The 235,695-nt window shown below is 43.3% G+C and overlaps 2 protein-coding genes, 1 non-coding gene and 4 pseudogenes across 9 annotated transcripts; 4 read left to right on the top strand and 3 right to left on the bottom strand.

Annotated features, from left to right (window-relative positions):
- Positions 1-9,188: 9,188 nt before the first annotated feature.
- On the bottom strand, positions 9,189-9,729 carry LOC136377095 (large ribosomal subunit protein eL21-like; annotated as a pseudogene).
- Positions 9,730-9,793: 64 nt separating this feature from the next.
- On the top strand, positions 9,794-10,783 carry LOC136377094 (heterogeneous nuclear ribonucleoprotein D-like; annotated as a pseudogene).
- Positions 10,784-34,068: 23,285 nt separating this feature from the next.
- On the top strand, positions 34,069-204,178 carry STARD9 (StAR related lipid transfer domain containing 9). Its single transcript, XM_066343732.1, has 33 exons — positions 34,069-34,203; positions 42,291-42,360; positions 45,263-45,379; positions 127,365-127,481; positions 128,589-128,621; positions 128,708-128,769; positions 133,380-133,492; positions 137,257-137,326; positions 138,107-138,179; positions 148,933-149,000; positions 150,244-150,341; positions 150,757-150,963; positions 151,147-151,244; positions 152,887-152,964; positions 153,374-153,445; positions 153,755-153,934; positions 159,492-159,543; positions 159,890-160,027; positions 160,757-160,839; positions 160,991-161,094; positions 166,770-166,960; positions 167,368-167,842; positions 170,426-180,499; positions 180,687-180,884; positions 182,050-182,233; positions 182,591-182,728; positions 200,685-200,802; positions 200,945-201,063; positions 201,290-201,354; positions 201,489-201,691; positions 201,903-201,982; positions 202,213-202,371; positions 202,862-204,178. The coding sequence occupies exons 1-33, from the start codon at positions 34,157-34,159 to the stop codon at positions 202,961-202,963; spliced, it is 13,986 nt and encodes a 4,661-aa protein (XP_066199829.1). The 5' UTR covers positions 34,069-34,156; the 3' UTR covers positions 202,964-204,178.
- LOC136375918 (importin subunit alpha-1-like) lies at positions 56,438-76,421 on the top strand (annotated as a pseudogene).
- On the bottom strand, positions 106,411-107,147 carry LOC136377260 (coiled-coil-helix-coiled-coil-helix domain-containing protein 2 pseudogene; annotated as a pseudogene).
- LOC136377972 (small nucleolar RNA SNORD69) lies at positions 120,034-120,092 on the top strand. The gene has a single exon (XR_010746566.1). It is a non-coding gene; the product is annotated as a small nucleolar RNA SNORD69 (small nucleolar RNA).
- A 2,634-nt stretch (positions 204,179-206,812) lies between the features above and the next one.
- Positions 206,813-235,278, bottom strand: CDAN1 (codanin 1). Of its 7 annotated transcripts, XR_010746265.1 has the most exons (30): positions 235,165-235,278; positions 234,495-234,982; positions 234,073-234,279; positions 233,704-233,873; positions 233,462-233,575; positions 233,302-233,380; positions 232,772-232,892; positions 232,490-232,599; positions 231,976-232,065; positions 230,136-230,211; positions 229,425-229,630; positions 214,474-214,594; positions 214,193-214,339; positions 213,912-214,078; positions 213,642-213,719; positions 213,134-213,221; positions 212,835-212,924; positions 212,595-212,649; positions 212,238-212,371; positions 212,055-212,158; positions 211,637-211,795; positions 211,209-211,272; positions 210,960-211,038; positions 210,629-210,777; positions 209,109-209,216; positions 208,922-208,985; positions 208,620-208,801; positions 208,248-208,355; positions 208,007-208,119; positions 207,464-207,578 (listed from the first exon to the last, which is right to left on the bottom strand). XR_010746265.1 is itself a non-coding variant. In XM_066343758.1 (29 exons), the coding sequence occupies exons 1-29, from the start codon at positions 235,252-235,254 to the stop codon at positions 207,453-207,455; spliced, it is 3,774 nt and encodes a 1,257-aa protein (XP_066199855.1). In that variant the 5' UTR covers positions 235,255-235,278; the 3' UTR covers positions 206,813-207,452. The 7 variants fall into 7 exon arrangements, 5 of the variants coding, with proteins under 5 accessions (XP_066199855.1, XP_066199856.1, XP_066199857.1 ...); XM_066343758.1 differs by lacking the exon at positions 208,007-208,119 and having other exon boundaries at positions 206,813-207,578; XM_066343759.1 differs by lacking the exon at positions 208,007-208,119 and having other exon boundaries at positions 206,813-207,578; positions 234,073-234,276.
- Between the last annotated feature and the right edge of the window lie 417 nt (positions 235,279-235,695).

Genomic DNA, 235,695 nt, shown 5'->3' with positions numbered 1-235,695 from the left:
CTAGAGAAAAATTTTTACAAATACACGTGAAAATTACATGGCTGAAAAAAATAATATATATCTTTTTTTTTAATGCTTGTTTCTAAATTAGAGTCTTCTCAATTCTGGAAGTATGTTGATTATTCTTATGAGATTGTCACTAAATGTGCAAAAAAGATGAACATACTATCTTTTGAAAGGCTTGCTGGCAAGATGGGTCCTTTGCTGGTTTCTGGGAACTTAAATTTCAGGATTCCCTCCATTCTCAGTGATAAGAGTCTTTCTTTATGATGAAGCTCTTTGTACAATATGGTTTTTGCTGAACACCTGCTTTTTTTCTGGGAGTCTAGACCAGGGGTCAGGAACCTTTTTGACTGAGAGAGCCATGAACGCTACCTATTTTAAAATGTAATTCCAGGAGAGCCATACAACGGCCCGTGTATGTTAGGCATTATCCAATAAAAATTTGGTGTTGTCCTGGAGGACAGCTGTGATTGGCTCCAGCCACCCGCAACCATAAACATGATCGGTAGGAAATGAATGGATTGTAATACATGAAAATATTTTATATTTTTAACATTTTTTTATTAAAGATTTGTCTGTGAGCCAGATGCAGCCATCAAAGAGCCATATCTGGCTCGCGAGCCTTAGGTTCCCGACCCCTGGTATAGACTATTGGTACATACTAGGTCGAAGGTACCTGTGTGACTAGCCTGCAAAAATAACCTTCACACAGCATCTCTTTCATGGTGGACATTTCACATGTCACAACTCAGGTGCTGGGGAAAATAAGCACATTCTATGTGGCTCCGCTGGCAGAGGACTCTGGAAGCTGTGCCTGGTTTACCCTGGGTGTTATCCCGTGCACCCTTTCCCTTTTCTCTTATGCTTTTATGTAATGTATCCATAGCCATGAATACAATGATATACATTTGAATCCTGTGCATCCTCCAGGCATGCCATCAAACCTGGGTTGGGTGGGTCTTGGTGACTGACACACTGAGCCATTCCTGAGGGTGTTCACTGGAAGCCTCAGGAATAGGCAAAGAAAAAGGCACATTATGATAGAACTTTTAGAGGTTTACCTGAAAAAATGCTCAAATATTTTACCTATCTGAGAAGATTATTGTACATATAAAAGGAAGGTATACTAAAACTTACTAATACTAAGCCTCAGGACATATTCCGAAGCTGGAAATTTATTCATTTGTATCAGTACTGTAACTACTCCTGGCTTTTTTTTTTTTACTTTCTTTTCTTTTTTAATTTTTAATTTTATTTTATTTATTCATTTTAGAGAGGAGAGGGAGAGACAGAGAGAGAGAAGGGGGGAGGAGCTGGAAGCATCAACTCCCATATGTGCCTTGACCAGACAAGCCCAGGGTTTTGAACCGGCGACCTCAGCATTTCCAGGTCGACGCTTTATCCACTGCGCCACCAGAGGTCAGGCCTCCTGGCTTATTTTTAAACTTAGTGTTCTCTTTTGCTTTAAAATGTATGCATCAGTTTTTTTATACTGTTATATTTTTTATATCACTGGGGTTCACTTGTCCTGTAGCCATCACAACACAAGAAGACCTCAATCAACACAGTGAATGAGTAAAGTATGTAGTTGTTTATAAGAAAACAGGATCATTGCCCAAAATTATACTACTAAAACAACCAGGGATGTTTTGAAACCTACTTTGCTGACTTTTGCAAATGGACTATAGAACAGTAGTCATATCATGTTCAACATTTCCTAACAGTTAAGTTGTATTTCATCAGAAGTCTGTTTAGGTCTAGCCTTGGTTTCAACATATTACTATGCTTTTTCTTCATGTGATTTTCTGTAATAGTTCATATACAGGGTGGGGCAAATGTAGATTACAGTTATTCATATGGAAAATATAAATTGTTTTGCATACTCACAACTGTAAACCTACTTTTGCCCTACCCTATATATAAACTTATGTATAATATATAAGGGTGATATATATATGTGTGTGTATATATATATAGAATCTTTTTCAAAATAAAACTAATCTTTTAATTAAAATTTTGTGAACTTTGTCTGAATTCTATGATAAGAACATTCTCTATTTAACTTAACACAGTTGAAGTATAGACATACAGGCTATCTGACCCACAAAGCTTGAGGTAGTTGAGCCATAGGATTATGCTAGAGTCAGTAAGTGCTGATAAATTTTTTTAAAGTCAGATTTTAGATATGTGGATACTAAGAAACAACAAAAAAAGTAACTCTGGTTTGTCTTTCTACTTCTTGAAGTGTGAAATTTGTAACTTCACTTCCAACATAATAATAATGCCACTTGGTGAGGACTGTTCTGGAGGAACTGAGATGCTGTCTGGTCTTTCTAACATTTTTTGTATTTTACTCCTTCCTCTGATCTTTGACTCTGCCAGACCAACCCATTATCCTCTCAAATCTTAATAAAGTCAGAAAAATAGTCTGAGGAATAGGAAAACCCAAAGGGTTTCTTGATATGTTAAATATGATAGAGTTAAGATATTAATGAAACTAATTATTGTGGAATTTCCTGAGATATCTAAAGCATATGAATTTACATTAAAAGTTTATTCCAGCCCTGGCTGGTTGGCTCAGCGGTAGAGCGTCGGCCTGGCGTGCAGGAGTCCCGGGTTCAATTCCCGGCCAGGGCACACAGGAGAGGCGCCCATTTGCTTCTCCACCCCTCCCCCTCTCCTTCCTCTCTGTCTCTCTCTTCCCCTCCCGCAGCCAAGGCTCCATTGGAGCAAAGATGGCCTGGGCGCTGGGGATGGCTCTGTGGCCTCTGCCTCAGGTGCTAGAATGGCTCTGGACGCAACAGAGTGATGCCCAAGAGGGGCAAAGCATCGCCCCCTGGTGGGCATGCCGGGTGGATCCCGGTCGGGCACATGCGGGAGTCTGTCTGACTGCCTCCCCGTTTCCAGCTTCGGAAAAATGAAGAAAAAAAAAAGTTTATTCCACAATTTTGGGAATACACTCATGTAATTAATTTTACTTTTTAAAAAATTTATATTAGAGATAAGCAGATCACTTTCTAGAGTTCTTTGAATTTTGCCTTTTTTTCCTTTTTCCTCATTCCCAAGTTAAACTTTCCCCTCACCTTTTGGAAATGCCTTCTCATGTTTGTAGGGAAAGATTTCCATTAGGATATGTTAAGAGCCAAAGAGTCCCATTATTAGTTTATGAACTTTTCCTGGGAAACTAACTATAGACTTATTTGAGACTATGGAAGGCTAGTAAAAATGAAAGCTATTTATTTTCTAAAAGTTGAAGTGAGATTACATTTCAGTGGTCTGAATAACACCAAAAATCAGTTTACCTCAGGTCCTGGCTGGGCTGCTCACTTCATTAAAGTGTTATTCCATTATGCCAAGGTTGTGGGTTTGATCCCTGGTCAGGGCACATACAAGAATCAACCAATGGCCTGACCAGGCAGTGGCACAGTGGATAGAGCATTGGACTGGAATGCCGAGGACCCAGGTTCAAGACCCCGAGGTCACCAGCTTGAGCGCGGGCTCATCTGGTTTGAGCAAAAGCTCATCAGCTTGGACCCAAAGTCGCTGGCTCGAGCAAGGGGTTACTTGGTCTGCTGAAGGCCCGCAGTCAAGGCACATATAAGAAAGCAATCAATGAACAACTAAGGTGTCACAATGTGCAACGAAAAACTAATGATTGATGCTTCTCATCTCTCTGTTCCTGTTTGTCTGTCCCTGTCTATCCCCCTCTCTGACTCTCTCTCTGCCTCTGTAAAAAAAAAAAAAAAGAAAGAAAGAAAAAAGAATCAACCAATGAAGGCATAAATAAGTGAAACAACAAATTGATGTTTCTCCCTCTCTCTAAAATCAATAAAAAGGCCTGACCTGTGGTGGCACAGTAGATAAAGCATCAACCTAGAATGCTGAGGTCGCCGGTTCAAAACCCCAGGCTTGCCTGGTCAAGGTACATATGGGAGTTGATGCTTCCTGTTCCTCCCTGTGTTCTCTCTATCTCCTCTCTCTTTCTCCTCTCTCTCTAATAAAAATTAATAAATAAAATCTAAAAAATAACCAAATCCATCAGTGATGTTTTATTTATTTATTTTATTTATTTATTTATTTTTTAGTGATGTTTTAAAAAGAAAAACAATCTTGGAGGCAATAATTGAACCAAAAAAAGTTTAAACAAATAAAATCAATAAAAGATTTTTAAAAATCAGTTTACCTCAAGATGGCAACAATGCTATCTTTGATCAGTAGATGCTAATAAAAATTTATGTAACACGTTTTCTTTTTTTTTTTATAAATAAATTTTTATTTTAATGGGGTGACATCAATAAATCAGGGTACATATATTCAAAGAAAACATGTCCAGGTTATCTTGTCATTCAATTCTGTTGCATGCCCATCACCCAAAGTCAGATTGTCCTCTGTCACCTTCTATCTAATTTTCTTTGTCCCCTCCCCCCACCCCCTCCCCCTCTTCCTCCTTCCCTCTCCCCGCCCCCGTAACCACCACACTCTTGTCCATGTCTCTTAGTCTCGTTTTTATTTTTTGTTGTTTTTTTTTGCTATTTTCTGAAGCTGGAAACAGGGAGAGACAGTCAGACAGACTCCCGCATGCGCCCGACCGGGATCCACCTGGCACGCCCACCAGGGGCGATGCTCTGCCCACCAGGGGGCGGTGCTCTTCCCATCCTGGGCGTCGCCATGTTGCGACCAGAGCCACTCTAGCGCCTGGGGCAGAGGCCAAGGAGCCATCCCCAGCGCCCGGGCCATCTTTGCTCCAATGGAGCCTCGGCTGCGGGAGGGGAAGAGAGAGACAGAGAGGAAGGCGCAACGGAGGGGTGGAGATGCAAATGGGCGCTTCTCCTGTGTGCCCTGGCCGGGAATTGAACCCGGGTCCTCCGCACGCTAGGCCGACGCTCTACCGCTGAGCCAATCTTAGTCTCGTTTTTATGTCCTACGAATGTAAACACATTTTCTGAATCTTAGCTTTTGTAGGACATCAAATTTTATCTTGGTTAATGAGGATTTACCTCATTATCAAAATCTTTGCTGGATGGAAGACTTTCTATAGAATACCTAGAAATAGGTAGGGGTCATGGAACAGTATATCAGCAATCTGTATTGGCTTTTTCCACAGGCTCATCTTTATCTTATTTTTCTCTATCTCCACCCCCCAAGTTCAGGAGGTGAGATAGGGTTTGTCTTTAGCTACTAAAGTATAGAGAGTAATATAATAGTACCTACTTGATGGATTCTTGGGAAGGTTAAATGAGATAATATGTGAAAAACCATCAGTTCCTAGTACATAACAAGTGAAAGCCATTGCTGTTATTAGATATAACCAAAGTTGCAAAGATGACTGACTGGTAACTCCCAATTTCCTTTCTAAACTATTCCTTTTATTTCTTCAGGCACTAAATTCCAAATTTAAAAAAAAATGAATTGGATATAATGGAACTTAAAGAGGGCTTTCTGGATCCCCTGAAATTTTACCATGTGGATCATGGTAAAAATCATTCAAAAGAGTCAAGGAGAAGAAAATTAGCTTGGTTAAAATACAGAGTGTATTTTAATTTAAATAAACTTAATTTATAACAAGAGAATAGCAAATTATAACTGAGTTGCCATTCTCACCTATCATTGCATTTTACAAATGCAAAAGTTTTTCTAGACGATCTGTTGATGAGGCTGTGGAGAAACTGGCATGGGAATGCAAAAGTCAATCACGGATCCTATAGGGGAGACTTTGGGAATATTTATCTTAATTGTGTAAGCATTTGCTTTTTGACTCAGCAATTCCGCTTGTAGGAACCTATTGCAAAAATATACTGGCAAAAATAAAAAATATGTATGCACATTTTGTGATAGCAAGGCTTTTGAAAACAACCAATGTGACAGTAGTAAGAGACTAATATAAACTATGAAAACCCACATCATAGAGTACTATGCAGTTGTTCAAAAGGAATGAGTAATATCTCTATCTACATACTGACAAGGAGTGATCTTCAGGATCCACTGTAAAGTTGTAAAACAAAGCCAGAATAGTGTGTGGGATATGTTACTGCTTATGTAAGAAAGGCAGGGGTAGAACGGTATAAATAAAATATGTATATCAAAAACTAAGCCAAGGCCCTGGCCGGTTAGCTCAGTGGTAGAGCATCGGCCTGGCGTGCGGGAGTCCCGGGTTTGATTCCCCGGCCAGGGCACACAGGAGAAGCGCCCATCTGCTTCTCCACCCCTCCCCCTCTCCTTCCTCTCTGTCTCTCTCTTCCCCTCCCGCAGCCAAGGCTCCACTGGAGCAAAGTTGGCCCAGGTGCTGAGGATGGCTCTGTGGCCTCTGCCTCAGGCACTAGAATGGCTCTGATTGCGGCAGAGCGACGCCCCAGAGGGGCAGAGCATCGCCCCCTGGTGTGCATGCCGAGTGGATCCCGGTCGGGCGCATGCGGGAGTCTGTCTGACTGCTTCCCCGTTTCCAACTTCAGAAAAATACAAAAAAACAACAACAACCACAAAAAAAAAACCTAAGCCAAACAAACAAGAAACCTAAAAACTAAAAAGCATGGTTACCTGTGGGGGGAGAGACAACAGAATGGAACAGAGGAGAAGCTGGAATGCCAAATATATTTCATTTTGTGAATTTGATTTTGGAACCATATAAATATATATAATTATAAAACAAAACAAAGAATTCTTAAAATTTGGAAGTAAAATAAAACAAATTACTGTATATGAAATTGGTGGTTTAATCAAACAGAAGAATTATTTCAAGTGACTTTAAAGTCAGTAAATTTGACTATTCCTAATGGAATAGTCCCTCTGAAAAACAACTAAAAAAAATTTCTTACTATTTTCATTACTCTTAGTATTGGTGTTAGTATTCATATTATTATTCTGACTGTGAGTATATGAAAAAAGCAAATGGATAATTATGTTGGTGTAGTCAAGGTAGCAGTATGTGTTATGGGAGCTAGTATATACAGATGTAAGTTTTCAGTAAGGCTAAGTAAGTACTCTGTGGTCCTGAATTTGAATTGAAAGTATACAATTTTTTTTTTTTTTTGACAGAGAGAGAGAGAGTCAGAGAGAGACAGACGGGGACAGACACACAGGAAGGGAGAGAGATGAGAAGCATCAATTCTTTATTGTGACACCTTAGTTGTTCAATGATTGCTTTCTCATATGTGCCTTGATTGAGGGCTACAGCAGAGCAAATGACCCCTTGCTCAAGTCAGCAACCTTGGGCTTCAAGCCTCTGACCCTGGGGTCATGTCCATGATCCCATGCTCAAGCCAGTGACCCCATGCTCAAGTTGGATGAGCCCATGCTCAAGCCAGTGACCTCAGGGTTTCGAACTTGGGTCCTACGTGTCCCAGCCCAACGCTCTATCCACTGCACCACTGCCCGATCAGGTGAAAGTATACAGTTTTTAAAAGGCCTAAAATCAATGACCAACCCAAAAGCAATGAGCACCAAGATTATAATCTCTAAATAGTATTTCATACTAAAGGAACCAGAAATCCTTGGGGGGAGGGGAGAATGACGTGGGAAATGTTCAAGATAAACCTAGAACTTCTCTTGTCACGTCAGAAATAAAGAAAGCTATCACTTTAACTGGTGGTGGCACAGTGAATAGAGCATCAACTTGGGACGCTGAGGTTCCAGTTTCAAAACCTCGAGGTCACTGGCTTGAGCATGGGCTCACCAGCTTGAGCATGGGTGGGGTCCCCAGCTTGAGCATAGGACCATCAACATGATCTCAAGGTCACTGGCTTGAGCAAGAGGTCACTGGCTTGTCTAGAACCCCCTTCACACACACACACCCATTAAAGCATACATGAGAAGCAATCAATGAACCAAACATGAACATGAACAACTAAAGTGATGCAACTATGAGTTGATGGTCCTCATTTCTCTCCCTTTTCTCCTCTCTCTCTCTCTCTCTCACACACACACACACACACACAAAAGAAGAAAGGACAGAGTCTACCAAAGACTACTGGAGCTGAGACAAAAGTCAATGGCCAAAGTTTGGATGGTTTGGCTCTCAATAAGAATAGCAATGTGGGGGTGGGGGGAGGGAAGGAGGGAAAGGGGGAGGGGGAGGGGTACAAAGAAAACTGGATAGAGGGTGACGGAGGACGATCTCTCTTCGGGTGATGAGTATGCAACAGAACTAAATGACAAGATAACCTGGAAATGTTTTCTTTGAATATATGTACCCTGATTTATTGATGTCACCCCATTAAAATAAAAATTTATTTATTAAAAAAAAAAAAAAAAAGAATAGCAATGTGTCTGACCAGGCGGTGGTGCAGTAGATAGAGTATCGGACTGGGATGCAGAGGACCCGGATTTGAGACCCCGAGGTCGCCAACTTGAGTGCGGGCTCATCTGGTTTGAGGAAAAGCCCACCAGCTTGGACCCAAGGTCGCTGGCTCCAGCAAGGGGTTACTCGGTCTGCTGAAGGCCCGCAGTCAAGGCACATATGAGAAAGCAATCAATGAACAACTAAGGTGTTGCAATGCTCAATGAAAAACTAATGATTGATGCTTCTCATCTCTCTCTGTTCCTGTCTGTCTATCCCTCTCTCTGACTCACTCTCTGTCTCTGTAAAAAATAAATAAATAAAAATTAAAAAAAAAAAAGAATAGCAATGCTAGGAAAAGGGTGGGGGGACAGGGAGGAGGGGAGTAAAGAGGGACAAATATATGGTGATAGAAAATTATTTGGCCTGACCAGGTGGTTGCGCAGTGGATAGAGCGTCGGACTGGGACACGGAGGACCCAGGTTCAAGATCTCGAGGTCACAAGCTTGAGCCCAAGGTCCTGGCTTGAGCAAGGGGTCACTTGCTGTGTTGTAGCCCCCCCGGTCAAGGCACATATGAGAAAGCAATCAATGAACACTAAGGTGCCGCAACGAAAAACTGATGCTTCTCATCTCTCTCCCTTCCTGTCTTTCTGTCCCTATCTGTCCCTCTCTCTGACTCTCTCTGTCTCTGTCACAAAAAGAAAAAAAAAAGGAAGAAAATGATTTGACTTTGGGTGATGGGCACACAATGCAATCAACAGTTCAAATACTATAAAGATGTTCACCTGAAACCTATGTACTCTTATTTATCAATGTCACCCAATTAAATTTAATTTCTAAATTTAAAAAAAAAAGGAAAAAAAAGAGTGATGCTCTTCCGCTATTATTTATTTATTTATTTATTTATTTATTTATTTATTTATAACAGTGCAGAAGTCTTTTATGTTTTCACACTTATCATGCCACGGATCATAGGGAATGGCTTCCACCAGTTCATGCTTCTCTCCATGGGCTCTCACAAAGTGTGCTTATGTGGATGGAAAAGGCTGATGCTTCAGTTGAATCCAGGATGTACCTTTCTCTTTGGCTTCCATCTTTTTCTGATCATTTTCCTTCGTGCAATTTAGGAAGCTATCTTGGCTCTTAGAATGCTTAATATGCTCAATATTTACATTCATTCTCTTGGCAAGAATCTTGCCCTTAACTTGTTTTTCCACAACAATGCCCACCACAAGCTAGGTGACATTGTAGACTCTTCTAGTTTTGCCATGAGAACATAGTGGGGCATTCCTTGTTAAACAGTGCCTACTCCCTTGATGTCTACAATATCACCTTTATCGTAGGGTCACATATTTGTGGCCAAAGGAACAACTCCATGTTTTCTAAAAGGCCTAGAGAGAATATATAACGGGTACCTCTACTCTTTGTCTTTGTGTTAGGCACTTTGGTGAATTACTGGAAGATAGTGTGGTTCAGGCAAAAAGTTCTGCCACTATTTTAAATCCAGTGCAATACAATGTTCTACAGCAGTTCTGGCCAGGACCCTTCTGCCAACAACCCTCCCACCATGGAGTATTCAACAAATACAGTGACGTAGAGGAATTCTCTGAGAGGTCCAAGATCAACATCAACAAGAAATAGCAGGATGGCCTAGCCTGTGGTATAGTGGCAAGAGTGTTGATTGAGAATGCTGAGGTTTCTGGTTCAAAACCCTGGACTTGCCTGATCAAGATACATATGACAAGCAAGCAATGAACAACTAAAGCGAAGCAACCATGAGTTGATACTTCTTGTTCTTCCCCCACCCTGTAAAATCAATCAATAAAATATTTAAAAATAAAGAAACAAGATGACAGTAAAATGTTTATTGAAGGCTTAAGCGAGGGTACAAGCAAGAAAGATCTGACTATTTGCCTCGACTTGAGGGAAGTTATAGACTGCACAATTAAATAAGATCCAGTGACTGGAAGACCAAGGGGATTTGGATTTGTGCTTTTCAAAGATGCTGCTTGTGTTGATAAGGTTTTGGAACGGGAAGAACACAAACTGGATGGCAAATTGATGTTGCCCTCTTACAAAGGTTCAAAGTTTTAAAAGGGAAAGAGTCCCCTATAAAAATTGTTTTTTTTTGGGGGGGGGGGTGGATTAAAGCTAAATACTTCTGAAGAATAAAGAATATTTTGGAGCCTTTAGAGAGATGGAAAATATTGAACTTCCCATGGATACAAACATAAATGGAAAAAATGAGGGTTTTGTTTTATCACATACACAGATAAAAAAATTGTTAGAAAGCAGATATTATCAAACTGGTTCTGGGAAGTGTGAAATCAAATTTGCACAACCCAAAGAGGTGTATAGGCAGGAAGAGTAACGATCAAAAAGGACAAAGAGGAGCTATAGCTGGTGAGTGAAGTGGTACTAGGGGTCATGGCCCAGGCCAACAGAACCCTTACAGCAAGGCATCTCTGGGGATGACAATCACTAAAACAATTACCAGCCATATTAAAGGAGGACATTGGAGAAAACAGGAGGGGATTGCTAAAGTAACCCACTATGCAGGACAACATTAAGACAGTTCTTTTGTTGATCTAAGATGATTACTTTGTAACTTTCTAGTGTAGAAGACACAACTGTGTCCAACTGTTTATAGCCACCAATTAGTTTTCTTTGTTTTTTTTTTATCTTTTGCTTTGTTATGACACAATGTAGATTTGGTTTATACAAATTTTATTTGTATGATTTCATGTTAAACCTCTAATAAATGCTTCTTTATGTGAAAAAAAAAATAGTAACCAAAATGGACTGAAGCAAATCAAATACAGTTGCCCCTCAGAATCTGTGAGGAAATTGGTCCCAGAACTCCCTTTAGGATGTTTAAATCTGTTATGTAAAATGGCATAGTATCTGCATATGACCTATGTACATTCTCCCTTACATTCTCCCGTGTACTTTAAATAATCTCTAGGATATTTATAATACATAATACAATGTAAAAACTATGTAAATAGTTGTCATACTGTATTGTTTAGGGAATAATGACAAGAATAAAAGTCTGTACATGTTCAATACAGATACAACCATTGTAGGTCTAACTACATAGTACACATCAGCAATAATGTAACTATTATTTTTTCTTGTTTTAATTTTTGTTAATTTTAATTTATTGTGTTAACATGGATTCAAGTATCCCACTCAATATAACTACCTCACCCTCACCCCTTTGCACCCCTCTTCCTTACCCCCTTCAGCGCTTCCCTCTGGGATTTGCTGTCCTGTTATCTGTATCTAGGTATTATGTATATATAATTTCACAAATTCCTTCACCTTCTCTGATCCTATCCCCTCATCACTCTTCCTTCTGACAGCTGTCCCTCTGCTCTCTGTGACCCCACCTCTACCTCAATTCCCTTCTCAGTTCACTTTGTTCATTAGATTTCACTTATAAGTGGATCATATGAATTTTTTTTCTTTCTCTGCCCGGTTTATTTTACTTAGCATAATAATCCCCAGGTCGCCTGACCAGGAGGTGGTGCAGTGGATAGAGCATCGGACTGGGATGTGGAGGACCCAGGTTTGAGACCCCAAGGTCGCCAGCTTGAGCGTGAGCTCATCTGGTTTGAGCAAAAGCTCACCAGCTTGAGCCCAAGGTTGCTGGCTCAAGCAAGCGGTTACTTGGTGCTGTAGTTCACAGTCAAAGGCACATATGAGAAAGCAATCAATGAACAATTAAGGTGTCGCAAGGAAAAACTAATGATTGATGCTTCTCATCTCTCTGTTCCTGTCTGTCTGTCCCTATCTATCCCTCTCTCTGACTCTCTCTCTGTCTCTGAAAAATAAAATAAAATAAAATTGAAAAAAAAAAAATCCCCAGGTCCATCCATGCCATCACAAAAGGTATGATTTCCTTCTTTTTCATGGCTGCATAGTATTTCCTTGTGTATATGTACCACAGCTTTTTAATCCACATGTCCAATGATGGACACTTGGGCTGTTTCCAGATCTTGGCCATTGTAAACAACATTGCAGTAAACATGGGGGTGCATATTTTTTTTCTTTTTTTTTTTTTTTTTGATTTTTCCAAAGCCAGAAATGGGGAGGCAGTCAGACATACTCCCACATGCTCCCGACCAGGATCCACCCAGCACGCCCACCAGGGGGCGATGCTCTGCCCATCAGGGGGTGTCTCTCTGTTGCGACCAGAGCCACTCTAGCGCCTGAGGCAGAGGCCACAGAGCCATCCTCAGGGCCCGGGCAAACTTTGCTCCAATAGAGCCTTAGCTGCAGGAGGGGAAGAGAGAAACAGAGAGGAAGGAGAGGGGGAGGGGTGGAGAAGCAGATGGGTGCCTCTCTTGTGTGCCCTGGCTGGGAATTGAACTCGGGACTCCTGCACACCAGGCTGACGTTCTACCACTGAGCAAACCGGCCAGGGCCGGGGGTGCATATTTTCTTTTGAATCAGTGATTTGGTACTCTTAGGATATATTTCTAAAAGTGGGAAAGCTAGGTTAAAAGGCAGTTTCATTTTTAATTTTTTGAAGAAACACCATACTGTTTTTCCACAGTGGCCGGACCAGTCTGCATTCCCATCAGCAGTGCAAGAGGGTTCTCTTTTCTCCACACCTTCACCAGCACTTACTGTGTGTTGATATGTTAATGAGCACCATTCTGACAGATGTGAGGTGGTATGTCATTGTGGTTTTAATTTTCATTTCTCTGATAATTAGTGACATTGAACATTTTTTCATATGCCTATTAGCCATCTTTATGTCTCTTTGGAGAAGTATTTATTCAGTTCCTTAGCCCATTTTTGATTGGATTGTTTACCTTCCCGGTGTTGAATTTTAGAAGTTCTTTATAAATTTTGGTTATTAAACCCTTATCAGACATATTGGCAAGCATGTTCTCCCATTGTGTGGGTTGTCTTTTTATTTTGTTAATGGTGTCTTTTACTGTGCAAAAGCTTTCTATTTATTTATTTAAAAAAATTTTTTTAATTAATTTTAATGGGGTGACATTGATAAATCAGGGTACATATGTTCAGAGAAAACATCTCTAAATTATTTTTACATTTGATTATGATGCATTCCCATCATCCAAAGTCCAGTTGTCTTCCGTCATCTTCTAACTGGTTTTCTTTGTGCCCCTCCCCTCCCCCAACCCCCTCCCTCTCCTTCCCCCCACCCTGTAACCCCCACACTCTTGTCCATGTCTTTGAGTCTCATTTTTATGTCCCACCTATGTATGGAATCATATAGTTCTTAGTTTTTTCTGATTTACTTATTTCGCTCAGTATAATGTTCAAGGTCCATCCATGTTGTTGTAAATGATCCGATGTCATCATTTCTTATGGCTGAGTAGTATTCCATAGTATATATGTCCAAAGCTTTTTAATCCAGTCGTCCACTGACGGACACTTGGGCTGTTTCCAGATCTTTGCTATTGTGAACAATGCTGCCAGAAACATGGGGGTGCATTTCTTCTTTTCAAACAGTGCTATGGTGTTCTTGGGGTATATTCCTAAAAGTGGTATAGCTGGGTCAAAAGGCAGTCTGATTTTTAATTTCTTGAGGAATCTCCATACTGTTTTCCACAGTGGCGGCTCCAGTCTGCATTCCCACCAGCAGTGCAGGAGGGTTCCCTTTTCTCCACATCCTCGCCAGCACTTATTCTGTGTTGTTTTGTTGATGAGCACCATTCTGACCGGTGTGAGGTGATATCTCATTGTGGTTTTAATTTGCATTTCTCTAATGATTAGTGATGTTGAGCATTTTTTCATATGCCTATTGGCCATCTGTATGTCCTCTTTGGAGAAGTGTCTATTCATTTCTTTTGCCCATTTTTTGATTGGATTGCTTGTCTTTTTGGTATTAAGTTTTACAAGTTCTTTATAAATTTTGGTTATTAACCCCTTATCAGATGCATTGTCAAATATATTCTCCCATTGTGTAGTTTGTCTTTTTATTCTGTTCTTATTGTCTTTAGCTGTGCAGAAGCTTTTTAGTTTGATAAAGTCCCATTTGTTTATCCTGTCTTTTATTTCACTTGCCTGTGGAGACAAATCAGCAAATATATTGCTGTGAGAGATGTCAGAGAGCTTACTGCCTATGTTTTCTTCTAAGATGCTTATGGTTTTATGGCTTACATTTAAGTATTTTATCCATTTTGAATTTATTTTTGTGAATGGTGTAAGTTGGTGGTCTAGTTTCATTTTTTTGCAGGTAGCTGTCCAATTTTCCCAACACCATTTGTTGAAGAGGCTGTCTTTACTCCAATCTATGCTCTTCCCTCCTTCGTCAAATATCAGTTGTCCATAAAAGTGTGGGTTTATTTCTGGGTTCTCAGTTCTGTTCCATTGATCTATATGCCTGTTCTTATGCCAGTACCAGGCTGTTTTGAGTACAATGGCCTTATAGTATAACTTGATATCAGGAAGTGTGATACCTCCAACTTTATTCTTCCTTTTCAAGATTGCTGAGGCTATTCGTGTTCTCTTTTGGTTCCATCTAAATTTTTGGAATATGTGTTTTATATCTTTGAAGTAAGTCATTGGTATTTTAATCGGTATTGCATTGAATTTATAAATTGCTTTGGGTAATATAGACATTTTAATGATGTTTATTCTTCCTAACCATGAGCACGGTATATGCTTCCATTTGTTTGTATCTTCCCTGATATCTTTTATCAATGTTTTATAATTTTCCAAGTACAAGTCTTTAATCCCCCTGGTTAAATTTATTCCTAGGGGGCCCTGGCCGGTTGGCTCAGCGGTAGAGCGTCGGCCTGGCGTGTGGGGGACCCGGGTTCGATTCCCGGCCAGGGCACATAGGAGAAGCGTCCATTTGCTTCTCCACCCCCCCCCTCCTTCCTCTCTGTCTCTCTCTTCCCATCCCTCAGCCGAGGCTCCATTGGAGCAAAGATGGCCCGGGCGCTGGGGATGGCTCCTTGGCCTCTGCCCCAGGCGCTAGAGTGGCTCTGATCGCGGCAGAGTGACACCCCGGAGGGGCAGAGCATCGCCCCCTGGTGGGCAGAGCATTGCCCCTAGTGGGCGTGCCGGGTGGATCCCGGTCGGGCGCATGCAGGAGTCTGTCTGACTGTCTCCCCGTTTCCAGCTTCAGAAAAATACCAAAAAAAAAAAAATTTATTCCTAGGTACTTTATTTTCTTGGTTGCAATGGTAAAGGGGACTGATTCCTTAATTTCTCTTTCTGACAGTTCATTGTTAGTGTATAAAAATGCCTCTGATTTCTTTTTTTTTTTTTAAGTACCAGGGCCAAATATGTTCTTTTTTTTAATACTTTTTAAATTTTTTATTATTATTTATTTATTTATTTTAGAGAGGAGAGGGAGAAACAGAGAAAGAGAGGAGAGACAGAGAGAGAGAAGGGGGAAGGAGCTGGAAGCATCAACTCCCATATGTGCCTTGACCAGGCAAGCCCAGGGTTTCGAACCGGCAACCTCAGCATTTCCAGATCGACACTTTATCCACTGCACCACCACAGGTCAGGCTCTGATTTCTGAGTATTAATTTTATATCCTGTCACCTTGCTGAATTCATTTATCAGGTCTAGTAGTTTTTTGACTGAGACTTTAGGGTTTTCTATATACAACACCATATTATCTACAAATAATGATAGCTTTACTTCTTCTTTTCCAATTTGGATGCCTTTTATTTCTTTTTCTTGTCTGATTGCTGTGGCTAGGACTTCCAGAACTTTGTTGAATAAGAGTGGTGAAAGGGGGCACCCCTGCCTTGTTCCTGATCTTAAGGGGATTGCTTTTAATTTTTGCCCATTGAGTATGATGTTGGTTGTGGGTTTGTCATAGATGGCCTTTATCATGTTGAAGTATGTTCCCTGTATTCCCACTTTGCTGAGAGTTTTGATCATGAATGGGTGCTGGATTTTATCAAATGCTTTTTCTGCATCTCTTGAAATTATCATGTGGTTTTTCTCCTTCCTTTTGTTTATGTGATGAATCACATTGATTGATTTGCCAATATTGTACCAGCCTTGCCTTCCAAGAATAAATCTCACTTGATCATGGTGTATGATTTTTTTCATATATTGCTGGATCCGGTTTGCTACTATTTTGTTGAGGATTTTAGCATATAAATTCATCAGGGATATTGGCCTATAATTTTCTTTCTTTGTGTTGTCTTTGCCTGGTTTTGGAATCAGAATTATGCTCACCTCATAAAAGGAGCTTGGAAGTCTCCCTTCCTCTTGAATTTTTTTAAATAGCTTGAGAAGGATAGGAGTTAGTTCTTCTTTGAATATTTGGTAGCATTCACTTGTGAAGCCATCAGGCCCAGGACTTTTCTTTTTTGGGAGATTTTTGATAACTGTTTCAATCTCATTTGTTGTAATTGGTCTGTTTAGGTTTTCTGATTCTTTCAGATTAATTTTTGGAAGATTATATGTTTCAAGGAATTTGTCCATTTCATCTAGGTTGTCTAGTTTTTTGGCATACAGTTCTTCATAGTATCTTCTTACAATATTTTGTATTTCTGTTGTGTCAGTTGTTATTTCTCCACTCTCGTTTCTAATTTTATTTATTTGAGTCCTCTTTCTTTTTTTCTTGGTGAGTCTGGTTAAAGGTTCATCAATATTGTTTACCTTTTCAAAGAACCAGCTCCTGGTTTCATTGATTTTCTGTATTGTTTTTTTAGCCTCTATGTCATTTATTTTTGCTCTGATCTTTATTATTTCCTTTCTTCTACTAGCTCTGGGATTTACTTGCTATTCTTTTTCTAGTTCTTTTAGATGTAGGGTCAGGTCGTTTATTTGAGCTTTTTCTAGCTTATTGAGGTATGCCTGTAATGCTATGAACTTCCCTCTCAGGACTGCTTTTGCTGTGTCCCATAAATTTTGAGTTGATGTATGCTCATTATCGTTTGTTTCTAGGAATTTTTTAATTTCTTCTTTGATCTCATTGTTTACTCATTTGTTATTTAATAACATGCTATTTAGTTTCCAAATGTTTGAGTATTTTTCAGTTTTTCTGTTGTGGTTGATTTCTAGTTTCATGCCATTGTGATCAGAGATAGTGTTCGATATGATTTCATTCTTCTTAAATTTTTTGAGACCGCTTTTGTGCCCTAACATGTGGTCTATTTTAGAGAATGTATTATGAGCACTTGAAAAGAATGTATATTCTGCTATTATAGGGTGAAAGATTCTGAAGATATCTATTAAATCGAGTTGATCTAATATGTCCTTTAAGTCTGCTGTTTCTTTGTTAATTTTCTTTCTTGAGGTCTATCTAGTGATGTTAGTGGGGTATTGAAATCTCCTACTATTATAGTATTGCTTTTGATCTCGCCTTTTAAATCCATCAAAGTCTGCTTTATATATTTAGGTGCTCCTATATTAGGTGCGTAGATATTTATAAAGGTTATATCTTCCAGTTGTATTGCTCTCTTTATCATTATGTAGTGACCTTCTTTATCTGTAACTATAGTCTTTGTTTTAAAGTCCATTTTGTCTAATATAAGTATTGCTACCCTAGCTTTTTTTTCATTTCCATTTGCGTGAAATATTTTTTTTCATCCTTTTATCTTCAGTCTATGTGCATCTTTTGTTCTAAGGTGTGTCTCTTGTAGACAGCATATGTATGGGTCCTGTTTTCTTATCCACGCAGCTACCCTATGTCTTTTGATCAGATCATTTAATCCATTTACATTTAAGGTTATTATTGATATGTAATTGTTTATTGCCATTTTATTTTTTTAAACTGTATTCCTCTTTTGCTATATTCTTTTTCTCCTTTGATCTGTTTACAACAGGCCCCTTAGTATTTCTTGCAGCCTTGGTTTGGTTGTAGTGAATTCCTTGAGTTTTATTTTGTCTGGAAAGCTTTTTATTTTTCCTTCAATTTTAAATGATAGCCTTGCTGGATAAAGTAGTCTTGGTTGTAGGCTCTTGTTCTGCATGCATTACTTTGAGTATTTCTTGCTATTCCCTTCTGGCCTCAAGTGTTTCTGTTGAGAAGTCAGAAGTCATCCTTATGGGGGCTCCTTTGTAGGTGAAAGTATTTTTTTCTCTAGTAGCTTTTAATATTTTCTCTTTATCATTTAGCTTTGGTATTTTAATTATGATGTGTCTTGGTGTTGATTTCTTTGGGTTTCTCTTTAATGGAGTTCTCTGTGCTTCTTGAATATGTGAGATGTTTTCCTGCCTTAATTGAGGGAAGTTTTCAGCTATGATATGCTTGAACAAAGTCGTTATCCCTTGTTCTTTCTCTTCTTCTTCAGGAACCCCTATAATGCTGATGTTATTTCTCTTCATGTTGTCACAGAGCTCTCTTAGAGTTTCCTCAGACTTTTTGAGTCTCTTTTCTTTTTTCTGCTCTGCTTCCATGCCTTTATTTATCTTGTCCTCTAACTCTCTGATTTGATTCTCAGCTTCATCCATCCAGCTTTTAATTCCTTCCATTGTGTTCTTCATTTCTGATATTGTATTTGTCATTTCTGACTGATTCTTTTTTATTATTTCAATGTCCTTTTTTATATATGCTATCTCTTTATTTAAGTGTTTGTAATGACCATCTATTGTTGTTCTAATATCTTTGAGCATCCTAACATTGTTATTTTAAACTCTGCATCTGGTAATTTGGTAATATCTGATTCATTCAGGTCCTTTTCTGGGGATTTCTCTTGATTCATTTGTGTTGCATTTCTCTGCCTTCTCATTTTCTCTGTGTAAAGGAAGGTTTTGGCCACTGGAGTTCACTGGGTGTGGCCTCTGTTCCCTACCTAGGTATGATCTGTCTGCAGGCCCGCCACCCTCTGCTGTTGCTGCCTAGGGCGTTTCGGTATAGGCATTGCCGGTGCCTGCCCACTGGGGCTGTTGCTGTGGTTTCCGCCTCTCCTTCATGAGAGTGGCTGTGATCACGTGCTCGGGTGTACTAGCCTTAGTGGCCTTGGCTTTTGCCCCGCCCCCACGGGTGGCATTATGCTTGGCCCTGAGGGCAGTGGTGAGCACCTTTGCTCAGCTGCAGGTCTCTCCCTGACTCCGGGCTTTCGCCCCCACCCTTGCAGGAGGAGCTTGCTCGTGGGACGGCTGCAAGCCTTGGCTCCACAGGCCAGGCAGACTGCGTGCCCACGCTCAGTAGCAGGACTCTGCCTGTTCTGGGTTTTTGGCTCCACCCCTGCGGGAGGAGCCGGCTCCAAAGTCAAGCCACAAGCCTCAGTTCCACAGGGCGGGCGGGGCAAGGCTGTGCTCCTGCGCCCTTGCTCAAGGGCTGGTCTCCATCCCTTCCAGTGTTTCCGCCCTTCTCCCGCAGGCTGGATTGCAGGCTGCCCACAGCTGGGCTTGACCACTTTTGCATGCCCCCTCCTCCCCAGCCGGGCAAGACTGAGCTCATACCGGGGCCTCAGTGGTGGCCAGCCAGCTTCCGCCCTTGCCGGTAGAACCACACTTTCGTGTCCCGCTGCCTGCCCTCTGGCGAGCCCTCAGCCATGTGGGGTGCAGGCGTTGCAGCTCAGACCCTAACACTCACTACTGTAGTCCCGAAAGCTCCCTCCTTCTAAGCGACTCTGCTCTGGGTGCTGCAGGAGAGCTTGTTTGGCTGGTGTCCTGCTTCCCTTTGCTGGTATTGCTGTTTCGAAGGGAAATATTTGCTTCAGATTTGGGGAGTGACTCGTCCCAGGGGTTAGGGTGGCTGTCTCCCAAAATTTTTCTCCCTGTGCCTCCTTCCTAGATTATACTCTCTTCCTGCTACTCCGGTACTCTCCTCTCTCCCCATCCCCTAGAGCCCCGGGTGAGTGGATGTGAGAGAGGTGTTTTGCGCAGTCCCTTTAAGAAGAATCCTGGGCCTGACCTGTGGTGGCACAGTGGATAAAGCGTCGACCTGGAAATGCTGAGGTTGCCGGTTTGAAACCCTGGGCTTGCCTGGTCAAGGCACATATGGGAGTTGATGCTTCCAGCTCCTCCCCCCTTCTCTCTCTCCTTGCTCTCTCTCTTTGTCTCTCTCTCTCCTCTCTAAAAAAATGAATAAATAAATTAAAAAAAAAGTGTTTAAAAAAAAAAAAGAAGAATCCTGGGTCTGAGAAATCAGTCTCTTTCTCACAAACAGTATCCTGACTTGTTTCCAGGTAAATATTGTCCATACGCCTCTTCTAGGCTCTGGGGCTGCAGGTTGGGGCTTTGTTTCTGGGATTCAGGACCCTCCCCTTTCTGCTAAACTCACTTCCCGCCACGTGAGTCTCTCTGTTCATTCCGGGGAGCTGGGCAGCCCTCTCTGCATTTCTGCTTTTCCTACCAGTCTTGGTGTGGCTTCTTCAGCACTCCTTGGTTGAAGAGTCCTCTTAGTTTAGTCTAAAGTTGGTTTTTCCAGATGATAGTTCTTAAAATTAGTTTGTAATCTACTTTGGTTCTGGGAGGTGGAAGTTGGTACGTCCGTCTACTCCAGCACCATCTTTTTTTTTTTTTTAATATTTTATTTATTCATTTTAGAAAAGGGGAGAGAGAGAGGAGGGGGAGGAGCAGGAAGCATCAACTCCCATATGTGCCTTGACTGGGCAAGCCCAGGGCTTCAAACTGGTGACCTCAGCATTCCAGGTCGATGCTTTATCCACTGCGCCACCACAAGTCAGGCTCCAGCACCATCTTGTCTTCAGCCTCTATTTATTTATTTATTTATTTATTTATTATTATTATTTTTTTTTACAGAGAGAGAGAGAGAGAGTCAGAGAGAGTGATAGATAAAGACAGGCAGGAACAAAGAGAGATGAGAAGCATCAATTATCAGTTTTTTGTTGCGACACCTTAGTTGTTCATTGATTGCTTTCTCATATGTGCCTTGACCGTGGGCCTACAGCAGATCGAGTAACCCCTTGCTCAAGCCAGTGACCTTGGGTCCAAGCTGGTGAGTTTTGCTCAAACCAGATGATCCCGTGCTCAAACTGGCGACCTCGGGGTCTCGAACCTGGGTCCTCCGCATCCTAGTTCGACCACTGTGCCACCGCCCGGTCAGGCGCAAAAGCTTTTTAGTTTGATATAGTCCCATTTGTTTATTTTGTCCTTTATTTCACTTGCTTGTGGAGATAAATCAGCAAAAATATTGCTAGAGAGATATCAGAGAATTTACTGCCTATGTTTTCTTCCAAGATATTTATGGTTTTACAACTTACATATAAATCTTTTATCCATTTTTAGTTTAATTTTGTGAATGGTGTCAGTTGATGGTCTAGTTTCATTTTTTTGCATGTACTTGTCCAATTTTCCCAACACCATTTGTTAAAGAGACTGTCTTTACTCCATTGTATGAACTTACCTCCTTTGTCAAATATCAATGGACCATAAAGATATGGGTTTTCTGTTCTAATTGATCTGTATGCCTGTTCTTATCAAGCTGTTTTAAGTACAATTGCCTTGTAGGATAACTTGATATTAGAAAGTGTGATACCTCCCACTTTATTTTTTTTTAATTTTATTTATTTATTTATTTATTTTTTTACAGAGACAGAGAGTGAGTCAGAGAGAAGGATAGACAGGGACAGACCGACAGGAATGGAGAGAGATGAGAAGCATCAATCATCAGTTTTTCGCTTTGACACTCTAATTGTTCATTGATTGCTTTCTCATATGTGCCTTGACCATGGGCCTTCAGCAGACTGAGTAACCCCTTGCTGGAGCCAGCGACCTTGGGTTCAAGCTGGTGGGCTTTTGCTCAAACCAGATGAGCCCAGGCTCAAGCCGGCGACCTCGGGATCTTGAACCTGGGTCCTCCGCATCCCAGTCCGACACTCTATCCACTGTGCCACCGCCTGGTCAGGCTTATTCTTCATTTTTACGATTGCTGAGGCTATTCAGGTTCTTTTTTGGTTCTATTGTGTATATAATTTTTTTGAATATTTGTTTTAGATCTTTGAAGTATGCCACTGATATTTTAATAGGAATTGCAATGAATTTATAGATTGCTTTGGGTAGTATAGATGTTTTAATGATGTTCATTCTTCCTATCCATGAACATGATATATGCTTCTACTTGTTTGTATCTTCCTTGATTTCTTTTTTCAATGTCTTATAATTTTCTGAGTACAAGTCTTTTACCTTCTTGGTTATATTTACTCCTAGGTACTTTATTTATTTTGTTGTTGCAATAGTGAAGGGAATTGTTTCACTAATTTTTCTTTCAGATAGTTTATTGGTATATAAAAATGCCTCTGATTTTTGAATTTTAATTTTATATCCTGCCACCTTGCCGAATTCGTTTCTCAGGTCTAGTAGATTTTTGACTGAGACTGTAGGGTTTTCTATGTACAGTACCATGTCATCAGGAAATAATGATAGTTTTACTTCTCTTTTTCCAGTTTGGATGCATTTTTTTTCTTCTTTTTGTCTGATTGCTGTGTCCTGGACTTCCAGAACCCTGTTAAAAGAGTGTTTAAAGGGGGCACTCCTGCCTTATTCTTGATCTTAAGGGGATTTCTTTTTAATTTTGCCTATTGAGGATGATGTTGGCTGTGAGTTTGTCATAGATGGCCTTTATTATGTTGAGGTATGTTCCCTGTATTCCCACTTTGCTGAGAGTTTTGATCATAAATGGGTACTGGATTTTATAAAATGCTGTTTCTGCATCTATTGATATAATCAAATGATTTTTATCCTTCATTTTGTTTATGTGATTTGTAATGTTTATTGATTTGTGAGTGTTGTAGCAGCCTTGCCTTCCCAGAATAAATTCCACTTGATCATGATGTATGATCTTTTTGATGTATTGCTGGATCCAATTTGCTAGTATTTTGTTGAGAATTTTAGCATCTATGTTCATCAGGGATATTGGCCTATAGTTTTCTTTCTTTGTAGTGTCTTTACCTGGTTTTAGAATGAGGATAATGCTTACCTCATAAAAGGAGCTTAAAAAATCTTTCCTTCTCTTGAATTTTTGAAATAGCTTGAGAGGGCCCTGGCCTGTTGGCTCAGCTGTAGAGTGTCGGCCTGGCCTGTGAAAGTCTCAGGTTCAATTCCCAGTCAAGGCACACAGAAGCGCCCATCTGCTTCTCCACCTTTCTTCCTCTCCTTTCTCTCTATCTCTCTTGTCCCCTCCCACAGCCAAGGCTTTATTGGAGCAAAGTTGGCTCAAGTGCTGAGGATGGCTCCATGGCCTCCACCTCAGGTACTAGAATGGCTCCAATAGCAGTGGAACAACACCCCGAGAGGCCAAGCTTTGCCACCTGGTGGGTATGCCAGGTGGATCCCAGTTGGGTGCATGCAGGAGTCTGTCTGTCTGCCTCCCCCCCTCTCACTTTGGAAAAACACCAAAATAAAATTAAAAAAAAAAACAACCCAAAACAAACAAAAAAAGAAATATATACCAATCTTCATTCCTGTTTTTGGCACATGTAGCTTGTTTCCATGATTTGGCTAATTATGAATAATGTTGCAATGAACATGAGATACAGATACATTTTTGAGACAGTGATTTTATTTTCATCAGGTAAATACCTGAAGGTAGTATTTCTGGATAATAAGTTATTATATATATATATATATATTAAATTATATATATATATATATATACACACACACACACACACACACACACACACACACACACACATATATATATATATATATATATATGGAGCCTCATACTGTTTTCCCTAATATAGTTATTATTTTTACTGTAAAACACAGTGAGTAGAGAAGCCATCCAGAAGACTAGGATTCCAGGTGCATCTGAATTGTAAACCAGTTGCCCCACTACTTTATTTTAGGGTAGGGTACTTTCAAATAGATGAGAGAGGAGACTAGATAGGTAAACTGCTATTGGATCATGCCTGACATGATTCAGGGCGTCTATCACTACCATAGGAGTACTAAAATAGCCTCCTGACTGGTCTCTCTTGCGCTTATACTCTTCCCCACTCATCAGAATAGTCTCAAAACAGCAGTCAGAGTAATCTTTTAAAAATATAAATATTTTATTCTTATCCTTAAACCTTTCCAGTGGTTTTCCAGCTTACCTGGAACAAAATCTAAAATCTTTACCATGACCTCATGCTATCTCTATGACTTGACCCCTCTGTTACTGCACTGTACCTCCATTAGCTTACTGGCTGTCCCTCTAACATTTCAGGTTATACCCAAGCTCAAGTCCTTTACATTGGTCTGGAATTGTTCTTCCAGATAATTGTATACACTTCTTTTACATCCTTCAGTTTTTTCTCATGTCACATTCTCAGTGAGACCTTACCTGGCCATATTATCTGAAATGTTAACACCTACTCTGCTCACTTCCTACTCCCAATTTTTTTTTGTAACAGAGACAGAGATGGAGAGAGGGACAGATAGACAGGAAGGGAGAGAGATGAGAAGCATCAATTCTTCATCGCAGATCCTTAATTTTTCATTTGTTACTTTCCCATATGTGCCTTGATTGGGGGGGCTAGAGCAGAGCGAGTGACCCCTTGTTCAAGCCAGCGACCTTGGGTTCAAGCCAACAACCTTGGGGTCATGTCTGTAAGGTTGGCTGAAGGAGGACACTCAAGTTCAGGCAAGAAAAGTTTATTAGGGGGTCATCTGCCATGCTGACTCCTAAGGCAGAGGTCAGCAACTGGTTCTCTAACAAGTAGGGTTAAGTAGGGGGTTCGAGGGTGGGGGCTGTTGGTCATTATAGGGAGAAAAGGATTAAGTGTAAGTAAGCTAGCACACTTTCCACATCCAGATGAGTCAATCTGGATGTCTGGGTGGAGGTGATCTGGAATGTCCAGTTTTTTAATGTCCCTTCATCTACTTATGAGAGGAGGGGGTCACGGCCCCCACCTGCAACCCTATCATTCCAGCCTTTTGTTATATAGTTAAGGGGCTATGATCATTTTTCTGTAACTGCTTCCTGCTGATTAAGGGTGGCGAGTCATGGGAAGGGATGGCTGGCCTTGGGCTGCAGTGGCAAACTAGGGACTTTCTGGTAGGTGACTTGAAGTAACAAGAGCTTGTGGACAGTCTGGTTAGAGAAAGCCTTCATGTGGTCCTGGAGAAAATTGGAGAAAAGGCACAGGAGACAGGGACCAAATGCTAGAATGACAAAAAATGAGAGTGAGTGGGCCAATAAATGGTAATAGTCAAGACATCCAGTTTGTGCAGAGCCACTAATCCCAAGACCCCTCTTGTCTTTCATGGATTCATTGAGCCCACTCCTTTAGCTTTGTTGCTGCGTCTCTAACCAGCCCTGAATGGTTGAGGTAAAAGCAACACTGTTCTTCTATATAGAAAAATACAGATACCTCCTTTTTTCATCATCAAGAAGTCCAAGCCATGGCAATTTTGTAGCGCGACAGTGGCCAGGGAATCAAGTTGGTCTTGGAGTCTTACCAGAGTGGAGGCAATTTCTTCTGGGGAGTTTTTTGGTTTTTTGGTTGTTTTTTTTTTGTATTTTTCTGAAGCTGGAAACAGGGAGGCAGTCAGACAGACTCCTGCATGCGCCCGACCGGGATCCACCCAGCATGCCCACCAGGGGGCGATGCTCTGCCCATCTTGAGGCATCACTCTGCCACAATCAGAGCCATTCTAGCACCTGAGGGAGAGGCCACAGAGCCACCCTCAGCGCCTGGGCAAACTTTGCTCCAGTGGAGCCTTGGCTGCGGGAGGGAAAGAGAGAGACAGAGAGGAAGGAGAGGGGGAGGGGTGGAGAAGCAGATGGGCGCTTCTCCTGTGTGCCCTGGCTGGGAATCAAACCTAGGACTCCTGCACGCCAGGCCCACGCTCTACCACTGAGCCAACCAGCCAGGGCCTTGGTTTTTTTTTTTTTTTTACAGGGACAGAGAGAGAGTCAGAGAGAGGGATAGATAGGGACAGACAGACAGGAACGGAGAGAGATGAGAAGCATCAATCATCAGTTTTTCGCTGTGACACTCTAATTGTTCATTGATTGCTTTCTCATATGTGCCTTGACCATGGGCCTTCAGCAGACTGAGTAACCCCTTGCTCGAGCCAGCGACCTTGGGTCCAAGCTAGTGAGCTTTTTGCTCAAGCCAGATGAGCCCACGCTCAAGCTGGCGACCTTGGGGTCTCGAACCTGGGTCCTCCACATCCCAGTCTGACGCTCTATCCACTGCACCACCGCCTGGTCAGGCTCTTCTAGGGAGTTTTGAAGATCTGTATTGCCCATTTGTTCCTCTGCTTAATTAGAAGAGTGCTAGGGATGAGAAGAGGCTCATTGGATGGAACTAGGTTGATGTTAGGGGTGAGGTAGAGTAGGGTACAGGTTCCCATCCAATTAATTGGGAGGCACATGTAGGTGTTTGTCCCACACATGTAAAAAGCCCCTGACTGGGTGATACAGGCTGAGAGGTGAAGGGAGAATAGATGGACAAAGGGTCGATCTCGTCTTTCTGTTTCCAAGCTCCAGTCAGAGTTGAGTAAAGAGCAGCCTCGATAAGAAGAGAGATATATTAGAGGATTATTTTGAGTATTGTAACTTTGCCAAGGAAGAAGTAGTGAGCCAGGGATCGAGTTGGTCGGTGGGATAAGAGCATTTATGTTGTGAAGCCATAAGAATAGGGGGTCCCGTGAAGTGGATGGGATTAGAAAATAATCCATTTGCTTCTGGAGAAACTTGATAGTTGACTCGGTTGTTTTGATAGTCTTTAGGAAATTGAATACTTATTGTGATGTTGCAGAGTTTAGAAGGGAGGTGACCTACTGGGACAGTACCCTAAGCAGTAAAGCATAGTGGGGCAGATGAAAAGAGGGAGTATTTAAGAGTGACTGGTGCTTGAGTAGGAGGAGTTTAGGGTTTTAATTTCTCTAGGTTTGGTATAGCTTGTTTGCTCGGTTTGCAGCTGAGGTGGGTAATCTCCTATGAGAGTGTGGGCTCTCTCAAAGAAGGTGGCCCCTTTCTGAATCTTGTACATAAGAGTGGTGTGAAGGAGATGAGAATTATTAAGAGGAATAAGGAGAACTGAGTAAGCTGAAGATGACATGGACAGACACATCCAGCAGTAGGCTGCATAAGAGGAGTTTGTCTTAATTAGGAGATTTTGAATTTTGAATAAGATTAAGGGAGTGTTCTAGGTGTTAGGGATTCCAAGAGGGAGGGTATGGGGGCAGAGTATGCCTTTAAAGGTAAGGAGATAAGAAAGAATAGAGCAAGCTGGAATCACCGTCCTGGCTGTTGTCAGGGGGTAATCATAGTCACGGCTCAGGCTGTTCTTCTTCTTCTGGGATTTTAATCAGTCTGATCTTGGTGGGCCCTAAGGGGAAGCAGGCATATCTGGGTGGTGATTCAGGTAGACTGGAAGGGTCATTCCTAGGCGTGTGTGGAGATGGAGCTTCCATTTTATTTGTTTGTTTAACCTGGAGAGATGAAACCGGGGGCCTTTTCCTGGAGTTTTGCAGTCATGGGGGTGGTAAGGAGAATCTTGGGATTCACTATGCTGGGTGGTAGAGGTAAGTTTGTAACAGGAGTAGGCAAATCTGGTTGGCCGAGAAGCAGTAACAGGGCTGACTCTGAGGCTGCAAGGTGAAAGGAGAGAGAGGGTCTGAATTTGGAGAGTAGGTCCCAGCCTAAAATAGGTGTAGGGCATCGAGGTAGGAGGAGAAAAGAGTGTGTAAAGGAGACACCATATATTAGACAAAGTAGTGGATTTGTGGCCAACAGGGAGGGAATAAGACCATTAACATCCACAACAGAGATTTTCAAGGGATAAGCAGGACCTGAATATTTAGGTAAGGCAGAGTAAGTGGCCCCCGTGTCTATAAGAAATGAGATAGGCTTACCCGTTACTTGGATGGTTACTTGAGGCTCTTTGATGGTGATGTGAGATGGGGACAATGGCCCTGGGCACCTTCAGTCTTCAGTGGCAAGTCCCAGCAGGCTGGGCAAGGTTAGGTCAAAGGTGGCTGGGGTAGGGGTGGAAGAGATTGAACCTTCCCTTAGAGGACCAAGGGGTAAGTCTACCTTCCAGTGTCCCTTTTTTCCAGCAGTGAGGGCAAGGCCCTGTTGGGGGCCGAGAAGCTGGACAGGCTTTTGCCCAATGAGCTTCTTTTCTATACTTGAAGCAGGGCCCAATGGAGTCTTACAAGACCCCTTAGGGGCATTGGAGCCTTTAAGGGCAGCCACCAAGAGCTGATATTTTGCCTGACCTCTTTGGGCTCTGTCTGCCTTTTCCTGTTCCTCTCAGTTATTACAGACCTTAAAAGTAAGGTGACCAATCGTCCTCCTTTAGGGAGGACAGTCCTCCTTTTGTAAGTTCCATCCTCCCTCAAAAAGTGTCTTCCTACATGTCCTCCTTTTTGATATTGGAAGACTAATCTGTAAATGTCCGTATTTGATTAATGCAGAGTTGATCCATTGTGTGTGATATGATGTATTTGTATTTGACATGACGGTTTGTCAAGGATCAGTACAGTGCAGCGAGACGCGATTATGAGAAGCATGTACTCCACACGGGAGAACTTGAGAGAGTGCGTGATATACTCATTGTGCAAATGGCTTTGTGTACTTCTTGAAACACAACACGGCACATATAACATTGTAGACTTACAATTATTTCTTTCTCAGTGAATATTCAATCATAGACAGGTAAGCACAATTCATGTAAAATTTAATATGAAAGATATTTCTTGTTCAGATATTTGCAAAATATTGTTACAAGATGATACATTGACAAAAAAATATTCATTTAATGGAAAAGTACTTGTTTAGATATTATCTAAATGAGTACTTTTTTCTTACAATTATTATTAAAAATTAATAGGCATGTAAGCATAATTACAATATAAAATATTACAAATGTTTTATTATACACTTATCATATTATAATGTATTATTGTTGCAATTGATAAAGTTTCTTTTATTTATAATATTGTTTTCTTCAACTTATTTTTGTCCTCCTTTTCATTGTAAAAAAGTTGGTCACTTTTTTTTTTTTTGTATTTTTCTGTAGTTGGAAATGGGGAGGCAGTCAGACAGACTCCCGCATGCGCCCGACCGGGATCCACCCGGCATGCACACCAGGGGGCGATGCTCTGCCCATCTGGGGCGTTGCTCTGTTGCAACCAGAGCCATCCTAGCGCCTGAGGCAGAGGCCACAGAGCCATCCTCAGTGCCCGGGCCAACTTTGCTCCAATGGTGCCTTGGCTGTGGGAGGGGAAGAGAGAGACAGAGAGGAAGGAGAGGGGGAGGGGTGGAGAAGCAGATGGGCGCTTTTCCTGTGTGCCCTGGCCAGGAATCGAACCCGGGACTCCTGCATGCCAGGCTGATGCTCTACCACTGAGCCAACTGGCCAGGGCCATTAAAATGTGATGTTCTACTCTTTTTTTTTTTTTTTAACAGGGACAGAGAGAGAGAGTCAGAAAGAGGGATAGATAGGGACAGACAGGAACAGAGAGAGATGAGAAGCATCAATCATCAGTTTCTCGATTGTTTTCTTTCTCATATGTGCCTTGACCGCGGGCCTTCAGCAGACCGAGTGACCCCTTGCTTGAGCCAGCAACCTTAGGTCCAAGCTGGTGAGCTTTTTGCTCAAACCAGATGAGCCTGCGCTCAAGCTGGCGACCTCAGGGTCTCAAACCTGGGTTCTCCGCATCCCAGTCGGACACTCTATCCACTGTGCCTACCACCTGGTCAGGCAGTTGGTCACCTTATTAAAAGCCATGCTCAGCCCTGGCCGGTTGGCTCAGCAGTAGAGCGTCGGCCTGGCGTGCGGGGGACCCGGGTTCGATTCCCAGCCAGGGCACATAGGAGAAGAGCCCATTTGCTTCTCCACCCCCCCTCCTTCCTCTCTGTCTCTCTCTTCCCCTCCCACAGCCAAGGCTCCATTGGAGCGAAGATGGCTCGGGCGCTGGGGATGGCTCCTTGGCCTCTGCCCCAGGCGCTAGAGTGGCTCGGGTCGTGGCAGAGCGACGCCCCGGAGGGGCAGAGCATCGCCCCCTGGTGGGCAGAGCATCGCCCCTGATGGGCGTGCCGGGTGGATCCCGGTTGGGCGCATGCGGGAGTCTGTCTGACTGTCTCTCCCCGTTTCCAGCTTCAGAAAAATACAAAAAAAAAAAAAAAAAAAAGCCATGCTCAGGAGATCTCATTCAGGGGTTTGAGGCCCTTCTCTGAATTTTTTTTTTTTTTTTTTTAAGAGAGGAGAGAGAAAGGGAGAGAGAGAGGAGAGACAGACAGAGAGAGAAGGTGGGGAGGAGCTGGAAGCATCAACTCCCATATGTGCCTTGACCAGGCAAGCCCAGGGTTTCGAACCGGCGACCTCAGCATTTCCAGGTGGACGCTTTATCCACTGCGCCACCGCAGGTCAGGCCCTCCTCTGACTTTTTAAGCTTTTTCCATATATCGGGGGCTGATTGGGAGGTGAAATGAGTTTTAAGAACTATGTCCCCCTCAACCTAATATAGTTGATTTTAGTATATTTTTGGAGTGCCTCCTTCAGGCGGGACAGGAATTGGGCCGGACTTTTGTCCACTCATTGTGAAATCTCTAGGAGTTTTCATAATTAACTATAACTGCCTTGTGAACGGTCTTTTGGAGCCGTACTATTAAGCAGGTGACCTTATGATTACAGAAGTCCCTGCCAGGTTTGTCTATTTGATAGTCCCAATTAGGGTCTTCCCTGGGAACAGCCCCTGCTCCCACAGGGTGTTGATTGTCGGTCCTGTGGAGGTCCTCAGCGTGCATCTGTGCGGTCAACCAGACTCACTCCCTCTCCTGGGGTAGTAAAGTGGAGGACAGGATGATATATATAGGCCATGCCAGGTCAGATCATAAGGCTGGGTTAGGTATTTAAATTCCTTTACGTAGGTGTCTGGGTAGAGAAGTGAAGAAGGAACCTAGTCTCTTCTCTATTTGTGACAGGTCTGAGAGGGAGAATGGAACATGGACTCTAACAATTCCCTCGGTGCCTGCTACCTCACAGAGAGGGAGGAGGGGAGCCAGAGAGTCCTAGGGTGTAAGTCGCCTTGTACCGGAGTAAGTATGAGGGGGAGAAGGGAGGTCTGGGGGTGTCAGTATCTGATCCTGAGCTTGAATGATCCCCAGATGGCAGGGAGTTATCAGCACAGGAAGGAGGTAGAGTGGGAGCAGACTGTGGGACAGCGTGATCAGCTGGATCTAAAGGAGGGTCAGAATTTGTAGGAGGAGGAGGTTTGGAGTATGCCAAGAGGATTTGATAGGTGGAACAGGTTTGACAGAGAGAGGGACAAGACGGAGAGCAAAGAAGGCCTGAACGAACATAAGGGATTTATTTGCCATTGCGTTGACAGAAGTTACCAAGGTTTCGAAGTGTGTTAAAATTTAAAGTGCCATTTTTGGGTCATTGAGACCCGTTATCTAGTAGATATTGAGGCTATGCAGCATTGTGAGGCTTCTATGATATGAAGTTAGAGGCTATGAAGGGTGAGTGTGAGAAATCCTAGAAGGAGGAAGGGCCAATGGTAGAGACATCCCCATTCCCCTGGCCAGTCTCTGAGAGCTAGAGCAAGGCTCCCTCACAAACTGGGTGTCCCCAGATCAGTAAGGATCAGGACCGGAGGCCGAGCGGTCTTCCTGGTCTAGTGCTAGTACTTTCAAGAGGCTGGAGCCAAGAGAGAGGCAGGAGAGCTGAGCTAGGAGAAATCATTATTCACCTGTGAGAGAAATCAGGCCGGTGATGTTCGCAGGCAAGGGTGAAAAGCCCCGGAGAAGCGCGTCCTCTTGGCAGGTTCAGGAGGGGCAGTCAGGAGGCGGGTCAAGCCCAGGGGAAGGGAAGCGGGAGAGAAGGGTAATCCAGCAGGTTCTGGCAGGCGCCCCTCCCGGGTTTCAGCACCAAAATGTATGGTCTGCAGGAGGAGGACACCCGAGTTCAGACAAGAAAAGTTTATTAGGGGGTCATCTGCTGGGCTTACTCCTAAGGCGGAGGTCAGCAACCGGTTTTTAACAGGTAGGGTTAAATAGGGGATTTGAGGGTGGGGGCTGTTAGTCATTATAGGGAGAAAAGGATTAACCCTAAATTAGCTAGGGACCTTCCACACTTGAGTGAGTCATTCCAGATGTCTGGTGGGAGGTGATCTGGAATGTCCAGTTTTTTAATGTCCTTTTGTCTACTTAAGGGAAGAGGGGGTCATGGCCCCCATCTGCAACCCTATTAATGTCGATGATCCCACGCTCAAGCCAGTGACCCTGAGCTCAAGCTGGTTAGCCGGTGCTCAAGCCAGATGAGCTCTCAAGCTGGCGACCTTGAGATTTCAAACCTGGGTCCTTTTCATCCCAGTCCCACGCTCTATCCACTGCACCACTGCCTCGTCAGACCTTGCTTTATTTTCTCTCTTTAGCTAATCTAAGATACATTTTACTAAGGTGACCAATTTTTTTAAATGAAAAAGAGGACAAAAATAAATGGAAGAAAACAATATCGTAAATAAAGATTTTATTCATTGCAACAATAATACACTATAATATAAATGCATAATAAAAATAGTTGTAATATTTTATATTGTATTTATGCTTACATGCCTATTGATTTTTAATAATAATTGTAAGAAAAAAGTACTCATTTAGATAAAAATACGTCACATCACATGCAATGGATCGACTCTGCATCGATCAAATACAGACATTTACAGATTAGTCTTCTAATATCAAAAAGGAGGACATGTAGGAGGACACTTTTTGAGGGAGAACGGAACTTACAAAAGGACTGTCCTCCCTAAAGGAGGATGATTGGTCACCTTAATTTTACTTAAATTGTTATATTTGTTAGACTCTTTCATCAAGCTCCATGAGATCAGAGGTTACCTGTTTTCTTCACTTCTTTGTTTCTTGTGCTTAGAACAAAGCCTGTCATAATAGGCATTTACTTAGGAAACTGTTAAATAAATGAATACCTGCATGGCTCCCTCCCTTTCTTGACATCTAGTCAAGTGCTGCCTTCTCAGTGAGGTCTTTCTTAAAGATTTTATACAAAATAGCATCTTATCCCCTACATACACACAGAGATCATTATTATATCTTCCTATCCTGCTTTAAAAATTTTTTTCTAGCACCATTTGACGTAGTATACATTTACTGATTGTCTCTTTTCTCTCCCTGGTAGAATTCCATTTCCACAAAGACAGAGACTATCCTCAACACCTTAGAAGAGCATTTAACTCTTGGTTAGGTATTCTGTGGTTACTTCTTGGGTGAAATAGCCAATTCTGACCAAAAGCATTGCCAGACGCGACCACAGACACTGCCAGACTGGCCATGAGGTTTCCAGCACACTCGAGAGCTCGCCAGCGAGCACTCTAAACTTCTTCACACGCCAAATGACTCCTCAAAGAAACACTGCTTTTCTCTGGGAACTGCAATAACATCGGTATTCCCTCATTTTGTTTCTGCACCTAAAATTGAACTTCAGAATTCACAGCTAAGCCCAATGCGACGACTGAACTTCAGAATTGACAGCTAAGGTCAATGAGACGATTAAAAGTATTTAGCAAGTCACTTTGTAAACTGGTGGGCGTTCACCAAAGTTTAACGGTATTACTTGGCTTTACAAGTACCGTCAACCAGTCTGAGAACAAAAGCTAACTCCTAGGAGGAGGGTCCACAGGACTCTCAGACACTGTCCCGCGGGACGCTCCAGCCCCGGGCGCTCAGGATTGGCGGAGGCTGAGCAGGCACCGCCCCGGCTGGCCTAGGGCGCACGTTCCGGCGAGACTTCTCGGGGAGGTGGGCGGAGCGAAGCGGGGCGGGGAAGGGCGGGCCTGGACTGACGCCCTGTCGCCCACTGGGCGTAGGATTGGCGGGAGCTCAGCTGGCACCGCCCCGGCCTTCCTGGGGCGCGCGCATGGGCGGGGCCACCCCGGTAGGCGCGTGGGGCGGGTGGGGCCGAACCAGGGCTGGGGCTGAGTTTGAGGCTGGAGCTGGTGATGCCGCGGCTGGGCGGACTTGCTCGACTTGGGCGGAGGCCAAGGCATGGCGAACGTGCGAGTTGCCGTGAGGGTCCGGCCCCTCAGCAAGAGGTGAGTCTGGGCGGGAGGGGGCGCCTGAGTCGTCAAGTGAGTTAGAGAGCGAGGTCCTTTCCTCCCCCTCAAGTGATTCCGGCATGGAGGACTCTAACATTAAGTGGCCCAGAGGGCCGGGGTCCGGAAACCTTAAAGGCATGGAAAGTTGAGACCTCGGGTCTAGCGTTCGCGTCGTGCCTCGGGGGATAGCGGTTCCTGGGCGGCCTCAGGGGCGGGCGTCCCTGGCGCCCTGTCAGCGGGAGGTTTGAGGGGGCACAGCTCAAGGCTAGGTGCACGGGTGGGGCCTTTCTCACGGGGCACGTTGGGAAGGGCTGAGAAGGCTCCTTCTGTGGGGAGAGGAATTCTCAGCCTTCTCTGTCTTCTTGGTGTCTCTGGAGTACCTGTGAGGACTGAGGGAGAATGTGGGTGCAGGTGGGCTTCTCTAGGAGAAGATGTGGAGAGAGGCAGAGTGTAAGGCATGAGAGGGAAACCGAGGCCCAGAGAGTCTGGTTTCATCCTATGCTAGACAGCAGAGCTGTGAAATAGGGGAAGTTATTCCAAGCCCTTCCCTCAGCGTCGGCAGTGCGCATTTTCTCATGCCGACCTCTCGGCTCTCCGCGCTCGGCGGCATCTAGTGTGCAAACACGCAATTTCTTCCCTTTTCCCCTAATTTTCCACTGATAGCTTTGGAAAGTCAGGGGAGGCTTCACAGGCAGGTGGGTTTGTTTTTAAAGATCTATTAGAGTTTGCTGACCAGTGGAGAAGGTATAAAAAGCGTCCTGTGTAATGAACAACACTGAGAGCAAAAGACTTAGGCTGTTAAGAACCAGGTCAGTTTTGGTTGTTTGGGAAGCGGGTATGTGGAGGGAAGGTAGTGATAGGACATAAAACTGTGGAGGGCTGGCAGATCCTCTTTTAAAAAAAAAGTCATTGAATTTATTGGGGTGAGATTGGTTAACAAAATTATGTAGGTTTCAGGTGTACAATTCTCTAATACATCATCTGTATATTGTATTGTGTGTTCACCTCCCTAAGTCAAACCTCCATCACCATTTATCACCCCTCTGGCATACCCCCCCCCCTTTTTTTTTTAAAGGGAGAGAGACAGACAGACAGGTGAGAAGCATCACCTCGTAGTTGTGTCACTTTTTAGTTGTGCACTGATTGCTTTTCATACATGCCTTGACTAGGGGAGCTCCAGCCGAGCCAGCAACCTTGAGCTCAAGCCAGTGACCATGGGATCTTATTGATGATCCCACACTTAAGACAGCGACCCTGCGCTCAGGCTTTTGAGCCCGCGCTCAAGCTGGTGACCTTGGGGTTTTGAACCTGGACCTCAGCATTACAGGTCAATGCTCTATCCACTAAGCCACGACCCATCAGGCTAGCAGGTCCTCTTTTTGCAAAACTGTTCTTTTAAGGGTTCCTGGGATAACAACACTGACCACTCCTTACAGTGACTTCTCTGTCCCCAGGAACTAGGAATTTATATATTAAAAAAATGCTATTGAAATTGAGTTATTTTCAGCCTCAATAGAGAATAACATCTCATTAAACAAAAGTGAGGAGGAAAGAAGGGCACAAAGCTTATTTACTGAGCTCATGTGAAGAACCTTGAGCAGCAAGCGGTAGAATGCCGAGACTGCAGATAGCCAGGTGTGAGCAGATTATAGTAGGCTGAGGATTCAAGAGCACAGATTCAGGAGCAGATATGGAGAAATGTAATGTGACCCCAGCATCCAGAGATGCAGCTATACTCTAAGGTTTGTTAATTTTCAGCATCTTCAGTGAGGCTCATCTGAATGTAGGGAATTGATTATTACGTAGTATGTTCCAACCTTCAATAAGCACACAGTTAACGAAGTCATTGGATCTGATGTATTTGGGATGAAATCTTAGAGATCATCTAGTCTAAGCTTCTATTTTTTCTAATTTTCCAGGTGATCAAATGGTCTTGTTTAAGTTCCAAAAGTAGGTAGAGCCAAGATTCAGCTCACCAGACTAAACTGTTCCTTCCTGAGGTTATAGAAAAGTTGCACTTCTCAATCAAATGCCTACTTGCTCAGCAGGACTAGAACTGACTGTCCATCAGTAAAATGATAATGTGGGAAATGGTTTTGATGCCTTTACCTCTACCTCACAGTTGTTTCCCATAATCAGAAAGTATCTCATTATGTTGCTCATTGGATATTCAAAATCATTCATCATTGAGACAGCATGTTTTCTTCCACCAATACTGTAGGCCCTGAAACATTTCCCGCTGCCCTGTTGTGGGAGAAACAGCTATGTTAAGCTTGCTTGTTGGTTTCCTGGCTGCAATCACTTTACATGATTAGTGTGTGTCTCTATGAAAAGCTATGGTTGCTTTTCCTTGGTGACAGTTCGCCCAGATTGCTCTCCTGCCACTACGAGGTGCGGTTTCCTGATTTCCTCAGCCACCGCTGCTGCAAGGGGCGGTTTTCCTGATCCCATGCCCTCCACTGCAAAAAGTGGTTTTCCATTGCTTATCTGCTCGCCCATCTCTGCTAGCCTCCAATAAATAGGAATGGCCCAACGCTTTCTGGCTCTGCAGTTCCTCTGAATTCAATGTGAACCTGCCTAGCCTCAACCGCCAGCATTATACCTGTCAAAAGTTATTTTTCATACACTATATTCTCTTTCTGTGCTTTTTTTTTTTTTTTTGTCAGCGTCAGATAGGGACAGACAGACAGGAAGGGAAAGAGATAAGAAGCATCAGTTCTTCATTGTGGCACCATAGTTGTTCATTGATTGCTTTCTCATGTGTACCTTGATCAGGAGGCTATAGCAGAGTGAGTGACCCTTGCTCAAGCCAGTGACATTGGGCTTCATGCCAGCGACCATGCGATCATGTGTATGATCCCATGCTTCAAGCCAGTTACCTGGGGGTTTCAAACCTGGGTCCTCTGCATCCTAGTCTGACACTATATCCACTGTGCCACTACCTGGTCAGGCCCTTTCTGTGCTTTTTTAAAAATCTGAAAATAGAATAACGATATTAATATTTTTTTAATAGTTTTATCTTTTTTTTTTTTTTTTTTTTTTTAACAGAGACAGAGAGTCAGAGAGAGGGATAGACAGGGACAGACAGACAGGAACGGAGAGATGAGAAGCATCAATCATTAGTTTTTTGTTTTGCATTGCAACACCTTAGTTGTTCATTGATTGCTATCATATATGCCTTGACCGGCGGCCTTCAACAGACTGAGTAACCCCTAGCTCGAGCCAGCAACCTTGGGCACAAGCCAGTGAGCTTTTGCTCAAACCACATGAGCCCGCACTCAAGCTAGTGACTTTGGGGTCTCGAACCTGGGTCTTCTGCATCCCAGTCCGACGCTCTATCCACTGTGCCACCGCCTGGTCAGGCGATATTAATATTTTTATGAAGAGTAAATGAAAGAATATACTTAAAATACTTGGAACAGAGCCTGGCTCATTTTATGTGTCCCATAAAGTATTAGAATTATAATTCTTTTTTTTTTTTAAGATTTTATTTAGTGATTTTAGAAAGAAGAGAGAGAGAGAGAAAGGGAGGAGGGAGGACAGGAAGCATCAACTAATAGTAGTTGCTTCTCCTTTGTGCCTTGACCAGGCAAGCCTAGGGTTTTGAACCACCGACCTCAACATTCCAGGAAGATGCTTTATCCACTGTGCCACTACGAGTGAGGCAATTTTTTTTTAATTTATTGATTTTAGTGGGAAGGGTAGATAAGAGAGAGACAAAATAGTAACATTGATCTTTTCCTGTATGTGCCCTGACCAGGGGTCAAACCAGCAACCTCTGTGCTTTGGGTCAGTGCTTTAACTAACCGAGCTATTCGGCCAGGGCTATAATTCTTTTTTATTTTATTTTATTTTTTTAATTCTTAACTATTTTTATTTCTCTCTATACTTAGTTGTCTTTTTTTTTTAAGTTTTACAAATGAATAGATAAGTAGTAATGACTTGATATTTTCCCCTCTAGTACAGTGATTTTTAAATTATAGTGTGCATACAATTCACCTGGGGAGCTTGTTACACTGCAACTTAATGACAGGAATTAGATTAGCCCCACCATCTTCTGTATTTCTGATGAAAGTGGCCTGTGGACCCCTTAGAGAAACATTGTCCTGAGAGTAATGTGTGCGGATTTAGCCCTTTTGCAAAACCTAAGGAATGAATGTATGCCTATTGGTGGAATTCAGGACATGGAAGTGAGTGGTAGTAGCTCCATGCTACTGTGTGTAAGGCTCCTCCTCCTCAGTAGACTTTATTGAGCTCTGTGCTGCCAGCTCCCCAACTGAGGATACTGCCCTTTTTTTCTGTTGTGTTCAACCTTAATTTACCCTCATTTTGTTCTAGAATATTTTGGAACCACTAGGCTATTAATGGTAGGGGAGGAGCAGCATCTCACTTTTCTATTTTTTTTTTTTTTTTTTTTTTTACAGGGATAGAAAGAGAGTCAGAGATAGGGATAGATAGGGACAGACAGACAGGAACGGAGAGAGATGAGAAGCATCAATTATCAGTTTTTCGTTGGGACACCTTAGTTGTTCATTGATTGCTTTCTCATATGTGCCTTGACCATGGGGCTACAGCTGACCGAGTAACCCCTTGCTCCAGGCAGCGACTTTCTCACTTTTCTATAGTGTTTGTTATAGGTTTCCTCTAAAAGCTCAAGTTTTTTTGTTTGTTTTTAGGTTTTGGTTGCTTTAATGCCAAAGAGTCCTAGATGAATCTTCAAGAAGAGGCCAACTTAAAAAAAATTAGATAATAGATTTGGAAAAGTTACTGTGTGATTTTTAAAATTCATTGTCCAAACTCACTATATATAATTGTATATTACTTTTTTTTAATCTTTTATTTTTATTGAATCCAGAGAGAGGAAGGGGGGTAAGGGGGAGACAGAAGCATCAATCTGTTTCTGTATGTGCCCCAGCCAAGGACCGAACCAGCCACCTCTGCATTGCAGGACAATGCTCCAGCCAAGCGAACCATCCAGCCAGGGCTATATAATACTTTTATAGTTGGGGAAGGATAATAAAACTTATTTTAAACTACAGAAGGCAAAAAAAAAAAAAAGTAAAATGTTAATACCAAAGATGAAAGATTAAAAAAAAATTTTTTTAGAAGAGCTGAGGGCTTTGTTGGGGGGTGGGAGGGAGAGGGGTGAGCAGTTTAATGATCCTGGGAGATGAAGAATATGTCTGCTGACTTAAACATTATCTAATATGAAATGTGAAAGAAGGCCCTGACCAGTTGGTTCAGTGGATTGAGTGTCAGCCCAGTGTGCCCATTTCCCAGGTTCGACCCTGGTCAAGGCACACATGAGAAGTGACCATCTGCTTCTCTTCCCATCCTTCTCCCCTTTCTCTCTCTATTTCCCTCTTGCAATCAGTGGCTCAGTTGGTCCAAGGGTTGGCCTCAGGCACTGAGGATAGCTTAGTTGATTCAAGCATCTGCCCCAGATGGGGGTTGCCAGGTGGATCTCGGTTGGGATGCATGTGGGAATCTGTCTCTCTATCTCCCCTCCTCTCACTTAAAAAAAAAAATGTGAAAGAATATGAGGCCTTGGGAAAATTTAAGTAACAGAAATGTCATTACCTGGCAGAGAGAAAATTACTATCCAGGGCTTTATTTCACTGACAGGTTTAAAAAAATAATCTTAAATGTAAAGACATCCCCATCACCCCTGACCTACCTCATCCCTATCTCTCCGCTTCAGCCCTCAAGGTTGCATCCTGAGAATTTAGAGGAAGGATAAAATGAAACTGAATGTATTTTCTCAACTTTCGGGTCCCCTACTAGAAATAATTTAATTAACCCTTTGAGTAGTGAGGTTTTTTTTTCATGCTCGCTGACACCTGGGGAGTGAGTTTTTTTAAAAAAAAAATGACATTAGGGCCCTGGCCAGTTGGCTCAGTGGTAGAGCGTTGGCCTGGTGTGCGGAAGTGCCCGGTTCGATTCCCGGCCAGGGCATACAGGACAGGCACCCATCTGCTTCTCCACCCCTCCCCCTCTCCTTCCTCTCTGTCTCTCTCTTCCCCTCCCGCAGCCGAGGCTCCATTGGAGCAAAAGATGGCCCGGGTGCTGGGGATGGCTCCTTGGCTTCTGCCCCAGGCGCTAGAGTGGCTCTGGTCGCGACAGAGCGATGCCCCGGATGGGCAGAGCATCGCCCCCTGGTGGGCGTGCCCGGTGGATCCCGGTCGGGCGCATGCTGGAGTCTGTCTGACTGCCTCCCCGTTTCCAGCTTCAGAAAAATACAAAAAAAAAAAAGAAAAGAAAAAAAAGAGGGCATTAGTTCCAGTTACAGTTTTATTAATGTAAAATCCTGTTTGTTTGATAACCAATTTATGGAAACAAGAAGAACATACATTTGCCTTTTTTTAATGTAGCCATCATATATGTACAATCATACTCTGGATGATCAGGAGGCACGAGGACATACATGAACATTCGTACTACTCAAAGGGTTAATGACTTTCATTATAGTGGAGGAAGTGCTAATGAATTTTTTATCGGTTAACATTTTGGCTGTGGGCACTTTACATAAAGCTCTTTATGTTATGGAAAAGAATTCTATAGTATATTTGATTCATTTTAGGCTTCAGGTATGTGACTCAGTTGGATTAAGCCCCTTAAAATGATTTTAGGGATTGGTTATAGGTGTTATGTGTTTTTACTTAACTGCAGCATAGGAAGATTATTTTTATTTTTATTTTTTTATTTGTATTTTTCTGAAGCTGGAAACGGGGAGAGATAGACAGACTCCCGCATGCGCCCGACCGGGATCCACCCGGCACGCCCACCAGGGGCCACGCTCTGCCCACCAGGGGGGCGACGCTCTGCCCCTCCTGGGGGTCGCTCTGCCGTGACCAGAGCCACTCTAGCGCCTGGGGCAGAGGCCAAGGAGCCATCCCCAGCACCCGGGCCATCTTTGCTCCAATGGCGCCTTGGCTGCGGGAGGGGAAGAGAGAGACAGAGAGGAAGGAGGGGAGGGGGTGGAGAAGCAAATGGGCGCTTCTCCTATGTGCCCTGGCCGGGAATCGAACCCGGGTCCCCCGCACGCCAGGCCTACGCTCTACCGCTGAGCCAACCGGCCAGGGCCTATAGGAAGATTCTTAAGGATCTTGGTTTTTGTTCCAGTAGAAGGAAAAGACTGGGAAATATTTTTTCAGGATCTCAATAGAGAGGAACTCAAAACCTGTTTCATGCTTAAAATACCAGAGAAAATGAGAGGTGATATCATGTTGAGTGCTGAACCAAGGATACTCTCCAGGGTTTCCAAGCCTGATTTCTAAGGTATAGTTAAGACCCCAGGCTTTGTGGTCAGACAGATCTGAATTTAAATCCCAGCTCTACCACTGCTAGCTGAAAGGAGCTTGGACAAGTTATATAATTATTCTCAGCTTTAGCTTTCTCTATGTAAAAATGAAGATATGTTAGGATGCTATCTCAGGAGGGTGTTGTATATAGAGGATGCTCAGTAATGGCGACTTTTAGCTGTTCAGAGCCAAATCCTAATGATCCAGAGAAGTATGCCAGCTAAGAGACTGTTTGATGTGATGTTTTCGGCCACTTATGGAGATAGACACCCAAGTTATGGAGACATTTTGTCCCAATAGCACTGCTCTTAGCTTCTCTCTTTTTTTTTTTTCCCCTGAAGTTGGAAACGGGGAGGCAGTCAGACAGACTCCTGCATGTGCCCGACTGGGATCCACCTGACACGCGCCCGACTGGGATTCACCTGGCATGCCCACCAGGGGGCGATACTCTGCCCATCTGGGGCATTGCTCTGTTGCAACCAGAGCCATTCTAGCGCCTGAGGCAGAGGCCATAGAGCCATCCTCAGCGCCCGGGCCAACTTTGCTCCAATGGAGCCTTGGCTGGGGGAGGGGAAGAGAGAGACAGAGAGGAAGGAGAGGGGGAGGGGTGGAGAAGCAGATGGGCGCTTCCCCTGTGTGCCCTGGCAGGGAATCGAACCCGGGACTCCTGCATGCCAGGCCGACGCTCTACCACTGAGCCAACCCGCCAGGGCTTCTCTTTTTTTGATTAATTAAAAAAAGCAGTAATATTTCTTCTCATTTGGGATTGGGTCTTCTTTCTAGGGAGATCAAAGAAGGAGGAAGAATTATTGTGGAAGTTGATGGCAAAGTGGCAAAAATCAGGAATTTAAAGGTAAGCCTGAAATTATTATTTTTTTTCTCTCTACCAGGGGGCCAGTATTATTACAGGGACTTCTGCATAAAGGTGTGTATGTGAATGTGTATAGAGAAGGGGAGTGGGAGGACTCCGACCAACCAGAAACAAATACAAAATGTAGGAAGGAAGTGCAGGGGATGTTGCAGCTGCAGCTCAAGTTCTATCAAGTAGGTGCAGCTGTTTTAAAAACTGGTCAGTAGTTCTTTGAAAGTAAACACAAGGGTTGTATGGGGGTGGGGCATGGCCTAGCTTAAATTACGTTGAGGACAGTCTATGCGTATGCTTAACTCACTTGAGCACCAGTTAGACTTTGTTCCAAACCTCTCATTTGATATCTAGAGGCACGTACATCTGCAAATGCAGGATTTGTTTTGACCATAGTGAGGACCAAGTAAGAACCTTAAGATCTCAGAAGGGAGTCAGTCACTAGTCTCAGTGTTGCTACAAAGTATCTTTCACAGATTTGACTGATCTTTCCGTCACAATGTCACAATTGGAAAAACTCTGGGATCTTCCTCCCAGATCCCTCACTCTCTCATAGAACTTATTTCCTTCATCACATTCCTCCCTTACCAGGCTAGTGGAAGTGGGAGGGATTCTTTCTTTATGGGTCTTGGGAAATGGAGGGAAACAGGGAAGCTGGCCATGTAACCTGCTAGAGTGAATGGTATCTGGACCTCAGGCCTCCCAGTCCTGCCCACTCCCATGTTACTCCTTTTGTCAGTAGCTCTCTGCAAGAGAACGGGAACCGCCAAACTTTCAACATGAGCCCCCTGGGGACAAAAGACCTTTCATTCTTTGCTGTCTCTGTTTTTTAATCACTTCAGCTGCTTTGTTTTGAGAAATCATATTTTTGGTTCTTAATAATTCCTGGGCAAGATCAAACTCTAATCACACCTTTCTGGCTGCTTACTTCTCTGAGGTCAGTTATCTATTAAGAATCTTAGTCATTCTGATGGGCTCATTCTACTGTGGTTTGTGGATCCTAGTGCTAAGGGTTGTCTCTCTCTGTCCAGAGTCTAAATTTTAAATAAATAGGCATTTCTGTGAATTATGCCATTCTCCCAGTGCAATCCTTGGAGGTCACTGCAGTTCCAAACTCTGGCTCTGCCCTCATCTACCCTGGCCAGTTGGATTAGTCCTAGTTCTTTTCTTTTAATTGAGATTAGGGGGGATAGAGAGACAGACTCCTGCATGCACCGGGATCGGGATGCACCTGGACCGGATCTCCCCGGCAACTCCCATCTGGGGCCAATGGCTCTGCCCAACTGGGGCCACTGACAACTATTTTTAGCGGTGGAGGCTCCATGAAGCCATCCTTGGTGCCCAGAACCAGCGTGCTCTAACTAATCAAGCCATGACTGTGGGAGGAGAAGAGAGAGAGTGAGAGAGAAGAGGGAGTGGGAGGGGGGCGAAGCAGATGCTTGCCTATCCTCTGTGAAATTGATACTTGCCTATTCTCTGCGGGAATTGAACTTGGTACTTACACACACTGGGTCGATGCTGTACCACTGAGCCAACTGGTCAGGGCCTTTTTTTTCTTTTTAAAATGTATTGATTTTAGCAAGAGAGAGGAAGGGAGAGATATAGGAACATTGATCTGTACCTGTATGTGCCTTGACCAGGGATCGAACCAGCAACCTCTGTGCTTTGGGGTGATGCTCCAACCAAGCTATCTGGTCAGGGTGGTCCTAGGTCTTCTGTCCAATGTGCTTTCTAATTCACTGAGGTGGATCCCCAGGGATTCCTGTGAAAGCCCTAGGTGATAGAATTTACCAGGCCCAGGGACTAAAGTACTCATGAATTTCTGTATCTGCTATAGAAATGCTTAAAGAAAAAATGACAATGACAAGAAGATGCCCAAGGACGTAAAGATTTTCTCTCCCAAGATGCCTAACATCTCATTTGGTTGGTTTGTATGTAGGCAGATATATGACAGTATGAAAGACAAACTTTTTTTTTTAATTTAGTGAGAGGAGGGTAGGCAGAGACAGACTCCCCGCATGTGCCTTGACCAGGATCCACATGGCAAGGGGGTGATGCTCTGCCCATCTGGGGCCCTTGTTCCATTGCAACCGGAGCCATATTTTAGCGCTTGAGGTGGAGGCCATGGAGCCATCCTCAGTGCCCAGGATCATCTTACTCCAATTGAGCCATGGCTGCAGGAGGGTAGGAGAAGAGAGAGAAAGAAGTGAGAGAAGTGAGAGAAGTGAGAGGGGAGGAGTGGAGAAGCAGATGGGCTTCTCCTGTGTGCCCTGACTGGGAATGGAACCCAGGACATCCACACACTGGGCCAATGCTCTACCACTGAGTCAAGTGGTCAGGGCTTGAAAGACAAATAGTTAATTCTCTGGGGCTTTATTGTATCTAACAAGATGAGAACAGAGTTTACTTTTTTCTTTTTAAAATAGATATCATAAAGATTCTCATGACCAGTCCAGATCTCTAGATACAACATAGAGGAATCAAGAGCCACAAGCCAGACTCTTTTTTTTTTTTTTTTTTTAATAACAGACAGAGAGAGTCAGAGAGAGGGACAGATAGATAGGGACAGACAGACAGGAACGGAGAGAGATGAGAAGCATCAATCATTAGTTTTTTGTTGCGACACCTTAGTTGTTCATTGATTGCTTTCTCATATGTGCCTTGACCGTGAGGCTACAGCAGACCGAGTAACCCCTTGCTTGAGCCAGCGACCTTGGGTCCAAGCTGGTGAGCTTTTGCTCAAACCAGATGAGCCTGTGCTCAAGCTGGCGACCTTGGGGTCTCGAACCTGGGTCCTCTGCAACCCGGTCTGATGCTCTATCTACTGCGCAACCACCTGGTCAGGCCAGATTCTTTTAATAGAAAATACACTGGATTCTATGTTTGATTTTAGGTGGACAGTCGATCAGATGGCTTTGGCGACTTCCGGGAGAAGGTTGTGGCATTTGGCTTTGATTATTGCTACTGGTCAGTCAACCCAGAGGACCCCCAGTATTCATCTCAGGATGTGGTAATGTCATTTTTTTTCACTCTTCTCAGTTTTTCATAACTGTATAATTATCGGAAAATTAACATTTCCCTGCCTCTTTCTTACTTATGGTAGTTTGGTCAGAAATTAATGATGTTTGATATGAGAAGTAATAGTGAGAGGCATCAGTTGCAGAAAGAGGAAGAAAGAGGAAAGGACTGCTTGCTCAGGGCATAGAAGTTGGCTGGTGTTTATATAGGCTTGGCCTCAGCATGATTCAGGTGGGTACAGGTTAGTGTTCTGTGCCTATGGAAAATGAACGGGCTTATCTCAAACTTGCCTTGTGTATGCAACAGAAGGGCCCAGTAATCCTAGAGGCTTGTGCTCCTAGGCTGAGTGTAAAGGGCTGGACAGCTAATCTGACAGCCTGCAAGGTAGGTGAAAAGTGAATTCTGTTGATCTGATGAGGATTGAAAGGATCAGCCAAGGCTATTTGTTACCCTTCCTGTATCTGGTAGTATTGCCTAGCTCAGGGGTTCCTAAACTGCGGCCCCCTGAGGCCATTTATCCGGCCCCCACCGCACTTCTGGAAGGGCACCTCTTTCATTGGTGGTCAGTGAGAGGAGCATAGTTTCCATTGAAATATTGGTCAGTTTGTTGATTTAAATTTACTTGTTCTTTATTTTAAATATTGTATTTGTTCCCGTTTTGTTTTTTTACTTTAAAATAAGATATGTGCAGTGTGCATAGGAATTTGTTCATAGTTTTTTTTATAGTCCGGCCCTCCAACGGTCTGAGGGACAGTGAACTGGCCCCCTGTGTAAAAAGTTTGGGGACCCCTGGCCTAGCTCTTACAAGTTTCCAAGGCAACTGGTCTGGCCAGGTAGATCTACAGGACTTTCTTTTCTTTCTGTGAAGCAGCAGCAGCAGCATTGTTCTGGTTTGTACTGTCAAAGGTCATGTGTTCAGTCCTCATGATGGACAGCAAGCCTTGCCTCATTCAATGCTATGACCACAGACAATAACCCTCACCCCAGCAGCCACCAGTGTATTCTGTATGAAAGTTCATCCCTAAAATTAGAAATACCATTTATTTGACCTTCATGGATCAGTATCATCATACTTACATATCTAAGCAAACACTACAGGGGTATGTCCTTAGGAAATACCACTGGTAATGGAAATTTTTTGCAGGAAACTTTGAACAATAATTCCCTGTCAGTCTAGATACCTTTGAATAAAAAGGCCAAAATGTGTGAGCCTGACTGATAGTGGCGCAGTGGATAGAGCATTAACCCAGGATGCAGAGAACCCAGGTTCGAAACCCAAGGTCACTAGCTTGAATGTGGGCTCATCTGGCTTGAGTGCGGGCTCACCAGCTTGAGCGCGAGATTGCTGGCTTGAGCCTGAGATCATAGACATGACTCCCTGGTCACTGGCTTGAGCCCAAAGGTCACTGGCTTGAAGCCCAAGATCGCTGGCTTGAGGAAGGGGTCACTCGCTCTGCTGTAGCCCCTGGTCAAGGCACAAATGAGAAAGCAATCAATGAATAACCAAGATACCATCACGAAGAATTGATGCTTCTCTTCTCACCCTATCTGTCCCTCTCTCTCTCTCTCTCTCTCTCGCGGGGGGGAGGAAAAAAAGCCAAAGTGTATTTTCTAAGTATTTTAGTGTTTTGTGAAACTTTTTCTAATTATACCAAAGGAACAGAGTTATCAAGTTTGAGTGACTTATAGGACAGTACTGATTTTCTGCTGATGTAGACTTCTGAAGATTATTGGGTAGTTTTATTATTTTTTTTTCACTTATTTATTTTTTTTTACAGAGACAGAGAGAGAGTCAGACAGAGGGATAGACAGGGACAGACAGACAGGAACGGAGAGATGAGAAGCATCAATCATTAGTTTTTTGTTGCGCATTGCGACACCTTAGTTGTTCATTGATTGCTTTCTCATATGTGCCTTGACCACGGGCCTTTAGCAGACCAAGTAACCCCTTGCTCGAACCAGCAACCTTGGGTCCAAGCTGGTGAGCTTTTGCTCAAACCAGATGAGCCCGCGCTCAAACTTGCAACCTCGGGGTCTCGAACCTGGGTCCTCAGCATCCCAGTCCGACGCTCTATCCACTGCGCCACCACCTGGTCAGGCTATTGGGTAGTTTTAAATCACAGAAGTATAATTCTCCCATTATTCCCTTCTGAGGGGATCATGTGGAAACAAGACCCTAGACCACTGTGAGATTTGTTGTTTCTGTGGGTTCTTTCTATTATTACATGAACACTCTACCTTTATAGTCAAACTGTGTTTGATGTAAATGCTCAGCAGAAAAAGGTGGTGTGGACATTACATGGCCCCTGCTGAGCCTTCTCTGTCCCTTGGAATATGAGGGCACTGGCAGGTCCAGGCTTGTCTTATGGCCCTTGACTTTTATCCTAGCACTCAAGTATTTCTGAGGTAAGTGGTTTCTGGTGTATGTAACTTTTACTGATTTCCTCCAAGAAGAACCAAGAAAGAAACTGACTCTCAAATGAGAGGATGGGATGTGTACAGCAGTTCACAGTTGTGATTGTATTTGTGGCATAGAAGGCAGTACTCTTTCTATTAGTAGAAGGTGTGATGGCTATTTAAATCCTCCCTGGCCATGGCACACCTAGGAACTATTATGTGTAATATTTGATAAGTCAATAATCTGGGAGGTATGTGTATATATGCAATCAAAACAACTACACATCTCTATATATCAACAAGCATGGGTATGATTTTGGTGTGAAGCTCACATTTTACACTTTTGTAGCTTAAGTGTATAAAAACAATCTAGTGGAAGCCCAGAAGTCTATAGATGAGCAGAATTCATAAGTATGATTCTTCCTTTGTTGCCTGAAGTTCAATGGAAAGATCAAATGAGATTTGGACAGGAAGCCTGTGCAGAGGTATAAAACCAGAGTTCCTGAGCTTAATTCTGGCTTGTTTACTAATTGTCTAAGGCCCTCATTGTTCCCATGGGGAGTCAGGACAGTAGAGAGAAGGAAAACAAACTCACAGTCTGGAATAGGGCCAGAGGTCCCAGAATGGTCGCAGGTCTCATATCCATATGATTTGGTCGGAGGGGCCAATTACTTTAACAGAAATTGGAGCCCAGACTTAATCCTAATCTCCATAGCTCTGAGATCACCACGGGTAGAAGAGGCAGATTATCATAAAATCATAGGACTTGGGGTGGGAAAGAATCTAGATGTCATCTATTTTATTCTCTCCCAAAATACTATCCTCTCTGCAGCATTTGTGATCATATTTAGGGGTGTGTGGAGAAAAGGGGTCAGTCTGACTGAAGTGTAATTTAGATATAGTAAAATTTGCCTTTTTGGTATACAGTTGTATGAGTTTTGACAAACACAGTTGTGTAGCTTAGCTTAGTATATAAAATAGTTCATCATCCCCAAATTCCTTTATGCCCCTTTGTAGATAAGCTATTTTTCTTACCCTCAGCCTCTGGCAACTACTGATCTGTTTTCTGTCCCTACAGTTTTATCTATTCCAGAATGTCTAAATGTAATAAATAGTATGTAGCCTTTTGAGTCTGGCTTCTTTCATTTAGTATTATGTAGTTGAGATTCATCTCTGTTGTTGTGTGTATCATATCTTATTCTGATCTTGATTCAGAATTATTCAGATCATCTTCTTGCCCAAAAGGAATCTCATGGCTTTGGAAGCACTGATTCTAACTGCTAAGAGGGATGAAATCCCTGAAGGACAGTGCCTCCTCCATCTCTGAGTCCCTACTTATTATGAAGGACTGACCAGGCGGTGGCATAGTGGATAGAGCGTCGGACTGGAATGCAGAGGACCCAGGTTCGAGACCCCAAGGTCGCCAGCTTGAGCGCAGGTTCATCTGGTTTGAGCAAAAGCTCACCAGCTTGTACCCAAGGTTGCTGGCTCGAGCAAGGGGTTACTCGGTCTGCTAAAGGCCCGTGGTCAAGGCACATATGAGAAAGCAATCAATGAACAACCAAGGTGTCGCAATGCGCAATGAAAAACTAATGATTAATGCTTCTCATCTCTCTCCACTCCTGTCTTTCTGTCTCTATCTCTGACACTCTCTCTGTCTCTGAAAAAAATGCATATACTTATTATGAAGGAAGGACTGTTCACCCCCAGAAATAAAGCACTAGTTACAGAATATCTAAATATTTGAGGGAAAAATTTCCCGCACTGGTCTTAGAGGAATTTTGAGCAATTTATAAGCCATTGCTTGATAGATGTTGACAAGAACATCACCTAATTGATGTTGGTGCTGCCTCATTGTCATCTCTTAGAATATGAGTGCTCAAAGGGAACTCAACAATCAGCTAGGCCAGGATTTTTCAACCTCAGCACTATTGATATTTTGACCAGAGAATTCTTTGTTGTGGGGATCTGTCTTGTGCACTGTAGGATGTTAAGCAGCATCCCTGGCCTCTACCCACTAGATGCTATTAGCAATCGCAGTTGTGACAATGAAAAATATTCCCAGATACTGCCCACTAATCTATGCCAATCCTCTCATGTTCCAGGTATAGCAGTGTGACTTATATAGGATTATACAGGCAGTTAATGCACAAGTAGAACTAGATCCATGCTTCCTATGTTGGTTTTTTCATTGCATTGTACCATTCTACTTCCCTCTTTTTGTATTCTACAGCCTAAAAAGATAAGTTCAAGATTAAAATCCCTTAGTGCTTTAGCTCTTCCTAGTTCTTTGTGGTAATACACTTTAGTAAATAGAAATAGATCAAGTGTCAACGAACGTGATTCTCTAGAGATCAAGTCAGCTACTACAAGTTCTACAAAGAGGCAGCTTTATTTATCAAATATCTGTATATTCAAAATGTTTATTCTTTTTTTTATCATCTCCTTAATCTTTGAAATCTACATTATTTACTCCATTTTATTATAGATAAGGAAACTGAGGTACAGAAAGCTTACAAGACTTGGCCAGTAAATGGTAAAGCAGGGATTCAAATCCAAGACTGTTCAACTCTAAATTGCATGCCATTTCTTCCAAGCCTCACTGACTTACAGAGTTTAAAAAATCCCATTTAATTTGGTCATCTCTTAATGAATATTATCTGATTTGATTCCTTTAACAGCTTTAAAGTTAGAAGCTTTTATCCTTCTTTTATAGTTGAGGAAATTTAGGCTTACAGAGGTTACATGATCTGTCTAAAGTCAGAAACAAGTCTTAAATTGGAACAGGGATCATCTGAAAGTTCATATTTTTCACTACACTACCATGTGAAAGAAAAAAAAAAGAGGAATATAACAAAAGGAAGGGATGGAAATTGGGGAAAAGGTGAAGGGGAAAGAGAGAGATAGAGAAAAGATGATAGTGGATGGGGACTATTAGGGGAATCATACCACCTGTCCTGTCCATTACCCCATGACCCTGGTGTCATTAGTTTTTCATTCATTTTTTAAATTAAAATTTTTTTTCAGTTACGTTGACATTCAGTATTATTTTGGATTTGTTTCAGGTGTATAGCATAGTGGTTAGAAAAATCATACTTTACAAAATTCCCCCCAATATTTCCAGTGCCCACCTGGCACCATAGGTAATTATTACAATGTTATTGACTGTATTCCCTATGCTGTACTTATGTCCTCATGACTGTTTTGTAACTACCAATCTGTACTTCTTCATTTCTTTACCTTTTTCACCCAGCCTCCCCATTCCCCTACCCATCAGTCTGTTCTCTGTAGTTGTGAGTCTGTTTCCATTTTGTTTGTTTGTTTATATTGTTCTTTAGATTTCATGTATAAGTGAAATCATATGGTATTTGCCTTTTCTCTGACTGACTTACTTCACTTAATAGTAATACCTAGCATTAATTTTTACAAATAGTATCAGATTCTCATTCTAAAGATTGTTTTTAGTCTGTTAATTTTTAAAAATGATTTTATTTATTGATTTTAGAGAGAGAGGTGAGAGAGAGAAGCATCAATTGGTAGTTTCTTCATTTAGTTGTTCATTGATTGCTTCTCATATGTGTCTTGACCAGGCAAGCCCGGAGTTTTGAGCTGGTGACCTCAGCCCTTCAGGTTGACACTCTGTTCACCACAGTTCAGGCAGTCTTTGTTAATATTTGGGCTTGCCAAGCCTTCTCCAAAATTGGCCTACATTTTTATCTGGCTTGAATCAATATAAAGTTAACGTACTTCTCTGAAGTTAGATCTGGATTTGAATTCAGGCATAACCACTTAGCTGGCTTACTTTGGACAAATTACTTAACCTCTCTGAGTCCTAGTTTCTCCAACTCCAGTTACTGTGAATAGGAAATGAAATAATTACATATAGTGCCTAGCCCAGTGCTGGGCAGTCAGGAGTTGAATGAGGGAGATCATGAGTGCTCTGGTTTGGGTCCCTATTGTGATTACCACTGTCACAATATGAGAGAAGGCCCATGCTTCTAATAAGAGCTGAATTAGATTTGAAAATCTCTTCTTTGAATCTTATTATCCCTTCTGGATCAGTATGCTCTATGTACTTGGAAACTTAACTTCCCTCCCTTCCTCCTAGTGTGGGACATCTGTTGGAGCCACAGTCCTCTGTTGAAGCATATTGTGTTTGACTGATTGTGTATTCGTAAAACTTTCCGTGAGGAGCAGTTCAGCTTTACCCACCAAGGAGTGTAATTGGCTGTCAAAACAAGTGCAGACTGAGTCAACAGAAAACATGTCCAGGAACAAAAAGCTACCGAGCCCTTTCTGGAAAGCAATTGCTTCTATTCTCCTGGGAATCTTTATTTTAAAATTGCTGTTATTTAGCTAAAACACAATACCTAACACACATGTAGCTTTTCCAGATAAAATATGTGAGTGAGCAGATTTCCTCCCCACAACCATTAAGTACAAAACTAAAATTATAGCAGCAGTGTGATTGTGCTTATTGTTTTAATGTTTATTTAGTTTCCACAAACACTGAACATCAAACAGTACACAGATTATATCCATTGCCTACCCTCAGAAAGCTGAGAGAGAGAGAGAGAGAGAGAGAGAGAGAGAGAGAGAGAGACTCGTGTGTGTGTGTTTTCCAGACTCTAGTTCTGGACTTCAGCTTGAGGATGTCAGGAACTTGGACAGGCTTCAAAGGAAACCTTCCCCCACCCCCAGATGATTAAAGGGCTCCCTGCAGAAACCCAGAAGAGAGCTACTACCAATGTGGCACACCTCGTATCCATTCTTTTTTTTTTTCTTTCTTTTTTTGTATTTTTCTGAAGCTGGAAACCGGGAGAGACAGTCAGACAGACTCCCGCATGCGCCCGACCGGGATCCACCCGGCACGGCCACCAGGGGACGATGCTCTGCCCACCAGGGGACGATGCTCTGCCCCTCTGGGGCGTTGCTCTGTTGTGACCAGAGCCACTCTAGCGCCTGGGGCAGAGGCCAAGGAGCCATCCCCAGCGCCCAGGCCATCTTTGCTCCAATGGAGCCTCGCTGCGGGAGGGGAAGAGAGAGACAGAGAGGAAGGAAAGGGGGAGGGGTGGAGAAGCAGATGGGCGCTTCTCCTGTGTGCCCTGTCCAGTAATTGAACCCAGGACCCCTTGCACGCCAGGCCGACGCTCTACCACTGAGCCAACCGACCAGGGCCCCATATCCATTCTGTGTGGGATTATTTAATGAAGGAATGTTGGTCCAGAGATAGGAAGATAGGGAGGTGATAATAATACTCAGCAAGCACAGAACATGGTGATTTGAGCAGTTCATCAAGCATTAGAACCAACTGGTCTACATTGCCGTTAGGATAAAATAGGAGTTTTCAAATTAACCTGCAGAGGATATGTATTTAGAACATGAAAAGTAAATTGTGCAGAGTTTTTGAATCTGTTATGTGGTAGCTAAGTAGTTTGACTTTAGAATTTTAGAATTGATATTAGAGGAAATGCTAGAGACCATTCAGGACACTTATTTTAAAGATGAAGGCCTAAAGAAACAAAACTAAGTTACAGATTTTTTTTTCTTCTGTTGGACAGTTCGGAACTTTGCTTGATGTTTCAGGGAAATGCCTGTTGCTTATTTAGTGACAGGGACCGTGAACTGCAACCCAGAAGTTCCTGCATGGCAGGAAATGTGTTGCTTAGCAGAGTACCAAGGAAAGATCTTTTTCTTTTAGATTGGACCTATTTCTGGCTCTGTACTCAGTCAAGATGAGGCAATTGCACTATTGCCATCAAGAAGTATGGGAGAGGATTGAGTGCTTATTATTATTATAATGTGACCATGCTGCAATTAGAAGTGGCAGTTCTGCCTGGGGACCTGAATCCATTGTATGATGAAGACAAATGATCTATTACATTTTGCCTTTAGAAAGTGAGTAGGATGAGGTGGAGAGAAGGAGTATGACCCTCATTTCTTTTATGCCTCACTTCTTCACTGTCTCACTGAACTCAGAGTGTGAATGAAGGCTTTAGGGAAAGAGTAAAGAAGGCAGAATCATTACTAAAACTGAGGAGGAGGGACTTTAGAGCAGGGGTCTCAAACTCGTGGCCCGTGGGCCGCATGCAGCCCGCCCACCAATTTTGTGCAGCCCGCAGACTGGCCCGCAGACTAATCTACGAAGTTTGATTAGTCTGTGGGCCGCACAAAATTGGTGGGCGGGCCGCGAGTTTGAGACCCCTGCTTTAGAGGAACAAGTGGAGGGAGAAACAAGAAGAAATGAAGGCGAGAAGAATTTGAGAGGTCACTGTGGGGAAGTTGCTATTAGGATTCTATCACTGTTTATAGTAGATATTATCACCCATTTTAGGGGTAAACTCAGGTTGAGTACGTTGCCTTAAGGTCACACAGCCAAGTGATGGAACAAACATTTAAACCTTTTACTGCGTGGTTCCAAAGTCCAGGCTCTCAAATGCAGCACCACACATAGCTCTATTTCTGTATTTTCAGTGCTACACATCTTAAATTAATGGTTATTGAATTAATTATTTAATTGATGGTCAGTGGATGAGAGACAAGTTGAGACTCTGTTTTCTTGATCTTGCTGCCTGTTTTGAGAGGGCCTTGTAGTTTGCCTAAGTTAGAGAAGTAGACTTAGTTCCTCTGTGCATCCCCTTTCCCCAATGCATGTATGTGCAGGGAGCTGGGGAGCATGTGGGCGTCAAAGCATTTTCTCATGAATATTTGCAGAGCTGTGTACATTCCATCACTAGTGCTATTTCTTCCCAACCAAGAAGGAGAGTAGAAGAGAGAGAACTTTATAAGAAAAAGCCTTTTTGTGCAATAATTGGATGGAGCTCTGCAGGCATGAGTGGGGGTAGGGAGATTACCATGAGTACTTCATTTCAGTATGTTCCTTCTGCCAGCAGCACAGCTGCTGAGCTCTATAAACATGTCCACGGGCTGGATTTTAAAGGAATAAGGTCATTTTCTTGGCTTCATCTAACTCATTTTCTCTTCTCTAGAAACTTGATTATGAATCTTTAAAGACTCAGAAAAATCTGAAAAACAGAGATCCTTGACACAGTTTGCTGCTGGTGCCGAATGCCTGTATAAAAATGAATAGCAGAAGTGAGAGAAGTCCTTTTTTTTTAAAAAAAATTTAAATTAAGTGAGAGCAGGGGAGGCAGAGAGATAGACACCCACATGTGCCCAGAGTCAGATCCACCCTGCAAGTCCCCTATGGGGCATTGCTCCCTTGTGGCAACCAAACTATTTTTAGCACCTGAGACAGAGGCCACAGAGCCTTGGGGCCAACTGGATGGCCAATTGAGCCATGGCTATGGGAGGGAGGATAAAGAGACAGAGAAGGGGGAGGGGTGGAGAAGCAGATGGTTGCCATGACCAGGAATCGAACCCAGAACATCCACATGCCAGGTCGACACTCTACCACTGAGCAAACCGACCAGGGTTGCTGGCATCTTCCATGCTAAGAAGTTCTCCTATATTCCCATTCCCTTTATACTTGAATTTGTCCTGGAGTTTAAAAGGATTATCAGTTAATTGCTTAAAGATGGCAATAATTACTCTGAGAGTCTTTGGAAAAACTGATTTGTAAAATCATCTAAATGGGGATATAAAATGAAGAGCAGTCCTTTGAACAAAAGGTGTATGTCCACCACAGTAGCGCACAGGCATACTGATAACAGTAGGCTTCTCCAGGTGAAGCCACCTCGTCTGCCTCGCTAGGTACTAAATTCTCTCCCTTATACTTGCACAGTAAACCTGTATTAAAATACCCTCTCAGCACCATTTTAATGTTCCTCTGTTTGGGGGAGCCAGTCCAGCTGACCAATAAAAGGCCTCTTCTAAGTGCAGTGTTCTGACACTATAGGGCAGGAGTCGGGAGCCCATGGCCCGCGAGCCAGATGTGGCTCTTTTGATGGCTGCATCTGGCGCGCAGACAAATATTTAATAAAAAAAATAATAACATTAAAAATATAAAATATTCTCATGTATTACAATCCATTCATTTCCTACTGCTCATGTTCATGGTTGTGGGTGGCTGGAGCCAATCACAACTGTCCTCCGGGACAACACCAAATTTTTATTGGATGTGTAATGTACACGGGTCGTGAGGTCAGGAAGTAAACTTCCCTACTTTTAATCAAGTAGTCAGCTAGCTAATTGCAGAAACTCTTTTGACGAAGAAGATAGCTAAAAGAAAAAAAGATGAGGAGTATTGTACTTTTCAGCAGGAATGGACAGAGGAATTCGCCTTTATGGAGAGAGCAGGTTCTGCAGTATGTCTAATATGCAATGATAAAATTGCATTGATGAAACGGTCAAATATAAAGTGGCATTTTGACACACGCCATACTACCTTTGCATCGAAATATCCAGTGGGGGACAGCAGGAAGAAGCATATCAGGAGCTACTGTGCAGAACGCAAGCTAGTCAGCAGCAACTCCCTGTTTGGACCCAACAAGGTGACTGGAATTCGGCTAGCTTTGCTGGTGCTTTAGCAATTGTGAGAAACGGAAAGCCATTCACAGATGGGGAGTATGCCAAAACATTCATGCTTGATGTTGCCATTGAACTTTTTGATGACTTTTCGGATAAAGACAAGATAATCAAATGAATAAAAGACATGCCTCTGTCGGCAAGAACTGTTCACAATTGTACCATCATGATGGCAAAGCAAATAGAGGCAACACAAGTGAAGGACATAAATACAGCACCATTCTTTTCTCTCGCTTTGGATGAGTCAACAGACGTAAGCCATTTATCCCAGTTTAGCGTGATTGCAAGGTATGCTGTTGGTGACACACTACGTGAGGAAAGTCTTGCTATTTTGCCTACGAAAGAGACAACAGAGGGGAGGATTTATTCAAGTCGTTCACTGAGTTTGCTAAAGAAAAAAATCTACCGATGGATAAACTTATTTCGGTGTGTCCTGATGGTGCTCCATGCATGGTGAGGAAAAACAGAGGATTCATAGCGCTTCTTCGTGAAGATGAAAAGAGATCCATCCTAAGTTTTTACTGCATCCTACATCAGGAGGTGCTTTGTGTTCAGATGTGTGGCAAGCAGCTTGGTGAGGTGATGTCGCTGGTCATTCGGGTGGTCAACTTTATTGTTGCCTGAGCTTTAAATGATCGCCAGTTTAAAACACTGCTGGATGAAGTTGGGAATAATTATCCTGGTCTGCTTCTGCACAGCAATGTGTATTGGTTGTCAAGAGGGAAGGTGCTCAGCCGTTTCGCGGCTTGTCTGAGCGAAATCTGGACTTTTTTTTTTTTTTTTGTATTTTTCTGAAGCTGGAAACAGGGAGAGACAGTCAGATAGACTCCCGCATGCGCCCGACCGGGATCCACCCAGCACGCCCACCAGGGGGCGATGCTCTGCCCACCAGGGGGCAATGCTCTGGACTTTTCTTGAAATGAAAAATGTCAAGCATCCTGAGTTAGCTAACACTGAGTGGCTCCTGAAGTTCTACTATCTCGTGGACATGACTGAACATCTGAACCAGCTCAATGTGAAAATGCAAGGCGTTGGAAATAGAGTCTTATACCTTCAACAAGCAGTGTTTGCTTTGAAAACAAGCTGGAACTCTTCATTGCCGACATTGAAACAGGTTGTTTACTACACTTTGAAACACTAGGAGAGTTTAAAGATGCATGCAAAGCACGTGACCCTGCTCAACATCTTGATCTCCAGCAGCTAGCGGGCTTCACATCTAATCTCCTGCAGTCATTCAAAGCGCGCTTTGGAGAATTTCGTGTGCGCACTCGTCTTTTTAAGTTCATTACCCATCCACACGACTGTGCGGTGTACAGCGCCGACCTGAGTTACATCCCTGGTGTCTCCGTCAGAGATTCTGAGCTACAAGCTGCTGACATGAAGGCCTCAGACATGTGGGTGAATAACTTCAAGTCGCTGAATGAAGATTTGGAAAGACTTGCACGACAGCAAGCAGAGTTGGCGAGCAAACACAAGTGGGGAGAAATGAAAACTCTTCAACCCGCGGACCAGCTGATTGTCAAAACTTGGAATGCGCTTTCCGTCACATACCACACACTGCAGCGTGTGAGTATTGCTGTACTGACAATGTTTGGCTCTACGTATGCATGTGAGCAGTCTTTCTCACATCTAAAGAACATTAAGACCGGCCCTGGCCAGTTGGCTCAGCGGTAGAGCGTCGGCCTGGCGTGCGGGGGACCCTGGTTCGATTCCCAGCCAGGGCACATAGGAGAAGCGCCCATTTGCTTCTCCACCCCCACCCCCACCCCCTCCTTCCTCTCTATCTCTCTCTTCCCCTCCCACAGCCAAGGCTCCATTGGAGCAAAGATGGCCCGGGCGCTGGGGATGGCTCTTTGGCCTCTGCCCCAGGTACTAGAGTGGCTCTGGTCGCAGCAGAGCGACGCCCTGGAGGGGCAGAGCATCGCCCCCTGGTGGGCAGAGCGTCGCCCCTGGTGTGCGTGCCGGGTGGATCCCGGTCGGGCGCATGCGGGAGTCTGTCTGACTGTCTCTCCCTGTTTCCAGCTTCAGAAAGAGAAAAAAAAAAAAAAAGAACATTAAGACCAACCTACGATCACGTTTAATGGATGGAAGTCTCAACGCCTGCATGAAGCTTAACCTCACCATGTATCAACCAGACTACAAAGCCATCAGCAAAACCATGCAGCACTTAGAGAGGAGAGAGAGAGAAGGGGGGAGGAGCAGGAAGCATCAACTCTCATATGTGCCTTGACCAGGCAAGCCCAGGGTTTTAAACCAGCGACCTCAGCATTTCAGGTTGATGCTTTACCCACTGCACCACTGCTGGTCAAGCTATCTATTGATATTATAGAGAGAGGAAGGGAGAGAGAGAGAGAGAGAGAGAGAGAGACAGGAACATTGGTCTGTTCCTATATGTGCCCTGGCTGGGGATCGAACCAGCAACGTATATGTTTAGGGAGAGTGTTCTAACCAACTGAGCCATCTGGCCAGGGCTAAAATATACATACATATCTAATTCATCACAGTCTACCTTCAAGTAATAATATACTACTTCCTTCATAAGATTTACTATAATACAGTGTGTCCGTAAAGTCATGGTGCACTTTTGATCACCACAGGAAAGCAACAAAAGACGATAGAAATGTGAGATCTGCACCAAATAAAAGGAAAACTCTCCCAGTTTCATACCTATTCAGTGCAGTTTGATGTGGGCTTATGCACAGATTTTTTTTTTTTTTTTTGTATTTTTCTGAAGCTGGAAACGGGGAGAGACAGTCAGACAGACTCCCGCATGCGCCCGACCGGGATCCACCTGGCACGCCCACCAGGGGGCGATGCTCTGCCCCTCCGGGGCGTCACTCTGCCGCAACCAGAGCCACTCTAGCGCCTGGGGCAGAGGCCAAGGAGCCATCCCCAGCGCCCAGGCCATCTTTACTCCAATGGAGCCTTGGCTGCGGGAGGGGAAGAGAGAGACAGAGAGGAAGGAGGGGGGCGTGGAGAAGCAAATGGGCGCTTCTCCTATGTGCTCTGGCCGGGAATCGAACCCGGGTCCCCCGCACGCCAGGCCGACGCTCTACCGCTGAGCCAACCGGCCAGGGCCTACGCACAGATTTTTTTAGGGCTCCTTAGGTAGCTATCCAGTATAGCCTCTACAGACTCGTCACTGACTGATGGCCTACCAGAACAGGGTTTCTCCACCAAACTGCCAGTTTCCTTCAACTGCTTATCACACCAAGTAATGTTATTCCTATGGGGTGGCGCTTCGTTATAAACGCACCGATATTCACATTGCACTTTGGCCACAGATTCGAATTTAGCGAGCCACAGAACACACTGAACTTTCCTCTGTACCGTCCACATCTCGACTGGCATGTCCGTGGGCTGCTCTGCTGTATACACGGTGTTTCGTCATCATGTGCACATGCTGCCACATCATCCTGCAGAAACTGGGAGGGTTTTCCTTTTTTAAAACTTTATTTATTTTTAATTTTTTTTATTTTTTACAGAGACAGAGAGAGAGTCAGAGAGAGGGATAGACAGGGACAGACAGACAGGAACCGAGAGATGAGAAGCATCAATCGTTAGTTTTTCGTTGCGCATTGCAACACCTTAATTGTTCATTGATTGCCTTCTCATACATGCCTTGACCGCAGGCCTTCAGCAGACTGAGTAACCCCCTGCTCCAGCCAGCGACCTTTAGGCTCAAGCTGGTGAGCTTTTGCTCAAACCAGATGAGTCCTCGCTCAAGCTTGAGACCTCGGGGTCTCGAACCTGGGTCTTCCGTATCCCAGTCCGACGCTCTATCCACTGCGCCACTGCCTGGTCAGGCAGGGTTTTCCTTTTATTTGGTGCAGATTTCACATTTCTATTGTCTTTTGTTGCTTTCCTGTGGCTGGTCAAAAGTGCACCATGACTTTACAGCACACTGTATTTCTCTATTCTCGTCTTTATATGATACTTATAAAGTCATATCTTGTCTACATATGTTATAAACTTCATAATGCATTATTAATAATTTTGTTTAAATGGTAAGTTATTTTTAAAGACTTTAAATTATAAGAAAAAAAATCTTATATATTTACTGATATAGTTACCAGTTCTGGTGCTCTTTATTGCTTTTTGTAGCTAGCTACATATTTCCATCTGCTGTCATTTTTCTTCTGTCTGTTAGGATATTGTCTGAGTTTATTTCAGCTATTATAGTGTAGACACCACAAAGATGGATACAGGGGTCCTCGGATTACGACACAGTTTTGTTCCTACGACAGCGACATAACTTGAATTTTGGTGTAAGTTGAAACATTCTCTAGCATAAGTCACTTACCTATCCTAACACAGTTGTAAAAATCATAATCTAGAACATAAAAACACAACTAAGCCACAGAAAAAGGGAAGGAACATAAATATACTGAACTGTATTAACAGAAAAAAAATGACAAAAAATGAGTGTAATAAAAATTCCTTCCATTTATTCCTGTGGTTGCTTGCACACTGGAAGGGGCATTGCAAGGTGGGAGAGAGTGACCTGTGGGTGGAGGAAGCTGGAGAGGCAAGAGAACCTGCAGAAGGTGCTGGAAGTACTGGGTCAGCTGAATCAGCATTGCCTAAGAAGCATGCAGAAGATGCTGGGGATGATTCTACCTGCATTACAGGTGTTTCATCTCGAGAAGCAGCTGATGTGGAGGGTACAGAATCTGTTATAGGCCTCTCTACCTTCTTAAGAATTATTCTAGGCTAGTCTGAAACTAGTTCGCCCACATAGTTTGTAAGTATGATGCTAAAGGCGTAAGCCGAAACATGTCTCAATTTTTAAAAATTTTTATGGGAGTGAGCGTCGTAAACTCAAAATGTTGTACATCAAAACTGTTGTAACCCGAGGACCCCTGTACTATATTTGATTTATATCCCATTCACCACATAACATTAAGTTTGCTGTCAGCAGATGACCCACATTGATTTGTGATACCCTCTTGGAACTCTAGCAGAGCTAATTTTAATTTGACATTGTCTCCTAAACCAAAGGCAAGCTGATACTTTTTTTTTTTTTTTTTTGTATTTTTCCGAAGCTGGAAACAAGGAGAGACAGACAGACTCCTGCATGTGCCCGACTGGGATCCACCCAGCACGCCCACCAGGGGCGACGCTCTGCCCACCAGAGGGCGATGCTCTGCCCCTCCGGGGCGTCGCTCTGTCGCGACCAGAGCCACTCTAGCGCCTGGGGCAGAGGCCAAGGAGCCATCCCCAGCGCCCAGGCCATCTTTGCTCTAATGGAGCCTCGGCTGCGGGAGGGGAAGAGAGAGACAGAGAGGAAGGAGAGGGGGAGGGGTGGAGAAGCAGGTGGGCGCTTCTCCTGTGTGCCCTGTCCGGTAATCGAACCCGGGACCCCTGCACGCCAGGCCGACGCTCTACTACTGAGCCAACCGGCCAGGGCTGATACTTTTATAGGCACAGTGATACTATGTTGTGGCTTCTAGAGTAGGGACAAGAGACTTTTCTTTGGAGTCTAAAACCAAACAAAATTAGAAATTGATAATTTACTATGAAATATTTTGGATCATTTCAAGTTGTTAGTTTTGGCTATCCAACTGCTTCTTGTTGTTCTTTTGAACCACATTTTTTGGCACAGGAGTTTGGCCTTGTTTTTTATCTTTTCTAGGATCTGAAGTTAGTGGTGGTCTTACCTTATACTGGCTCCAATTATTTTCTGATTTACGTAAGTTTAGCTTCCAGGAAAAATAGCCTTTTTAGAATTCTGAACAGATGTAGGGTTGAAGAGGAAACAATCTGTTTATATCTTTGTTGTTTACTTCTATACTTGGATGGCTTCCTTTTCTCATTTCTTCCTTAAATCAGCATTAAATTTGATTTTTTTTTGTGAAAGCTCATTAAAGTCATATTATATGATTATTTTACCTTGTTTACACTTACTCATGAAAAACTAAACATAGTTTTTGAAGGAGACATACATAAAAAGATAATTACTTCACAGTACTATAATACATATAGTACTATATATTATATAATAGAACTGTATATATTATATATAGTACTATTATATATATTAGTACTATAATAAATAAAGTACTATAATAAATGTATTTTTTTTGTATTTTTCTGAAGCTAGAAACCGGGAGAGACAGTCAGACAGACTCCCACATGCACCCGACCAGGATCCACCCGGCACGCCCACCAGGGGGTGACGCTCTGCCCCTCCGGGGCGTCGCTCTGCCGTGACCAGAGCCACTCTAGCGCCTGGGGCAGAGGCCAAGGAGCCATCCCCAGCGCCCGGGCCATCTTTGCTCCAATGGAGCCTCGGCTGCGGGAGGGGAAGAGAGAGACAGAGAGGAAGGAGAGGGGGAGGGGTGGAGAAGCAGATGGGCGCTTCTCCTGTGTGCCCTGGCCAGGAATCGAACCCAGGACTTCTGCACGCCAGGCCGACGCTCTACCACTGAGCCAATTGGCCAGGGCCTATAATAAATATTTTAATCAAGTATTTGAAAAAACTTGAAGAGGGAGGTAGACCTTTTTGTTGGGGCTGGGAGGAAAGATTGTCAAAAAAAAAAAGATTGCTCTATCAGGATTGACTAGGATTTAAACCTGTAGTTCTCTTTTAAAGGCAGGAAAGGCATTTCTTCTTAATATTTTAAGGTGGTGCTTCACATATGTAGATTTAAGCATATAGTTTGGGAGTTTCCAAAAAGATCAGAGACTTCTCAAAATATCACATAAATTATTCACTAATTTTTTTTTTCTTTTACAGAGACAGAGAGAGAGAGACAGATAGGTGCAGACAGAGAGAGATGAGAAGCAGCAATCATCAGTTTTTCGTTGCAATACCTTAGTTGTTCATTGATTGCTTTCTCATATGTGCCTTGACCGTGGGGATACAGCAGACCAAGTAACTCCTTGCTCAAGCCAGTGACCTTGGGTCCAAGCTGGTGAGCTTTGCTCAAACCAGATGAGCCTGTGCTCAAGCTGGCGACCTTGGGGTCTCGAACCTGGGTCCTCCGCATCCTAGTCCGACGCTCTATCCACTGCGCCACTGCCTGGTCAGGGTATTCACTAATCTTAATTTGGAGCTCCCTTCTAGGTTTTATTCTGTATACTCTTTAGTCTTCCCTGACCTGTGGTGGCATACTGGATAAAGCATCAACCTGGAACGCAGAGGTCGCTGGTTCAAAACCCTGCACTTGTCTGGTCAAGGCACATATGGGAATTGATGCTTCCTGCTCCTCCCCCTTTCTCTCTCTCCTCTCTAAAAAAATGAATAAAAAATAATAAATAAAATATACCTTTTAGTCTTATAATAAAATAGGTATATGAATCATTTGATTGAGGCTGGCTACTTAGCATATTAACTTGATGTATGATCATTATGGAGGGAGCTGGGTGCAGTGAAAACCTCTCTTCTCTCTACAGGAAAGGCAGAGTTGGTAGCTTCTCATTTTTCAAGTGTGAGGCAGAGGAACTCGAGCTATTTATAAACTCACTTCCCCCCACAGACTGAACACAATAGAAATCTGAAATCAAATGGTGACCAGATGTGCCCAGGCATACCCAAGTTTGTATTTAGAATTTGGAAAAGGCAGAGAGCCCCTGCGGAGTTGGTCTCAGACTAGAAACAGATGGACTCACTGTAAGATCATCATTTGTATACAAACAGCCCCTTACATCAGGTCCCGAGGAGAAGAGGTAAACAGAAGAGTGTGCTCAAACTCATTTTCCTTGCTTTTCTTTCTAGAAGTGGGGGATTGTTTCTTGTCAGTCATTTCATTGCTCAACTCTTGTCTCTATAGTTAGGCAATTAGGCAAAATAAAAATGCTTTCTGGGGATACGTGCTGAATTGATACAGAAGAACAGATTAATTCAGCTTCCATATGGTTGGTAGATATAGTGGTACTTCTAGGATGGGAAGAGATCTGACAGGAATGGAAACTCTTAATAACTTTTTCCCCCTTTTTACTAGTCCTCCAGTATTAACATAACCCTTGTTTGTGGTGTTTTGTGGTTACAAGTTTAAATATGTAGTAGTCTCTGACTGGTATTGCTTTTCCTTTTCTCCCACATCAAAGATTTTAAGAAAATAGAAGCAACTTCCTCCTTCATTAGCATCTGGAAACATTCCCATGTAGTTTAGAGGTTTGATTTTAGGGTTTGGAAAATGTTCCCATGACTAATTTCTTTTTTCTTTCTTTCTTTCCTTTTTTTTTTTTTTTACAGAGAGAGAGTCAGAGAGAGGGATAGATAGGGACAGACAGACAGGAACGAAGAGAGATGAGAAGCATCAATCATCAGTTTTTTGTTGGGACACCTTAGTTATTCATTGATTGCTTTCTCATATGTGCCTTGACCACGGGCCTTCAGCAGACCAAGTAACCCCTTGCTCGTGAGCTTTTGCTCAAACCAGATGAGCCTGCGCTGAAGCTGGCGACCTCAGGGTCTCGAACCTGGGTCCTTCTGCATCCCAGTCCGATGCTGTATCCACTGCGCCACCACCTGGTCAGGCTCATGACTAATTTCTTTAAGCGGGCTTTTTGACAAACTATTCTGATCCAGGTACTAAACTGAGTACCTGACTTATCTCATTCACCCTTCACAACAACCCTGTAAAGTAGGTATTATTATTTCTACTGTACAGACATATAGTAACTACCACTACTAACTTCAGATCCTAGAAAAAATAATATGAGGCTCAGAGAGTTTAGGTAACTTGTTATGGCCACACCAAGAGGTGGAGCTAAGATTGAAACCCAGATCTTCTGTTTCCAAAGTCCTTGCTTTTCCCACTGCTCCCTGCTGCCTGCTATGTGAGCTAATTCCTCCTAACTATGTGCTTGCCTTTAATATTTGAAGTATAATATGAATTACCTGACAAGTAGAAAAGTTTGGACTGAAATGTACTATAGGACAGGACCCCAGAGTCATGAATAAGGAATATGTGTTTTCAAGCCTCCCCACTGATGCCTCTCTTTAAAATGTGGAGAATATCACCTGCTTTTAGTCTTCTATCTGAAGCAAGTGCTCATCTACAGGTGCAGTCAGGGTGTTTTGTTCTGAATCCCCTGAATAGCCCTGTAACCCAATCAGTCTCTGAGATTCAAGAAACAGCTCATATTTCATAGCAAATGGATGCTTAATTTCACCTATTCTGACCCAGGGGCCAAGTTTTATACTGGACTTTAAAAGTGGTGAAATGTAACCAGAAGTGCCCAAATGGAGTCTGGAGTCTGTGCACAACCCTGCCAGCCAGTCTGCTTCCTTCCCGGCACAACTCAGCATTTCCTGGTACCTCTTTTCCTGAGGAGGCCCTTCCATCTGTGAAACTGGAAGGATGCCCAGTTTCATATTGGGGAGGGGAAGAATGAGTGCAGGACCTCCAGATTGAATCTTAATATATGTTTTTGATTTAAATGAAACCTTACATTGTTTTCTAGGTTTATCCTAAATTCCATCAGCTGTAATTTCCTCAGCAAAGAGGAACCTCATCTGCTCTGTGTCTTCCATATAGAGTGTTTTATATACCAGAGAAAATGAACCTTTTAGGCATTGTTGACTTTGTTAGGATTTTTGGAGGCTTATTAACTATGCTTCGTTGAAAGTCAGTCCCAAGTTCCTGAGTGACTGTCCAGGTTTTTGTCAGTGCATTTCTTGGGTGTCATCAGCAGGTAATTAATTGTTGAGCTAAGTGCTCACTACAGTCGGTTTCTCTTCCATCATCTTATTTTGTCTTTTGCATACACTTTGGTAACAACGCTGAAAAGCACCTTTGTCCCAGGGCTGTTGGCTGAGGCTGGAGTCATGCTTTGTTTATTTGAAGTGACTTGATGTGAGGGGTTGAGACTCAAGAGTGCCACAGGACCAGTGTGGTTGCAGATTTTGTGATTTTAACATGCAGCTTTCTCTTCTGCAAACTAGTGTTCAGGGTTGGAGGAAGGCCTCTGCCAGTGGTATGCATGAGGCAGATGCTATTCAAATCAACACAAATCTAATTTCTTTAACTATACCTTGGATGCTGAGAATGATTTGGGCTTCAGCTGGGCCAGCTGAACCCAACTATGAAACCAGAACTTTCTTAGGGGCACAGCTCATTTGCTTCTCCAGCATTAATATTGGTCTCTTAAGACCCATTCAGACTAAACAATATTAAAAACAGGAAATTTGCTCCTTAGCAGCATGGTTGTAGGAAAACTTTTTCCACTTAGGCAAGAATGAGAGATAAAAACAGAAAGTTCATTTTCCAGGCTTGTTTTCTTTTTTTTCTCTTTTTCTTTTTTTCCCGGTTTTCTTCTTATATTAAAGTATTAGCAACTCAAACAACTTGAAGCAGCTTTGTCCTACTTGACTGTCTCTCAGAGTCCTGCCTGACAGAACCTGTTACAAAAGATAGTAAAGAACCCTTGTGAGCACATTCAAAAATGGTTCTATGGGCAGATACTGACCTGGTGCTGCTGTTCATATTGGCTGAAGATCAAATATGCAGAATTTAGGGGAAACATAGAGAATAGCCATCATTTAATTTCATTCAGCACATATTTATTGTATATATTCTGGAGTCAGTTCACAGATTATGTTTGTATAATATTTGTTCAGCCAGTGTTAACTGAGTATATACTGTGTGTTGTGTGTGGCTGTCATATCCCAGCTGCAGCCTTAGCTCTCTCCTCTGTAGTACCACAGGAGCCTGCTCAGGTTTCTTTGTAATAGTCAGCCCAGGGCATCCCTGGACCTAGGGACCCAGCTCCAGGGACTGCTGATCTTCTGCATGATATGCTGCTGAATTTAGTGGGAGTGGATAGGGTTAATTTAGGAAGCAGGGAGTAGAGACAAATAGGAAGCTAAAAGCTGGGGAAGTAATGCTTCCCCCCCCCCCCCTGCCTAAATAGACCAATGATGAGGAAGGCTTCTGAAGCTTTTTTTTTTTTTTTTTTAATTTATTCATTTTTTTTAGAGAGGAGAGGGAGAGACAGACAGAGAGAGAGGAGAGACAGAGAGAGAGAAGGGGGGGAGGAGCTGGAAGCATCAACTCCCATATGTGCCTTGACCAGGCAAGCCCAGGGTTTCGAACCGGCAACCTCAGCATTTCCAGGTCGACGCTTTATCCACTGCGCCACCACAGGTCAGGCCTGGCTTCTGAAGCTTTTGATGAATGTGACCCAGGCCCTCTGTGTTGCTCCAGCCAATGTTCACATCTGTCCTCTGTCTCAATCAATGTCATGGACAAACTTTCGCAGTAGAAGAGACAATGTTGTCAGAAGATTCTTTATCAGATATGTGTCATTATTTTTTGGTGGTGAGAAAAATGGAACGACTTTTTAACAAAACTTTTTATTGAAATATACATACAGAAAAACGTGCACAAGTGTACAGATCAAATTTTCCATCCACCTGCATTTTCACAAGCTGAGCATACCCATGTAACCAGCATCCAGGTCAAGAAAGAAAACATTACCAACACCTCAGGAGTCCCGCTTGTGTTGTTAAAATACATTTTAAAGCTCTTTCCTAGGGCTTTTTTCCAGTGAATGCTCTGAAGTATTGAAAGATAATCTGTTTGTGAATGGGTCTCTCAGCTCAGTTCAAGAGTGATGCTCATCATGATTGCTTTCTGGTAGACCCAGCAGAGGTTTTGTAAAAATGATTGAGAATAGCCTCAGCCTTTCTTCAGACCCTATGAAGAGCTACCATTTGGTTGCAGGGTTACTCGTACAGGTAGTTTTAGACTTTGTTTGGTGAAGACAGGCTGAAACACCAGCAATGGAGACCTTGTGCAAAATAGACCCAAGAGAAATCAGGATGGTCTCCTAAAAGTGCCTAAGAGTACAAGTAGATAGAAAGTTTGGACATAGGTATAAGTCCTCTTTACCACTAATTTACTGTGACCCTGAGCAAATTACATTTTTGTGGATATCAGTAATGTCCCTAGCTAACCTGCTAATCTCTTAATCTAAGAAAGGGCAGACAGGCTAAACACAGCCCTGCCAGCCTTTCTCCTCAACCTTCTCTCTTTTTTCTGACTTCCAGGACTGTGTTTGGACTCCTTGAATAACCTAAGACCCAAGACAATGTGCCTCTTCCTCTCTTTTATTTCTGCCTGTATCTATCTATTTTCCTCCCTCCCTCCCTCCCTCCCTCCCTTCATTAATTTTACTTACTGATTTTACAGAGAGAAGAGTTGGGGGTTGAAGTGAGAAATATCAACTCATAGTTGCTTCACTTTAGTTGTTCATTGATCGCTTGTCATATGTGCCTTGACTGGGCAAGCCCAGGGTTTCAAACTGGTGACCTCAGCATCCTGGGTCGACACTCTGTCCACTGCGTACCACAAGCCAGGCAATATACTGTATTGTACTTTCTTTATGTGGGGTCTTAATGAGATTCAACTGAGAGCTGTCAGTATCCTATTAATCTTACATCCATCCCTGGGCTCATTTCTAGCCAGAGAAATGAATTTTAGTTTGTTCTTACTTTGTGTTATATTTATAAAATACAATGAAAGTTAATTGCCCTGGCCAGTGGTGCAGTGGATAGAACATTGTCCTGGAGCACCAAAGGTCCCAGAGTTACCGGTTCAATCCCTAGGGCGCAGTCTCGGAAACACCAGCTTGATCCCAAGGGCACTGGTTTGAGCCCTGGTCAGGGCACATATGAAAAGCAATCGGTGGTACAACTAAGTAGTACAATGAGTTGATGTTTCTCTCCCTTCCCCTCTCTCATTTTCTCCCTGCCCCTCTTTCTCCCTTCCCTTCTCTCTTACAAAAAAGAAATAAAATACACTGACCGTTAAAAAGTGCACTTCTTTTTTGTGTGTGACAGAGACAGAGAGACAGAGAGAAGGACAGACAGATGGGAAGGGAGAGAGATGAGAAGCATCAATTCTTCACTGCGGCACCTTAGTTGTTCATTGATTGCTTTCTCATATGTGCCTTGACAGTGGGGGGGGGGGGGCTACAGCAGAGCAGTTGACCCCTTGCTCAAGCCAGCCACCTTGGGTTCAAGCTGGTGAGCTGTGCTCAAACCAGATGAGCTTGCGCTCAAGCCAGTGACCTCGGGGTTTTGAACCTGGGTTCTCCCCATCCCAGTCCAATGTTCTATCTACTGCACCACTGCCTGGTCAGGCAAAAAGTGAACTTTAACAAATCTATGTGTCATGCAGGACATCTTCAAAATAGAGTGGATCAGTGAGGCTTTAGTATGTTTGCTGTTTAACACCCCTTCTCAATAATTTTTCTCTTTTTCCATTTAAAAAAATTTTTACTTTTCAATTACTCTCCTCAGTTTTGGTACTGTTCAGGTTGAGTACATGCCATATTTAACAGTTGGATGTAGGATTGTATTACAGCCTAGCATTGTGAGTTATTATCCACATGCAGGCAAAATGACTGGCAAAATTCCTAGGAGCATGTCTGTGCTCCATGCTTAATCATATGGCCCACATAGAAATGGAAGGTATCTACATAAAGGGGAGCCAGTAAGAAGAAGGATCATAGAGTTAGAATTTTGTAACCTGGGCAGAGTTTTAAAAAATTATCCACGATGCAATACAGTGTGGTCCCTTGTCTATCATGGAGGTTAGGTTCCAGAACGCCCCCCCCCCCCCCCGAGATAGGGGAAAATTCGTGAAATAGCGACCTTATATTTATTTTATTATTTATATATATATATATATATATTAAGGCTTTATAAACCCTCCCCACACCCTTATAAACCTTTCCCATGCTGTTACTAACCTTTCCCACACTTATTTTGCTGCAAACATAATTAAAACAATAAATATATAAAAATATCTATATGCGGCCCTGGCCGGTTGGCTCAGTGGTAGAGCGTCCGCCTGGTGTGCAGGAGTCCCAGGTTCGATTCCTGGCCAGGGCACACAGGAGAAGCGCCCATCTGCTTCTCCACCCCTCCCCCTCTCCTTCCTCTCTGTCTCTCTCTTCCCCTCCCGCAGCCGAGGCTCCATTGGAGCAAAGATGGCTCGGGCGCTGAGGATGGCTCTGTGGCCTCTGCCTCAGGTACTAGAATGGCTCTGGATGCAACAGAACGATGCCCTGATGGGCAGAGCATCGCCCCCTGGTGGGCATGCCGGGTGGATCCCGGTCGGGCGCATGCGGGAGTCTGTCTGACTGCCTCCCTGTTTCCAGCTTTGGAAAAATACAAACCCCCCCCCCCAAAAAAAAAACTATATGCTGCAAAATCCTACGATATAGCAAAAAACCACAATAATTAGATATATACAATTTTAAAATTCACGATGCAGTGAGATGGTGAAAAGTGAACCGCGATATGGAAAGGGATGACTGTATTGTTTTTGATTTATGAGTTGATACTTCTCATTTGCATGTTCTCTCTCACCTCTGTCGGTAAAATCAATAAATAAAATCTTAAAAAAAAACAAAAAACTTGGTCAAACTATGGCTTATGGGCCCAATCTGGCTACCACCTGTTTCAGCAAAGTTTGTTGGAACATAGCCATGCCCATTTGTTTATGTAATATTTATGGATGGTTTTGTACTACAAAGGCAGAGCTGAGTAGTTATAACAGAGACCATATGGCTCACAAAGCCTAATATCTTTGCTACTTGGCCCTTAACAGAAAAAAGATTGCTGATCAAATAGAAAAAAATTTGCTGATTTCTGCCCTGTAGGATCCTTAATTATTAAGAATGGAAAGATTCCCAGGTGATTTGCCTCAACTGTTACAGATACCCTATCTCCCAGAAGTTTTACCTAATGGAATGAAGGTCTTCTCCTGAATCTTCAGTGTACCTTTATTTTATATACTATCTTTAAGGCAGTGACACAGCTTTACCCTTCTTAGATTTTGCCTATGATAAAGCAGAGACTTTTCTCAATCCTGATAGTCAGACCATCTTTCATATTATCATCCTCATTGTTTTTGTCCAGGCCAGCTGTGGGACAAGCTGCTAACAAGTCCACTTCATACACGACTGCTTTTCAGTGGTTCTCCTTTGTGGTTGTAGCTGTGGAACTTGCCATCATAATAGGGAATTTTCAGACTGCATGGAAGAGAGGTGATCAGACTTTCTCATACGATGAGTCCTGAGTGTAAGGCTGTGTCAGTAAATAAGGAAACTAGAAATTGTCAGCAGTCACACAGCCAGGCCATATGACAGTGGAACATTATTCATTACTGCTCAGAATTCAACAGTAACTATAGGATGCCAACACAGCTCACTGCTTTCCATTCACAGCTCCCTAAGAGTTGATTGTGTCAGTTATTCTTTATTCATTTTTGGCCTACCCTTATTAGCATTCTTATTTGGGTCATCTAATTGCTGACAGACTTTCTTATGCCCATGCTGAAAATAATTGCTTTTGCTTGGGTTCCCATCAGTTGGGTCCTGGAAAGCAAGGTCAAATGACATAATACATGGCAAACTGTGATCAAGGAGTCACTTGTGGTTATCATTTTAGAAGGACTTAGAAGAATGGCAAGAACTTAGAGTCTTCAGATTATATTCCATTAATAGTAAAACCATTTTTCATCTTTTCTCACAGGATCCTCTAATGTGGGGGTCCCCAAACTTTTTACACAGGGGGCCAGTTCACTGTCTCTCAGACCGTTGGAGGGCCGGACTATAAAAAAAACTATGAACAAATTCCTATGCACACTGCACATATCTTATTTTAAAGTAAAAAAACAAAACGGGGACAAATACAGTATTTAAAATAAAGAACAAGTAAATTTAAATCAACAAACTGACCAATATTTCAATGGGAACTATGCTTCTCTCACTGACCACCAATGAAAGAGGTACCCTTCCAGAAGTGCGGCGGGGGCCGGATAAATGGCCTCAGGGGGCCGCATGTGGCCCGCGGGCCGTAGTTTGGGGACCCCTGCTCTAATGAATCCTTGGTTTTACAAAGAGGAGGAAAGCCTTAGAACTAGATATTCATCTGTCTATTTTAAGAATTCCTTGCAAGCGTCGGCCTAGCGCGCGGAGGACCCGGGTTCGATTCCCGGCCAGGGCACATAGGAGAAGCGCCCATTTGCTTCTCCACCCCTCACTGCGCTTTCCTCTCTGTCTCTCTCTTCCCCTCCCGCAGCCGAGGCTCCATTGGAGCAAATTATGGCCCGGGCGCTGGGGATGGCTCTGTGGCCTCTGCCTCAGGCGCTAGAGTGGCTCTGGTCGCAATATGGCGACGCCCAGGATGGGCAGAGCATCGCCCCCTGGGGGGCAGTGCACTGCCCCTGGTGGGCGTGCCGGGTGGATCCCGGTCGGGCGCATGCGGGAGTCTGTCTGACTGTCTCTCCCTGTTTCCAGCTTCAGGAAAAAAAAAAAAAAAAAAAAAGAATTCCTTGCTTATGTCCAGAGAGTAGGACAGCCACATATGGGACCTACCAGATCTCACATGGCACTTGGATAGTTGTCCATGGAAACATTCTTTAGCAAAAAAAAAAAAAAAAAAAAAAAAAAAGCATTGTTAGCAATAGAAGAATCTTATATAAACAAAGATGTGCTTTAGTGATCTCAAAGCTCAGTTTTCCTTAAACTGGGGATAAGAATTTATGTTTTCTTCATGCATGTATGTCTGTATAAGTAAGTACGTGTATCTGTTACTTTTATGTAAGTACTTATTGCTATGTGCAATTCTCTCTTTCTACTTTTCAGAAAAAGAAACCCTAGACAAATGGACTGAGAGACTGGCTAGAGACAAGGATTTCTTTTTTCTGATACTTTAATATTTTTTACTTTACTTTTTATGAGCATAGATTCAGAGATTTAACATTAACATATATATATATATATATATATATATATATATATATATAAAGTTTTATGATTTTATTACAGTGGCTTTCTGTTTTTTTAGGGTCTGATACTCGAGAGACCCTAGACTTTCCTCTTTGACAACTCATCTCCTTCCTATATGAAAGGTGGTAGAGGATAGTGATTAAAAGTATGTTTTTTCCCCCAGATTCACAATACTAGCTATGATCCTGGGCTAGTCCCTTTATCTCTCTGTGCTTCAGTTATTTCATCTGTAAAATGGAGTGATAATGATACCTACCTTAGAGTTGCTGTGAGAACTGAATGAATAAATAAATATAAAACACTTAGAACAGTGCTTAGCAGATAAGAAATACTACATAAGTGTTATCTATTATTATTTTTGTTATTATTAACTTTTCTGATACCTGATCAAATCTTATTCTGCATACAATAATTTCTTCAGTTCCTTTTTCATTCAAAATGATGTATCCCTTTTTCCTTGCTGGTATCATGAACATTTTAATAGGGGGCACTGTGAAGTTATAGCTAACTCAGATGAATTACTCCAATGGAGAACAGTTTTAGTATTTTACAGGATAGTGGGGAAAATTATTTGGGGCATATTGGGACAAGAGGTTGAAGAATGAGGGAAATCATAGTTTAGGCCCCTAAACTTTAGGGAATATCTAGAATGACAGAGACTTGAATATATTTCAGCTTCCCTTCATAAGTCTTTTTTTTTTTTTTTTTTTTCATTTTTCTGAAGCTGGAAACAGGGAGAGACAGTCAGACAGACTCCCGCATGCGCCCGACCGGGATCCACCCGGCACGCCCACCATGGGGCGACGCTCTGCCCACCAGGGGGCGATGCTCTGCCCATCCTGGGCGTCGCCATGTTGCGACCAGAGCCACTCTAGCGCCTGAGGCAGCGGCCACAGAGCCATCCCCAGCGTCCGGGCCATGTTTGCTCCAATGGAGCCTTGGCTGCGGGAGGGGAAGAGAGAGACAGAGAGGAAAGCGCGGCGGAGGGGTGGAGAAGCAAATGGGCGCTTCTCCTGTGTGCCCTGGCCGGGAATCGAACCCGGATCCTCCGCACGCTAGGCTGACGCTCTACCGTTGAGCCAACCGGCCAGGGCCCCTTCATAAGTCTTGAAGCTATGGAGTCCACACTGCCTCATGTGGAAACTTGAGCCAGTTCCGGATCTTTCTCCCTTTGTCTCATAACCATATCCACCAATGATAGTGTTGATTTACCGGCTGTCTACCTTAACAGATTCAAGAGCAAAGAGATAGCACAGAAATGAGGTAGTGCTGAATAGAAGTTAATGTGAATCTGAGGAAAGCTAAGAAGGATGACCAGGTGCTGAAAGGGAGAAATGTAAGCTACTTCTCTACTGCAAGAAAACTGCAATAATGAGGGCACTGTATTTTGGGGGTTTTGTTTGTTTGTTTGTTTGTTTTTGTATTTTTCTGAAGTTGGAAATGGGGAGGCAGTCAGACAGACTCCCGCATGCGCCCGACCGGGATCCACCCGGCATGCCCACCAGGGGGCAATGCTCTGCCTATCTGGGGCATTGCTCTTTTGCAACCAGAGCCATTCTAGCGCCTGAGGCAGAGGCCACAGAGCCATCCTCAGTGCCCGGGCCAAACTTTTGCTCCAATGGAGCCTTGGCTGCGGGAGGGGAAGAGAGAGACAGAGAGGAAAGAGAGGGGGAGGGGTGGAGAAACAGATGGGCGCTTCTCCTGTGGGCCCTGGCTGGTAATCGAACCTGGGACTCCTGCACGCCAGGCCGACACTCTACCAGTGAGCCAACCAGCCAGGGCCTGTACTTTGGTTTTTTGATGATATTGTCAAAGGCATAAATAGCAACAATTTGGCAAGCCAACTCCAAGCTACTTGAGCTGCTAGGAAACCATTTTCTAGGGGGAAACAGCCCCCATAGAGATCATTATCTGGGCTGATTTTCCAAAATTTGTGTCCTTGGGCAGAACTGGTTTTAGTCCCATTCACTTTGAATCGGCTTAGGTGCTGTGGTAAATAGAGGTGCTGTCCCAGCATTAATATCTCTATTGGCATCTTCCCATACTCACGTCAGTGAACAAGCTGTATGGGTTCTAGGAAACATTTTAGGTGATGCTTCAGTTTTCTAAGACTTCGTTATCAAGTATGGTACAGTTGATCTGCTATTGGCTCTTGCATTTTCCCCCCTTTTTTAGTTTTTCTATTGATCTGAGAGAGAGAAAAGAGTGAGAGAGAGAGAGAGAGAGAGAGAGAGAGAGAAAAGAGGGAGAGAGGGAAAAAGAGAAACATCAATTCATTGTTCCATTTAGTTGTGCACTCATTGCATTGCTTCTAGTATGTGCCCAGACTGGGAATTAAACCTGCAACCTCAGTACACTGGGACCATGCTCAATCCACTGCGCCATCTGGTCAGGGCTTTTCTTGCATTTTCTAATGTCATCTTTAGCATGTGGTTATATGCATCATTTTACCTGGAAACTTATAAACATCAAGAATCCTGAACCTCTGTTAGATGCTCTTGAGCAAATTCTACTTTAGTTTGTCTCCTGCGTCACAGTGATCCAGAAGTATTAGCAGATACCTGCTGGGCCATTTCTTACCTTACTGATGGTCCAAATGAACAAATTGAAATGGTTGTGGAAACAGTTTTGCCCAAATTTGTGGCACTTCTAAAACTACTAAACTGTCAGTTGTGAGTCCTGTGCTAAGACCCAAAGGAAATATTGTCATTGAGACAACTCAGTGATGAACAAACTCAGGTTGTAGTAGGTTTGGGAGCACTGCTGTCTTTTCCAGTCTGTTCATAAACCCCAAAACTAGTATTCAGAGGGAAGCTACATGGACAATGTCAAACATTACAGCTGGCCACCAGGATCATATACAATAATTTGTGAATCATAGATTAGTCCCATTCCTTGTTGGTGTTCTCTCTAAAGCAGACTCTTAAGAAAGCTGGATGGACTGTAACCAACTATACAAGTGGTGGGACAGCTGAACAGACTGTATAACTTGTTCATTGTAGCATAATAGAACTGTTAACCTCTTAACTGCGAATGATACTAAGATTATTCTGATTATTCTGGACTATATTTCAAATATCTTTTAGGCTCCTGAGAAACTAGGTGAAACTAAAAAACTACGTATAATGATTGAAGAATATGGAAGTTTGCACAGAATGGAAGCTTTATAAAATCACAGAAGTGAGTCTGTGTACAAAGCTTTATTAAGCTTGATTGAGAAATATTTCACTAGAGAGGAATATCAAAATGTTGTGCCTGAAACTATTTCTTAAGATTATACATTGCAAGGTCAGGATGGCGTTTGTGGGATCTTTAACTTTTATATTGTATATCTGAGGCATAAAGTTATATTTGGTATAAGTTTCTTTTACTATTTCTCTACAGAGAATTTTTAAAATGTGGTTTGTTATTACAGCACTTTATACAGCAAAACTAGAACAGTTCCAAACTGCATATACTATATGAAGCTTCCTTTCTCAATAGGTTTCTTATATCTGTGTGGTGAAATTTTATATCTTTCAGTGTTCTGTAAATAAAGATTTAATTTCACTTTTCTCTTAAAAAAAAAAAAAGCAGCAGCTATTAGATTAGTAGGCAGTCATGGCCTAGAGAGTTCAGGGGAGGCCTGGGGCTTTGTTGCAGTTCTAATTGAGGAAGCTGGTAGAGGACTTCATATAGACCTCAGAGATAAGGATCAGAAAGCACGGATTCTTGGGAGATCTTAGTGCAAGATGAGGGGGAAGTTGGCATTGGTCAGTCATACTCCTAGGTATTTACCCAAAGGAGTTGAAAACTTATGTTCAAACAAAAACCTGTGCTTGACATGTTTATAGAAGTGTTATTCATATTTGCTAAAACTTGGAAGCAACCAAGAAGTCCTTTAGTAGTATAATGGATAAACTGGTACATCCAGACAATGGAATATTATTCAGCACTAAACGGTAATTAGCTATCAAGTCATGAAAACATAAGGAGGGATCTTCAATGCATATTACTAAGTGAAAGAAGCCAATCTGAAAGGCTACATGCTATATGATTCCAACTAAATGACACTTTGGAAAAGGCAAAACTATGGAGATAATAAAAAGATCAGTCGTTGTCAGGGATTTGGTCAGAGAAGGGAGGGAAGACCAGGTAGAGTGCAAGGGATTTTTAGGGCAGTGAAATTATTCTGTAGTGGATAATTATTCTATAATAGTGGATAAATGTCATTATGCATTTGTCAAAATTCATAGTACAGCACAAAGAATTGCCTGACCAGGTGGTGGCGCAGTGGATGGAGCATCGGACTGGGACACAGAGGACCCAGGTTCAAGGCTCCGAGGTCACCAACTTGAGTGTGGGCTCATTTGGCTTGAGCGTGGGCTCAGCAGCTTCTCGAGTGCAGGGTCCTGGCTTGAGCATGGGATCATAGACATGACCCTGTGGTCGCTGGCTTGAGCCCAGAGGTCACTGGCTTGAGCCCAAAGGTTGCTGGCTTAAGCCCAAGGTCACTGGCTTGAGCAAGGGGTCACTTGCTCTGCTTGCTTCCCCCCCCCCCATCAAGGCACAAGTGGGGGAATGATTGATGAACAACTGAGGTACTGCAGCGAAAAATTGTTGCTTCTCATCTCTCCCTTCCTGTCTTTCTGTTTCTGTCGCGCGCGCGCGCGCGCGCACACACACACACACACACACACACACACACAGTGAGCCCTAATGTGAACAATGGACTTTAGTTAATAATATATCATGAATTGTAACAAATGTACCATAATAATGCAAGATGTTTATATTAGGAAAAACTAAGGAAGGCAGAGGGGACTAAGATGGATATGTGGGAATCTGTACTTTCTGTTCAATTTTTTTGTAAACCTAAAACTTAATTTGTATTTGTGAAACTGTGGCTGTGTGTGTATGCATGAAAAAGGGACGAGTTATATCTACAGCCAATAAGCTGTATGTTCCATGGTATAGTATGTGATGAAAAGCAAGTTGTAGGTTGATGCATGTTATATATGGAGAAAGATATGGAAGGACATAACTGTTGTGTTTATCCTTTCTTACCTTAGTACTTGAGGAGTACCTTTTTAAACACTTCAGTGGTTGGCATGAGGGGTGAGGTAATTGATGGAAGGTTAACTTTTTCTTCATGCACTGTTGTATTTTTTCACTTGGTACAAAAACTGAGAATTCTTTATAATTTGAAAAATGGCAAAAAAGAAAAAGTGTGAGACTTCAGTTTTTTCAAGTGAAAATTAGAGAATGCTAATAAAGTAACTACCTCATAGATGTATTGTGAGTATTAAATGATTTAATAACATTTAAGGTTCTAAGAAGAGAGCCTAACATAAAATACTTGGTTAGTAAATGTTACTAGCAATATGGATCTCAAACCCTGGTTTTGAATAAAACACTCCTACAAAATTATTATTATTTTTACATTCAGTCTTATGTTGTATTAGTGTCAGGTGTACAGTATAATGGTTAGACAATTATATACTTTACAAATGGTCTTTATAATATTTCAAGTACCCACCTGGTACTCTACATACAGGGATGGACAAAAGTCAGTTTGCAGTTGTTTGTATGGAAAATAATACAATAATTAATAAATAAGAATACATGAATAAACTTTTATGTACTCAAAACTGTAAAGCTACTTTTGCCCACCTTTGTAGTTATTTTAATATTATTGACTATCTTTCCTATTTTGTGCATTACATCCCCAGGAGTCCTTTGTGATCACCAATTTGTAGTTCTTAATCCCTTTACCTTTTGAATAAAACACTTCTAATGAAGTATTCATTGTGTAAAGTAATCCTGACAATTATCCTTAAACAATAGGAGCAGTGCATACCACTGTATCTCGTTTTAGTAGGCACACTACAACTATTTGTTGAATAATTTTAACTTTATATGATTTTATCAGTCTCTGGTTAAATCAACATTTTTCATGTATTTCTGTTTGTTTTCAGAAAATTAAAAGGCAGGTACATCTATGGGTTAATAATTTGGGTGAATCTTAGTTAATGGATTCAATAAAAGCGAGTCCTATGTACGTAAATGTTCATAGTCTTATTTTAAAATATTTTAATTGCAATTGACATAAAATATGATATTAATTTCAGGTGTACAACCTAGTTATTAGACATTTATATAACTTACAAAGTGATCGTCCTGATAAGTATAGTACTGATCTGACAGCATATATAGTTACTAGAAAGCCCGGCGGTCATACGAAATGACCGCTGTTCTAGATATTATAAATTGTAATTAAAATGATTTGTGCAAAGGTGTCTGCTAATTCAAACTGAATTACCCAGGGCAGGTGGCGAGGACGTCCCTTTGCTTAGTGCCCCACGGGGTTTCCCCCTTCTACTTGCTTAATTGCTTAAAGTAGAGTGCAATGAAGGAAACCACTGGCGGTACATTTCTTTTTTTTTTTTTTTTTTTTAATTTTATTTTTTAATGGGGTGATATCAATAAATCAGGATACATATATTCAAAGATAACAAGTCCAGGTTATCTTGTCGTTCAATTATGTTGCATTCCCATCACCCAAAGTCAGATTGTCCTCTGTCACCTTCTATCTTGTTTTCTTTGTGCCCCTCCCCCTCCCCCTTTCCCTCTCCCATTCCCCCCTCCCCCCCCAACCACCACACTCTTATCAATGTCTCTTAGTTTCACTTTTATGTCCCACCTACGTATGGAATAATGCAGTTCCTGTTTTTTTCTGATTTACTTATTTCGCTTCGTATCATGTTATCAAGATCCCACCATTTTGCTGTAAATGTTCCAATGTCATAATTTCTTATGGCTGAGTAGTATTCCATAGTGTATATGTGCCACATCTTCTTTATCCAGTCATCTATTGACGGGATTTTTGGTTGTTTCCATGTCCTGGCCACTGTGAACAATGCTGCAATAAACATGGGGCTGCATGTGTCTTTACGTATCAATGTTTCTGAGTTTTTGGGGTATATACCCAGTAGAGGGATTGCTGGATCATAAGGTAGTTCCATTTTCAGTTTTTTGAGAAACCACCATACTTTCTTCCATAATGGTTGTACTACTTTACATTCCCACCAACAGTGTATGAGGGTTCCTTTTTCTCCACAGCCTCTCCAACATTTGCTATTACCTGTCTTGCTAATAATGGCTAATCGAACAGGTGTGAGGTGGTATCTCATTGCCGTTTTGATTTGCATTTCTCTAATAGCTAAAGAAAATGAGCATATTTTCATATATCTGTTGGCCATTTGGATTTCTTCCTGGGAGAAGTGTCTGTTCATATCCTCTTCCCATTTTTTTATTGGATTGTTTGTTTGTTTGTTGTTGAGTTTTATGAGTTCTTTGTATATTTTGGATATTAGGCCCTTATCTGAGCTGTTGTTTGAAAATATCATTTCCCATTTAGTTGGCTGTCTGTTTATTTTGTTATCAGTTTCTCTTGCTGAGCAAAAACTTCTTAGTCTGATGTAGTCCCATTCATTAATTTTTGCCTTCACTTCTCTTGCCTGTGGAGTCAAATTCATAAAATGCTCTTTAAAACCCAGGTCCATGAGTTGAGTACCTATGTCTTCTTCTATGTACTTAATTGTTTCAGGTCTTATGTTTAGATCTTTGATCCATTTTGAGTTAATTTTTGTACAGGGGGAGAGACTGTAGTCCAGTTTCATTCTTTTGCATGTGGCTTTCCAGTTTTCCCAGCACCATTTATTGAAGAGGCTTTCTTTTCTCCATTGTGTGTTGTTGGCCCCTTTATCAAAAATTATTTGACTATATATATGTGGTTTTATTTCTGGACTTTCTATTCTGTTCCATTGGTCTTAGTGTCTATTTTTCTGCCAATACCATGCTGTTTTGATTGTCGTGGCCCTATAATATAGTTTGAAGTCAGGTATTGTAATGCCCCCAGCTTCATTCTTTTTCTTTAGGATTGCTTTGGCTATTCGGGGTTTTTTATAGTTTCATATAAATCTGATGATTTTTTGCTCTATTTCTTTAAAAAACGTCATTGGAAGTTTGATGGGAATTGCATTAAATTTGTATATTGCTTTGGGTAATATAGCCATCTTGATTATATTTATTCTTCCTAGCCAAGAACAAGGTATATTCTTCCATCTCATTGTATCTTTTTCGATTTCCCTTAACAATGGTTTATAGTTTTCATTATATAAGTCCTTTACATTCTTTGTTATGTTTATTCCTAAGTATTTTATTTTTTTTGTTGCAATCGTGAAGGGGATTATTCTTTTGAGTTCGTTCTCAATTGTTTCATTGTTGGCATATAGAAAGGCTATTGACTTCTGTATGTTAATTTTGTATCCTGCGACCTTACTGTATTGACTTATTGTTTCTAGTAGTCTTTTTGTGGATTCTTTGGGGTTTTCAATGTATAGGATCATATCATCTGCAAAAAGTGATACCTTTACTTCTTCTTTTCCGATATGGATGCCTTTTATTTCTTTGTCTTGTCTGATTGCTCTGGCTAGAACCTCTAGTACTACATTAAATAAGAGTGGAGAGAGTGGACAACCCTGTCTTGTTCCTGATTTAAGGGGAAAAGCCTTCAGTTTTGTGCCATTTAATATGATGTTAGCTGATGGTTTATCATATATGGCCTTTATCATGTTGAGATATTTTCCTTCTATACCCATTTTGTTGAGAGTCTTAAACATAAAATTGTGTTGTATTTTATCGAAAGCCTTTTCTGCATCTATTGATAAGATCATGTGGTTTTTGTTTTTTTGTTTTGTTGATATGGTGTATTACGTTAACCGTTTTACGTATGTTAAACCATCCTTGAGATTCTGGGATGAATCCCACTTGATCATGATGTATTATTTTTTTAATATGTTGTTGTATTCGATTTGCTAGTATTTTGTTTAGTATTTTAGCATCTGTATTCATTAGAGATATTGGTCTGTAGTTTTCTTTTTTTGTGCCATCCTTGCCTGGTTTTGGTATGAGGGTTATGTTGGCCTCATAAAATGTGTTTGGAAGTACTGCTTCTTCTTCAATTTTTTGGAAGACTTTCAGTAGAATAGGAACCAAGTCTTCTTTGAAGGTTTGATAAAATTCGCTGGTATAGCCGTCTGGGCCTGAACTTTTATTTTTGGGGAGGTTTTTAATGGTTTTTTCTATTTCTTCTCTACTGATAGGTCTGTTTAGGCTTTCTGCTTCTTCTTGACTCAGTCTAGGAAGGTTGTATTGTTCTAGGAATTTATCCATTTCTTCTAGGTTGTTGAATTTAGTGGCATAAAGTTTTTCATAGTATTCTACAATAATTCTTTGTATATCTATGGTGTCCGTGGTGATTTCTCCTCTTTCATTTTGGATTTTGTTTATATGAGTTCTTTCTCTTTTTTCCTTGGTAAGTCTTGCCAAGGGTTTGTCAATTTTGTTGATCTTTTCAAAGAACCAGCTCCTTGTTCTATTAATTTTTTCTATAGTTTTTCTGTTCTCTAATTCATTTATTTCTGCTCTGATTTTTATTATCTCCTTTCTTCGGGTGGTTTTGGGTTGTCTTTGTTCTTCTTTTTCTAGTTCCTTAAGGTGGGAAGTTAAGTGGTTCACTTGGGCTCTCTCTTGTTTGTTCATATATGCCTGAAGTGATATGAACTTCCCTCTTATCACTGCTTTTGCTGCATCCCATAGATTCTGATATGTCGTATTGTCATTTTCATTAGTCTGTATATATCTTTTGATCTCTGAACTTATTTCTTCTTTGACCCATTCATTTTTTAAAAGTATGTTGTTTAGTTTCCACATTTTTGTGGGATTTTTTCCCTCTTTTTTGCAGTTGAATTCTAGTTTCAAGGCTTTATGATCAGAAAATATGCTTGGTACAACTTCAATTTTTCTGAATTTGCTGATGTTGTTTTTGTGGCCCAACATATGGTCAATTCTTGAGAATGATCCATGTACACTGGAGAAAAATGTATACTCAGTCACTTTGGGATGAAATGTCCTGTAGATGTCTATCATATTCAGGTTCTCTAGTGTTTTGTTTAAGGCCACTATGTCTTTGTTGATTCTCTGTTTGGATTACCGATCTAGAGCCGTCAGCGGTGTATTGAGGTCTCCAAGTATGATTGTATTTTTGTCAGTTTTTGTTTTAAGATCAATAAGTAGCTGTCTTATATATTTTGGTGCTCCTTTGTTTGGTGCATATATATTAAGAATTGTTATGTCTTCTTGATTCAGTGTCCCCTTAGCCATTATGAAATGGCCATTTTTGTCTCTGAGTACTTTTGCTGTCTTCTAGTCAGCATTGTCAGATATGAGTATTGCTACTACACCTGCTTTTTTTTTGGATGTTATTTGCTTGGAGTATTGTTTTCCAGCCTTTCACTTTGAATTTGTTTTTATCCTTGTTACTTAGATGAGTTTCCTGTAGGCAGCATACAGTTGGATTTTCTTTTTTAATCCATTCTGCTACTCTGTGCCTTTTTATTGGTGAGTTTAATCCGTTTACATTTAGTGTAATTATTGATACTTGTGAGTTCCCTATTGCCATTTTATATCTTACTTTCTGTTAGTTTTGTGTCTTGTTTGATCCTTCTCTTTCGTTTTTCTATCTTTTGTTTTTATTTGGTTGTATTCCATACATCTTTCCTCTGTTGCTATCTTTTTTATCTCATGTGCTTCTGTGGTGGTTTTTTCAATGGTGGTTACCTTTGAGTAATGAAAAGGGTCCCTACCCTGTTCATTGTAGTGAACTATTTTGTGAGTACTTTTGCACTCCATCGTCCTTTGCTACTGTTAATCTCCATCTTCTCCCCCTCTTTCTTTTTGTTGTTGTCACAGTTTAAATTCGGTTTTATTGTGTTCTTCTTGGAGCTTTTACTTGTGGCTCTGTTTTTTTTTTGTTCTTTGTATCTGATTGGAGAACCCCCTTTAGTAATTCCTAGAGTGGGGGTTTTCTGATGATAAATTCCCTCATCTTTTCTGTATCTGTGAATGTTTTTATTTCTCCTTCATATTTGAAGGATAGCTTTGATGGGTATAGTATTCGTGGCTGAAAGTTCCTCTCTTTCAGGACTTTAAATATTGGGGTCCACTCTCTTCTAGCTTGTAGAGTTTCTGTTGAGAAATCTGATGATAATCTAATGGGCCTTCCTTTATATGTTGTATTCTTCTTTTCCCTGGCTGCCTTGAGAATTTTTTCTTTGCTGTTGGTTTGTGTCAATTTCATTATGATATGCCTTGGAGTAGGTTTGTTGAGGTTAAGAAAACTCGGAGTTCTGTTTGCTTCTTGAACTTGAGGCTTTAGTTCTTTCCACAGGCTTGGGAAGTTCTCATCTATTATTTGTTTGAGTATGTTCTCCATTCCATTTTCTCTCTCTTCTTCCTCTGATATACCTATTATCCTTACGTTATTCTTTTTGATGGAGTCAGATAATTCTTGTAGGGCTACGTCATTTTTTTTAATTTTTGAGTCTCTTTCTTCTTCTCTCTGTTGTGCCTCAAGTTGCTTGTCTTCTATTTCACTAATCCTCTCTTCTATCTGACCTGTTCTATTAGCTAAGCTTGTTACTTCGTTTTTCAGCTCGTGAATTGAGTTTTTCATCTCTGTTTGATTTGTTTTTATAGTTTCAATTTCCTTGGACATATATTCATTGTGTTCATTGTGTTGTTTTCTGAGCTCCCTAAATTGCCTTTCTGTGTTTTCTTGTAAATCTCGGAGGATTTTTAGGATTTCTATCTTGAATTCTCTGTCATTTAGCTCCAAGGTTTCCAATATATTAAATTTTTTCTCCATATATTTTTCCTCATCTAGCTGTGTTACCTCTCTTTCTTTTGTATCCATGATATTCGATTTTCTCGTCCTTAATGGCATCTGAGGGTGGTTTTGTTGATAGTATTAATGAGATTTAATAAAGAATAAAAAGTTAAAAAAAATAAATAAAAAATCGAAGTTTTTTTTTTTTAAATTAATAATGAAATAAAGAAAAATAAAATAAAATTTTAAAAAAAGGAAATTATTCCCCCCCTCCTTTTTTCCTCTCCTCTCCTCTCCTCTCCCCTCTTTCTTGAGAAAATCTTGTGGTGAACTGTGAATTATAACAAACAATGCCTGTGATGGAGGACCTGAATTGAGGAAAAGTAATAAAGGGGCAAAAAAAAAAAGAAAAAAAAAGAAAAAGAAAAGAAAAAAAAGGGGGTATGGACCCACAAAAAGCAAATAAGGAAAAAATTTGGGTCAAGAATAAAATGATTTGCTTTTAGATGTTGGTTGTCTAAGAGTTATGATGAGAGGAATAAGAGGAAAACAAAAGTGGGGGGACAAATTAAAAAATTACTATTGTATTTAGTGGAACAAGAACTAGATAAAATGGAGAGCCAGGGATGGGAGCACTGCTAGTGAGTTAAAAATGTGAAGAAAAAACCCCCCAAAATGCCACAAACATAAGTTTGAGTCCCAGATAAGATAATTTGTTTGTAATTGAGGTTTGAATGAGAGGAGATGTAAAGGAGAAAGGAAGAAACTAATATAGAGGGAGAAAAGAAAGAGAGAGAGAGGAAAAAAGAGGGAACCACTAAAAGAAGAAAAAAGAAAGGAGAGAGAGAGAGAGAGAGAGAGAGAGTTAAGGGTTTTGGAGTGCTACCCTCATAGAGAGAAAGGAAGAGGAGAGAAAAGATAATGGGAGATGTAACACTTATGGGTAGTGTAGTTCAAGGAGAGGAGAGAGTAAGACTGGCAGAGAGTTAATCGGCCAAATTGGAGGAGGAAAAAAAGTATCAAGAATGAAGATAAGAGAAACAGACGAACAAATATAATAAAATGGGATAGGTTATAAAGTCTGCAGATTATTCTTGATTTTGAGAGGTTATCTTCTTGCTTTTTCTTTTCTCTCCCTCTTCCTGGTCGGTGACTCTGTACCCCGGGTTCTGCCCCTTTGGCATGCTCAGGTAGAGGTTTGCAGTTGATAAGTCTCTATGGCAATGTCATGTATTGTGCTTTAGTCTCGTTGGCAGTCGAGGCTCATTAGCATTTATAGGCTCCAACAGTGAGAGAGTCCGTGTTCCTGGAGCCTTTCTCCTAGTCTTTCCTTCCTCAATTAGTAGCCTGATAATCCAGCTATGGGGTTGCTGCTGCCTCTGTCTGGATAGTAAGAGGCTCAAAGAGCTGGCAACTCCCCACTCTATTTCCACTCAGCACAGGGCTCTTGGTAAGGCTCAGTCAGTCAGAGCTGCTAGCATAATCAGGCGGGCTTTCCGCCCACTCAAAGACCTCTGGCTCTGCCACTCTGTCTGGTAACACAGGCGGGCGCCCACTTCCGGGGCGCTTGGAGGAAACTCTCGCTCAGTATCTGCGTGCGCAGACCAGGATATCCGGTCAGCAGTCTCACGCTCTGAGTGAAACCCCCAACCGCATGGAAAAGTTGCAGCGTTGGAATTGGCTTTTGCTCCGTTCCCGTGCGTGGCTTTTGCAAGGCGCTGGGGCGCCCGAGATTCCGCTTTGGCCCACACAAAGGCCCCTGACTCTGCCCCTCTGTGCGATAACACGGGCGCGCACTGCCGAGGTACTCGGAGGAATCTCTCACTCACTATCTGCGTGCACAAACCAGGATATGAGGCCGGCCGCGTTTCCCTCTGAGTGAAACCCCCACCAGCACGGAAAATTTCCACCATTGGAATTAGTTCTCGCTCCCTCCCGTGCGCGGCTTTCCCAGGGTGCTGGGGCTGCCCAGAGATTCTGCTTTCGGCCCACAGAAAGGCCCCTGACTCTGCCTCTCTGTGGGGTAACACGGGCACCACTCCCGGGGCTTAGGAAGAAATCTCTCACCCAGTAGCTGCGCGCACCGACCAGGAGATCGGGTAAAATGGCTGCCCCGCTTGTCTTTCTTTGTTTGGGTTTGGCGCGAGTGTTAACTTGTATTTGCCCGGGTTGCCACAGGATCAGTTTTTCCTCGGCTTGGATCTCCGTGCCACAGCCTGGTTCGGCCGTTTGTGCCACGGCCTGGATCTATTCACCCCCTTTGCCCGCCTCAGTTTCTATATTCACAGTTACCAGAGAAAGCCACCCTGTTTAGGTTAGTGAGGAAGGCGGAGCATTTCTTACTCCCTAATTCCTTCGGGGTTTGGTTATATATTTAGCCAATTTTTCACTCGACCATACCTTCAGGTGTATTGCGAAGCATCTGGAGGCTCCAAGTATAGGTTTTTCTGTTTCTGGTTGAAGATCTTGTTGAGTTTTGGGGGAGATTTATCGGTATCGCTTCTTACCCCGCCATTACTCTGACGTCATCCTCTTTTTATTCGGCGGTACATTTCTTAAGAGCCACCGCTAGCTCAATAAATAAAGGTGATTTAAATAATAAAATGTTAATTCACATGTCAAAGATCTCTTTGTACACAACATTTCTTGTGTAGATCTTTCCATCATTTTTAAGCTCGCCTTGCAGAGGACCATCAATTATTTTTAATTTTACGTCCGTTCTTTCATGAACTCTTGAACAGCCAACATAAAGTTGACCGTGTCCAAATGCAGGCTCAGGTAAAAAAATGCCAACACGCTTAAGCGTTTGGCCCTGAGACTTATTGATGGTCATAGCAAAGGCAAGTTTTACAGGAAATTGTCTACGTCTCAGTTGAAACGGCAACCCTGTTTGAGATGGAGCCAAATCAATTCTTGGAATGACATGTATTTCACCTTTAGAGGAGCTAGTCAAAGACTTAGCTATTATGACATTATTTTTCAATTGGAGAACCTCTAGTCTTGTACCATTGCAAAGACCTCTTCTGGTGTTAAGATTTCTTTTTCTTTTTTTTTTTTTTAAACTTTTTTTTTTTTTTTTGTATTTTTCTGAAGCTGGAAACGGGGAGAGACAGTCAGACAGACTCCCGCATGCGCCCGACCGGGATCCACCCGGCACCCCCACCAGGGGCGATGCTCTGCCCACCAGGGGGCGATGCTCTGCCCCTCCGGGGCGTTGCTCTGCCGCAACCAGAGCCACTCTAGTGCCTGGGGCAGAGGCCAAGGAGCCATCCCCAGCGCCAGGGCCATCTTTGCTCCAATGGAGCCTTGGCTGCGGGAGGGGAAGAGAGAGACAGAGAGGAAGGAGGGGGTGGGGGTGGAGAAGCAAATGGGCACTTCTCCTATGTGCCCTGGCTGGGAATCGAACCCGGGTCCCCTGCACGCCAGGCCGACGCTCTACCGCTGAGCCAACCGGCCAGGGCTGGTGTTAAGATTTCTTAACAGCATAATAATTGTTCCAATCTTTAACCTCAATTTGTGAGGTGGCATGTCAGAAGGTGGGACTATTTGAATGCCGTGGCAACTTCACCCCATTGGCTAGTACAGTTACGCAAGCAACCAATAAGCTATCGGCGACAAACAGACCCTTAAGCCGCATATAGTAAAGATTACAACATTATTGACTGTATTCCCTCTGCTGTACTTAACATCTCCATGACTGTTTTTATGACTGCCACTTTGTTTGTAATCCTGTCACCTTTTTCATCCATCTCTCTAAAACCACTCCCATCTGGAGAAAATTTGTTCTCTGTATCTGAGTTTTTGTTTTGTCTATTAATTGGTTATATTGTTTAGGTTCCACATACAAATGAAATCATAAGATTTTTTTTTTCTAAATTATTTCATTTAGTATAATACCATCTAGGTCCATCCATGTTGTTGCAAATGGCAAGATTTTATTCTTTTTTATGACTAGTATTCCATTTATATATGTACTATATCTTCTTTATCTATTCATCTATTGGTAGACACTTAGATTGCTTTCATACTTGGCTATTGTGAATAATGCTGCAGTAAATATAGGTATGCATATATCTTTTTGAATTAGTGTCTTGTATTTCTTTAGATAAATACATATTTTGAATTTTTTGAGGACCCTCCATACTGTTTTCCATAATGGCTGCACAATTTACGTACTTTCCATAATGGCTGCACAATTTACGTACCCGCCAACAGTGCACAAGGTTTTTTTTTTCCCACATTCTTGCCAACACTTCTTTAATTTATTAATGATAGCTGTTCTGACAGGTGTGAGGTAACTTCTAATTGTGGTTTGTTTGTTTTTTTTGTTTTTTTTTTCTGAAGCTGGAAATGGGGAGAGACAGTCAGACAGACTCCCACATGCGCCCGACCGGGATCCACCCAGCATGCCCACCAGGGGGCGATGCTCTGCCCCTCCGGGGCGTTGCTCTGCCGCGACCAGAGCCACTCTAGCGCCTGGGGCAGAGGCCAAGGAGCCATCCCCAGCGCCCGGGCCATCTTTGCTCCAATGGAGCCTTGGCTGCGGGAGGGGAAGAGAGAGACAGAGAGGAAGGAGGGGGGTGTGGAGGAGAAGCAAATGGGCGCTTCTCCTACGTGCCCTGGCCGGGAATCGAACCCGGGTCCCCCGCACGCCAGGCCGACGCTCTACCTCTGAGACAACCGGCCAGGGCCAAGGTGCCCATTTTTTAATTGAATGGTTTGATTTTTGGGTGTTCTATTGTGTGAATTCCTTATATAGTTTGGATATTAAATCTTTGTTGATTGTATCATTGGCAAATACCTTCTCCTACTCCGTAGATCTTCTTTTCATTTTGTAGATTTTTTGTTGTTGTGTAAAAACATCCTGTTTGATGTAGTTTCATTTATTTATATTTTTATTTTGTTTCCCTTGCCAGAGGAGACAAACTCAAAAAAATATTGCTAAGAGCATGTGAAAGAATTTACTGCCTATGTTTTCTTCTGGGAGTTTTATGATTTCAGGTCTTACATTTAAGTCTTTAATCCATTTTGAGTTTAGTTTTGTATATGGTGTAAGAAAGCAGTCTAGTTTAATTTTTTTGCATGTATCTGTCCAGTTTTCCCGACACCATTTATTGAAGAGACTATCTTTACCCCATTTTATAGTCTTTCCTCCTTTATTGCAGATTGACTGACCATATAGGCATTGTTTATTTCAGTACTGTGTGTCTCTTTTTATGTTAGCACCATGCTGTCTTGATTACTATAGTCTTATAGCATAGATGAAATCAAGTAATGTGATTGCTCTAATTTATTCTATTTCAAGTTTGCTTTGGCTATTTGGGATCTTTTATGGTTCCCTATATATTTTAAGAGCATTATTGTTTTGTGAAAAATGACATTTGTAGGGTTTTTTTGTTTGTTTTTTGGGATAGAGAGGGAGGAAGGGGGAGAAATTATGAGAGTGAAACATCAATTTCTTGTTCCACTTATTTATGTATTTATTGGTTGATTCTTTTTTTTTTTTTTTTTTTTTTTTTTAGATTTTATTTGTTCATTTTAGGAGAGAGAGAGAGAGGGAGAGAAGGGGGGAAAGAGCAGAGAGCATCAACTCCCATATGTGACCGGGCAAGCCCAGGGTTTCAAACCGGCAACCACAGTGTTTCAGGTTGATGCTTTATCCTCTGCGCCACCACAGGTCAGGCCAAAGAACACACAGATGCATTGGCTGAGAATTATTGGTTGATTCTTATGTGTGCGCAGACTGTGGATCGAACCCGCAACCTTGGAGTGTTGAAATTACTGTCTAACCAACGTAGCTATCTGGCCAGGGTGCCATTCATTTTATAAATACAGATTGCACTGAATAACTTTTTTCATCCTTGAGCACGGTATATTCTTCCATTTATTTGTATCTTTCTTAATTCTTTTTTTATTTTAGATTTTCTTTATTGATTTGAGAGCGAGAGAGAGAGATTCTTTATTGATTTAAGAGTGAGAGAGAGAGAGAGAGAGAGAGAGAGGTTGGGGGAAGAATGGAAAGTATCAACTCATAGTACATAGTTCTTCTCCTATGTGCCTTGATGGGGCAAGCCCAGGGTTTTGAACCAGTGAATTCAGCATTTCAGGTCGACACTTTATCCACTGCACCACGACAGGTCAGGCATATCTTAATTTCTTTTCTTCAATGTCTCACAGTCTTCTGAGTGCAGGTCTTTTACCTCCTTGATTAAATTTCTTTCTAAGCATTTTATTCTTTTTGATGCAATTATAAGTGGGATTGTTTTCTTAATTTGTCTTTCTGATAATTTGTTAATGGTGTATAAAAATGCAACTGCTTTCTGAATATTGATTTTTTTATCTTGCTACTTAACTGAATTTATTAGTTCTGAGAGTAATTTGGTGGAATCTTTAGGTTATCTATATGTAGTATCATGTCATCTACATATAATGATAGTTTTACTTCTTCCTTTCCAGTTTGGATGCCTCTTTCTTTCTTAATTTTCTTTTTTTTGTCTGGAGCTTAGACTTCTAATACTATGTAGGTTTAATAAAAGTGGTGAAAGTGACATCCTTGTCTTTTTCCTGATCTTAAAGAAAAAATTTTCAACTTTTCACTGTTTAGTATCATGTTAGCTGTGAATTTGTATATATGGACTTTATTATGTTGAGGTGTATTCCCTTTATCCCCACTCTGCTTAGAGTTTTTATCATAAGTGGATGTTGGATTTTGTCAAATGCATTTTCTGCATCTATTAATATGATATGATTTTTATCTTTCATTTTGTTTATGTGGTACATCACGTTAATCGATTTGCAGATTTTGAACCCACCTTGTATTCCAGGAATAAATCCCATCTGATCATGGTATATGATCTTTTTAATGTGTTGCTGAATTTGGTTTGCTATTGTTTTATTGAGGTTTTTTTGCGTCTGTGCTTGTTAGGGATATTGGACTATACTTTTTTCTCTCTTTTTGTTTTTTCTTAAGTGAGAGGAGGGGAGATAGTGAGACAGACTCCCACATGTGCCCCAACCAGGATCCACTGGCAACTCCTGTTTGGGGCCAATGTTCTAATCAGTCAAGCTATTTTCAGTGCCTGAGGCTGATGCTCAGATCAACCAAGCTATCCTTAGCATCTGGGACCTACAATTGAACCAGTCAAGCCACTGGCTATGGGAGGGGAAGAAATGAAGGGGGAGAGGGAGGAGGAGAAAAGCAGATAGTCACTTCTCTTATGTGCCATGACTGGGAATCGAATCTGGGATGTCCATATGCTGGGGTGACACTCTATCCACTGAGCAAACCAACCAGGACCATAAATTTCATGTTTTGTAATGTGTTTGTCTAGTTTTGGTATCAGGATAATGCTAGCCTAACAAAATGAGTCTGGAAGACTTCCCTCCTTTTCAGTTTTGTTTTTTTGTTGTTGTTTGTTTGTTTGTTGTGGGTTTTTTTGAATAGTTTGAGAAGGATAAATGTTAATGTTAATTCTTTTTTGAATGGTTAGTAAAATTCACCTGTGAAATTGTCTGGTCCAGGACTTGTTTGTTAGGATATTTTGATTACTGATTCTATTTCATTAGCAGTTATGGGTCTGTTCAGATTTCTGTTCCTTCCTGATTCAGTCTTAGAAAATTTTATGTTTCAAGGAATTTATCCATTTCTTCCAGGTTATCCTATTTGTTGGTATGTATTGGTGGTATTTCCATGTATTCCCTTTGTATGTCTGTGGTGTCAGTTGTTACTTCTCCTCTTTCTTTTGTTTTAAAATTTTATTTAGAAAATTAAATTTAATGGACTTCTCTTTCATTTTGAATTTTATTAACCTAGGTGCTCTTTTTCTTCTTTTTTTAAATTTTATTTTATTTTTTTTACAGAGACAGAGTGAGAGTCAGAGAGAGGGATAGATAGGGACAGACAGACAGACAGACAGGAACGGAGAGAGATGAGAAGCATCAATCATTAGTTTTTCGTTGTGACACCTTAGTTGTTCATTGATTGCTTTCTCATATGTGCCTTGACTGCGGGCCTTCAGCCAACCGAGTAACCCCTTGCTCGAGCCAGCGACCTTGGGTCCAAGCTGGTGAGCTTTTGCTCAAACCAGATGAGCCTATGCTCAAGCTGGCGACCTAGGGGTCTCGAACCTGGGTCTTCCACATCCCAGTCAAACGCTCTATTCACTGCACCACCACCCAGTCAGGCTCTTTTTTTCTTGATCAGTCTGGCTAAAGGCTTATTGATTTTATTTGACTCTTGTTGGACTGATCTGTTTATCATTATGAAATACACTTCTTTGTCTCTTGTTAATGCCTTTGTTTTAAAATCTATTTTTTCTGACATAAGTATTGCTACCTTGGCTTATTTTTCTTTTCATTTGCATGAAATATCTTTTTCTGTCTATTTACTTTTAGTCTATGTGTGAATTTCGATCTGAAGTGGGTCTCTTCTAGGCAACATAGGTACAAGTCTTGTTTATTTTATTTTTTTTATTGTCCAGTCACATTATACCTTTTGGTTGTAGTATTTAGTTCATTTATATTGAAAATGAAAGCTATCATTGATAGTTATATAGTTATTGCCATTTTATTTATTGTTTTCTGATTCTTCTCTGTTTCTTTCATATTCTCTTGCTGTCTTCTTTAGTATATGGATGACTTCCTATAGTGTTGTATTTGGATTCCTTTCCCTTTATCTCTTGTATATCTATTGTACATTTTTGGTTTGTGGTTACTATGTGCTTCATATATACCATGCTACATTTATGTCAATGTATTTTCAGTTGATGGTCAGTTAAGTTCAAACATATTCTAAAATCATTACAAACTTGCCTCCTCTGCATTTATGTTTTTGTCATTACTTTTTACTTCTTTTGTGTGTTTGTGTGTATCCCTTAATTTATTGTTGTTATTTAATATGATTTTCCTACTGTTGCCTCTTAACCTTTGTACTAGATTTATGGGTGGTTGATCCTCTGTCCTTGTTTGCCTTTGTCAGTAAGAATTTTTTTCTTTTCTATATTTTCTTATTCACATTTCAATTTTTTCTTTTTTTCAGTTTTAGTGAGAGGAGGGGAGGCAGAAACAGACTCCTGCATGTGCCCTGACTGGGAACCACCCGACAAGCCCACTGGGGGCAATGCTGTGCCCATCTGGGGCCCTTGCTCTGTTGCAACCAGAGCCATTTTTTAGCACTTGAGGCGGAGGCCATGCAGCCATCCTGGGGCCAACTCGCTCCAATTGAGCCATGGCAGCAGGATGGGAGGAGAAAAGAGAGAGAGAGAAGTGAGAGGGGGTGGAGAAGAAGATGGGCACTTCCCTGTCTGCTCTGACTGGGAATTGAACCTGAGACTTCCACACACTGGGCTGAAGCTATACCACTGAGCCAAACAGCCAGGGCTTAAAATTTTTTTTTTTCTTAAAGAAGTCCTTTTGACATTTCTTTTAATACTGGCTTAGTATTGATGAACTTCTTTAGTTTTTTCTTGTCTGGGAAATTATCTTTTCTTCAATTCTAAATTATAGGCTTACTGGGTAGAGTAATCTTTGTTGTAGATTTTTGTTTTTCATCACTGTGTATTTCATGCCAATCCATTCTGACCTGCAAAGTTGCTACTGAGAAGTCAGTTTATAGTCTTATGGGAGCTCCCTTGTGTGTAACTAACTGCTTTTCTCTTGTTGCTTTTAAGATTCTCTCTGTCTTTAACCTTTTGCATTTTAATAATGATGTGTCTTGGTGTGGGCTCTTGGGTTCATCTTGTTTTGACTCTGTGCTTACTGGATTTGCATGTCTATTTCCTTCATCTGGTTATAGAAGTTTTCTGTCATTTTTTCAAATATGTTTGCAATTTCTTGCTGTCTTCTTTTTCCAGCACCCCCATGATGTGAATGTTGGTGTGCCTGAAGTTGTCCCAGAGGGTTCTTACTCTGTTTAATTTTTGGATTCTTTTCTCTTTTTACTGTTCTGATTGGGTGTTTTTTGCTTCCTTATATACCAAATTGTTGATTGATTCTCAGCTTGATGTACCGTACTGTTGATTCCCTATAATATTCTTTTTTTTTTTTTTGTATTTTTCTGAAGCTGGAAACGGGGAGAGACAGACAGACTCCCTCATGCGCCCAACCGGGATCCACCCAGCACGCCCACCAGGGGCGACGCTCTGCCCACCAGGGGACGATGCTCTGCCCCTCCGGGGCGTCGCTCTGCCGCGACCAGAGCCACTCTAGCGCCTGGGGCAGAGGCCAAGGAGCCATCCCCAGCGCCTGGGCCATCTTTGCTCCAATGGAGCCTTGGCTGCGGGAGGGGAAGAGAGGGACAGAGAGGAAGGAGGGGGTGGTGGAGAAGCAAATGGGCGCTTCTCCTATGTGCCCTGGCCGGGAATCGAACCCAGGTCCCCCGCACGCCAGGCCGATGCTCTACCGTTGAGCCAACCAGCCAGGGCTTCTATATCTTTTTTTTATGCTATTGTTTCTTTATTGAAGGTCTCACTAAATTTCTTGAACATCCTTATAATGATTGTTTTGAACTCTGTATCTAGTAGTTTGCTTAATTCCATTTTGTTTCATTCTTTTTCTGGAGAGTTCTCCTTTTCTTTCATTTGGGATAAGTTTCTTTGGCTTTGTATTTTGGCTACCTCCCATGTTTGTTTCTATGTATTAGGTAGTGCTGCTACATCTTCAATATTTGGTAGAGTGGCCTTTTATACTAGGTGTCCCATAGGGCCCAGTGGCACAGCCTCCCTGGTCACCCAAGCTGGACACTCCAGGTGTGTCCTTGTGTGGGCTGTGTGCACTGACCTGTTGTAGTTAAGCCTTGTTTGCTGTTGGCATCACTGGGAGGTGTTGGCCCCCCAGGCTGATCAGCTTTGAGGACTGGCTGCAACTACAGCAGAGAAGCTGCTGTGCAGGAATCGACCCTATGGAGTAGGACTTGCTTCAGTGGGGCTTTGGTGCTCACTGAATCTGCCCCTTGAGTGTGTTGCTTGTGGAGGTGGTAGGGTTGTATTCTGGTGTGGTCTGAAGCTGTCTACCAGGTGCACAGACTCTGGAACCTCCCACTGCCTGTGCCTTGCCTGGGACCAGCTGCACAAGTTAGAAGAAGGCCGCTACTTGTGCTGGGCTTGGAGGTGTCTAAGAGAGGGCAAGCTGTGAATCCAGGACAGCTGCTGCTAGTGCCAAGGTCTGGGGCCACATGGAAAGAAATATGGGGTATGCAGAGGCCAGACACTGCTTGTTTGAAAGATTTTAGGGAATTGTGAAGCATGCGCCAAGACAGGCCATTTGTGTAGAAAAGCCATTGAAAATGACCTGGGTGGTCCTGCAAGTTGTGTGGGAGTGCAGGGACTCAGGGTTACTTGGACAGAGAGAACAGTGTGAGCCAGATTAATGGAAACTCAGATATGATGTGGCATGTACCTGCTGGCTCTAGTGGGGTGCAGAGGGGATGGGGTGTCTCAGGAAAGGAACAATGGCCTCTGCCATCACTTTTGTCTGGCAGAAAGCTGCCCCTCCCCACTTCTTGCTCTGATGCCCAACAATCCAGTTCCTCCCCATATGTCCCTGGTTCCTTTCAAGCTGCTGCCCTAGTGCTGGAGCCCAGAGGGAGTGAGTCCGATTAAGTCCATGTGCAGGCCTTTTAAGAGGATCTGCCTGGGACTCCCACAGTTTTCCCTCTTACTCAGCCACAATTCCCACTGGTTTTTACAACCAGAAAATATGCAGACTTCTCTTCTTGGCACTGGAACTCTGGGTTTGGGTCTGGGTGTGGGGCTGTGACTACTTGCTCCTCATTGGGGACCTCTGCCACCAGATATCCCTCCTGACTTTAAACTGCCACATGTGGAGTGACGTCACGGAAATGGCACCGTGAGCAGCGCGTCCGACAGATCTCCCCAAAATCACAACAAATTTATCAACTAGAAACAGGAAAATTTATCTTCGGAGCATTACGGAGTTCCACACAAACTGAAAGCAAAAGGACTGTTATCACTTGAATCTGAGAGACGAGGGTGTGGAGGAAGCTACCGCAGGGACGTTCATTCAAGCCGCGAGGAAGTGCGCCTGTGGTAAGTCATCCCGCACTCGGGAGCCGCGAGCAGCAGCCTCGAGCTGCAGCCGCCGCCGCAAGCCGCCGCCGCCAGCCGCCGCCGCAAGCCGCCGCCGCGAGCCGCCGCAAGCAGCGCCCGGGTCGGTTGCAGAGCGAGCACCGCCCACACTCCGGAGCGGCGAGCAGCCGCTGGCGCGCGCCCGGTCTGGTTTCAGACCGAGCATTGCAGACTGAGCACCGCTAACGTTCCCAGCGGCCCGCGCACGGGGAGCGGGAGAGGCCCCAGGGCGGTATTCCCTACTTGGGAGATGCTCTCCGCGGGCGGGGCACCTCACCCAGCCATTCAAGCCAACAATCAAGCGTTGGGGGAGGGGCGCGCGCAGGCAGCCTGAAATACCTTCGGGAGCACAGCTGCGACCCAATTACTAAAATTAACTTAACCCGTGAAATCTGCGCACCCTGGTTCTAATTGATAAGATCTCTCTCAGTTCACCGACCCAAGACAAGAGGCGTGATATTTTTTAGTGCCTCTCGCTAAAGGGGCGGGGGCAACTTCTGATTGATAGAGCCTCCATATTCAGGGATAAACGCTAACAAGAAGGACTTGGCAGATAATAAGATCTATACCACACTAGTCGCAAGCAGAGACTAGTGCCTCTTCTTACCAGCCAAAACAGGCTACAAAGTGGGGAAAGCCTGGGTTGAGAGGTCCAACTGAATGCTAGGCGCTGAACAGTCACCTTGACAACAATTGACTCCCACCCCCGCCTGATTACACTGGAGGCCCTGACTGCCAGAGCCCTTCCCAAAGCCTTGCACTGAGTGGGGATAGAGTGGGGATTTCCCAGCTCTTTGAGCCTCTTACTCCCCAGGCAGAAGCAGTGGCAGCCTTATAGCTGGATCACCAGGCTGCTAATTCAGGAAGGGGGGACTAGGAGAGAGAATCCACGAAAGCAAACTCTCTCATCGTTGGACCCTGCAAACGCCAACAAGCCTTGACTACCAGCAAGACTAAAGCCAATTATATGACATTGCCATAGAATCCCATCAACTGCAAATCCCTACCTAAATGTGACACAGGGGCAGAGCCTGGGGTACAGAGTCACCGACCAGGAAGAGGGAGAGAAAAGAAAAAGGAAGAAGTTAACATCTTAAAATCAAGAAAAATCCACAGACTTTACAACTTGTTCCACTAATTTTTTTTTTTTTTTTGTTGTTGTTGTTTGTTTCTTCTATCTTATTGCCTTTATTTCCTCCACCTCGGTCCTTCTATTCTCTGCCCATCTTATGCTTCCCTTTTCTTGAACTACACTACCCATAAGTGTTACATTTTATTTCTCTTCTTCATCCTCACCCTCCTTTGGGGTTATACTCCAGGACACTTAACTCTCACTCTCTCCTCTTTTTTTTTTTTTTTTTTGTTGTTGTTTTTTGCTTTATTTTGTTTTTTTCTCTTCCTTTTTTATTTCTTCCTTCGTTTTTCTCTTTTTCTTATTCTTTCCTTTCTATTCGTTTTTTCTTTTCTCGTTTTACTTTCCTCCCATTTAATCCTCAATCACGAACAAATTAGTTAATTTGGGACTCAAGGTTTTTTTTGGCTTTATTTTTCTTTTTCGCTTTTGTTTTTGTTTTTTTCTTGTTAGTTTATTTTTGTGGCATTTTGGGTCCTCCCAACCCAAGGTCTCCATTGTATTTGGTCTTCGCTCCACTTAATACAACAGATTTTTACTTATTATTTTTATTTTTTTTTCTTTATTATTCCTTTTTTTGTCCTTTTTTCTGGTTCCCTCTTATCCCTCTCATTATATCTCTTAGTTGACCATCACCCGCAGGCAGATCAACTTATGCTTGTCTAAGATTTTCTTCCTTTTTTTTTTTTTTTTTTTTTTTTTTTTTTTTTTTTTGCATTTAGTAGGTCCCTACTCCCCTTTTTTTTTTTGCCCCTTGAACTCTTCACCGCAAACCAGGCCCGATATTATAGGCACGATATTTCCCTGAGGAGGGGAGAGGAGGGAAGGAGAAGAAAGAAAAAAAAAGGGGGAAATAATAAATTATTACTGCTTTTTTTTGTGGGGTGTTTTACCCTTTGGTTTTTTTTTTTTTTTTTTCTTTTTACTCTTTATTAATTCTAATTAGTGCTATCAACAAGACCACCCTCAGATGCCAATAAGAAAGAGGAAATCGAATATTATGGATACAAAAGAAAGAGAGGTAACACAAATAGATGTGGAAAAATCTATGGAGAAAAGACTTAACATATTGGAAGCCTTGGAGCTAAATGACAGAGAATTTAAAATAGAAATCTTAAAAATACTCAGAGATATACAAGAAAACACAGAAAGGCAATATAGGGAGATCAGAAAACAACTCAATGAACACAAAGAATATATTACCAAGGAAATTGAAACTATAAAAACAAATCAAACAGAAATGAAAAACTCAATTCACGAGCTGAAAAACGAGATAACAAGCTTAGCTAGCAGAACAACCCAGATTGAAGATAGGATTAGTGAAATAGAAGACAAACAACTTGAGGCACAACAGAGAGAAGAAGAAAGAGACTCAAAAATAATAAAAAACGAGAAAGCCCTACAGGAATTATCTGACTCCATCAGAAAGAATAACATAAGAATAATAGGTATATCAGAGGGAGAAGAGAAAGAAAATGGAATGGAGAATATACTCAAACAAATAATAGACGAGAACTTCCCAAGCCTGTGGAAAGAACTAAAGCCTCAAATTCAAGAAGCAAACAGAACACTGAGTTTTCTTAACCCCAACAAACCCACTCCAAGGCACATCATAATAAAGATGACACAAACCAATGACAAAGAAAAAATTCTCAAGGCAGCCAGGGAAAAGAAGAGTACAACATATAAAGGAAGGCCTATTAGATTATCATCAGATTTCTCAGCAGAAACTCTACAAGCTAGAAGAGAGTGGACCCCAATATTTAAAGCCCTGAAAGAGAGGAACTTTCAGCCAAGAATACTATACCCATCAAAGCTATCCTTCAAGTATGAAGGAGATATAAAAACATTCACAAATACAGAAAAGATGAGAGAATTTATCACGAGAAAGCCCCCACTCCAGGAAATACTAAAGGGGGTTTTCCAACCAGATTCAAAGAACAAAAGAAAACAACACCACAAGTAACAGCTCCACCAAGAACACAATAAAACCAAACTTAAACTGTGACAACAAAGGAAAAAAAAGGGGGGAGAGAATGGAGATTAACAGTAGCAAAGGACGATGAAGTACAGAAATACTTATAAGATAGGGTACTACAATGAATATGGTAGGTACCCTTTTCATTACTTAATGGTAACCACCCTAGAAAAAACCACCACAAAAACACATGACTTAAAAAAGGTAGCAACAGAGGAAAGAAGTATGGAACACAAACAAACAGAAACAAATGATAGAAAAACAAAAGAGAAGAATCAAACTAGATACAAAACTAACAGAAAGCAATTTATAAAATGGCAGTAGGGAACCCACAAGTGTCAATAATTACACTAAATGTAAATGGATTAAACTTACCAATAAAAAGACACAGAGTAGCAGAATGGATTAAAAAAGAAAATCCAACTATATGCTGCCTACAAGAAACACATCTAAGCAACAAGGATAAAAACAAATTCAAAGTGAAAGGCTGGAAAACAATACTCCAAGCAAACAACACCCAAAAAAAAGCAGGTGTAGCAATACTCATATCTGATAATGCTGACTACAAGACAGAAAAAGTACTCAGAGACAAAAATGGTCACTTCATAATGATTAAGGGGACACTGAATCAAGAAGACATAACAATCCTTAATATATATGCACCAAACCAAGGAGCACCAAAATATATAAGACAGCTACTTATTGACCTTAAAACAAAAACTAACAAAAATACAATCATACTTGGAGACCTCAATACTCCGCTGACGGCTCTAGATCGGTCATCCAAACAGAGAATCAATAAAGATATAGTGGCCTTAAACAAAATACTAGAACACCTGGATATGATAGACATCTACAGGACACTTCATCCCAAAGCGACAGAGTATACATTTTTCTCTAGTGTACATGGAACATTCTCAAGAATTGACCATATGTTGGGCCACAAAGACAATATCAGCAAATTTAGAAAAATTGAAATTGTACCAAGCATATTTTCTTATCATAAAGCCTTGAAACTAGAATTCAACTGCAAAAAAGAGGGGGAAAAACCCACAAAAATGTGGAAACTAAACAACATACTTCTAAAAAATGAATGGGTCAAAGAAGAAATAAGCGCAGAGATCAAAAGATACATACAGACAAATGAAAAGGAAAATACGACATATCAGAATCTCTGGGATGCAGCAAAAGCAGTAATAAGAGGAAAGTTCATATCACTTCAGGCCTATATGAACAAACAAGAGAGAGCCGAAGTAAACCACTTAACTTCACACCTTAAGAAACTAGAAAAAGAAGAACAAAGACAACCCAAAACCAGCCGAAGAAAGGAGATAATAAAAATCAGAGCAGAAATAAATGAAATAGAGAACAGAAAAACTATAGAAAAAATCAATAAAACAAGGAGCTGGTTCTTTGAAAAGATCAACAAAATTGACAAACCCTTGGCAAGACTCACCAAGGAAAAAAGGCACAGGACTCAAATAAATAAAATCCAAAATGAAAGAGGAGAGATCACCACAGACATCATAGATATACAAAGAATTATTGTAGAATACTATGAAAAATTATATGCCACCAAATACAACAATCTAGAAGAAATGGATAAATTCCTAGAACAATACAACCTTCCTAGACTGAGTCATGAAGAAGCAGAAAGCCTAAACAGACCAATCAGCAGGGAGGAAATAGAAAAAACTATTAAAAACCTCCCCAAAAATAAAAGTCCAGGCCCAGACGGTTATACTAGTGAATTCTATCAAACATTCAAAGAAGACTTGGTTCCTATTCTACTCAAAGTCTTCCAAAAAATTGAAGAAGAAGCAATACTTCCAAACACATTTTATGAGGCCAACATAACCCTCATACCAAAACCTGGCAAGGATGGCACAAAGAAAGAAAACTACAGACCAATATCTCTAATGAATACAGATGCTAAAATTCTAAACAAAATACTGGCAAACCGAATACAACAACATATTAAAAAAATAATACATCATGATCAAGTGGGATTCATCCCAGAATCTCAAGGATGGTTCAACATACGCAAAACGGTTAACGTAATACACCATATCAACAAAACAAAGAACAAAAACCACATGATCTTATCAATAGATGCAGAAAAGGCTTTTGATAAAATACAACACAATTTTATGTTTAAGACTCTCAACAAAATGGGTATAGAAGGAAAATATCTCAACATGATAAAGGCCATATATGATAAACCATCAGCCAACATCATTTTAAACGGCATAAAACTGAGGACTTTCTACCTTAAATCAGGAACAAGACAGGGTTGTCCACTCTCTCCACTCTTATTTAACGTGGTGCTAGAAGTTCTGGCCAGAGCAATCAGACAAGACAAAGAAATAAAAGGCATCCATATCGGAAAAGAAGAAGTAAAGGTATCACTTTTTGCTGATGATATGATCCTATACATCGAAAACCCGAAGGACTCCACAAAAAGATTATTAGAAACAATAAACCAATACAGTAAGGTCGCAGGATACAAAATTAACATACAGAAGTCCATAGCCTTTCTCTATGCCAACAATGAAATATTAGAAAACGAACTCAAAAAAATAATCCCCTTCACGATTGCAACAAAAAAAATAAAATACCTAGGAATAAACATAACAAAGAATGTAAAGGACCTATATAATGAAAATTACAAAGCATTGTTAAGGGAAATCGAAAAAGATACAATGAGATGGAAAAATATTCCTTGTTCTTGGATAGGAAGAATAAATATAATCAAAATGGCCATATTACCCAAAGCAATATACAAATTTAATGCAATTCCCATCAAAATCCCTATGAGATTTTTTAAAGAAATGGAACAAAAAATCATCAGATTTATATGGAACTATAAAAAACCTCGAATAGCCAAAACAATCCTAAGGAAAAAGAATGAAGCTGGGGGCATTACAATACCTGACTTTAAACTATATTATAGGGCCACAATAATCAAAACAGCATGGTATTGGCAGAAAAATAGACACTCAGACCAATGGAACAGAATAGAAAGCCCAGAAATAAAACCACATATATATGGTCAAATAATCTTTGATAAAGGGGCCAACAACACACAATGGAGAAAAGAAAGCCTCTTCAACAAATGGTGTTGGGAAAACTGGAAAGCCACATGCAAAAGAATGAAACTCGACTACAGCCTGTCCCCGTGTACTAAAATTAATTCAAAATGGATCAAAGACCTAAATATAAGACCTGAAACAATAAAGTACATAGAAGAAGACATAGGTACTCAACTCATGGACCTGGGTTTTAAAGAACATTTTATGAACTTGACTCCAATGGCAAGAGAAGTGAAGGCAAAGATAAATGAAGGGGACTACATCAGAATAAAAAGTTTTTGCTCAGCAAGAGAAACTGATATAAAAATAAACAGACAGCCAACTAAATGGGAAATGATATTTTCAAACAACAGCTCAGATAAGGGCCTAATTTCCAAAATTTACAAAGAACTCATAAAACTCAACAACAAACAAACAAACAATCCAATAAAAAAATGGGAAGAAGACATGAATAGACACTTCTCCCAGGAAGAGATACAAATGGCCAACAGATATATGAAAAGATGCTCAGCTTCATTAGTTATTAGGGAAATGCAAATCAAAACTACAATGAGATACCACCTCACCCCTGTTAGATTAGCTATTATCAACAAGACGGGTAATAGCAAATGTTGGAGAGGCTGTGGAGAAAAAGGAACCCTCATTCACTGTTGGTGGGACTGTAAAGTAGTACAACCATTATGGAGGAAAGTATGGTGGTTCCTCAAAAAACTGCAAATAGAACTACCTTATGACCCAGCAATCCCTCTACTGGGTATATACCCCAAAACCTCAGAAACATTGATACGTGAAGACACATGTAGCCCCATGTTCATTGCAGCACTGTTCACAGTGGCCAAGACATGGAAACAACCAAAAAGCCCTTCAATAGAAGACTGGATAAAGAAGATGTGGCACATATACACTATGGAATACTACTCAGCCATAAGAAATGATGACATCAGATCATTTATAGCAAAATGGTGGGATCTTGATAACATTATAAGGAGTGAAATAAGTAAATCAGAAAAAAACAAGAACTACATGATTCCATACATTGGTGGAACATAAAAATGAGACTAAGAGGCATGGACAAGTGTGTGGTGGTTACCAGGGGTGGGGGGAGGGAGGACAGGGGGAGAGTTAGGGGGAGGGGGAGGGGCACAGAGAACTAGATAGAGGGTGGCGAAGGACAATCTGACTTTGGGCAAGGGGTATGCAACATAATTTAATGACAAGGTAACCTAGACATGTTTTCTTTGAATATATGTACCCTGATTTATTAATGTCATCCCATTACCATTAATAAAAATTTATTTAAAAAAAAAAAAAAAGAACATCAGAAAAACAAACGACAAGTCAAAAAAAAACACAAAACTGCCACATGTGGGTGTGGGACCAGCCCATTCTGTGTTTCTACCTCTCCTACCAGTCTCGGTGTGGCTTCTTTAAATCCTTAGTTGTAGGACATCTGTTCAGCTAAATTTCAGGTGGTTCTGAGTGATGGTTGTTCTGTAGTTCAGTTGTAATTTTGATGTGATTGTGGTAGGATGAGTATTACATTTACCTATGCTGCCATATTGACCAGAAGTCGAGAAGGACATCCTTTAACATAACAATATAACTTTCAAAATTGGGAAGTTAAATTGTCACATTACTATCAGCTAATAATTAGACTCTTCATCCAAATTTTTCTGACTGTCCCAGTAATGTCCTTTGTAGCAAAAAAATCTAGTTTAAAACCACTTTTTGCCTTATGACCCAGAAAGCCCTTTACTGGATATCTACCCCCAAAACTCAAAAACATTGGTACGTAAAGACATGTGCACCCGCATGTTTATCACAGCATTATTCACACTGGCCAAGACATGGAAACAACCAGAGTGCCCCTTGATAGAGGATTGGGTAAGTAAGATGTGGTACATATATACAGTGGGATACTGCTCAGCCATAAGAAATGATGACATAGGGACATTCACAACAACATGAATGGACCTTGAGAACATTGTACTGGGTGAAATACTAAATCAGAAAAAGCTAAAAACTGTATGATTTCACACATAGGTGGGATACAAAGCTGAGACTCTTGGACATAGATAAGAGTGCAGTGGTTAGCAAGGGAGGGAGATGTAAGAGAGGGGTGGGGAAGGGTGAAAAGAAGGACAAATATAAGGGGATGGAAGATGATTTGACATTTGGTGATGGATGTATAACATAATTGATTAATCAAATGATAGAGTGATATATGTCTGAAATCTATGTACGCTTATTGATCAATGTCACCTGTTAAAATTAATTTTCTAAATAAAACAAAATTTTAAAAATAAATAAAATCACTTGTTGCATTTAGTTGCCTTAAGTATAGTCTAATTCAGTCTGGAATAATTCTTCAGTTTTTTTCTTATATTCGTGATGTTGACACTTTATTATTATTTTTTTTCATTTTTCTGAAGCTGGAAACAGGGAGAGACAGACAGACTCCCGCATGCGCCCTACCGGGATCCACCCGGCACGCCCACCATGGGGCGACGCTCTGCCCACCAGGGGGCGATGCTCTGCCCATCCTGGGCGTCGCCATGTTGCGACCAGAGCCACTCTAGCGCCTGAGGCAGAGGCCACAGAGCCATCCCCAGCGCCCGGGCCATCTTTGCTCCAATGGAGCCTCGGCTGCGGGAGGGGAAGAGAGAGACAGAGAGGAAAGCGCGGCGGAGGGGTGGAGAAGCAAATGGGCGCTTCTCCTGTGTGCCCTGGCTGGGAATCGAACCCGGGTCCTCCGCATGCTAGGCCGACGCTCTACCGCTGAGCCAACCGGCCAGGGCGATGTTGACACTTTAGAAGGTTATACATAGAATAGTTCTTTGTAGAATGTTCCTTAATTTGGTTTTCCAGTGTCTCCACATGATTAGACTCAGATTACGTATCTCTTGTAGGAATATCACAAACTTCACTTTGATTACTTGGTTAAGGTATTATCTGTAAGGCTTTTCCAGTGTGAACTTACTATTTTCCCCTTTGTGATTAATATTTTATTGAGAGGCACTTTGAAATTATGTAAATATTCTATTCCTCATCAAACTTTCAAATTATTTAGTTATTTATGTCTGTATTGACTCATGCTTTCCCATTTTATTTCATAGATTATGGCCTGTTATCATTGTTTATTATGATATTCCTATTAGTGGAAGATATTTAGAAGCCAAGATTTAGGTGCTCGGTGTGATTATTGCTATTGGAACATCACTGCTCCCAGGTCTTCTCAGTAGAGTTAGACAAAACTAGGGAACATATACTTGCATATACTAAGGTGACCAATCATCCTCCTTTAGGGAGGACAGTCTTTTTTTTGTAAGTTCTGTCCTCCCTCGAAAAGTGTCCTTCTGCATGTCCTCCTTTTTTTTTTAATTTGAAAATCACTTTATTCTAATTAATTCACAAACAGTAACATCACAAAAGCTGGTTTAAGGAGGTCAAACATTTGCCCAGCCCCAAACTCAATGAATTTCTATAGAATGAAGGCCCTCTTCCATTGCAATTCTAAGTCAAGGAAACTATTGAATATTAATGATAGAAGAGAGGTTTAACTGGTAGTTTTATACTTTCACTATCAATTATATTTTTATACTAAATTAACTTGGTCATCAGAGATGATTTTCCATTTCTTCAATCTGAACTTCTTAATTAGGCTAATCCATTTGCAAATCTGCACTATTTCAGCACCTCACTGAAACCCTCACAAAGCTTAAGGTCACCCTGGTTCTGGGCACACTCCAAAAACTGTTTCATCTCATAGTGGCATGGGCCAAACTGCTGCTGCTGCTCCGGTATTCCGGCTGAGTTCCCTGGGGCTCCTGGTAAGTGATGTCAGGCCTTGCGGGCTCAGCATTACTTCCTCTACTGAAGCCTCCAGAGATGGCATGACCTATTGTGTGGCCAACAGTAGAGCCCACAGCCACGCCAGCTGCAGTGGTTGCCATTTGGGCCATCAGACCTGGCTGCCGGGGAGCAGCAGCAGGCGAGCCAACAGTAGATGGTGGAGCAGGGGCTGGTGCCCCTGAACTGCTGGTGCTGGCCTGGGTGCAGCTCTCATCTGAGGTGCCCGGCTGGGAGGGGCTACGCGGGAGGTGCGGTTTCGGCTTCCATGCGGCATCGTAACTCTGTCCTCCTTTTTGATATTGAAAGACTAATCTGTAAATGTCCGTATTAGATCGATGCAAAGTTGATCCATTGCGTGTGATGTGACGTATTTGTATTTGACATGATGATTCATTAATTAATAGGCATGTAAGCATAATTACAATATAAAATATTACAAATGTTTTTATTTTGCATTTATCATATTATAGTGTATTGTTGCAATGAATAAAATGTTTCTTTTATTTATGATATTGTTTTCCTCAATTTACTTTTCTCCTCCTTTTCATTATAAAAAAGTTGGTCTTCCCTGGCCGGTTGGCTCAGCAGTAGAGCGTCGGCCTGGCGTGCGGGGGACCCGGGTTCGATTCCCGGCCAGGGCACATAGGAGAAGCGCCCATTTGCTTCTCCACCCCCACCCCTTCCTTCCTCTCTGTCTCTCTCTTCCCCTCCCGCAGCCAAGGCGCCATTGGAGCAAAGATGGCCTGGGCGCTGGGGATGGCTCCTTGGCCTCTGTCCCAGGCGCTAGAGTGGCTCTGGTCGCGGCAGAGCGACGCCCTGGAGGGGCAGAGCATCGCCCCCTGGTGGGCAGAGCGTCGCCCCTGGTGGGCGTGCCGGGTGGATCCCGGTCGGGCGCATGCGGGAGTCTGTCTCTCCCCGTTTCCAGCTTCGGAAAAATACAAAAAAAAAAAAAAAAAGTTGGTCACCTTACATATACATATGTATACACACACACAAACATGCACAGTTACATCATATTTATTTATATTGAAACTCATGAGTTCAAACTCATGATTTTTTTAAAATTTTTTTAATTCATTTTTTAGAGAGAAGAAGGAGAGACAGAGAGGGGGGGGGAGACAGAGAGAGAGAAGGGGGGAGGAGCTGGAAGCATCAACTCCCATATGTGCCTTGACCAGGCAAGCCCAGGGTTTCGAACCGGCGACCTCAGCATTTCCAGGTCGACACTTTATCCACTGCGCCACCACAGGTCAGGGACGACTTCTCACTGATTTTGATCTAACACTGGGCAGTTCAAAGAAGAGAATGTAGGAGAGATCTTGAGTGCTGGATGGAGTAAATTAAAAATAACTCAACCAATTTCGCAAATTTGTTTCAGGACAGGAGGTGCTTGACTAAGGAGAAATGAGACCACATTATTTTGGAAATTGAGAGCTTAGAAATAGTGAAGGATGGCTCTTCTTCTTTTTTATTTTCTTTGTGCTCCATATCAGTGGGAATCATTGACTTTAAGTTGCAGTTATAAATACGAGTTGCTACTCATGTTTTCTGTTTTTTTGTTTTGTTTTGTTTTTTTTCTGAAGTTGGAAATGGGGAGGCAGTCAGACAGACTCCCGCATGTGCCCGACCAGGATCCACCCGGCATGCCCACCAGGGGGCGATGCTCTGCCCATCTGGGGCGTAGCTCTGTTGCAACCAGAGCCATTCTAGCACTTGAGGCAGAGGCCACAGAGCCATCCTCAGCGCCCGGGCCAACTTTGCTCCAGTGGAGCCTTGACTGCGGGAGGGGAAGAGAGAGACAGAGAGGAGGAGAGGGGGAGGGGTGGAGAAGCAGATGGGTGCTTCTCCTGTGTGCCCTGGCCGGGAATCGAACCTGGGACTCCTGTATGCCAGGCCGATGCTCTACCACTGAGCCAACTCGCCAGGGCCTGTTTTGTTTTTTTAAAAGATTTTATTTGATTTTACAGAGAGAGAAGAGAGAGATGAGAGAGAGTGAGAAGTATCAACTCATAGTTGCTTCATTTAGTTGTTCATTGATTATTTGTCGTATGTGTCTTAACCAGGCAAGCCCAGGGTTTCAAACCAGCGACCTCAGCATTTCAAGTTGATGCTTTATCCTTGGACCACCCGAGGCCTACTCATGTCTCTCTCTCTCTCTTGTTTTTTTAATTTATTGATTTGAGGGAGAGAGAGAGAGAGACAGGAACATTGATGTACTCCTGTATGTGCCCTGACTGGGGATCGAACTGACAACTTCTGTGCTTTGGGATGATGCTCTAACCAACAGATATCTGGCCAGAGCTTACTCTTGTTTCCTAGTGGGAGTTTTGGGTTTCATGTATTTCATTTTGGTATGAAAGTAAGAATATTGTCAATGTTTAAAAACAATTGAGTGAATTATGAACCTCTAAAATTATAATTGTGAAAACAAGTAACAAATTACTAAAATGTTTTAGGTAGCCCTGGCCAGAGAGCTCGGTTAGAGCATCGTTCCGAAGCATGAAGGCTGCCGGGTCAATTCCCCAGGCAAGGCACATACAGGAGCAGCTTGATCTTCCTGTCTCTCTCTCCCTCCCTCTTCTCTCAAAAAAATAAAAATAGAAATAAAATATTTTAGATAGATAGGAATGAAATGCAGCACACAGAGGTTATATACTCTGAGTAGCAACCATACAAAATTTATATGTTTGTAAAAGGGTGGAAAAGAACAATGAAAATACTGTATATTATGTTCAGTAGTGCTATTTGGGCAATTCTTTAAATTGTTTCTTCTTTTGGGATGTTGATTATTTTCTTACTCATTTAGGAGTGCTGATTATATATTGTGATATTAATTGCATTAAATCTACATTGTAGCTAATAAATACAATTTTGGAGAAGACAGAAAATGAGAGAGAAAAATGCTTGTACATTTCAGCCTTTATTTTTCTTTTTCCTACTAACTAAAGCAATGTAATGAGTCCACTTGGGTAAATACTGAATGCTTTGATCTTTTTATTTTGTTTATTTATCTTAAAATTTTATTTAGAAAATTAAATTTAACAGGATGACATTGATCAATAAGAATACATAGATTTCGCTGACCTGTGGTGGTGCAGTGGATAAAGCAGTGACCGGGAACGCTGAGGTCGCTCATTTAAAACCCTGGGCTTGCCTGGTCAAGGCACATATGGGAGTTGATGCTTCCTGCTCTTCCTCCCCTTCTCCCTCTCTTTCTCTCTCCTTCCTCTAAAATGAATAAAAAATTAAAAAGGGTACATAGGCCTGACCCGTGGTGGCGCAGTGGATAAAGCGTCGACCTGGAAATGCTGAGGTCGCCGGTTCAAAACCCTGGGCTTGCCTGGTCAAGGCACATATGGGAGTTGATGCTTCCAGCTCCTCCCCCCTTCTCTCTCTCTCTCTCTCTCTCTCTCTCTCTCTCTCTGTCTCTCTCTCCTTGCTCTCTCTCTCTGTCTCTCTCTCTCCTCTCTAAAAAAATGAATAAATTAAAAAAAAATAAAATAAAAAGGGTACATAGATTTCAGGTGAACATTTGTATAACATTTGAACTGTTGATTATATTATATACCTGTCACCCGAACTCAAATCATTTTCTGTCACTGTATATTTGTCCCTCTTTACTCCCTATCCCTCACAATCCCCTCACTTCCTCCCTCATATCCCATTCCCCCTAGTAACCACTACACTTTCATCTCTGTCCGTGAGTCTCAGTTTTATATCCCACCTATGTGTGAAATCATACCGTTCTCAGCTTTTTCTGATTTACTTATTTCACTCAGTATAATATTCTCAAGGTCTATGTTGTCGTAAATGGCAATGTCATCATTTCTTATGGCTGAGTAGCATTCCATTATATATATGTACCACATCTTGTGTGTGTGTGTGTGTGTGTGTGTGTGTGTGTGTGTGTGTGTGTGACAGACATAGAGACAGAGAGAGGGACAGACAGGCAGGAAGGGAGAGAGATGAGAAGCATCAATTCTTCGTTGCAGCTCCTTAGTTGTTCATTGATTGCTTTCTCATATGTGCCTTGACTGGAGGCTACAGCCCAGTGAGTGACCCCTTGTTCAAGCCAGGGATGTTGGGCTCAAGCCAGCGACCATGGGGTCATGTCTATAATCCCACTTTCAAGCCAGTGATCTTGTGCTCAAGCCGGATGAGCCCTTGCTCAAGCTGGCGACCTTGGGGTTTCAAACCTGGGTCCTCATCCCAGTCTGACGCTCTATCCACTGCACCACCGTCTGGTAAGGCTATCACATCGTCTTTATCCATTACTCTATTGAGGGACACTTTCGTTGTTTCCATGTCTTGGCCAGTGTGAATAATGCTGTGATGAACATGGGAGTGCATGTGTCATTATGTACCAATGTTTTTGAGTTTTGGGGGTAGATACCCAGTAGAGGGATTGCTGAGTAGTTCTATTCTTAATTTTTTGAGGAACCATCATACTTTCTTCTGTAATGGATGTACTAATTTGCATTCCCACCAGCAGTGAATGAGAGTTCCTTTTTCTCCACCACCTCTCCAAACACTTGTCATTACCTGTCTTGTTGGTAATAGCCAGTCTAACAGGTATGAGGTGGTATCTCATTGTAGTTTTGGTTTGTATTTCTTGAATAGCTAGTGAAGATAAGCATCTTTTTATATATCTGTTGGCTATTTGTACATCCTCTTGGAAGAAGTGTGTATTCATGGCCTCTCCCCATTTTTTTTTTCATTTTTCCGAATCTGGAAACGGGGAGGCAGTCAGACAGACTCCTGCATGCACCTGACCGGGATTCACCCGGCATGCCCACCAGGGGGCGATGCTTTGCCCCTCTGGGGCGTCGCTCCGCTGCATCCAGAGCCATTCTAGCGCCTGAGGCAGAGGCCACAGAGCCATCCCCAGCGCCCGGGCCATCTTTGCTCCAATGGAGCCTCGCTGCGGGAGGGGAAGAGAGAGACAGAGAGGAAGGAGAAGGGGAGGGGTGGAGAGGCAAATGGGCACCTCTCCTGTGTGCCCTGGCCGGGAATCGAACCCGGGACTCCTGCACGCCAGGCCGACGCTCTACTGCTGAGCCAACAGGCCAGGCTTCTCCCCATTTTTTAATTGGATTTTTTGTTGTAGAGCTTTGTATATTTTATATATTTTGGATATTAACTCCTTATTGGAGCTATTGTTTGCAAATATCTCCCATTTAGTTGGCTGCCTATTTGTTTTGTTGTCAGTTTCTTTTGCTGTGCAGAAGCTTTTTAGTTTGATATAGTCCCATTTATTTTTGCCTTTACTTCCTTTGCCTTTGGGGGTCAAATACATAACATGTTCTCTATGGCCAAGGTTTATGAGTTTAGTACCTATGTTTTCTTCTATCTATTTTATTGTTTCAGCCCTTGTAAAAGTTTATTATGTCCATTTGGTCTAATGTGTCATTTAAGGCCAATATTTTTTTATTGATTCCCTGTTTGGATATCTATGTATAGCCATCTATGGTGTCTTGAGATCTCCAAGTATGATTATGTTTTTCTCTGCTTCTATTTTTAGATCAGCTAGTCGATGTCTTATGTATTTTGGTGCTCCCTGGTTCAGTGCATATATATTAAGAAGTGTTATGTCTTCTTGATATAGTGTCCCCTTTATCATTATGAAATGTCCTTCTTTGTCTCTCATTTCCTTTGTTGTCTTAAAATCAATGTTGTCAGATATGAATATGGCTACACCTGCTTTTCTTTGGATATTATTTGTTTGGAGAATTGTTTTCCAACCTTTCACTTTGAGTTTACTTTTGTCCCTGCAGCTTTGATGTGTCTCTTGAAGGCAGCATATGGTTAGGTTTTGCTTTTTGATTGAATCTGCTACTTTGTGTCTCTTTATTGGTGAGTTCAGTCCATTTACATTTAGGGTAATTATTGACACTTGAGGATTTCCTATAGCCTTTATTTTTGTTTTGTTTTCTGGTAGCTCTGTGTCTCATTTGGTTCTTCTCTTTTGTGTTTCTGTCAGGTTTTTTTTTTAAGTTTATTATTTTTATTTTTTCTTTACAGGGACAGAGAGAGAGAGTCAGAGAGAGGGATAGATAGGGACAGACAGACAGGAACGGAGAGAAATGAGAAGCATCAATCATCAGTTTTTCGTTGCGACACCTTAGTTGTTCATTGATTGCTTTCTCATATGTGCCTTGACCGTAGGTCTTCAGCAGACCAAGTAACCCCTTGCTTGAGCCAGCGACCTTGGGTCTAAGCTGGTGAACATTTTTTATTTTGCTCAAGCCAGATGAGCCTGTGCTCAAGCTGGTGACCTCGGGGTCTCGAACCTGGGTCCTCGGCATCCCAGTCCAACACTCTATCCACTGTGCCACCGCCTGGTCAGGCTCTGTCAGTTGTTTTTGTTTGGTGGTATTCCATACTTCTTTCCCCTGTTTCTCCTTTTTTTAAGCTGTGTATTTTAGTAATGCCTTTTTCGTGGGTGGTTATCATTAGGTTATTAAGAGAAAAATTGTCATATGTATGAGTCCTTTGTCTTATGAGTGATTCTGCATCCCATCCTTCTTTGCTACTGCAGATCTTAATCCTCTCCCTTTTTATGTTATTGTTCTCATAGACCAGTGGTAGTCAACCTGGTCCCTACCGCCCACTAGTGGGCGTTCCAGCTTTCATGGTGGGTGGTAGTGGAGCAGCCAAAGTATAAATAAAAAGATTTAACTATAGTAAGTTGTTTTATAAAGATTTATTCTGCCGCCCTGGCTGGTTGGCTCAGTAGTAGAGTGTCGGCCTGGCGTGCAGAAGTCCCGGGTTCGATTCCCGGCCAGAGCACACAGGAGAAGCGCCCATCTGCTTCTCCACCCCTCCCCCTCTCCTTCCTCTCTGTCTCTCTCTTCCCCTCCCGCAGCCGAGGCTTCATTGGAGCAAAGATGGCCTGGGCGCTGGGGATGGCTCCTTGGCCTCTGCCCCAGGCGCTAGAGTGGCTCTGGTCGCAACAAAGTGACACGCCGGAGGGGCAGAGCATCACCCCCTGGTGGGCAGAGCGTCGCCCCTGGTGGGCGTGCCGGGTGGATCCCGGTCGGGCACATGCGGGAGTCTGTCTGACTGTCTCTCCCCATTTCCAGCTTCAGAAAAAAAAAAAGATTTATTCTGCCAAACTTAGCAAAAATCTGACATAAAGTACTTGGTTAGTAATTATTATTATATGCTTTAACTTGCTGTAACTCTGCTTTATAAATTTTATAAAGTTACTTCCCTACTTTATAAATCATCATTACTGTGGAACCAGTGGGCAGTTAGAAAATTTTACTACTAACAGAGATACAAAAGTGGGTGGTAGGTATAAAAAGGTTGACTACCCCTGTCATAGATTATCCTTGTTTTTATTGTCACCTTTTACTTGTAGATTTAATTTGTTTTATGCTTTGTGTCTGTTTGAATAACCCCTTTGAGTATTTCCTGCTGTGGGGTTTTTCTGGTGATAAATTCCCTCAGCTCTGTATGTTTGAAAAAATTTTTATTTCTCCTTCATATTTGAAGGGTAAGTTTGATAGACATAGTATTCTTGGCTGATAACGCCTCTCTTTTCAGTGCTTTGAATGTTTGGGTCCACTCTCTTATGGCTTGTAGAGTTTCTGCTGAGAACTCTGATGATAACCAAATGGGCTTTCCTTTATATGTTATGTTTCTTCTTTTCCTAGCTGCCTTGTGGACTCTTTTTCTGTCATTGATTTTTGGCAATTTTATTACAATGTGCCTTGGAGTAGGTCTGTTTGGGTTGAGATAACAGCGTTTTGTTTGCTTCTTGGATTTGATGACCTAACTCTTTCCATAGGCTTGGGAAATTCTCATCCATTATTTGTTTGAATAAGGCTGCCCATTCCCTTATCCCCCTCTCCTTCTTCTGATAATGCCCGTTATTCATATATAGCTCTTTCTGATGGAGTAAGACAATTCTTGTAGAAAGTTCTCTCATTTTTTAAAATTTGTGAGTCTCTTTCCTCTTCTCTCTGTTGCCTGTCTTTGATGTCACTGATTCTTTCCTTTCTCTGGCTTGTTTTATTAGCTAAACTTGCTGCCTCAGTTTTCAATTCATGTGTTTAGTTCTTCAACTCTATTTTTAAAGTTTCAATCTCCTTGATGAGGTTTTCATTTTGTTTTCTGAGCTCATTAAGTTGCCTATTGATGTTTTCTTGCATCTCATTGAGTATTCTCAGAACTTCAATTTTGAATTCTCTATCTTTTAACTCCAGGGTTTCCATGTGATTGAGTTTTTTTTTCTTGAGATTTTTCATTTTCTTTCTGAACTACATCTCTGTCTTGTGTAGCCATGCATTCGATTTCTTCTTCCTTGATGGCGTTTGAGAGCGACATTGTTAAGAACTCTAACAAGCCTGACCAGGCAGTGGTGCAGTGGATAGAGCATTGGACTGGGACACAGAGGACCCAGGTTTGAAACCCCAAGTTCGCTGGCTTGAGTGTAGGCTCACCAGCTTTAGCGTGGGGTAACTGGCTTGAGTGTGGGACCATAGACATGACTCCATGGTTGCTGGTTTGAGCCCAAAGGTAACTTGCCTGAAGCCCAAGGTCACTGGTTTGAGCAAGGGGTCACTCATTTTGCTGGAGCTGCTCTGGTCAAGGCACATATGAGAAAGCAGTCAATGAACAACTAAGATGCCGCAATGAAGAATTGATGCTTCTCTTTTCTCTCCCTTCCTGTCTCTCTGTTTACTTCACCTATCCCCCCCTCTGTCTCAATCACAAAAAAAACAACTCTATAACAAAATAACACCTAAAGAAGTGAAACATACAGATTAAAAATACAATAACAAATATAAAATATTTAAAAATGACAAGCAAAAAAGAAAAACTATTGAAAACTAAAAGCCAAAAATGAACAAAACTCTCATAAAAAATAGGAATAAAAATATAAAAGTTAAAGAAAAAGAAATTTAAAACAGAAAGAAAGAAAAAACAAGAAGGGAAAACAAAGGAAAAATAGATTTCAGGTTTTTTTTTGTCTTTTTAAAAGATTTTATTTATTTATTTATTTTTATAAATAAATTTTTATTTCAATGGGGTGACATCAATAAATCAGGGTACATACATTCAAAGAAAACATTTCCAGGTTATCTTGTCATTTAGTTCTGTTGCATACCCATCACCCGAAGAGAGATCGTCCTCCACCACCCTCCATCCAGTTCTCTCTGTACCCCTCCCCCTCCCCCTCTCCCTCCTTCCCTCCCCCCACCCCCTGTAACCACCACACTCCTGTCCATGCCTCTTAGTCTCGCTTTTATGTCCCACCAATGTATGGAATCCTGCAGTTCCTGATTTTTTCTGATTCGCTTATTTCACCCCGCACAATGCTACCAAGACTCCACCATTCCGCTGTAAGTGATCCGATGTCATCATTTCTCCTAGCTGAATAGTACACCATGGTGTATATGTGCCCCATCTTCTTCATCCAGTCCTCTATTTTTTTTTACAGTGATTAAAAGCCTTTAAGCAAACTCTTGGCCAATAGAGCAAGAATCCCTAAAAGAGTAGTGTCCTTAACATGTTCACCAAGTCCAAGTTGGCCCCATCACCATGCCAAATCCCTGAAAAATGCAACCCAACCGCAGTTCAGTCTGTTAGGAGCTGTCACAGGGAGCAGGAGTCCAGGAAAGTTCCCCACAGGAAAAGTCCGCATGACACTGGAATTGTTGTCAACATTCTAGACTTTGCAGCTCATGTCCAAGTCCCAATGACCGCTGCTTCTAGCTGGTAATGATTCAGGTAGACTGGAAAAAGCCATTTGCAGCATGTGTGGATATGGAGCTTCTGTTCTCCTCTGCCTGGAGAGTTGAGACCAGGTTGCTTTTCCCTGGAGCTCTGTGACTGTGGCCTAGTAAAGAGAACCTTGGGATACACTAAGCTGGGTGGCAAAGGTAAATTCATAATACAAGTTGGCAAAAGGAGGAAAGAGAGCTTTAAATTAGGAGTAGGTCCCAGCCTGAAATATGAGTGGGGCATTGAGGTAGGAGGGATAAAGGAAACACTATATATTAAGCAAAGCAACAGAAAATAGGACTATCAACCCCCACAACAGAGATAGATTTCAGTTTTGAGAGATTACTGTTTTCTTCTAGTAGGTGTCACTATATTGTAAGTTTTAGCTCTGTGAAATTCTTGGGCTGTCCTCCAATGATGTAGGCGAGGCTGCAACTGTGTTTGTGGGTGGGGCGTGTTGTGAGGGCTTTATGGCTTTGGTGTTATGGCTTTAGCTTTCTGGCTTGATGGCTGTAGCGATGGTGTTCTCAGGCCTACGAGCACTCCTCCCCACATTTCAACAGACAAGGGGACCAGATGTGGAGCACCTCTGTTCTTCAGGGGAGAGAGTGGCTCTGGAGAGCTTGCTGTAGGGTTTGTCTTTGCCACTTTGCATACCCCTGAGGTGGGGGAGGTGGGATTTGGGAGGCTGGGGGGTCCATACTTTACTTTTCTCTGTCTCTGCTGAGTGGGCTGCAGGCAGAGCACAGGAGCACTGGCTGTGACCCTGCACTCTGGACGTTTTGGTTTAGTTTTTCCCCCTCTGGCTCTCTATCTTAGCACTCCTCCTGGCAGAAGGGGATGCAATCATTCTGGGTTTTCATCTCCATATCCCTCAGACAAAACCCAGACAGCCCAAGCTTCCCTCCTCCCTGTAGCCGGTAGAGAAAAAAAAAAATCCAGTCACTCTGGATTTGTCTCCTTTCTCAAGCCCCACATGAATGTGGTTTATCTTCTTCCCTCTTTTCAGCCCATCCCACCTTCAGTCCATTCAGTGCGTGGATCCTTCAGATGTGCCTGCAAGCCCAGCTGGAGTTCTTTCACTGCATTATAGTTGTTCAATTTGTTGAAATTTCAAGGGGAGATCAGTAGTATCTCCCATGCCATAGTTACTCTGATGTCATCCTAATTCACTTTGGTCTTTTTAAAAATGCCTCCTAGTTCTGTAAGCACAACAGTAGCTATAAGGTCAGAGAAATTTTAAGTGGGGACACTTTGGGAGATTCTTTAAGCCCATGTCATGGTTTAGAAAATTGCAACCCTTCTGTCTCTTTAAGATTTGAAGAGCTTTAATTATTATTTTACTTTAATGGTTTGTTAAGATGTTTTGGAAATATTTTTTTAATAGGGTAGGAGGCATACATTGTTAAAAAGGTATCTATGTGAAGTTGGGACATAATAACTATGGTATTTGTATTCATATATCTATTTTCCAAAGTAAATACATGGTTCTCCTTAAAAGATATGAGGGTACCAGAGAAAAAGGTAACTCTTTTGAGTAGTCCTTATACAGAAAAATGGAAACAGGTAAAGTGTAATAATAATAAAAACTTGCATTTATTTAGTGCTTAGTTTGTGTTAGACATTGTTCTAAATGCTTTAGATGGTATTTTTAACACAGTTAATCCTTTAAAAAATCCTTTGAGTTTTAGGTACTTTTAAAATCTCCCTGTCACCAAAAATAAAAATAAAATTTAAAAAGCCTGACCTGTGGTTGAGCAGTGAGTAAAGCGATGACCTGGAATGTTGAGGTTGTTGGTTCAAGGCGCTGGGCTTACCAGGTCAAGGCACATACGAGAAGCAGTTACTATGAATTGATGCTTCCTGTTCCTCCCCCCTTCTCTCTCCTCTCATTAAAATTAATAGATAAAAAAATTTTGGCCCTGGCCGGTTGGCTCAGTGGTAGAGTGTCGGCCTGGCGTGCAGGAGTCCCGAGTTCGATTCCGGCCAGGGCACACAGAAGAAGCGCCCATCTGCTTCTCCACCTCTCCCCCTCTCCTTCCTCTCTGTCTCTCTCTTCCCCTCCCGCAGCCAAGGCTCCATTGGAGCAAAGTTGGCCCGGGCGCTAAGGATGGCTCTGTGGCTTCTGCCTCAGGTGCTAGAATGGCTCTGGTTGCAACAGCGATGCCTCAGATGGGCAGAGCATCGCCCCCTGGTGGGCATACCAGGTGGATCCCGGTCGGGCGCATGCGGGAGTCTGTCTGACTGCCTCCCCGTTTCCAACTTCAGAAAAATACAAAAAAAAAAAAATTTTTTTTAAATCTCCATCACAAATGTAGAAACTGAGGTACAATTACTTGTCAAAGAGCCAGGTTTTGAACCTAGAAAGTTCTAAATCCTATGTTCTTTTTCCTTCTTTTTTTTCTTTTGGAGAGAGACAGGAATATTGAGTTGCTCCTGTATGTGCCCTGACTATCGAAACGGCAACCTCTGTGCTTCAGGATGACACTCCAACAGCCAACTGAGCTATCCAGCCAGGGCTTAATTTTATTATTATTAATTTTTTTAGAGACAGAGGAAGGGAGAGAGAGGGGAGGGGGGAGGGAAACTGTTGTTTCACTCAGTTGTGCATTCATTAGTTTCCCATGTGTGTCCTGACCGGGGATTGAACCCACAACCTTGTCATTGCAGGAGGATGCTCTTAACTGACTGAGCTAATTGGCCAGGGCCATGCCTGTGTTATTAACCACTAAACTATAAGGGTAGCTGTTTAGAGGAAGAGAAATCATTCTAAGCCCTTACACAACTGCAGGTCCCAGTACGTTGTGTATTTTATGTATATGAATGCTTTCTCTTCAAATTGTGGATCCTGAATCCTACTTTTCTATGCATTCTACCACAAGTTGGGAGAGAAGATGGGTCAATAGATCCATGAATAGTATCAATATTACCTGCTCAGCTTCTCTGTGTCATAAGTGTGAACTTGAAGTTTTCCTAAGTAACAGCATTAGTGAAACATGTTTGAATAATTTCTAGCAATTGAAATGTCCCTCTTCTCATTTTACAATTTCTTTTTTTTTTTTTAAAGATTTTATTTGTTGATTTTACAGAAGTGGTTGGAATGAGAAGTATCAACTCATAGTTACTTAACTTTAGTTGTTCATTAATTGCTTGTCATATGTGCCTTTGCCTGGCAAGCCCAGGCTTTCAAACCAGTGACCTCAGCATTCCAGGTTGATGCTCTATCTACTGCACCCCCACAGGTCAGGCTCATTTTTGAGACTTTATTTGAAATCATTATCTATTTCATTGTTTTGGACACTTTCTTATCTTAAATTGAAATCACAGATTTTTTTGTTATGAGTCTACTGGGGGTTTAGAGAACATAATATATAATAGAAAGAACTGCAAAACTACTGAAAACAAATAAACAAAAAAAATCTATTGGCAATTGACAATATATTGGATTTGATAGACAGTGCTAGTTTGTTCAGTTCAACCCTGAATTTTGTGTTCTGTCCCTGGTCCTCCAGACAAAGTAGTACTCTCATCAATTACCATCTCTTGTTCCAGGAAAATAAAAATCTATCAGTGAAAAATGTCTTTAGAAAAATACAGGGCAACCATTATTCTTGGACCTTAAATAGTCATCATGAAATCTTCAGTAACATAGTTTAATCTATCTGTTTTCAAGATTAATATGTCTGATAATGTTGCAAATATTGGGGAAATCTATCCCTTAAGATTTATTTTTATCTTACTTTTTAAAAGGAGACATTATTTGTTAGAGCAGTTTTAGATTTACCACAAAACTGAGTACAAAGCACAGAGAGAGATCTGCCCTCCATCTACCAGCATCTGACACAGTTGATGAGCCTACAGTGGTTAACATGTCATTATCACCCAACGTCCATAGTTTACACTAGGGTTCAGTTTTGGTTTTGTACACTCTTTGGGTTTGACATATGTATAATGACATGTGAACAACATTGAAGTATCATATCGAATAGTTTTACTGCCCTAAAAATTTCTCTGTGCTCCATCTACCATACTACCCTTCTGCTGCCAAGTACTGATTTTTTTTTATTAATTTTAATGGGGTGACATTGATAAATCAGTGTACATATGTTCAGAGAAAACAGCTCTAGGTTATTGATTTTTTTTTTTACCATCTTCATACTTTTGCCTTTTCCAGAATGACATGTACAATACTTGGAATCATACAATATATAACTTTTTCAGATTGGCTTATTTTACTTAGCAATATGCATTTAAGGTTACTTCATGCTTTTTCATGGCTTGATAGCTAATTTCTTTTTAACACTGAATATTCCATTGTCTGGATGTAACACCACCACATATTTATTCATTTACCTAGTGAAGAACATCTCGAGTGCTTCTAAGTTTTGGCAATTATGAATGAAGCTGTTATAAATACCAAGCAATGTGATTGATGAATTGTATAAGAGTATGTTTAGTTTTCATTGTTGTTTTGTGTTTTTTTTTGTATTTTTCTGAAGCTGGAAATGGGGAGGCAGTCAGACAGACTCCCGCATGCGCCCGACCGGGATCCACCCGGCATGCCCACCAGGGGGCGATGCTCTGCCACAATCAGAGCCATTCTAGCACCTGAGGCAGAGGCCACAGAGCCATCCTCAGCGCCCAGGCAAACTTTGCTCCAGTGGAGCCTTGGCTGCGGGAGGGGAAGAGAGAGACAGAGAGGAAGGAGAGGGGGAGGGGTGGAGAAGCAGATGGGCACTTCTCCTGTGTGCCCTGGCTGGAATCGAACCCGGGACTCCTGCACGCCAGGCCAACGCTCTACCACTGAGCCAACCGACCAGCGCCTAGTTTTCATTGTTTTTTTGTTTGTTTGTTTGTTTTAGTGAGAGAGAGGGACAGACAGACAAGAAGGAAGAGAGATGAGAAGCATCAACTCATTTTGCAGTACCTTAGTTGTTCATTGATTGCTTTCTCTTTTGTGCCCTGACCAGGGGCTCCATCAGAGCCAGTGAGCCCTTACTCAAGCCAGCAACATTGGTCTTCAAGGCATTGACCTTTGGGCTCAAGCCAATGATCATGGGGTCATGTCTATGATCCCATGCATAAGCTGGCAACCCGTGCCCAAGCTGATGAGCCCATGCTCAAGCTGGATGAGCCTGTGCTCAAGCCAACAACCTCAGGGTTTCGAACCTGGGTTCTCAGCATCCCAGACTGATGCTCTATCCACTGTGCCACTGCCTGGGCAGGAGAGTATGTTTAGTTTTGTAAAAAACTTCTCAACTGCCTTCCAAAGTGACTGTTCCATTCCCACTTGCAATGCATGAGAGTTTCTGTTGCTCCACATCCATGTCAACATTTGGTGTTGATAGTGTGTTGGATTTTGGTCATTCTAATAAGTGTGCAGTGATATTTCCTTGTTGTTGTTGTTTTTAGTGAGAGGAGGGAAGTTAGAGAGACAGACTCCTGCATGCACCCTGACTGGGATCCACCCAGCAATCCTGGTCTTGGGCCAAAGCTCAAATCAACCAAGCTATCCTTAGTACCTGAGGTTGATGCTTGGACCAACCGAGCTATTCTCAGCACCCAGGGCCAATGCTGGAACCAATCAAGCCACTGGCTTTGATGGGAGAGAGGGAGGGGAAGAGAAGCAGATGGTTGCTTCTCATATGTGCCCTGACCAGGGATCAAACCCGGCACATGTACGCTGGGCTGATGCTCTAGCCACTGAGCTAACATGCCAGGGCTGGTATCTCCTTGGTTTAATATGCAACACTAATGATGTATGATGTTGAACTTTTTTTTTTTCTTTTGAGAGAGGGGAAAGGAGAGGTGGGGGAAGGAAGAGAGAGAGAGAAGCATCAACTTACTGTTTCAGTTGTTGTGTACCCATCAATTGCTTCACATATATGCCCTGACCAGGGTTCAAACTGGCAACCTTGGTGATCTGGACAGTGCTCTACCAATTGTGCCACTGACCAGGGCTGAACATCTTTCTTTCTTTTTTTTTAATAAAAAACTATTTTTAATTCTTATTTTTTCTTCTTTTCCAAGTGAGAGGATGGGATAGACAAACTAACACATGCATCCCACAGGATCCACCCTATAACCCCTGTTCTGGGCAGATGCTCATCATGGGCCATGTTCACAACTGAGCTACTTTTAGTGCCTGAGGCGGAGGCTCCATGGAGCCATCTTCAGCACCCAGGGCCAGTGTGCTCAAACTAATTGAGCCATGGCTGCAGGAGGGGAAGAAAGAGAGAAAGTAGGAGGTAGGGGAGGGAATAGAAGCAGATGGCACCCTATTTTTGTGTGCCCTGGCCAGGAATTGAACCCAGGACATCCACACACTGGGCTGATACTCTACCAATTGAGCTAACTGGCCAGGGCCTCTTTAAATTTTTAAAAAAATATTTATTAATTTTTAAAGATTTTATTAATTTTACAGAGAAGAGGGAGGAACAATAAATATCAATTCATAATTGCTTCACTTTAGCTGTCCATTGTTTGCTTGGGATATGTGTCTTGATTGGTCAAGGCCAGGGTTTTGAACCAGCAACCTCAGGCCAGCGCTCTATCCACTGTGCCACCACAGGCCAGGCAAAAAATATTTATTTTATTGATTTTAGAGAGTGGAAGGGAGAGAGAGAGAGAGAGGAACTTAGATCTGTTCTTGTGTGTGCCCTGACTGGGGATTGAACTAGCAACCTTTGTGCTTTGGAACCATGCTCTAACCAACTGAGCTATTCTGCCAGGGCTGAACATCGTTTAATATACTTATTTGCTATCTGTATATCTTCTTTGGTGACATAGCTGTTGAGATCTTTTGCACATGTTTTAATTGGGTTGTTCATTTCCTTGTTGAGTTTTAAGAGCTCTTTGCACATTTTGGATAGCAGTCCTTTATCAGATGTGTCTTTTGAAAATATTTTCTCTCAATATGTGGTTTGTTTTCCTATTCTTTTGAGAATATGTATTTAAAAAAATTTTGATTCCTAGATTCAGTTGCCCTTGGGAATTGGGTTTTGGCTGGTCTTTTGGTTTTGGCGTTAGGTGTTTGGAGTCTCCATGCACCAATATCCAGTGGGTTGTCTCCTATCTAATTAGTACTTTAGTAAAAGACTGTAAGTAAAAGACTGGAAGTACTATACTGCTCACAAAAATTAGGGGATATTTCAAAATGAATATGAAGTGATAAAAAAAAAGGTATTTGATTTTTTTTTTATTAAATAAGATCATCAGAAAAGCAAATGACAAGTCAAAGACAGTCATTTGATTATGCAAATGAGATGGAAAACCAACTTTTTTTCATTGGTGAAAATGTACTATACAAAAGGCTGAAAGTACTGGAGTATCTGCACATTCCTTGATCCCCTAATTTTTGTGAGCAGTGTATATTACATATAGTTAATCTGATTGTTGAACACTTTTGTCTACTTATACACCAGAGAAAAAAAGTCACATTGCCAATCTCTCCTTCTGAACCAGGTGATCCTCTATCTTTAGTTTACCTTCTGGTGATTTAGTTTTGCTCTCAAATTATTCTTGTTATTCACATTGAGTTGTTTCCAAATGCTTTATTATATTATGATGAGAGTGGACCATGGTGTCATCTGGCCATGTGTGCTCTATCTAGGGCTGTGCTTTTTCCTGCAACCTATGATGAACTAAGCATCCCAGTTCTTGAAGAATGGTAGCTATATCTTTTTTTTTTTTTTTTTCATTTTTCTGAAGCTGGAAACAGGGAGAGACAGTCAGACAGACTCCCGCATGCGCCCGACCGGGATCCACCCGGCACGCCCACCATGGGGCGATGCTCTGCCCACCAGGGGGCGATGCTCTGCCCATCCTGGGCGTCGCCATGTTGTGACCAGAGCCACTCTAGCGCCTGGGGCAGAGGCCACAGAGCCATCCCCAGCGCCCGGGCCATCTTTGCTCCAATGGAGCCTTGGCTGCGGGAGGGGAAGAGAGAGACAGAGAGGAAGACGCGGCAGAGGGGTGGAGAAGCAAATGGGCGCTTCTCCTATGTGCCCTGGCCGGGAATCGAACCCGGGTCCTCCGCACGCTAGGAACTATATCTTAACAATATCCACCAATTCCAGGTTTAGAATCTACTGGTTTTGCCTTTTGACATCTTTTACTGTTGAGTGAAAATGGTATCTTAAAGGTGTTTGTCATAAAACCTTCCCGCAATTATTTGAATTTGGATAAAGACATGGACAGAGTGACATTTTGTTGTTTTTCCTTCACAATCCGTTGAGCTCACTCTGCTGAGCTGTGTGTGAGCAGTGGGAAGAAATGGCATTTGGACTAGATATGGCCTGGCTCTGTCTGCACCTCTGTTCCTACTACTTCCTTCTGGGGCACTGGAGAGAAAGGTTGAATTTTGTGGAACATTTTCCAACTAGTAAATGGATGACAGCCAGCTCAAATCGTCTGATGAAGAGAAATGACTCCTTCAGTCCTGGGAATTTGACCCACACAGATATTGGGAGTCAAAAAAACCCTGCCAGATTTTTAGCTTTTTATATAGGAGTGAATGAATGAAGAGGGTGCATGCAGTACAGAGCTGGGAGGGCGACTGGGGAGGGGATGGGAATGGTACACGGCCTCATCTTTCACCACTCCCTGGGTTCTGAGTATTATTTAGAAGCATTAAAGGCTCTGTCCAGTTAGCTCAGTTAGTTAAGAGCATCATCCCAAAACAAGGTTGTAGGTTTGATCCCTGATCAGGGCACACACAGGAAGCAGCCAATGAGTGCACGACTGAGTGAAACAACAAATAAATGCTTCCCTTCCCCTTCCATCTTCTCTATCTCTTCCTCTCTCTGTCTCTGAAAATAAAAGAAATTAAGCTCTGGCTGGATAGCTCAGTTGGAGTGTTGTCCTGGAGTCCAGAGGTTACTGGTTCGATTCCCTCCCTGGTCAGGGCACATATAGGAGCGCCTTGAAGTTCCTGTCTCTCTCTCAAGGGGGAAAAAAAAGCATTAAAAAAATGAACAAGCCTGACCTGTGGTGGCGCAGTGGATAAAGCGTCGACCTGGAAATGCTGAGGTCGTCGGTTCGAAACCCTGGGCTTGCCTGGTCAAGGCACATATGGGAGTTGATGCTTCCAGCTCCTTCCCCCTTCTCTCTCTCTGTCTCTCTCCCTCTCTGTCTCTCTCTCTCTCCCCTCTAAAAATGAATAAATAAAATTTAAAAAATAGTTTAAAAAAAAATGAACAAACAAAACAAATAATGCACTGGCTAAGAAGCCTAACTGCAGCTGCTGATACAGAACAGGGTAATGTAGTCTTGAGTCAGCAACTTTTGTCTTTGTCCTATTGCCTGTAATTATGTGTGTTATCTTACTTAACCTTCATAACAATCCTGTGATAGATGAAATGTCCACTTTGTAGCTTAAAGAAACAGGCTTACAAAGTTTAAGTAACTTGCTCAAGATTACACAGCTGTGAAGCATGAGCGCCACATTCTAATTTGGAAACATATCAGGTTACTCACAGAATTGAAAGGAAAGTTGAAAAATTGGTAGGAAACCATGGGATCCTAGGTAGCAGGGAAGCCAGGCAAAGCCATATCACAGGTTAGTCTGATTTGGTTGCCTCACCTGGCACTTGTACCACTGTTTGCTCAGGATGCTTTTGGCCTTTTGATGCCACCATGGAGAATTTACCAGCTATTCCTTTGTTTTTGTGTCGTTCTTTCAAAATGCAAGTTGGAACACCTAGTTGGTGTGCTTCATTTTCATGTCTTGGTGTTCTAGCTGCCAGGAGGTAGAGAGGAGTCTCTGGCATGTCTGGCTTCTGTGGTGGAGGATTGGGCCATACTTTCCCCCTGAGACTGGCGCAGAGACCCTGCTCCCAAATAAGAAGAGTATTTGGGTGCTGAGCAACAATAATACAAAGGGAAGATGTCCACATACAGTCATTGCATGCGGATGTTCATGTGACATTCTGCTGAGGACTGGTCAAACTGGGAAGCTGTGTCTTCCTGTAAGCCAAGCTGGGTGTTTTTTGTTGTTGTTGTTGTTTTTTTGTGAGACCAGCATCTATCTACCTAACAGAGTCCTTCAGAACTTTCAGACATTACACGAAATATTATATATGGGTTTTCATATAAGGATGTCTGGCTGTTTCTGATTCATTAAAACTGACCACCACAGACATTAGTGACCAGCAGAACCAGTCAACTGTTAGGGTCCATCTAAGGAGGGAGCATAGGGAAAACTCTCTAACTTCTGGGCTTAACTGATCTTCACTGTGGTGTCTTGAGACCCAGTCAACTGTTAGGGTCTCATCTAAGAGAGATCCATAGGGAAAACTCTCTAACTTCTGGGCTTAACTGATCTTCACTGTGGTGTCTTGAGACCCTGAGTTTGTATATGTTCTGGGAAGTATTTCATTATAGCTTTACCTGATTAACTGGTATGAAAGATTTTCTTGTAATGGGAAGGAAAAAGAATTAATGTGCATGGTCTTTCTTCAGTAATTTGTTTGAATGTCTTTTCCTTTCTTTGCTTTAAGATTAGGGACCATATCAATTTTGTACCTTTAGCATCTAGCATTGTGCCAAACATACAGTAAGTACTCTAAAAAGTGTTTGAATCAATGAATTTTCCTTAGCATTCATTTTCTGAAACTGAATTTATTCTTGTGAAAAGGTGAAGAATTTATAGTCATGTATTTTTGAAACATTTTGTAAAAATTTTAGATTAAACAATAATTTCAAATTTGCTATGGGAAAAAAGACCACAGTGATATGCTCTTTACTTGTGTTGTTACAGGTGTTCCAGGATTTGGGAACTGAAGTACTGTCTGGAGCTGCCCAAGGCTATAACATATGCCTTTTTGCCTATGGGCAGACAGGCTCTGGAAAGACATACACCATGCTGGGGACCCCAGTGAGTACTGGTATTGGGATGAAATAGCTTCCTAACTGCAGAGCAGGCCTGAATCTTGCATTGTCCTTGCCACTAAGAAAGAGAATGTGAGTTTCATAGTCAACTTTAACAAGATTTAATGGGCCCTCTTCTGTATTAAGAATGGGTTTCTCAGCACTTTAATTGAAGAATAAACTTTGAATAATTAGCTTTCTTTATTAAACCCTGAAGAGCCTTAGAATTTCACAGCGCCCTTTGATGAAGCAGACCTTGTCAGTCCTTCTGAATATCTCATATCATTGATAAGACCCAGCCAAACTGATCTTAAGCTCTGTCTGGGACTGAGCAGCATCGAGGCTGTGTGTGTTAGATCTGAGTGTTAGAAAGAAGCAGAAGAACCAACTACTGGGATGGAAGCTTTCAGAATGTGTAGGACTTACGAGGGCCTTCCTTTATCATGGAAAATTAGAAGGGTAGAATTCCTTAAGAATACCTCTTTATTTTAGGGCTAGAAGTCCCCCAGTGAGATGAACTGGTAGAGCAATGATACAGGGACATTCTCTAGGACACTTTCTCCTGAAAGATTATCTTTACTGCCATGAGCTCAGCTCATTGTTCACTATGTCCATGTTTAGTGTGATTTTATATATTTAAAATTAAAAGGAGAAACTTCCCTTTAAACCAGAGTTATAAAGCCTTTAACTTGAATACAGGTTAGCACTGGATCCAAGATGAAAACAATTTTTTTAAATGTGTATATTGAACACCCTTGTACTCTAATTCTCCTATGTGTGTAGAAACAGGAGATAGGTTCTGAGAGGAACCACAGTTGTAAACAAGGTCTATCCAAGAAGGATTGAACCTTCATTTCGCAAAAGTAGACATCTGGGTTTACTAGCTTCTCCTTTTTTCCTTCTTTGCCTCACATCTGGTACATTCTTCCCACGAATGCCTTCTGAGAGGACTGGTGAATAGTCTTCTACATACCACTGATGAAATTCTCTATAGTGAAGAGGCTAGCACAGGGAGCCTATGTGCCTATCCCCCTGCTGAGGACTATTCCTGCGTGTCAGGGTGAGAGCATCATCATGAGCAAACAGTAATGCTTTCCTTTCTTCTGTTCTCCAGGCCTCTGTTGGACTGACGCCACGGATATGTGAGGTATAAACTCTTTGTTGACTAGATCCTTTCAAAGTAAGTCTAATATGTACACTCTTAATGAAATTCCAACCCTCTGATTTATGCAGGGTCTCTTCATCAGGGAGGAAGACTATGCCTCACTGCCTTCCTCCTGTAGGATAAAAGTAAGGTAAGAACCTACCAGACTCTGCGGCCTAAAATGTTTCTATTTACACTCCAAATTCTAGCATGTTCAGCCATTCTCTTTGCTTCCAGAGTCATCCAGAAGAATGAAGAAAAGCCAGAACAGAAATACTGTATCTTGCAGTATGGGGAGATGAGTAACATACTTAGGTCTTTGGATTGTAGAAAATTTAATTCCTGCCCTCAGGCTTAACATGCAGGTGTCTCCTTTGTACCAATTTGCCCTGTCTGGGTTCCTCTCCTTCATTTTCTGTACAACTTCATACTAACTTTTAGAATTTTTCCAAGCCCCTACTGTGTTGTTCTCCAGGTCAGTCGTTGCCAAGCTCTAGTTCCCAGACTGGTGCTGGCTACTCCAACATGAAGTTTTAACCAGTCTGTAGTGAATTGTTTGCAGAAGTTACCAGTTGCCCTTAATTCTCTGTTTTATTCTTCTTTTTCATCATCTTTGTTTTGGTCTTCAATGTTCTTTTTATTAATCAAGATATAATTTACAAACCATAAAATTCATGCTTTAAACACACAATGCAGTATCCAGATGATGTATTATAGAATTGTGTACCTGATACTATAATTTTGCTAACCAATGTCACCCCAATAAATTCAGTGAAAAAGGATTTATATAAGGCTTTCAAAATCCAGAAAAATCTAAATTTACTTTTAAAAATAAATAAAATAACATGAATAAAGTAAAGAAGTATACAGTTCAGTGATCCCCTCCCCCCGATATTTACAGTGTTTTTCCAGCCATCATTACTATCTGATTCCGGAACATTTTTATCACCCCAAAAAGAGTAAACATCCTTTTTAAAAATGAAATGATGTGAACACTATTTTTACATTTTTTAAGTTTGCAAAGTAAAAATTTATAAACCTGTGTGCTTGTGTATGTGTGTGTGTATAAACATATACATGTATATTAAATGTTTTATTGTCCATAAAATCTGGGAAGCACTACTCTTAAGAGACATCTAGGGTTCCTGTGATATGAGAAGTTTAAGGAGAAATAATTTATAAGGAGAGTGTGCATGGAGTTTAGTTTTGAACTGGAGCTCTTTTTTCTGACTGCTGACTTCATAGGCAAGCATCTGTGTCCTGGTGATGAAGACCTTTCTGTGAGAAGTGTGCTTTCTTGTTCATCAAAATTTTTAACTAATTTTAATAATGGATTATAACTGTTATTATTTTTAAAAGGAATAAAATGCCAGTAGATACCTGTGAGATAGAGAATATTGTAAACAGAATCCCAGTGTATAAAGTAGATTAAATGAGAATTGTCCTACTTAAACCAGGGGTGGGAACCATACCCTTAACCACTTAGCTTCCTTCATTGCTCAGCAGCAGCCCTTGAGATGCCTTCACAGAGTAAGAGAGCTCAAAGACCACATTTGAAAACCACTTCAACAAGCTTGTGGACCAGTGTTTCCCAACCTTTTTTGTGCCATGCCCCACCTTAATCTTTCTAAAATTTTTATGTCCCCCCCTATGTAACATACATAATTTTTAACATTAACAAATTGATTTGTTCACTTAATAAACATAAATGATAGGTTCTAGGAAGAAATGACTATGAAATTGTTAACAAAACACAGTAAGTAAAATTTCAAAACATATAATGAAAAACAGAAATTTAAATTCCAAATAATTTTAATACAGATTTTTCTATATTAATTTATTATTTTAATTTAGTGTGATCCTTGTGCTTGATGCTTGCTGCACAGAGATTTTATATTAGGTTCCAATTTGGTTAGCTTTAGTCTCAAGTCTCCACGTTGTGTTATATCCAGCCGATTTCTTTCTTTTACCAGTAAATCATTGACAGCACTAAATCCACATTCAGCTAAAAATGAAGATGGAAACGGTAGCAATAATTTTCTTGCACATTTGGTTGAATTTGGGTATTTGATTTCTGTTTCCTCACAAAGCCATGCCATCACTCCTTTGATATTAAATAAAGCTTTAACTGACTCATCATTTTGCAATTCTGTGAGTTCTTCTTGATACTGCATATTTGATATATCAGACAAATCCACTAACATTGGTTGCATCATCCATGTTGGGAAATCAATTTGTTTTAAATCAGAAAATCTTTCTTTTAAATCAGCCGATAGAATATTCAAATGATTGACAATAACAAGTAAAGCGGTATCAGTTACTTCACATTTTTGGAGCCAATGAAACTGTTTAAAGTTTTTGTTGTTAATATGTTTCTGACATAACTCAATATTGGTAATGAAACCAAATATCTTTGCTTTTGCATCGACAAGAGTTTTATTTGTTCCTTGAAGTTGCTTATTTAATATATTTAGTTTTTCAAAGATATCAGCTAAATAAATGCTTTACCATCTATTGTTAACAGATACTTCATTTCAGGTTTGTCGCTTAAAAAATCACAAAGAGTATCAAACAGTTCCATAAATCTTTTCAAACAGTTTCCTTTAGATAGCCATCTTACTTCAGTATGAAGTAAAAGTCTCACATGGTCTTCATTTTGTTCTTCACAAAATAGCTTGAAAAGACGCTCACATTTGGCACTAGCTTTAATAGCATTAACACACTTTATTACTGTATGTAATACTTCATTCAGAACAGGCGAGATGTTTTTAGCTACCAAGTTTTCCCTATGAATAACACAATGCACAAGAATCATTTCTGGATTCGCATCTTTCATCAATTTTAAGCAGCCATTTTTCTTGCCCATCATATTGGGAGCACCATCTGCAGCACAAGATGTTATATTTTTCATTGGTATATCATTGACATCTAAGTAGTTTTTTAGCTTATTATATATATCTTTGGAGGTAGTGGTGCTTTCTAATCTTTTACAGAACAACATTTCTTCAGCAAAATGTCCTTTATCAATATATCTTATGTAAGTTATCAATACTGCCTCACTGTCTCTCAAAGTTGATTCATCCATTTGCAAGGAAAATTTTGTTTTCAGCTTTTCAATAAGTTGTTTTTCAATATCCTCACTCATTTCGTCTATTCTTCTGCTAACAGTATTGTCACTGAGTGGCATAGCTTTTACATCTTTGTCATCTTTTTCAAGAACCGTTTTAAGAAATGCTGATATTGACGGTTTTATTAAATTCTCTCCTATAGTGTGATTTTCTCCAGTTTTAGTGATGAATAAAAAAATTTGATAACTAGCCTCAAGAACACGATTATTAGTTGAAGTATGAGCAGTAGAGACTTTAATGTTGTTCTTTTTTCAAAATTTTTCTTTAAAGTTTTAAAGTAACTCAAATATGAATTAATATGAGCACTATGTTTCGCCTTCAAATGCGCCTCAAGATGACCTCGTTTCATTGATTCGTTGGTCAAGCATTGCTGGCATAAAAGACAAAAAGGAATCCGCTCATCGTGAACAGCGGGTATGAACCCAAATTTTAAATATTCCTCCGAATATTGACGAGTTTTTTTCTTGCTTGCACCACTCATTTTACTATGGGCTATAAGAAATAAAAATAAGATCAATTAAAAACTAATATTAAAATATGTGTTAAAATATATTCAATGTGACATAGAGTAAACATATACTAAAAATTCATATTTATTTAAATGTATATAACACATTTACTACACTACCACTGCAAATCAAAAGGTATCTATATTTTTTCCACTTGAAAAAATTTTCTGGAAAGTTATGCTTCTAAAATTAAAATTGTCGTGCATGCACTATTATAGCCCCAATAATATTTATAAAATATTAGTGCTTTCTAGCCCCGATGCAAGAAGTACTTAATAAAGAGTTTAATATTGATAAAAATAAAATCAAATACTTACCAATTATATCTATACAATATATATGTATATTTATTAAATCAACGAGCTTTTACAACAGTTTTGACTGACACTTATTTCAAATTAACACCAACTGAATGATGTGAAACACTACAGAAGTTGCGATGGGCCAATTAGGTGAGAATAACTGCATTGTTTAGCGAGTTTTTAAAAGGTCCGGGAGTTTTAAAAACCCAGGACGAAGTTTACTTGGCGACACCAATCACCCAGTTGATATTTTGGTCTCGTCAAATGAAATTATACTTAATAATTATTTACTGCAATTATTTAAGAATTGCATTTTTTGTTAAATTTGGCACCGATATCTAGCATTGCATTTAAATGGCCCAGGGCGAAAGAGTTAAAGTCGTGTCGAGTCCATTTTCAAATTGCCCCCCTTAACTATCGAATTGCCCCCCTGTGGGGCGTGTGCCCCACGTTGGGAAACACCGTTGTGGACTGTGCTGTGGCAGCCTGATTAAGGCACAGGCTGGTAGCAGTATACCCTAAAACCAGGTTGAAATAGCCTCTTGAAGGTAAAACTTTAATCAGTACTGACATTGTGCTAAAATGTTCTATGACTGAAGTTTTAATAGTCAATGCTAAAAACCCTATTTTACACATGTAGAAAGAGACTCAAAGGGGAACCCTGGCTTGATCGAGGCCTTAGAGTGTCAGATATGAAACTAAAATAAGGTATATTTCCCACTCATTTGATAATTAATTATTTTGCCTTTTTTCAAAATCTGATTTTGAGAACACATCACCATTTTTGTAAATCTAACTGTGTCTTTTTCTACATGTCTCTAGTTTTCTGGAAATCTATAATGAACGAGTGAGGGATCTATTGAAGCAATCTGATCCAAAAAAGTCCTACACCCTGCGTGTCAGGGAGCACCCAGAGATGGGGCCCTATGTCCAAGGTGAGCCACTGTGGACTTGGAGGTCTGAGGCAAACCAGACCCAGGGAAGCTTTTCTGATGGTTACTAATTCATTCAACAAAGGTATAACGAATATTTATTCTGTACTAAATGCTGAATATGTACTGATAAGTAGAAAAGACGGTCCTGCCCTCACAGGCAACCTTATAATTTTGTAGAAGTCAGAAAACAAGCACTGAATTGCAAGTTGTGATAATGGCTAATAAAAAAATAAATAGATGTAGTGATGGAAAAGAACACTGGGTGCTGTTGATGACCCATCTGCATAGGCCAGTCAGGAAAAGCTTCTCTGAGGAGGTAACATTTTAAGCTGAATCCTGAAGGGATATTGGAGCCAATAATGTGAAGAATGGTATTATTAGGAGAAGAATGCTTCAGGTAGACTCTACCTGAGCTGGATCCCTGAAAGAAGGACACAGTGGTTTCAAGGAGGTCATTGTGTCTAAAGCATGGTCAATGAGGAGGAGAGTGGCATGGGGAAAGGATGGGTCTACGGGGCCAGATCCATCATGGCCTACACTGGTTCCCAGGCCAGTTAATCTCTTTTCTAGGCTACATTCTCTTCCATTGGAGACGGGGAGGTGTCAGACAAGGGCAGAGTCTGAAATCCTTCCTCATCATGCATGATATTTGGTGTTTGGTACCATCAGACTTATTCTATTGGGTTAAGTCTTGCTGTTAAGTAGGAACAGTTGGGTTCTTTTGTGGAAGAAATTTTTACCCTGCTAGGCCACTCATAAGAAGTAACATATATATTGTATGCTCTTATTCACTCAGCAATATATTCATTTAAATGCTGACAAGGTGAGGGACATGAAAGATCAAGAGCTGGTCTCTTCCTTAAACAGAGCATGGCTAATCTACTCAGTAGGTATGGCTAATCTACTCAGTAGGTATGCCAGTCATGATTTTGTTACCTGTTCTTTCCCAAACCTTCCATCATAAACGGCAGCCTGAAAACAACAAAAATACCATGTACTTTGCTGGGAGACAGTGGAGTTTCCTTTGTCCCAGATGCTGGCCATATATTTCTGGCTTCCATCTTTTCCCAATTCCCCATGGAAATTTTTTTACTAAGTGCTTATCCCTTAGTGCCTTCAAGCTGATGTCTTTTCTTTTTGTGTGTATGTGTGACAGAGACCGAGAGACAGATAGGGACGGACAGACAGGAAGGGAGAGATGAGAAGCATCAATTCTTTGTTGCGGCTCCTTAATTGTTCATTGATTGCTTTCTCATATGTGCCTTGACTTGGGGGGAGGGGCGCTAAAGCAGAGCGAGTGACCCATTGCTCAAGCCAGTGACCTTGGGCTTCAAGCCAGTGACCCCACGCTCAAGCTGGTGAACCCGCGCTCAAGCTGGATGAGCCCATGCAAGCCAGCGACCTTGGGGTTTTGAACCTGAGCCCTCTGTGTCCCAATCAAATGCTCTATCCATGGCACCACCACCTGGTCAGGATCTTTCTTTCTTTCTGTCTCGTTCTTTCTTTTATTGATTTTAAAGACAGAGGAAGGGAGACACAGGAACATAGATTTTGCTCCTGTATGTGTCCTGACCAGGGATAGAACCGGCAACCTCTGCGCTTCGGGACTATGCTAACCAACTGAACTATTTGGCAAGGCAAGTGCAGGGTTTTGAACCAGCAACCTCAGCATTCCAGGGCAATGCTTTATCCACTGCACTACCGCAGGCCAAGCTTGGTTTTATTTTAAAACCTTTTATTATAGAGAATTGGACATACACAATAATTGACAGACTATTATAGTTATAACAAACCCACGTGTGTCCACTATTCAGTTATAACCATTCATTCTTGGCCAGTTCTACGCTATATATATATTCATGTCCACTTTTGCCATCCTATATTATTTTGAAGCAATTTTAAGATGCCACATTAATTGATTTGTAAATATTTAGTATGTAGCCCTAAAAAATAGGGAATGCTTTTTTAAACAAAGCGTAACTACAAAACTAGTATCACATCTAAATAATAACTAATTCCTTAGTAAAAAAGACTTTAGTCATTGTTCAAATTACTTTGATAATTTTTAGTGTAATTTTGTTCAGGAATGGGCCTGTGTAGTTACCTTGCTTCTGAATCTAGAGGTTCTCTAGCATAGTTATGAAGGTCCCCCCTCCACCTTTTTTTTCAGAAGAGAGAGAGACATACGGGAAGGGAGAGAGATGAGAAGCATTAGCTTGTAATTGTGACACTTTAGTAGTTCATTGATTGCTTTCTCATATGTGCCTTGACTGGTGGGCTCCATCAGAGCCAGTGACCCCTTGCTCAAGCTAGCGACCTTTGGGTTTAAGCCACTGACCATGGGGTTTTATCTATGATCCTGCCTTCAAGCCGGCAACCTCAGGGTTTCGAACCTGGGTCCTCAGCATTCCAGGTCGATCAATGCTCTATCCACTGTATCTCCACCTGGTCACGCAATGAAGGCCCTTTTTTTTTCTTTTTTTCAGAGAGAGGGACAGACAGGGACAGACAGACAGGAATGGAGAGAGATGAGAAGCATCAATCATTAGTTTTTCGTTGAGCATTGCGACACCTTAGTTGTTCATTGATTGCTTTCTCATATGTGCCTTGACTGTGGGCCTTCAGCAGACTGAGTAACCCCTTGCTCGAGCCGGCGACCTTGGGTCTGAGCTGGTGAGCTTTTGCTCAAACCAGATGAGTCCGCACTCAAGCTGGTGACCTTGGGGTCTCAAACCTGGGTCCTCCGCATCCCAGTCTGACACTCTATCCACTGTGCCACTGCCTGGTCAGGCTGAAGGCCCTTTTTTGATTTGGTCAGTAACCAGTCATAAAAATTTACTTTCATGTATGTCCTCAAGCTACTCTTTGTCTACCTAAATCTTCCCCATTTCACAATGGCCAAATTCAAGTCTCATTTCTTCCATGGAGCCTGCCCTGACCATTTCTGTTCTGAACATTTATTATTCTACTTCTATGGCATTTGGCCAGATTGTCTTGTATAACTTCTCATGATTATAAACTATGGAAAGATACGGACATATGTACTATGTATTTTTCTGTGTTGTGTGTGTGACAGAGACAGAGAGAGGGACAGATAGGGACAGACAGACAGGAAGGGAGAGAGATGAGAAGCATCAATTCTTTGCTGCGGCATCTTAGTTCATTGATTGCCTTCTAATATGTGCATTGATGGGGGGGGAGTGGCTACAGCAGACCAAGTGACCCCTTGCTCAAGACAGCGACCTTGGGCTTAAGCTGGTGAGCCTTGCTCAAACCAGATGAGCCTGTACTCAAGCTGGCAACCTCGGGGTTTCTATCCACTGTGCCACCGCCTGGTCAGGCTGTACTGTGTATTTTATATGCCAAACTGAATTTATTTTGTGGCAAGATAGCACCTGTATACTTCAGGAATTTAGTAAGAGCCAAATAAAGTAAAATATGAGAACTTTTTAAAAAATAATCTACATGCAAAAATGTAAGGAATTTTATTGTTATTGTTTGGTTGTTGTTGTCATACTATATTATATGAATTAGTCTCAGCGTATAATTTCTGTGAGGGCAGAGACCTGTGTTCCCAGAGCCTATCACAATGCCTAGCAGTAAGTTTCCAATAAATATTTGTTGATTATTATCTGAATGATTTAGCAAGTTCCCTTGTGCCTATTAAATAATATTAAATAAAAATGATAAAGTTAAAAACCCACAAGGAAAGGTTAAACTTGACCAAAAATTTAATTTAATTTTTTTCTCCTCAAATCTGATAGGTTTATCTCAGCATGTAGTTTCCAACTATAAGCAAGTAATTCAACTCTTGGAGGAAGGAATAGCAAACAGGTAACAGATTTGTTTGTTCCTGTCATTCTTTTCAGCTTCATTCTTCATTCCTTTGCTCTTATCCCCCTTTGGCGTGTATGATGATACCTATCTTTGCAGCTTCCCACATTCATAATCTAGGCCTTTCTCAGAACGATAATGTTTCCATAGTAAGGTGCAGTGACTTAAAATTTAGTGCTCTTCTCACTAGTAATGACATGGCCTTAAATTGAAGAATGATTGACTTAGATTTAGATAAAGGGAAGGCTATCTTGATTTAACAATGGAATGAATTTCTGAGGAAGACTATGAATTCCAACTGGCTTAAGCATGACATTGACATAATTCAAGATATTATGTATTTTAAAGGTCTTTCTGGCCCTGTAAGATTTATATTTTATGTTTAATCAACTTTTTCTATCTTTGAGGCTTCTTCTCCAGGAAATTCTTTACCTCCTCTTGTCTTATTTAATGCATCTGTCTTGGGGATATTCTTCCAATTCTCCCATATTTCATGGGACATACTTTTTAGTATTCTCCATTTCAACTGTGATTTTTTTTTCTATTTCCTAAAAAAAATTCTAATGTAGTTTCGCATGAAGATACATTATACCTTTTATTCTGAGATATCAGTACTCAGAGCACTGCTTCTGTCCTCATTGAACTGCTTTCCTAAGTATACTGGACTAAATATGGATGTTTTATGATTCTCAGCACTAACATTTCTTGTGTTCCTCATGGATCCTCAGGGATCTTTGCATAAACAATCCTCATCCTGATTGTCTAACCTTGTATACACAGAATCACAGCAGCCACCCATGTTCATGAGGCCAGCAGCAGATCCCATATCATCTTCACTATCCACTATACACAGGTTGGTTACCTCTTATATTTGGTTATATTTCTTTCTTTCCTTGTCCCTTTTGACTTCTTCCATTTACAGGTCTAAGCTGTGCACCTAGAATGGGTAGAGGCATTTAATAAGACTAATCAAAATATCTCCTACTTATATTTTACCTTTTTCTCTTTTTCCAAGTGAGAGAAGGAGAGATAGAGAGACAGACTCCCGCATGCACCCTGACTGGGATCTACCTGGCAACCCCCGTCTGCGACTGATGCTCTGCTTATCTGGGTCCATGCTCACAACTATGCTATGTTTTAGCACCTGAGGCAGAGGCTCCATGGAGCCATCCTTAGTGCCCAGGGCCAGTGCACTCGAACCAATTGAGCCATGGCTGTGGGAAGTGGAGGGGGGAGGTTTGGGAAGAGATGGAGAAGCAGATGGTCACATTTCCTGTGTGCCCTGACTAGGAATCGAACCTGGGACATCCACACACTGGGCCAAAGTTTTACCACTGAGCCAACCAGCCAGGGCCACTTCTAACTTTTCAAAGCACTTTCATATCTATGTGATCAATATGAGCATTTAAAACAAAAAACAAGGTTGAAATGAAAAGCATTAAAATGAGAGAGTAGAAGATTTACTTTTATTATGATGAAATGAGGAGGTCAACAAATCCTATCCCCAAAAAGCAACTATAAATCTGGACAAAACTGTTAAAAGCAACCATTACTTTATTCTAAAAATATACCACAGAAGGCCCTGGCCGGTTGGCACAGTAGTAGAGCGTTGTCCTGGTGTGTGGATGTCACAGGTTCGATTCCCCATCAGGGCTCACAGGAGAAGTGCCCATTTGCTTCTCTACCCCTCTCCCTCTTGCTTCTCCCTCTCTCTCTCTTCTCCTCCTCTCCTGCAGCCAAAGCTCAATTAGAGCAAGTTGGTCCTGGGCTCTGAGGATGGCTCCATGGCCTCTGCCTTGGGCACTAAAAAAATGGCTCTGGTTGCAGCAGAACAAGGGCCCCAGATGGACAGAGCATCGCCCCCTAGTGGGCTTTCCAGGTGAATCCTGGTTGAGGCACATGTGGGAGTCTCTCTCTGCCTACTGCCTACCCTTTTCTCACTAAAAAATAAACATATAATAAACTGGCATATAATAAACTGGAAGCATACATATAATAAACAGTCATATAATAAACTGAGAAGCATATATTCAAGAAAACTACTGAATTGCAAGTAAGACCAGCTTAAATGTATGGTTTCTTGCCTTGGGCTGCTCCTATCCTTAATCACACCCTAATCTCGGACAGTGAAGTAGTTCACTCGGGAGAGAAGGTTGTGAAAATGAGCAGGTTTGTTGTTGCCAATGCTAGAGCTGTTGATTTGGAGTATTTCAGTTAAAGTGGTGACCTCAGTGGTAAGTGAACAATAGGTCCATTAGTCTGAGATAGTAGGTCTGTTTTAGGCAAGAAGTGAACTGGCAGACTATCTGAGGATTTAACAGGGGTTCTGAGATATGATATAGCCATAAGGGGTGTGATAAAATGCTCAAATATCTTAAGAAACTAAAGCTGAGAACATACACAGCAGAGACTAAGTGGGCTCAAGCTAGCCAAACAGCTGTTGTTGACAGAATATGCACATATGTGCTGAGGAGACAGAGGACCCTGTGGTGAGTGAATGCTGGGATAAACTTAAAAACTGCCTGAACTAGGGGGAGGGGGAGAGGGAGGGGTACAAAGAGAACTAGATAGAAGGTGACGAGACAATCTCTCTTTGGGTGATGGGTATACAACAGAACTGAAAGACAAGATAACCTGGACATTTTTTCTTTGAATATATGTACCCTGATTTATTGATGTCACCCCATTAAAATAAAAATTTATTTATAAAAAAACCCAAAAAAACCCTGCCTGAACTTTTAATTTATTCCCCAACTTACACATAGATCCATCAAGAGAAAATAGAAGCCTTATTGGCTCAAGGTATTTGATTACAACTTTCTGAACACTAAGCTATGCAGACACGGGGTGGCCCCTAAGAAGACAGGCTTAAAACGAAGAGCAACGATGGGAAAAAGTACTCCCTTCCTATACTTCTCAAAGTCTTCCAAAAAATAGAAGCAGCAATACTCCCTAACACATTTTTGAGGCCAACATAAGCCTGATACCAAAACCTGGCAAGGACAACACAAGAAAACTACAGAACAATATCTCTAATGAATACAGATGCAAAAATCCTAAACAAAATACTAGCAAGTCAAAGACAACAACACTATAAAAAAATAATACATCACAATCAAGTGGGATTCATTCCAGGAGCACAAAGATGGTTCAACATATGGATATCAACTAAGGTAATACACCACATCAACAAAACAAAGAACGGGGCGGGGGGGGGGGGGGGAGGGGGAGGGGCACAAAGAAAACTAGATAGAAGGTGATGGAGGACAATCTGACTTTGGGTGATGGGTATGCAACATAATTGATTGACAAGATAACCTGGATATGTTTTCTTTGAACATATGTACCCTGATTTATTGATGTCACCCTAATAAAATTAATAAAAAAACAACAAAAAAAACACACAAAGAACAAAAACCATATGATCATATCAATAAATACAGAAAAGGCATTCAATAAGATATAACATCCCTTTATGTTTAAAACACTCAATAAAATTGGAATAGAAGGAAAATACCTCAACATAAGAAAGGCCATATATGATAAACCATCAGCTAATATCATACTAAATGGTGAAAAACTAAAGGTTTTGCCTCTAAAATCAGGAACAAGATAAGGCTGCCCACTCTCTCCCCTCTTATTCAACATAGTTTGGGAAGTTTTAGCCAGAGCAATCAGGCAAGAGAAAGAAATAAAAAGGCATCCATATTGGGAAAGAAGTAAAGATACCACTTCTTGCAGATGATATGATCCTGTATATAGAAAACCCCAAAGACTCCATTGAAAAACTGTTAGAAACAATAAACCAATACAGTAAAGTTGCAGGATACAAAATCAATATACAAGTATTATATTGCGTTCTTATATGCCAACAATGAAACTTTGGAAAATGAACTAAAAAAAACAATTCCTTTTACAATTGCAATAACAACAACAACAAAAATACCTAAGAATAAACTTAAGAAAGGATGCGAAGAACCTACATACTGAAAACTACAAAGTATTATTGAAAGAAATTGAAAAAGACACAGTGAAATGGTTTGGAAGAATCAACATAGTTAAAATGGCCATATTACCCAAAGCAGTATACAAATTTAATGCAATCCCCATCAAATCCCAATGCTATTTTTTAAAGATATAAAACAAAAAATCACCAGATTTGTATGGAACCATAAAAAAAATCCCAAATAACCAAAGCAATCCTGAGGAAAAAGAATGAAGCCAGAAGTATCCCATTACCTGATTTCAAATTATACTATAGAGCCATTATAATCAAAAGAGCATTGTATTGGCAGAAAAACAGACATACAGACCAGTGGAACAGAATTGAGAGCCCAGAAATAAAACCACGTCTATATGGACAAATAATCTTTGACAAAGGAGTCAGAAACACACAATGGAGAAGAGAACGTCTTCAATAAATGGTGCTGGGAAAATTGGAAAGCCACATGCAAAAGAATGAAAGTTTTCTACAGTTTGTCCCTGTGCACAAAAATTAATTAAAAATGGATCAAAACCACCTGACCAGGCGGTGGCACAGTGGATAGAGCATCAGACTGAGATGTGGAGGACTCAGGTTCAAGACCCCGAGGTCGCCAGCTTGAGCTCGGGCTTATCTGGTTTGAGCATAGCTCACCAGCTTGGACCCAAGGTCGCTGGCTTGAGCAAGGGGGTTGCTCAGTCTGCTGAAGGCCCACGGTCAAGGCACATATGAGAAAGCAATCAATGAACAACTAAGGTGTCCCAACGAAAAACTAATGATTGATGCTTCTCATCTCTCTTCATTCCTGTCTGTCCCTATCTATCCCTCTCTCTGACTCTGTCTATGTCTGAAAAAAAAAAAAAAAAAAAGATAAAAAAATGAATCAAAACCTAAATATAAGATCTGGAACAATAATTTACATAAAAGAAAACATAGGTACTAAATTCATGGACCTTGGCTGTAAAGAGCAATTTATGAATTTGACCCCAAAGGCAAAGGTTAAGGTGAAAATAAATGAATGGGAAAAAACTGCCTCTGTCTCCCTCTCCCCCTTCCCTTCTCTTCCTCCCTACCTTCCTCTTTTCTTTCTTCTCGCTTTAAATATAAATCAATAAAAAAAGAAATGTATAGTGATTGAAATGAAAAATTCACTGGTAGAACTCAATAGCTGATTCAAGACAGCAGAAGAATTAGTGAACTTAAAGATAGACCAATAGAAATCACCCTTTTGGAAGAATACAAGTAAAAATTTGAAGAAAAAGGAACAGAGCCACTCATACCTGTGGAACAATATCAAGTCTGCCAACATAAGTGTAATGAGAATCCCAGAAGGAGAGAAAAGAAGCTAGTCATAAGAAAATTTAAAATATAATGGCTTAGTCTGACCTGTGCTGGGGCAGTTTAAAGCATTTACCTGGAGTGCTGAGGTTGCCAGTTCGAAACGCTGGGTTTGCCTGGGCAAGGCACATGAGAAGCAACTACTACAAGTTGATGCTTTTTGCTTCCCCATTTCCTCTTTCTCTCCTGTATCTAAAATGAATAAATAAAATCTTAAAATATATATACATAGAATGGCTGGAAAAATGTCACCAAATTTGTTCAAAATAACCTATAGATCTAAGATGCTTAAGAACTCCAAGAAAAATAAGTACATAGAGAGCTATACCCAGACACATCATAATCAAACTGTTGAAATGAAAAAGAGAAACTCTTGCCTGACCCAGGCGGTGGTGCAGTGGATAGAGCGTCGGACTGGAATGTGGAGGACAGAGGTTCAAGACCCCTAGGTCACCAGCTTGAGTGCGGGCTCATCTGGCAAAAAGCTCACCAGCTTGGACCCAAGGTCGCTGACTCGAGCAAGGGGTTACTCGGTCTGCTGGAGGCCCATGGTCAAGGCACATATGAGAAAGCAATCAATGAACAACTAAGGAGTCACAACGAAAAACTGGTGATTGATGCTTCTCATCTCTCTCTGTTCCTGTCTGTCCCTATCTATCCCTCTCTCTGATTCGCTCTCTGTCCCTGTAAAAAACAAAAACAAAAACAAACAAACAAAAACAAACAAAAAAAAAACAACTTGAAAACTGCTAGAGGAAAATTATTTATAATGTACAGAACAATTACAGGATTAATGGCTGACTTCTCATCAGAAACATTTGACCCCGGAAAACACAGTTATGGAAAAAATAATAAACTGTCTGCCAAGTTAGCAAAAGTAGCTTTCAAAAGTAAAGTGAAAATAAGAACATTCCTAAATTGAAAAAAAAAAATTTCAGAATTCTTGCTAGTAGCCCTACTTGCAAGAAAACTACATGAAATCTTTCAGTGATATATTCTTTCTCATTTCCTGTCATTAAAAGAATAAAATTGCAGGCCCTGGCCGGTTGGCTCAGTGGTAGAGCGTCAGCTTGGCGTGCGAAAGTCCCGGGTTCGATTCCCAGCCAGGGCACACAGGAGAAGTGCCCATCTGCTTCTCCACCCCTCCCCCTCTCCTTCCTCTCTGTCTCTCTCTTCCCCTCCCGCAGCCGAGGCTCCATTGGAGCAAAGATGGCCCCGGGCGCTGGGGATGGCTCTATGGCCACTGCCTCAGGTGCTAGAGTTGCTCTGGTCACAAAAGAGTGATTCCCTGGATGGGCAGGGCATCGCCCCCTGGTGGGCGTGCCGGGTGGATCCCAGTCGGGCACATGCGGGAATCTGTCTGACTGCCTCCCGGTTTCCAGCTTCAGGAAAAAAAAAAAAAGAATAAAATTGGCCTCACCAGGTGGTGACACAGTAGATAGAGCATCAGACTGGAATGCAGAAGACCCAGATTTGAATTCCTGAGGTCACAGGCTTGAGTACAGGCTCATCCAACTTGAGCATGGGATCATAGGCATGACCCCATGGTCACTGGCTTGAATCCCCAGGTTGCTGGCTTGAGCCCAAGGTCACTGGCTTGAGCAAGGGGGTCATTCACTCTGCTGTAGCCCCCCAGTCAAGGCACATATGAGAAAGCAATCAATGAACAACTAAGGTGCTGCAATAAAGAATTGATGCTTCTCATCTCTCCTCCTTCCTGCCTGTCTGTCCCTCTCTCTGTCGCTCTCTCCCTGTCTTTCCCGCTTAAAAAAAATAGTATAAAACAGTAATATGTTGTATTATTGTATATCATATATATACATTGACTACATTGTCATATATGTGACTAATATTTTAGACGAGTAAGGAGGAAAAGAAGATATAATGGAGAGAAGTTTCTATATTCTATAGGAATCAAGTTAGTATTTTGAAGCCAATCATGGTGAGTTAAGATGCATATTCTGATCTAAAGAGCAGTGAAAATGCTTAAATAGCACCAATAATGTAGCTCAAAATTTTAATTTAAAAATCAGAAGAAATTAAAATAGTACCCTAAAATACTTAACACGAAAAAGGCAGAGAAAGAGGAACACAAGGACAAAATATCATGAGACATAGAAAATAAATAGAAAAACAACAGATAATTCTGAACACACCAATAATTACATTAAGTGAGAGTGGATAAGGATACAAATTCTCAGGTTAGATAAAAGCAAGACCCAACTACATGCTGTCTACAAGAAGCACTCCTGATCCTGGCTGGTTGGCTCAGTGGTAGAGCCTCGGCCCAGCGTGTGGATGTCCCAGATTCAATTCCTCGTCAGGACACACAGGAGAAGTGTCCATCTGCTTCTCCATCCCTCCCTCTCTTGCTTTTCTGTCTGTCTGTCTGTCTGTCTGTCTCTCTCTCTTCCCCTCCCCCTCCTGCAGCCATGGCTTGATTAGAATGAGTTGGCCCTGGGCACTGAGGATGGCTCCATGGCCTCTGCCTCAGGCACTAAGAAGAGCTCATTTGCTGAGCAATGGAGCAACTTCCTAGATGGGCAGAGCATCACCCCCTAGTGGGCTTGTCTGGTGGATCCCAGTCAAGGGGCATGTGAGAGGCTGTCTCTGCTTTTCTTCTTCTCACTGAATTAAAAAAAACACACAAAAAAACACTCCTTAGATTCAAAGGAACAGGTTGAAAATAAAGGATGGAAAAAGATACATATGCAAATAGTAACCATAAGAGTGCTAGGCTACTATATTAGTGTCAAGCAAAAAAAAAAAAATAGATTTTAAGACAAAACTAGAGATAGACATTTCATAATGATAAAGGGTTTATATATCAAGATTTTAAATGTATGTGCTGCAAATAAGAGAATCACAAAATGCATAAAGGAAAAATTGAAAGACTTGAAAAGAGAAGTAAACAGGCAATTCAGTAACTAGTTGGAGATTTCAGTACCCCACTTTCAAAAATGATTAGAACAACTAGATGGAAGGATATAGATTTGAGCAACATTGTCAATCAATGTGACCATTTTTTTTTTCTTTTTTTTTTTTTTTAGTGAGACAGGAAGGGAGAGCGATGAGAAGTATCAACTTTTTTCTTTTTCTTTTCTTTTGTGGCAGAGACAGAGAGAGGGACAGACTGGAAGGGAGAGAGATGAGAATCATCAATTCTTCATTGCGGTTCCTTAGTTGTTCATTGATTGATTTCTCATATGTGCCTTGACCAGGAGGCTACAGCAGACCGAGTGACCCCTTGCTCGAGCCAGCGACCTTGGGCTCAAGCTGGTGAGCCTTGCTCGCTCAAGCTGGTGACCTCAGGGTCTCAAACCTGGGTTCTCCGTGTCCCAGTCCGATGTTCTATTAACTGAGCCACCACCTGGTCAAGCGAGAAGTATCAACTTTTAGTTGCAGCACTTTTGTTTTTTGTTGATTGCTTTCTTATATATACCTTGACCAGGGGGCTTCAGCTTAAGCCAATGACCTTGGGCTGAAAGCCAGAAACCATGGGGTCATGTCTGTGATCCTACACTCAAGCCAGTTACCCTGCTCTCAAACTGGTGAGCCTGTAGTCAAGAAGGGTGAGCCCACACTGAAGCCCGCAACCTTGAGGCTTCAAACCTAGATCCCATCTATTTAACACTTATTTCCAAGTGCATATAGAATATTCTCCAAGATAAACCATATACGGCATAAAGCTAAAGTAATCAAGGTCATGTGGCCTTAACATTAACATAGATAAGTAGATCAATAGAACAGAACAGTTCTAATAGTTCATAATAGACCCACACATATATAGACAACTGATTTTTTAAAAGTTGTAAAGGCAATTCAATAGAGAATGTCTAGTTTTTTTTAAACAAATAATAGTAGAATAACTGGATATTCATATGTTGAAAACTAAAAATGACAAGTTTGATTGATACCTTGCACTTTATCTAAAAATTAATCTCAAACTGGATCATAGACATAAATGTAAAACCTGAAACTATTAAACTTGTAGAAGATAACATACAAGAACCTTTGTGACCTTCGATTGGGTCAAGTTTTTCTTTTTTTTAGATATGACTAACAATGCAAATTGAGCAAAAGAACAAGTTGAAATTTGTAAGTGCTCAAATTTAACACTTCTGTTCTTTGAAAGACACTATTAGGGAATAAAAAGAAAAGCCACAGATTGGAAGAATGTGTAGTATTTGTAAAACATCCATTTGATATCCAGAATATATAAAGAACTCTCCAAACTCAGTAAGTAAACAACTCAATCGGCAAAAATTTTGAACCAACACTTCATTAAAGAAAATATACAGATGGCAATTAAGCTCTTGAAAAAATGCCCAACATCATTAATTATTAGGAGATGCAAATTAAAACCAAAAGGGATATCACTACTCACCTTTTAAAGTGGCTGTAGTTAAAAAGAGTGATTATTCTAAATAGTGGCAAGATGTATAGGAGCTGGAGTTCTCATACATTATTTTACTGGTGGGAATGAAAAGTGACTTTTAAAAAGAGTCTAACAATGTCTTTGAAAATTAAACATATACATATCATGTGATCCAGCTATTCCATTCCTAGGTATTTTCCCAAGGAAAAATTACACACATATAAAGCCTTGTACACAGCCCTGGCTTGATAGCTCTGTTGGTGAGAGCATTGTTCCAATATGTGAACAAAAACTTGTACACAAATTTTAAAACATTTATATTTGTATTTGCAGAAAATATATTTTGTAATTAATTATAAATTTTTTTTTGTAATTCAGAACTGAAAACAACCCAAATGTCCATCAAGTGGGTAATGAATAAACAAACCGTGCAATGAAATACTACTCAGCATGAGTGAACTACTGATACACACCTCTAAATGTATGAGTCCAAAGATATTTTTGCACAGTGAAAGAAGCCAGACATTGTAAATTCTATTTATTTTTTTAGTGCATGCACGTGTGTGACAGACAGAGACAGACAGGAATAGAGAGAGATGAGAAGCATTAATTCGTAATGCAGCACTTAGTTGTTCATTGATTACTTCTCGTATGTGCCTTGACTAGGGGGCTCCAGCTGAGCCAGTGACGCCTTGCTCAAGCCAGCAACCTTAGGCTTCAAGCCAGCATCCTTTGGGCTCAAGCCAGCAACTATGGGGTCATGTCTATGATCCCACCCTCAAACTGGCAACCCTGCACTCAGGATGGTGAACTTGTGCTTAAACCAGATGAGCCCGTGCTTAAGTTGGTGACCTTGGGGTTCTGAACTTGGGTCCTCAGTATCCCATGTCAAAACTCTATCTACTGTGTCACCACCTGGTCAGGATGTATGATTTTATTTATATGAAATATCCTGAGAAGACAAATTTACAAAGATAAATTTGATGGATGTGTGGTTGGTTGCCTAGGGCTGGGGTTGGGAATGGAGACTGATTACAAACACACTTGAGGGAAGTTGGAGAATATTTTAAAGCTGAATTTTGGTGATGCATGTACATCTTTAAAGCAAACAACAACAAAAACCTGCATTGAATTTAAGGAAAAAAAGGAAAAGTAGTTTTGCTCTTGAGGGCTGGGCTGTATGTTCCTGGATGGAATATAGTGAGGCAGAGTGCTTGCCCTAGCCCAGCAATTTTCAACCCGTGAATCGTGGCATTCGCGCTGGTGTGCTGCAAGAATTTTTAAAAATGAAATACCTGTTTAGTCAGGGGCACTGCCCTGTTTTTCCTTAGGTTGATAAATTTAAAAAATGACACAACCAACACAACAGTAGCCATCTGGTGTAAATGAATTAAAATTACATTTTTTTTTGCCAGATTGGCAAAAAAAAATATTTTTTTTGGTGTGCTACAGAATTCTAGTAATTAGTTTATGTATGCCATAAGATGAAGAAGGTTGAAAATCACTGGCAGCCAGTTAACATGATGTGTCTCAGTTTAACAAAAGAGACAAACCAAACTTTCATCTGGGCCCCTACCTGTTGTGAGAGTCAGAGTCCCTTGGTGAAGAACATTTGCCTGTTAAATTTTACTAAAATTCTTGGTGCCCCTGAAAATTGTGTTCAGAGGACTTTGTGGAGATTTACCCAGTTTTTCTGTGAAAGTCCTCATATTTTTAGTGAAGTAAGGACCCAGGGCTTGCTTACTCTATCTATCAAATATTGAGATCTAATCTGACATTTTGAATACAGGTGTTTTTTTAAATGTGTTGGCTAAGAATCCAAAGTATCACCTTGGTTAGAAGGGTGTCTAAGGGGGAGGAAAACACATTGTTCCAAATGACAAGCTTTAAATGTGTTTTCTACCTTAGGCAGTTTTGGAGAACAACCTTCCCTCTGAAATTACCAGCAAGATCAACCTTGTGGACCTAGCAGGCAGGTAATTAGGATTTCAAAGCCAAGAGGAAACTCCCTTGGTAGTAATCTTGTTCTTGCCCAGTATATAGGGAATAAACTTGTTTCAACCTTCTTCGTATTTTAATAATCCTGAGAAAATTACAAAAGAAACAAATTCTTTGAATGTTAAGAAATTATAGCTTCTATGAGCTGGAAAGTTATATGTCAGGGGTTTGCAATCTTAGCTCTCCATTAAAATCACCTGGGACCTTTTAAAATTCCCAGTGTCTAGGCTGTACCTTAGACCAAATAAAGCAGATTATCAGTGGTCTGGGAGAGTGCAAGCATCAGTAGTTTTAAAAGCAGCCCAGTGATTCCAATGTATAGTCAAAATCGAAAACCACTGCTCTAAGAAGAGGTAAGTTAGTTTACTTTTTTCTTTTGATTTAGTATTGATTTTATGCAGCTCTGTGCATTACTAAAAACTTTAAAAAATATATTGTGGCATTGAGGAGAAGGTACTCCCTTTTTAGTAGTATAAGGAAGCATGAATTTTAGTCACATACTTAGAAGAAAGTCTTGGGGATAATGTCACAAAAAAATAAGGAAATTTTCTTATTTTAAAACTGCTGAATAATAAATATGGTACAGCATTCCCTTAAAAACTAAGTGCTTATCTGGAATAAAGTATATTGACTAATTAGGAGTGTAAATTTTGAATATTTCCCATATTCTTGAATTTGGGACAATTGGCAGTTGATAATACAGATACTATGATGGAGGACAATCTCTCTTTGGGTGATGGGTATGCAACAGAATTGAATGACCTGGACATGTTTTCTTTGAATATATGTACCCTGATTTATTGATGTCACCCCATTAAAATAAAAATTTATTTATATAAAAAAAAAGTCAAATGCCCCCCCCCCAAAAAAAGAGCCATTAATATTTGAAATAAAACAATAAATGTAGAGGGGAAGTGACTATATCAAAAAGCTGTGCTAATTATAATTATTATAAATGAGTATTACATTTAGCTAAAAGTACTCTGTCAGCCAAAATAAAAATAAAAACAAATGTAATGAATTATTTGATATATAATGCTTGAGAAGCAGAAGAACACCAATTCATTACAAGATAGTAATATTTTTTTCTGGAATTGAATTCCAAAAGGGATTTATTATATGAGTCTTTTACATGATGTGCAACATGATGGATAGTGTCTTTGAGCAGTATTATAAGAATAGTGTTATCTTGTTTGTTTTTGTTTTTATTGACTGTTTTAGTGAAAGAGCGGACCCCAGTTATTGTAAGGACCGGATTACTGAAGGAGCTAATATCAACAAGTCTCTTGTGACTCTAGGAATTGTCATCTCCACTTTAGGTATTTGGCTGATAGACTGGATCATCAGAGTGGGAGGGAGACTTTGGAGACTAACTCATGTATTTTCATTTTGTCAAAATGGGGTAGATACAAGGTTTGTTGTTTTTATATAGTTTCCTTTTGGTTTGGGGCATAAAAAATATATATGTTCTGTTGTTTTAGAACACAACATGGCCATCATCCCTGTACTCTTATTTCAGAAGGAAAGGATACTGAAAAATTGTGTGGCTCAAATACTCCATGTCATGAGTCCAAACTCTAATTCAGGGCTCAAATTTAAAGAATTCTATTATATGCAAAAAAGGGATTAGGAAGTGTGGTACTTAAATCTATGCTCCCCAACCATTGTTTTCTGTTAATGAATTTGCTTCAGAATTCATTTTTTCTTCCACATTTATTTATTTTGTCTCTTAAGCCCGGAACTCTCAAGTATTCAGCTGCCAGAGCTTCAACAGTGTAACCTCCCATGGTGGTGACAGTGGGATTCCTAGTTCTTCTTCTGGCACCAGTAGTGGAGGGGGACCCTCCCGGAGGCAGTTGTACATCCCATACCGGGACTCTGTGTTGACCTGGCTGCTGAAGGATAGCCTTGGAGGCAACTCCAAAACCATCATGGTTGCCAGTGAGTGGGATGCTGGGGCTGGTTCTGTGTTGGGACTGATACTGTGCCTCAGAGAAAGGGCTATCACAGTGTTATTTCATCAAGGTTCTCCAATACAGCACGGACAGTACCAGCAAGGCAAGTGGTTATGAGCTGGGTCAGAGGGCTTTGGGTTTTTTTTTAAACTTTCTCCTTGTACCTCAGCTGTGTCTCCTGCACATACTAGCTACAATGAGACCATGAGCACATTGAGATATGCATCAAATGCCAAGAACATCATCAACAAGCCACGGGTAAATGAGGTGAGACCTTCATCTGAAATACTGGTCTGTTACACTTCACATAAATTCTCCTTTCTTATTCCTCTCGTTGATGTCTTTCTTTTTGTTCTCACCCCAACTTTCTAAACTTGTTTTCCAAATGATAAGGGGGTGAAATTTTTTTCTAGTGTTATATTCTCATATCTCTGCTGACTTCATTTATAATCTTTTATGAATAATTTAGCTTAGATATTTCCCAAAGACTATTCCTCTTAACATCCCTAGTGTACCATTGTCACTCTAAGAAAGATCATTTAAAAGTTTTTGTTCTGTCTTTAATAATTTTATTTTGAGTTTATATTGATGTTTGCTTGTATTTTTTTCCTAATGCAAATTGTAGTTATATCTCTGTTTTGGGCTTAAAGGGGCATCTAATAAATTTATTAGTTTTGAAAGATGAATAATAGAATATTCCAAAAATTTCTTATATGCTTTGCAATTTCAGTGAAGGGTTCCAGGGCAGGGAATACAAATTGGTGGCTAGACAGATCTAGCCTATCTATGAACTATTTTAAAAGGCAATATATTTAGACAGGTACCAAGTTTAGTCCCAGTACAGAAAGATCAGCACCTACTATTTGTACATGCCCTGGCATTTGTGTTACCTGACCTCCTTCTCTAAGACAGTGATTCTCAAACTTGAGTGTGTTTAAGAATCTCCTGGAGGGCCTGACCAGGCAATGGCGCAGTGGATAGAGTGTCAGACTGGGATACAGAGGACCCAGGTTCGAGACCCTGAGGTTGCCAGCTTGAGCGCGGGCTCATCTGGTTTGAGCAAAAAAGCCCACCAACTTGAACCCAAGGTTGCTGGCTCCAGCAATGGGTTACTCAGTCTGCTGAAGGCCCGCGGTCAAGGCACATATGAGAAAGCAATCAATGAACAACTAAGGAGTCACAACGCACAACGAAAAACTAATGATTGATGCTTCTCATCTCTCTCTGTTCCTGTCTGTCCCTGTCTATCCCTCTCTATCCCTCTCTCTCCCTCTCTCTGACTCACTCTCTGTCTCTGTAAAAAATAAATAAAATTAAACAATTCAACCTTTAAAAAAAAAAAAAAAAGAATCTCCTGGAGGATTTATTAAACCATAGCTGGGCCCCAGCCCTCAAGAGTTTGTGATTTAGTGGCCCTGGCTGGTGGCACAGTGGATAGAGTAATGCCCCAGAATACCATAGTTGCTGGTTTAATGCCGGGGTCACCAATGCAATCTTAAAGGCATTGGTGCATTCCCAAGGACTCCTCCGGCTAGACCCCCAAGGTCACTAGTTTGTGCCCTTGTCAGGGCACATATGAGAAGCAATCAATGGCACAATTAAGTGGAACAACAAGTTGATAGTTCTTTCTCTCCCTACCCCCTTTCTCTCCTTCTCTTTCTCCCCCTCTCCCCTTCCCTTCTCTCTCTCCAAAAAAAAAAAAAAAAAAAGTTTCTGATTTAGTGCTGGGTAGGGACAGAATTTGTATTTCTAACAAATTCTTTGTTCTGGGACCACATTTTTAAGAAAACTGCCCCAGAAGGTACTCCAAAGAAGTAGCCTGCTTCTTCCAAGCTAATTGCATGTAGTATTTCATAGGTATTTGGGGGCCTGATATTAGTTAGTGGTGACTGAGTTCTCTGTGTTTCAGGATGCAAATGTAAAGTTGATCAGAGAACTCAGGGAAGAGATTAGAAGACTGAAAGCCATGCTGCTGAGCTTTGAACTGGTATGCATGCAGTCAGAACATGTGTGTATATAAGAGCCCCTTCTGCGTAGAATCTGAGCCCTGCTTCATTGTGTTCTCAATTAAGTGACACCTGTGGAGCAGGGGCAGGTGCAAAAACAGGATGGGAATTATTCTGATTACCTATGTAGTTTCAGATGGGGTGGACATCCTCTCTATCATCTCTGTTGTCTAGGGCATTTGCCTGAATGGCCCTTATTCTATGTGTGGGCAGATATGGGGAATAGGAACCTCTAGAATAATTTCTTTGAATTCACCTTCTTTGTGTCAGCCTGAGTCAAAATACTTAAGGTTCTAATTTTAATGATAAAATCTTTCCCTTATTTGCACCTTACTTTCCCTTACAAGAGTAAGGTTGGGACCCACGAAACACATCTCTCTCTTTGTGCAGAGAAACTTCAATTCATTGAATGAGGAGAAGGATGGAAATCTGAAGGAGTTGGTTCTCCAGAATGAATTCAAGGTGGGTGTGTGAGGTGGACCCAGTTGTGCTTCTCATCACCCTGGGAGAAGGTCTGATCTCCTTCAGTGATGCCTGGGCCAGGGCTGCTCCCTTGTCAGGACAGAGAGGTTCTGTCTAATTTAGAGACAACTTTTGTCTCCATTGAGCCTTGAATGGGAGATTGATTTGTCTAAAGGGTTGGTATCTAGCTTTCTGACTTTGTTTTGTTCTCTCAAAGATTTATGATAACTCTCTTTGATAGTGATAATAGAATAGAAAATAAAAGTCTGCTTCCCATGCTGAGTGTCTGAAACCACCTCCTCTCTGCAGATAGACCAGCTGACTAAAGACTGGACCCAGAAGTGGAATGAATGGAAGACCCTCTTGGAACATTGCAGAGTTGACATCAACAGGAGGAAGGCTAGAGTTGTCATTGACTCCAGCCTGCCACACCTGATGGCCTTGGAGGACGATGTGCTCAGCACAGGTGTTGTACTCTATTACCTCAAGGTGAGTGCAATTGCATTCCCTCTCTTCCTGTGCTACTGGTCCCAGAGGTCAAGGAGGGAAAAGCTAGGGGTAGCAGCTGTGTATCTGTGAATTGAGACAGATGCCACAGAGCAGCCTTCAGGTTTGCCCTCAGGAAACTGGGCTAGCCAACCAATTGTAACCTGTTTGGCTTCTGTATGAATAGAGCAGAAAACTGAAAATCAGAGCAATCATTTAATGTTTTTTAGCTGTTGCTACTGTTGCTCTTATATAATTTACTTTTGTTCTCTGAGCCTTAATTTTCTCATTTGAAAATAAGAATTTTGCTGCTTGTATTCCTGTTATGGCTTCTTGACACACAGGAATGCAGGCATGGAGGTGAAATCCTAACCTTAAAATACCACCGGTGCCCCTGAGCCCTGCATACGCAGGCTGCTCAAATCAAGATCTGAAAGTTTTTTTCGATACACCCCTGTTTCATACAACCCCCAAATCAACAAAACATGTACTCCTCCTAATGCTCCTTTTCTAGGTTTACTTGGGGAAGAAGAAAGGAGAAAGACGTAGATATAGGAAGCTTAGAGAAAAGCATGAGATTGAGTCCAAAGAGCTGGTGAGGCGGGAGGCGGGGCGGAGGGTTGTCATTGCAGCAGCAGGACCTTCAGCCACCTGGAAGAAAATAGAATGAAGTTGAAGCCTTTCACAAGGGACCCAGCTCATTTGGTCCTTTGTCACCTGGAGGCCAGGTCCTCATTTCTAAATGAAGCAGTTTGAGGGTTAGTGACCCATGGGAGATAGAATCTTATACCCTGCCCTCATTAAAAATGGCCTGCTGTGCCTGACCAGGAGGTGGCGCAGTGGATAGAGCATCGGACTGGGATGCGGAGGACCCAGGTTCGAGACCCCAAGGTTGCCAGCTTGAGCGCGGGCTCATCTGGTTTGAGCAAAAGCTCACCAGCTTGGACCCAAGGTTGCTGGCACGAGCAAGGGGTTACTCAGTCTGCTGAAGGCCCACGGTCAAGGCACATATGAGAAAGCAATCAGTGAACAACTAAGGTGTTGCAACGAAAAACTAATAATTGATGCTTCTCATCTCTCTCCTTTTCTGTCTGTCCCTATCTATCCCTCTCTCTGACCCTCTCTCTGTCACTGTAAAAAAAAAAAAAAAAGGCCTGCTGTAGGGCAGTCTCTGTGGGTGGCAGAATATACTTTATGTGGCTCAAATCCCTGTGCTTACTGAAAATCCAATCTTTATTCTCATAACTGTCCCCAGCTGACATTTAAAAAAGAACAGAGTTTATGGGGAATATGTAATGCTGCTATTATCCCTGGAGAAATTAGACTCCTAATGCTGCAGTGCATATGGTAGTGAGATGTTAGCAAAGGTTATCATATTTAGAAAGTCTCTGTTCTTAGGATAAGCCCTGAGAGAGTTGTCAGAGACTGAGCCTCTCAGAAGGAAAGTTAAAATATCTTGTTTTCTGATATACAGAGTATAAATTATCTCAGTGAAAATGCTTCAGGCAAAAGGGACTATAACCTTAATAATAGATCTAAATACCAAAGGCTGTGGATCCTTCTATTAGAACCACAGGGAGAGGTTGGTGGTCAGGAAGAAATCAGGTGGATTAAATGGTCAGTATTTTAGTAGAACTGATCTGAAATATTAATTGCTTGTGGAGTGACAGATGAAGCCGGAAGTCAAGTGGTAGAGCTTGGGGTAGCAGCAAAGGTTTAAAGAATGTGACCATGAGATTGAATTGTAGACAGGAGCCATGTGATGGCCTCACTTGAATGTGGGTATGCTGGTTTTCCTTGCTGAGTCAGTGCACACCCTGGGCAGCACTCCCTGCTTGGTGCATTTCCAGTGAGCCTGGGGACTGGGGTTCCAGTAGTGCTAATCCTGACATTTCTGCATTTTAGGTACCCATTTTTCCCTTTTATTTACACTCTACTTTGGGTAATAGTATAACAGTAATCACTCAGATTCTGTTTTGTTTGTTTTTGCTTTGCTGAGGTTACAGATCTGGAACTAGTCCCTAGGAATGCCCTGGAAGCTGTTTTCCCTTAGGCCACCTCAGGAGGAGGCTTGAGTGGGAAACGGGCATGAGGGAAGGATGTGTAGAGCACAGGTTACTGATATCCTGGACTCATCCTCATAAGTGCCTCTGTGCTGCTCACCGTCCCCACATAAACAGGGCAGCAAGCACAGATGCAAGTTCAATCCTTTTAAACGGATGCCATTATATTTTTTGATAGTTTCTGCCCTGCAGGTCTGGAAGTTGTTCTGTGCTGTGGCCTTTATCCTTTGGGAGGAATGTGCCGAGTTTTCAGGGCTGACCCTGAACCCACATGAGGGGGTCTTGACCTCTTTCCCTTGAATCTGTTGGGCAGTGTTTGGAGGCCAGTATCCATTGGCTTGTGTGATCCTCAGTGGCTGAGCAGAAAAGATTGGGCTGTGGCTGTTTGTGGTTGTGCATGTGGAGTGGGGCACACAGCCTTATTCATCACTCCTAGGAGTCTTCTTCACACGAGCTATTTTGGGGGACTGCAGGGACCACCCCTCTGGCTGCTAACCGTGAAGCCTAGTACAGAACTCTCTGGTCCCTTTGAAAATCCCAGTTATTGGGGATGGGGAGGTATGGTGTGCTAAGGTTTGAAAAGCACAGGCTCAGGACCCAGAGAGACCTGAATTCTAGCCAGAGCTTTCCTGTTTAGTTTGTGGGTTCCCTGGGCAACTTATCTCCTATCAGCTTCAGATTCCTTATCTATAAAAGGGGAACAATAATACCTATATTTTGGGTTGTTAAAAGATGAAATAAGAGATGTCTATAAAGCACTCAGAGCAGTGCCTAGGCCAGTGGTTCTCAAAGAGTGCCAGGGTGCACTGGTGCACCCTAGAAGATTTTCAGGTGTGGCCTATGGTATTCCAGAGAAATATATGCCTGTTGGGGACCAAAAAACCAACAGGATTTTTGGAGTTTAGATTTTTGGGGGACAGGGGTGTGGGGAATTGGCTGTAAGCTGATAGTCTGCCCAACCCCCCACCTCACTTGCCTGATTAGGTTGCAAAAGGCTGTTAAGCTGTGGTGCTGGATTGTTTACACTAGCCCCCATGTTTCCCAGAAAGACTGGAGGCAAGTTTCTTCTATCCTTTGTTTGGTGTCAAGTTAAGATGATATGTATGGTGGGGGTTTCCTGCACTCAACACAATTAAGAGTAAAAAGAGAGGAATTCTACAATGTATTGATGAGGAATTGAGACTTTGCCTTTCTAATGTATGCCCAAACATTGAAGAAATCGCGAGGACACATCAGGCTCATGTTTCTCATAAACACAAGAATGAAAAAACTTAATGAATTTACTAAATCTTACTAAGACTATATCTATATACATAAAAAGATAACTTTTTTGTCACTTTTTTATTTTTTAACTCTTATGAATTCTAAAAAGCATAACTAAAAAAATGTAACATAAAAAGGTTTTTGTTTTTTTTTTACTTCTGAAGCTGGAAACGGGGAGAGACAGTCAGACAGACTCCCGCATGCGCCCGACCGGGATCCACCCGGCACGCCCACCAGGGGGCATCGCTCTGCCCACCAGGGGGCGATGCTCTGCCCCTCTGGGGTGTCGCTCTGCCGCGACCAGAGCCACTCTAGCACCTGGGGCAGCAGCCAAGAAGCCATCCCCAGCGCCCGGGCCATCTTTGCTCCAATGGAGCCTTGGCTGCAGGAGGGGAAGAGAGAGACAGAGAGGAAAGAGGGGGTGGGTGGAGAAGCAAATGGGCGCTTCTCCTATGTGCCCTGGCCGGGAATCGAACCCGGGTCCCCCGCACGCCAGGTCGACGCTCTACCGCTGAGCCAACCGGCCAGGGCCTAAAAATGTTTTTTAATGTCAGAATAAATTTAATTTTGTTGTATTTTGTTTAATTACCATAAAAAGCATGCTTGGAGGCCCTGGCCGGTTGGCTCAGCGGTAGAGCGTCGGCCTAGCGTGCGGAGGACCCGGGTTCGATTCCCGGCCAGGGCACACAGGAGAAGCGCCCATTTGCTTCTCCACCCCTCCGCCGCGCTTTCCTCTCTGTCTCTCTCTTCCCCTCCCGCAGCCAAGGCTCCATTGGAGCAAAGATGGCCCGGGCGCTGGGGATGGCTCTGTGGCCTCTGCCTCAGGCGCTAGAGTGGCTCTGGTCGCAACATGGCGACGCCCAGGAAGGGCAGAGCATCGCCCCCTGGTGGGCAGAGCGTCGCCCCTGGTGGGCGTGCCGGGTGGATCCCCGTCGGGCGCATGCGGGAGTCTGTCTGACTGTCTCTCCCTGTTTCCAGCTTCAGAAAAATGAAAAAAAAAAAAAAAAAAAAAAAGCATGCTTGGACTTTATATTTTTTTCTTTAATATTTGACTTAATTATTATAACATATTTCTCATAAATTTGTATACTATAGTGTGCCTACAATTATTTGTAGGATTTTAAATGTGCCCTGACTTCAGAAAGTTTGAGAACCACTGGCCTAGGGTATAGTGAATGTTTATTCAATGGATGATAAATACATGTCTAAACACAGCATCTCTATTGCCATCTTCCTCAAACAGAGCTATGTGATGTGAATAGCCAAAATCAAAGGCCAGAATACTTTGTCTTCTAGTAACCTTGTGATTCATTTATACTAATCCTGTTCCTCCCTCTTTATACTCTGTTCCAGTACTTTTTGATTCTAGATGTGCTTTTCTTCTATCCGTGCTTTATTCTTCTTACAGTCTGGGGTCTGTTAACTTCATCTGTGGACCAAGAAGGTAAAAATCCTTTGCTTCCATACACATTCATTGAACATGTGTTTCTGAGACTAACTGGACCAAACTTGTACCACACAAACCTTATACCCTAGGAAAAAGCTATACCTGTGCACCTACTTCTTCAGACTAAAGAATCTCTGATGGCCATGGATAGTCCCTACAGGAGTTTGCCAACATTTGTTGGACTTTGTAAAGATCTGGTGCTGCTTTGTCACATATGTTTTGCCCCCACCTTCTCAGGGTCTTCCTGGCTGCAGAATGAGTGAACAGAGCAATCAGGACAGTCTAGAGCAGGGGTAGTCAACCTTTTTATACCTACTGCCCACTTTTGTATCTCTGTTAGTAGTAAAATTTTCTAGCCGCCCACCAGTTCCACAGTAATGGTGATTTATAAAGTAGGAAAGTAACTTTATTTTATAAAATTTATAAAGCAGAGTTATAGCCAAGTTAAAGCATATAATAATAATTACTTACCAAATACTTTATGTCGAATTTTCACTAAGTTTGGCAGAATAGATCTTTATAAAACAACTTACTATAGTTAAATCTGTCTTTTTATTTATACTTTGGTTGCTCTGCTACCACCCACCATGAAAGCTGAAACACCCACTAGTGGGCGGTAGGGACCAGGTTGACTACCAGTGGCCTAGACCAAAGTTGATAAATGGTGTGGAAAAAGCTGGGATGGGTGGGGAAAGACTGATAAGTAAACAGGTGGACTCTCCTTTGGGGGCAGGGCTTATATTCCTTTTTATTATCATTTAAATGTTTCGGGTTTTTTTCCCTTTAGGAGGGGATAACAAAAATAGGAAGGATTGACTCAGAACAGGAACAGGATATTGGTAAGTGACAGAGCATATGGTCTGACACTTTGTGGCAGGTATTCATGCCTGACATGTTTCTTCAGAGGAACCTGATGGTGCTCTGGCAGGAAAGGATCTTTGAAGTCCTAAGGGGCTGCTCCTTTTGCTTTTAGCTTGTGGGACTGCAGCTGTGTGTGTGTGTCTGAACATGATAGGGGACTCACAAATGGGAGGATCTAGGTCTGGATGGTTTCAGGTGGTGGCTCTTTCTCGCTTGTCCATGATATGAGCTCTTCCAGATGTGGGTTCTGATCTCATGGGAATAATGGAGGAGGTTTTTACCTTGGCCATGCCTCTACCCAGGGAACCCTCACCTCTTCTGTAGTCCTGCAGGGTCAGTGGATTGAGAAAGACCACTGCACTATCACCAGCACCTGTGGGGTTGTCGTTCTGAGGCCTGCTCAGGGGGCCCACTGCACAGTCAATGGCCGGGAGGTCACTGCCTCCTGCCGCCTGACCCAAGGTAAGACTGTCTACAGCTCTATTTGTGCTAGGATGAATGATGGACCAGCTCCATTCTCATGAGCCAGGCCCTGTGAAGCAGCCTTTAAAGATGGAATACCCAGTCTCTACACCAGGAGATCTGAAGATTTCCTAATATATAATCTTCTTCCCATTAACAAAGTAGCCCTAATTCAGGGCCCCAGAATGGAGAACAACTCTGAAATATTTGTCCCTGTGTTTGTTAGTTCTGTGTCCTTGGGAATGTCTCTGAGCCTCAATTTCTTCATCTGTAAAATGGAGATAATAATAGGATTGAATTATTATTATCATGCAGGAGATATGAGAATTGAATAAGCTAACCCATGTGATGTTGTTCTTAACAGTGCTCCGGCACATAGTAAATGTTCATTGTCATTATTAGTAACTGTTACTGTTAATCTATTCAAATTCTATCTGTCCTTTGAGGCTGAACTTGCATTCCCCCTTTTCCATGAAGTGTTCCCTGACTACTCCACCTGGAACTCATTTTACTTCCTCTTGGGGTACCAGACTCTTCCTGTTCATTTTATTAGCTTGATACATATCCTGTGCAGTATCCAGTGAATACATATCTTATTGACTCAGCTAAATTATGCACTAACTGAGGGCAGGACTTCTGTCTCACAGAACAGTACCCTGAATACCTGCATGCAGTGTGTAGTCAGAACAGGAGCTGTTGATTGAATTCTCATCTGTCTCTGTGCCACAGGGGCAGTCATAACCCTGGGGAAAGCACAGAAGTTCCGATTCAACCACCCAGCAGAGGCCGCTGTCCTGCGGCAGAGGAGGCAGGTTAGCACGCTCTGTTTTCGTTTTCTATGTGTCTGCTGGCCTCCCTACTTCTCCCTTCTGAGTGGGGGAGTTTGTTTTGGTTCTCTTGGGAGGGTTGGGGAGGGGGGAGGTTATTACTGCAGTTTCATTGTGTTTTCTTTCTTGTCCCCAGATTGGAGAGGCTGTTGGTGACAATGGCTCTTTGGAGTGGCTGAACTTGGATGGAGATGTCACTGCCTCCAGGTTGGGTCTCTGCCCTTTGCTTTGGAAGAAAAGGTGAGAAAGAGCTGCCTATCTGCTATAGAACCTGCTAGTTTTTCTTCTTAGTCCATTACAACATGGAGCTAGGAGGAGATGAGTATAGCAGCTAAGGTCTGAATGAAGCTGGGTCTGAACCAACTTGGCAAGTAATTTGAAGATGCTGAGCTAGCTGCTCAGCTAATAGTGGCAGGGAAGTGGTCTTGGCCCTCATTTATTTCCTCTTTGATATTGCAACTTTCTTCATCACTGAAGAAGTATAACATCTGTTGTTTCCTATGGTCACTTCTCTGTCAACAAGATTTAAATGTGGTGTGTTTATAGATAGCTTTGATACAGATTCTGAACTTCCCTTCCTATATATCCTGCCTTTCTGTAAGCTCAGAACTAGGGCTTCCTCTGAATTTTTAAAGATATAATGGGTCTGAGAATCCTTTTATCCTCAACCAAGGGTCCAGAACTATGTATAACAGGGACAGAGACTCCAGGTACAATGTGAAAATGTCTTTGGGTTCTGCCTTCTCACACCCACTTCACCAGCACTGTGACTCTGAAGCATGGAGTCAATGTATGATTGGTAGCAACTACTTTTCTTCTTCATAGTCATTCTTCAATTGTTTCTTCATAGAATTTCCTCCCTAGATCTAGACACTTGTAGGTTTGGTGCTGGCAACAGCAGTATCCTTCTGTTCCCATAGGCAAAGTGGCTGCTGCCTTGGGGACTTCCTTTAGAAAAGGTCAGCAGGGGATTCGGTGCCTGTGAGACCAGTGTCAGCATTATGAGCACAGAGCTTCTGGAAAGGTTATCATGGCCCTTGGTCCCCTGGTTCCTTCATAGGGCTCTTAACTGCTCTTTCCTCAGGCCAGGGGAATTTAATGGCAGCTGAAGATAGTTTGGATCTGACCTTGGTAGTGAAGGATGTTGGATACAGGAGCAGAGGTGCTCTGATGCAGGGAGCGTGAACAGCAGGCAAGTCCTCACAGGAGTCTATGGAGGAGGATCCTAGTGTCAAGTGACTGAGGGCTCTTTGGGGTGTGGGTAAGGTGGCAGAAGACACAGGGTGAAGTGTATCAAGGCCATGATGGACTCAGGACTAAGGCTGGGGCTCTTGTTTTGTCAGAGTGGCCTTTCCTTTTTGTAGTGAATCCCTAAAAGAAGGCCTGTCTTAAGTAAGGTTTCCATTGGAAAGATGCAGTGAGATCTGTTTTTCCCAGAGTTCAGAGGCTTACAGAAAATGGCTCTGCAACTTAAAGGGCTGTGGATGATGGGGTTGGATAAAGCTGCTTCACCTCTTGGTTCTATGACAAAAAAGCTGTGTGACCTTCAGCAAGTTACTGAATCTCTGAGCCTGTTTGCTTACCTCTAAACAAGGATACTACCATCTCTCTCCCAGGGATCCAGGTGGTACACATTGAAAAAGCTAGAGCATGTGGAGTGCTCTGCCAAGTATGTGGAACCCCACAGCTCCACTGCCAGGAAGCTCTCATGGGGAGCTGTCTGGGAATGCAGCTTCCCTTTCACTTTCCTGTCCTCCCATCTCATCCCAGCTGACCAGAGAACACTTTTTAAGGTCTTCTAGGGCTCCCAAGCTGCATAGGCACTGACATGACCTTTTAGTAACACCAAGAATGCAACTTTTGGCCCTGGCCGGTTGGCTCAGTGGTAGAGCGTCGGCCTGGCGTGCGGAAGTCCCGGGTTCGATTCCCGGCCAGGGCACACAGGAGAGGCGCCCATCTGCTTCTTCACCCGCCCCCCTCCTTCCTCTCTGTCTCTCTCTTCCCCTCCTGCAGCCAAGGCTCCATTGGAGCAAAAAATGGCCCGGGCGCTGGGGATGGCTCCTTGGCCTCTGCCCTAGGCGCTAGAATGGCTCTGGTCGCGACAGAGCGACGCCCCGGAGGGGCAGAGCATCGCCCCCTGGTGGGCGTGCCGGGTGGATCCCGGTCAGGCGCATGCGGGAGTCTGTCTGACTGCCTCCCCGTTTCCAGCTTCAGAAAAATACAGAAAAAAAAGAATGCAACTTTTTATTCAGAGAGGATCAAGGCCTCTACTCTTCAGCACCAGCTCTAGGAGCCTATGGGCTGGGCTGCCTGCCCAGCTACCATAGCCAGCATCATGTGCCAACCCTGGTGGAGTGGTGTGGGCTCCAGCTTGTGATTGGGCAGAGGGACCAGGAAGAGAACCCATGAGAGTGGAGAAAACTGCACTTTGTCAGCTAGGTTCCCAGTTAGTTTGTGGCTGTGTCTCCATGAGTCTCTTCTATACTCTCGGGTGGGGTTGCTCCCGAATCTCCCCTTGTCCTTCTTTCCCTTCCTTTTCTCTTTGGAGGGGCACTCGTGGGGAGCCTGCAAAGTTGGAGCTGACTCCAGCCAGCGTCTGGGGAAATTGGTCAGTCTGCCTCCTTTCCACTTGAAGCTGTGGTCTGGACCAGAGAGGAGTTTGTCCTTGAAACTGTTGCCCTTGCTCTTTGCAGTTTCTCATTTGGAATTTTGGGGGCTTAACCTTAAGTGCTCAGAGCTGGGAAACACTGTCATTGCTGCTGCTGCTGCTGTTATTGCTGCCTTAGTGAATAGATGTTGCTGCATTCTACTGCAGAAGCTGTCAGACTCCGAGTGACCGGGAGGGCACTGTGGAGTCCAGACATGGAGGGGACCAGGCAGTAGCTGGGGGAGGCAGGAGCTACCCAAGATCGAGAGGGCAGTCATCTGAGAGAGACAGGTCCTTGGCTGGCAGGGAACTGAAGGCTTGCCATTGGTAATCCACCCAGACCTGTAGCATAAGGTTGGTATTTTCTTTTTCACTTGCTTTTGGGGAACTTGGAGGATGTACTTAGCAGAGAAGTCACTTTCAGGCGGATGGCGTGTGGCATCTTGGGTGAATGTGCAGTGTCTGTAGTGATCCTCTCAGACTGCCTCTCCTCACAGGTTTTGATGCTGCTTTGAAGGAAACTGTATTAGGTTATCAGAACTTGACTGGAAGCTGCCACTTTCCAGGGGGAAGGCCAGAGGGAGCTCTCTTCTAGGGAGAAGGAAATTGTAAATCTGAATGTTCGTTCGAGATGGCAAAGAAGGAAGCTAAATACTCTTAGGAAATTCAGAATAAAGACCCCCTCCCTGCCCCTGGCATCTGATGGTCTGGATCTTGGGTTTCTCATGAGCCCTCAGATGGGATTATGTTTGTAATTCATCCATATCTGTGGTCAGACAAATTTTGGAGCAGTAGTGCAGGCATGAGATATATGCAGAAAATGTTCCCCGTTAGTTGCTTTTTCTATTTGTGTGGCATTAACTGGTTTTTATCCCTAGCCTTTTGTTTCACATGTATCAAAAAGTATCTTTCCTCTTTTCTGTCCATTCCACTATGTCTATTTGGCCTTTTGCCACAGCAGTCATTGCCGGTGTTCCCCAGAGCACACACTAGTATTTGGACCCACCCCAGTCCTTGGACCCACTGCATATTGACTTACCTCACAGCGTTCTTCACAGAGAGGACACTGCTATTTTGTCAACTCACACCCTCGTGCCTCCCCATCCATCTATTCACTCTCCCACCCATCCATCCTTCCCTGTCCTCCTAAAGCTATATTAAGAAATCTTTTAATTTCTTCTGAGACAGAGGCAGCAGTAAATGGCCAGGTAGTATTTTAGGCTTTGCAGGACTCTGCTGCAGCTACTCAACTTTGCCAGTGTGGTGCAGAAGCAGCCCAGACAATGCTTCCGTGAATAGCGTGGCTGTGTTCCAGTAACACTTTACTCACAAAACAGGCAGGGAGCCCAGTTTGGCCCACAGGCTATAGTTTGTGGACCTCTGCTTTGAAACTCTCTGTGATTTTATTCTCTCTACAAGGTGTAAATCTCTTAAGCAGAGTGAACCCTTAGAGCAGTGGTTTTTGACCTTTTTACACTTGGGGACTAGTGAAAGTAGGAGAATTATTTCAGGGACTGCTGAGGCAGAAATCACCCTGAGCATAAGTGAATTTGACCAAGATCATTGGGTCTATAATGTTCATACATCAGGGTGATTAACTCTTCATGGACAAGCACAGAATTTCTGGTGGACCAGTCTGTGGACCAGCGGTTGAAAAACATTGCCTTAGAGTACACTGCTCAGACAGATCTGGTGTCCAGTCACAGCATCTTGGGACTGGAATGAGGGCTGGGGAAAGCTGAATTCAGGCTTTTTTGTGAACCTCTGGTAGATCCTGACCCTTCCCAGCCACCCTGGAGTGCCCATGCAGTTTTATTTTGTAGGAACCGGAATGGCAGAGAGGGAGTGCCCTGCAGAAACAGCATGTGAGGTCCTCTCTAGAAGGCTGTGTCTGACCCAGGGCATGATAAGCATGCAGGTAGAAGCTGTCAGTCTTCAGAGGAGGGCTCTCACTCATCTGGGGTCACACAGGAACCTGGTGGCAGAATGAAGCATGACTGCCATCTAGAATTCTTTTTAAACTTTGTATTATGGAAAATTCCAAATATACTTCAAATGACCAACTTATAACTAATCTTGTTTCATTTGCATTCCCACTTACTTTCTCCTATTCCTCCCCACTGGATCTAAACAAATCCCAGCCAATTTCACCAGAAAATGCTTCAGCTCTTATCTCTGAAAAGTATACTAGAGTTTAAAACTCTTAAACCCAGTTCCAGAGCTGGTTCTCAGGTGTGGTGCATGTAAAATCCCTTTCCTCTGGATTGGCTGCTTCCCACCACCAGCTCACAGGAGATTTCTGTGGGGAGTGGAGGTGCGGTCAAAAGCTCTGAACGTGTGCCTGAGATTTTCCCTTCCCACAGTGTTTCTGTAGCTTTTGCTCTACTTTGTTTCCAGTTACACCTTTTTTTTTAAAGGACAAAGTTTCTTGATTTAGCTAAAATGTTTCTTTTTTATTTCTTCTTTTTTTAACAAGGGGAGAGAGAAGGAGAGAGGGGGGGGAGAGAGAGGGAGAGAGAGAGAGAGAGAGAGAGAGAGAAAGGGATGGGGTGAGGGAAGGAGCGAGAAGCATCACCTCGTAGTTGCTTCTCATATGTGCCTTGACTGGGCAAGCCCTGAGTTTCAAACTAGCAACCTCAGCATTCTAGGTCAACACTTGATCCAATGCACCACCACTGATCAGGTGCTAAAGTATTTCTTTGTTTTGTTTTGTTTTGTTCTTTAAAGCTGCTTTACTTTCTGGTTTATTTTCTTTAACCAAAATGTGCCCACTCCTGTCGTAGTCTAGGAATCAGTCCATGCACATGGGGCATCAGCCACCCCCCTCATTCCTGCCGTCCTGGCAGGTCTTACACTGTCCCAAAGAGGAGCACGTGGCAATGGCAGTCAGCATTTCCATCTCTGCTTTGGAAAGCATGATGGCACCCACCCCTATATCCCAGAATCGCAGACCTACCAGGGGCATAGTGAGGGCTGCCGCTGCCGGGCTCGCGCCCCGGGCTGCCGCCGCCTTCTGCTCTGCAGACCAATATTTCTGCTAAACCCACAATATAAGAATATTTTAGTCTAAGCACTGTTCTCCCTTCCTGTACTGTGACATCACGAGTAGCTTGTGACACCACACCTTTGTGTCCCAAGTTGCCAGAAGTCCCAAGCCCTCTCTGCCCTGTTGAATTCAGGGACTCTCTCAGAGGGGCTGAGATGGCTGCTGGTTTGTGCCGAGCTGGATTTGCGTTATCTCTAAGTAACCTTGGTCCCTCTGTGACAGGATAGTGCTGGGGGAGCAGAGTGACAAAGACCACCTTCTACCCAGGGCCGGAGAGACGCGCCACAGGGCCAGGATTCAGCAGCAGCAGTGCTACGTGGGGGATTTGAGGCAGCAAATCCTAGCAGGACAGATTAGAGCCAAACAGGACCTGGAATTCGACCAGGCGCACGTCACCTGGCAGATTAAAGACAGTAGGTGCCCACCACTCACAGTATGTGCTTCATCTTCCCATCTCCTCATTTTTGTGCTTCCCCAGCTTCTGTATTCTCTCCTTTGTGATATGATGGAATCTTTGGTATTAGGCGTTCTCTCCTTTCCTTTAGGGACCAGAGGCTCCTACAAGGGGCTGGAAGCAAGAATAAGGAAGCAGCTTCCTTTTGCCCTTCAGAATGCTGGACCACTGCTCACTCCTTCTTATGTGCACATTTGTCCATGCTTTGCTGCCTGCCCTAGCATGTGCCCAACTGCTGTGCTGAGGCCTGGGCCTCCATTCCCTTGCCCTGTACAGGTGCAGGCACGGTCGGAGGTGTCTGAGTCCAGGCAGCCACGGGCAGGGAGGGAGCTGCTGACCTTCTCTCAGGGTTTTTTTGGTTCCCAGACCAGCGGTGGCTGCTCAGAGAAGAGACCTGGCTGACCAGCTTGCAGCAGCAGCCGCAGCAGCAAGACTGTGTAATAGAGAAAGGACTTGAAGCCTCTGTGCCAACTGATGCTTGGCTTCAAACAGATCCTGAGACTCAACTGTCCTCACTGATCCGAAGCCAAAAGAGGGTGGTGCCACTTCAACTCCTGCAAAGACGAGCTCTTCGGGCAGCAGCGCGGAACATCCGGCGAAAAAAGGTCTTGTTCCAGCTAGAGAGAATCATCAAGAAGCAGAGGCTGCTGAAGGCCCTAAAGAGACTGGAACAGCTCAAGGAAGTGTGTCGGCTCCAGGATGACTGTCCACAGGAGCCCTCATACCAGGTCACCAGCCCTGATGCCATGGTCCCAGGTTGTCAGTGCAGCAGCAAATCGACAAGTTGCAGCTCTTTGAGCCTCCAAAGGCTTTGCCTCCGGTACTTGCCCCAGCTATGCAGGTACAACCAGCAGTTGTCACCTGGAAGCACTGGCTGAGGTTTATAGCTTCATTGCCCAGGCCATGTTCTTTGTTTCCCAGTGCCTCCACTTCCCCAATCTGTGAATGGAAAGATGTGCTTACTCCTCTCTTCCTTGTCACCCTTCCCCTCTCCATCTCCTTTCTCTGTAGTTGATATATGCTAGGACTTGGGCCTGTCCCTTCTCCCACTCTGAATAGCAGCTCTTGCTTCTTTGGTGTTATCTTCTGTGTGAGCTTTATTATTATTATTATTATTATTATTATTATTATGACAGAGACAGAGAGAGGGACAGATAGGGACAGACAGGCAGGAAGGGAGACAGATGAGAGCTATCAGTTCTTCATTGCAGGTCCTTTAGTCTCCTTCGTTATTCACTGATTGCTTTCTCATATGTGCCTTGACCGGGGGGCTACAGTAGAGCGAGTGACCCCTTGCTCAAGCCAGTGACCTGGACTTCAAGCCAGCAACCATGGGGTCATGTCTGTGATCCCACGCTTCAGCCAGTGACCCTGTGCTCAAGCTGGATGAGCCCGTGCTCAAGCCGGCGACCTTGGTGTTTCGAACCTGGGTCCTCTGCGTCCCAGTTCGATGCTCTATCCACTGCGCCACCACCCAGTCAGGTGTGAGCCTTATTTTTTATCTTTAGACCCTGACTATCCACTTACATCTCCTTATGTATTTCTGCTGCATCTCGATCTGGTCTTGCCTCAAACGACACTCTGTTCCCACATATTTCCTTTCTTTCCACCTGACTTGCCACCTCAACTGAGCTTCCTGACCCTACCTCCCAGTTTATGAGAGAGTGAAATACTATCTTTCTGAATCTCAGTTCAATTTGGGATATTCCTTGTTTCTTTTCTTCTTCACTCCTTATATTCAGTCAAGGTGAGGATATGTTATCTCCCACCCTGCTTGGAACCGGGGACTGTATCTATCTCTTTATGTCCTCTTGGGCTTTGTGTCACAGGCCTTTCCCATAATAGGTACACAATTAATATCTGTTGGTTTTATGTTTGCTCACCTCTCTGGTCTTCAGAGTAGTGGGCAGGCTTTTTAAAAAAACTTTTTATATATTATGGAAAAAGTTGAGAGAATATAATACCTGACACTCTCATTTAGCAGTTATCAAGATTTACCATGCTTGCTTTATCTCCCTCCGTCATTTTTGATTTAGTGAGAGGAGGCAGAGACAGACTCCTGCATGCACCTGAACCAGGTTCCACCCAGCAAGCTGTTTAGGGGGCGATGCTCTGCCCATCTGTAGTCCTTGCTCCATTGCAACCAGAGCCATTTTTTAGCCCCTGAGGCGGAGGCCATGGAGCCATCCTCAGCACCCGGAGCCAACTCGCTCCAGTCGAGCTCTGGCTGCAGGAGGGGAGGAGAAGAGAGAGAAGTGAGACGGGGTAGGGTGGAGAAACAGATGGGCGCTTCTCCTGTGTGCCCTGACCAGGAATCAAACCCAGGACATCCATACGGCGGGCCAGCACTCTACCAGTGAGCCATCCAGCCAGGGCCCCTTTAATTATTTTAAAGCAATACCTTTAACATGAAATGACATGTCATTTCAGTCCTACATCAGGTCCACACTTCTAAAACATAAGAACTTTTCTTGTAACCACCTTGTCATTATCACACCTGACAAAATTAAAGTTCATTATTAGGTATAAACCATATTCAAATTTCTCTAATTCTCTCAAAATACTTATTTATAGTTAGTTGTTCAAATTAAGATCTAAATAGTGTAAATTAAAAACAACAATGAGATACCACTACACATCTATTAGAATGGCAAAAAATCCAAAACACTGACAACATCGAGTGCTGGCCAGAATGTAAAGTAATAGGAACTCTTATTATTCATTACCGGTACAAATGCAAAATGGTTCAACCACACTGGAAGACAGTTTGGCAGTTTCTTACAAAACTAAACATACTCTGATGATACAAGCCAGAAACAGTACTCCTTGGTATTTCCCCAAAGGAGATGAAAACTTATGTACACATGCAAAAGAACTGTACACAATGTTTATAGAAGTTATTAAAGTACATTAAAAAACTGATTTAAAAAAAAGATCTAAATAGGATTTACATACTGCATGTGGTTTCGTCTTTTAAGTTTCTTTTAATCAGTTTTTGTTTTATTTTTCTTAGTATCATTGATTTGTTAAAGCGGGTCAGTTCTTTAGATTGTGCCATGTTACAGATTTGTCTGTTTGATTCCTTATAGTGTCACTTAAATTATTGCTATGTTCCTTATATTGCCTATTAACTGGAAGTTTTCTTTAATGGCATGATTAGATTCAGATTCAGTTCAACCTTTTTATGTTATAAAATTGACGAACAGAGTGTGCCTGAGGCCTCTTCGAGGGCTAGGAGTATAGTCCACAGTTTCCTTTTGTACCTATAGAGCTTTTCTCTGACACCAAAGACTACAGGGGACAGTGACATTGGCCTAGTTTTTTAACCTCTTTTAATGCAGACTAGGTGAGACTGTAGAGTTCCTCTGTCAGCAGGAATTAGGGACTGCTTTCTTTACTGAGGTGGCTTTTCTTCTCTCCACAGTGTTTTCCTGCATCAGAATCCCTCCACTATGTTCTCTCCTATGTATTACTGTACTGATCAAACATCAGAGAAAACCCAATCAGGAGAGCATCTGTCCCAGGCTGCTGCTTATCCTCCAAGGACAGGGTGTTTCAGTAAGAACGACCTGCGTTCCTCAGGTGAGGGGCAGCTTTGCACAGCCAGGGCAGCCTTCGCCAGGAGGAGAGCCTTGGCCCCAGGCACCTGTTTCACCATGAGTTCTGAGTCTTCCAGCATCCAGGAAATGGAGAGAGTTGGTAAGCAGCCCTGCCGGATGGTGTCCCAGAGCTTAGCATCTCTGGGCCAGTCAGCTAACAAGTTGAAGCCAAGGGATGAGCCACAGGCCCTCACCCCTTCCCCCCAGACCAGGAGGGCTAAGGAACTATCAGACTCTGGCCACAGACCAGCAGGATGGCAAAAAGAAGGGGATCTTGGGTCCCACAGGGCTGCTAAAGGAGCTGGTTGCAGTTCTTCACATCCCCATGGACCCAAACAGAAAGCTGGGCATGGTAAGTCAGCCAAGACTTTTTGGGCAGAATCCAAACCACCCTCTCCAAGCAGGGCATCAAAAGGGCAGCAGAGGGTACTGGCAGCTATGATCAGAGACATTACCACAAAGTCCTCTCGTTTGCCGTATGGCAGCCCTTTGAAGAGGCAGCACAGTGTAGGGGACCCAGACACCATGACCTCACTCACGGATTCCAGCCTAGTAGTGGATCACACAAGAGAAAAAGATGGTGATTTATCGGATGCAGATAGCAGTTACTCAGTGGATTCTCTCTCCTGTGTCTATGCCAAAGCCCTGACAGGGCCACTGAAGCCAAAGGATCTGCAGAGGAAGGAATGGGATCTCCCAGAGCCAGAGGACAATGAAAGTGACAATAGCCAAATATCTGAGGACTCGCTGACTGAGAGGGGGTACCAAAGCCCACAGGACAGTCTGGGGGACAGTTATCTCACCAGTCGCCATGACCACTCCAGAGCCAGAGCTAGAGCCTCTGTGAGGGGCTTTACCACATCATCAGACAGGGAACTGTTCGCTCAGGCTCACAGGAGCTTTTCACTGGATAGCCTGCTTGATACGGAGGAAGAACTGGGGGAAGATCAGCAAGAAGAGCCTTTCTTCAGTTCAGCTGATGAGCTGCCAACAGAGACTTTTTGGCACCTGCAGACCTCCAGTCTGCCTATAATGGGCCAGGAGGCAATGTGCAGGCTTGGTCCCATCACCCAAAGAACAGGAGCCACGCTGGATGCCACCCTGTCAATGAGCAGTTCATTTTACCTTGATTCTCACCCCCAGCCCTACTGTGGGCAGTCTGCGTTGAAGGTGGAGGCAAGCTCCTCTGAGCAAACCAATACTGTCCAAAGCATGCAGGTTTCAAGAGGGAGCCCTCTGTTGTCCATGGATTCTTGGTTTTCCTGTGACTCCAAGATTGACCCCAGCAGCCCCCTAGGAATAGTGGGTTCTTTATGTCAAAGCCCTAATGCTCAGGAGTTTCAGCTCTGTGGTCGGGAGAGGCCTGGATACTGGCCAAATATGGAAGGACTAAAGCCATCAGGTACAGAAGCAGTCCCGCCCTATACCTTCAAACTTCCCCCAGGTGGTGCTGAGCTGCCCTGCAGTGTAAGAGCTGTGTACGCAATTCCTGCTTCTGATACATCCAGGCTGTCATTCTGGGGGTCTTACAGGCTTCTTCAGCCAGGAGCTGATGGCACCTTTCAGGACAGAGGTGTCCCTGACACAGCCCAGCAAGACAACTCTGAAACATCCAACAACTCTAGCGTGTCAAGCATGCTGGCTGCCTCTGCCTCCTCGTTTACTCATGTAGGCAGTACCTGTGAGAGGGACGGGGTGGCCCTTCAGCAAAAGTACCTCCTAGAACTATCTCATCCTGTTTTGGATGCCATAGGAGAGCCCCAGCCAGCTTTCACCTCCCTCAAGGAAGATTATGGTTCCCTGACCCAAGCTTCTGACAAAGGAAGAGATACCCTATTGGCAGTTGGCTCTGACATATCTAGCAGTCTGAATTTCAACAACTTTCCTATCCATATATCCAAAATTAGGCATTTGAGGGCAGAGAAAGAACAGGATAGTTTGAGTGTCGAGTTAGAAGGTACTTCAGATTTCTTTATAACTGATGAGAAAGAGGTAAGTTACAATGGAACTTATTCAGCAGATATAGAATCATTGACTTCTGCAACTACAAATGCACAGGCCTTTGTAGCAGAGAATAAGGTAGTAAATTCCGTGATAGAAGCATGTGAAGTCAAACAGAACAACTTGGAAGAGGCCTCTCAGAGTAGCAGGAGGGAGCCTGGATTGGTGACTTCCTCTGATGAGTGTTTCTTCCTGAAAAACCCTTGTCACAGTAATGTCACCATAGTCACCAAAGAAGACCATTGGCCCCAAGGCTGGGCTCCTCTCAGGAAAAGTAGTGTTGGCCAGGCAGGGCAATTAAATCACAACAGCCACCACCCCCAACAGGAAGAGAAAGCAGACTACCAGGAGTGCTCCAAAAAAGAAGTTGGAAGACACCCCAATCTTTCCTTTGCCTTTTCATCGGGTTCAGAGCTGTACCTACACTCTGCTCCTTGGCATTCATTCCCATCTTCCCTGCAGTCACCTCCATTAGAAACATTTTATGTAACCAAAAGCCGGGATGCCCTGACAGAAACTGCCTTAGAGATCCCGGCTTGCAGAGAAGCAAGAATGCCTACCCCACCTCCGAGGGAAGCCTGGGGCTTGGGTCATGACTGCCAAGTCCTCCAGAATGTTTATTGGAAGAATAATTTGCCAGTGTTGTTACAAAAACAGAATTCCAAGGTTGCCTCATTTGAGCAGGTCACAGCAGAGAGGCCAGTTGATCAGAACACCAAGAAAGATAGGGGAGAAATAGGGAAAAGCCCTGGAGATGCTGACGAAGAAAGCCATAATTCAGTGTATTTTATTGTTTCTCGGAACAGACATTTTTTTACATCCACCAGCACAAAAGTATGTGAATATGAAAATCAGGTTGGGAATTTAAATAAACACAATTTTCCATCACTCAAGGAGGGAGAAAAGACTTCTGTACAGTCCTGTTGCAACGTTTCCTCAGACAGCTCTGGATCTGGGAAGCCTCTTGTTTGTGAATATGGGGCAAATAGGGAAGAAGAGCAGGATCAGAGTACAGTCCTAGCACAGACCCAGGCCTCTAATGTGAACAGACAGTTCCCTTCTGGGGCCAGGTCTGATTTCATCTATAAAACCATCAGCGTAGGCCTTGACAAGGACATGCTACAGGAAACTACTCTTTCTTTGAAGTCTAGTTCAGCACATCGTAGAGTAAGCAGCTCAGAGATAATGGCCCAGGATGGGAATCCAGCTCATAAGGGGGAAGGGAAGAATGAATCTGGGCTTCCTGGAAAATCTCTCTATCCCAAAGACAGCTCAGAAGAGTTTAAGCTTCCATGGACAGAGTCTACACATGGAAGGTTTCAGTCAGTTATATATTCTCAGAAAAAACTCACTGAATGCAAGGAGCCTGGGAAGTCTCAAGAAATGTTAAATTCTGAAGGACCACCCCCAGGAAAGAAACAGAATAAAAGATTTAATAGTGCTGATGAAATGGGTAGGCTAATTAAGAGTGTAATACAGCTAGAAAATGGTATCTTGGAAATTGAATCCAAGCAGAATAAGCAGCAATATGCTTCCCATACACTGGGAGTCAGTAATGAGTTTGTGTTCCAGGACCAGGAGATGCCTGACCATGTCCTGAGGTCAGGCAGCTCTGGAAACCGCTTGTCCTTCAAGGATCAGCCATCTTCTCTAAAACAGACAGATGATGCTATCTTTAGGGATGGCAAAGTTGGAGAAATGAAGGTTAACAGTAGCATTGGGGAAGATCCTCGGGTTCAAAAAATCACCTTGAGTCCCTTCAAGTCAGGAAAATGGGTTCAAGACATTAAATACGTGAGCGAGCACACACCTCTCGCCGTGTTAGACAGACCTACCAGGAACACTTGGGATTACTTAGGGACATGTACAACTCACAGTGAGTGCACCAAAACTTCTGCTAATCCAAGGAGAACAAAAGCATTGGCTAGAGCTGTACCATTGCAGGCCAGGCCTGATTGGCCTTCTGAGAAGAAAAGCAAGTGGGTACACGCATCAGCCAGCCCCAGGGGGCAGCCCTGTGGTTGGAAAAGTCTTGAATCACAGACTGTGAAAGATTCTCAGGAAAGTCAAGTTGCCAAACATATAAGTAGTTCTAATCCAGAGGAGCCAAAAGTTCAGGGCAGAGTTAAAGAAATGACTACACAAAGAGGAGAGAGCCTACAAGAGGAATACAAAATGGTTTCATCAACTCAGAAACTTCTTAGTCCAAGTCAACGTTGTATGGACACATTTTTCAGCCAGGAGACCAGCCCATTGCTAAGCCGGCTAGACTCCTCTATAGCTCCTCACCAAGACCTGTGTAATGCCTTGCCCTTGAATTCTCTAAGACTGCCAAGAAGCTATCTTTGTGTGCCTGATGCTATAGGCATCTCTTCAGTTGACTATGTGCTGGATCCTACAGTGTTAAAAATGCCTGACAGTCCTTGGGTAACCGAAGCAGGATGTCAGGGCTACAGTGGAGAGCCCAGAAGCCACAGCCCTCAAAGAAATGTTCGAGGGTGCTTCTCCATGGCACACACTGCTTGGTGTGGATCAGCGATCTTCATGGCCATGGGATCTCAAGATCAATCCAATGCACCAGAGAGTGTTTCCTTGAGGGCTGAGGGGAGGAGATCAGCAAGCACCAGCCCCGAAGACCAAGGAGGGGATCCCAGAAGCACCTCGATGGGCTCGAGTACCTGGGTGAATTCTGCTTCTGAAGCCAAGGCATCTGTACTGACTGGAACAAAAACAGCCAGTTCTCTGGACAGGATCTCTAGCCCACTTGAAAAGTGCACCGCCTGTCTCTTAGAAGAGAGTAACAGCCAAGCCAGGCAGGTGAAGCAGAAGACTGAGAAGGAGGCCAAAGACCTCTGTCCTACAAGTGCTATTTTCTCAGCACCTGTGTCCCTGGAGACCCCTGCCCATCGATCCACGGGCTTGGCTGTGTTGGAGGAGATCAGAGAGACAAAGACCCATAGAAAACAGCTGCACAACTTGGTGGCTGAGGGCAGAGTCCTTCCTTACTACGAGACTTTATTAGAACCTGAACGTTCTTCAAGGGCCCCCAGCAGGCCTCAGTGTCAACAAATGGACCAGCCGATGTCAGAGAAGACCGAGAATGAGGGTGAAGCGCAGGGATTCCATGTGGCATCTCCCTCTGCTGAACCAGGACATCAGGGGACTGATAAGAGGAAAGTCCTTAAGACCACACCCCTCTCTGCAGACAGCGTTCAACCTCTGCCCAACACTGAAGTTAACAAGGGGCCATGGCAGCCCTCACAGACTTTCTGCCTTGCTGACCCTGCTTTAGGAAAAAGCCATTATTCTGGAGAACTGAGAGCAGGGAAGCAGTTTATATGTTACTCTGGCCCTTTTGAAATCATAGAGGAAAAGAAAGCAACTGGAATACCTTCTGCTGATCCTGTAGACTCAGACAGTCTTCCTTCTTCAGCAGCTGTAGAGGAGAACAGGAGGGTAATACCAGAGAAAGTAGTGGCTGCCTTATCTTCTCAGAACCCTTCTGACCATGGTGAAGTGAGTCAGCACGGGCGAAGCCAGGTAGTTCCCTGCGAGACGGCAGACGGCATGCTCCCTGGCAGTCGGGAGAGCAGCCGGGCACACCAGGAACCTGGAACTCTAGATACCACATATGAAGAAGGTTCAGGTAACTTCATAGTGGCTGCACAGGGAGGAAAAACAACCTGTTTTGAAAGTCAGCTTGTGATCTGTGATGTTCATAATTCTTCCAGTCTCTTGGGGTTTAACCAAGACCATGCCCAAGATCTTGAGGCTTCTAATGGCTTAGAAGAAGGGAAGGCAAGTCCCAGACAAGGTGCTGGCCTGCCAGGAGCTCTCTCACAGCAGTGTGTGAAGAAGAGTAGTGCTGGTTCTGGGGTGGCAGAAGCCTGCAGGGCTGACAGCAAACACCCCAGGCCAACTCCATTGCCAGATCAAAGAGATAGCCCAGATCCTGGGGGAGTTAGGGAGGAGGGCCTTTTCAGATGTCTACAGGAACCTTCAGATTGTGTTGTCTTCTCAGGGAGCATTGATGTCAAAACGCTCAGCCCATCTGGGGGGCAAGAAGACAGCAAAATTCTTCCTTGTCAGCAACAATGCAACCCTCAACCCATTGCTTCTCACATCTCCTCCCTCTCCTCTGCTTTACTGTGTTACAGAGATGGTGACCTGGAGAAGGGAACTTCTAAGGTTGCCCCACAGGCTCTCCACCCACCCTGCGAAGTATCTTGTAGAGCCTGTGGAGTGGGTGAGAGAGGAGAGAGCTATTCCAGTGACTCTGATATGTTCTTGGTACACAACGTTGAGCCCAAAGACATTCATGTGAAATTTGGGCCAGCAGCCAGCAGCATTCTGGAGCCCTCCACTGCTGCCGCTGTCCTATCTCTGGCTCAAGGCTGCAGCTCCCCTTCTGCCCCTGATAGGACAAGTTCCATCAGCCACTCAGTTTCTGTAGGGGATCCTGAGAAAAAGCTTGCTGAGCATAAAGCCAACACAGAGCTTGAGGCTCTCCTTTCTCCTAAAGATGTGTGCTCAGAGCCACAGAGGAAGTTTCAGGACAACTCAGTAGGTGGCCAGAATGCACAGGAGTCTCAAACCAAGCCAGAGCTACCTGCAGCAACCAGGAGACAACACACCCTTAATTTAAGTGAAGCGTCTGTTGAGAGTGAGCTGCTGGTGAAAGCACAGCATGAATGTTTAGAAAACGCAATCAGATGCCTTCCAGAAAAGCCAAAACTTTCGACTGAGTCCAGAGATCACAGTGGCTTAGATTCCCAAGCCAAGTTCATAGTGAAGTTAAAGCACACCTCCAGTCCCCAGGTTGGCAGTCTCTGGGAGGAGGAAAAGCAACAGAGAGAGCACGCTTCAAGTGGTAGTGATGACCCTGTCCAGAGCATGTGTCTCCCTTGTTCTGATGAAGGTGGCTTGGATGGCTGTCAGATTAGAGATGCAGGCAGAGCTGAGGTGGCTATGGCCAAGGCCCATGTGTCCAAGACATTCTCATCAGGCTTTAAAGACTCAATGAGTGTCCCTTTGGGGCTTACAGCCCAGAGCCCTGGCCAGCCCTCTTCTGGCCAGGAGCAGCTGGCTCCCTCCCACAGGTGCTCACTTCCTCTGATTGCAATCTGCCGTGGCCCTAAACGCTGCACGTCCTCTCTCAGACCACAATTTTCTGTGGTCAGCTCTTCCTGGTCTCTTCAGGAGCTGAACTTGAGTGTGGAGCCCCCTTCCCCTACAGATGAAGAGACACAGGAGCCTAACAAATTGTGGAACCCATATCCCAGAGGCCACTCCTCAGAAAAGTCAGTGGTAGAGACATCTCTAAAAGCTGAGGGCTACAATCATAAAGCCTCAGCTAACTTGAACAGTAGCTCTCCTGATCACAGGCCCCTTCAACCCACCAGCCCTCCATACCCAGTGTCTTCAGCTCCCTTGTGCATACCAACCCCTGATTTTATGACCTGCTGGAGGTCTGGTACAGTGGAACAGGCCCAGCAGGAAAAGCCAGAGAGAGCAGACAAAGGAATATTGCATTTTGGCTCCAGTGACATCAATCCTTGCCATCCGGAGGGTCCTGCACACATTGGCTGGAAGCAGTATGTGTTTGGTAGTGCAGTCGATGTCTCCTGTAGCCAGACACCCCAGGGCCTGGTACCATCACAAATGGCCCAGTGCTCCAGCATGGACAGTGGCCTAGAAGACCAGAACTCCCTGTTCCACTCACACCTCAGCACCTTCGCCAATGCCCAGGGCCTGGCAAGCCGATGCAGCAGCATTGAAAATGCCCGAGGTTCACATGAGGCCTGGGAAGTATGGGATTCCTCACTTGCCTTGCGGAGCCCCCACTTCATGATGGGCCCTGAAGGAGCAGCCCCCACTAAGGGTCCTGACAAGAGGGTTCAGTTCCTAGGTACCCCCGATGAACCAAGCTATCTGAGGAGTGAGCCCCACTTGGCTGAAGGAAGTGCTGCAGGTCCAGTGGATGAGATTATGCTGCTGTATCAATCAGAGGCAGGTGGCCCTGTGGGACAGTCCAGAACAAACACCTTGGAGCAGGGCACACAGACCCTGGGCTGTAGTTTCCACTGGAGCCACACCGACATCTCTGCTCATTCAGAAGCCAGCACAATGCCAGTCTGTGATCTGGCCTCCTGGGCGAGCATGCACAACCTGTCTCTCCACCTCTCACAGCTCCTGCATAGTACCTCAGAACTGTTGGGGAGTCTCTCCCAGCCAAGTGTGGCTGAAAAGGAACAAAACACCAAGAGGGAGACCCCAGACGAAGCACCCCAGACTCTTATGATAGACAGCTGTACTCAAACCACTATGGATGAGGGCATCCAGACTGACCTGGCCTCACCACGTCTGCACCTCCACGCTCCAGAGCTTGGCCCTCGAGAGATCAATGTGGTCCTTGATGTACTGGGCCCAGATATCTTTAACATGTCTCAAGAAAAGGGACATGTCCCAGGGACACTTCAGAAGAGAGAAGCCAAGGAAAAAGCGTGGGAAATAGCAGGACTCACAGATCTTCAGAAAGAAAGTACCCACTGCAGGCCACAAAGCCCTCCAGTGCCTTCATCCCTTCTGAGGTTTCAGAAGGCCACCTTTGGGCAGAACCTACATTCTGTGAGCCCCCAGGCTTCTCCTGATGCCTCCCTGCCTCCTGGCTCCCAGACAGAGGAACCCTCCTGCCTGGCTGTCAGCAGTGTCAACGTTAGCATTTCTCACTCTCCAGGACCCTGCCTCAATGCTGCAGAATCGGTTGGGGAACCTAGGGCCCAGAAGGAGCTGTTCTCGTCAAGTGCCTTGTTGGTGGACAGGGCCTCCTCCCCAATCCTCACAGTTAGTGCTAGTACTCAAAGGTCAGATTTCCCCCTAGGCTCTTTGTCTGTCTCAGCCCCTTTAGTGCAGCCTCTTGAAGGCCACCAAAAGCTTGTCTCCAGCCCAGACCTTCCCCTTGATGCCCCTAGTCCTCCAGTGGATAATTATTCTCAAACCATTGATGGGTCAGGTGGCTCTCAGAGCATGGGGGATCCATGTGGAGAAGGCAGAAGTTCATTAGAAAGAAATAAGGGCAGAGTAAGCTCCCCAGGCAGCCCACAGCACAGCTCAAAAATCCAAGTTCATTTCTTAGAGCAGCCTTATCAGCAGCTTCAGCCCTGGAGCACCACCTGGGTCCAGAGCAGACTTCTGCCTCTACCACTGAGGAACAGGAGTCAGAGGCTGACTCAGGGCTTCGTCCCTGAGGATGTGGCTTCCCTGGAGTGTGGCCCACTTAGCAGTAGGGGGCTGAATAAGTTGCAGAGCAGGACAGAAAATGGAGGTGAAAGTTTAGCATCTCCACTGGAGACACAACCCACTCTTGACGAACTCTCTTCTTGGGGAGGCCTCCAGCACCACAGCCCCTGCCCTGTCCCTGAGTTGACTGATAAAACAAGGCTCCAGGGTTCTACCTTGGGCCCAGCTGAGGACTGCCAACCTCAAGGGCTTCTGTGTCCCAGTTCCCAGATGTGTGTGGCCCTTGGGCCCCAGCATCACAGCCTGAGGGACCTCCCAGTGCACAACAAATTTAGTCATTGGTGTGGGGTTCGGGATGGCTCTACTGGGGAGCTAGGAGTGATAGAGTTGCTGGGGTCCAGACATGATCTCAGCTCTGGAGAGCAGGGACAGAAACCTCCTGACATCCAGAGCCAGGATCCTGAGTGGTCCCAGAGGAAACAGATCCCCTTGCAAGTTGGGGCCCAGAACCTCTCACTCAGCTTGGAACTCACAGAAGCGAAACTGCATCATGGTTTTGGGGAGTCAGATGCCCTGCTGCAGGTGCTGCAGAGTGGGACAGGGGAGGCACTCACTGCTGATGAACCTGTGCCATCTACCTGGGAGGAGCTCCATGCCCGGTAAGCACCCCAGCCTGGAGTGGGAGGGCAAGGGGTGGCCTTATAGGAAAGAGAACTGGAGAAGGCTTTGTGCTGGCTGTTCCCTTTATTGTTCAGTTCTGGGATCTTTGAGAGATCAGAAATAGATCATAAGATGGAGAAGGGTGTTCAGGGCCAGTTTCAGTGAATCAACCACATTTTATCTCAGACAAAAACAAACCATTGAGACCCTCCGGAGACAGCGGGCTGAGCGACTGCAAAACTGCCACCAGACACGAAGTCTCAGTCCCCAGAAACAACTGAGCCTCCTGCCTAATAGGGATCTTCCCACCCGTGTCCTTGACTTACCCAGCAAGCGCCGAGAATACCTGCAGCAACTGAGGAAGAATGTTGTGGAGACCACCAGGTACGGGTGGACCCAGAGCCCTGTAGGGAGTAGGCTTTGTGTGGGGTGAGGGTTGTGGAGAGCAGGGCTTGGATCTTAAGCATCCTTAAGGATACAGCTTCCTCTCACAGGAATAATTCCAGGAGTGGGTCCCCTGTGCCTGTGGACAAGCAGAGGTGGCTGTGGGAGACTGGGGCAAAGAGAATGAAGAGGATGTGAGAGAGTGGGGGGGCGAGGTGGGCAGAGAAGTCCCGGGGGAGGATGAACAGAGAGCTGTGACACAATATGACACTGCAGGCCAGAGCCTCAGAATGAGATGTAAAAAAACAAACAAGACCCGGTGGGCAAGGGGAGGATGGGTCATTCAGGATCGGTGGTGGTCAGAAAGTGGAGACAGAAGAAGGTATCTCATGAAAATGGAAACAAAAAAAAAAAATTAAAAAAAGGAAAGCTGGGGTAGAAATGTTTATACCAGACAAAATAGACTTCTCAAAAAAGGTTATAATAAGAGTCAAAGAAGGACCCAGCAATTCTACTTCTGGGCATTTACCCAAAGAAACAAAACACAAAACACAAAATCAAGACACATACACCTCTATGTTCATTGTAGCATTATTTACAGTAGCCAAGATATGGAAGCAACCTAAGTGTTTATCAGTAGATAAATGGATACAGAAAAAGTGGTGCATATATGCAATAGAATATGGCTTACCCATAAAAAAATGAAATCTTGCCATCTGCAACAGCATGGATGGACCTAGAGGACATTGTGCTGAGTAATATAAATCAGAGAAAGTCATGTCATATGATTTCACTTATATGTGGAATTTAAAAAATAAACAAACAAACCAACTAGAAACTCAGATACAGAGAACATTTTAACAGTTGCCAAAAGGGAAGTACAAAATAGTCATGGGGATGTAAAGTACAGCGTAAAGAATATAATTAATGATATTTTAATAACTATGTATGGTATCAGATGGATGTTAGATTTATTGGGGTGATCACTTTTAATTATATAAATATCTAGTCACTGGGTTTTATATCTGAAACTAATATACTGTACATCAAGTATAATTGAAAAATTTGAAAAGGTGGTGTTGAATAGGCCTGGGGTGAGCAGGCCAGGGCCATCACCCACCCACCATGTTAGAAGGCATCTCTCTGCCCCTATGGTCCTTCCCAGGAGCCCAGGGTCCGCGTCAAGGTCTGCTCACCCACCCTCTGATATAGAGCTGATGCTACGAGAATACCAGCGGGCTCGTGAGGAGGCCAGAGTAGAGATTGCCCAGGCCCGGGACCGACTGCGGGAGCGAACTGAAAAGGAGAAGATGAGAATCCGCCAGCAGATCATCGCCCAGCTGCTGAGGGTGGGGAATAGGGCCAGCTTCTGATTTCTGGAGGCAGACCTCAGACTGGGTCAGTCTTCACTGGGCTTTCAGTCATGGGATGTAGCATTTGGAGAGTGTTGGACTCTTGGTGCCAGGTCAAAGCTGTGCTCACTCTCTCTTTACATGTCATCATCATCAGACCAGCTCCTGTCCCTGGGCCAGAGTCTGGGAGGAGGCTATTTTGGTATATAGTTGGGGGTGTGGGGAGATGTGAGGGTGGGAGGCAGTGGGGCGGATAGGATCTGGGGAGGTGAGGAGGGGTGGTTTCAGAGCAGTGGGGTATATAGTTAGTGATGGTACACCAGACACTGGTTGATGGTGATTTATCCTTCCCAGGAAGAGGAAAAACTACAAACCCTGGCCACTTCCAGCTCCTTGTGCACCAGCTCCAATGGAAGCCTCTCCTCTGGTGTCACCTCTGGCTACAACAGCAGCCCAGCCTTGTCAGGCCAGCTCCAGTCCCCAGACAGTGTGGTGAGTAGGCAGATGCTAGTCACAAGCCAGGGGCTAGAACTGCTAAGACAAGAATTTGGACAGGAAGTTCTCCTGGAGGCCACTGCTGACATCTGACGGACAGGTGCCTTTGGCCTTTTCTCTGAGTCTGTCTTTCTTGCCCTGTTCATTCATTCAACAAGTGTTTATTTTGTAGGTGTAGTTGGGCATTGGGGATAACTATGAATTTCATAGTGAGCAAAACTATTCTTGTCCTTAAACATACTATTAGAAGGATAAATATTAAACAACTTGTTGTATAATTAATTATTGTTGCATTACATTCTATGAAGAAGGGATGCTAAGCTTGTGTAAAATGTGGGGGCCTGACCTAGTCTGGAAGCTTGGTAAAGATGCTCTGAAGAGAGTGCATTTAAATTGGACTGTAAGTGTGAGAGTTAACTCAGTAAAAGCTTAGTGCTGTGGTGTCCGGAGAGATGTGGGAGCCAGAGGACAGCCTCCCAGAGGGCCCAGCAAGGGAGGCTCTGAGAGAGGAAGACTTTGAGGAACTAAAAGAAGACTCACGTGGCTGGAATATAATGAGTGAGGTGGGAGAATGACATGAAAAAAGGGCCAGAAAAGGCAACATCATGTAGACTCTATTGAGAATTTGGGCCTCTTTCTAATCCATCTGATTATGTTACTTCCCAAAAACTGCTGAAAAGACTTTGAGTAGGGAGCAGAATGATGAGATTATGAGAAGGGGGCAAGAGCAGCTCTGGTTGACCCATAATGACCATGAGAAAGCCGAGTGAGAGACGACGATTGCTTGGTTTGGAACAGTGCCAGTGAAGATGAACAGATGTGGATGCAAATAGAAAGCACTGCTGGCTCGGTGTGGAGGACGGGGGAAGGAGGACTTAACAATGCACACTTGGAGTCTGGAGGTAGACAGGTTTTGTGAGGAAGATCATGAGTCTAGTTTTGTATTTACTGGGTTGATAGCACTTGTGCAAAATGCAGAGGGGCTGTTGGAATACAGATCTGGCACTCAGAGGTAAGATCTGGCTGGAGATAGAAAATTTGAAATTCATTTTATAAGAAAAACTTCACATAGAAAAAAATACAGTTTTCAACAGTAGCAAAAGACATACAATGTCAAGTGCGTATTTCAGTCTTCTATTTGCCCTCCCAAGAATATCATTCCCATTTGGTGTATATTTCCAGAGATATTCTGAGCATCTATAAGAATATATCTTATAAAGCAGTGGTCCCCAACCCCCAGGGCATGGACTATTACCAGTCCGTGGCATTTGGTACTGGTCCGCAGAGAAAGAATAAATAACTTACATTATTTCCGTTTTATTTATATTTAAGTCTGAACAATGTTTTATTTTTTTAAAATGACCAGATTCCCTCTGTTACATCCGTCTAAGACTCACTTTTGATGCTTGTCTTGGTCACATGATACATTTATCCATCCCACCCTAAAGGCCGGTCTGTGAAAATATTTTCTGACATTAAACCGGTCCGTGGCCCAAAAAAGGCTGGGGACCACTGCTGTAAAACACATAAATGGAAGCATACTCTACCCACTTTGTCCCTTTGCTTTTTTCCCTTAAAAATACTTTTTTGGATATTGAATATCAGTAAGTCTAGTGCTGACTCATTCTTTTTAACAGTTAAATAGTGTTTCTTTTTTCTCTTTAATTGCATGTTTGTTTTCTTAGAGAGAAGGAGAGAGATAAGCATTAACTTGTAGCTGCGTCACTTTAGTTGTTTGTTGATTGCTTCTCATATGTGCTTTGATGAGGTGTAGGGGTGGGGGCTCAAGCCAAGCCAGTGACCCCTTGCTCAAGTCAGTGACCTTTGGGTTCAAGCCAGCAACCATGGGGTCATGTCTATGATCCCATGCTCAAGCTGGCGACCCTGTGCTCAAGCTGGTGAGTGAGCCTGCGCTCAAACTGGATGAGCCCACGCTTAAGCTGGCAAACTTGGGGTTTTGAACTTGGGACCTCAGAATTTTGCTTCAATATGAGTTTTTTTCATGTAGTTTTTGTTTTGCAATATATTTCAGGTTTTGGTTTTAGTGTTATACTCCTTTTATAGTAAAAAAAGGTGTAAGTTTTTCTTTTTCAGTGTTTAGGAATAGTTACAGTAGTAATGGAAACCTTATACCTATTAAATTGTCAAAAATTAGAAAGCTGGATGATGCCAGATGTTGGCAGGTTGTTGGGGATATAGGAACCCTTACGGAGTTATGACCCAGCAATGCTTGCAGAGTTTATGAGGAAACATGTATGAAATTGTTCTTTAAAGTATTATTTGAAGTGGCAGAGAGTTGGAAGCCACTAGAAAATTTATCACTGAGGGAATGAGTAGGTAAAAATGTGGCTGATACACACATTGAATACTATGCAAGAGTTGTAGTGAACAGATTAGCTGGACTCCTAGGCAAAGTGCTGCTGAATGAAAACACTATGAAACAGAATAAGATATAACACATTGCTATTTATATAAATTAAGACAATATATATAAAAGCAATCCTTTTTTGCAAGAACAGATACACACAAAAAGATAGATATACCCTAAACAGGTCAAAATAATATAAGATAGATGGGAGAGAGAAGGGGGATGAAAGGTGAAAACATTTTTAGAATGAAAATCTTTTAAAACTTGGTATAATTATACTGTGGAACTGGCAAGGTGTCTGGTATTTGAGGGGATTGGTTCTTTGAAAGGTTTCTTCTATCCAAAGTGGTCTGTTGAGATTAGGGGTTGGCAAACTATAGCCCTTTGGCCAGATCTGGCCCATTCCATGTTTTTATAAATAACCTTTTACTGGAATACAGTCTCACCCATTTATTTGTGTGTTGCCTGTGGTTGCTTTTATGCTACAATGGTAGAGGTGAGTCGTTGCAACTATTCCAATGGTCCAGAAAACCTTAAATATTTCTTACCTACCCCTTTACAGGAAAAGTTGGCCAATCCCTAGTTTACATTTTCCACCTCTTCTTGAGTCAGTTTTGATTTTAACATGTTAATTTCTTTTCTATTATTATTATTAATTATTATTAAGTGAGAGGAAGGGAGATAGAGGGACAGACTCCTGCATGTGCCATGACCAGGATCCACCTGGCAACCCCCATCTGGGGATGATGCTTGAATAAACCGAGCTATTCTCAGTGCTGGGGGCCAACGCTCCGACCAACCAAGCTATCCTTAGCTCCCAGGGCTGATGCTTGAACCAGTCGAGCCACTGGCTGTGAGAGGGGGATAGAGGGGGGGAAGAGAAGCATATAGTTGCTTCTCCTGTGTGCCCTAACCAGGGATTGAACCCAGGATGTCAGTATGCTGGGCCAATGAACTATACACTGAGCCAACTGTTCAGGTATTTTCTATTATTAATTCCCTTTTCCTGTGATAATTTTTCAGTCTGTCCTTGTCTTATGGTCAGTATTTTAAAGAATTTGTTTATCTGTTCTTTTTCTCATGGTTTTTTTTTTTTTTTTTTTTTTTTGTATTTTTCTGAAGCTGGAAACGGAGAGAGACAGTCAGACAGACTCCCGCATGCGCCCGACTGGGATCCACCCGGCAAGCCCACCAGGGGCGACGCTCTGCCCACCAGGGGGTGATGCTCTGCCCCTCCAGGGCGTCGCTCTGTCATGACCAAAGCCACTCTAGCACCCGGGGCAGAGGCCAAGGAGCCATCCCCAGCGCCCGGGCCATCTTTTTGCTCCAATGGAGCCTCGGCTGCGGGAGGAGAAGAGAGAGACAGAGAGGAAGGAGAGGGGGAGGGGTGGAGAAGCAGATGGGCGCTTCTCCTGTGTGCCCTGGCCGGGAATCGAACCCGGAACTTCTGCACACCAGGCCAACGCTCTACCACTGAGCCAACTGGCCAGGGCTTTCTCATGTTTAGATTAAAGGTATGCATTTTTGGCAAGAATACCACAGATATTATGTGCCCTTCTCAGTTGGGGTTGCCAGGTAAAACAAAAGGAAGTATGAGATGCCAGTTAAATTAGAATTTGAGAATAACAGCAAATAGTATGTACCTAGTCAATGCCTTATTTTTACTACATTATATCCAAGGGTACATTATGTCACTATGTCTGATTACTGGTGATATTTTTGAAGTTACAGTGATATCTGGAATACCCCCACTGAAAAGTTACTGTTTTTCTCTTCATAATTAATAAAAATCTTGGGAGACATGCTTTGAGACTATGTGGACATTCCAATTTTTTCTCAAATTTTTGCTCACTTATTTTAGCATTCATGTACTTTACCTAAGAAAATGATCCCTGTGGTGTTTTTTTGGTTTTTTGTTTGTTTGTTTTTGTATTTTTCCAAAGTTAAAAGCAGGGAGATAGACAGATTTCTGCATTTGCCTGACCAGGATCCACCTGGCACGCCCACCAGGGGGCGATGCTCTGCCCATCTGGGACGGTGCTCCTTTGCAGCTGGAGCCATTCTGGCGCCTGAGGTGGAGGCCATGGAGCCATCCTCAACACCCTGGCCAACTTTGCTCCAATGGAGCCTTGGCTGCGGGAGGGAAAGAGAGAGATAGAGAGGTGGTGTGGACCGTAAATGGCAAAAAGCCATTGTAGATTCGAGGCTTAGCAAAAGGCTAAGTTCTCCCCCCTTCAACTCCATATTTGGCTTTGATGCTGAGTATTTGCACCCACTCCACTTGCTTCCTTGGGTTGCTGGGAGCAATATACATGCCCTTCCTCTGACTCTTTGTTTGTTTCAGATGTTGGTAGATTTCACTAATGTATCCTGTTTTTGCCTGGGGAGAGTTCCTGTCTTAGCCTTGGATGTGCAACTTTGTATCAAGGTCCTTGATTTGCATATGGCTATATAATAAAGCAAACTGGGGCTATGGGGCACTCAGATACTGCCAGGCATGTTGAAGAGTCCTCCCAGTCCCATCGTTTTTGTTTTGATAAGTGTGTTTCTTTAATTCCGCACGGTTATTAGGAGCCGCGCTGGTCCACGGCAGAGAAGGAGAGGAGGAAGGGTGGAGAAGCAGATGGGCACTTTTCCTGTGTGCCCAGACTGGGAATCGAACCCGGGACCTCTACATGCCAAGCCGATGCTCTACCACTGAGCCAACCGGCCAGGGCCTATCCCTGTGGTGTTTTAATGACAATTTTGCATTTCCCTTATTTCTTCTACATTTGTTTTTATTTTTTTCCTTCTTTTCAAAGTGAGAGGAGGGGAGATAGACTCCTGCATTCGCCCTGACTGGGATTCACCTGGCAACCCTCATCTGGGACTGATGCTCTACCCATCTGGGGCCATGCTTGCAACTGAGCTATTCTTAGCACCTGAGGCAGAGGCTCCATGGTGCCGTCCTCAGCGCTCAGGGCCAATGAGCTAGAACCAATTCAACCATGGCTGTGAGAGGGAAAGAGAGAGAGAGAGATGGAGATGGAGAGGGAGACGGATGGAGAAGCAGATGGTCACTTCTCCTCTGTGCTCTGACTGGGAATTGAACTCAGGACATTTACATGCCAGGCCGATGCTCTACCACTGAACAAACTGACCAGGGTCATCTTTTACATTTATTAATTGAAAATTTTCTATAAGGATATATTATCCCTTCTCTCCCTATTTATTTTATTGAGTTAATTATTTAGGTCAATTTGGACTTAAATATTTTATTTGATGTGTTATAGTCCAATACCATCATTATTAATTTCATTAATCAAATTATTTCAGATTTCATTATTTGAAGTTTTTTCAGATTGGGTCCTATGCCCTTTAACATGCCCATCCATTTGTTGAATACTTCTTTACTATAGTTCATTTACTCTTTTGTTGTTGTTATACCTTCCTGGATTTTAGTATATTCACAGTATTGTGTATCCATCAACACAGTAAATTTTAGAACATTTTCATTACCCCAGAAAGAAAGTCATGTCCATTAATTGTCACTTCCCAAACCCACTCACTGTTCCCAACCCTAGATAACCACTAATCTGGACATTTCATATAAATGGACTCAGGTGGGCCATTGTGATTGGTTTCTTTCACTTAGCATGATGTTTTCAGGTTTGTATTCATTTCCTAGAGTTGCTATAACAAATTACCATAGACAGTTGGTTTAAAACATTAGAAATCTATTCTCTCATAGTTCTTGAAGCTAGAACGTTGAAATCAGGGCTTTGACAGCACCATTCTCCCTTTGGAAACTCTGTCCCATGCCTTCGAGCTTCTGGTGGTTGTGAGCAATCCTTGATGTTCCTTGACTTGGAACTGCATCACTCCAACTTCTGCCTCTGGCATCACTTGACGTTCTTCCTGTGTGTCTCTGTGTCTTCATATGGCTTTCTTACAAGGAAACCAGCCATAAGATGTAGGGCCCACTGCAAAGACCCTCTTTTTCTTTTCTTTTTTCTTTTTTTACAGAGAAAGTCAGAGAGAGGGATAGACAGGGACAGACAGACAGGAACGGAGAGAGATGAGAAGCATCAATCATTAGTTTAGTTTTTCGTTGCATGTTGCGACACCTTAGTTGTTCATTGATTGCTTTCTCATATGTGCCTTGACCGTGGGGCTACAGCAGACCAAGTGACCCCTTGCTCAAGCCAGCGACCTTGGGTCCAAGCTGATGAGCTTTGCTCAAACCAGATGAGCCGGTGCTCAAGCTGGCGACCTCGGGGTCTCAAACCTGGGTCCTCTGCATCCCAGTCGGATGCTCTATCCACTGCGCCACCGCCTAGTCAGGCTGCAAAGACCCTCTTTTTAAATAAAGTCACACTCATGGATACTTCAACACATCTTTTTTGGAGGACCCACAAGTGTTCATCCACATTGTATTATGTATCACATCTTCATTCCTTTTTATTGCCAATATCACATTGTATGACTCTATCACATTTTATTCATCTATTATCAGTTGATGAGCATTTAGGTTGTTTTCACTTTCTGCTTATTATGATGAATAATGCAGCTATGCAGATTCACGTACAAGTTTTTGTTAACATGTGTTTTCATTTCTCTTCGATGTATACCTAGGAGTTGGATCAATGGGTCATAGGGCAGCTTTATGTTTCACTGTTTGAAGAACTGCCAGACTGGTTTTGAAACTGGCTACACTATTCTACAGTTTCACCAGCAGTGTTTGTGCAGTGTATTTCTCTGTGTCCTGGTCAACATGTCTTTTTTTTATATATATAATATGTCTTTTTTATTATAGTCATCCCAGTGGATCATTGTGATTTTAATTTGCATTGTCCTGATAGCTAATGGTGTTGAACATCTTTTTTTTTTTTTTGTGACGGAGACAGAGAGAGACAGAGAGAGGAACAGACAGACTGGAAGTGAGAGAGATGAGTAGTATCAATTCTTTGTTTTGACACCTTAGTTTCTCAATGACTGCTTTCTCATATGTTCCTTGGCAGGGGGCTACAGCAGAGCAAGTGACCCCTCGCTCAAGCCAGTGATCTTGAGTTCAAGCTGGTGAGCCTTGCTCAAACCAGATGAGCCTGCGCTCAAACTGGCGACCTTGGGGTTTCGTACCTGGGTCCTCTGCGTCCCAGTCTGACGCTCTATCCACTGTACCACCGCTGAACATCTTTTCATATGCTTATTAGTCATTTATAAATTTTCATTGGGGAAATATCTTTTCAAATCTTTTGTCCATTTTCTAATTGGATTGTCTTATTAAGTCTAATAATTCTTTATATATTTTATTACAAGTCCTCTATCAGTTATATGATTTATAAAAATTTTCTTCCATTCTCTGTGTTGTCTTTTTACCTTCTTGATGGTGTCCTTTGAAGCACAAAAATTTTTAATTTTGATGATGTCCAGTTTATTTTTGTTGTTGCTGTTACTTATGTTTTTGGTTTTATATCTAAGATACTGTTGACAAATCCAAAGATTATGTGCATTTTTTTTTTGTATTTTTCTGAAGTGAGATGCAGGGAGGCAGAGACACACATATGCCCAACAGGGATCTACCCAGCATGTCCACTAGGGGGCGGTGCTCCATTGCAACAGGAGCCATTCTAGTGCCTGAGATGGATGCCATGGAATCATCCTCAGCGCCCAGGCCAACTTTGCTCCAATGGAGCTTTGGCTGCAGGAGGGGAAGAGAGAGATAGAGAGAAAGGAGAGGGGGAGGGGTGGAGAAGCAGATGGGTGCTTCTCCTGTGTGCCCTGGCCAGGAATCGAACCCAGGACTTGCACACGCTGGGCCAATGCTCTACTGCTGAACCAACCAGCCAGGGTGCATATTTTCTTATAATAGTTGTTTTTTTAGTTTCTGTATTTAGGTTTTTTATTTATTTTGAATTAAGTTTTGTATATAGTTAGAGTTAGGAGTCACATTTTACTCTTTTACATGTGGCTATCCCATTATTCCAGGACAATTTTTTTTTTTTTTTTTTTTGGCAGCAGTGGGATACGAACCCTTTTTTTTTTTTTACAGGGACTGAGAGCGAGTCAGAGAGAGGGATAGATAGGGACAGACAGGAACGGAGAGAGATGAGAAACATCAATCATCAATTTTTTGTTGCGACATCTTAGTTGTTCATTGATTGCTTTCTCATATGTGCCTTGACTGTGGGCCTTCAGCAGACGGAGTAACCCCTTGCTCGAGCCAGCGACCCTGGGTCCAAGCTGGTGAGTTGGGGTTTTTTTTGTGTGTTTTTTTGCTCGAGCCAGATAAACCTGCGCTCAAGCTGGCGACCTAGGGGTCTTGAACCTGGGTCCTCCACATCCCAGTCTGACGCTCTATCCACTGTGCCACCGCCTGCTCAGGCAGGACAATTTTTTTTATTTATTTATTTTTTATTATTATTTATTTATTTATTTATTTTTTTTACGTTTTTTTTTTTTTTCTGAAGCTGGAAACAGGGAGAGACAGTCAGACAGACTCCCGCATGCACCCGACCGGGATCCACCCGGCACGCCCACCATGGGGCGACGCTCTGCCCACCAGGGGGCGATGCTCTGCCCAACCTGGGCGTCGCCATGTTGCGACCAGAGCCACTCTAGCGCCTGGGGCAGAGGCCACAGAGCCATCCCCAGCGCCCGGGCCATCTTTGCTCCAATGGAGCCTTGGCTGCGGGAGGGGAAGAGAGAGACAGAGAGGAAAGCGCGGTGGAGGGGTGGAGAAGCAAATGGGTGCTTCTCCTATGTGCCCTGGCCGGGAATCGAACCCAGGTCCTCCGCACGCTAGGCCGACGCTCTACCGCTGAGCCAACCGGCCAGGGCAGGACAATTTTTTTTAAACAAATATTCTTTTCCCCCATTGAGTTGTCTTGGCAGCCTTGTCTGACTGATGGTAGATGTGTGGGTTTATTTCTGGACCTTTAACTTGGTTTCATTGAACTATAGGTCCTTATGCCAATACCTTTTTTTTTTGAGAGAGAGAGAGAGAGAGATAGGAAGGGAAAGAGAGGTGAGAAGCACCAACTTGTAGTTGCTTTCACCTTAATTGTGCACTGATTGCTTCTCATATGTGCTTTGACTGGAGCTAAACCTGTGTCCCCTTGCTCAAGCCAGCAACCTTGAGTTTTTCATGTCAGTGATCTTTTGGGCCCAAGCTGGCAAGCTTTGGAATTGTTTGGACAGTTCCCCCACTCAAGTCAGCACCCATGCTGATGAGGCCATGTTTAGAGCCAGTGACCTCGGGGCTTTGAACCAGCAACCTGAGCATTCTGGGTCAGTGTTTTGTCCACTGCACCACCACCAGTCAGGCTATACCACACTATTTTAATTACTGTTTAGGTTTGTAGTAGATTTTAAAATCTGAAAGTGTGTGTCTTCCAACTTTGTTATTTTTCTTTTTAAAAAATTATTGATTGATTGATTTTAGAGAGAGAGGAGGGGGGGGGTTGTAAGGGAGAGAGAAAAAAACATCAATTTATTGTTCTACAGAGTTATGCATTTATTGGTTGATTCTTGTATGTGCCTTCACCGGGATCAAACCCACAACATTGGCATATGGGATGACACTCTAACCAGCTAAGCCACCAGGCCAGGGCCAACTTTGTTCTTTTCCAAGATTGTTTTGGCTATTCTGAGTCCCTTGAATTTCCATATGAATTTTTCTTTCTTTTCTTTTTCTTTTTGAGAAAGAAGTGAGGGGAGGCAGGAGAGACAGAAACATTGAGCTGCTCCTCTGTGTGCCCTGACTGGGGAACCAAACCAGCAATCTTGACACCTGGAACAACACTCCAACCAACCGAGATATCTGCCCAGGGTGATTTCTGTATGAATTTTAAGATCAGCTTGTCAATTTCTGCAAAGAAATCAGCTAGCATTGCACTGAATGTGTACTTCAATTTGGGGAATGTTGCCATCTTAATATTTTTATGATCTGTGAATATGATATGTAATTCCACTTATTCAAGTCTTTATTTTCAACAGTTTTACAGTTTTCAGAGTATAAATTTTGCATTTGTTTTGTTAAGTTTGTCCCTAAGTATTTTATTTCTTTTGATGTTATTATAAATAGATTTTTTTTCTTTTCCTCTTATTTTTTTTTTCAAGAGAGAGAGGGGGACAGATACGGGGACAGGTAGGGACAGACAGACAGGAAGTAAGAGAAATGAGACACATCAATTCTTCTTTTGAGGCACCTTAGTTGTTCATTGATTGCTTTCTCATATGTGCCTTGACCAGGGGGCTCCAGCTGAGCCACTGACCCCTTGCTCAAGCCAGTGACCTTGGGCTCAAGCCAGTGACCTTGCACTTCAAGCCAGTGACAATGGAGTCATGTCTCTGAGCCCATGCTCAAGAGAGCGACCCTGCGCAAAAGCTGGTGACCCCGCGCTCAAGCAGGCGACCTTGGATTTCGAACCTGGGTCCTCTGTGTCTCAGGCCAGTGTTCTATCTACTGCACCACTGCCTGGTCAGGCTGTTTTCTTAATTTCATTTTTGGTTTGCTCATTGCTGCTGTACAGAAATACAACTGATTTTTCTAAATTGATCTTCTGTACCCTTGCTGAACTCATTTATTATTTCTAATAGTTTATTAGTAGATTCCTTAGGACATTTCATATATAAGATCATACTATCTGCCTTTGTTGTTATTTTCTTGTCTAATTGCCTTGGCTAAACTCTCCAGTATAGTGTTAAATAGAAGTGGTAAGAGCAGACATCCTTGTATTGTAACTGTTCTTAAGAGAAAATCATCTAGCTTTTTACCATTAAATATGTTAGCTGTATGCTTTTCATAGATAATCTTTATCAGGTTGAGGAAATCTCCTTGTAGTCCTAACTTATTGAGTAAATCATGAAAAGGTGCTGGATTTAAATACTTTTTCTTCATCTATTGAGATGATAATATGGGATTTTAAAATATTATAATGATGCATTATATTGATTGATTTTTGTATATTGAACTAACCTTGTATTCCTGGGATAAGTCTTACTTGCTCATGGTATATAATCTCCTCCATGTATTGCTAGGTTCAGTTTACTAGTATTTTGTTGAGGATTTTTGTGTCTGTATACATACGGGATATGGTTTTGTAGTTTGTGATTTTTTTGTTTCTTTGTTTTTTACAGAGACAGAGAGAGAGTCAGAGAGAGGGATAGATATGGACAGACAGGAACGGAGAGAGATGAGAAGCATCAATCATTAGTTTTTTGTTGCAACATCTTAGTTGTTCATTGATTGCTTTCTCATATGTGCCTTGACCGTGGGGCTACAGCAGACCGAGTAACCCCTTGCTCAAGCCACTGACCTTGGGTCCAAGCTGGTGAGCTTTTGCTCAAACCAGATGAGCCCGCGGTCAAACTGGCGACCTTGGGGTCTCGAACCTGGGGTCCTCTGTATCCCAGTCTGATGCTCTATCCACTGCACCACTGCCTGGTCAGGCTGTGATTTTTTTAAAATCTTTTTTTTGTGTGTGTGGCAGAGATAGAGAGAGGGACAGATGGGGACAAACTAGAAGGGAGGGAGATGAGAAGCATCAATTCTTCGTTGCGGTTCCTTAGCTGTTTATTGATTGATTTCTCATATGTGCCTTAACTGCGGGCCTTCAGCAGACCGAGTGACCCCTTGCTGGAGCCAGCGACCTTGGGCTCAAGCTGGTGAGCCTTGCTCAAACCAGATGAGCCTGCGCTCAAGCTGGCGACCTCGGGGTCTCGAACCTGGGTCCTCTGCATCCCAGTCCGATGCTCTATCCACTGTGCCACTGCCTGGTCAGGCTTTTTTTATCTTAAAAAAAAAGAATTTATTGGCATGCAGGAGGAAGAGTCAGAGAAAAGGGGGCCTTGGAAACATGTTCAGCGGTTAGTCCAGGATAAGTTGCTGCTGCCCATTGCCCCTCCGGTTGCAAGTCTCATGGGGCTTCTTAGAGCTTAGGAAGGAAAATGTACCTGGGAGGGAAGAAGAGGAGGAGGAAGGCATGGGCATGTTCCTGAGAGAGTGCCTACTTGTGATGTTTTTGTCTATTTTTTGTATCAGGCTAATCTGGCCTCATAGAATTAGTTGGGAAGTGTTTCCTCCTTTTTTATTTTTTGAAAGGACTGCAGGATTGGTATTAATTATTTTTTAAGTGTTTGGTAGATTTCACTAATGAAATTAACCTATCTTGAAATTTTCTTTGGGAATTTTTTTTTTTTTTAACTTTTTTTTTTTTTTTTTTTAAAGAGAGGAGAGGGAGAGACAGAGAGAGAGAGAGAGAGAGAGAGAGAGAGAGACAGAGAGAGAGAAGGGGGGAGGAGTTGGAAGCATCAACTCCCATATGTGCCTTGACCAGGCAGCCCAGGGTTTTGAACCAGCGACCTCAGCATTTCCAGGTCGATGCTTTATCCACTGCGCCACCACAGGTCAGGCGGGAATTTTTTTTTTAAGTGAGAGGTGGGGAGGCAAAGACAGACTCCCACATACGCCTGGACCGGGATCCACCAGGCAAGCCTCTACCAGGTGATGCTCTGCTTAACTGGGCTGCAGCTCTGTTGCTTGGCAACCAAGCTATTTTAGCACCTGAGGCCGAGGCCATGGAGACATGCTCAGCACCCGGGACCTATTTTGCTCGAAGCATTTGAGCCATGACTGCAAGAGGGGAGAGAGAAATGGTGGGGAAGGGTGGAGAAGCAGGTGGTTGCTTATCCTGTGTGCCCTGACCAGGAATTGAACCCAAGACTTCCACACCCTTGGCCAATGCTCTACTGCTGAGCCACTTGGCTAGGGCTGGGAGTTTTTTTTTATTACTAATTCAGTATCACCGTTAATTGTCTATTCAGATTTTCTGTTTCTTCTTAGTCAATTTCAGTAACTGTGTCTTGCTAGGATTTGTCTACTTCATCCAAGTTTTCTAATTTGTTGGCATATAGTTGTTCATAGTAGTAATTTGTTTTTCTCTTTCATTGATGTAAATATTTAAAGTTAGTCTGACCAGGATAGAGCATTGGCCTGGGATGCTGAGGACCCAGGTTCAAAACCCCAAGGCTGCTGGTTTGAGCGTGGGCCCACCAGCTTGAATGCAGGATCACCAGCTTGAGCATGGGATCATAGACATCTACATTGTTTATGATGTTTGCATTCACAGTTTTAGTTCTTGTGCTAGACTAAATGGACTTGGCTCACTTCCAGTGAATTCTTTCTTCCATCCAGTAATTATTTCTCTTGTAATTTATTTTTGCCAAGAATTCTTTCTTCCATCCAGTAATTATTTCTCTTGTAATTTATTTTTTTCAGTGAGAGGAGGAGAGATAGTGAGGCAGACTCCCACATGTGCCCCTACCGGGATCCACCTGGCAACCCATCTGGGCCTAATGCTCAAGTGCTGAGCTATTTTTAGCACCTGGGGCTGATGCACTTCAACAGAGCTGTCTTCAGCTCCTGCGGCCATGCTCGAACCAATCAAGCCACTGGCTGCAAGAGGAGAAGAGGGAAAGAAGGGGGAGAGGGAGGGAGAGATAAGCAGATGGTTCCTTCTCCTGTATGCCCTGACTGGGGATTGACTGGTGGAAGTCCATAAGCCAGGCCGATGCTCTATCCGCTGAGCCACCAACCAGGGTCCCTCTTGTAATTTCTTTAAGATTTAAGAGCACTGTATTCTCTAGGCCCTCTAGTTCAAATCCAAAATATACCAATTTATACTGTCAAATAACTACATAATAGTGTCTATGTACTCATACTCCGCTTAACAGAATGTTATCAAGGAATTTTTTTCTTCAATTTTTGTTAATCTGATAGGCATAAATAATATTTCACTTTAGTTTTAATTTACATTTATCTTCTTGTATCAGAGCTCAAATGCCTTTTCAGATGTTTAAAAACCCTTTGGTTTTTTTGATCTGCCTGCCAGTGTACGGTGCCCATTTCTTTATTTAGTTGCTCTACTTTTGTTTTTGGGGGCCCATCCATTTTTTTCCCTAAGCATATGCATGAGAGAGAGAGAAGAGGTGGGGAAGAAGGGAGAGAGATTAGAAACATTAACTTGTAGTTGGGGCATTTTAGTTGTCAGTGATTGCTTCTTATATGTGCCTTGACTGGGGGGCTGCAGTTTAGCCAGGGACCCCTTGTTCAAGCTGGTGAGCTCGCACTCAAGCTGGCAATCTTGGGTTTCGAACCTGGGACCTCAGTGTCCCAGGACAACACTCTATTCGCTGCACCGCCACCAGTCAGACAGGAGGCTCTTTTTTACATTAAGAAAATTACCTTTTTTTGTCATTTGAGAGGCCAGGGTTTTTTTCTAGTTGTCTATTTTTAGTTTGTTTATTATTACATGAAAAAATTGAATTTTATGTTGTCTAGTTATATTTTTTAAAGATTTTACTTATTGATTTTATAGAAAGAGGAGAGGAGAGTGAGAAGTATAGTTGCTTCACTTTAGTAGTTCACTGCTTGCTTGTTGCTTGGTATTTGTTGTATGTGCCTTGACCAGGCAAGCCCAGGTTTTCAAACTGGCGACCTCAGTATTCCAGGTCGATGCTCTATCCACTGCGCCACGACAGGCCAGGATGTTGTCTAGTTTTGTTTGGTTTTAATTTTTATTTATTTATTTATTTATTTATATTTTTATTTTTTTTTGTATTTTTCTGAAGCTGGAAACGGGGAGAGACAGTCAGACAGACTCCCGCATGCGCCCGACGGGGATCCACCCGGCACGCCCACCAGGGGCGATGCTCTGCCCACCAGGGGGCGATGCTCTGCCCCTCCGGGGCGTTGCTCTGCCGCGACCAGAGCCACTCTAGCGCCTGGGGCAGAGGCCAAGGAGCCATCCCCAGCGCCCAGGCCATCTTTACTCCAATGGAGCCTTGGCTGCGGGAGGGGAAGAGAGAGACAGAGAGGAAGGAGGGGGAGGGGGTGGAGAAGCAAATGGGCGCTTCTCCTATGTGCCCTGGCCGGGAATCGAACCCGGGTGCCCCGCATGCCAGGCCGACGCTCTACCACTGAGCCAACCGGCCAGGGCCAATCCATCTTTTTCTTTCACGGTTTCTGGACTTTGTGCCTTGTTTAGGAAGGCATTTCCCCCACTAGGAGATTTTTATTTATTTATTTATATTTTTTTAGGTGAGAGGAAGGGAGATAGTGGGGCAGACATTTGCATGTGCCCTGACCAGGATCCACTCAGCAACCCTATTTTGGACCAGTGCTCAAATACTGAGCTATTTTTAGTGCCTGAGGCTGATGTGCTCCAAGGGGGCTATCCTTAGTGCCTGGGCCACACTCAAACCAATCAGGCTTCAGGAGGGGAAGAGGGAGAGAAGAGGGAGAGGGAGGCAGGGAGAAGCAGATAGGTCACTTCTTCTCATGTGTTCCCTGACTGGGAATCGAACCTGGGACATCCATACACTGGGCCAACACTCTTATCTACTGAGCAACTGGCCAGGGCCCCCATTATGAGATTTAAAAAAAATTATTTTCTTGTTGTAACATTAAATTCTCCCCCACTCCTTATATTTTTGAGCAACAAATCATAACTATTTTGGCATGATTTATGAAATGGGTCTCTGATGTAACCTTTTTTTCAGATGACGATTCCATTGACTCAGCAATATTTATTGATTCATTCACAGAGGTTTATTTTTGGAAGTCATTAATGTGGCACTAGGAGCAGGTAGGATCACCTAGGAGTATATTATACAGTGAGAAAAGAGGGCCTACACCTGAGTCTTGAAAAAAATCTCAAAATATCAACTTATATATGAGGAGGATGAGCCAACATAGGAAGCTGGGAAGGAGCATCAGATAGGAAGTCAGAAGCCTGGGGTCTTGGGAAATGAGTATCTCAAGTGAAAGGAAGAGGTTGGCTGAATGGAAGTGTGCTGAGAAGCTCAGTAAGTTGAGAACTGAGAGTTGTTTACCAGATCCAGCTATGTGGACCTCATGGTGACCTTGGCGATTGCTGCTTGATGGAATTGTGAGGCAAAGTCTTGATTTGAGTAGGTTTAGAAGGGAGAGAGAGGTGGGAGATGTCAAAGATGACAATCCTTTCAGGTTTATCTGTGAAGGGTGGTAGAGCAGAGAAAGGTTTTTAAAGGTGAGAGAGTATTTGCATACTTAAAAGCTAATGGGAAGCCTGACCAGGGGGTGGCTCAGTGGATAGAGTGTTGACCTGGGACCTTGAGGCCCCAGGTTCAAAATCCCGAGGTCACTGGCTTGAGCATGGCATCATAGACATGACCCAAAGTTCCTGGCTTGAGCAAGGGGTCACTGGCACTGTTGGAGGCTCTGCCCTCCCTCAGTCAAGGCACATATGTGAGAAGGCAATCAATGAACAACTAAAGTGCCACAACTACGAGTTGATGCTTCTCATCTCTCTCCCTTCCTGTCTGTCTCTTTCACTCTCCTCTCTTGCTTAAAAAAAAAAAAGGCTAATGGGAAGAATCTAGTGAAGAGGGAGAGGTGGAGGCAAGAAGTGAAGAAAGAGGTAGTGAAAGGCTCCTAAGGGGGAACGAGATCTTCCTCTGCCTCAAGTCGGAAAGGCTACTTGTATGTTGCAGCAGGAGGAAAGGAGGCGAGGGGATGACTGTCTGTTCACCTCTTCTTACCTTCAAAGTAGCACTAGGTTAGGAACTGATGATAGGTAATATGGTGGGTGCCTGTAGACCCAGCAGAGGTCAAGGGTATGTCATTGAGGAACTGGCTGAGGTTAAAGGTGAGATGACTATTGCAGATCCAGAGGATTATACTCATCTGGCCCCAATTAGGACCTGTGGCTTAACTGTTGTAGTGTATTTAGGGCTGGGGCCAAGGGTCAAGTCAAGCTTTTCCCAGCCTGGAGATCCCACCCCTAATCCTACCTTCCACTTGGGTTTTGTTTGCTGCCCACACCAATCCCAGTTGTCACTGTGGTTGCAAAGGGTTCCCCCACCCACTGACTCCTCAAACCTGGTCCTCTCAGGCCCCAGTTCATTCTGATCCCAGTGTAACTTTCCTCCTGTTTCAAAAGCAACTTTTGAACCTGTGGTTTAAAGATTGAGGAGAGATTATCCAGGGATTGGTTTCTATTGCTGTTGACCTCTCATGCATCCAACATCTTGTTATCCCAATGGGGAAGTTCTTCAGTTTTGTTTTTTTCTTTTTTTTTCTTAGCGTACGCACGTGCAAGAGAGAGACATACACAGACAGGGCCAGACAGACAGGAAGGGAGAAAGATGAGAAGCATCAGTTTGTAGTTGCAGCATCTTAGTTGTTCATTGATTGCTTTCTCATATGTGCCTTGACCAGGGGGCTCCAGCCAAGACAGTGACCCCTTGTTCAAGCCAGCAACCTTGGGCTCAAGACAGTGACCATGAGGTCATGTTTATGATCTCATGCTCAAGTTGGTGACCCTGCACTCAAGCTCATGAGCCCATGCTCAAGCCAGTGACCTCAGGGTTTCGAACCTGGGACCTCAGCATCCCAGGCTGACACTCTTATCTACTGTGCCACTGCCAGGACAGGCAAGATCTAAAGTCTTTATGTTGGAAACTGTTGGTGTATTTTAGAGGCAGAGTAGATAGTTCTATACTGGCTTTTGGCAGTCTGCCTCTCTTTCTCTGCTCTTGTCTTGAGCATTTTCTTTTCTGCAGGGGGACACAAACTTGCCTGATCCTGGAGACTCTTGGATAGCGGATGTGCGGGGCTGTTCTACCATGAGGAACAGTTACCCGAATCTGGCTGGGTCTTCCTGGAAAAGTGTAGCCTACAGTGAGTGGGGGCATAGTCACCTGGCTGGTTTGGGGATTTGGGGGCAGATAGATCTGAGGGAGTTACTGTCCCTCAGAAGCTGTAGCTTTCTCAAGGCCCTGATGCTCAATGCTGTCTCACAGCCTCCACCTCTTCGTTGTAGGTCATAGAGCCTCTCTGGGCAGTTGCTGTTCTTTGTCCAGCATGTCCAGCTTGAGGACCTGCTTCTCCTCCTCCTACCAGGATTTGGCCAAACACATTGTGGACATCTGTATGGCTGATGTGAGGAACTGCTCCACTTGTCCCCGTGGTCCCTTTAATGGACTTGGGAGGGGGGGGGCAACGGAGGCAAGGAGCAGGGCAGAGGGCCAGCAAAGCTGATGTGGCTTCTTCAGTGGCTTTCTATATTGACAAAAGGGGACTTCAGTAAATGCTGGCACAGGTGACCAACCCTTGGGTCTGGTTTATACCACACCCACTGATTTGGGTGTGTTCCCTGCGTCCCTAGGTAATGGCTGCTTGCTCAGATGATCTGCACAATCTCTTCAGTCGCCATGCAGCAGCTGGCTGGAAGTAAGTTCCTTTGCAGTGCCTTGTCCTAACCCTGTGTCCTGCTTGCCTCTCTCCTTTCCCATCTCTACTATGTGCTCCTCCTTTGTGACCTTGGAAACCATTTTCACCCCCCTGCCCTGTACTCGGTGCCCCAGCTATCAGGGTGAGGAGCAGGAGGTGCAGCTCTACTACAAGGTGTTCTCTTCTACTCGGCATGGCTTCCTGGGGGCCGGTGTGGTGTCCCAGCCTCTGTCTCATGTGTGGGCAGCTGTGAGTGATCCCACCCTGTGGCCTCTGTACCACAAGCCCATCCAGACAGCAAGGCTGCATCAGCGGGTGACCAAAAGCATCAACCTGGGTAAGCCCAGGGAGGCTTCTGTGGGCCCTGCCTGGGGGACAGGTAGCAGGTTGGAGGCTGGATACTCAGATTACCTCCAGATTGCTCAGGCTGGGTCCAGCTGAGTGTTGAGTTGTGGCATGATGGGGTGTTGGGGTTCCCTGGGCCAGGAAGGATTTAGCACTGGGTCTGTCTACACAGCTGCTGACTCTCCCCATCTCTGACCCTCCAGTGTACTTGGTGTGCAATCCTACCCTGTGTGCTCTGAAGCAGCCACGGGATTTCTGTTGTGTCTGCGTGGAAGCCAAAGAGGTGCCTGCCTTGCTGGTGGTAAAGATATTGTGGGAAGAACTTGGATTGGAGTGTTCTGAGAAGCAATCTTGTGGGCCTTGGGTCCTCTGGGGGAAGAAAGGCAATTTGGGTGGGGGTGGGGGTGATTGAAGCCTGGCCCAGTGCTGCCTTCCACGATACTGACTGCACCGGAGCCTGTGCCCATTTAATCCACATCATATAGGCAGACTCACATTGCTCTCTCTCTCCAGGGGCACCTTTCTATCATGGCAGCTCAGTCCGTATATGACACATGCATGCCAAGACCCAGCAGAGAGATGGTCCGAGGGGAAATCCTGCCCAGTGCCTGGATCCTGCAGCCCCTCACCGTGGAAGGAAAGGAGATCACCAGAGTTATCTACTTGGCCCAGGTGATGCACCCCATGAGGCCAGCCTCACAGCGTGCTTTGAGTTGAATTCACAGCCACGTGGGAGTTTTGTTTGGACACTCAATATTCAGTGTCCAGTTACAGTAAGGAGCATTAGTGGAGAATCAAAGAGGAAAAATGAGAGTAGGTCAACCTTCTCTGAAGCTTTTACCAGAGGCCCAGCAGCCTACCTCCTCTGGCTGTTCCAGGGTCCTCAGGAGATAGAGTCACTGTGAGGCAAAGGAGCAGCCTCAGCAGAGCTGAGAGCATGACTCATTCATTTGACTGCTCCTAGTTCCCTGACTTGACCTTTGTCATCTAGGCCCATGCCTAGATCTCAACAGCAGAGCCCAGGGCCTGTGAATTCCAGGACCACGGTCAGTCTGGGTTTCATCATGACAGCCGTTGGGGGCTACTTTGTGGCTGACGAGTGCCCCAGCACACACTCAGGTTTGTTTGCACCTTTGACTCTTTCCTTTCTGCTTTATTTCAGATAGAACTTGGTGCTCCAGGTTTCCCCCCTCATCTCTTAAGCTCTGTCATCAAACAGCAGCCACTGGTTATTGCCAGACTGGCTTCGTTCCTTGGTAGTTAGCATCTCACTGTCAAGATGGCGCTGCTGAGATTCAGGCCCAGGACGCTCCAGGGAAACTGGGGCAGCTCAGTACTCTCTGTACCCTGATGCAAGAAGAGCCAAGGCTACCTGCTGTGCCAGCTGGGCAGACAGCACTCAGTCCCAAGTGGCCAGTGACGCCCAGTCAGTACTTGGTCACAGCTGGCAACTCTGCAGATCATGGGGGCCTGAGCTCCGGGCCCTGGCTGTCCAGGGCAAAGGACGCTCCACTCACCTTCTTGGAATTTTCACCTTTCTTTCCTGTCTCTGGGACCCCATGGCAGACAAGCTGCTCAAGGATAAGGATTGGACACAGACAACAGCAGCTGCGAGACTGCAGTGCTCTGGCTCAGTGCTTCCTTAGCGCGGCCCAGCCCTTGGGCTGGTAGGGAAACAGCTATGGCTAAGACTGCTCAGAAAATCTGCCTCCAGCATTCAGGTCCACTGTGGGATGGAGTGCTACCCAATGGAAAACTGGTTTAAAAAAGTTGCACAAATCAGAACAATTTTTCAGAATCATTTCTCGATTTTTTTTTTTTTTTTTTTTTTTTTACCAGACTCCCTATTATTAATTTTTACTCCCCTCCTTCTTCCTTTTCCTCACAGGAGAGGACATTTGGGTCTTTTCCTCAGTCAGGGGTATTGACCAATGCTTTGTCATGGAGCTGTCACTCCAGAGCTAAGTAGATGAGAAGACCACTGTAGAAAGTGGCTGGACAGATTTGGGATCAAGTTGGGGCCTGTCTCTTTAAAGGAGGATGGGGTGGTTAGGAGGTGGGTAGTCAGATGATGGCTGCTGACAAGGCAAGAGGAATTTCAAAAAGATGAAAAACTGTCTTTTGAAGATGAGAGAGAACATAGTGGGAGTCCTAGAGGAGGTAAGTGATTAGTTACCACGTTCAGAGCACTGGTTCTAGTCTTCAGTGGTGTCGTTAGCATTGACGCTGCTGCTGCAGCCCTACCTATTCTAGGATGGTTGGAGAATGGGTTTTCTTCTGCCTCAGCCTGGCTAAACTGAGCTTTTGAATATTCTGTATGGTTACCTGGAAGTGGTAGGAGTGAGAGAGACTCACTCCCAGCTTTAGTTCTGAGGCCCAGACACAGTGGAAGAAGGTGACCATATGGAGATCAAGAAGATGCGGTAAAAAGGTTAATTTCTATGGCGTACAATGGAGATACGTTTTTTTAAAGGTGTTTGCAGGATTTTTTCTCTTACCTCAAATTAAGTTATTTATATAATATTAAATGGTTTTTCTCTTTTTTTTCTCCCTCCCCCCTTTTGTTCCAAGTGAGAGGGGAGATAGATTTGCCCATGTGCCCCAACTGGGATCCAACATGGAAACCCTGTCTAGGACCAATGCTCTGCCCATCTGGGGCCATGCTTGCAACTGAGTTATTTTTAGTGCCTAAGGTGGAGACTCCACAGAACCATCCTCAGTACTCAGGGTGATGTGCTCAAACCAGTCGAGCCATGGCTGCGGAAGGGGAAGAGAAAAAAATGGGGGGGGGGGTAGAGAAACAGTTGCTTCTCCTGTGTGCCCTGACTGGAATCGAACCTGGGACATCCACACACGGGGCTAAAGCTCTACCACTGAGCCAACCAGCCAGGGCTATATTGAATGTTTTTTCAATTACCTTTAAACTTTTTATTTTGGGGGTATTTTTGGTGACAATGTATTTAACACCCTATTTATATACTCCCATCTTTTCATATAAATCTCTTACCAAGACTGCTAATTGAATGATCAGAACACTTGCAAATTAAAAGTCTGATATGTACTTGTATTAGTGAAGATATCCTGGGATAGCCTAAGTGTGTCATTTGAACTCAGAATTTAGCCTAGAGATAATGATGGCAGTAACTACTCATGGCCCAGTTCCAAGTTATACCATTTATACGGATGTACTGAGTGCCTGTTCCATGAGTTTGGCACTGCTTTAAGGAGAGTAAATAGCAACCAGATCAGTTGCCCAATTATGGCCATCTGTAGTCTAAATATGTACCAACAATGAGGGAAGATTCCAGAGCAGTCATTCCCACGCTTAACAGTGACCACAATTCCTTGGAAAGTAGCTCTTTAACAAGTGTGTACTTCTGGGGCTTCTGAGGCAGAGCTAGCAGTGGGAATCTGAGCATATGGGTAGCTCAGAGGTAACCTTTATTCCCTTACTGGAGAAGCCACATACCAGGCCTGTGCTGTGAGTCTCAGCAACCTAAAGAGTATTAACTGAGGCTGATATAGCAAAATGCAAAAGTGTTAGATAATCCACAGACCGAAATGATCATGATAAAGTCAGATTTTGGTTTAGGTGATTTACAAACTGCATTGTGCATCAGAATCACCAGAAGGATTTGCTACACCCCAGGCTGCCCCCTCCCAGAGTTTCTGACTCAGTGGGCTTGGAGAGGGGCCTACATATTTGTATTTCTAGAAAGTCCCAGGTGAGCCTGAGACTGCTGGTCTGGGGACCACATTTTGAAAAACACTATTTTTAACAATTAATGGAGAACAGATGTATAGAAAACGTAATTAGTTCACCAACTCATTAGCTGCCTCTGTAATTCCTGCTATTTTACTATCTGGAATAGGCCTTTAAAGCTCACACTGGCCAGGATTAAGTTTCCTAAATTGGGCCTCTGCTAAGTGTAACTGAGTGGCCTTTAACCCACCATACTTGGGCCTTCAGGCTTCCACCTCACTCAGAGCTGTGTGTCTGAAGTAACTGCTTCTTACCTTGGGGCTCAACTTCCTGAGGTAGTGCTTTTGTTCATCCACCTCTAATGGGTACAGAAAATTGGTTCCCAGGCATTCAGAACTTCCTGAATTTCTGTATAAAGGCCTTTGAAAATGAAGAGATTAAGAAAGAAAGTTCAGATGTAGAAACTTGTGAAAGGAGTGAATGTGGAATGAGCTGAGGGGGAGGGAAAGGCATAGGCCCTGCCTGATAGGGCAGAAACATAATCACAAAGGGGTAATTAAGAAACCCCCCCCAAGGAACTTTGAGTAAAGGCTCCCCACCAGCTTTACTAAGGACACACAACAGACCCCTCCAGCCCAGACTCTTACCCTCCCTTGGGTCAGAGATCTCTTGGAACTTTTGCCCCAAAGATAGACAAGATTTTATAAACCATTTCAGTAAGGTTCACTGAGTACCTTCTCCCTCCCCAGTAGCCTGAATCTCGGCACACACTGCCAAAGCAGAAAAACCACATATTTTACAGGACCTTAATGCATAGTATTATCAAGGTAGTGCTTGCTTAGTCAAAACCCAGTGGATCATTTAGATACCTAGAATGCTTTTGTTGAGCCAAATCCCCCCCCCCCCCCCCCCCCGCACGCATCCCTCAGCCCTACCAAAACAAACTAGAAAAGCTGCCCTACCATCTAGTTTAGTAGTTAGTATCTGGTGAGAACCTTATCCTAACCAGGCGTCCCCAACCTACGGGCCGCAATGCGGCCCCCTGAGGCCATTTATCCAGCCCCCACTGCACTTCTGGAAGGGGTACCTCTTTCATTGGTGGTCAGTGAGAGGACCACTGTATTTGGCAGCCCTCCAGTGGTCTGAGGGACAGTGAACTGGCCCCCTGTGTAAAAAGTTTGGAGACCTAAACCATTCAGGGGTGTTCCACAGAAGCCAATACTGTTGGTGATAAATTAACAGACTCTGGAGCCTACGGGCCTTCCTATGTTGAAACATTGGGCACTGCTAGGTGGTCTCGCAGCTAGTACAGTTCTACCCTGGCAACACCCATCTCCAAGCCCAACCCCAGACTTTGCAGCTTTCTACAGGGAAGAATCAAGTGAAAATAACGAGACATAAGGCCCTCAGTAAAGAAGAGTTTATTTTAAAAAGCTCTTGAGTATTCTGCACCATGCTTGGCCCCTGGTTGGAGCTAGGGTCAAGAGTTACCTGCACAGGGCTGGCGGCAGGGAGGTGCAGGGGTAGAGCCAGGTTTCTGTTGGGAGTGCCCACCTCATCTGTTGTGCATTTTTAAGGAGATGATAGTCCAGCTCCTGGTGATAAGAAAATGTAGACTCCCAAGATTCACGTTTTAACTTTCCTCACAAGTTAAGCAGAAAGTCATTTGCCTCTGTCATGATTAAGAGATGCTGGGATAGCAGCAAGTGGGGCTCAAACCCACACATATCATTTCATTTAGTATCCAAGTGATAAGTGCCAACTCTTCTGCTAAAGGACCGGACTCTAGGCTTTTCCACTATAATCCTGAATCAGGTGAACCCTTCTCCTTCTAGGACTCAGGGTAGTGAGCCTGCAGTTGGTGAGAGGCCAGGCAGCCACATACTTCCTTCACATAAGAGCAGGCAGATTCAGCTACTCCTGCATCAGCAAAGGTCAGCAGTGGGCACTTGAGGTGGCACTGGGCTCCAGGGCCGCCTCCTGAGGCACAGTCAGGCGAGGTTCGCGGGTTCTGGTGAGACTTCACAGCAGGACCACTGTCTATCTGGCCCTAGCTCTGGGCCAACACAGTCCCCCGGTTTGGCTGTACCAGCTCACAAGCTCTTAGCTGGGGTTCTGGCATCTGGGGCTCAGCTAGAAACAGGTTGAACAGTGTTGCTAATTCTTCAGAGAAGTCCTGCAGTGAGCAGAAAGATGACAGAAAAAGCAGATACATATTCTGGATTGTTCATCCTTTTTACTAAAAATCGCAAATATCAAGCCCTAGCTAACGAGTAGACAACTTGCCATCTTATATTTTCTAACTGCTTTCCACACTGAAATAGACCTGAAACCTTGTCCCATTAAGTACTCTGGGATGCTCAAATTCTGGCGGTGGGACTAAACTCTTTAACAGGAGGCTCAGAACCATTTACTGAGTACTTAATATGCACAATATTAGTTCATAAAGTCTAGAGAGAAGGTATAAAATGATTCCCATTTTATGGTTAAACTAAGATTAATTCTTTGCCCTAAATCACAACATTAAGTACTACAAGAGATTAAAATTCAGATTATCAATTGAAAACCCCCCACTCACTATGCCATGCTGCTTTCCAACTATACCTGCCTTCCATCTTCCCTTCCTCCACTGACACGGTCCTTCATACAGTAGCTGCTCAAATGTGAAGAAAGGCCACCAGAACAGCTACTCCATTTTAGGGTGGTCCTGAAGATACCTGACAAAATCCACTGAGCTTTGGAAAGATGCTAAGAATGCCAGGCAACATCACTTGCCCCCTTTCAGGTAAAAGGGACATACAATACCTGTTCTCTTTCCAGGTAAGAGGAGATGAGGATACCTTACCTCGGGCCATTGGGCCTCACGGAGGCTGTCCAGGCAGGCCTCTATCTCTTTCCGTCCCATCAGACCTTTCTCTACCAGTTGCTGGAGCAAGAAGAGTAGCAGGTCCCACTGTAACACACATGCAGGAGGTCAGGGTGGCTAGGGGGACTGCAGTCACCCTGACTGATAAAAAGGACAGAGCTGCTGAGGCAGAAGACCTGAGGTTAACCACAACAGGAGTCCATTTCAGCACAAAACAGAAAGTACAGCTGCCAGAAAAGGGAACAAAAGAAACAAGCTCATAATGTTTGGGGTGAGGGTGGTGGGTATGAGAACATGACCCCAGAGACCTAAGAAGCCTGTCTGCTCCCTCTATCCACCTCTGTGACTTACCTCTCTAATCCGAGTGTCTGCCAGAAGCCCCACATTCCTTGGGCTCAGCAGCAGCTTCAGCGGAACAGGCACCTGAAAGTCGTCCTTCCACAGAGAAAGCAACATATGCAGGAGCCTTCGAGCCTGTCCTCTCTCCAGCCGGTGCTGTGCTGGGGGCCCTAGGACAGGAATTTGGTCTGCAACTAGGAAAAGAGAGGAAAACCAAGCTTTAAGAAATAGAGGCAGGATCAGGAAGAGCAGAAGTTAGTTTTGTGTTCCAATCTTGCTTGTACCCAATCCTGAAGATGTGATAAAAGACATACCAAGAAGGGATGCTAACTCCACAGAACACTTTGCCAGATGCTGCTCGGCAGGTGGGCACAGGAACTGGGAAAAAAGCAAGGAGACCCTGGGCATTAGCACCATCTATAGAGTAGCACCTCTGAGCCAATGTGGTTCTGGTTATTAGGAACAGACAAGGACACACAAGCGCATAATACCACGTCTTACCTGGCGGCACTGCAGTATCTGACCCATGTGACCTAGGAGCTGCTCAAGATGCTCTGGGGACACTCCCTCCTCAGGGTCCCGGGGCCCTGCGGCCACAGAAAGCACATCCTAGAGAGAGGAGGGGCAGGAGCAGAGTGAAGCCACAGAGAATGTGGCTTGGGGTGGGGATCAGCCAGTGGAGAGAGGCAGAAGGAAAAGGCAGCCAGGGTGCTTGGGGTTGAAGTGTTCAGGTCAAGGTGTCCTTAGACTGAGGGCTGGGTTAGGACAGCACAGCTGGGAGAAGCAACAAATGGACAACAGAGGGAACAGATGGAGCAGGTAAGCTGAGGACAGCATACTGCCAGAGAGTTTAAGAGATGTCATTTGTCTTGGGACAAAGCCATACCTGGCCAATTCCCAGAAAGTATTTTATTCTGAAAGAGTTTAGGGGAATCATTCTACTGCATATACATAATATTGTCTATCCATCTCAGGAGAATCAAGATTTCAGTACATAAATTCTCTGTATATTGAAAACCAGTAGCTAATGGCCACTTAGCCTTTCCTTCTCTCTCCTAGTCTTCAATTTTATAGTCATTCCTTCTTAGTCCAAAGTCCACATCTTTACTCCTACACTACTGTCCTAGACCAGGGCAAACCAGTAAATAGTTAAGGTTTTGTAGTCTGTGCCCCAGCTACTCAGCTCTATGCCATAGAAACAAGCAGCAAGCTGGAATCTGGCCAGTTGGCTTTTTGCAGACCTTGGCTCTGGATAGTCTCCGATTTTTTTAAATCAAGTTAAAAGCACTGATAGATTATTCTTACTGCCTGTAACTAAACAAACATCACCTCCCACAAAGAACATTTCTGAAATTACATCCCAATACCAGGTGACTGTCCCTTCAAGACTCCCACTACACTGGATAGTCACCACCCATGCCCATCACCATCTGTGGAATATGTTAATGTAGTTAAAAATCTTACCTACCCTTTGCCCTTTCAGGTGATTCAAGTACCAAAAGTCAAAAAGGCCTGACCAGGCAGTGGCGCAGTGGATAGAGAATTGGACTGGGACGCAGAGGACCCAGGCTCAAAACCCTGAGGTTGCCGGCTTGAGCGTGGGCTCACCAGCTTGAGTGAGGGGTTGCTGGCTTGAGCATGGGATCATAGACATGACCCCACGGTCGCTGGCGTGAGCAAGGGGTCACACTCTGCTGTAGCCCCCCAGTCAAGCCACATATGAGAAAGCAACCACTGAATAATTAAGGTGCCACATGAAGACTTGATGCTTCTCAACTCCCTCCCTTCCTGTCTGTTCCTATCTGTCCCTCTCCTCTGACCCTGTCAAAAAAAAAAAAGTGGTTAGGAAGGCCATTTAATTCAACCCTGTCCTACCTCATCCCATTCAGTGTCAAACAAAATGGAACGAGCTGGACAACACAGAAAGCTGTGACAAATGCTGGCACTGATGTGAGAGACAGAAGGCCAGGAAAAGAGCAGGGATTGGGGAGAGGAGCCAAAGGGAGTAGGGAGCCGTGTACTTTGATCTCGGAGATGAGGTGGGAGGGGAGGGGAGCATGGTGCTCACAGGCACGGGAGCAGCCCCTCCGCTCCCCCCGGGCAGCTGGGTCAGGACCCTGAGCTCGAAGCACGCGACTCACTGCCGCTTTCACCTCTCTCCTGATCAGCGCTGTGGGTCAGAGGAAGACAAAGAAGGGGTCACAGAGCAGCCCTGCATGGGCCCACCATGACTATCCATGCTCTTCACTATTTCCAGCTGCCTGAGTCCTGTCTCCCCGCAGATGGCCTCCAACTTCCTGCTAGTCCACTTCTGAAACACTTGGTCAGCTATTCCCCTTGTCTGGACCTTACCTGTGATGTTGGCTGACAACCAAGCACAGGCTTTCTCTGTTGCAAGCCCCACAGCAATGTTCTCTGCGCTGCTTAGAACCTGTGATACAGAAGGACTAGAGTCAGGAGCTAGGGGAGGGCAGGGATGACAGATGCCCAAGTCCATGACATCCGACCCATCACCAGCAGCCTCACATGCATGTTCACAAGCACACACCTCTCCCACACCAACCGCCCAGCCCGCTAGCTCCAGGCCTCCTTCCTACGTACGGCTGCCGGGGTCTCCTCAGGGAGCAATGCCCGCACAGCGCCAGGGCTCTTCTTTTGGCAGAACCTACAAAGAGACAAAGAAGGTCAGTGATGTCTAGTTATTTCAGCCTGACTCAGAAGGACATGTCCTGAGTGCACCCATCATGTGCGCAGGGATGGCTTTGCCCTGGGGGAGCACTATCAGGCCTCTGGCTCCACCCACATGCTGAGAGGAACCAGGAACTCGAACTACCTGCTCTTCTAATACAACTTGGACTTTGGGTTCCCAAAACTCTAACGCCAAAGATAGCTTAAAGAGGGGCAAAAGAAAATAAAAATGAAAAAAAGGGGGGGGGGGTAGGGAAAGGATATGGACTAAAGGATATGAGTGTAAGGATATGAGTGTGAAAGCTAAGAGGCGAGGGTCCAAATAGACTGGCATCTCTTACTCCCGCCCCTGGGTCAATGCCTGGGCCCCGTGGGGGCACAGCTGGGAACACAAGATCTCCAACAGCTGGGCCGGATCTCCCCCTTCCTGTCCCTGCGTCACCAGCTGCTCCTGAAGTAGTGACTCTGCCTGGTGCACCAGATCTGCCACCAGTGTGGCCCTGTAGCAGGGACAGCAATGTTTGGAGGTAGTTGGAAGGGTTGAATCAGAAAGGGGCTGCAAATTCAAGGAAATTTGGTCAGAACTAACTTCAAAGAAAGCAGTTTCAGCCACCCCACCCTCAGCCCTTCCTCCCCAACCCCCCTCAACTGACTTCAGTTTGGCAACAAGATATTAAGAGTTAAAAGGGAAAAAATGGTAAAGGAATGAGCCTGGGACCCTCAACACCTCTATTCTCAAACCCCTCGACCCACACTCACTTGATATGTTTGACACAGTTAGAGCCGATTCTCTCGGCCACAAACTCCACAGTCCTGCGCAGGGATGGTGGCTGGTTGTGGAAAAAGGCTTGGGCCAGCTGTGCCTATGAGGGAGAAGGAGCAGTGCAGTGAAGGGTTTCCTTTTCCCCACTGGGTGGCCCCCGCCATCACCCTGCCCCTCACCTGCAGCCCCTGGGTGGTCCGGGGAGGCTGGGCTCCCAGGACAGTGGTGGTGGTAGGGGTGATTTTCCTCACGAAGCCCCCACTCCGCCCACTGCTGCCTGATACCCATGAAGCGAGCAGTTTGCGGAGCTCTCCTGCATCAGGGAAGACGAAGTGCTTAGTTTCAGAACCCCCACCCCCACCACAAGCATGGTGGACTTTAAGCATTTGGGAATAATGAGGCTGAGGCACATGGAGAGTACCTAACAACATAACACACATTAGGGTGTTAGGTCCACGGGATGCCTTTTGGGTACTCATGAATGGACAGGCCAAGAACTAAGGACCCTTGGGTAGGGCAGGACCAAGTCTCCTCACCAATATAGGGGCAGCAAGTGTAGAGCAGGTGCTGGTCCACCACAGGCATGTCATCCTGGGGGAGAGAACAGGCCAGAATTGGGGAGGCAGCAGGCTTCCCTTCCTTTCCACTGTGCCAGAAATTGGACAGTCAGGTACAAGAATTAGACAAGAGTTTAGTCTCTATCCTGGTTTGTTCCTGCTGGACCTCAGACAGCATGCCTATGGACCTCATGGCTCTGGCTGGACCTTAACACATACCAAACCATGCTCTGAAGCTTTTGTGTCCATCTCAAAGGCACCCAACTGACTCTCTTCCAGAAAGAACAGGTCCTCAGGGACTGTGGGAATCTGAGGAGAGATTAAAGCAGTATAAGCTCCAGTCAGCACTTTTGATCTTCACTACACCTCCTACCTCATGGTTTCAGGATTTAGGCAACCTTCCTCTGAAACTTCACCTTCTGACCCCAACCTTGATCAGACTCAAATATTGTCCCTCTCAGCATCGCCAGCCAGTGGTCGCCCGCTCCTTTCCCGATCTGGATCCTCACTCCACCAACCTGGAAAAGCCAGCCCAGGACAGCAAGCAGCAAGAGCTTGTTCAGGAAGCACATCTCCCCTTCACTTTCCTTTGACAAAACCAAGCTCCTAAAAGGTAAATGAGGGTATTAGCTGAATTTGTGCGAAGAAAGCAATGAAATGAAGTAAAAGTAAGCTATGGCTGAGAAGGTAATTCTCAAAAGCAGACCTAAAAGGGACTGTTGTTGTGCAGGTGACAGGATGTCCTCAGTGCCCCTTTTCTGATCTGTATTTCCTCTCAAGTGGGCCACAGTGGAAATAGAAAAGGGCAAATAACTACCCAATGTCTCTCCTTGTGGGCCAAACCCAGCCTCCCCCCTTAGGATCAATTATGGCTATGGTATCACACAGGAAGTACAGGTTGCTCAACTCTTCATAAACATCAGACTCAGCCTGACCAGGCAGTGGCACAGTGGATAGAGCATTGGCCTGGGATGCAGAGGACCCAGGTTCGAAACCCTGAGGTCACTGGATTGAGCACGGGCTCACCAGCTTGAGCTCAGAATCATAAGACATGGCCCCATGGTCGTTGGCTTGAGCAAGGAGTCACTGGCTCGGCTGGAGTCCCTGGTCAAGGCACATATGAGAAAGCAATCAATGAACAACTAAGGTGCCGCAACAAAGAACTGATGTTTCTCATCTCTCTCCCTTCCTGTTTGTCTGTCTGTTCCTATCTGTCCCTCTCTCTCTCACATAAAAAAATAGCATCAGCAACATTCTTCCTGCATCATTCTTAGGTCTTGCCCTTTCTCTACTCACCGATGTAGGTGTAGCAAGAGAGTGAAGACACTGCGGTAATAGTCCAGCATGGGAACGATATGGTCAGCCAGGGACAGGAACTCCACCAGCCAGGGCACTGTGAGCACTGCTCGGCGGGCCCGCAGTCCCTGCTGTAGCAGAGCATGAACATCCAGGACTGGGGGCACCTGGCAGAACCGGAAATCACTCAGTGGGTGGGTCCCAGAGGGCCGGGAAATGCCCTCTAACTCCAGTGCCTTGCGGCTCCTCCCAGTTCCCTCCTTACCAGACCCCCTATTCACCTGGCTCCTCAGGGCCAGAATGGAGTCCTGGAGCTCACGGGTTGGGGGTGGCTCAGGCCCCCGGTATGGCAAAAAGGCCACAAAGCCCAGGAATTTAGCCAGAAGCCTCAGGCTGAGCAGCACCACAGCAAACTGCCTCCGTTCACCCTGCAGGGTGATGAGGGAAGTAAAAGGTCCTAAGCACAAGGCTTCTAGAATAAATCCAAATCTGTTAGAGTTGTTGAAAATATTCCTCCCCTCCTAGTCAGAACCCCTCCAATTCCTTTTTTATGCTTTCTAACCTGCCAGTCCACATCTGACTCCCCATCTTCATCACTGGGCTCAGGCTGAGGCAGGACAAGGCCATTGAGCTCCCGGATCTTCAAACTCAGACTGTCCATGAGATGCTGATTAAACTGGAAGCTAGGAAAGGGTGCAAGAAAGGAAAAAAAGGTAATGGAACAAGTGTAAGAATGAGAATAGAGAAGAGGTGCTCTAGACAGAAAGGCTCAGTGGGGTTGAGAGGGGAGGCCAAGAAGCAATGAGGTTATTCATGTGGTGAAAGAACAAGGAGATCTTAACCTTAAGATGATGAGGTAGGTAAACACTGTGCTCACCTCCTCCCATGACCACGTCAAAACAACTAAATTCTATAACCATCATGGAGAACCACCTGAAGACTAGCTCAACAGAAGTCCTACACCTAAGCCACTTTAAAAAGAAGCCACTTTGAGACTGGTAGAAGGGGTGGAGACACTGAATGGGCAGGTCCCATGTGTGGTGCTTACGAATCAGGAGGGATATCTCAGTTGCAGAGGACCCCCCAAGGAGCAAGGGATCACAATCCCATTCCAGGCTCCCTAATCCAGACTACCAGTGCTGGCAAGTCCTTATGGTGGTGGTGCAGTGGATAGTGTCAACCTGAAATGCTGAGGTCCTAGGTTCGAAATCTTGAAATTGCTGGTTTGAGCATGGGCTCATCTGGCTTGAGTGTAGGCTCACCAGCTTGAGCGTGGGATCGACATGATCACATGGTTGCTTGCTTAAGCAAGGGGTCACTGGCTCAACTGGAGATGCCCCCCCATCAGCCCCTGTATGTGAAGCAATCGATGAACTACTAAAGTGATAGAACTTTTGATGCTTCTCATCTCATCTCCCTCCCCTCCCCCCCAAAAAGAAAAAGGCTGTGAAAACCAGCAGGGATTGCTTTCCAGTGAGATGGAAAGCTGCTGGAGTCCAGGACTTCCTTTTTAAGGGGCCAGCGCATAGACTCACTGGCTCTCAAACTCACTCGCTCTGGCTCCGGCATAGCAGTAACTAGACAAGCTCCAGGGACATACCAGGAAGAATTGAATTGACTAGCTTCAAGGCAAAGGCTGGAGGAGAAAAGGTCAGGGCAGCTCTGTCCAGAAATGGAAATGCTGGTAGGCACCACTGTTTCTTACTTGAATTCTTCGCCCCACCCAGCTGGAAATCTGTGCTCTGTATTATCTCGGCTAACACTGTTCCCTTCCCCTGGTGATTCCCTGAGACCCCCGTGCTACCCCTACTTGAGTGCTTGGCTTAAGCCACTTCCAGCAGCTTTTCCATGCCAGTGGTCTACCTTGACTTGTGTATTTTCCTAAACTCTCTCAAAGGTCCACAAAACTCAAAAATGCAGAGGCTGGCCTTGATGAGTCCTGAACTCTTGGAACGTGACCCCAAGTGGCCACTGGTCTCAACTTGCATTGTAATTCCCATCAAATAAGCCTGGCATAAGTGGCAGCCAGTTTTAGATTGGAACATAACTCCACCAAAGTGGCCAAAGCCCAAAACAAGTGGTGGCTGGCCTAAACTCACACTGTGATGACCACCAAAGGGCAGCAGGCCTTGGTTCACAGCATAGCTTCTCCCAAGCACTGCCAAGCCCAAATGTATTAGCAACCAAATGTAGATCACTTTGTAGCTCCAATCAGGTAGCCCCAAGCCAAGCACAGAGGGTGGCTGACCTTGGCCTGCACCAGAGCTGCTCCTAAGAGGCTCCAGAACCAACACACCAGTGGCTGGCTTCAGTTCACATCAGAGCACCCACCAACCAGTTCCACAAACAACACAACTGAAGGGGGGACTTAACTGGTGCCAAAGCCCTGCTATAGTGACTCTAGCTCCATGGGGTCAGCCCCTGCACAAAAGCTGTCCACTATAGTTGTGGCCAGCCCTGACAACCAATAGACTTAGTGTATAAACACCTTACGGAATGGCCAACAGCAATCAAGGCTCAACTATAATAGAATGTCCATCTGCACAAAGGACATTCCTGAAGCACCCAGCTCAGACGAAGGGGGAAGACAATGCCACTGAGCCCACAGAATACCTATCACACAAGGCCACTATGCCAAAACAGGGAGATGTAGCAAATCTACCTAATACAGTGGTACCTTGAGATATGAATTTAATTTGTTCTGTAACCAAGCTTGTAAATCAGTCAACTTGTATATCAAACTGCCAATACTGGACCCGTGTGCCAACGCGTCAACTAGCGCAGCTTCCCGAATCACGACTTGTACCTCGGAATTTTGCTCAGATCTTGAACAAAAATATGGACCGAGTCGCAGCTCATATCTTAAAAAATTCATATGTTGGGCCCTGGCCGGTTGGCTCAGCGGTGGAGCGTTGGCCTGGCGTGCAGGGGACCTGGGTTCGATTCCCGGCCAGGGCACATGGGAGAAGTGCCCATTTGCTTCTCCCCCCCCCTCCTTCCTGTCTCTCTCTTCCCCTCCCGCAGCCAAGGCTCCATTGGAGCAAAGATGGCCCGGGCATGGGGATGTCTCCTTGGCCTCTGCCCCAGGCGCTAGAGTGGCTCTGGTCGCGGCAGAGCGTTGCCCCTGGTGGGCGTGCCGGGTGGATCCCGGTCGGGCGCATGTGGGAGTCTGTCTGACTGTCTCTCCTCGTTTCCAGCTTCAGAAAAATACAAAAAAAAAAAAAAAATTCGTATGTTGGTCTGTTTGTATCTCAAGGTACCACTGTATATAGAAACAAACATAGGGAGGCAGCCAAAACGAGACAAAAAATGATGTCCCAAATGAAATAAGAGGAAAGACTACAGAAAAAGAACTAAACAAAATTGAAACAAGCAATCTACCACATATAAAATTCAAAATACTGGTTATAAGAATACTCAACTGAGGCCCTGGCCGTTTGGCTCAGTGGTAGAGCGTTGGCCTGGTGTGCAGGAGTCCCGGGTTCAATTCCCGGCCAGGGCACACAGGAGAAGTGCCCATCTGCTTCTCCACCCCTCCCCCTCTCCTTCCTCTCTGTCTCTCTCTTCCCCTCCCACAGCCAATGCTCCATTGGAGCAAAGTTGGCCCGGACCCTGAGGATGGCTCTGGTTGCAACAGAGCAACGCCCCAGATGGGCAGAGCATCGCCCTCTGGTGGGCGTGCCGGGTGGATCCCGGTCGGGCGCATGCGGGAGTCTGTCTGACTGCCTCCCCATTTCCAGCTTCAGAAAAATACAAAAAAAAAAAAAAAAAAAGAATACTCAACTGGGCAAGAAGGCCATGTGACAAAAGGCCAAGCAGAGATCAACTGTTTTGAAATATAAAGAAGAACTAGTCAGAAATGAAGACCACAGTAACTAAAATAAACAATATATTAGAGGGAATCAACAGCCAATTAACTAAGGCAAAGGACTAAATCAGTAATCTGGAAGACAAGGTAGAGGAAAATACCCATTCATAACAACAAAAAGAAAAAAGAATTTTAAAATATTACAATAGTTTAAAAGACATCTAGGACTACATTAAAGGTACCAACATTTGCATCACGGGGGTACCAGAAGGACAAGAAAGAGAACAGGAATTATAAACCAATTTGAAGAAATAATGACTGAACACTCATCTAATCTCCTATATAAAGGAAATAGACACAGAAGTCCAGGAAGCACAAAGAGTACCAAATGAAATGAATCCAAAAAGGCCTACATAAGACACATCATAATTAAGCCTTACTAGGCAGTGGCGCAGTGAATGGAATGTCAGCCTGGGATGCTAAGGACCCAGGTTCAAACCCCCGAGGTTGCCAGCTTAAGTGTGGGGTCACCAGCTTAAGCATGGTATCATAGAAATGACCGCATGATTGCTGGCTTGAGAAAGGGGTCACTGACTTGGCTGGAGTCCCCCAAAACACATATGAGATATCAATCAATGAACAACTAAGGTGCCACAACTTGAGTTGATGCTTCTCATCCCTCTCCCTTCCTGTAGGTCCCTCAACCCCCCACACACACAAAATTAAAATGCAAAATGTTAAAGACAAAGAGAGAATCTTAAAAGCAGTAAGATAAAAGCAGTTACCTACAAGGGAACTCCCATAAGACTGTCAGTTGATTTCTAAACAAATTTTGCAGGCCTGATAGGATTATCACGAAATTATCCCAAGTGAAGAAAAGCAAAGACCAATGAAAAATATTGCCCTACTCAGCAAGGCTATCGTTTAGAATCAAAGGACAAAGAGTTTCCCAGACAAGAAGCTAAAGGAGTTCATCACCACTAAACGAGTATTACAAGAAATGTCAAAGGGACTTAAGATAAAAAATATGAGTAAGAAAAATAGGAAAGAAAAAAATCCTCACTGACAAATACAAACACTTAAAAAAAGCAGTGGATTGCCCTGACCAGGTAGCTCAGTTGGTTGAAACATTGTTCCAATATACCAAGGCTATGGATAAAAAAAAAAAAAAAAAAAGTGGTGGATCAACCAACTATAAAGCTAGTGCAAAGGTTAAAAAGCAAAATTAGGAAGATCGTGAGTAATTACAACAATATAGAATATACACAAACACACACACAAAGAAGTAAAAAATAACAGAAAAACTGGGAAGGAGTAAAAATTGTAGTGATTTTAGAATATGTTCAAACTTAAGTGACCATCAACTTAAAACAGCTTGGTATATATAAAGCGTATGTTAACCACAAACCAAAATTCTACAAGAGATATACAAGATATAAAGAAATAGGAATCCATACACAACACCAAAGTCAATCATCACATGCAAGAAAAGAGAGGAAGAGAATAAGGTACAGGGCACTACAAAAATAATCAGAAAACAATAAAATTACCTATCAATAATTACTTTAAATATAAATGGACTAAATGCTCCCATCAAATGACACAGGTTGGCTCTATGGATAAAAAAGACCAGTACATATGCTGCCTACAATAGACCTACTTTAGATTGAAGGATACATACAAACCGAAAGGGATGGAAAAGTTTTCATGCAACTAGAAGTGAAAAAAAGCCCGGGTAGTAATACTTATTTATCTCAGACGAAATATACTTTAAACAAAGACTGTAACAAGTGACAAAGAAAGGCATTTCATAATGATAAAGAAATCAATATAGGCCCTTGCTGGTTGGCTCAGTGGTAGAGCTTCAGCCTGGTTTGATTCTTGGCCAGAGCACACGGGAGAAGCAACCATCTGCTTCTCCACCCCTCCCCCCATTCTCTTTCTCTCTCTCTCTCATCCTCTCCCGCAGCCATGGATTGATTGGTTCAGCATATTGGCTCCAGGTGCTGAGGATGGCTCTGTGTAGCTTCTGCGTCCAGCGCTAAAAATAGCTCGGCTGCAAGCATGGCTCCAGGTGGGCAGAGCATCAGTTCCAGAAGGGGGTTGCTGGGAGGATCCCAGTCCAGGTACATGTGAGAGTCTATCCTCTCACTTGGAAAAGAAAAATAAATAAATAAAAGTAAAAGGATATAACTCTTTTTTTTTTTTTTTTAGGATATAACTCTTGTAAACATATATGCACCCAATGTAGGTACAACTAAATACAATATATAAAGCAAATATTAATGTACATAAAAGGAGATACAGATAGTAATCTAGTCTTAGTAGAGGATTATAACATCCCACTAACATCAATGGATATATTTTCCATCCAGAAACAACAAAGATAGAGCAGCCTTAAATGAAACACTAGACCAGATGGATTTAAACTTGTATTTTCAGAGCACTTCAACCCAAAGCAGAATATACATTCTTTTCAAGTGCACAGGGAGCATTTTCCAGGATCGACTACATGTTTGGCCACAAAACAAACCTCAAAAAATTTAAGAATACTGAAATCATATCAAGATCTTCTCTGACCACAATGGTATGAAACTGTATAGTTAGAAAACTGAAAAATACACAAAAAGATGGAGGCTAAATCACATACTACTAAACAATGAATCTGTTAACAACAAGATTAAGGAAGAAATCAAAAGGCACCTTGAAACAAATGAAAATGAAAACCCAAATGATCCCCTGAAAATCTATGGGACACAACCAAAGCATTCTAGAGAAAAATTCAGAGCATTACAGGTCTACATCATGAAATGAGAAAAATTTCGCTCTGGCTGAGTACATCAGTTGTTAGAGCATCATTCTGATACGCCAAGGTTGGGGTTTGACCCCGGGTAGGACACATACAAGATTCAACCAATGAATGCATAAATTAGTGGAACAACAAATTGATGCTTTTCTCTTTCCTCTCTCTTTAAAATCAATAAATTGCTCTGGCTGGTAGTTCAGTAGATAGAGTATCAGCTTGGCTTATGAATGTCCCAGGTTCAGTTCCTGGTCAGAAGAGCCCATCTGTTTTTCCATTCCCCCCCTCTTGCTTTTCTCCCTCTCTCCTCTCTCCCACAGCCATGGCTTGATTGATTTGAGCAAGTAGGCCTCAAGTGCTGAGGATGGCTCTCTGACCTCCACTTTAGGCACTATAAAATGGCTCAGTTGCTGAACAACAGGGCAATGGTCCCAGATGGGCAGAGCATTGTCCCCTAGTGGGCTTGCTAGGTGGATCCTGGTTGGGGCACATGTACGAGTCTGTCTCTCTGCCTCCCCTCACTCACTAAAAAAAAAATAAAAATAAACCAAGAGCTGCTTCCTTGAAAAGATAGAAATAATGACCAACTTTTAGCCAGACCATCAAAAAAAATGAGAGGGCTCAAATAAAGAAAAGTAGAGCCCTGGCCGGTTGGCTCAGTGGTAGAGCGTCGGCCTGGCGTGCAGAAGTCCCGGGTTCGATTCCCGGCCAGGGCACACAGGAGAAGCGCCCATCTGCTTCTCCACCCCTCCCCCCTCTCCTTCCTCTCTGTCTCTCTCTTCCCCTCCCGCAGCCAAGGCTCCATTGGAGCAAAGATGGCCCGGGTGCTGGGGATGGCTCTGTGGCCTCTGCCTCAGGCACTAGAGTGGCTCTGGTCGCAGCATAGCGACACCCAGGATGGGCAGAGCATCGCCCCTGGTGGGCGTGCCGGGTGGATCCCTGTCGGGCGCATGTGGGAGTCTGTCTGACTGTCTCTCCCTGTTTCCAGCTTCAGAAAAATACAAAAAAAAAAAAAAAAAAAGAAAAGTAGAAATAAAAGATAGGTGACATTCACAAATCAATAAATATGATTCATCACATAAACAAAATGAAGGATAAAAATTACATGGTTATATATCAATAGATGCAGAAAAAGCATCTGATAAAATCCAGCACCCATTTATGATAAAAACTCTGAGTAAAGTGGGAATACAGGGAAAATACCTCAACATAATAAAGGCCATCTATGACAAACCCACAGCCAACATCATACTCAATGGGAAAAAAATAAAAGCAATCCCCTTAAGATCAGGAACAAGTCAGGCATGCCCCCTTTCACTCTTATTCAACATAGTTCTGGAAGTCCTGGCCACAGCAATCAGACAAGAAGAAGAAATAGAAGGCCTCCAAATTGGAAAGGAAGTAAAACTGTCATTATTTACTGATGACATGATACTGTACATAGAAAACCCTAAGTCTCAGTCAAAAAAAACTACTAGACCTGATAAATGAATTCAGCAAGGTGGCAGGATATAAAATTAACATTCAGAAATCAGTGCCATTTTTATACACCAACAATAAACTGTCATAAAGAGAAATTAAGAAACATTTCCTTCACTACTGCAACAAAAAAGATAAAGTAACTAGGCATAAATTTAACCAAGGAAGTAAAAGACTTATATTTGGAAAGTTATAAGACATTGAAAAAAGAAATCGAGGAAGACAAACAAGTGGAAGCACATACCCTGTTCATGGTTAGGAAGAATTAACACCATTAAAATGTCCATACTACCCAAAGCAATTTATAGATTCAATGCAATTCCTCTTAAAATACCAATGGCATACTTCACAGATCTAGAATAAATATTCCAAAAATTTATATGGAATCAAAAAACAACCCAAATAGCCTCAGCAATCTTAAAAATGAAGAACAAAATAGGAGATATCACACTTCCTGATATCAAGTTATACTACAAGGCCACTGTACTCAAAACAACTTATATACCCACGAACAAATGAAATAAAGGACAAAATAAACAAATGGTACTATGTCAAACTGAAAAGTTCTTCACAGCAAAAGATACCATTAACAATATAAAAAGACAATCCACACAATGAGAGAACATATGTGATGATACATCTGATAAGGGGTTAACAAAATTTATGAAAAACTTCTAAAACTCAACACCAGGAAGGTAAACAATCCAATTAAAAAATGGGCAAGGGATGGCCCTGGATGGTTGGCTCAGTGGTAGAGCATCGGCCTGGCGTGCAGGAGTCCCGGGTTCGATTCCCGGTCAGGGCACACAGGAGAAGTGCCCATCTGCTTCTCCACCCTTCCCCCTCTCCTTCTTTTCTATCTCTCCCCCTCCCGCAGCCAAGGCTCCATTGGAGCAAAGTTGGCCTGGGCACTGAGAATGGCTCTATGGCCTCTGCCTCAGGTGCTAGAATGGCTCCAGCCGCAACAGAGCAATGCCCCAAATGGGCAGAGCATCACCCCCTGGTGGGCATGCCAGGTGGATCCCTGTTGGGTGCATGAGGGAGTCTGTCTGACTGCCTCCCTGCTTCTAACTTAGGAAAAATAAAAAATATATATAAAATACAGTGGTACCTTGAGATATGAACAGACCAACATACGAATTTTTTAAGATATGAGCTGCGACTCGGTCCATATTTTTGTTCAAGATCTGAGCGAAATTCCGAGATACAAGTCGTGATTTGGGAAGCTGCCACTAGTTGGCGCGTTGGTGCACGGGTCCAGTATAGGCAGTTTTATATATGAGTTGACTGACTTACGAGCTCGGTTACAGAACGAACTAAATTATAAATTCGTATCTCAAGGTACCACTGTAAAATTTAAAAATGGGGCAAGGAAACTAAATAGACACTTTGCTAAAGAGGACATACAGATGGCCAATACACATATAAAAAATGTTCTATGTCACTAATCATCAGAGAAATGCGAATTAAAACCACATGAGATACCACCTCACACCTTCAGAGTAGCTCTCATTAACAAAACAACACACAATAAGTGCTAATGAGGGTGTGGAGAAAAGCGAACTCGGCTGCGCTGCTGCTGGGAATACAGATTTGTACAGCTTCTGTGGAAAACAGTACAGCATTTCCTCAAAAAATTAAAAATGAAACTGCCTTTTGACCCAGCTAACCCACTTTTAGGAATATATCCTAAAAATCCCAAAACACTAATTCGAAAGAAGATATGCACCCCCATGTTAATTGCAGCACTGTTTATAATAGCCAAGATCTGGAAACAGCCCAAGTGTCTATCAGTGGATGAGTGGATTAAAAAGCTGTGTGTGGAATACCACCACATGGCCACGAAAAAGAAGGAAATCTTACCTTTTGCGGTAGCATGGCTGTACTTGGAGATTATTATGCTAAGTAAAATAAGCCCAGCAGAGAAAGACAAATATCATATGATGTCACTTATATGTGGAATCTAATGAACTGAGGAACTAAACAGAGTCACAGGCAGAGGTGGGTTCATGGAGAGCAGAGGGACGGCTGTCAGAGGGTAGGGGGATGAAGGGATGGGATCAGAGAAGGTGAAGGAATTAGTCAAATTATATATACACAACACACAGATACAGATAACGGGACAGTAAATCCTAGAAGGAAGAGGGGAGGAAGGTAGAGGGAGGGGGAGCAAAGGGAGTATAATGGGGGGCATGTTGTTGGGGGTTAATGGTATTATATTGAGTTGGACACATGAATTCATGTTAGCACAATAAATTTAAAAATGTAATAAAAATATAACAAATGAGGTGACAACCAACAATACAGAAACACAAGTGATTATAAGAAAATAGTTATATACCAAAAAAAAATTGAACAACCTGGAAGACATGAATAAATTCCTAGAAACACACATATTTTTAAGGCCGAATCAGGAAGAAACAGAAAATCTGAACAGATCATTAACTGCTAACAATATTGACTCAGTAATTAAAAAAGCTCCCAACAAACAATAGCCAAATGGCTTCACAGGTGAATTTTACCAACCAAATGAGAATATCCTCAAACTATTACAAAAAATTTAAGAGGAAGGAATACTCTCATTTTATGAGACCATTATTTTGATAGTAAAACCAAAGACCCTACAAAACACAAAATTATAGGACAATATCTCTGATGAGCAAAGATGCAAAATCCTCAATAAATATTAGCAAACTGAATTCAGCAATATCTTAAAAAGATCATACATCATTATCAAGTGGGATTAATTCCTGGATGCAAAGTTGGTTCAATATCTGCACATGAATCAATGTGATACACCACATAAACAAAATGAAAAACAAAAATCATATGATCATATCAATAGATGCAGATAAAGCATTTGACAAAATCCAACAACCATTCATGATAAAAACTCTCAGCAAAGTGAGATAGAGGGAGCATAAAACCCCAGCTAACATCACATTCAACAGTGAAAATCTGAATGCTTTTTCTTTCACATCAGGAAAAAGACAAGGATGTCTACTTGCACCATTTTCATCCAACCTAGTATTGGAAGTTCTAGCCATAGCAATGAGACAAGAAATGAAACAGAAACCATCCAAATTGGAAAGGAAGAAGGGAAACACATTTTTTGCAGATGACTTGATACTCTATATAAAGAACCAAAAATTAATACAAAATTAATATTCAGAAATTGGTTTCACTTTTATATACCAATAACAAACTATCAGAAAGAGATATTAAGAAAACAACCCCATTTACAATAGTATCAAAAAGAATAAAATACCTAGGAATAAATGTAACTAAGGAGGTGAAAGGCCCATACTTGGAAAACTATAAGACACTGAAGAAAGAAACTAAAGAAGATACAAATAAATGGAAGCATATACAGGTACTGTGCTCATGGATAGGGAGAATTAACTTCGTTAAAATGTTCATACGATCCAAGGCTATCTAGAGATTCAATGCAATTCTTTTTTTTTTTTTTTTTAAATGTTTTTTATTTATTCATTTCAGAGAGGAGATAGATAGAGAGAGAGAGAGAGAGAGAGAGAGAGAGAGAGAGAAATCAGGGAGAAGCAGGAAACATCAGCTCCCATATGTGCCTTGACCAGGCAAGTGCAGGGTTTTGAACCGGCGACCTCAGCATTCCAGGTCGACGCTTTATCCACTGGGCCACCACAGGTCAGGCTCAATGCAATTCTTATCAAAATATCAATGGTGTTTTTTCACAGAACTAGATTAGAACAAGTAATTCTAAAATGTATATGAAATCACGAAAAATAAAATTTATATGGAATCACAAAAGATCCCAAATGGTCACAGCAATCTTGAGGAAAAAATTAAATTGGAAGTATCATACTACCTGATATTAAACTATATTATAAGCTTATAGTAATCAAAACAACTTGGTACTGGCATAAAAACAAACATGGATCAACGAAACAGAATAGAAAGCCCTGAAATAAATCCAAGTACAAATATTGATCGACTTATGACCTATACAACTTACGACCATTCGACTTTATGACTACAATCGCTAGCCACAACTGCTCCGCATCTGGCAGCGCAAGCGTTGCCCAGCTGGGCGTACGACAGTGCGGACCAGCTTCCGGCAGCACTACCATCTCCGCGGGCACCATTTCAACTGTTATCCCAGACTCGGTCCAGCAATCTGTGTTTTGTGTCTCGGATATTTTTTATCAAACTCCTCCCAAGATGTCTACCAAGAGGAAATTGTCTTTGCAAATATTAAACCAGTTGTACTGGTAATGCAGTGTTTTACTTAAATCTGACGAATGTGAAAATAAGAAACAAAATGGTGTAGACATGATACAAATGGCATAAAATGAACAAAGAAAATTATGATATATAATAATAATGAAAGAAAATTATGATAAAATATGACTTAAAGACTTTTAGAACATCATTTGACAGTACTGTACATATACTCTACTCAACTTAACGACCAAATCGTGTTCTGACGGGTGTGTCGGGACCAACTGTGGTCATAAGTCGAGCACTACCTGTATATGTGGTCAACTAATCTATGACAAAGGAGGCAAAACAACTGTTTCTTCAATAAATGGTGTGAAGAAAACTGGACATACCCAAGCAAAAGAAAAAGAATTTCAACCATTTTCTTAAGCCATCTACAAAAATAAGCTAAAAATGAATTAAAGACTTAATGTAAGACCTGAAACCCACAACAACCCTAGATGAAAAGATAGGCAATAAAATCTCTGATGTTACTTTTAGCAATACTTTTTGGATATGTCTCCTCAGGCAAGGGGAACAAAACAATAACCACAAAAACAAATGGAACTACATCGGACTAAAAAGTTTTTACACAACAAAGGAAACTATTAACAAAACAAAGAGAACCTACTGAGCAGAAGGCATTCATCAACAATACATCTGATAAGGATTTAATATCCAAAATATATAAGGAACTCCTACAACTGAACACCAAAAACACAAACAATCCAATTTAAAAATAGGCATAAGAGCTCTGACCAGGTAGCTCAGTTGGTTCGAGTACTGTCCTGATATGCCAAGGTTGCAGGTTTGACCCCCAGTCAGGGCACATACAATAATCAACCAATAAATGTACAAATAAGTAGAACAACAAATTGATGTTTCTTTCTCTTTAAAAACAAAAAAATAGGCCCTGGCCGGTTGGCTCAGCGGTAGAGCGTCGGCCTAGCGTGCGGAGGACCCGGGTTCGATTCCCGGCCAGGGCACACAGGAGAAGCGCCCATTTGCTTCTCCACCCCTCCGCCGCGCTTTCCTCTCTGTCTCTCTCTTCCCCTCCCACAGCCAAGGCTCCATTGGAGCAAAGATGGCCCGGGCGCTGGGGATGGCTCTGTGGCCTCTGCCTCAGGCGCTAGAGTGGCTCTGGTCGCAACATGGCGACGCCCAGGATGGGCAGAGCATCGCCCCCTGGTGGGCAGAGCGTCGCCCCTGGTGGGCGTGCCGGGTGGATCCCGGTCGGGCGCATGCGGGAGTCTGTCTGACTGTCTCTCCCTGTTTCCAGCTTCAGAAAAATGAAAGAAAAAAAAAAAAAAATAGCCTGGCCAGTGGTGGCACAGTGGATACAGTGTCAACCTGGGACACTGAGGTCCCAGGTTCAAAACCCTGAGGTCACCAGCTTAAGCGCTGACTCATCCAGCTAAGTGCAGGCTTGCCAACATCAGCTAGGGGTTGCTGGCTTAAGTGCGGGTTCATTGAAATGATCCCATGGTCACTGGCTTGAGCCCAGAGGTCACTGGCTTAAAGCCCAATGTCGCTGGCTTGAACAAAGGGTCACTGGTTTGACATCAGTCCCCCCTACCAAGGAATATATGAGAAACAATCAATGAACAACTCAAGTGCTGCAACTACAAGGTGATGCTTCTCATCTTTCTCTCTCCCTCCCTCTCTCTAAAAAAAGAAAAGAAAAGAAATTAAAAAAAAATTTTTAATGGGCAGAGGACCTGAATAGACCTTTCTCCAAAGATGACATACAGATAGCCAATAGATATAAGAAAAGATGCTCAAACCTAACTAATTATCAGGGAAATGCAATTTTAAACCAAAATGAGATATCACTTCACTCCTGTCAGAATGGTTGTCAGGAAATACATGAACAAGTGCTGATGAGGATGTAGATAAAAGGGAACCTTTGTGCACTGTTGGTGGGATTGTAAATTGGTGCAGCAGCCACTATGGAAAACAATATGGAGGTGCCTCAAAAATTTTAAAGTAGAATTATCATATGACCCAGCAATTCCACTGCTAGCTTTTTACCCCAAAAAATCCAAAACACTAATTCAAAAAGATATATGCACCCCCATGTTCATTGCAGCATTATTTAGGAATGCCAAATGTAGAAGCAACCTAGCTGGGCAATGACAGAATTGATAAAGATGTGGTACTTCTGGAAATTACTCAGACATAAAAAAAGGATGAAATCTTGCCATCTGTGACAACATGGATGGACCTAGAAGGCATTATACTAAGTGAAATAAGTCAGACAGAAAGATAAATACCATATCATTTCACTTATATGTGCGATCTAAAGAATAACATAAATAAACAAAACAGGAATAAACTTATACAGAGAGCAAATTGGTGGCCGCCAGATGGGAGGGGTGTTGGGGATAGGTGGAAAAGGTAAAAGGATTAGACCACGGGCAGTCAACCTTTTTATACCTACCGCCCACTTCTGTATCTATGTTAGTAGTAAAATTTTCTAACCACCCACCAGTTCCACAGTAATGGTGATTTATAAAGTAGGAAAGTAACTTTACTTTATAAAATTTATAAAGCTGAGTTACAGCAAGTTAAAGCATATAATAATAATTACTTACCAAGTACTTTATGTCAGATTTTCGCTAAGTTTGGCAGAATAAATCTTTATAAAACAATTTACTATAGTTAAATCTATCTTTTTATTTATACTTTGGTTGCTCTGCTACCGCCCACCACCTAAGCTGGAACGCCCACTAGTGGGCGGTAGGGACCAGGTTGACTACCACTGGATTAGAAGGTACAAAATGCCAGCTATATACACAGTCATGGGCATGTAAAAGTACAACATAGGGAATACAGTCAATAATATTGTAATAACTATATATTGAATATGTATGGCTTAGCCTTAGGTGGTACTAGACTTATCCAGGTGATTACTTTGTAAGTTATATAAATTTCTAATCGCTATGTTGTACACCTGCAACTAATATAACATTTAATGTCATCTGTAATTTGAAAAAAAAAATGATAAAAGAAAAAGAGTAAGAAGGAAAACGGAGACAGGAAGTGTGAACTACAAGGAGCCTAGATATCACCCACTTCCATCGTGTTATATTCTAGGCAAAGGAGAGAGAACTGTCTGCCCTTCTGGGAAGACAAACCTCTCCTGGCTTCTGCCCCATTCTCTGCAAGACACAGGACCCTTTACCTGCTGGCACTCAGGATGAAGTCCCTGAAGAATCCCTGACAGCCTGGGAAGGAGGGGGGTGGGCAGGGCCCCCCACTGCTCTGAGGGGCTGCAAGCCGTTCTTGTAGGCGCCGCAACCGCCCCAACTTGTCAGCTCCAAGCATATTTAACAAATCCGGAGCCTCACCCAAGATAGTGCCCCCAGCACCACCAGGACTCTGACACATCTGGAGTAGGGGGTAGGAGAGAAAAAAAACTTAAGTTTTTCTGGAAAGATGGACTGAACAAAATAAAGAGGAAGTAATAAACATTTACGGACTGCCAGCCCTCTATCAGGTGCCACATATACATTTTTTGAGGTAGGGATTTTGTTCTTGTTTTACAGGTGAAGAAACTGCAACTGCAAGATTAAACATCTGCCTAAGGTCAACAGAGCTAGGATCTGAAAGAGGCCCATCTGAGTCTTAAGCTAATACTCTTTCTACCACAGCAGAAATCAAGGGCAAGGAAGTAGTAAGAGGCTGGTAGGTTGGGGTGCAGGCCATGTGGGAGAGCGCCCTGGCTCCTCTCTGGCTGCCTGAGTTTCAGCCACCACCCAAGAAGCATAACTCCTGTTCAAATCCAGTCCAGAACCTAACTGGCTGCCCACCCTATCCCACAGTGCCAGCCATGACTTGGTTTTCAGTGATGCCTACTGTTGACTGCAGACTAATCTCCTACTGGGGATATTACCTGGAGAAGTTGTTTTTGGAAAAGCCGAACAAAATGACTATGGCTGCAGGCTGCAGAGAGTTGACCCATCATGGCTCTGAGGAATAAGAGGTAGAAATAGTGTGAGGTAAGGAGGAAGGGGTTAGATTTGGAGAACAAGCCAATTCTTGGGCCTTTCCACCCTTTACAAGGCCCTTTGAGCAGACCTCTGCCATAGCTGGCCAGCACTAGAATGTAGGAAAAGGCTGGGGTGGTGAAGACACAGTAGTGTACAGAGGATGTGTTGTGGGATTGTGCACCTGAAGCATGCATAATTTTGTTAGCCAGTGTCACCCCAATAAATTCAATTAAAAAATTAGCAAGAAAAAGTTCTTTTAAAAAAAACTTTTTAAAGATTTTTTATTGATTGTTTTTAGAGAGGAGAGAGAGAGAGAGAGAGAGAGAGGGAGAGAGAGAGAAGGGAAAAAGGAGCAGGAAGCATCCACTCATAGTTGCTTCCCATATGTGCCTTGAACAGGCAAGCCCAGGGTTTTGAATCTGCGACACCTCAGCATTTCAGGTTGATGCTTTATCTACTTCCCCATCGCAGGTCAAAAAATATAATTCTATCACTGAAATAAATTGAAATGTTTTGTCATTAAAAAAATTAAAAAGAAAGTAGGAAAAGGGACACTTTCCCTACCAATGAGATCCCTTCAAGGCTAGAGACATACTTAGCCAAACAAGAAATAATTACCACCCTTCTAAACTTCAGTCTTATTATATTGATAGCCAGAGTTTCATGACCCATGTGGAAGGTAAATCACTGGACAGGATATTCTTCCCACATCTTAGTTATCTAGCTATGCAAAGTGATCAGAACTGATAAACTAGATCAGGGGTCCCCAAACTGCGGCCCCTGAGGCCATTTAGCCAGCCCCCGCTGCACTTCCAGAAGGGGCACCTCTTTCATTGGTGGTTTTGTGGTGGTGGTCACTGCTGCAAAGCGCGGTGTCGCTCACGTACAGTACTACTTCTGGTGACACGGGATGCATACCTCACGGCTCCGGAAGCGCGTCATATCACTTGTTACGGCTAGCAGTGACAAATATGGAACCGGACATTGACCATCTAATTAGCCAAAAGCAGGCCCATAGTTCCCATTGAAATACTGGTCAGTTTGTTGATTTAAATTTACTTGTTCTTTATTTTAAATATTGTATCTGGACCTGTGGTGGCACAGTGGATAAAGCGTCGACCTGGAATGCTGAAGTTGCCGGTTCAAAACCCTGGGCTTGCCTGGTCAAGGCACAGATGGGAGTTGATGCTTCCTGCTCCTCCCTCCCCCTTCTCTCTCTCTCTCTCATTCTCTCTCCTCTCTAAAAATTAATAAAAGTAAAAAAAAATACTGTATTTGTTCCCATTTTGTTTTTTTACTTTAAAATAAGATATGGCAGTGTGCATAGGGATTTGTTCATAGTTTTTATTTATAGTCCAGCCCTCCAACGGTCTGAGGGACAGTGAACTGGACCCTGTGTAAAAAGTTTGGGGACCCCTGAACTGGATGATGGAGACAATGGAGGTTGGAAAAGGTCTAACCAGAAATTGGGGCCAATATTCAAGCAACCTGCTCAAGAGCTTTGTACTTTCTTAACACAGAGTAAGTATTAGTCATTTCTGAATGGATGGAGCTGGAGAGACAAATCCCTTTGAATGGAAGCAGAGTTGGCAAGAACTAAAAAGATTAAGGAGGATAGAAGATAACAGCTTCAGGCTAGAAGCAGTAGAAGACAGTCCTTCCTCCAATCAGCTACCTAAGCACCACAAAGCTGCTTGCTGCTATAAGCAATTAAGACAAGGTGACCAGTGTTTGAGTACTTACCTGATCCTGCTGCCCAAACCCTTCTCAAAATCCCAGCCAGGCTCCTCATGGCGATCTTCCCACTCTCGAAGCACCTCATAAAATACATCCCTGACAGACACACAAGAATGCCTGATGAACTGAGGCACAGCTGATCTCATTCCCAACTGACCTAACTCAATCCCAGGAGTGTCTTCCCTGCTCAGAACTGAGAACAACACTACCCACAGCCCCCATTCCTTATGTTCTCCAAAGTTCTCTACAGGGTGATAATGCTATAACCCAGGAGCAGGACAGCACACACCTGACCTATTTCTGTGGATGCTGAAAGTTGAATCAGCGCTCTCTTGTCTGAAAACCCTGTGACTAAAGTCATACACCTGTGAGAAGGCTGCTAAGGTCAGAGCTTCAAGTCCATTGGCATAAAACACCTCTTACTGCCAAACATCTAGTTTCTATGAAAATAACATAGGTTTGCCTATCCCAGAATAAATGCAGTCTCATCCCATCCCCCTAAATTCCCTTTTCTTATCACCTCTGTTTTTTAAAAGTATGAAAGGCTCGGTCACTGGAGAAGTTGGTACGATTGTCAGTTTCTGGCTGAAAGGAGACAGCTTGAACAGAGGGTGGCATCGCCAGAGAGACCTAAAATATGGCAGTGACATTAGGAACAGAAGCCTGCAGAGTAAATACTCAGAAAACTTCCTGCGTAGAGTTAGCCCAAAGGACAGTAGAGTCGTATGAGTTGGGCTGCCTGAATTATGAGGCTGGGAAGGGTCAGGTCTGGGCCAGTGAACATCTAAGATGGGGTCAGTACCTTGGCAACACTGCCCTCGTAGGCAGCTCGAAGGCGGCCTTGTAGAGCTGGTGAGAAGCATAACAGCCGCTCATTCTCAGCTAACAGCTTCAAGGTCCCTTTGTCCAGGTAGGAAAGAACTCTACAGGGTCAAGAGTACATACGGCTGAGAACACGACACACTGCAAATGGGAAGCTTGCGCCTGCATACCAGAGTATGGAGCATGGAGCAGGTATGTAAGGCAAAGCCACAGGCCAAGGACTAAAGATGCCAGAAGGAAAAGGGTAGGAAATGACACATTTTGGAGCAGAAAACAAGCAGGACAGGAACTGTAGACATTAACCCAAAGGTCAGTTACTAAGACAACAGTGGGCAGTTTGATTCTTTCACGGGCTAAATTCATAGTCTTGACACAAAATTAAAGGGTCACATGTAGAAAAAGGTCCAGGGTCACTACACACTGTGTTAAGCACAAGTCAGTGCCCCAAGTGGTCAGAGAACCAAGTGGACATATAATTAGGCTCAGATGCCTCAGCTGGGGGAAACTCACTGAAACTGATGCTCCAAAACCTGCACTGCAAAGAAGACACAATCATGGACCGTCTGGAACAGCGGGCTTTCCAGGGAATCTAGAAGGATAGTATCAAGCTGTCAGTAAATAATTATTCTATCTTCCCAACCCATTTCTCAAAAAGAGCTTGCTCACTGACCTAGGGCTCCTGAACTAGGTTCAAGGTCATTATCCTTGGCGGCCACCATCCTCCGGGCAGTAAGGAGCTGAAGGACGAAGAAAAGCTCCAAGAAGAGGTTTGGCACCAGGTTTTCTGGATATAAAAAGAAACTCTAGTGTACTGGGTACCATTCAGAACCAAGGTTCAGTTCTACATACCTTATTAATTCTCTTAACCTATAGTTCTACAAATATCATCACTCCAGCGCCCTTTGCTCTCACCTGCAATGCATGAAGAATAGACAAGGGCTACCAGCTCCAGGCGCTGGCGGGAAGACACTTTGGCAGGGTCAGCAGGTTCAGCTGTGAGGTTTCCTGTCCGGGTGGGGAAGGAAGACCCTGATTCTGGGGTAGGACAGCTGGGAGCAGGTGACTGCTGTAGCTGCTTGGAACTATGGAGATAAAGAGATGTCATGAGCAGTCAGCCTGGCATCCCCTCCACAGCCATACTCAGGTTCCTCCAGAAAGGATATCCATAGCCCAGAAAACATGCCCCAGGTTCCCAGGGGGCAATCAATCTCAGCGAAATGCCTTGCAGATAGATCCCCCACAGGAAGGAAGCTAAGATCCCAGGGAGCAACAAGGCCATACCGCTCTTTCCTGAGCATCTCCCTCTCTTCTTGCAGACTTCTGCACCCTGGGCGAAAGCCATGGCCCCAAGGACTAGAATCCAGGTCTGAGGGTTGGGAACTGGGGACACAGTTGATTGGGGGTGAAGTGAAGCAGGTCTTGGGCTTCGAGAGGGACCGCTCTTCGCTCACCGGAGTTGGGTTGATCCTGCGTGAAGGCTTCGTCCTGCTAAGAGTAGTCAAAGGTTTTTCTCCAATTCCCATCTTCCAGCATCCTGACAACAGCTGGGGCCCTTGAAACACGCCCCTCATCATTGGAGTCATCTCATCCCCAACTTTCCAGCTATTCCCACGCTCTATTTAGGGGCGCCGAGCTCTAATTTACTAACTCCTTTAGCACACCCTTCGCACCATCCATCTGCTGGATTGAGGGCTGATTCTCACCCTGCAGGCCCGGGGGGGACGGAGCCTACTGGAGGGAACTCCTCCAGGTTGCTGAGGTTTGGCGGATCAGAGCGCGCGAAGCTGGGGCTGCCGGGGCTGCCAGAGGCCCTCGGCCTCCGGCCGCCCGCCCAGGGCAGGCTCACCCCGTTGACCCCCTCCTCCAGGCTTCCGGAGCCGCGGCTACCTCGCTCGCGGGCCTGCCCAGGGCCCCGCCTCTTGCCCCCGCGGCGAGCCAACGGGGTCTCGGCGGCGGCGCTTGAAGGTTCGGTCGGAGGGAAGAGCTGGCTGCGCGCCCCGCGGCCGCCCCGCGACAGGCCCCCAGGCCTCCCTGGCAGGGCTGCCGAGGAGCCCGGGGCCTTGGCTGGGGTTGGGGGGCCCTGCGGGAGGGCACGGCTGCTCTGCTCCCTCAGGAAGTTCAGCAGGAACGGCACGAATTCCTTTCGCAGCGGCCGGAGTGAGCTCAGCGCGGCCGCCTCCCCGGGGTCATCCTGAAGGAAAAGCGCGAGAGGGTCAGCTGCCAGCCCAGGGCCGCGAGCAGCGGAGCGGCCCCCAAATGAAGCGCAGTCAGCCAAGGCTGACAGCCAGTGGCCCTAGAGGAAGGGGACCTACGGCTAGTATCTCCCGCGGAAAGGGATTCGGGTCAGGCCTGGGAGGGTGTCAGCGCTGTTACCTCCGAACTCTTGGCGCTGCGCGCGATCCACTGCACCGCGGCTGCAACCGATACCTCCTCTCGCAGCAGCGACTCCAAAACGGCCGCCATCCCGACCCGGTCGCTCCGAGGCGATTGCGCAGGCGCCAGCGCGCCGCGGGAGGCCCGAGGGGGCGGGGCCGGCGCCGAAGGGCGACCGTTGGGCCGCTGGTGGAGGGGCGGGGCTGGGGGCGGGGTCGGAGTGGTCGAAACTCCCTGGCTGAGGCCGGGTCCAGGCCTCCGGTCAAGGCTGGTGATCAGCCTGCAACCCCGACTGCAGACCTAGTGGCCTGCGAGGTGCAGGCGTGTCGTTAAGGGGTGAGCCCGGCCCTGGCTGTCTTGCCCCGAGGGGACGAAGTGTAGAGAGTAAGGGACGCGGCGGGAGAGCGGCCAGACGGTAAAGGTGAACAGTTCTCCAGAGACCGCCCTTATCTTTCTCGATAAGCACGTTCTTTTTAAGTCTAAATTTTCTAGATTCCACCGTCACCACGCTAAAGAAGTTATGATGAAGTT

The sequence above is a fragment of the Saccopteryx leptura genome, chromosome 6 (genome assembly GCF_036850995.1).
Source record: "Saccopteryx leptura isolate mSacLep1 chromosome 6, mSacLep1_pri_phased_curated, whole genome shotgun sequence".
NCBI lineage: Eukaryota > Metazoa > Chordata > Mammalia > Chiroptera > Emballonuridae > Saccopteryx > Saccopteryx leptura.
This window is presented reverse-complemented; position numbering and strand designations above follow the sequence as displayed.

What these genes read in the sequence shown, in the direction of transcription:
- STARD9 (XM_066343732.1), top strand. Translation starts at nt 34,157, where the DNA reads ATGGCGAACGTGCGAGTTGCCGTGAGGGTCCGGCCCCTCAGCAAGAG. An exon ending in CAAAACCATCATGGTTGCCA is followed by an intron (nt 150,964 to 151,146) that starts GTGAGTGGGATG and finishes CTTGTACCTCAG; the next exon opens with CTGTGTCTCCTGCACATACT. An exon ending in CCTTTGCTTTGGAAGAAAAG is followed by an intron (nt 161,095 to 166,769) that starts GTGAGAAAGAGC and finishes CCTCTGTGACAG; the next exon opens with GATAGTGCTGGGGGAGCAGA.
- CDAN1 (XM_066343757.1), bottom strand. Translation starts at nt 235,254, where the DNA reads ATGGCGGCCGTTTTGGAGTCGCTGCTGCGAGAGGAGGTATCGGTTGCA. An exon ending in AAGCTTCAGAGCATGGTTTG is followed by an intron (nt 212,650 to 212,834) that starts GTATGTGTTAAG and finishes TCTCTCCCCCAG; the next exon opens with GATGACATGCCTGTGGTGGA. An exon ending in GTTGTCAGCCAACATCACAG is followed by an intron (nt 210,778 to 210,959) that starts GTAAGGTCCAGA and finishes TCTGACCCACAG; the next exon opens with CGCTGATCAGGAGAGAGGTG.